The 288,358-nt window shown below is 38.6% G+C and overlaps 6 protein-coding genes and 1 long non-coding RNA gene across 14 annotated transcripts; 3 read left to right on the top strand and 4 right to left on the bottom strand.

Annotated features, from left to right (window-relative positions):
- The first annotated feature begins 33,041 nt into the window (after positions 1 to 33,041).
- On the top strand, positions 33,042 to 43,194 carry si:ch211-149e23.4 (uncharacterized). Of its 3 annotated transcripts, XM_053506894.1 has the most exons (13): positions 33,042 to 33,184; positions 34,274 to 34,600; positions 37,116 to 37,424; positions 37,769 to 38,050; positions 38,179 to 38,329; positions 38,522 to 38,691; positions 39,392 to 39,697; positions 39,932 to 40,222; positions 40,635 to 40,797; positions 41,093 to 41,253; positions 41,413 to 41,488; positions 42,003 to 42,036; positions 42,531 to 43,194. In XM_053506894.1, the coding sequence occupies exons 1-13, from the start codon at positions 33,115 to 33,117 to the stop codon at positions 42,663 to 42,665; spliced, it is 2,475 nt and encodes an 824-aa protein (XP_053362869.1). In that variant the 5' UTR covers positions 33,042 to 33,114; the 3' UTR covers positions 42,666 to 43,194. The 3 variants fall into 3 exon arrangements, with proteins under 3 accessions (XP_053362869.1, XP_053362870.1, XP_053362871.1); XM_053506895.1 differs by lacking the exon at positions 37,116 to 37,424; XM_053506896.1 differs by lacking the exons at positions 34,274 to 34,600; positions 37,116 to 37,424.
- Positions 43,195 to 81,165: 37,971 nt separating this feature from the next.
- rrp8 (ribosomal RNA processing 8) lies at positions 81,166 to 102,252 on the bottom strand. 2 transcript variants are annotated; one of them, XM_053507172.1, is made up of 8 exons: positions 102,132 to 102,252; positions 101,283 to 101,390; positions 100,888 to 101,161; positions 100,086 to 100,812; positions 98,202 to 98,331; positions 95,129 to 95,235; positions 94,443 to 94,539; positions 81,166 to 81,492 (listed from the first exon to the last, which is right to left on the bottom strand). In XM_053507172.1, exons 2-8 carry the CDS (start codon positions 101,367 to 101,369, stop codon positions 81,379 to 81,381), a joined length of 1,536 nt encoding a protein of 511 aa, XP_053363147.1. In that variant the 5' UTR covers positions 101,370 to 101,390; positions 102,132 to 102,252; the 3' UTR covers positions 81,166 to 81,378. The 2 variants fall into 2 exon arrangements, with proteins under 2 accessions (XP_053363147.1, XP_053363146.1); XM_053507171.1 differs by lacking the exon at positions 102,132 to 102,252 and adding an exon at positions 101,536 to 101,705.
- LOC128532996 (uncharacterized) lies at positions 101,870 to 105,878 on the top strand. 2 transcript variants are annotated; one of them, XR_008361333.1, is made up of 3 exons: positions 101,870 to 102,042; positions 102,176 to 102,521; positions 104,174 to 105,878. It is a non-coding gene; the product is annotated as an uncharacterized LOC128532996 (long non-coding RNA). The 2 variants fall into 2 exon arrangements; XR_008361332.1 differs by having other exon boundaries at positions 104,252 to 105,520.
- A 7,596-nt stretch (positions 105,879 to 113,474) lies between these two features.
- Positions 113,475 to 118,208, bottom strand: med29 (mediator complex subunit 29). Of its 2 annotated transcripts, XM_053506664.1 has the most exons (5): positions 117,970 to 118,208; positions 117,783 to 117,841; positions 117,336 to 117,368; positions 116,456 to 116,540; positions 113,475 to 113,977 (listed from the first exon to the last, which is right to left on the bottom strand). In XM_053506664.1, exons 1-5 carry the CDS (start codon positions 118,102 to 118,104, stop codon positions 113,750 to 113,752), a joined length of 540 nt encoding a protein of 179 aa, XP_053362639.1. In that variant the 5' UTR covers positions 118,105 to 118,208; the 3' UTR covers positions 113,475 to 113,749. The 2 variants fall into 2 exon arrangements, with proteins under 2 accessions (XP_053362639.1, XP_053362640.1); XM_053506665.1 differs by lacking the exon at positions 117,336 to 117,368 and having other exon boundaries at positions 117,970 to 118,206.
- Positions 118,209 to 125,834: 7,626 nt separating this feature from the next.
- On the bottom strand, positions 125,835 to 144,111 carry sars2 (seryl-tRNA synthetase 2, mitochondrial). Of its 3 annotated transcripts, XM_053507341.1 has the most exons (16): positions 143,818 to 144,111; positions 143,612 to 143,707; positions 143,184 to 143,213; positions 141,514 to 141,654; positions 137,136 to 137,190; positions 136,227 to 136,290; positions 135,221 to 135,326; positions 132,580 to 132,627; positions 131,761 to 131,869; positions 131,543 to 131,588; positions 131,344 to 131,431; positions 131,082 to 131,194; positions 130,093 to 130,186; positions 129,569 to 129,661; positions 126,616 to 126,681; positions 125,835 to 126,061 (listed from the first exon to the last, which is right to left on the bottom strand). In XM_053507341.1, the coding sequence occupies exons 1-16, from the start codon at positions 144,091 to 144,093 to the stop codon at positions 125,921 to 125,923; spliced, it is 1,566 nt and encodes a 521-aa protein (XP_053363316.1). In that variant the 5' UTR covers positions 144,094 to 144,111; the 3' UTR covers positions 125,835 to 125,920. The 3 variants fall into 3 exon arrangements, with proteins under 3 accessions (XP_053363316.1, XP_053363318.1, XP_053363317.1); XM_053507343.1 differs by lacking the exons at positions 143,184 to 143,213; positions 143,612 to 143,707; positions 143,818 to 144,111 and adding exons at positions 142,271 to 142,425; positions 142,557 to 143,171; XM_053507342.1 differs by lacking the exons at positions 143,184 to 143,213; positions 143,612 to 143,707; positions 143,818 to 144,111 and adding an exon at positions 142,271 to 143,171.
- Positions 144,112 to 146,412: 2,301 nt separating this feature from the next.
- On the top strand, positions 146,413 to 155,632 carry dhrs12la (dehydrogenase/reductase 12-like a). The gene is made up of 11 exons (XM_053507912.1): positions 146,413 to 146,544; positions 149,092 to 149,225; positions 149,390 to 149,472; positions 151,262 to 151,357; positions 151,443 to 151,524; positions 151,781 to 151,842; positions 153,145 to 153,249; positions 153,449 to 153,539; positions 153,631 to 153,768; positions 154,966 to 155,064; positions 155,533 to 155,632. Exons 1-11 carry the CDS (start codon positions 146,489 to 146,491, stop codon positions 155,574 to 155,576), a joined length of 990 nt encoding a protein of 329 aa, XP_053363887.1. The 5' UTR covers positions 146,413 to 146,488; the 3' UTR covers positions 155,577 to 155,632.
- Positions 155,633 to 159,115: 3,483 nt separating this feature from the next.
- wdfy1 (WD repeat and FYVE domain containing 1) lies at positions 159,116 to 273,343 on the bottom strand. Its single transcript, XM_053507206.1, has 12 exons — positions 273,183 to 273,343; positions 272,007 to 272,074; positions 270,145 to 270,218; positions 260,360 to 260,414; positions 240,989 to 241,139; positions 240,720 to 240,832; positions 201,765 to 201,891; positions 164,160 to 164,265; positions 160,544 to 160,645; positions 160,253 to 160,383; positions 160,037 to 160,145; positions 159,116 to 159,933 (listed from the first exon to the last, which is right to left on the bottom strand). The coding sequence occupies exons 1-12, from the start codon at positions 273,317 to 273,319 to the stop codon at positions 159,880 to 159,882; spliced, it is 1,227 nt and encodes a 408-aa protein (XP_053363181.1). The 5' UTR covers positions 273,320 to 273,343; the 3' UTR covers positions 159,116 to 159,879.
- Between the last annotated feature and the right edge of the window lie 15,015 nt (positions 273,344 to 288,358).

The following is a 288,358-nucleotide window of genomic DNA, read 5'->3' as shown; positions in this document are numbered from 1 at the left end:
TTCCTTGGCATATGACTTAATTTTTATATTGCATGAGTATAATAATATTAAGAAGACAATAATGTGAACTTTATTTTGGAAATCTCACAACTAGTGTTGACTTTATTATTTAAATATTACTGTTAAATCATGCATTATAATGACTTTAAACGACTTTAGTGACTAAATGACTTTAATGACCAAAACATTTTTGCCCAAACTCTTCTTCCTAATATGTGTAGGTATGGTATGTATTATTACATATAAATAGTGTCATGTCAATGTTTGCTACAGTACAGTATTTAATTATTTTTAAATACAACAAAAAAAAGTATCTGTAGGCCTATTTCAAGTTCAAGTTCAAGTAGGCTTTATTGTCACTTCAACCCTATACAGTTAGTACACAGTGAAACGAAACAACGTTCCTCCAGGACCAAGGTGCTACATGCAACATAAATTTACAACATAAATTAACAGAAAAACTAAACTAGCTAACTAAGAGGCCTAGTTAGTAGGCCTAGTTAATCGGTGGCAATCCAGAGCCCAGGCCAGGAAGCAGACAGACAGACAGGCTAAACCAACCGTCTGCTAGCTGCATAGAGTCGTCACTCAGGGTTTACTGTATTGAGACTGTGTCTGTTCCCTGAGCTAAGCAAAAATGTAAAAAGATTCAGAATGTCTGTTTTAATAATTTAATTAACATAGATATTACAAACTCAGATCATACTGAATGCGCAGCCGGCACCTCTGATCTGAAGCTAGGAATGTTAAATATTAGATCACTCGCATCTAAAGCAGTTATTATTAACAAAACTATCACAGACCAGGAGTTTGATATATTATGTTTAACTGAAACCTGGATTAAAGAGAACGAGTATGTAGCTCTAAATGAAGCTAGTCCTTCTGGATACAGCTACATACACCAGCCTCGGCTAACTGGTAGAGGAGGAGGCGTCGCAATTATTTACAACGATAATCTGGCTATCGTACAAAAACGCAGATTTAAATTTAATCCATGTGAAATTCTCCATAGTAACATAAAGACAGCTCAGACGATTTCGCTAATCATCATTTACAGACCCCCAGAGCCCTACTCTCAGTTTCTCTGTGAATTTGCAGATTTCCTCTCAAACCTAGTTGTTTCCGTAGACAAAGCGTTAATAGTTGGAGATTTTAATATTTATTTTGAGAATCCAGAAGACCCTCTGAAAACAGCATTTATGTCCATACTGGACTCAGTAGGAGTAAATCAGTGTGTAGTAGGACCCACTTATAAAGCAGGTCACACTTTGGACTTAATATTATCCTTTGGATTAAGTATAAGAAACATAATTACAATTCCACAGTCTGAAGTCATCTCCGATCACTGTCTTGTCTCAATTAAACTGTCTCATAGTAATAAAGTACACACAGCACCACGCTACTGCCTTAAACGTACATTCACATCAAATACCACACAGAGCTTTATCGATAATCTCCCAGAGTTATCAACTTTGATTGGATCGCCATTTGACTCCACAGAACTCGATCACTCGACTGAATAACTAGAGTCAACATTTCATTATAGCTTAGATAATGTAGCTCCAGTTAAAAGAAAAATGATTAGAGATAAGAAACTCGCTCCTTGGTATAATGACCACACACGCACTCTAAAACAAACTGCTCGGAAATTAGAACGCAAATGGCGTCAAACTAAATTGTTAGTTTTCCAAAGAGCATGGAAGGAGAGCATCCTGAACTCTAGAAGAGCTCTCAGTCCTGCTAGATCAATGTATCACACCAACAACATACAGTAGTGAGGATTTCATCAACTTTTTCAATAACAAAATCATAAATATTAGGCAAAAAAATCAGGCTTTGAAACCAGACAATTTAAGTGATACAGATGATAAATTAATCACATCACATCAGAACCTAGAAAACTTTACTCCCCTTGAAGCCAGAGAACTAATTTCATTCATCTCCTCTTCAAAATCGTCAACCTGTGAATTAGATCCTATACAGACACATTTTCTCAAGCAGATAGTTCCAGCAATAACAGAACCCCTGTTAAAAGTAATTAACTGTTCACTCAGCAGTGGGTATGTCCCTAAATTTCTTAAATTAGCAGTTATTAAACCATTAATCAAGAATCCTGACCTTGACCCCTGTCAGATTTCCAATTACAGGCTGATATCAAACCTTCCCTTTATCTCTAAAATTCTGGAAAAGGTAGTATCACAGCAGCTATGTTAATATCTACATAGGAATAGCATAAACGAATTCTATCAATCGGGATTTAGGCCTCATCACAGCACAGAGACAGCACTCGTTAAAGTGGTAAATGACCTCCTAGTGGCTTCTGATCAGGGTTGTGTCACTATACTTGTGTTACTCGACCTCAGTGCAGCTTTTGACACTATTGATCATAGTATTCTCCTTCACAGATTAAAAAATGTAGTAGGAATTAATGGAATGGCCCTCTTATGGCTCAGATCCTATTTGACTGATCGTTATCAGTTTGTAGATTTAGATGGTGACCATTCCTCATGTTCTCAAGTTGAGCTTGGTGTTCCACACGGTTTTGTTTTAGGCCCACTGCTTTTTTCCCTTTAGATGCTTCCTCTGGACAACATAATTCGTAAACATGGTATTAGTTTTCATTGTTATGCTGATGACACACAAGTAAACGTTTCAGCAAAACCAGATGAGAAAAACCAGTTTACTAAAGTTGGACAATGTGTGCAGGACATAAGAGATTGGATGTTAATTAATTTGCTTCTGCTTAATCCTGATAAGACAGAAGTTCTAGTCATAGGACCACAAGCAGCTAGAAGTAAGCTTTCTGATCACACTGTGATTTTAAATGGCCTTTCTGTTCCATCAAGTGCAACAGTAAAAAACCTTGGTGTGATTATAGATTCCAGCCTTTCATTTGAAGCACATGTAGATAATAATATTACAAGCATTCTTTCACCTTAGAAATATTGCCAAGATAAGAAATATATTGTCACCAAATGATGCAGAAAAACTAGTTCACGCTTTTATCACGTCTAGGTTGGATTATAGTAACGCCTTACTGTCTGATTGTTTAACAAGGTGCTTAAAAAAGCTTCAATTAGTCCAGAATGCAGCAGTCCTCACTCAAACCAGAAGATACGAGCACATCACCCCTATCTTATCCACATTGCGTTGGCTTCCTTTGAAATTTCGCATTCGTTTTTTATTCGATTTTAAAATACTACTCTTGACGTATAAAGCATTAAATGGTCTCGTGCCACAGTATCTAAGTGAACTGCTAGTGTCTTAAAATCCGCCACGCCTACTTCAATCAAAGGATGCAGGCTGCTTGTCAATACCGCGTATTATTAAAACTACAGCAGGGGGCAGAGCTTTTTCTTACAAAGCCCCAAAGTTATGGAATAGTCTTCCAAATAATGTTCGGGACTCAGACACAGTCTCAGTGTTTAAGTCCAAGCTAAAAACCTATTTATTTACCCAAGCATTTTTGTAAATAGATTAGCCTTAGGTAAAGCCTGTGTTTCCTGCTGGCTCTCCCTTTTTAGTTATGCTGTCATAGGTAGTCTTGCCGGAGTCCCTACTTGCACTCTGCACTAAATATATACATTCACCTTATACATTGTTCGACTGTGACCATACCTAACTGTTATTTCTCCATCTCTTTTGAGAGTATCCTATCCGTATCTGATGCAGAAAAGCTAGTTCATGCATTCATGACCTCCAGACTGGACTATTGTAATGCATTACTAGGTGGTTGTCCTGCATCCTCAATAAACAAGCTACAGTTAGTCCAAAATGCAGCCGCCAGGGTTCTCACTAGATCCAGAAAATATGATCATAGAACACCTATATTATCATCCCTGCCCTGGCTACCTGTTCAATTTGGAATTAATTACAAAATAGTACTACTTACATACAAGGCTTTAAATGGTTTAGCTCCCTCATACCTAACCAGTCTTTTGATACGCTATAATCCACCACGTCCCTTAAGATCACAAAACTCCGGACTTCTGGTAATTCCCAGAATTTTAAAATCTACAAAAGGGGGCAGGGCATTTTCATATTTGGCTCCAAAGCTTTGGAATAGCCTTCCAGACACTGTTCGGGGAGCAGACACGGTTTCCCAATTCAAAAGTAGGCTCAAGACACATCTCTTTAATCTGGCATACGCGTAACTCATCCCATAACCTCATACTCCAGTACACCTATCCTGAATGGCAACTACGCTAATTCTCTCCATCTTTTCTGTATTTTTCTACCCATCCTGAGACATCTGGAGATTGTGCCAGCTTCAGTAGACAAAGGCCAACCCTGCGAGGTTTCTAAGGCATCTTGAGAAGGACCTGCTCCAGCTAGATTCTGCTTTATGATGGCTGGAGCTACACATCCTGCTCCTGTGCTTCCAGTGATGCTGACCCCATCTGCCCTCTGCACCTACTGCTGAACTGAATCTACACAACTTCTGATATATTGAACTTTCACCTGCACAACACACTTGATGTTATTTCTATCTGTTATCACCCAGATGAGGATGGGTTCCCTGTTGAGTCTGGTTCCTCTCAAGGTTTCTTCCTATTGCCATCTCAGGGAGTTTTTCCTTGCCAATGTCGCCGTCACCCTTGGCTTGCTCATCAGAGACATTTCATTCATCATTCATTCATTTCATTATTATCTAGACACATTTTTCTCACACATACACACTTCCAAATATTTTCTTTTCTTTTCTAAAAAATAAAAATCTTTAATTTTTTTTTTTTGTGAAGCTGCTTTGGGACAATGACCATTGTTAAAAGCGCTATATAAATAAAATTGAATTGAATTGAATTGAATAAACAGCAGGGGACTAAGCACACAGCCTCGCGCACCGCTTCCAATGTCCCCTTCTCCGGCCGCCGGCATTAAGCAACGGCGAGGCTTTAAAGGTCCTACACATCTCATTTTTCATTAAATGTCTTTAGGGTCTTAATGAAAAGTTTGTATTATACGTTAATGAAAAATTCAAAAGGATTGTGTAAAAAATAACACTACTTTTACCTGGTAAAAACTAGCTCTGTTCTCAGCAACCTGTTCCAGTACATGCTAATTTAAATGCTCATGAACTCTGCTGAGCTTGCCCCCCCCAGTTCTGTGGGGCGTGTCTTCACAACAAACGTGGGGTATAGCCATGGAAGTGTGTAGTCCAGTGCGGGCAATGCTTTGGACTGCATTACCCACAAAGCATTGCCCACAACGCAGTGCTTTGTGGGTAATGCAGTCCAAACTGGAAAACGCTGGAATATAGAGCCTGAACCTGTTTTCTTCAGTCGTTTTTGGTTTGATTTAAGTATGGAACCTACGCGGAAGTTTGGAATATCGCCTGACAACGCAGAAATTAAAAGAATGGACATGCATCGACTCGATTTGTCTTTCTCATCACTGCATGGGCAAGAATTAACGGGCTGTTATGCTGCCGCGAGCAACAACAACAACATAAAGCGGAGAAACTTACCGAGAGAGATACGGACGCGATGTGTTTACTGATGTGTTTACATGACTTCTTAATCTTCGACAGACATCGTTATAAACCATCTAACGTAACAAAGGTAAGCATAATATAGTTTGCCGATTACGTACACAGTTTGCAACTAGACAATCACCTTAATGCATTGTTTATTATAAACGGGCGATTAGGGATTATATAGAGACGGATGTACATAGAGAAGAAGCCATAATCATGTTCTATGAGAGTATAAGTTAACTTACACTCCGCATTCATCGTGATTATTAGAAAAGGCGATCTGCAAAGAGTCATAGTAAAATAAATTACTCACTGAGCCTGGTGAAGATGAAGCAGGAACACGAAGCGTTAGTACAGATCCATTTTTAGGAGCAGCTTCCTAGTAAAACCTGCTTTATTTTGACCCGCGTTTATAAAGCAGTCTGGTAAAAAATTATTATCGCAAACATGAACGCATTTAAGTAAATCGGCGGGGACGTTAACTTCAAAAACTAAATTCAGCCACTGCGTCCTCAGTGGCTCAGATACCTAACCCTAGGTAGGTACCCTAGGTCACTAACCCTAGGTAGTTAATGACGACTGCTGTGTTCGCTATTACACCCAACAACTGTACACAACACTCGCTTAGGCGCCATTTTGCTCCAGCGACGAAAAACAATGGCCGACAGCTTCTTCTCACTCGGGGCGGGTCTTTGCTAAAACACCAGTGTCAATCAACTAGTGTAGGAGCGGCCTCTTGTGGTGTGGCGTCACATCGACAGGCATTTGCGATTGGCCTGATTTCAGAAGGGGCATGTTATTGTAATAAATGAAAAGAAAACCACTGGGTGGCTCTTTATCATCGTAGAGTGGATGTGTACGCACTCTCCTAACACACAGTTCAGTCCAAACAGCTTAAAATAGTGCATGTAGGCCTGTATGACCCCTTTAAGGCCTGGTTCACGCAGCAAGCTGAGGTCGCGTAGCATTTCCCGCAGCTCATCTTGGATGTCGTTACCCGGGTTATTTAGGTAGAAAAGTGTCTGGTTGTTGTATTTACGGACACCAGTCGCAACAATATCCATACACAGAGTAAAATAAACGCGCTACATACAAAACATAAACAACGTAGCACCATTTTGGCTCCGGAGCGGCCGCTGAGTGCTACTCAGCGGGTCGCCCTCTTGGATCTATTAGCTTTTATCCTCATGTTTAGCACATATTAACACCCAATACAAATACCATTAGATTCTATTCTATCCGAAGTACACTGCTGCAGGAAAAGTCATTGCCGCAGAGGGCATTAACTGGGTCAAGACTCCAGCTGAATCCCCTGATATGAATCCCACTGAGATGGTATGGCATGCAATGAAAGACTATATTAGAAAAACATCAAAACCAACTACAAAGACCAATTTAATTGCTGCCATAGAAAAGTTCTGGTTTAAAGAACTAAAAGAGACTATATGCAGCAACTACATAAATAGACTGTTTAGTTCTTCCAGTCATATTTACGAATCAGGGTGGACATACCGGAATGTAGTAGATGTACAAAACACAAAGTAAAGTGTAATCTGTCTTAATTTGTATTTCTGCCTATGTAACCACTCAATAAAAACCTTACAATAATGAAAATGTGGTCTGATTGTATTGAATATAAATATAAGTAATAAAAAGCATCTTTAGCTTGCTCTTTTAGTTGGAAAATAGAATATTAAACTGATTAAACTAACTAATGACAAGATTGTGAAAATGGTGGAGACTTATTACAGATAGTCTGAGCACCGGTCGAACCGGTTTTTACATGTAAATTACATTTCGTACCCCATTGGGGAAAGAGTTGGCGGGAAGAGATTGAGTCAAGACACACACACTTTTAGCGCAAAAATTAAATATGATCTCCACACGTTTACTTTAGTCGCTTATTTTAATCTCTGCCTGAGAACTGAAGAACTGAGAATTTCATCTCACAACAGACATGGAGGCAAAGACATTTTATAAGAAAGTCGCAGTTAGTGCTAGTCAAAAGCAAAGGGTAAGAATGTATTTTTATTTACACCATTTCTTATTAAGTTTGTGTTGTACTTCTGTTTTAACCTCAACATCGCTCTACAGAAATCTGGAAAGGAGAACAAGGCATGCCCAGGCAGAAAAGCAACAGCAGCAACTCGGCTTGTAAAAAATAAATCGATAAGTAGAGTAATTGTTTTTTATTATAACACTCATAAATACTCATGTACTATACATGTCCATGTTGTAATAAAGGTATTAAATTACTTTTAAAATTGGTTTCTTCAAGCTGCACTGATTAAAAACCATTGTCCCAGCATAGTGAAAGTTTCAAAGCAGGAGTTAACAACTTTGACAAGAAAGCTTCTGAATTTGGAGGCAAGGGTTGGAAAAGCGTTTGAAAGAAAAAGCACACCAGTCTCGGCCGCCGACAACAGATGGGGCACCGTCTTAATCTGTATTTCAGCCTATTTAACCACTCATTAAACATTAAAATAATGAAAACGTGGTCTGCTTGTATTAAATAGAAATATAAGTGGTCAAAAACTTTATCGGACTCCTCCCATTCTCCCATTCTATTTCCGAACCATCTAGACCAGGGGTCGGCAACCTTAATTATTTAAAGAGCCATTTTGACCTGTATTTTGCCGTTGGAGCCCCACAACCCTTTTGACATCACTGCCGGGGGTTTGTGGTGGTGGTGGGGAGGGGGTGGGGGTGGAATTATACAACAAACAAATATATAACCTGCTTGCTAGATAAACGATGGCTTTTTCAACATGCCAGCGCGTTCCGATGTGAGCCGATTTGTTCAAGTCATAATAAGAGAATGTATATATAGAGAAATAATGTAAAGAAAGCATAATACGGCTGTCCATGCAGTAAATAAAAATAAAAGTATCAAATCCAACTATTAAGTCTGATTTAATTGCTATCATTAGGCAGAAATGTCCGCTCTGTCTTCTTAATTCACCTAGAATCCCCCATTAGTATTTGCCAACAGCGCACACAGTTTAATAAATTCCCACCTATCTTGAATGAAAGGTGAGAAGAGATTCCGCAGACTCTTTTTAATTCAATTCAATTTTATTTGTATAGCGCTTTTAACAATTGGCATTGTCCCAAAGCAGCTTTACACAATCAAAAGAATTATTTAAGTTTGTATGGAATTTGAATGTGTATGAATTAAAATGGTCAGATAGTCCCTGGTGAGCAAGCTGAGGGCGACAGTGGCAAGGAAAAACTCCCTGAGATGCTAATAGGAAGAAACCTTGAGAGGACCAAGACTCTACAGAGAACCCATCCTCATTTGGGTGAAACAGAAAGCAGGAATTGATCTGCATTTAATACCATGAGTTAGATGGCAGGCAGTTCAGCTATAACAGTTGATGTTAATTTATGTAAATATGGAGTCCAGGTAGTTATTGGAGACAATTGCAATCTTGAACTATTGAGCAACCGCCAAATTGAACTATTGAGCAAGTTGAGGCCAGAACCGTCTTTATGGTAAAGTGAAACCATTCCCAGACACCAAACACATTCCTAAGAGACACACGGGGCATCCATGCGATGAGATCTCCAACCAGAAGCGGGCACCAGGATGGGTCAGACAGATCCGGATGGCAGAGGGAGTCTGGATCACTGGCAGCTCAGGAACCACATGTGTAGCTCGACAGAGAGAGGGAAGAGAGAGAGAGAGGGGGAGATTCATTGCGGGCCGGTTCTCCCTAGACGTAATAATAATCGGGCCTGTCACAGTTTAGATGACGTCATGTTTCAATCAATATATTCAGACTATCCATTTAATATATTCAGACTATCCATTCAATATATTCAAAGTCTATTCAATATATTCAGACTTTTCATTTAATATATTCAGACTTTTCATTTAATATATTCAGACTATCCATTCAATATATTCAGACTTTTAATTCAATATATTCGGAATCCATTTAATATATTCTAATATAAAAACTGTGTCTATTTGTTCAGAATGTTACACCAAGTTTCTTCTTTGGGTTCCGCCAAAGTCACATGCATTTTCGGAAGCGGAGCCACGCAGGTTTTATGTGACAGACTGATGTGAAATAAATCTGGAGAAAACAGATTATATATAAAACTGTGGCTATAAAAAACATTATATATATAGCGTGAGGTCAATAAGTATTTGATCACCCTGTGATTTTGCAAGTTCTCTTACCTAGAAATCATGGAGGGGTCTACAATTTTCAGCATACTGTAGGTGCATTTCCACTGTGAGAGACAGAATCTAAAAAGAAAAATCCGGAAATCACATCATATGATTTTTTAACAGTTTATTTGTGAATTACTGTGTCAAATAAGTATTTGATCATGTGCTTATTAGCCAGATTTCTGACCCTCAAAGACCTGTCATTTTGCTTTTAAATAGTCAAGGGCAAAATCACAGGGTGATCAAATACTTATGGACCTCACTGTATATATGTATACACTCAAAACAATTTGTAAAAATGAGTTAAAACGTGAGTAAAAATATTAGGCATTTTTGTGTATAAATGAATGTATTAATAGAAATGCTTCCTTGGCATATGACTTAATTTTTATATTGCATGAGTATAATAATATTAAGAAGACAATAATGTGAACTTTATTTTGGAAATCTCACAACTAGTGTTGACTTTATTATTTAAATATTACTGTAAAATCATGCATTATAATGACTTTAAACGACTTTAGTGACTAAATGACTTTAATGACCAAAACATTTTTGCCCAAACTCTTCTTCCTAATATGTGTAGGTATGGTATGTATTATTACATATAAATAGTGTCATGTCAATGTTTGCTACAGTACAGTATTTAATTATTTTTAAATACAACAAAAAAAAGTATCTGTAGGCCTATTTCAAGTTCAAGTTCAAGTAGGCTTTATTGTCACTTCAACCCTATACAGTTAGTACACAGTGAAACGAAACAACGTTCCTCCAGGACCAAGGTGCTACATGCAACATAAATTTACAACATAAATTAACAGAAAAACTAAACTAGCTAACTAAGAGGCCTAGTTAGTAGGCCTAGTTAATCGGTGGCAATCCAGAGCCCAGGCCAGGAAGCAGACAGACAGACAGGCTAAACCAACCGTCTGCTAGCTGCATAGAGTCGTCACTCAGGGTTTACTGTATTGAGACTGTGTCTGTTCCCTGAGCTAAGCAAAAATGTAAAAAGATTCAGAATGTCTGTTTTAATAATTTAATTAACATAGATATTACAAACTCAGATCATACTGAATGCGCAGCCGGCACCTCTGATCTGAAGCTAGGAATGTTAAATATTAGATCACTCGCATCTAAAGCAGTTATTATTAACAAAACTATCACAGACCAGGAGTTTGATATATTATGTTTAACTGAAACCTGGATTAAAGAGAACGAGTATGTAGCTCTAAATGAAGCTAGTCCTTCTGGATACAGCTACATACACCAGCCTCGGCTAACTGGTAGAGGAGGAGGCGTCGCAATTATTTACAACGATAATCTGGCTATCGTACAAAAACGCAGATTTAAATTTAATCCATGTGAAATTCTCCATAGTAACATAAAGACAGCTCAGACGATTTCGCTAATCATCATTTACAGACCCCCAGAGCCCTACTCTCAGTTTCTCTGTGAATTTGCAGATTTCCTCTCAAACCTAGTTGTTTCCGTAGACAAAGCGTTAATAGTTGGAGATTTTAATATTTATTTTGAGAATCCAGAAGACCCTCTGAAAACAGCATTTATGTCCATACTGGACTCAGTAGGAGTAAATCAGTGTGTAGTAGGACCCACTTATAAAGCAGGTCACACTTTGGACTTAATATTATCCTTTGGATTAAGTATAAGAAACATAATTACAATTCCACAGTCTGAAGTCATCTCCGATCACTGTCTTGTCTCAATTAAACTGTCTCATAGTAATAAAGTACACACAGCACCACGCTACTGCCTTAAACGTACATTCACATCAAATACCACACAGAGCTTTATCGATAATCTCCCAGAGTTATCAACTTTGATTGGATCGCCATTTGACTCCACAGAACTCGATCACTCGACTGAATAACTAGAGTCAACATTTCATTATAGCTTAGATAATGTAGCTCCAGTTAAAAGAAAAATGATTAGAGATAAGAAACTCGCTCCTTGGTATAATGACCACACACGCACTCTAAAACAAACTGCTCGGAAATTAGAACGCAAATGGCGTCAAACTAAATTGTTAGTTTTCCAAAGAGCATGGAAGGAGAGCATCCTGAACTCTAGAAGAGCTCTCAGTCCTGCTAGATCAATGTATCACACCAACAACATACAGTAGTGAGGATTTCATCAACTTTTTCAATAACAAAATCATAAATATTAGGCAAAAAAATCAGGCTTTGAAACCAGACAATTTAAGTGATACAGATGATAAATTAATCACATCACATCAGAACCTAGAAAACTTTACTCCCCTTGAAGCCAGAGAACTAATTTCATTCATCTCCTCTTCAAAATCGTCAACCTGTGAATTAGATCCTATACAGACACATTTTCTCAAGCAGATAGTTCCAGCAATAACAGAACCCCTGTTAAAAGTAATTAACTGTTCACTCAGCAGTGGGTATGTCCCTAAATTTCTTAAATTAGCAGTTATTAAACCATTAATCAAGAATCCTGACCTTGACCCCTGTCAGATTTCCAATTACAGGCTGATATCAAACCTTCCCTTTATCTCTAAAATTCTGGAAAAGGTAGTATCACAGCAGCTATGTTAATATCTACATAGGAATAGCATAAACGAATTCTATCAATCGGGATTTAGGCCTCATCACAGCACAGAGACAGCACTCGTTAAAGTGGTAAATGACCTCCTAGTGGCTTCTGATCAGGGTTGTGTCACTATACTTGTGTTACTCGACCTCAGTGCAGCTTTTGACACCATTGATCATAGTATTCTCCTTCACAGATTAAAAAATGTAGTAGGAATTAATGGAATGGCCCTCTTATGGCTCAGATCCTATTTGACTGATCGTTATCAGTTTGTAGATTTAGATGGTGACCATTCCTCATGTTCTCAAGTTGAGCTTGGTGTTCCACACGGTTTTGTTTTAGGCCCACTGCTTTTTTCCCTTTAGATGCTTCCTCTGGACAACATAATTCGTAAACATGGTATTAGTTTTCATTGTTATGCTGATGACACACAAGTAAACGTTTCAGCAAAACCAGATGAGAAAAACCAGTTTACTAAAGTTGGACAATGTGTGCAGGACATAAGAGATTGGATGTTAATTAATTTGCTTCTGCTTAATCCTGATAAGACAGAAGTTCTAGTCATAGGACCACAAGCAGCTAGAAGTAAGCTTTCTGATCACACTGTGATTTTAAATGGCCTTTCTGTTCCATCAAGTGCAACAGTAAAAAACCTTGGTGTGATTATAGATTCCAGCCTTTCATTTGAAGCACATGTAGATAATAATATTACAAGCATTCTTTCACCTTAGAAATATTGCCAAGATAAGAAATATATTGTCACCAAATGATGCAGAAAAACTAGTTCACGCTTTTATCACGTCTAGGTTGGATTATAGTAACGCCTTACTGTCTGATTGTTTAACAAGGTGCTTAAAAAAGCTTCAATTAGTCCAGAATGCAGCAGTCCTCACTCAAACCAGAAGATACGAGCACATCACCCCTATCTTATCCACATTGCGTTGGCTTCCTTTGAAATTTCGCATTCGTTTTTTATTCGATTTTAAAATACTACTCTTGACGTATAAAGCATTAAATGGTCTCGTGCCACAGTATCTAAGTGAACTGCTAGTGTCTTAAAATCCGCCACGCCTACTTCAATCAAAGGATGCAGGCTGCTTGTCAATACCGCGTATTATTAAAACTACAGCAGGGGGCAGAGCTTTTTCTTACAAAGCCCCAAAGTTATGGAATAGTCTTCCAAATAATGTTCGGGACTCAGACACAGTCTCAGTGTTTAAGTCCAAGCTAAAAACCTATTTATTTACCCAAGCATTTTTGTAAATAGATTAGCCTTAGGTAAAGCCTGTGTTTCCTGCTGGCTCTCCCTTTTTAGTTATGCTGTCATAGGTAGTCTTGCCGGAGTCCCTACTTGCACTCTGCACTAAATATATACATTCACCTTATACATTGTTCGACTGTGACCATACCTAACTGTTATTTCTCCATCTCTTTTGAGAGTATCCTATCCGTATCTGATGCAGAAAAGCTAGTTCATGCATTCATGACCTCCAGACTGGACTATTGTAATGCATTACTAGGTGGTTGTCCTGCATCCTCAATAAACAAGCTACAGTTAGTCCAAAATGCAGCCGCCAGGGTTCTCACTAGATCCAGAAAATATGATCATAGAACACCTATATTATCATCCCTGCCCTGGCTACCTGTTCAATTTGGAATTAATTACAAAATAGTACTACTTACATACAAGGCTTTAAATGGTTTAGCTCCCTCATACCTAACCAGTCTTTTGATACGCTATAATCCACCACGTCCCTTAAGATCACAAAACTCCGGACTTCTGGTAATTCCCAGAATTTTAAAATCTACAAAAGGGGGCAGGGCATTTTCATATTTGGCTCCAAAGCTTTGGAATAGCCTTCCAGACACTGTTCGGGGAGCAGACACGGTTTCCCAATTCAAAAGTAGGCTCAAGACACATCTCTTTAATCTGGCATACGCGTAACTCATCCCATAACCTCATACTCCAGTACACCTATCCTGAATGGCAACTACGCTAATTCTCTCCATCTTTTCTGTATTTTTCTACCCATCCTGAGACATCTGGAGATTGTGCCAGCTTCAGTAGACAAAGGCCAACCCTGCGAGGTTTCTAAGGCATCTTGAGAAGGACCTGCTCCAGCTAGATTCTGCTTTATGATGGCTGGAGCTACACATCCTGCTCCTGTGCTTCCAGTGATGCTGACCCCATCTGCCCTCTGCACCTACTGCTGAACTGAATCTACACAACTTCTGATATATTGAACTTTCACCTGCACAACACACTTGATGTTATTTCTATCTGTTATCACCCAGATGAGGATGGGTTCCCTGTTGAGTCTGGTTCCTCTCAAGGTTTCTTCCTATTGCCATCTCAGGGAGTTTTTCCTTGCCAATGTCGCCGTCACCCTTGGCTTGCTCATCAGAGACATTTCATTCATCATTCATTCATTTCATTATTATCTAGACACATTTTTCTCACACATACACACTTCCAAATATTTTCTTTTCTTTTCTAAAAAATAAAAATCTTTAATTTTTTTTTTTTGTGAAGCTGCTTTGGGACAATGACCATTGTTAAAAGCGCTATATAAATAAAATTGAATTGAATTGAATTGAATAAACAGCAGGGGACTAAGCACACAGCCTCGCGCACCGCTTCCAATGTCCCCTTCTCCGGCCGCCGGCATTAAGCAACGGCGAGGCTTTAAAGGTCCTACACATCTCATTTTTCATTAAATGTCTTTAGGGTCTTAATGAAAAGTTTGTATTATACGTTAATGAAAAATTCAAAAGGATTGTGTAAAAAATAACACTACTTTTACCTGGTAAAAACTAGCTCTGTTCTCAGCAACCTGTTCCAGTACATGCTAATTTAAATGCTCATGAACTCTGCTGAGCTTGCCCCCCCCAGTTCTGTGGGGCGTGTCTTCACAACAAACGTGGGGTATAGCCATGGAAGTGTGTAGTCCAGTGCGGGCAATGCTTTGGACTGCATTACCCACAAAGCATTGCCCACAACGCAGTGCTTTGTGGGTAATGCAGTCCAAACTGGAAAACGCTGGAATATAGAGCCTGAACCTGTTTTCTTCAGTCGTTTTTGGTTTGATTTAAGTATGGAACCTACGCGGAAGTTTGGAATATCGCCTGACAACGCAGAAATTAAAAGAATGGACATGCATCGACTCGATTTGTCTTTCTCATCACTGCATGGGCAAGAATTAACGGGCTGTTATGCTGCCGCGAGCAACAACAACAACATAAAGCGGAGAAACTTACCGAGAGAGATACGGACGCGATGTGTTTACTGATGTGTTTACATGACTTCTTAATCTTCGACAGACATCGTTATAAACCATCTAACGTAACAAAGGTAAGCATAATATAGTTTGCCGATTACGTACACAGTTTGCAACTAGACAATCACCTTAATGCATTGTTTATTATAAACGGGCGATTAGGGATTATATAGAGACGGATGTACATAGAGAAGAAGCCATAATCATGTTCTATGAGAGTATAAGTTAACTTACACTCCGCATTCATCGTGATTATTAGAAAAGGCGATCTGCAAAGAGTCATAGTAAAATAAATTACTCACTGAGCCTGGTGAAGATGAAGCAGGAACACGAAGCGTTAGTACAGATCCATTTTTAGGAGCAGCTTCCTAGTAAAACCTGCTTTATTTTGACCCGCGTTTATAAAGCAGTCTGGTAAAAAATTATTATCGCAAACATGAACGCATTTAAGTAAATCGGCGGGGACGTTAACTTCAAAAACTAAATTCAGCCACTGCGTCCTCAGTGGCTCAGATACCTAACCCTAGGTAGGTACCCTAGGTCACTAACCCTAGGTAGTTAATGACGACTGCTGTGTTCGCTATTACACCCAACAACTGTACACAACACTCGCTTAGGCGCCATTTTGCTCCAGCGACGAAAAACAATGGCCGACAGCTTCTTCTCACTCGGGGCGGGTCTTTGCTAAAACACCAGTGTCAATCAACTAGTGTAGGAGCGGCCTCTTGTGGTGTGGCGTCACATCGACAGGCATTTGCGATTGGCCTGATTTCAGAAGGGGCATGTTATTGTAATAAATGAAAAGAAAACCACTGGGTGGCTCTTTATCATCGTAGAGTGGATGTGTACGCACTCTCCTAACACACAGTTCAGTCCAAACAGCTTAAAAAAGTGCATGTAGGCCTGTATGACCCCTTTAAGGCCTGGTTCACGCAGCAAGCTGAGGTCGCGTAGCATTTCCCGCAGCTCATCTTGGATGTCGTTACCCGGGTTATTTAGGTAGAAAAGTGTCTGGTTGTTGTATTTACGGACACCAGTCGCAACAATATCCATACACAGAGTAAAATAAACGCGCTACATACAAAACATAAACAACGTAGCACCATTTTGGCTCCGGAGCGGCCGCTGAGTGCTACTCAGCGGGTCGCCCTCTTGGATCTATTAGCTTTTATCCTCATGTTTAGCACATATTAACACCCAATACAAATACCATTAGATTCTATTCTATCCGAAGTACACTGCTGCAGGAAAAGTCATTGCCGCAGAGGGCATTAACTGGGTCAAGACTCCAGCTGAATCCCCTGATATGAATCCCACTGAGATGGTATGGCATGCAATGAAAGACTATATTAGAAAAACATCAAAACCAACTACAAAGACCAATTTAATTGCTGCCATAGAAAAGTTCTGGTTTAAAGAACTAAAAGAGACTATATGCAGCAACTACATAAATAGACTGTTTAAAGTTCTTCCAGTCGTGGTTACGAATCAGGGTGGACATACCGGAATGTAGCAGATGTACAAAACACAAATTAAAGTGTAATCTGTCTTAATTTGTATTTCTGCCTATGTAACCACTCAATAAAAACCTTACAATAATGACAATGTGGTCTGATTGTATTGAATATAAATATAAGTAATAAAAAGCATCTTTAGCTTGCTCTTTTAGTTGGAAAATAGAATATTAAACTGATTAAACTAACTAATGACAAGATTGTGAAAATGGTGGAGACTTATTACAGATAGTCTGAGCACCGGTCGAACCGGTTTTTACATGTAAATTACATTTCGTACCCCATTGGGGAAAGAGTTGGCGGGAAGAGATTGAGTCAAGACACACACACTTTTAGCGCAAAAATTAAATATGATCTCCACACGTTTACTTTAGTCGCTTATTTTAATCTCTGCCTGAGAACTGAAGAACTGAGAATTTCATCTCACAACAGACATGGAGGCAAAGACATTTTATAAGAAAGTCGCAGTTAGTGCTAGTCAAAAGCAAAGGGTAAGAATGTATTTTTATTTACACCATTTCTTATTAAGTTTGTGTTGTACTTCTGTTTTAACCTCAACATCGCTCTACAGAAATCTGGAAAGGAGAACAAGGCATGCCCAGGCAGAACAGCAGCAACTCGGCTTGTAAAAAATAAATCGATAAGTAGAGTAATTGTTTTTTATTATAACACTCATAAATACTCATGTACTATACATGTCCATGTTGTAATAAAGGTATTAAATTACTCTTAAAATTGGTTTCTTCAAGCTGCACTGATTAAAAACCATTGTCCCAGCATAGTGAAAGTTTCAAAGCAGGAGTTAACAACTTTGACAAGAAAGCTTCTGAATTTGGAGGCAAGGGTTGGAAGAGCGTTTGAAAGAAAAAGCACACCAGTCTCGGCCGCCGACAACAGATGGGGCACCGTCTTAATCTGTAGTTCAGCCTATTTAACCACTCATTAAACATTAAAATAATGAAAACGTGGTCTGCTTGTATTAAATAGAAATATAAGTGGTCAAAAACTTTATCGGACTCCTCCCATTCTCCCATTCTATTTCCGAACCATCTAGACCAGGGGTCGGCAACCTTAATTATTTAAAGAGCCATTTTGACCTGTATTTTGCCGTTGGAGCCCCACAACCCTTTTGACATCACTGCCGGGGGTTTGTGGTGGTGGTGGGGAGGGGGTGGGGGTGGAATTATACAACAAACAAATATATAACCTGCTTGCTAGATAAACGATGGCTTTTTCAACATGCCAGCGCGTTCCGATGTGAGCCGATTTGTTCAAGTCATAATAAGAGAATGTATATATAGAGAAATAATGTAAAGAAAGCATAATACGGCTGTCCATGCAGTAAATAAAAATAAAAGTATCAAATCCAACTATTAAGTCTGATTTAATTGCTATCATTAGGCAGAAATGTCCGCTCTGTCTTCTTAATTCACCTAGAATCCCCCATTAGTATTTGCCAACAGCGCACACAGTTTAATAAATTCCCACCTATCTTGAATGAAAGGTGAGAAGAGATTCCGCAGACTCTTTTTAATTCAATTCAATTTTATTTGTATAGCGCTTTTAACAATTGGCATTGTCCCAAAGCAGCTTTACACAATCAAAAGAATTATTTAAGTTTGTATGGAATTTGAATGTGTATGAATTAAAATGGTCAGATAGTCCCTGGTGAGCAAGCTGAGGGCGACAGTGGCAAGGAAAAACTCCCTGAGATGCTAATAGGAAGAAACCTTGAGAGGACCAAGACTCTACAGAGAACCCATCCTCATTTGGATAAAACAGAGAGCAGGAATTGATCTGCATTTATATTGTGTGTTAGTTGGCAGGCAGTTCAGCATAACAGTTGATGTTAATCGATGTTAATATGGAGTCCAGGTAGTTATTGGAGACAATTGCAATCTTGAACTATTGAGCAACCGCAGCCAAGTCAAGTCCTTAGAGAAACAGCTGTCAACACCAGTTGAGGCCAGAACGGTGGCAGCTCAGAAACAACATGTGTAGCTCGACAGAGATAGGGAAAGAGAGAGCAGAAAAAAAGTGCTGTACTACTATCTTAGAGATCCTATGCTGTCCTAGAGCCCTAAGATTACCTGCTATGTCCAGTGCTCTGGTTCCCGGGATACACCTAACCACTGCCGCTGGCGCCCCTAAAGGCCTGGCTAATTTCACGTCTCAGTATAGAGTCTCCTATAACCAGAGCTTTTTCAGGTTTCTCAGCGGGTGCATCACTGAGGAGAGCAAACCTGTTGGACATGTGAAGCGCAAAAGAGGTGTGCTCCAGTGGGCTAGCCTTAGCGTTAGCTTTGGCTGAACAAGTATGCCGCCGAGTCTCTTTTGACACAATGCTTGCTCTAAAGGACTATACTTAACAAGAATATAGAGAATAAGAATCATATTTATAATAAGATAATTAATTAAATAATAAAATTATATTAAATAAGAACTTTATTTAAAAGCCAGACCAACCAAATTTCTCATTCACTGCTGAAGTAGTTAAATATGCTTATACTGTGGATATGTAGGTTACATTTTAAAAGTACAATTGCAAGTAAATTAATAATAATAATAATAATATCTCAGTTTTATATAGCGCCTTTCAAAATACCCAAGGTATTTACAAACTGCATGTAATGTTGTAAAATATAAATAAAACAGTATTAGACACAAATATATGATATGGTCGTATATGCAATGAGAAAGCTATTTACACAGAAGTGCCCAAATTTAAAGCGAACACAATGATTAATTTATTGTGTATATCTAACTTCATTCAACCGTTTGAGTTATATGAAAAATAACGTGCCTACCAGCCCACTATTATTTTCTGTTCAAATTTAAAGATGCCTGCGCGTGTGCAAAAAGATGAAGTGCAACAAAGAATACAAAAGTAAAAGTAAAATAATCTTTAATAAAGTTAGCCTAATACAATATTTTTGCTGAAGCAAACATAATTTTGTTTTAGTCTACTCTCTATTCAGCGAAATAATTAGTTGATGGTGGGGGGGGGGGGGGGGATTTTTAAAATAAACACGTTTTATTTTAAACTTACAATATCAGCCTTAAAATATATCACCATAGGAGCACGGCTCCGGAGCCGCAGCAGAGGCATAAAAGAGCAGCAGGTTGGCGACTGTACGAATATACAGTATATTAAAAGAAAGATTAACACAAACATAATAAAACTTGACCCAAATCCAACCTAGTGTTTTTTCAAACTAAGGTATATGAAGTCTGCTGTCCCGCACGCACCTGACTTTGGAACCAATCTGAAGCACGGCTATTTTAATGTTATGACTTTTAATAGCTTTTGTTTTCTGTCACAAAGTTATGAAAATAAAAACTAAAAATATTACAGTAAATATGATTTCCACACGTTTTCTTTATTTGCTCGTTTTAATCTGCGCCTGAGAACTGCCACCTGAAACATGACTGCCACCTACTGGTCTTGTGGTTCCTGCGACATCGCGTCTCTTGAAATCTCGTGGACTGCCGCGAGTCGACATGAGATTCCTGTCCCTCTGATGCGCATTTTTTATTGCCCCATCTGTAGGTATCTGTGCTAAATAGCATATTTAAAAAATTTTTATTAAACTGCACTTGTATCAAACTTAATCTCTAAGACAAATATATACTATTGAATAAGCCTTTATGTAAGGATCTGATGAGATCCCATTTTTTAAATAGATGGATAGACAGAGGAAATAAAAATGTTTCTTACACCTGTTTCCTAACTTAGGAGACATGGTGGTGTGTGTGTGTGTGTGTGTGTGTGGTAGGGTGGGAGGTGTTTGGCTTTTAGTGCTTTGTGTGTTACTTCAGTTTCCTGCCACAGTAAAAACACATGTGGTGTAAGCTATTTGGTGTTTCCATATTACTCGTTGTACATGACTGTGTTTGTACTTGTGCCCTGCAATGGCATTGCATCTTATCCAGCATGTACAGTAACCCACCTTACGCCCTCTGGGATAGGCTCCAGGCCCAACATGACTCTGCAAAGGAATACCCAAATAAATAATCGAAGGGATGATCCAATTACTTAGTGCCATTTCAGTTATGTACCAGGCCCCATCATAATACAGAAACTGCACTAGGTACAGCCTTGGTCCGAAGCTAAAAACACGTCATTTGCAATCTTGCAAATGACGTGTTTTTAGCTTCGGACCAAGGCTGCATCTCAATACTGGTCTTACTTGATCTTAGTATTGCATTTGACACTATAGATCATAATATTCTCATAGATTGCTTACAAAATTACATAGATAAATCACATTGTATTCAGGGACAGGCATTAAAATGGTTTAGATCATACCTGTCTGATTGATGCCATTTTGTAGATCTAAATGAACAACTTTCTGGTGTAATGCCAGTGAAATATGGGTCATTTTTAGGACCTCTGCTGTTCTCAATATACATGCTTCCATTGGGTAATATCATTAGAAGACATCATTATCTCAACAAAACCAGACGAAATACCCAAGTTGTCTAGACTAACTGAGTGTGTCCAGGATATAAAGGATTGGATGACCAATAACTTTCTTATACTAAATTCAGATAAGACAGAGATATTACTTATTAGCCCAAAAAAAAACAGTACACAACAGCTTTCTCAATTCAGCTTGCATTTAAAGTGCAACTGTCATGACATGCCAACCCCGTCATGATCATCTGAGCACTCCTGCTCCATGTTCCCCAATAGCACCGCCCCTCCTCTCTGCACACCTAGATGCTATTAGTAATCAGCTCATACGTATTTAGACCACGCTCTGGCACCGCCACGTCGCCAGATTATTGAGTGCCTCGCTAGCCCAATATTCCAGCAATTCCTTTTAAATTGTCTATTTGATCTCGACCACGTTTTGTTTCTCCCTGACCACGATTTCGCCTCTCGTTTTTGGACTCTAGCCTTGGATACTTTATGTTGCCGACTTCTTACCTGTTTACGACCACGGGTTTGGATCACGGACTTCTCACTGGCTTCGACCCCTGCTTGCTTCACGACCACGATTAATCCTTGCGCCTCGCCGAGCTCTCGCTCCCTCCATCCACACCGGCATTCATCGCGGAGCTCTCCTTTTTACGCGCTGGCTCATCGCGCCGCCACTGCTGCAACACAAGACTCACTCTGCTCACGCCGGTATAAATCTCAGCAGGCATTTTTTTTACTTGCGCCGGCACTCCGTGCTTCCACATTCGAGCAAAGTCCCTTCGCCTTCACTGCAGTGTAGAGTGTATCTGCACTACGGATTTAAAATCACCATCTTGCCTGCTTCATTGTTCACAAGCACTCATCAGCGCCACTTTATTTTTTACTCATCCTGCCTGCACTTGGATTCATCACGCCCCCTAGTGAACGTGACAAGAAGAAAACGCTTCTGTTACTACCAGCACGACAGTGATCTAGGCGTAATATTAGATAGTAACTTGTCCTTTAAAAAGTCCTATCTCCAATATTCAATTCAATTTTATTTGTATAGCACTTTTAACAATTGTCATTGTCGCAAAGCAGCTTTACACAATCAAAATAATTATTTAAGTCTGTATGGAATGTAATTATGCATAAATCAAGATAAGCAGATTGTCCCTGGTGAGCAAGCCCTCAAGCAAGGGTGACAGTGGCGAGGAAAAACTCCCTGAGATGGTTAAAGGAAGAAACCTTGAGAGGAACCAGACTCAACAGCGAACCCATCCTCATTTGGGTGAAACAGAAAGCAGGAATTGATCTGCATTTATACAGTGTGTTAGATGGCAGGCAGTTCAGCTATAACAGTTGATGTTAATTGACGTAAATTTGGAGTCCAGGTAGTTATTGAAGACAATTGCAATCTTGAACTATTGAGCAACCACAGCCAAGTCCTCAGAGAAACAGCTGTCAACACCAGTTGAGGCCAGAACCGTCTTTATGGTAAAGTGAAACCATCCCCAGACACCAGACGCATTCCAAAGAGACACACGGGGCATCCATGCGACGAGATCTCCAACCAGAAGCGGGGCACCAGGATGGGTCAGACAGGTCCGGAGGGCAGAGGGAGTCTGGATCACTGGCAGCTTAGGAACGATATGTGTAACTCGAGAGAGAGGGGAAGATAGGGAAGAGAGAGAGCAGAAGAGGAGAGATAAGTTAGGTATGGTCGCAGTCACATGATGTATAATGTGAATGTATATTTAGTGTACAGTGCAAGCAAAGACTCCGGCAGGACTAACTATAACAGCATAACTAAAAGGGGAGAGCCAGAAGGAAACACAGTCATATGGGCTCCCTGATATGTAAAGTAAACAATCACCTCACCGTCAACAAACCTGAGTAATCAATGAGAGTGGGGAAAACAGCATTTAAACATACCAGTTCACCATAATACTCTATGTCCATAAGTCCCCTAGATCTGCCCCTTTACCCAAGACAAATCTATTTATAAAAATGCTTGATTAAATAAATAGGTTTTTAGCCTGGACTTAAACACTGAGACTGTGTCTGAGTCCCGAACATTATTTGGAAGACTATTCCATAATTTTGGAGCTTTGTAAGAAAAAGCTCTGCCCCCAGCTGTAGTTTTCATAATACGCGGTACTGACAAGCAGCCTGCATCCTTTGATCGAAGTAGGCGTGGCGGATCATAAGACACTAGCAGTTTGCTCAGATACTGCGGCGCGAGACCATTTAATGCTTTATATATCAAGAGTAGTATTTTAAAATCAATGTGAAATTTTACAGCGAGCCAATAAAGTGAAGTTAAGGTAGGTGTGATATGCTCGTATTTTCTGGTTCTAGTGAGAACTCTCGCTGCTGCATTCTGGACTAGCTGAAGCTTATTTATGCATCTAGTTGAACAACCAGACAGTAAGGCATTACAATAGTCCAACCTAGAGGTGATAAAAGCATGAACTAGTTTTTCTGCATCGTTTAGCAACAGTATATTTCTTATCTTGGCAATATTTCTGAGGTGAAAGAATGCTATCCTAGTAATTTTATCTACATGTGCTTCAAATGAAAGGGTGGAATCTATAATCACACTGCGGTCTTTTACTGTTGCACTCAATGGAACAGATAAGCCATCTAAAGTTACAGAGTGATCTAAAATCTTACTTCTAGATGAATGTGGTCCTATGACTAGAACTTCTGTCTTATCAGGATTAAGCAAAAGGAAGTTAATTAGCATCCAATCTCTTATGTACTGCACACATTGCTCAACTTTAGTAAGCTGGTTTTTCTCATCTAGTTTTGCTGAGACATATAACTGTCTGTCATCAGTATAACAATGAAAACTAATACCATGTTTACGGATTATGTTGCCAAGAGGAAGCATGTATAGGGAAAAAAGCAGGTGGCCTAAAACAGAACCTTGTGGAACACCAAACTCCACTAGAGAGCATGCAGAATAATCACCATTTAAGTATACATACTGATAACGATGGGTCAAATAGGATCTGAGCCAGGAGAGGGCTGTGCCCTTAATTCCTACTACATTTTCTAATCTGTGATAAAGAATCCCATGATCAATGGTGTCAAATGCTGCACTGAGGTCAAGTAAAACAAGCATAGTTACACAACCCTGATCAGAGGCCTGCAATAGGAGGTCATTTACTACTTTAACGAGTGCTGTTTCTGTGCTGTGATGAGGCCTAATACTGACTGATACTGATGAGATGAACAGGAGGTTTGATATTAGCCTGTAATTGGACAGCAGGGGTCGAGGTCAGGTTTCTTAATAATCGGTTTAATAACTGCTAATTTAAAAGATTTTGGAACATACTCAATGCTGAGTAAGGAATTAATTATTCTCAACAGGGGTTCTGTTATTGCTGGTACTATTTGTTTAAGAAAATGTGTCGGTATCGAATCTAATATAGAAGTTAATGAATTTGCAGAAGAGATGAGTGAAATATAAGTTTATTTTTTTTCATAGGGAGTAAAGTATTCTAGGTTCCGATTTGACATAGTTAGTTTAATATCTGCATCAATTGCATTGTCCGGTTTCAAAGCCTCAATTTTATGCCTCATATTTAAAATTTTTATAATTAAAAAAGTTCATCAAGTCCTCACTATTGTACGATGTTGTCGTGGATTTCTGAAGTGGTCTTAGTTCTAGTTAATTTGGCTACGGTATTAAATAAAAATCTAGGATTTTTTTTTATTTTTTATAAGACTGGAGAGATACGTTGATTTAGCTACACTAAGAGCTTTTCTATAGTTCAGGATGCTCTCCTTCCATGCTATTTAATATACTAACAATTTAGTTTGACGCCATTTACGTTCTAATTTCCAAGCGGTCTGTTTTAAAGAGCGTGTATGATCGTTATACCAGGGAGCTAGTTTCTTATCTCTAATAATTTTTCTTTTAACTGGAGCTACATTATCTAAGTTGTTAACTCTGGGAGATTACTAATAAAACTCTGTGTTGTATTTGATGTGAATGTACGTTTAGTACGGTAGCGTGGTGCTGCTCATACATTAACACTATAACACGTTTTAATTGAGACAAGATAGTGATCTGATATAACTTTAGACAGTGGAGTTGTGAATAAATTTCTTATGCTTAATCCGAAAGATATAATTGAGTCTAAAGTGTGACCTGCTTCATGAGTGGGTCCTACTTCATACTGATTTACTCCTACTGAGTCCAGTATGGACATAAATGCTCTACGCAGAGGGTCTTCTGGATTCTTAAAATGAATATTAAAATCTCCAGCAATTAACGCTTTGTCTACAGAAACGACTAGGTTTGAGAGGAGATCTGCAAATTCACTAAGAAATTCAAAATACGGCCCTGGAGGTCTGTAAGTGATGATTATTGGGATCGACTGAGCTGACTTAATGTTTGTAGCTACACTTGTTATGTTACTATAGAGAACTTGTCCGTGTTTTTGTATAATAGTCAGATTATCATTGTAAATAACTGCAACGCCTCCTCCTTTACCAGTTTACCGAGGCTGGTGTATGTAGCTTTATCCAGGAGGACTAGATACATTTAAAGATACATACTCATCCTGTTTAATCCAGGTTTCAGTTAAACAGAGAATATCAAATTCCTGATCCGTGATAACAATAACTGCTTTGGATTTGAGAGATCTAATATTTAACAGTCCTAGCTTCATATCAGAGGTGCCGGCTGCGCAGTCTGTATGATCCGAGGTTGTGGTCTTTATGTTAATTTATTTACCAAAACAGACATTCTGAGTCTTTCTAAATTTGTGAAGAGCTCGGGGAACAGACACAGTCTCAATATAGTGAATCCTGAGTGACGACTCTATGCAGCTAGAAGACGGTTGGTTTAGCCTGTCTGGCCTGGGCTCTGGATTGTCACCGATTAACTAGGCCTCTTCTGAGACTATGAGCTATACTACAGGAGATGAGAGCAGCACCTTCCCGAGTGGAATGGACACCGTCCCGCCCTAACAGGCTAGTTTTGCCCTCAAAGGCCTTTCAATTGTCTATAAAGCCCACATTATTTTCTGAACACCACCTGGACATCCAGCGGTTCGGCGACCATAACCTGCTATAAGCAATGTCGCCACGTCTCATTGGGATGGGACCAGAGCATATTACGTGTGAGCAATATCATAAAAGCAGACTTTTTCCACTTTAGAAATATTGCCAAGCTTAGTAACATCTTATCCGTATCTGATGCAGAAAAGCTAGAAAACCTTCAGACTGGACTATTGTAATGCATTACTAGGTGGTTGTGCTGCATCTTTAATAAACAAGCTACAGTTAGTCCAAAATGCAGCCACCAGGGTTCCCACTAGATCAAGAAAATATGATCATATAACCCTATCATCCCTGTATCATCATCCCTGTATCATCCCAATATTATCATCCTTGCACTGGCTCACTCAAAAAAATATTTAGGCCCAATTCATAGGATTTATATATTTCAATTGCATGTAGAATTTCCATCCATTTTCATTACATATTTTTAATCGAAATGAACTATTAAACCTTATGTAAATGAATTAAGTAACTAATAATTGTACCAATAAATCCAATTTGTTTTAAATGCATACATTCATAAAAAATATTTAGGCATAATAAGTAAGATTTATGGATTTTGATTGCATGTAGAATTTCCATCCATTTGAATTACATATATTTTAACTTAATCAAACAAATAAACTTTGTGATTCCTATTTACAAGTCATATGTAAATTTAATGCGCAAGACTAAGATTTAAGTAATAGTATCAATAAGTTATATTGGTTTAAAATTCATAAGAAAGAACATTATGTATTATTACATAATTACCCCCAAATTACTTTAAATGCATCATATTTATATATTTTTAATTAATAAACCCAATGTATTTTAATACATATTATACAGTACATTCCTTTTTCCTCCCCAAATCACAATATGCTGCAGCAAAATCACACACACACATAAACAAAAACAGTCAGAACACCTTGTTTTAATGCTTCTAAGCTTATTTTAAGAACAACAAAAACAACAAAAATGTGCTAAACATTAGCCAGTACTACAGATACGTTACCTAATATAGAAAATTCAAGGTAGAAAGAACCTGTTAACAGCACTGCTTGTATTAAACATACAGTGTTTCCATTTAGAGTTGTGTGTTGCCAGTAAATAATAAAAAAACAAATATAAAAAAAAAATCAACAAAATAAAATTGAGTGTCTTTGCTTCACACTTTTTTGTGTATGTTAATATCACAGATGTATTGAACAAACATGAAATAACAAATAACGTTAACAAGTTAACCCACCTGCTTGGAAGGAGGAACAAATGTTAAAAAAATAAAATCACTGAAGCATCTTAATTTTCAATCCTTGGACTTTTGGAGACAGTTTGGTGGTATCCAGTTCCATGAAGACTTTCTAAAACACTTCAAATGTGCATTTAAGGTCCTTTGGGTAGTTCAGGTTAAGTGCATATATGAGTCCAAAAAGCATCACACATCCAATGTGACATTTTTTAAGTTTCGCAGAACTTCCACACCTTCAAGAACAACACCAACATTAGTTGGCTCAGCTCCAGGACCAGCACCCTATGCCCGAATGACATAGATGCCCATGGTTGTCTGTGCAATCCCCGACTTAGCCTCTGCACTTTCACAGTCCTGGAGAAGAAACAAAGAGAATGAGTTGTGAAAAAAAATATATAATATATATTATTATTATAATATATAAGCTAACTGGTCCGGTCATCCTGTTTTAATCTAGAAATCAGATCCAAACAGGATAGGAATTACCTCAAATAAATAAAATATTACCATCTAAAAGTTACTAAATACTTTTAACTTGCACTGCATTCAGCATTACAAAAAAAAAACATTAAAAAACCCTTTATATATATATTATATATTCTATGTCGAATACAGGCCAAAAATTTGTAACTAATGTTAGCTCATGTGTTCGCAGCATGTGCAAGTTAGCTAGCCAATGGATTTAACGAAAATCCATTAGTGTATTAATATTAGTGTAATATAATATTCTGAATGCTAATAATACACTTATATATTCAGAAACCAACAGATTACAAAAGGATGACTGTAGATGTAGCTTACCTTATAATCAGGCCACGATCTGTGTTGTTCTAATGCAAAATGTTAATTGTAACCTTCGTCTCCTGCTGCTGTTGCCGCCCTCTACCGAGTGGAGTATGGCATGACGTTATTTCCGCTTCTAAACACTTCTATTTCCCGAAATTTGTATGTAAAACAGTCTTATAAAAGTTTGCTATTTGGATTTGGCTTTTTCCACATCTAGCTTCATGTAAACTACATTCATGCCTTTTAACTGATCAAATCTAATAGTTTAAACAATTTGCAAGTTTAGATTAATTTTAAGTAATCTAACTATATAATTTTGAAAAAAAAACGATTATTTAAATAAATTCAAAAGGATGCAAATACTTAATAGTAAACTATGCCATGATTTTTTTTTATTGTTCTTGTTTAGTATAAAATTAATTACAAAATAGTATTACTTACATACAAGGCTTTAAATGGTTTAGCTTCACCATATCTAGCCAGCCTTCTAATACGCTACAATCCACCACATTCCTTAAGATCACAAAACTCCCGACTTCTGGTCGTTCCCAGAATATCAAAATCTTCAAAAGGGGGCATTTTCATATTTAGCTCCAAAGCCTTGGAATAGCAATGTTCCAAGGCTTGGAATTCAGACAATGTTAGGGGCTCAGACACAGTTTCCCAGTTTAAAAGTAGACTCAAGATGCATCTCTTTAATCTGGCATAAACGTATTTCATTCCATAAACCTCATACTCCAGTACATCTATCCTAAATGGCAAATACGCTAATTAATTCCATCCATTCTTTATTTTTCTACCCATCACGAGGCAACTGGAGATTGTGCCAGCTTCAGTAGACAATGGCCAACCCTGTGAGGATCCTGAGGCATCCAGAGAAGGACCAGCTTCAGCTGCATTCTGCTTTATGATGGTTTGGAGCTACACATGCTGCTCCTGTGCTCCCAGTGATCCAGACCCCATCTGCCCTCTAAACCTGCTGACTCATTCCTGTTCTGAACTGGACTTCATGTTAATTTAAACTTCTTAAATATAATTAATATGAATAATTAAATATGAACTTTTGTTATATTGAACTTTCAGCTGCATAACACACATGATGTTATATAATTTCTATCTGTTATCACCCAAATGAGGATGGGTTCCCTGTTGAGTCTGGTTCCTCTTATTATCTCATCTCATGATGTAGACATATTTTTCTCATGCATACACACTTCCAAAAAGTCTCTTTTAAAATTTTCTTTTCATTTTATGAAGCTGCTTTGAGACAATGACCTATATATTTTATATACCTGCACTGTATATAAAATATATAATGCTATATACAGTGCTCAGCATAAATGAGTACATCCCCTTTAAAAAGTACAAATTTAATCAGTAGCTCAATGAACAAAAGAACAATTTCGAAAATTTTCACAAGGCTGAGTTTTATTGAACACTTGTTTAACTCCATAACATGAAATAAAGGTTAATAATATAACTTGGATCACAAAATCTTCTGATTTACTCAAATTGGTGGAAGCAAAAATGAATACACCCTGCAATAAAAACTACTACATCTAGTATTTTGTAGGCCACCATGATTTTTAAGGACACCACCAAGTCTTTTAAGCATGGAATGAACAAGTTGCCGACATATTGCAACATCTATTTTTTTCTATTCTTTAAGAATAACCTCTTTTAGAGCTTGGATGCTGGATGGAGAGTGATGCTCAACTTGTTGCTTCAGAATTCTCTAAAGGTGTCCGATTGGGTTCAGATCAGGAGACATACTTAGCCATTTAATCACCTTCATCCAGTTCTTCTTCAGAAATGCAACAGTAGCTTTACATGTGTGTTTTGGATCATTGTCGTGTTGGAAAAGTGCACGATGACCAAGTGCACGGAGTGATAGCAGCATCTTCTCCTTCAGTATAGAGCAGTACATTGTTGCAGCCCCACATAAGGACACTGCCACCACCATGTTTCACTGTAGGAACCATGCATTTTTTTTTTAAATCCTCACCTTTACGACGCCATTCAGTTTTGAAACCATTAGTTCCAAAAACAGTGATATTTGTCTCCCAGTAGTCTTCATCTTTTTCAGCATGGGGCCTATCAAATTCTAGGTGTGCTTTTTTGTGCATAGGCTTTAGTAGAGGCTTTCTTCGTGGACGATACCCATGCATTCCATTCCTTTGCAGTGTGTGCCATATGGTGTCACGGAAAACGGTCACTCAAGTTTGGCTCTCTACTGCTTTAGCTAACTGCAGTGAACTTGCATGGCGATTTTCTTCAACCCTTCTCATTAGAAGACGCTCCTGTCGAGATGTTAACTTCTGTGGACGGCCTGAACGTCTTTGTAAGATGGTTGCACTTCCATCTTTCTTAAATTTTTAGATCACTTTTGCTACAGTATTTTGACTGAAATGTAAAGCTTTGCTGATCTTCTTGTAGCCCTCACCTGTTTTGTGTACAAAAATTATTTCCTTTTTTGTGATTTTGGTGACTAGGGATGGCTCCACTTTTTCATTAGGGTGGTCCTGTCCTCGACTGAAGCAGACAGTTGTTCTCTAAGGACCTGTGATTTTAGTCGCTCAATAGTTCAGGACTGGAATTTCTAACAGTCTACCAGAGCCAGAAAAAATGGACTTTAACCTTACACAACTCCTCTTATACTGAACTTCCAGTCTCGCATAATATTATGCACATCAATCCCTGCTACAGTATCTGTTTTCACCCCCGATGAGGATGGGTCCCCTGTTGAGTCTGGTTCCTCACAAGGTTTTTTTTCTATTACCATCTCAGGGAGTTTTTCCTTGCCACTGTCGCCGCCGTCCTAGGCTTGCTCATGGGACAATCATATCATTTTGATTCATACACATTCACATTTCATACAAACTTCATTCTTTTGATTGTGTAAAGCTGATTTGTGACAATGTACTTTAAATTGTTAAAAGCGCTATACAAATAAAATTTAATTTAATTAAACTGAATTGAATTAGAATTTTGTAGTCTTAAGTGTGTCTTTTCTCCTAAGACTATAATTAGGTTGTACTCATTTTTGCAACATGGGCTTGAATAAAATTAATAGGAAAATCACTTTTTTGTGTGTGCAAATTAACAAATCTTGTTTGCAATCAATGGCCCACATTTGTGGGAGTATTTTGTAGTATATTATTTCATAGAAAATGTTGATTCTGAAAGAAAACTAAAGGTTTGTGACAAATGTAGTGGGATGTACTCATTTATGCTGAGTACTGTAAATAAAATTGAATTGAATTTTAATTAAATACTTAGTGAGACAAATGATTATGTGCAGATGAGTTACAATAGTACTCAGGGTTAAGCTTCAGTCTTGCATGGGTTTAAGGTAAGATTGTAACATGCTGTGCAGTGTTTCCTACTACATATAATTTAACCCTGTTCAGGCCTATTTATGATCGATATGCATGTCAAAATGTACAAACATCGGATTCTGTGATACAGATTATAACCTAAGTGGTTCAAGCTCACAGCATGTCCACACATTATTTAACTCATCTGAAGCCTGATCTTTAATCTTTAATGCTCATCTTAAGCCTGTTGTGCTTAGGTACTATAAAAGACTTGGCACAACAGGAACCAGTCTGAGGTTAGAATCTGGCTCGTGTTCTTCCTGTTTACTTTAACTGTCAGACTGTGGGTTAAAAGACTGTGTGTGTGTGCGTGTGTTTGCATGTGTGCACACTTCACTAATATCAAGATTAACAAGGATCAATGTGTGTCTTTATTCATGTCTTTTGTCATATTAGTTTGTTTATGTGAGGGTGTGTATTTAAAGATGCGCAAATTCTTTCCTATTGCTTTGGCATGCAAAGACAACAAAAAAATTCCCTTTGCAAACTTACTTATTTAAAAAACAATTTTTCATTCAGTTACATTATCAGAGCTGATTCATACTTCATTGCACATTCGGCTACTTTGTTTACTTAAAGTGAGAAACTGAGAAACCTCAGAAGTCTTATTGACTGAAACCCTGTTCTCATTTTTCATTGATTGTGTCAGGATGTCGTTGTAAACCTCAGACATTACCTGTTTTATCTGATAACTCAGCATTACTCATCATACTTTTTAGATTTTTTCCAATATGTGTTTAAAGAATGACACTGTTGGGAAATTTGGAGCAATTTAGTAGCCCATCAAATAATTGCTTTTTTGTAAGTCGCTCTGGATAAGAACGACTGCCAAATGCCTTAATATAAATGTAAATAAAATAAAAGAATAACTTCCACATTATGAAAAATCTTTGTAAAATAACATTTACATTCAGGCTAATAAACAATTTGTCTTATATAATATCAGATATACCATATAAGTGAATACTGCAACAAAATATTCACTTATCGATTTTAAATTAAGTGGATTTTACAGAACTGGTCAATCTTGGCACTTGGGGTAGTATAAAACTTTCTCTCTCTCTCTCTCTCTCTCTCTCTCTCTCTCTTACACACACACACACACACACACACACAAACACTCTTACTTCTTACAGTTGGCTTTAACCTCCTCTTAAGCATACCCACTTCTCCCTAATCTATTGAAGCATCCTGCAACACATTTATCTTATTAAATGAACATGTTTTTGCTGCTATTTGTGGTATGTGGTCTTCTATATCTTCCTCAGAGCTTGGAATATCAAGGTAGGTTAAAAGATATTTCTTTTCTTGAAATATTTTAGTCTAAAGTAGTTTTTAATACTCCTTCTCCTCTTCCTCATACTACTACTACTAACATTAATAATTAATTACATTTCAATGGAAACTAATTGTTTCAGTGGGTTTTGTGTTATCTGTCAGGTCAGGAATGATTTGTTCCCTTTAAATAACCACTCATTCTGTAATTAATTTTTTATCATCTTTGCATTACATGACACAGTCACAATTCTTTTCCAGTTCTTTGTGATCTAAGCTGTTTAAAATAGCAACTTCTGACATCTTTTATGTTTACTGATGCTTCAACATTGCTATAATAATACACTGTCAGCAAAGCATAATAATTTTCAGGAGATATCTAATAGTAATTGTGACTGGTTTCTGTAATTTCCTTTATACAATTATCCTTAAACGTAAAACTTTATGGCTTTATGGTGAAATGGCTATCCACAAGCCTGTCTTCTGTTAAATATATTACACTGATTGTCAGTGTTGTTTTTTGTTTAGTTTTTTTGTTTCGGATAAGTTCAGGACCTTTTATTAGCACTGATACAAATAATCACTACTATTATTGCTTTGATCTTTGTTAACTGTTTCAAATTGATTAAAGTCATCCAAGTTCAGTTTTAACAATAAGGTGAATCTAGTAAATGTAAGCATGCATGTTAAGCTGTAGTGGTACAGGTAAATGTCTATGTGGTTTTTTTTTTACTACATGTATGAATGCCTCAGCTGCAAACCGCATACCATCAAGATTTTTTTTTTTTTACCTCAGTCGCATGATTGAATGCAATGAAAGCAGTGTTTACTATTGCAGTAAGAGAAATGTTTGTGTCTCTGACATGTTATGGTAGTTTCCATAGCAAATGCTAAAAAGGATGGTAGTAATTATATTAGAGATTTTGCATGATTTGAATAAACACAAAATGCTCTTAAAGGTGCTCAAAAGTAATTTTTTTAAATAATTTGTTAACCATCTCCAACACTCATTAATTGTTATGAAATATATTGTTGTTGTTGTTGTTGATGATGATGATGATGATGTGTGTGTGTGTGTGTGTGTGTGTGTGTTAATAGATGTGGTCTTAAGAGACATCATTATTGACAATAATGTGACAGGAATCTTAGGAGAGGAAGTCCACCTGCATTGTCTGTACTCTGGCATACGCAACATCAGTTTTTCCTCCTGGTTGCACCTGGGTTCAAAAACTAGATTTCGGCCAATGGCAGGATACAAGGATGGCAAGCCATTCAACAAAGATAACTTCTTCATTCCAGCATCCCACACCAATCTTACTGTGAAAGTGAGAATAAATAGCTTAGAGGTAGAGGGAAATTACGCATGTGTGTTCAGGACAGAGGATGATGAGGAATTCAGGGATAAACTTCTCCTTAAAGTCATTGGTAAGTATATAAACCAGATCTGTAGTAGGCTTTCGGGTTTTGCAATTTACTTAAAAATGTAAAGATTCCATAATCATCCATGCCCTGGAGTACAGATGGCCTGAAAACATTTGTATGATACTAGCTTACCTTAGATGAGTATTCAATTCAATTCAATTTTATTTATATAGCACTGTTAACAATGGTCATTGTCTAAAAGCGGCTTCACAAAAAATAAAATATATATATATTTTTTTTAAGAAAAGAAAATATTTGGAAGTGTGTATGTGTGAGAAAAATGTGTCTAGATAATAATTAGATGAATGAATGATGAATGAAATGTCTCTGATGAGCAAGCCAAGGGTGACGGCGATGGTGGCAAGGAAAAACTCCCTGAGATGGCAATAGGAAGAAACCTTGAGAGGAACCAGACTCAACAGGGAACCCATCCTCATCTGGGTGATAACAGATAGAAATAACATCATGTGTGTTGTGCAGGTGAAAGTTCAATATAACAGAAGTTGTGTAGATCAACATGAAGTCCAGTTCAGCACAGGGAGTCAGTAGGTGCAGAGGGCAGATGGGGTCTGAGTCACTGGAAGCACAGGAGCAGGATGTGTAGCTCCAGCCATCATAAAGCAGAATCCAGCTGGAGCTGGTCCTTCTCTGGATGCCTCAGAAACCTTGCAGGGTTGGCCTTTGTCTACTAAAGCTGGCACAATCTTCAGATGCCTCGGGATGGGTAGAAAAATACAGAAAAGATGGAGAGAATTAGCGTATTTGCCATTCAGGATAGGTGTACTGGAGTATGAGGTTATGGGATGAGTTATGCGTATGCCAGATTAAAGAGATAAAGAGTATGAGGCTTTTGAATATTTTTTTTCCTAGCATGTTACATAACCTGGATTTTAGAATATGATTATCGGATTGATGTACTTGGGCCAATATCATTACCTGGAACATCAGGAGCTTGATGTACTGTATGAATACCAATAAAGAGCATTTAACAAAGCACTAATTACAACTGTTTTAAAAATCACACAATATAAAAAGCATGAAACCTTCTACAAAACAACAAAACAAAATGCACGTATACAGTAAAGTGTAAGTTAAACCACAAATATCCCTCTTTTAAGTTCCCTGAGCTTAAGTTTGAGTTGTTTAATTAATAACTGGATTGTTGGGGCTCAATGTGTAGACATACAGTCTGCATGTCCTAACCAGGAAGTGAGTACTGTATGCCTGTATGGCTGTACATTAAGCTCAGTTTGAGTTATTTAGTTAATAACTTAACAACTCAACGTTAGGGCTCAATGTGTAGGCATACAGTCTGTCCTATCTGTCCTATCTACCAGGAAGTGTGGGAGTAATTCATCTTCAGAACACAATCTTGTCCCCCACACTAGTGAGTGGAGGTGGAGTTCCATCTTCACACTGTACAGTCGGTGTCGTTAACTCTTGGCTCACCACCAGTCACCTGTAATTGTCAATTCTTTATTCTTGGCTGATAGCATGATTCCACACAAGCAAACAACTCTCTTTTGCTGGACACAACTAATGTTAACATTATTAGCTTTTGCCTATGGCATTTTACACTAAAATGTTTAGCTTAGCAGCTGTTGGACTTTTAACTACTTTACAAAAGAAACACAGCAAAAGTTTTCCTTACTCACCACTGAATTGTATAAAAACACTGAACCTGTTTACTGTGCAGTACAGCATGGCTTTGACTAAATTATGAGAGCTTCTGCACATAGAGCTCAAACAGTAAAGCAACGCTTTTGTAGCGTCAGTAGCAGGATGGCGAGTTGCCAAAAAAAAACAAGCTCTGACACCTGGAAAGAAAACGTCTGATTGGCCTGTATACTGTAGTAGCATTTCACACGATTGGTTTATTTTATCAACATATTTTATAAAATAAAAAAAAAGCTGATTGTGTGAAATGCTTTGTTGTAGTTTTTTTTTTTATTTATCACATACATCACTAGTTAATTATTTTCTTTTATAATACTACTTCTATTACTTTTATGTTTCTTGGTGAACAATGACAGTCAAAACTTTCAGTAATTTATACTTTAACCATAGCTTAGCTTAAACTAATCTAGTCATTCTCTTCTGATTTCTCTTATCAACAAGGTGTTTCAGTCTGCACATCCTATAAACATGTTTTTTTTCCCTTGATCTTAAGACTGTTCTGTGTGAAGATCCCAAGATAGCGTTACAGACATTACATTTTCCTTTTTTGTTTATCAGATCTGGATAATGTTTGTGTGTAATTAAATAACTGGATAAAAAAAGCTACAGGCATTAAATTGTTGATCAGATCTGCATAATCTTTGCATTTTTTGCATGATTATTTGTATAACTGGATTTAAAAAAAGGCTACAGGCACTCAACCAACTCAATAATGCTCTTAATTCAGTTATTGTTGCCTTATTCTGATTTTTTAAATACATTTAATCATATTGCACATGCGTTGCACAAAGCCACTACTGTCTGACATGTCTGATTATTATTATTTTTTTTACATCTTAAGCTCGGCCCTATGTGAATACTCATGCAGAGGAAGAAGTTCTGAATGGAACTCATTACCAAAACATCAATTGTTCAGCTTCCTATGCAAAGCCCAGTGCAAGTCTCCACTGGGACATCCATGGTGCTCCACCCAGGAATGACATTTTCTCCATCCACAACACACACTCAACTCTGCCAAATGGCACAGTCAGTATTGTCAGCATGCTACGTTTCCCCATCCACAGGAATAATGAGAGTAGTGTTGCCTGTGTGATTCAACACCCAGCTTTGCCTGAACCTATTACAACTATTATAAATTTACAAACATTTGGTAGGTTTTCTAATCACACATCTCAAGTTATGGATAATGAAAGGATTTTTTACATATATGTGCATTTGTGCATTTGTGCATTTTTATTTATAGATGATTGCTTTCTGTGTGGCATTTGTTTCCTGTGTAGATTAAATACTCACCAAAACTAATCCTCTTAATCTGAAAGCACTGCCTAACATAAAGAGGTTTTTACATAAAGTACATAACTATTTTCTAAACATACAAACAGCAAAGTTTTTTTATGTTTCTTTATAAATAAAATTAATTTAGACTGCCAGTTCTTATATTCTTTTAATTTTAAATGTTTTCCCCTCTTAACTTTGCCCATGTTCCTTTTTCAGTTTCTCCAAATGTAACTTTGGAAATGGCTGTGATTGAAAATGAAGGAAAAGCTTTCTTTAAGGTCCTCTGCAAAGCAAAGGGAGGAAGACCTCATCCGTCAAACACTTGGATCAAGCCTAAATCTGCAGATAAATCATGTTCTGCCCATTTAATGAATTTTGAATCCCTTTCCAGTTCTCACTGCTTCCCATTAGATGTTTATGAAGGTGAAAATATCACCTGCATTTTTGGTTACCCGCATCTTTCTGCCATAGAAAAAACGATTACGCTGCCAAAATACTGTGAGTATATGTATAACTATTTACTTTGTTTAAAAAGTCCACATAGAAAGTGGTCACTCATGCATGCATTAAAAGAGTTACGCATGTATATTTATTCTTTATTGCTTTTACTGCATCTCATTTTCCAGATCTCACCTCTCTTCAGCTGACCAACAGCAGCATTAAGGGGAAACATTTACATACCTCTGATTTGTTGATATTAGATGAGGAGGACAGTGACATCAGAATAGGCATGGATGTGTTGGGACATGTTCCAAGATATGAAATTAATTGCACAAAGTGAGACTTCCTAATATCTATTGACTTATGTTATTATGTTATGATATGTTATTTTTGTTGATGGCAGAAACATTGCTCAATTATGTTCATGGATCATCAATATGCAGAATCCTGATCATTTTCATTTGAAAATTATGTATTGAGCATGTGGTGATGAAATAGCTGCTTAACAAGTTTATGTTACTTTCACAGGGATGATAAACCTCTGTCAGAGAATATAAACGTGGTTGGTAATGATCTCGTTATAAAAGGTCCTGTTGAGACAAACCATTCAGGCCAATACCAATGTCATGCCTCCTTTTATAGCCATGCAGCCTCTTTAAGGTTTAAAATAGAAGTGAAGCCGAGATTCCAAGTATCAGGTACATTTATTGTTTCTCAAAATTCCACTGTACAAAAAAATAATAGACTAAGCTAAGAAAGTGTGTTTATCATCCATAGGAGTGCTCCATACCAAAGTGCAAATGATATGAAGCAAAATTCAGTTAGCGCATACTGTATAATAATAAAACATCTGGGAGGTGCTTTAAGTCAATGTGACCTAAGACTTGTTGTCTTGTTGTCTAATTGCCAACAAACTTAACACATCTTAAATATCCTGATATAATAATCATGTAATAATAATAATGTAATCACAATCATAATGCAATCATAAAAAAACTATAATAAAATAATTAAAATACCTTTAAATTCTCATAAATGGTATGTTTACCTAAAACCTCCTACTTCAACTTTTAAATAAAAGTAAGTAAATAACAAAGAATGTTAGAAAAAAGCAACAATTACATTGAGTGTTTAATCCCCCAATAACTGTATCATGAGTTGTTCAACAAAACTGGAAAGGAACAACAATACATTTACATTCATACAGCAATTTATACAGTATAACAGATCAAATTAGATTATTGCCTCAAGTGCAATAGTATAGTGTGGTTAAACCAATTGTTCTCCCTGTTCATGGTATGTCTAACAGCAATTTAATAAGATTTTTAATTTACACTGCTGCTTGGATGTTAATCTTTACTGCATTATGCTTAACACTTTGAGTTTAATTTCTTACAGCATTACTCCATATGACACTGCTCTCCAACATGACTTGGGACAATGGAATTAAGTATACAGAGGTAAAATGCATGGCAGAAAATGTATCTCCTGATGTCAATATTACTTGGCATACTGTAGACTGCAGAAGTGAAATCAATGCTTCTGAGCCTGGAAAGGTTTCTGGAAGTCATCAAGACCTCGGTGTGATTTGGAAAATGATACGGATCCCAGTTTACTCTTATGCAGGGTGCAAAGTAATTTGTGTGGTGCACCACCCTGCATTGGAGAAACCTATGCAAAAGTGCATTCAAATTCCTTTCATAGGTTTGTTTTAACCTATTTTACTGATCTTTCAATAAGTACTGTAGTTATGATAGGAGTTAATTGATAATAATCAATTAAATTCATGCACTGGAATAAGTGCTTCATAATATTTACAGTAGGTCTCTAAAGTTATTGCCTAAAATAAGTTAATGTTAATTATGATTGTTTTGTATCACTTTATCATTTTATTAATTGCATTAATAAAAAAAAAAACTGGCACCTGTGTTCCATTAGGACCACCCAGCCGTTATGTGAGTGTTGCTTTGCAGAAAGACTCCACACACTGGGCTGCTGTGTGTAAATGCAAAAGTGATGAAGCTATGATTAACATCTCCTGGGTCATTTCTGATACCAATAAAACTGCCGTACCTTCCAGCAAAAATACCACAACGGAGGGCTGGAGGAGGGTATTCACAAGCATTTATAAATTTGACCTGTCCCAACATGAAGGGAAGTTCTTGACATGTGTTATTCAAAGTGAGTTTGGGGAATTTGAAAGGAGAACCATACGTGTACCCAATTTTTGTAAGTAAATCACTAAAATGTTATTTTAATGGCAAATTTAACCATATTAAGATCAAGCATGTACTGAACGTGTCACATGTTGAAACATTTGTAGGGTCAGTAATCATACAAAATATGTATGCTCATGGCTCAACATGCTATATGGTCACCTTAGTACTGAGAAGGCTTGTTCATTTTTTAAAAATTATGTAGTGACACAATCATTTATATCAATATGGTATATTTTATTCATAAAAAGTTTTATATAAAACTTACATTTTTAATAATGAAAAAACTAGGGCCGGGCCACTTGTGTGTATTAAACTATATGTACTCTATTTTGCATATATATTTTCTTTAAAGGCAAAAATCTGTTGGATAGAAAAGGTCTAATGGTAAAACACACATTTCTTAACTAGTTTTCATTCTGCAGTTATCTCATCTATTGTTGTTTTGAACAAAACTCTTCCACTGCATCGGAGCCATGGGCAAAAGACTGGCTTGCACAGAGTGGTACTGAAGGAACGTGTTTCCAACCAGAAGATAATATTTAAAGTTAATGGAAATGCATCAGCGTATAATATCAAATGTTTCAGGTATATTCAGGAAGTGTGACAAAGTGTTCATATACTCCAAACAACACATTTCAGAAGTATATTTAACATTTTCTTTCCTATTATTTATTTCCCCCCACATTTCCATTTTATGGCATATCTATAATTGCACATCTCATCATTTCCATTTTATGGCATATCTTTAATTGCATGTCAAGTCAATGTCATAAAATCACCTAAAATTATTTCTTACTTGATGATTAAAAAAGCTTGACTATAGATTTTTAATAGTTCTTGTAGTTGTATTTGTGTGTTTGATGTCTGTGCTTGACATTAGATCCAATGGACTTTCTGCAAACACTGTTGGTTTGGCTCTGGTATTTGCTCAGCAAGTGTCAGAGAGTGATACTGGTTTGTACACATGCAGTGCATCTTGGTACCATCACAATGCCACGGTGACTGTTTTGGTGGATATAACCAGCCAGGAAATCCACAGTAGTGAGTATTTGCTGCCTAGTCTTATGATGGCTATAGTGCATATAGATCATTACAATGTCCAATGGGCCTTAGAGTGGGTTTTGTACAAGATACATTAATTGTCGAACATTTAATGAGTCACTTTGGCTCTTTGTAATGAACTCTTTTTCTGATGCATAGTGGTGCTTATCCTGATCTGTTTCTCCTCTGCTGTTGCAATCACCATCATAATGGTGGTCACACTCTGCATATTCTGGTGAGTTGCTGCTCATATTGCCATCAGCAGAGGTGACCAACAACTGTTTTTTAATGGTCTTCCAGACATAGGTGATACTGTAGGCAAAAAAAAAAACAAGGTAGTATACCTAGACCTGATTGGTATGTTATTCATAAACAGGATACGCACTGGTTTATATAGACAGAGGATACATAATGCCACATTAACCACAACTACAAAAACAGAAAAAATCTGTTTGCAAAACAGATTAGTGACAACGGATAAATGTGAGTTCCAAATCAGAGATATTGACAGGCTAAAACAATGCACTGTATGATGTTTGATTATTTGATGTTTGATAATTTCCACACACATACTTGACCTATTCATAAACTCTTTTACTGGAACCACTTATATTCAAGCACCACCAAACTATTTTGACAGGAGTTGGCATTTTTAGTCTATATTTGCAGCTGTCTGGTGCAACTTTTTTAAGAACTTCTGGTAACTTGGACTCACCAACTTAATTGTTCTGCCTCTTTCTGACTTTTAGCAAAAGAAGTGAAGAAAGCCACTCTTCAACCCAGGTATGTATAAAAAAAAACTGGTGTTTACACATGATATGGTGTTTACAATATGAAAAATTAGGAAACAATTAACAGTTTAGTGCCAACAAAGTACTGTATAATTGAATAATTGTGTTTTATTTCTTTTTTTCTCCCATTGGTTTGAGTGAATATGTAAAGAAAAATCTTATCAGTGAGCAAAAAATAAATTTGTGCATGCATATGTGCATGTGTGTAAATTAAGTTCATCTTGTGGCTGATTTTGTTGGCTGTTTTTGTATTAAAGGAGTTATACCCAGATAGCAGACTTCAGATAACACAGATCCACCTCAGAGTCTACTGCTATTTTAAGAGTGCATATATGCAAAAGTTTTTTTATTTAAAAAACTTTAAATAAAACTTAAATTCTTGTATTTTAAAAAACCTTTTTGCCAATTTTACATAATAAGTTTTGATATCTTTAGTTGTTCAGGTTCAACGATAATTTCATTACTGCAAATTTCTTGTATATAAAGGACTGGAAGAAGCGTGAGTCTTTGGCTGCCCTGATGCAGGACCCACGGTCACCAGAACTCAAGAAGGCCAGCGGGCAGGATTATGCAGAGCTAGTTCAATATTCCATAGTGATTGATGTTAAAACCACAGTGTGAGGAGAGGTTTGAGTATTCGGATGTCTGATATATGATTAGATTTGACATAGCAGCATGGTGTTATGGCTTTGAGTCAGAGGGTTGGCGGTTTAACCCAAGCTCCACCAAGCTGCCAATGCGGAGTGAGATCCTTAACCCTGCCTGCTCTAAATGTGATATACCCTGGCGGAGCCTGCACTCTGACCCGACTTCCTAACAAAGAAATAGGGTATGCAGAGAAAAGTATTTCACCGTTCTGTAAAATATATGTGACAAATAGAAGTTGTTGTTAATGTCATCCTTTGCTTTACACTGATCCTGTTTTGTTATCTGTGTGGTATGCATTAATTCATTAAAGACTATAGTGCTAAAGTGGCTCTTCCCCTATTAAATACACATTGCATTTAGTTTTTTAGTTAGGGTTCTAATTGAATGTCACAAAAAAAGCTTTAAAAAAATAATTACAGTGGAACCTTGGATTACAAGCATAATTTGTTCCGGGGTAGCGTGGTATTTCAAAATACTGGTAAACTAAATCAAATTTTCCCATAGAAATAATGGAAACTCAAATTATTCATTCCTATACATACAGTAATAATAATTAACACAAATATAAAGTACAAACAAAACAAATTAACCTGCACTTTACCTTTAAAGTAAAAATAAATCCCGACAGATAAGTGTTTCCGTTTGTGTGCGCTGCGTATGTGTGTGTGTGAAGCTAAAGTAAGGAGTATGTGTGTATGAAGCTAAAGTAAGGAGCCCCTCCCCTCTCCCCCTTCTCGTCTTACACAGTTACCCTTCCTCCACTCTTTTTACACGCACACAACAAAAACACTGTTTTATTGAAAAAATAAACAACAAATCTTTCTAATGACACTCGGTTGAGTGACACACTAAAGGAATCACTGCTGTAAAGTAGAAATAAAACTCTTATTAGGATTAAGCAGAAGGAAGTTAATTAGCATCCAATCTCCTGTCCTGCACACAATGCTTAACTTTAGTAAGCCGTTTCATCAAAACAAAAAGCAGTGGGCCTAAAACTGAACCCTGTGGAACACCAAACTTCACTAAAGAACATGCAAAATAATAACCATTTAAGTCTACATACTGATAGCGATCGGTCAAGTAGGATCTGAGCCAGGAGAGGGTTGTTCCCATAATTCCTACTACATTTTCTAATTTGTGAAAAAGAATACTATGATCAATGATGTCAAAAGCTGCACTGAGGTTCACTAATACAAGCATAGTTACACTCTAGGTCAATAGGAGACCAATAGGAGGTCATTTACTACTTTGATAAGTGCTGTCTCTGTGCTTTGATGTGGCCTAAATCCTCACTGATACAGTTCATGTTTGCTATTTCTATGTAGATATGAGCATAGCTGCTCCGCTACTATCTTTTCCAGAATCTTAGAGATGAAGGAGAGGTTTGATATTGGCCTGTAATTGGACAGCTGACAGGGGTCGAGGTCAGGTTTCTTGCTGGTACTATCTGTTTAAGAAAATGTGTCAGTGTAGGATCTAATATACAAGTTAATTAATTTGCAGAAGAGATGTAATTAGTTCGTTCTCTTCAAGGGGAGCAAAGTATTCTAGGTTCCAATCTGACATGGTTAGTTTAACATCTGCATCAATTACATTGTCCGGTTTCAAAGCCTCAATTTTATGCCTGATATTTACAATTTTAATATTAAAAAAGTTCATAAAGTTCTCACTATTGCATGATGTTGTTGTGGAGATTTCTGCAGTGGTCTTATTTCCAGTTAATTTTGCTACGGTGTTAAATAAAATTCTAGGATTATTTTTGTTTTTCTATAAAAGTGAAGAGATGTGTTAATCTAGCTACACTAAGAGCTTAGAAAAAAAAAAAAATGAGATAACACTCCAGGTGATATTTGGCATTAGGTAATTACTGTAGGTAACAACAACAGTGAGTTGTTATTTTAGGACATGAAGGTCAGCTATTCTGGAATAGTTCTTTTAAGAACAGTATTGTCAAGTGCATTTGACAGTGTGTGTAAACCCATCAAGCACCATGATAAAATTGGCTCTCATGAAGACCTTCTCAGGAAATCAATACCAACACTTACCTCTGCTGTAGAGGTGAGGTTCATTTAGAGTTACCAGCCTCAGAAATCACCAATTTAACAAAGAGCACCTCAGATTAGAGCCATTATAAAAGCTTTACAGAGCAGTAGCAGATACATCCCAATATCAACTCTTCAAAGGATATTATTGTGTATTTTGGATGCCTTTAGCATTCACTTTTAGTTTCACTTTTAGTTTTTAAGAGATAAAAATTAGGAAAAACCATGGCATTAGAAGCTGTGTCTATGTGTATATGTGTGTATTTTTTGTGTGCAAAAAAGACAGGGTTTTATTATATAACAGTTCACTTAACCAACAATGAAACACTACAATCATAACATTATATTTACTGTAGCACCTTTTACAGCAACCATTACAATATTTGTCTTACATATGACAATTTTACGTTTGAAAAAAAATTTGCCTATACCAAATGAACACAAAGTTAACACCCAAGTAACAATGAACTTTCTAAGATTATATATAAACATTAGTATCTAACATTTCTGTTGCTCATAAATCTTAATAAAAATAGAGGTAAAATTATAAACAGAAAATGAAGTCATTGTTATATTGATCCCACTATGCACTGCTGGGTCTTCCTAAGTGATGATGTGATGCTAGGCATTTCAACTGGACACCGCCATCCCCTCACGAACAATGCCATCCTCTACAAAAAGAGTGGACATGGATGGGACAACACTGATGACTTCCTCTGTGGGAGAGAAAACTTAAAAACTTGCGGCTCATAGTCTGTGTTATCAATTAAATGGACATTAAATTCAACATGATCTACTAATACAGGAGTGAAGGTAGACAAGGCAACATTAATGACATGTTTTGTGGATGGAATTATTGGAACAGTGTCATCCAGAGGGCTTGCAGATGTTACATCTTTTTTTGCCACCAGATCACCTCTGAATCATAAGATAGAGAAGTAAGATCAATGACGCCAACAACAGATAAATTGGCACTGGAGGTTTCATGATTACACTGTTCAACTTTAACATGTTATGTCTTTTTGTGTATGATCGCCAAACATTACTGGATAAAAGAGCAGGACTTTCTTACCATTTTCCAGAGTTCAAGTTTTGGAACACAGATCCTCCATTCACAAATCCACCATTCATCTCGTCCGAGACGCCTTTGTCCGGGATTCCTGGAACCTGCAAACGCCGGCGTAGAGGTAGAAGATCCGGCATTTTGGTTCAACTGAGACAGCGCAGTAACAGACCACCGCTCCCTATTACTAGCAAACGTACAGTCTCTGGAGAACAAGCTTTGTGAACTTCGGGCATGAATCTCCTTCCAGCGGGAGACGTGGGACTGCTGCGTGATCTGCCTTACAGAAACCTGGTTGTCGGACAAGATACCGGACTCCGCAATTCAGCTACCAGGGTTCTCCGTGCACCGCGCAGACAGGTCGCGGGAGCTAACTGGGAAAAGCAAAGGCAGCGGCGTGTGCTTCATGATCAACAACTCCTGGTGTGATTATGCAAACGTGCACCCGATAAAGTCCTTTTGCTCACCAGACCTGGAGTTTCTAATGCTTATGTGTCGGCCATTCTGGCTACCGAGGGAGTTTTCAGCAGTCATTATTACGGCTGTTTATATTCCCCCACAAGCTGACACTGACCAAGCACACGGGGAACTGTACAGCGTGATCAGCAGTCAGGAAACCGCGCACCCAGAGGCAGTGTTTATCACGACTGGAGACTTCAACAAAGCCAACTTGAGGAAAGTTTTACCAAAACTCATTCAACACATTCAGTTCAACACACGAGGAGAGCGGCTGCTCGACCACTGTTACACTTCCTTCCGGAATGCGTACAAAGCCCTCCCCCGCGCCCCTTTCGGCCTATCAGATCATCGCTCAATTCTGCTTCTGCCTGCCTATAGGCAAAAGCTGAAACAGGAAGCTCCAACCCTAAGGGCGGTGCACTGCTGGTCGGACCAATCAGATTCCATGTTACAGGACTGTTTTGGTCACGTGGACTGGGAAATGTTTCGAATGGCTGCAGACAGCATTGATGAATACGCAGACTCAGTTTGCAGATTTATTAGGAACAGTAAAATTTATCCAAACCAGAAACCATGGATAAACAGTGATGTTCGCATGACACTGGCAGCACGGAACTCTGCCTTTGCCTCTGCTAACACATTTGAATATAAACACGCCACCTACCAACTTCGGAAGACTATTAAGTCTGCAAAACGTGAGTACAGGGACAAAGTGGAACAACAATTCGATGATCCTAGAAGAATGTGGCAGGGACTGAATACAATTGCGGACTTCAGAGGGAAAACCAGCACACCTCAGACCACGGCCTCTCTGTGTGAGGATCTAAACGTATTTTACGCTAGATTCGACACAGCGAACAACACGGGACTGCACAGCGAACGCATCATGGATGACGTCAGTGTGCACACTGTGTCTAAAGAGGATGTACGGAAGTGTTTCAGACAAGTGAACGCACGCAAAGCCGCTGGTCCTGACGGAATCCCCGGCCGTGTCCTTTAATCATGCGCGGCTCAGCTGGCTGAAGTGTTCATGAACATCTTCAACCTCTCCCTCTCTCTGTCTATAGTCCCAGCCTGCTTCAAGATGGCCACCATTGTCCCTGTACCCAAATCCTCCACCATCACATCCCTGAATGACTGGCGACCAGTAGCCCTGACCCCCATCGTGAGCAAATGCTTTGAGAGGCTGGTCAGGAACTTCATCCGCTCTGCGTTTCTGGACTCACTGGACCCTCTACAATTTGATGGCCACTGATGATGCCATAGCCCTGACTCTACATACTGCCCTAACCCACCTGGAGAAGATACATATGTGAGAATGCTGCTAGTAGATTATAGCTCTGCATTCAACACTATCGTTCCCTCGAAGCTGGATAGGAAACTACGAGATCTAGGATCGAGCAGCTCTCTCTGCAGCTGGATTCTCAACTTCCTGTCCGACATACGCCAGATGGTCAGACTGGGCAGTATCACCTCATCCTCCGTCACACTGAACACTAGTGCTCCACAGGGGTGTGTACTGAGCCCTCTACTGTACACATACGACTGCACGGCCACTAGCAGCTCCAACATCGTTGTAAAGAGAAGGATCATCAAAGACTCCAGTCACCCCAGTAACCACCTATTTAAACTGCTCTCGTCAGGCAGGAGGTATGGAAGCATCCGGTCCCGAACCAGCAGGCTGAGGGACAGCTTCTATCATCAGGCCATCAGACTGCTGAACACTGACCAATAGGTCTCCACTGACACTACACTGTCACTTTCACACTGTCACTTTATAGTCACTAAGCCACTTTATGCACTCCATACTGCATACTTTTGCACTACATACATTTATATAATATAATTTATATTATCCATATGTATATTTATTCTTATAATTGTACACCACTATTGCTTGTGTAGCTTGCACATAAGAATTTCACTCACATGTACGGTACCAGTGTACCAGTAACGTGATGTGACAATAAAAAGTGACTTGATGACAACTGTAACGTATGGTTTGGCTTGTGGTTTATTTATACCAAGTGGCTTTTTTAGGTGTTGATCATGATTAATGCACTGTGCTGTCTTCTGCTGCTCTCCTAGAGAACCACTCTGTCTGCCCTTTTCATTGTCCACTTCTGTGTCAGATGTGCCACATCGTATCTAAATAAAAGCGTAAAATACCAAACTTTGAGAGTGTGAACAGCTCACCAACAGTAACGCTGTCTTCAAGTTCTGATTCTAAGATAAGTCATAGATACTATGAGTGAATTCCTTTCATTTTCCTTCTCACCATGTGGAAAAAATAGTTTATTGGCATGAGACATGAGGTCTTTCTGGGTTGCATTCTTGGATATATCAAGAATTCTGGCTTCCCCACCACAGTAGTTTCTGACTTGCTTTCCCTCATAAATCTACCCCAACTCGCTTTTTCTAGTGACGTAGCTTCTTGTTTTTGTATCGTTGCCGCGAAAGTTTTGCGTTTGTTTTAGCGTTTAAATTACATAGCTTTTTCATTTATACAATAATAATATTAATAGCAACTAGTTTTTACATCTTCATACTATTTGGCTTCGCCTTTTTCTGCGCTTTTTGGAGAAAACGCGAGTTTCTTCGTCTAAAAACAACAAACGGAATTCAGCTCCAAACAACTACAACTCCGACTCAGGTACGATATCATGTCTAATATTCAGCTCGTTCAGTGTGTAGAGTGCAGGATGTTTAGACATTCTTCCTCCGTCGTTAGTGGTAATTTTATTTGTGATAGGTGTGTGTTAGTGAGCATTCTGACGGAGAAGATATCAGCGTTAGAGGAGCGCATCCAGACTTTAGAGAGGGTAAGAGAGTGTGAGAGCAGCGTTATTCCCATAGCGGACAGTCTGGGTGCCGCAGGCGGAGATAACCAGCCCCCGACTCCGGCATTAGAGCCCTCACAGCGGGGCAAGTGGGTGACGACTCGGCGGCATACTCGTTTAACCAAAGCTAACGCTAAGGCTAGCCCACCGGAGCACACCTCTTCTGCGCTTCACGTGTCCAACAGGTTTGCTCTCCTCAGTGATGCACCCGCTGAGAAACCTGAAAGAGCTCTGGTTATAGGAGACTCTATAATGAGGCACGTGAAATTAGCTAGGCCTTTAGGGGCGCCAGCGGCAGTGGTTAGGTGTATCCCGGGAGCCAGAGCACCGGACATAGCAGGTAATCTTAGGGCTCTAGGACAGCACAGGTTCTCAAAGATAGTGGTACATGCTGGAGCGAACGATATACGCCTTCGTCAGTCAGAGGTTAGCAAGAATAACTTTATAGAGGTGTTTAAATTAGCAAAGGCGATGTCCGATGACGTAATATGCTCTGGTCCCATCCCAATGAGATGTGGTGACATAACTTACAGCAGGTTATGGTCACTGAACCGCTGGATGTCCAGGTGGTGCTCCGAAAACAACGTGGGCTTCATTGATAATTGGAAAACCTTTGAGGGCAAAACTGGCCTGTTAGGGCGTGTCCATCCCACTCGGGAAGGTGCTGCTCTCATTTCTTGCAGTATAGCTCATAGTCTCAGAAGAGGCCTAGTTAATCTGTGACAATCCAGAGTCCAGGCCAGGGAGCAGACAGACAGGCTAAACCAACCATCTGCTAGCTGCATAGAGTCGTCACTCAGGGTACATCATATTGAGACTGTGTCTGTTCCCCGAGCTAAAAACAAATTTAGAAAGACTCAGAAAGTCTGTTTTAATAATTTAATTAACATAAAGACGACAAACTTGGATCACACTGAATGCGCAGTCGGCACCTCTGATCTGAAGCTAGGACTGTTAAATATTAGATCTCTAGCATCTTAAGCAGTTATAGTTAATGAAATTATTACGGATCAGGAGTTTGATATACTCTGTTTAACAGAAACCTAGATTAAACAGGACGAGTATGTAGCTCTAAATGAAGCTAGTCCTTCTGGGTACAGCTACATACACCAGCCTCGGTTAACTGGTAGAGGAGGAGGCGTCGCAGTTATTCACAATGATATTTTGACTATTGTACAAAAACACAGACACAAATTTAATTCATTTGAAATTCTCCATAGTAACATAAGTGTATTTAACTATATTAAGTCAGCTCAGTCGATTCCGCTAATTGTCATTTACAGACCTCCAGGGCCGTACTCTGAATTTCTTAGTGAATTTGCAGATTTCCTCTCAAACCTAGTCGTTTCTATAGACAGTGTTAATTGCTGGAGATTTTAATATTCATTTTGAAAATCCAGAAGACCCTCTGAGAACAGCATTTATGTAAATACTGGACTCAGTAGGAGTAAATCAGTGTATAGTAGGACCCACTCATAAAGCAGGTCACACTTTAGATTTAATAATATTATTCGGATTAAGTATAAGAAATTTATTCACAATTCCACTATCTGAAGTTATCTCAGATCACTATCTTGTCTCAATTCAAGTGTGTCACAGTAATAATGTACGCACAGCGCAGCGCTACTGTATGAAACGTACATTCACATCAACTACCAAACAGAGTTTTATCAGTAATCTCCCAGAGTTCCCAACTTCGATTAGATCACCATCTGACCCCACAGAACTCGATCAAGCGACTGAATATTTAGAGTCGACATTTCGCTATACCTTAGATAATGTAGCTCCAGTTAAAAGAAAAATTATTAGAGATAAGAAACTTGCTCCCTGGTATAACGATCACACGTGCACTTTAAAACAGACCGCTCGGAAATTAGAACGTAAATGGCGTCAAACTAAATTGTTAGTATTTCAAATAGCATGGAAGGAGAGCATCCTGAACTATAGAAAAGCTCTTAGTGTAGCTGGATCAACGTATCTCTCCACTCTTATAGAAAATAACAAAAATAATCCTAGATTTTTATTTAATGCTGTAGCCAAATTAACCAGAAATAAGACGACTGCAGAAATCTCCACAACAACATCATGCAATAGTGAGGACTTCATGAACTTTTTTAATAATAAAATTGTAAATATTAGGCATAAAATTTAGGTTTTGAAACCAAACAATGTAATTGATGCAGATGTTAATCTAGCCATGTCTGATCAGAACCTAGAATACTTTACTCCCCTTGAAGAGAATGAACTAATTTCATTCATCTCTTCTGCAAATTCATCAACCTGTATATTATACTATATATATATATATATATATATATATATATATATATATATATATATACATACACTACACATTTTCTTAGATAGTACCAGCAATAACAGAACCCCTGTTGAGAATAATTAATTTTTTACTCAGCATTGGTTATGTTCCAAAATCTTTTAAATTAGCAGTTATCAAACCGATAATTAAGAAACCTGACCTCGACCCCTGTCAGCTGTCCAGTTACAGGCCAATATCAAACCTCCCCTTTATCTCTAAGATTCTGAAAACATACAGTAGTAGCGGAGCAGCTATGCTCATATCTACATAGAAATGGCATACATGAACTGTATCAGTCAGGATTTGGGCCTCATCACAGTACAGAGACAGCACTCGTTAAAGTAGTAAATGACATCCTATTGGCCTCTGATCAGAGTTGTGTAACTATGCTTGTATTACTCGACCTCAGTGCAGCTTTTGACACCATTGATCATAGCATTCCTTTTCACAGATTAGAAAATGTAGTAGGAATTAAGGGTACAGCCCTCTCCTGGCTCAGATCCTATCTGACCGATCGTTATCAGTATGTAGACTTAAATGGTGATTATTCTGCATGTTCTCTAGTGGAGTTTGGCGTTCCGCAGGGTTCAGTTTTAGGTCCACTGCTTTTTCCCTTTACATGCTTCCTCTGGGCAACATAATCCGTAAGCATGGTATTAGTTTTCATTGTTATGCTGACGATACACAGTTATATGTCTCAGCAAAACCTGATGAGAAAAACCAGCTTACTAAAATTAAGCAATGTGTGCAGGACATAAGAAATTGGATGCTAAGTAACTTTCTTCTGCTTAATCCGGATAAGACAGAAGTTCTAGTCATAGGACCGCATACAGCTAGGAGTAAAATTTTACATCACACCTTAACTTTAGATGACCTTTCTGTTCCATCAAATGCAACAGTGAAAGACCTTGGTGTGATTATTGATTTCAGCCTTTAATTTGAAGCTTATGCAGATAATATTACTAGGATAGCATTCTTTCACCTCAGAAATATTGCCAGGATAAGAAATTTATTGTCGCTAAACGATGCAGAAAAACTAGTTCATGCTTTTATCACTTCTTGGTTGGACTATTGTAATGCCTTACTGTCTGGTTGTTCAGCTAGATGCATAAATAAGCTTCAGCTAGTCCAGAATGCAGCAGCGAGAGTCCTCACTAGAACCAGAAGATATGAGCACATCACCCCTATCTTATCTTCACTGCATTGGCTCCCTGTGAAATTTTGCATTGATTTTAAAATACTACTCTTGACATATAAAGCATTAAATGGTCTCGCGCCGCAGTACCTGAGCAAACTGCAAGTGTCTTACGATCCGCCGCACCTACTTCGATCAAAGGATGCAGGCTGCTTGTCAGTACCCCGTATTATGAAAAATACCGCTGGGGGCAAAGCTTTTTCTTACAAAGCCCCAAAATTATGGAATAGTCTTCCAAATAGTGTTCGGGACTCAGACACAGTCTCAGTGTTTAAGTCCAGGCTAAAAACCTATTTATTTAGCCAAGCATTTTTATAAATACATTTGCCATAGGTAAAGGAGCAGATCTGGGGGACTCATGAACGTAGAGTATTATGGTGAACTGGTATGTTTGGATGCTGTCTTCCTTACTCTCATTGATCACTCAGGTTTGCTGACGGTGAGGTGATTATTTGCTTTACATCTCAGGAAGCCCTCATGTTTGTGTTTCCTTTTGGCTCTCCCTTTTAGTTATGCTGTCATAGTTAGTCCTGCCGAAGTCTCTGCTTGCACTCTACAGTTAATATACATTCACATTATACATTGTGTGACTGTGACCATACCTAACTGCCATCTCTCCTCTTCTTCTCTTTCCCCCCCTCTTTCTCTTTTCTTTCTCCTCCTGTCTCCCCCTTTCACTCTTTCTCTCTTTCTGTCGAGCTACACATGTCGTTCCCGAGCTGCCAGTGATCCAGACTCCCTCTGCCCTCCGGACCTGTCTGACCCATCCTGGTGCCCCACTTCTGGCTGAAGATCTCGTCACATGGATGCCCCGTGTGTCTCTCTGGGATGCGCCTGGTGTCTGGGGATGATTCTCTCTACCTAGAAAATGGTTCTGGCCTTGACTGGTGTTGGCAACTGTTTCTCTGGGGACTTGACAGTTCGATAGTTCAGGACTGGAACTTCTTACTACCTGGGTCTTCAATAACTACCTGGACTCCATATTAACATCAATTAACATCAGCTATTATAGCTGAACTGCCTCCCACCCTACACACTGTATAAATGCAGATCATTTACTCATTTTAGTTTCACCCAAATGAGGATGGTTTCCCTGTTGAGTCTGGTTCCTCTTAAGGTTTCTTCCTATTACCATCTCAGGGAGTTTTTCCTTGCCACTGTCGCTCTCGGCTTGCTCACCAGGGACAAACTGACCATTTTGATTCATACAAATTCACATTTCATACAAACTTAAATAATTTTTTTGATTGTGTAAAGCTGTTTTGCGGCAATGATAATTGCTAAAAGCGCTATACGAATAAAATTGAATTGAATTGAATTGAAGACTTGGTAGCATTTATTTTAGAGCTTGCTTTTTTCGTGGGCCTACTTTTCTCTGTAGTTCCCTTATCAAGGCTTGCTGTTAATGTCCTCATTTTCGAGAAGGGATACAATGGCGGAAGTTCAGTTTTCTGCTCAAGTTATTGCCCAGAAGAGTATGCAGAGAAGCAACATTTGCAGAGTATGCAGAGAAGCAACATTTACATGTTTAAATATAAGCTATTTAATAAATGTTCTAAAAACTATAAGGTGAGCTATTTATTCATCATTGCATTGGTAAGAAAATATTTAGGTAATAACAGTGCATACAGTCCACAGTGTGTAGAGAAAGCAAGAGCAGGGGGACTCACGCAAGTAAACTAGTTCATGAGATGCTACAGTACCTATCCCCCGCCATCTGCACACTCGTTCGTTGAGTGTGTGTGTGTCAGTTAAAATCGCTGCAAAGTGAAAGTGGTGCGAGGAAAAATAAAGAGCTTTTTTTTTATTGTATCCACTATTGCAGTATGTTAATTAATGATATGTCCACTTCTGCATTGTTAACGGTTGTAATAAGCACAGCGGGAGCACTGTATTGGTCCAGTTTGCTGAGAGATTAGCCAGCAGCCCAATGAATAACTAGAATTTTTATCAAGTTAATGTGCAGTCCGAATGTGTAACATATATAAGTACTAAATATAATATATATATTATATATATATTATATAATAATAATAATAACAACAACAAATACTTGTTCATGTCCCATATCTATAAATCAAGACTTAAACAGCTAAATAGCAGGAGGGGCAGGCCAGTGAGGAAATGTCCAGTAGTTAATTCACCTAATGTACAATCATCAAACGATATGATAGGTGCTACACCTCCATAGGTGTGCACTGAGGCGCTTCCGAGCAAAAGGATGTAGTAACTTTCGGTTCCGATGTCATGTGATGAAATGGCCCCCTGCCACAAACTGCTCCCCCTTATCTCATATTTACGAGTTAGTAAGTCATAATAATGAGATACTAAGTCATAATTTTAAGATCAGGATCCCATAATTATGAGAGAGTAAGTCAGAATTATGAGTTAGTCAGTCATAATTATGAGATCAGTATCTCATGATTATGTAAGTATAATTAATGTACAATTATCAAAACTGTATCTCATAATTATGAGATCAGGATCTCATAATTATGAAATATTAAGCCGTTATTCAAGTTATGAGATCAGTATGTCATAATTATGAGGAATTAAGTCATAATTATGGCATAATTCCAGTGATTTTTTAAAATCACTGTTAAAATCGCCCCCCTGACAAAAACTGCTCCCCCTTATCTCATAATTACTAGTTAGTAAGTCATAATTATTAAATACTAAGTGTAAGGGCCATATTTTATTCTTCTGATTTGTTGTTGTGTTTATTTTATTTCAGTCTATTAGTTAAGCATTAAGCATTAAGTATCATACTTATAATTTGTATTGTGACATCATTTCATGAGTTGTTCTGTGACATCATCCCACAGTTATGTAGCTGCATGTCTATCACGCACATTAGTTGTTGTTAAGACACGGAAGGATACAGAAAGGTTTGGAGAACACAAGCCTTTGATCGTGAGACTGTAAGATAAAAGATACAGTAAAATAAGTTATTGTAACTGTGATCTATCGAAGCTAAAGAACACAGCAAACGACTTGTTGTGACTACAGTGGATATATGCAAGAAACTGTAACAACAGTTGTACTTTGATGTTGAAAATAAAACAAGAGACAAAGAAATCAACGAAACGTCTGGAGTCGTGAGTGACACTGTGTAACAAAAGACATGCGTCAGAACTTGTGAATAACATGCACGTACACTAAGTTATAATTATGAGATCAGGATCTCATAATTATGAGATAGTAAGTCATAATTATGAGATCAGGATCTCATAATTATGTAAGTATGATTATTATTACGTCATAATTATGAGATCAGGATCTCATAATTATGAGATATTAAGCCATAATTATAAGTTATGAGATTAGTATGTCATAATTATGAGAAATTAAGTTATAATTATGGCATAATTCCAGTGATTTTTTTTTTCTTTTGTGAATGCAATTCATTTCTGTGCAATTTTGAACAAACAACTGGTTTGAACAACAGGCAAAAATGTATGTGTGTACAGCTTAAAACATCCACCGGAGAGAGAAATGGAGAGTATATTCTGTCAAAAGTAGGATAATTTTGATTGATTGCTCAAAAGTCAAAAAGGTCAAGGGTAATCATAATTAATAATATGCTGACATCGTAATTTGTGAAAAATGCTTTTGAGTAATTAAAAAAGTAATTAAGAAACATGCTGACAAGTAATTAATAATATGCTGACATGTCTAGGTCAAAGGTCATCGTAATTTGTGAAAAATGCTTTTGAGTAATTAAGAAAGTAATTAAGAATTACGCTGACAAGTAATTGATAAATATGCTGACCAATCATACGTAAATATGCTGACAAATCTAGGTCAGCGTATTCAAAAAAGAATAAATTATATAATTATTTAATTGTAATTATGTTGCTATTTTCCAAACAGGGTGTATGATTAAAAAATGTAATATTTAAATGGACACATGCGCACACACACACACACACACACACCCATCCACATCCCTTAAACCCCCAAAAGTCCTCTGTTGACAATTGTTAGTAATGGGGTGGGCCTGGAGCACGATATCCCCCACCCCACCTTCTCTCTCACATACTCGCCCCAACATACCTATGTTAACAATTAGCTGACCAGAAATATGGTCAGTCCACGACTCTCGCCCCCCAACCAATCCCCCCTGACCCCCCCTGACCCCCCCCCCCAAAAAAAAAAAACACAACCCCAAACCCATTTTCCCCGATGTCGCAATACCCACAAACGAATGACAAATGAGTCATCAAAAATCACCTCCCCTCACCCCTAACCCGATTTAAACCTTTGGAGCATCAGCAAACAATATTGCTCAGGAATTTAGACCTTATTTTTACACCCCAATCACTACCTTGGACAACGACGTGACAGGTTCTGGTCTAAAAGTTGAGGAAAACATGGGTGAAACCCTAGGAAAAAGAAATCTGACCTATCTGTCTTTGAGCGATGAAACTGACGGGTGCATATCCAACACGGTTTTAGCCATCATCTGCGGTGTGATGGGGGAGCTGTTGGACAGAGTTATTTATCAGGATCTGAAAGACAACTGCCACGGATTTGCGATTGGTCACACTGCTTAAACCATGGTTAAAAAATACTTTAGCAAAAGCTCTGAAACTGTGCGGAATCAACCGCATGCCATCAGTGGAAAAAATTCTGGGCATTGCTGTGTGCGATTGGCAAGATGAGGCCAACATCAAAACTGTGCTAAGCGAGCTCAAAAAGAAAACGAAAGAAATTTGTGTAGAACGAGTCTGTGAAGACATCGAGGACTACTGGACCTTCCACTCATCTCTGGAGCCCCCTGATCAGCCACATACATGAGAAACTTCAAAACGCGCTACATCAATTCTGACTCCGAGAAACGGTCTAAAGACAGAATTCACCTCTGCTCTCCAACAAATCATTGAACTGAGAGTTGGTGACCCTAATATTTTTTCAAAATTTCTGGTGATGAAAACGGTGTTTATTGACTAGAAAGGTTTATGGACTACGTACGAAATTTTACAGAAAATTGGGACTCTTTGTGTATTCTCAATATCGAATATCCTTTCCACACTTATGTTCACCGAGTTTTATCTGCTATGTTTGCTGAATCTTTTGACTGCAAAACTAGTCATGTATTTTGTATCTTAACCTATGTAACCGATATGTGTTTCTAAATTACTTAGAAAGGAAAACATTGATGTCTTCAATATTTTTAATTACCTGTTTAAATATTTAATGTACAAAAATGTAAATCTTACTCACATTATGAGTTGCCTGAGAATAAATGCATAGTCTACACTGATGTTTGGTCATTCTTGTCTCGATACCCCAAAATGACTGAGCGTTTGTTAAAGAATATACAGTATATTATACACCGTCAGACCCTGGGTCATACAGTGGGGTTGAAAGTCGCCAAAGAGCCATCATAGAGAAAATAGTAAAAAAGGGTTAATGATTCTGAGATTAAAAAAAAAATAAAGGTAAAAAAAAAAAAAAATAACAGTTTTTGTAAAAAACATTGATGAACAATGGCAATGTTACGAACAGTACAATTTTTTTTTTCCTTGTGTATGTTCTATTTTCTGTTTAAGGCTTCTAGGTGCCGCCTACTTTCAGGACACTATTGGTGGATGTGCCTGTCAACCCACGTTAGATGTTTTGGAGATAAAGTCAGAGAGGCCAGATTGAGGTGGTTTGGACATGTTCAGAGGAGAGATTGTGAATATATCGGTAGAAGGATGCTGAGGTTGGAACTGCCAGGCAGGAGGTCTAGAGGAAGACCAAAGAGGAGATTTATGGATGCAGTGAGAGAGGACATGAAGTTAGTTGGTGTGAGAGAAGAGGATGCAGAGGATAGGGTTAGATGGAGGCAAATGATTCGCTGTGGCGACCCCTGAAAGGGAACAGCCGAAAGACAAAGAAGAAGTGTGTGCTTAACAATGCCAGACAACATTCAAATAAAAATTATTCACCCTCCCCAGGTCTGAATCACCTGTTCTCACCTATACATTCAGAAAAACTGAAATGCACCTCTCCACACTTTAAAAACCTCTTGAATCTGAGGCTCTTCTAAAGACTTTCAGTTTTTTTTTTTTTTTATTTGTGTAATTTTAACCTTCTGGATTCTACATTCTAAAGTTGACATTGTTACCGTTTTTAATCCTTGGAATGGAAGAAATCGAGATTTTCCATATGATAGCATAAATTGCATTGTTTATAATCACTCTATACACAATAATATATATTTATATAAAAAATAAAAAAGGGTATGGGGCTATCTTGGTTTATTAATCCTTATGCCTGGCTTAGGTTTAGTACTCAGTGCGCACCGTTTGTACATCTGCTATTTTAACTATATCATAACACTTAGAAAGACCTTTTATTTGGGGTTAGGTGACTGATGTGCCAAACATTTTTCAGCAGATCCTCTGTTTGTAAGTATGTAGTATGTAAGACCTCTTGACACGTCTCTCTCTCTCTTACACACACACACACACACACACACACACCAGACCAAATCATTAGCACGTCCCTCCCCAAACAACGCAGCCATTTACTTTCTTTCCATTTACTTACATCTGATCTGAGTTGTTTACATAAGTCACTGATCAATAGCTCATCATATCAATTTATTCATACAGATGTTCCTGTTTTACATGGAAATTTACAGGTTTGTTACAGAATAATTTACTTTGACAGAGCCACCTGAACAGTGGCTGCTGGAACACCTAAAATCATGCAGGATTATTTTTTATAATCTAAATAAAAATGCTTTTCTAAAGGTTGGCTATTGTTATTTACTTAAAATATTTGTTTATTTAATTTAAATGGGGTTTGGGCTCCAGGATGTTGAGCATCGTGATCCTCAACTTTACTTTCTGTGACGGCGTGCGCCTGTGATGGGTGTGCGCCCAAATCTACTATCGCTACTCGCTCACTCCGTATGCTCCCTGAATAGGCGGCAAAGGGAAGGAGCCGCCTATTTGTGCCGGCTGGCGATAATTAACGTTAATAAGATTGCGGGCTTACAGAGTTACTGTATTATGTTTCAAGACATCCTTAATTGACATTTTTCTTCTAATTACATGTCCACAAATACTTTGACAACATACACTTATCAACTTTTCCACAGACACCTATCATCTGAAACTCTCTGTGCACGCACATACAATCTCACCACGCGAAAACAGCGCGAGTGGCCTATATAGAGTACTGAACATGTATTTGTCTTAAGTGAATTTCTGGCCGGGAATGTCTGCATGTTTATTGATAAATCACGCGCGATTAGCAGCTTTTTGATCAAAACGCTGCCTTTTGTAAAGTGGAAGAACGAGCCACGGGCTTCTGCACGGCGATGAACAGCTTTATTTATTAGATAACCCTATGTTGGCATATTCACGAATCAGGACATTCGCATAGTTAACACTATCAAGTTATAAGTTAGCCTACTATCAGATAATTAAATTAATTTAATTTAAGACCATTTAAACTGAGGCAATGCCATCCTTTTAATTGTTTTGTCCCTGTTAAGACATTACAAAAACTACTATAAACTTACTATGAATTTCAAAGCATGAATTTGGGCATCATTATGAAAATAATATGAAGCACATATAGACTCACTCATCATGAAAGATCTATTGTAAAACAAAATAAAATTCATGTTTGCTTCAGCAGTGTTCAGCCGTGTCGTTACATGCGTATCCACAAATATTTTTTACAAATTATATATTTGTTTATTCATGTCTTCTGATGATGGCAACACATCTTTACGTTTTAAATAAGATATGTTGGCATATTCACGAATCAGGACATTCGTATAGTCAACACTATCAGATAGCCTAGGAAATTAAATTAATTTCAATATAATTTAAACAGAGGCATTGCCATGTCTTTCATTGTTTTGTCCCTTTTAAGACATTACAAAAACTATACAGTCTAAGAAACTTACAAAAAAATTAAAGCACAAATTTGGGCATCTCATTTCATCCTTATGAAAATAATATGAAGCACATATACACACATTCATCATGAAAGATCTACTGTAAAACAAAAAAAAAAAATCATGTTTACTTCATTGGAAACAATATTGTTTTAGGCTAACTAATTACAGTATACACAATTCATTGTTGTACTTGGTCCGGGCTTTTAGATAAAGTCCTTCCATGCGCCATCTGGCGGATATTCAGTGAAGCACAAAACATTTATTTAAATTCACAAGACATCTGTATGTTGAGTCGAAGATGCAGTAGTTACGCAGTAACCTGAGCTAGGCGTCTGAATAACAAGCTGGTGCGGTAGTCCTAAACTTTTGTTTAGATGGTTGATTGAATCAGTTAAATATGGATTGAGGGTTGTGCACGATTCACGATGTAACAGACTATTTGAAAAAAGTGAGTTTTCACTGAAGCAGAAATCATGAGGTAATGATGGATTACTTTAATTTTTATTTCTTTTAGCTTCTGAAGCTGACATGTTAAAAAAAACGTTTCTGCGCCATCTACAGTATATCTAAGTAAAATAATCTTAAACTTGTATTCAACAAAACACAGCTATTCAAGTTGTCACGAATATCACACAAAGATGAAACACAATCCCTACTAGAGTTTTGTTCCAATGAATTATCCAAGTTATTAAAGCTTTTAAATAAAACCTGAAATTCTTGATAGAAGTCTCTAAGTGCGTCCCTGAGATGCAGTTGATTAGGATCCTCTTGATTGATGTTATCTCCGGGTACAACCCAACCCGCTATGTCACTCACAACTAAAAAAGAGAGCAGAAATTGTAGAAAAATGTGTTTATGCACTAAACAGATGGAGAAAATAGAATGAATTGATAGATGATACCTATTCATCTTACCTGGAGCATTTGTATTATTGTTATTGACCCCGTGTTCAAGATATATCATAACCCCTGTTTGTTGTGCTGGTCTTGGTTGTGGAGCTACTAAAGCTATTGGTCTTGCACGAGATTCCGGGTGTAGATCTTGCAGGGGTGTGTCAGGTAATTCATCGCCCGAAATAATCAGAACGTTGTTGACTAAAATCGGGAAAACTAATTGAATTTTCTCTTAGTGTTATGTATCGTAGCTTTTATGACAACCAATGGTGGACTGACCATACCTCTGGTCTGCTAATTGTTGACATATGTATGTTGGGGCGAGTGTGTGAGAGAGAGGGTGGGGTGGGGGATATCGCACTCCAGGCGTTAATTACTAACAATTGTCTAAATAATTACTAAATAATTATATAATTAATTCTTTTTTAAATACGCTGACCTAGATTTGTCAGCATATTTATCAATTACTTGTCAGCATAATTATCAATACGCTGACCTAGATTTGTCAGCATATTTATCAATTACTTGTCAGCATGTTTCTTAATTCCTTCCTTAATAACTCAAGCATTTTTTACAAATTACGATGACCTTTGACCTAGACATGTCAACATATTAATAATTATGATTACCCTTGACTTTTTTGACCTTTGAGCAATCAATCAAAATTATCCTACTTTTGACAGAATATACTCTCCATTTCTCTCTCACCGGTTATTAAAGATATCATCTATTTAAAAAACTGCCCAAACAAGATTTGAGCTCCAGGCATTTCTGCGGCGCTCTGTGCTCATGTAGCCCCTATCACAACCTCACCACTAAAAGAACTTCTAAAAACTACTGCTGGCTGTGATGACCACCCGACCACCTGATAACCCGACCAACAAGAATGACTCTCGGACTTAGAGGTGCTAGGCTCCACAATGATTGTGCTACCTGGCAACACTGGTACACTGCTGGGCAATCTGCCCCACACTAGATGTTCGTGCTGCGGGAGAAGTGTAACAGCACGAGGTAGTTTGACTGTGCCAACCTTGATAGAGACCTCATTGCCTCTCTATCAAGTGGCACATGACATAATGTCTAAGAAATGTTCATAGTCAGAAAATAAGTGTTTACATCCTGTAGAGATAAACTTCCTGTAATCATCATTGCTTTTCATAACATGCATTAGACACTTGAGGACATTTGAACTGAAGCACATGCTGAAAGATTTTCCGACAAGTGCTCCAGCTACTCTAAGTGAACCTTCAGCCACTTCACTCATAGTACAAGCCACGGATTCAGAATCCAACATGCCCTTGAGTTCAACCTTGTCATTAACTGTCACCTGAGTATAGAACAATTCGCTGAAAGCTGGTACCTTTCCTGACTATTAAACTATGACTTGATGTCACTCTAACACAACTAAACAGGAGTTAACATAAAGAAGCTCTAGATCTGACCCATCTACTTTGAGGGCATAGATTCTCTTTTCTGCAATGCTTAAGTGTGGAGTGATTGGCATCACCACAAACCTAGCAGTTCTTTCTTTAGAAAGGCCCAGAGTCAACCTGCTGTAAATTCACCTGCACTGGGGCTGCTGCATGCACATTCTGATGCAACATCATGCGATCCACTAAGCTGATTAGGGATTGCAAACCATTCATATCAAAGGCTGATGTGGAGGTCAGAGCAGGTTGGCTATGCACTGACTCTGCACTAGTCTGTGTAGTTCCAAGAGACACTGGGGACTGGGTGTGCTGTTGTACGAGAGCTGGCACAGAGTGGGACAATACTGGCGCCTGGGGAAACTGTGGAAACTTGTCAAAGTTGGAAGAAATAAACCTACTGTGGGTGAAAGCCGAGGACTATGGCTTTGAACTGTGGCTAATGGAAAGGTTTTGGCTGCAAAGTCTGAAGCTGTAGTAAGCTGAGACACTGAATAGGTCTGTTCTAACTGTGGCATCTTTATACCATGGAGCATTACAACCTGGCTACATTACAATCTATTACAATGTCTGATCGCATGTCTCTGTGGGGCTGAAAGTACAGTCTGAGTCTGTGCCCTGAGTTTACGCTGATAGCTGTCATGGCGTTGTTGAATCTCGGCATTTGTCCACTTTCAACTGCTTTGACACTAAGCTGTTGAAAGGTATGGGGTCTGTAAAGTACTTTTCCACACAAGAAAAATGTCAAATAAAACATTGTTTTCCAGAAACAATGCATTTAATAGTTACATTTTTCACACCCATAAATTCAGGCACCCCTTTGGGTTGAATAAAGGTTTCGCCCGAGAGAGAGAATATGGATGTGTGTGCCAGGGTTGCCCAGCGGTGACTCTAGGCTTTGCTGACATTAGAGTAGACGTCCTCCTCATACACTTGTTCCCTCTGAATTCACTACTGATTCCATGACAATAAATGAAATACACGCACATAAAAATCCCAAAATAACTCACATACAATAATGCACTGTTCATACAGTTTGTACTCTTAAGGTAAATTGACTGGATGTTTCAACACAAACCGTCCTACACTAGCTGACCAACTTTGAATGATGGTTAATGAGATAAGTTTCCTGCGGCGATCAAGCTGACGTCAATACTTGCTGAATCCGGGTCACGGCACCAATGTAGCCCGTCTCATCCACTCCTCACATGTGCGTTACACCATTCTGTTCTCTCTGTGTTGTGTTACAGATGAGGCTAAACACAGGACTGAATCTCTTACCCTTTATTGTTGTTGTAAAAAACAGACTACTATGAGCTGTGTGTGTCGAGGTTTTAGTATGATGCTAACATGATTAGCAGGTTGCTAACATGGTGCTAACAATATGGATATGGATAGTAGAGCAATGGAGGACTGTCCTCAACGGTATATTATAGAGACACAAGGACAGGTTTATATCATTCATAGTCAACAGAAGAATTTGATTTCTTCATTAGCAGGTTCCAAGCTACTCCCAGCAACAAAACAGAGTACACTATCAACCATTTTGAAAGATATTTATCTCTACGTCAGAACATAGAATAGACATGTCGGTTCCTTTTTTTGACTCATGCCACCAAAGAGGGCTTCTTAAATGCGGCACATGCTATCAGTGAATAGGTGCATGCTAATACTTGGTAGCTAAAAGCTACAACATGCTGAAATTGTGTTAGCACCATGCAAATTACAATGAAGTCATGCTAGTAACATGCTTATTTTGCAAATTTACCTTTGAAAACGATCGTGGCTGAAGTAAAATGAGAGAGAAGAGGTGGGTACTGCGTAGGACAACTTACACACACACACACACACACACACACACACACACACACAAAAACACACAACGGAAACTGCACTGTCAGAAAACTTCTTTAACAAAAAAACGTCTCTAATGATATTTGCTTTTGTCTCGCGGAAATGTGACGTTGCATTGTCTTTAAACGGATTTATCTCCTGCACTGCTATAGGTTTTATAACCTTTTTCTTGACTGCAGCCATAGTTGCAGTATAGTTACTAAAAAACAGTCACTAGATACAGGACACAAAATTAACAAAATGCTTTGGGAGACGATCACTTATAATCCTGCAGCACCCATTGGCTCAGTTGATGCTCAGCAGACAAAGCGCATGCATACTACTCGAATGTCAATTTTCTTTTAATTTTTGAGAAGCTGCTTTGAGACAATGACCATTAACTGAATTGATGTATATGATAATATACTCAGCAAAAAAAGAAACGTCCCTTTTTTAGGACTGTGTATTTCAACAATAATGTTGTAAAAATCCAAATAACTTTACAGATCTTCATTGTAAAGGGTTTAAACAATGTTTTCAATGCATGTTCAATTAACCATAATCATTTAATTAACATGCACCTCTGGAATGGTCGTTAAGACCTTAACAGCTTACAGAAAGTAGGCATTTAAGGCCACAGTTCTAAAAACCAAGACACTAAAGAGACTTGTCTACTGACTCTGAAAAACACCCAAAGAAAGATGCCCAGGGTCCCTGCTCATCTGCGTAAACGTGCATTAGGCATGCTGCAGGGAGGCATGAGGACTGCTGATGTGGCTAGGGCAATAAATTGCCATGTCCGCACTGTGAGACGCCTAAGACAGCGCTACAGGGAGACAGGAAGGACAGCTGATCATCCTCGCAGTGGAAGACCACGTGTAACAACACCTGCACAGGATCGGTACATCCGAATATCACACCTGCGTGACAGGTACAGGATGGCCACAACAACAGCCCAAGTCAAACCAGGAACACACAATCCCTCCATCAGTGCTCAGACTGTCTGCAATAGGCTGAGAGAGGCTGGACTGAGGGCTTGTAGGCCTGTTGTATGGCAGGTCCTTACCAGACATCACCCGCAACAACGCCGCCTATGGGCACAAACCCACCTTCGCTGGACCAGACAGGAATGGCAAAAAGTGCTCTTCACTGATGAGTCACGGTTTTGTCACACCAGGGGTGATGGACGGATTCATGTTTATCGTCAAAGGAATGAGCGTTACACCGAGGCCTGTACCCTGAAGCGGAATCGATTTGGAGGTCTCACATCACCATCGGACTAAGCTTGTCATCATTGCAGGCAATCTCAATGCCTTGCGGTACAGGGAAGACATCGTCCTCCCTCATGTGGTACCCTTTATGCATGCTCATCCGGACATGATCCTCCAAATAGGACAATGCCATCAGCCATACGTTCTGTGCGTAAGTTTCTGCATGACAGCAATGTCAGTGTTCTGCCATGGCCAGCGACGAGTCCGGATCTCAATCCCATTGAGCACGTCTGGGACCTGTTGGATCGCAGGGTAAGGGCTAGGGCCATTTTCCCCAGAAATGTCCAGGAACTTGCAGGTGCCTTGGTGGAAGAGTGGGGTAACATCTCACAGCAAGAACTGACAAATCTGGTCCAGTCCATGAGGAGGGGATGCACTGCAGTACTTCAAGCAGCTAGTGGCCACACCAGATACTGACTGATACTTTTGGTTTTGAGCCTCCCTTCATTCAGGGACACACTGTGAAACATTTTTAGTTTATGTCTTATGGTGTTGACTCTTTTAGTGTTACAATATTACAAATATTTACACATTAAGTTTACTGAAAGTAAAAATAGTTGAAAGTCAGAGGACGTTTCTTTTTTTGCTGAGTTTAGGTAGTTTTATATGTTGTTTGTCTTATTGTTCTTTATTTCTTTGTTTTACAAATATGACCCAATATATACTTTTTTTTTTTTACGTTTTTGTATTGTGTTATATTTATATACGAGTAAGTAGTTTTAAAAATTAATCTCCACTTTAATGAGCCAGTGTATTATGATGTGGGATGTGGTGGGCTGCTGGATCCAGCCTCGCTGTCCCTGACCGTAATGTTAAAGCCGTCAGAGCCTGCGGAACTGGAACTTTCTATCACGCCGAAGGCATAATCTGTTCATTTAAAGCATTTCACAGCATTTACCTGTAAAGCTTTTTACTTCTTTTTGCGTAATTTTCAGCTCCACCTTTTTATTCATGGAAATTATTGTTAATTTGCTCAGAAAAATTCGCTGCACAGGAAGGGATCAATATCTCTCTCCTTTTGTAAATTAAAAGTGAGGGGGTGGGGGGCGTAATGGAATGGAAGAGACCAAACAAATAATATTGAGGGAGGGCAATACATCCGCATGCGCAGTAACAACCACGCGCTTTTTGTCGGCGGCGCCTGTGCAGTCGACGCATTCATCCATATGCGTAGAAAAGAGATGCAATATATGGTTTCTGTCATTTTATAGATATTTGCGTACTGACTGGGCCGGCCCACCTCGGCCAGCGGCCCACCGGGAAAACTCCCGGTGCTCCAGATGGCCAGTCCACCACTGGTGAAACCTAAGCACAAACAGAAGGGATCAATAAAGGAATGTACAACACATTAACACCTTTACCGTGTTCAAATGAATAAAGAGTTACTGCATTATGTTTCAAGACATCCTTAATTTACATTTTTTAAAACTAATTATATTGTTAGGGGGTGCGGTGTGGAGATCCGCAAAGAGAGATGTTTTACTTATTATAATAGCCTTACACAGAATTATTAATAAATAAACATGAAAGGAAACCAAAAGAAAACTGAAAAAACACAAAATAAACAGAGCTCCGCCGTCTATGCGAGAACGGACAGGATTCTGGAAACTAAAACAAAAAAACTAAAGATGCTCTCGGGGCTTATTCCCTTACTGAGGATTTATAGTAGGAAGAGAGAGAGTAGAGTTTGTGCTTTGTGCACTTTAACCCGAGAGCGCGCACTAAACTGATGCGTGTCGCTCCCACTCACTTTCTCGCTGGTGTCCGAATGATCACACGCGGTATCACGACCCAGCCCGTTCTGAACAGTTTATGCGCGGCTCTGCCAATCGCGGGAGCCGCGTCATTACATACATATCTACAAATACTTTACATACATTTATCACGAACTGCATTTTATATGAATGTCACGTATGAGACGCGCGCAAACACATACTTATATAATATATTCACATACAAACACATACTGTATACACATAAAAACCTAATATATTCATTAAATTTGTGAATTACACTTAATTATGAAAACTGATTTAATTGGTACCATTAAACATTTTATTTCTATTCATTCTATAGCTGGCGAAATACATTTTAGGCAGAGACGTCTGCTCAGGCTTGTTAAATTGTTTTAAACGCCTCAATTCTGCCAATTGCCCCATCCGCGAAACCGGTTTAATAACTTCACACCTACATCAAAGGTGAGAAGAGGGATGACAGTAACTGAGCGCGCTGCCGCGTTGTATACGCGTTTATCAGCCTTTTGTAAAGTGAAAGTACAAGCCGCAGGTTTCCGCACGGCGACATCAGTCATAAATTTACATAGGGCTGGACAGTATGGCAAAAATTTATATCAAGATATATTTCTTAATTTTGGTCGATACGATATAATTCCGATATCGATATGGACAATATTAAAAAGCCTCAGGAAACTGCCAAGGACACACACAATGGATGTCTGCAAACTGAATTTGCAAAGTCTATAATACCTCCAGGCTCCTCCTATATATATATATATATATATATATATATATATATATATATATATATATATTATTATTTTTTTTTTTTTTTTTTATAAAAACAGTACAAAAAAATAAAAATTTTTGTTTTATTTAGCCTCTACAAACAAGAAATGTAAAATAAACTATCAAATATAGTGGAAGCTTGGATTATGAGTAACTCGGTTTATGAGTGTTCCGGAAGACGAGCAAAGATTTTTAATAAATTTTGACTTAAAAAACAAGCGTTGTCGTGGTTTACGAGCACCGAGTATCATGTATAATGCATGCCCTTCACCGAGCGTCGCGTCATCACAACTGAGCCAACGGTTTTTCTCTCTCTGGCGCTGCGGGTATTCATCTCCCCTGCTGGGTCTTAGTGCTTGTCCCTTACTGGTATAATCAATCCGTGTGTGTGTGTGTGTTTCTTTCTCTTGCGCTACAGAGTGTGTGTGTGTTATGTGTGCGCGCGCATAATTTGACACTGCCGGTTCACACACAGACACACGCTCTCTTTCTCTCGCGCCTTTACTGTGTGTCAGTGTTTGAGTGTGTGTGTTATGTGTGTGTGTTTTTCTTTCTCTTGGAAGAAAGCGCTGCAGAGTGTGTGTATGTGTGTGTGTTATGTGTGTGCGCATAATTTGACACTGCGCCTGTTCAAGCACAAACACACACGCTCTCTCTCTCCCGCCTCTCTCCCACTGTGTGTCAGTTTCTGAATGTGTGTGTTGTGTGTGCGCGCGTAATTTGACACCGTGCCGGTTCTCTCACATTTAATGTGTTTGTGTGTGTGTGTGTGTGTGTGTGTGTGTGTGTGTACTTTTAAAGCACGAATTTGGGCATCTCATTTCATCATTGTGAAAATAATATAAAGCACATATACAGGTCCTTCTGAAAAGATTTGCATATTGTGATAAAGTTCATTACTTTATGTAATGTACTGATAAACATTAGACTTTTATATATTTCAGATTCATTACACACAACTGAAGCAGTTCAAGCCTTTTAATTGTTTTAATATTGATGATTTTGGCATACAGCTCATGAAAACCCAAAATTCCTATTTAAAAAAATTAGCATATTTCATCCGACCAATAAAAGAAAAGTGTTTTTAATACAAAAAAAGTCAACCTTCAAATAATTATGTTCAGTAATGCACTCAATACTTGGTCAGGAATCCTTTTGCAGAAATGACTGCTTCAATGCAGCGTGGCATGGAGGCAATCAGCCTGTGGCACTGCTGAGGTGTTATGGAGGCCCAGGATGCTTCGATAGTGGCCTTAAGCTTATCCAGAGTGTTGGGTCTTGCGTCTCTCAACTTTCTCTTTACAATATCCCACAGATTCTCTATGGGGTTCAGGTCAGGAGAGTTGGCAGGCCAATTGAGCACAGTAATACCATGGTCAGTAAACCATTTACCAGTGGTTTTGGCACTGTGAGCAGGTGCCAGGTCGTGCTGAAAAAAGAAATCTTCATCTTCATAAAGCTTTTTAGCAGATGGAAGCATGAAGTGCTCCAAAATCAACACCAGCAGCTGACATGGCACCCCAGACCATCACTGACTGTGGGTACTTGACACTGGACTTCAGGCATTTTGGCATTTCCCCTTTCCCCAGTCTTCCTCCAGACTCTGGCACCTTGATTTCCGAATGACATGCAAAATTTGCTTTAATCCGAAAAAAGTACTGAGCAACAGTCCAGTGCTGCTTCTCTGTAGCCCAGGTCAGGCGCTTCTGCCGCTGTTTTTGGTTCAAAAGTGGCTTGACCTGGGGAATGCGGCACCTGTAGCCCTTTTTTGCACACGCCTGTACATGGTGGCTCTGGACGTTCTACTCCAGACTCAGTCCACTGCTTCCGCAGGTCCCCCAAGGTCTGGAATCGGTCCTTCTCCACAATCTTCCTCAGGGTCCGGTCACCTCTTCTCGTTGTGCAGCGTTTTTTGCCACACTTTTTCCTTCCCACAGACTTCCCACTGAGGTGCCTTGATACAGCACTCTGGGAACAGCCTATTCGTTCAGAAATTTCTTTCTGAGTCTCACCCTCTTGCTTGAGGGTGTCAATGATGGCCTTCTGGACAGCAGTCAGGTCGGCGGTCTTACCCATGCTTGCGGTTTTGAGTAATAAACCAGGCTGGGAGTTTTAAAAGCCTTTAGGAATCTTTTGCAGGTGTTTAGAGTTAATTAGTTGATTCAGATGATTAGGTTAATAGCTCGTTTAGAGAACCTTTTCATGATATGCAAATTTTTTGAGATAGGAATTTTGGGTTTTCATGAGCTGTATGCCAAAATCATCAATATTAAAATAATTAAAAGGCTTGAACTTCTTCAGTTGTGTGTAATGAATCTAAAATATATGAAAGTCTAATGTTGATCAGTACATTACAGAAAATAATGAACTTTATCACAATATGCTAATTTTTTTAGAAGGACCTGTACACACACTCATCATGAAAGATCTATTGTAAAACTAGATAATCTTCTCCGTTTGTCCCAGTTGCGTAAAGGCCTAATATCCACTATTTATGGTGGATTGATGGGTTCGAGGTACAGCCCTTTGTGTAAAATAAATCTGCTTGGGAAAAATATTTAAATTTGTCACAGTCAGATGATACTTGGAATTCAATTCTTAAACTTGTCAACTCTACCTCCTTATGTGCCCGCCACTCCTTGTTACAGTTTAAGGTTGTACACAGGGCTCATTTCTCTAAACTTAAACTCTCCCGTTTCTACCCAGACATTGATCCTTGCTGTGATAAATGTAAAAGTGGAGAGGCATTTCTTATTCATATGTACTGGACATGTCCGAATTTGGAAAAATTCTGGAGGGATGTTTTTAAAACCTTGTCCTACGTATTGAAATGCAACCTTGAACCAGACACTCTGATCACTTTTTTTGGTATCACTGGAGAGGAAGATAAGCATCTAACTCCAGCTAAACAGTGTTATTATTCTTTGCGACACTCCTGGCCAGGCGTTCTCCTTTACTCAAGTGAAAGGATGTCACCCACTCACGTCTACTGTAGTGGCTCAGAGATATTATGTCCTGTCTGTCCCTGGAGAAGATTCATTACTTAAGCCGTTATTCAGACTTGAAATTTCAACAGGTGTCGGGGCCCTTCCTTCGCTTTTTTCATATACATTTATAGTTTGATTCCCTTATTATTTAATTGTTTGTCTGTTTGTTTTCTTTTCCCTTTTTTTTGCATGCAGAACCAAAAAACTTCCAGCTCCATATTCTTTTTTGTTGTTGTTTTTCTTTAGATGCCTGGCGCCTAGCCTTTCCTATGCATGTAAAACTGGCTTGGAGTCTGGGTGGGGTGGGGTGGGTGCTATAGGGTTTATAAGGGGGTTATAAAATCAATATTAAAACATGAATAAAAATATTGTTGAGAAAAGCAGCAGCGATGAAGCTGATACTGCTAAGTAGTGCCAAGCAATAAGGATGGGGACAAAAGTAAAAATAATAGAGAGAATGGAGTGAGGCATAAAGATGGCAGACATTGCTTATTCTTTTAACATAAATTGTTCAACCATAGAAAAGTCTTTTCAATAACCTCTAATCAATGTGTACTACTTGGTGTGTTAAACAGGTGTTTGGGAGTCAGCTCTGCATGTTGTGGTTACTTCAGAGGGAAGAGGATGCAGAGGATAGGGTTAGATGGAGGCAGATGATTCGCTGTGGCGACCCCTGGAAGGATGATCTGAATGTGACATTACACATTGCACGTCACCACAATGAAATAATAAACAGTACATGCAGGCACGGATGTTGACAGTACAAGTGACACACATTGAGCATGGGAGACGATTCTGCAGCACAAGAAAGAGATGAACTATTGGCTTATTAAAAATGTAGCTTTTGTTGCAAAACGTTAGAAATGATTTGTCTGTTCTTGATTTTTTTTTTTTTGCATATTTGTCATACTTAAATGGTTTAAAACATCAGACACATTTAAATATTATACAAACATAACCTGATTAAATACAAAATGCAGGTTTTAAATGATGGTTTCATTTATTAAGGGGAAAAAGCTGTGCAAACATGTATGGAGTGAAATCCTGGACATTTTTCAAAAGGAATTGCAAATTGCATTTGCAATTGCATTTTCCATATGTGGACACAAAGTGTGACATAATTCAAATGCAACTGCAAATTTCGCATTACCGTTTGCTTTTTCACCTTTGCGAACGAAGGTTGGCTGCCAAATTTCAAATGAAAAAGCAAAGTTTTATATAAAATTAAAAAAATAAAAAATACAAATAAATAAATAAATAAATAAAGGGGCAGGGGTGGCTCAGAGGGTTAAGACACTGAGTTACTGATCGGAGGATCGGCGGTTCGATCCCCAGCTCCACCAGGTTGCCACTGTTGGGCCCTTGAGCAAGGCCCTTAACCCTAACTGCTTCAGGGGCGCCGTATCATGGCTGACCCTGCGCTCTGACCCCAGTTACGCCGGGATATGCGAAAAAGGAATTTCACTGTGCTGTAATGTATAAGTGACAAATAAAGGCTTAACTTAAAGTCCATTTGCAGTTGCATTTCCCATGTCTTACAAGTTATGAGTCTGTCATATTTAAATAGCAAAATCAATTACCACGTCTGCTTTTTCACTTTCTCTGCGTCGTGTATGTAGCCTGCCAAAACTCAAACGCAATCACAATTCGCCGCACGGAAACCTGTCAGTCAGCTTAAGGGGTGGGTCAGTAATGTGGGGTGTGATTGTGGGGAGTGACGTCACTCACAGTCAATGGTTAAAGAGGGTTAAATTTGAGCGATGGAGGTGAACCGAGATTATCTCATCTGTTTATCAAGAAATAAGCACACAAAAATGACAGATTGCATATTTTCTTACTCTGGAGTAAACAGAGAAGCTATTACAAATAAATATATATTTTCAGATCTTCTTCTGTTACAGCCTGCTGGAGCTAAATCTTTCAGAAACACTGCTTACAGCGATACTGCTTTATAGCGATAGAGTCACTAAGGGACCGTCTAAAAAGTGCATGACCAAGACCCAACCCTTGTTTACAGAAGAATACACAAGATTACAGAGAAATACTTTACAAGACATTAAACGTTTTACACTGTTAGGCTACAGTATTATATGTTTATTTATTTGTTTGTTTAATTGATTAATAATTATTTTAATGTACATTTAAAAATAAATGATTACACAGACAACTCTTGTGCCAATAAAACAGATAATTTGTTAAATGAGAGTCTGGGTGTTTATTTTTATTAAAAAATAATAATAATTGTCAAGGTATGTATGAAAATGAATGCCCTTTGACAATTAAATCAACAAAATTCAACAGTTTTTTTGCTATAGAACTTTCAAATGTAAAACCAACTGTACTATAATCCACTCTATCCTTGCTAATGACTATAACCATACAACCAAAAGTCCTCCTTCAGGATTTTTTTGAGCTCAGTAGAGCACAGAATTTGTTGAGCACAAGATTTATGGTTCCATCAATTATGAAGTCATCCAGGTCCTAAAGCTGCAAAGCAGCCCAAAACCATTACACTGCAGTACTACCACCATATGTTTGATTGGTATGATGTTCTTTTTATGAAATGCTGTTAGATTTACACCAGATGTACTGTAAGGAGATGCACACCTTCCGAAAAGTCCACCTTTTGTCTCATCAGTCCACAAAATACTTTTTGGGGGGATAACCAAGATGGGGTTTTTTCGCAAATGTGTCAGCAGTGGTGTAAAGTTTTAAAGTTGCGTAGTGAAATAATTGCTTTTACTGTGGTTCACTGGAGTCCCAAAGCCTTAAAAATGGCAATTTAGTATGTCTGACTTTATCAGACAGGTTCTAATTAAGTGATTTCTTGATTCAACAGGTCTGAATGTAATTAAGTCTGGGTGTAGCTTATAGGGGCCATCCAGCCCCATTTTTCATTAAATGTTAATATGATTCTTTAGGGTCCTAATGAAAAGTTTGTAATATACTTTAATTGAAAATTCTCAATGGTAAAAACTAGCTCTGTTCTCAGCAACCTGTTTCAGTACATGCTCCTTTAAATGCTTATGATCTCTGCTGAGCCCGCCCCCCAGAACTGGTCTTCACAACAGACGTGGGGTATAGCAACGGGAGTGTAGTCCAGTGCGGACAATGCTTTGGACTGCATTACCCACAAAGCATTGCCCACAACGCAGTGCGGGCAATGCTTTGTGGGTAATGCAGTCCAAACTGGAAAACGCTGGAATATAGAGCCTGAGCCTACTTTCGTAAGTAGTTTTTGGTTTAATTTAAGTACGAAACCCATCCGGAAGTTTGTAATATTGCCTGACAATGCAGAAATGAAAAGAATGGACATGCATCGATTCAACTTGTCTTTCTCATCACTGCATGGGCATGAATCAACGGGCTGTTACACTGCCGCGAGCAACAACATCAAAAGCGGACAAGCTTACTAAGAGAGATACGAACCCGATGTGTTTACTGATGTTTACATGACTTTTTAATCTTTGACAGACATCGTTATAAACCATCTAACATTATAAAGGTAAGCATAATATAGTTTTGCAACTAGACAATCACCTTAATCCATTGTTTATTATAAACGGGCGATTAGGAATTATATAGAGACGGATGTACAACTACATAACCATGTTCTATGAGAGTGTAAGTTAACTTACACTTCGCATTCATTGTCATTATTAGAAAAGGCGATCTGCAAAGATTCATAGAAAAAGAAATCACACTCACCGAGCCTGGTGAAGATGAAGCAGGAACACGAAGCGTCAGTACAGATCCATTTTTTTAGGAGATGCTTCCTAGCAAATATATTGACCCTCGTTTATAAAGCAGTCTGGTGAAAAATGATTAGTGCAAACATGAACGCATTTAGGTAGATCGGCGGGGACGTAGCTTCAAAAACAAAATTCAGCCGGCTCAGATATCGGTAGTGAATGACGACTGCTGTGTTCGCTATTACACCCAACAACTGTACACCACACTTGCTTAGGCGAAATTTTGCTCCAGCGGCTAAAAACAATGGCCAATAGCTTCTTCTCACTCGGGGCGGGTCTTTGCTAAATTACCAGTGTCAATCAACTATAGTAGGAGCGGCCTCTGTCGGTGTGGCGTCACATCGACAGGCATTTGAGATTGGCCTGATTTTAGAAGGGGCATGTTATTTTAATAAATGAAAAGAAAATCACTGGGCAGCTCGTTATCATTGTAGAGTGGTTGTGTACACACTCTCCTAACACACATTTTAGTCCAAACAGCTTAAAAAAGTGCATGTAGGCCCGTATGACCCCTTTAAAAAAAATTTACGCTTTCCAAAATTTTTTTCTAATAATTAATTCATGATTCTTTTTCATTTTTTCAATTACTTTTTCACATAGGGTCAGGTAGATTTAAAGCTAGCTTTTTTCACATAATAAATGAAATTTTAGAACTCTTATTCTTTATTTACTTGAGTTATCTTTGCATAATATTATGCAGGATGTAAAGCTGCTTTGCGACAATGGCAATTGTTAAAAGTGCTATACAAATAAAATTGAATTATATAAAAATTATATTAATCATTAAAGTATTTTTTTTTTCAAATATGTGCCAAAAAAAAAAGGAACTGGACTTTTTCACAGCACTATATATTTAAACGCTTTCTCATGACTATAGCTAGTACATGGTGGTGGCAGCCTTTCTTAGCAGTCAGAACAAGTCAATTTGTTAGATTAAGGGGAGGATGAATGAAACAATAGAAAATATTTTAAAGGTTTTTTTTTTTAAATCACCTTTGTAAAGCTTTACAGTTAAATAATTGTTAGACAATGTGTGCTTAATGTTTCAACTTTTAGTTTCTCCTCTAAACAGTTTAGTTTTGTTAACCAAACGATGGTTAATAATGAAATATAAATTAAAAATCACAAACAGCTAAACCATATAAATTACCACCAGCCCCTACTGGTCTAAATAGTCATCTAAATGAAGGATTACTTATTGTGTACAGGTTCTTTTAATTTAATTTAATTTAATTTAATCAATTTCAGATAAAATCTTTAGGAACAAAAAAAAAAAAAAGAGGTGACTGAATGAAAGGAAGCCCATAACACTTGATAATGGGTTAAGTGCAGAGTAAAACTGATGCATCTTATGTTAAATATGTATATACTAGGGCTGCAACAACGAATCGATTAAATCGATAAAAATCGATTACTAAAAGAGTTGGCAACAAATTTAATAATCGATTTGCTGTGTCACGTTTCGCAGAGACATTTGATTATTATTATTTTTTTTAAATTGAGCACGAAAGCTGAGTAACCACACTCTGTCTCACGCACTGACGCTAGCAGAGTTTGGCGCCTCAGACAGGGTGGAGCAAAAATTTGTAAAAAAATTAATAAACGAGGAAAGGTAGAGGAAAGATACATGGCGGAGGCGGAGAAATCCATAATCGGCTAATCGTCTCCCCTGCTGAGTCTTAGTGCGCGTCTCTTACTGATATAATCAACATCTCTGTACGCGTGTACTGTTTACTACAACCCAGTGGCGGCTGGTGAAAATTTTTCCTGGTGGGGCTGATGTGACAAAATATTTCTTTGCTTAGTCCAATATAAGAATTAAAATCAACAGTCAGACGATGATTACAATTAACAGTAATGATTTAATCTCCTCCTCAAAATCACCAGTTTCACAGATAAAGTAAATGAACAAATTTCTATTGTATAATACGCCATGCATGCTTAAGAGAGTATCAAATACAATAATCAACATCAAAGGGTATGATGAGCTGGATCACCTTTCAAGCAAAGTTGCATCTCAAAGTGGTTCACACAAAGAAAAACAGTTTTAAAAATGCAATTTAACACAACAGTATAAAACGGGTATATTAATAAGGATCTCACCGAATTTGGTGGAAACTGCTCTTCGCTCGTTAAGTTCGCCATCATTACTCTGATTGACCGCGCCTCTCTCTGATTGGCCGCGCCTCAAAAGAAAAAAAAAACTTAAATCTCGCGGTATTTTCTGCGGCTTGGGGCAGAATTTCCAGCGCCCCAAGACCATAAAATTCTGAAAACCTGATTGGCCGCATATTTATTAATTTACCCTAGCAACAGCTACATGACGAGCTACTGTATTTGGCTGCACTCAGGGGCGCTTTTTCTCAGCGCCCCATGACAGAAACGATACAAGTCTGTCTGTGGAAATTCACTGGTGAATGAATGTCACTAGGTGGGAAATGTTGTATATGTTATTCTTATCGCATGTAGGCACATACTGGTGGGTAAACCGAATTTAAAAACTTAATTTGTAAAAATATATATTTGACATTTTTAGCCCCTCTTATCAGGGAGGGCGGTGCCCCAGCGCCCCCTATGGGCCGGCCGCCACTGCTACAACCACATGTGTGCACGTAAAACATCTATTTAGTGTCTGTATGCGTGTGTGTACAGTGCGCGTGTAAAGCAAAAGCAAGTCTTATTAGAGATGTTAAAAATCCATTTTCTCTCTCTGTCCGCTGTTTGTTTCACAGACCCCTCCTACTTTCGTCTTCACACACAGACACACACACACTTTTCCTCTGCCCTACACAGAAACACTCTCGATTCTTTTCAAGGTAAAGTTCGGTTCATTTGTTTTATTTCTACTCTACAGCAGTGATTCCGTTAGTGTTGCTCAATTGAGTGTCATTAGAGAGATTTCTTGTTTATTTTTCAGATAAAACAGTGTTTCCATTGTGTGCGCGTGCGTGTGGAAAGAGTGGATTTATTTTTACTTTTTTCTTAAGGTAGATGCAGGTTAATTTGTTTTATTTTTACTTAATATTTTGTGTTAATTATTTTTATAAATTTATTTTTTGTGGCTGTGGAACGAATAATTAGATTTTCCATAATTTTTTATGGAAAAATTAAATTTGCTTTAATTAATTAAATAAACTTCCGGAACAAATTATGTCCGTAATCCAAGTTTCCACTGTATATATGTGGCAGATGTAAAGCATATATGTATTTGTTTTTTGTGTTAGTCCATTTTTATTTTATTATTATTATAACAGCTCAAGGAGCAACATTTAGTTGTTTTTGAATAAAGGGTTGGAAATTAATGCTTTTCTTGTTTTTTTTAAATCCAATTCTTCAATCAATCGAAAAAAATTATAGATCATCGACAGATTAATCGCTTAAATAATCGTTAGTTGCAGCCCTAGTATATACCATAAAAAGATATTTAATGCAACCGATAATTACTTACATTCAGATGTAAATTTATTAGTCAAACTGTCAGTGGCTGCAAGTGACAAATTTTGTTGCTCTGTGTATTAACAATACTCTAGCTTTTATTAGGACATGTGCCATACATTTGATGTTTGACTCCCAGTGGGACCAGTGGGAAAGAAGAGCTGCTTCTTTTTTGATCTGCTATCCTTCATTCTGTGTTAATGCAGAGACAAAAACTGAAGCATCTGGGAAATGTAAGCATTTATAACTGGTGAAGTTTATAAATGCTATAAAATGTAAATAAGTAATATATGAAATAAGGCTTGGTAAATGTTTAGTTCAGTTTTTCCACTTGGGTATTATGAGAACCTTCTTGCTCTGATTGATGCAAATACACGTCTTGCCCAACTGTGCCATGACCCTATTGTAGCACTTGTAGCTGGTAAAACCGTTTTAACTTTAATTAAATTGATGACCACCTTTTAATATTGAATTACTTAAAAGTTTAATCTACATTTTATCAATTCTTATGTAGAAATACACTGTATATACTAGCTGTTATGACGTATTCTAAATATCCTACCTCGTTTTATATTGAAATTTTGCCTACAGCTTACTTGGTATATGGTGGTCATGTGTCAGATGTGTGATTTGGAGGCTGTAGATGAAAGTGTGCAGAATTTGTCTACAACCACCACAATCTACATGGGGTATTGGCCCTCATATTCTTTCAGAAGTTATGAGCAAGAAAGAATATTTAAATTTATTTTGTATGAAAACTGCAGCGAAACAAAGACATGAAGGTAAAATTTCATTGAAAAAAAGAAACATTTTAAACACACCAATATTAAATTGGACCGTCTTTTGCTTTGATTACAGCACACATTCGCCATACAATGGTTTTGATAACCTTATGCAAATGCCAACATCCAGTCACACTAATTTCTATTCAAGATCTTGCATTGATGATGGAAGAGTTGGGAGAAGTCTCCAGCACATCCAAAAGATTTTCAGTGGGGTTAAGGTCTGGACTCTGTGGTAGCCACCCCATGTGTGAATATTATGGCTCATGATCCCTGAACCACTCTTTCACAATTTGTGCAAAGTGAAATTGTTCTGGCATAAGGAAACATTTTCACACAAGTTGACCACGATTGTGCATGCTGTAATTAAAGCGTAAGCTAGGTGAAGGAAAAAGGTTTTTTTAACCTTTTTTTTATATACACACCATAGCATTGTAAAATTTTTTGACCTTGTTTAAAGAAATAAATTGTGCACCAAATTCTTCTAGTAAAAATGTGTGCAATGATGAGTGTATTTTTAATGGCCGCAATTTTTATGGCCATTTAATGACCCTTTACTGAACATACTTTCTTTTATTTGCAGATGAGAACATTCTGGGTGGGGAAAAAAATAATCTTGCTGGGCCCCATCCCTACTTTTCTCCAGACTGAGTGGAAAAATCTTGCTGAGACAGTGTCATCATTTGTTGAAAATGCCTTTCAAACATCCCAAGACTTTGGTGGTTCTCTGACCATCACTTTGAATGGTATTATTTTAGAGTTGGAGTCTCGAGCAAATCTGCTTCAGTTGTATCAGCTGCAAGAATACCGTGCTTCACCCACTGTCTACTGTTTATCTGTCTTTAATAACCCCCATGGATTTCTTGCTGCCTTGATCAGAGAAACTGTCCAAATCAAACTGCCTTGACATCACCCATATTACACTGCACTTTCAGATATATTGCAAGCTCTTAAAATTCCCAAGAGTACCAAGCAGTTCATAAAACAACTTTTGGTGTTAAAATTACATTAGAACCACACAAAATAAAAGTGATGCCCTGCTTCTGGGATTTAGTAAATAGGTGACATAAGTGAGATAGTGAAAAGAAGAAGCGAATAACCCAAATTCAAAAAACCCATAAGCGAATGATTTCGGCATCTATCACAAATCATCCAGACATCCACAATGAAAACTTCTCTAATATGACATATGACGAAATAATTCACGTGCGGGTCTAAAAAAAATTTTTATTAATCGAATTTATAAGCCGTGTTCTTTTTAGAAAGAAACAGATCAAAACAAATTTTGTCCTCCATAAAGTTTGTCAACATCCTCAGGTCCTGGAGTCCAGCTGCAGCATCTCCAGAATTTAAGCCCTCAAACGGGATCTATCTTTCTGGCTTGGCTCTACATGGAGCGTTATGGGGACACCTCATCACCTCAACATTGTCCTTTTTCTCTTCCCTGGGTCAGAACCAAAATAAGGAAGTCTAAGCTCAGATGCTTATCTCACAAGTCACCTTCTAAAGCCTACTCAATGCCAGTCTACAACTTTCTTCTAATATCTGCACAGTCGGAGTAGGGATGAAGTCTGGAACCTCTCAGTGAACATTGTCACTTATGTTCCACTAATGACAAGATTGGATCCAGTACTTTACAGGCAAAGACGAGTTAAATTGGTCAGTGCTCTTAATAAAAAATAAATAGGTAATGATTATAAATACTAATAAACATTCAAAAGACTACACACAAACATGGCATTTTAAACATTAAATTTTAATACTTATTTTTTTACAACTATATTTATAATGGTGAATGCATGCAAGTTTTTGACCAATACCAGGTATGGTAGGCGTCCAGTTTGTAGTCTTGACTCTTTAAACTATAAAGTCAACCCTATTCAGGTATTCTTACAAAAGGCTGCTGCCTTTTGTTTTTTACACCCTGCTCAGACTGCATTGCTATCAATGAATCTACCGTTTTTTGTACAAACAAGGCTTCAATTCAAGATCCAATTTTCTTGCATCATTTGGCACATTGTTTGTCTTCAGAAACTCAAAGGAGTAGAAATGGCTGTTCTCTGTGTCCTAGAAACAGAATGTAAACAACAGAAAAACTTAATGAAATAAAGATTAAAGCTTTTGACAGTGCTGACAAAGTTTTCAGCCCCTTTTAAGTTTCCACATTTTCTTATGTTGCACACCCATCATAAAATGGATTTAAATCCCTCATCTTTCTATATATACTCAGCAAAAAAAGAAACGTACTCTGACTTTCAACTGTTTTTACTTTTAGTAAACTTAATGTGTAAATATTTGTATGAACACTAAAAGAGTCAACACCATAAGACATAAACTAAAAATGTTTCACAATGTGTCCCTAAATGATGGGAGGCTCAAAATCAAAAGTACCAGTCAGTATCTGGTGTGGCCACCAGCTGCTTGAAGTACTGCAGTACATCTCCTCCTCATGGACTGCCTATTGCGGACAGTCTGAGCACTAATGGAGGCATTGTGTGTTCCTGGTGTGACTCGGGCAGTTGTTGTGGCCATCCTGTACCTGTCACGCAGGTGTGATATTCGGATGTATAGGTGTTGTTACACGTGGTCTTCCACTGCGAGGATGATCAGCTGTCCTTCCTGTCTCCCTGTAGCACTGTCTTAGGCGTCCCACAGTGCGGACATGGCAATTTATGGCCCTGGCCACATCAGCAGTCCTCATGCCTCCCTGCAGCATGCCTAATGCACGTTCACGCAGATGAGCAGGGACCCTGGGCATCTTTCTTTGGGTGTTTTTCACAGTCGGTAGACAAGTCTCTTTAGTGTCCTGCGTTTTTAGAACTGTGACCTTAAATGCCTACTTTCTGTAAGCTGTTAAGGTCTTAACGACCATTCCACATGTTAATTAATTGATTATGGTTAATTGAACATGCATGGAAACACATTGTTTAAATTCTTTACAGTGAAGATCTGTAAAGTTATTTGGATTTTACAACATTATTGTTGAAATACACAATCCTGAAAAAGGGACGTTTCTTTTTTTGCTGACTATACAATCCTTAACAACTATAAAATAAAATCAGGTGTTTGAAGTGTTTTGGTAATTTATTAAAAAATAAAGACTTATTTACATAAGTATTCAGACCCTTTGTTACGACACTTGCAATGCAGCTTTGGTGCATGCTACTCTTCAGACTTAAGTTGCTTCTACAACTTGACTGGAATTCACCTGTGCCTAATTGGTGTCTATGGACAATTAGGAAATACACACCTGTATAGAGTAGGTAGTCAACCAGAATGCTTGTATATCAAAACACTCGTATATCAAAGTGAATTTCCCCTATAAGAAATAATGAAAACTCAGATGTTCGTTCAACAACCCAAAAATATTCATATAAAATATAAAGTAAAAATAAAATAAGTTAACCTTTGAAAAGTAAGGTTTGCCTTTTAAAAGAATCGTGGCTATAGTGATTGAGACCAAAAAGCACACACATTCACCCACACAACAGTTTACCGATATCTTACTCTACCAAGCACGCGCGCACACAGACACAAACACACCGACTAGCTTGCAGACACAGGAAGGGAGGGGGGAGTCTTCTGCTGTGTAGGTCGACTTTCGCACACACACTGAATAGAGACTCACCCTAACAAGCGCGCGGGTGAGTCTCTTTCGGGTAAATGAGTCTGTCCCCCACACACGCACACAAAATAAAAGAATCTTTACACACACACAGTGAGTGTTATAGTAAACCGTACAAAAGCACACAGAAGTTGATGGAGATGATTACCCACAATTCCGGTGCGCAAGAGATAGAATACCCATTGGCTCAGTTGTGATCATGTAACGCTCTGACTTAAAACAAAAAGCGCATGCGTGGTCATACTTTGTAGTCATATATCAAGTTAAAAAGTTCGAATTTATTTTAAAAAATTTGCTTGTCTTGCGGAACGCTTACGAACTGGGTTACTCGCAATCCGAGGTTCCACTGAAAATCTGTTGCATTTTATAAAAATGACTGCCAGGTGGTGCAAAGGAACATTTTGCAAAACAGCAGCAATTGCCAGTTTTTAATTGTAGTAGAGCTTAAGTCATTAAAAAGTCATATGTTGTATCGAAGAAATATAACAGTGATGGTAATTTCCACATCAGAGTACTTTATACAACAAACATGAAAAATAAGAACAAGAGGTATTGACATTTACTGTATAATAATGACTATAGAAAAAAAAGAAAAACATTAGTTAAATGTTGTTTAGGTAGACGATCAAGTTACTAGCTGACGATTTTATTTGTACAAAGAATGACGTGTTAGACATCTCTATCTGTTTATTGTTATTGTCTTACATATTAGTCTTAAATAATTGTCTTACATGTGTGTAAATTTTTCACAGGATTTGTAATATTTATGCAGTATAACCATGGCATAGTGTTACTGTGTGTGCTTTACAATGTCAGACAACATTCAAATGCAAATAATTCTCCCTTGCCGACTATAAGCTAACTCAAGTCGGCTCATGGTACGAGGATTACTTTTACCCCTCTGGGGTCTGAGACCTACAGTGCTTCAGACCGCTTCTTAAATTTGTGTAAATTTTAAATCTTTGGCAAATTTCACTTATTTACATAGAACACAAAATGGGCTTTCATAAAGTGGCTATGTGAACATGTTAATTCTATGTGCGACTTTTAAACTTGTGTCAAAGTACACATACATGAAAAAACTAATTTTATACTATAGGAAAACAATGAACATTACAGATTGTTAAAGTGACTGATTTGTTAAACTTTTTTCAGCATAGCCTCTGTTTCACTAAATAATCCACAACTTTTCATGAATATGTAAGACACGTGGGCTTATGTGACATCAGGACTACTATTGATGTCTCAACTGTTCATACCTATACAGTACATTCAGATTGCTCACACATCGGTGTGCAACCCCATGTCACCTATGAAGGTAAAACAGTAGCAAAACCCGAGAGCTTGCAAATTCGAATGTGAGAACTTGTAAAATGAATATTTGTATTTGTAAGTTGAAATTTGTACTCACAGCTCTGATGTGAAAAGCTGCATCTATAGATTTGCACACCTGTGTTTTGAATTCGAAGTTGCAGATTAACAGGCACAATTGTGTACTACACATTTATCTTTGCGCTTTACTTCAGTTTCGCTGTACAACCACAAGTCGGCGCTCACAACCTCTCAGATCTGGCAGTACAACCTCAAATCCCGGCGCTCTGACTTTTGCTACTCATTTTGCGATATTCCTGTAGCAAAACTGACTTGTGCGCTTGTAAACGCGGGGGCGGGGCTGGGGTGGGAATGAAGTCATTTTATTGGTCAATGCCTCACCAATGAACATTTAATTGGTTGGAGCCATCCAATGAAGTGGGACGTTTTGTGCGCGATGACGTCACAGACTACACAGAGCAGCTCGCGCCGTTTCGGTGGTGGTGGTCGTCTATGCCAACCAATTAAATGACATTGCTGAGCTTTTACTGGTATATAAAATCCAGTAAAACTAATGATAGTTAATAAAAAAAAATTTCCAAGCGTTTAAAAACAAAATAGCTGATACATATGCATACAAATGTTTGCATTGTGGCTGGCGTTGTTCATTAGTGAGGCATTGACCAATAAAATGACTTCATTTCCACCCCAGCCCCGCCCCCGCGTTTACAAGCGCACAAGTCAGTTTTGCTACAGGAATATCGCAAAATGAGTAGCAAAAGTCAGAGCGCCGGGATTTGAGGTTGTACTGCCAGATCTGAGAGGTTGTGAGCGCCGACTTGTGGTTGTACAGCGAAACTGAAGTAAAGCGCAAAGATAAATGTGTAGTACACAATTGTGCCTGTTAATCTGCAACTTCGAATTCAAAACACAGGTGTGCAAATCTATAGATGCAGCTTTTCACATCAGAGCTGTGAGTACAAATTTCAACTTACAAATACAAATATTCATTTTACAAGTTCTCACATTCGAATTTGCAAGCTCTCGGGTTTTGCTACTGTTTTACCTTCATAGTCACCGCAGTGGTTATTTCCAGCGTTAGGGCTGGGCAATTAATCGAATTTCAATTTCGGGTCTCAACGATCACAAAAATGGTGTAATCGAAAAAAAAAAAACGTTTATTTACTTTTTTAAAAAGTTTTTTTGACCTGCGTTCTGACGCGCGCGCGCATCCGCACTTTCGCCCTTCTGTCATTGAAGAAGTTGCGTATGTGAAAAAGAACAGCCACAGAAGTCTTTGGTCAACAAAAGAGGTAGGAGCAATTCTGTTGTTTGGGATCAGTTTGGATTCGAGGAAACAGACGTAGAACATTAGGTGCAAGATTTGCTATGCGGTTGTGTCAGCACCGGTTGGTAACACCACAAATCTTTTTAACCATTTAAAATTTAAACACAGACCGACATATGACCAACTAATAAAGAAACAGAAAGAACGATGAACAATCCCCACAACATCCTCCACAACACAGTCATCCATTAAAGACACGCTCTTCAGTCCAACTCCGTATCCATTCAGCTCAGAAAGGCACAAATAAAATAACAGATGCCGTTGCATACTTTTTAACCAAAGACATGTGCCCTGTTAGCACGGTTGAGAACGAAGGATTCAGGAAAATTATAAATACTCGGGACAAGGGTTATGCTTTGCCATCTCAACACTATTAATAATAATTTATTAATTATTTTATTTAATATTTATATTTTATTACTTGTTTTTAAAAGATTGTGAAAGTGCACTACATCTGTTGATCTTGTTTGCCCCTTTTCTATTTTAGCTGTCTTAATCTGTTTTAAGGAGAATTCACTGTTCTGTTCAATGAATGCAACATATTTCCAAAGTCAATAAGGAATTGTGTAAAATAATTGTGATTTTAATCGTGAACAGCATAATCGTGATTATTATTTTTTCCATAATCGAGCAGACCTTACCAGCGTACCATTGTTTTTTTTTGTGATCCGAGTATACTACAGCTACTAAAACTGCTCATCAGCACAAAATGTAGCGCTTATTGTTTAACTCTCATTCTTTCGCTAGAGTGAATATACAGTGGGGCAAAGAAGTATTTAGTCAGCCACCAATTGTGCAAGCTCTCCCACTTAAAAAGATGAGAGAGGCCTGTAATTTTCATCATAGGTATACCTCAACTATGAGAGACAAAATCAGAAAAAAAAAATCCAGAAAATTACATTGTAGGATTTTAAAAGAATTTATTTGCAATTTATGGTGAAAAATAAGTATTTGGTCACGTACAAACAAGCAAGATTTCTGGCTCTTACAGACCTATAATAACTTCTTTAAGAGGCTCCACTGTCCTCCACCCGTTACCTGTATAAATAGCACTAGTTATCCAGTATAAAAAACACCTGTGCACAACCCCAAACAGTCACACTTCAAACGCCACTATGGCCAAGAGGACACCAGAAACAAAATTGTAGACCTGCACCAGGCTGGGAAGACTAAATCTGCAATAGATAAGCAGTTTGGTGTAAAGAAATCAACTGTGGGAGCAATCATTAGAAAATGGAAGACATAAAAGACCACTGATAATCTCCCCCGATCTGGGGACCCCATGCAAGATCTCACCCTGGGGGGACCTAGTAAATGACCTGCAAAGAGCGGAGACCAAAGTAACAAAGGCTACCATCAGTAACACACTACACTGCCAGGGACCCAAATCCTGCAGTGCCAGATGTGTCCGCCTGCTTAAGCCAGTACATGTCCAGGCCTGTCTGAAGTTTGCTAGAGAGCATTTGGATGATCCAGAAGAGGATTGGGAGAATGTCATATGGTCAGATGAAACCAAAATAGAACTTTATTTTTGGAGAAGAAAGAATGCTGAGTTGCACCCAAAGAACACCATACCTACTGGGGGTGGAAACATCATGCTTTGGGGCTGTTTTTCCGCAAAGTGACCAGGACAATCTGTGTAAAGGAAAGAATGAATGGGGCCATGTTTCGTAAAATTGTGAGTGAAAACCTCCTTCCATCAGCAAGGGCATTAAAAATTAAACGTGGCTTGATCTTTCAGCATGACAATGATCCCAAACACATCGCCCTGGCAATGAAGGAATGGCTTTATAAGAAGCATTTCAAGGTCCTGGAGTGGCCTAACCAGTCACCAGATATCAACCCCATAGAAATCTTTGGGGGGAGTTAAAAGTCTGTGTTGCCCAGCGACAGCCCCAAAACATCAACAGGAATGGGCCAAAATACCAGCAACAGTGTGTAAAAACCTTGTGAAGACTTACAGAAAACGTTTGACCTCCGTCATTGTAATCTTAATACAACAAAGTATTGAGATTACATTTTTGTTATTGACCAAATGCTTATTTTCCACCATTAGTTGCAAATAAATTATTTTAAAATCCTTAAAGGATATAAGCATAGATCCTGCTTATCTATTGCAGATTTAGTCTTCCCAGCCTGGTGCAGGTCTACAATTTTGTTTCTGGTGTCCTCTTGGCCATAGTGGCGTTTGAAGTGTGACTGTTTGGGGTTGTGCACAGGTGTGTTTTATACTGGATAACAAGTGCTATTTATACAGGTGACAGGTGGAGGACAGTGGAGCCTCTTAAAGAAGTTATTACAGGTCTGTAAGAGCCAGAAATCTTGCTTGTTTGTACGTGACCAAATTCTTATTTTCCACCATAAATTGCAAATAAATTCTTTTAAAATCCTACAATGTAATTTTCTGGATTTTTTTTTTTTCTGATTTTGTCTCTCATAGTTGAGGTATACCTATGATGAAAATTACAGGCCTCTCTTATCTTTTTAAGTGGGAGAACTTGCACAAATGGTGGCTGACAATTTTTTTTTTGCCCCACTGTATAAATAACTCAGACTTGTTACGTACTTCCGCTTTGAAGTAATAGGGCTCGCCGAGTTCCGGTTTGTCGGCCATTGTTTTGGAGTTTGGAGGAAATGTAAAAAAAAAAAAAAACTGTTTATAGATTTCAGAGACAGCAGAAGGTATACAACGTACGGTCGTGGCGAAAAGTTTTGAGAATTACATAAATATTGGAAATTGGAAAAGTTGCTGTTTAGGTTTTTATAGTAGCAAAAATCAGGGACAGATTGATCTTCTGCAGAAAGTATGGTGATCATACAAATCATGTTCTCCGATTAAGCCTCTTTCCGATTGTTTGGGGCATCTGGAAAAAGGCTTGTCTGGAGAAGATGCGTCATGCCAACAGTAAAGCATCCTGAGACCATTCATGTGTGAGGTTGCTTCTCATCCAAGGGAGTCGGCTCACTCACAATTTTGCCCAAAAACACAGCCATAAATAAAGAATGGTACCAAAAGACGCTCCAACAGCAACTTCTTCCAACAATCCAACAACAGTTTGGTGAAGAACAATGCATTTTCCAGCGCGATGGAGCACCGTGCCATAAGGTAAAAGTGATAACTAAGTGGCTCGGGGACCAAAACGTTGGACTTTCTATGGCCTGGAAACTCCCCAGATCTTAATCCCATTGAGAACTTGTGGTCAATCCTCAAGAGGCAGGTGGACAAACAAAAACCCACTAATTCTGACACACTCCAAGAAGTGATTATGAAAGAATGGGTTGCTATCAGTCAGGATTTGGCTCAGAAGTTGATTGAGAGCATGCCTAGTCGAATTGCAAAGGTCCTGAAAAAGAAGGGCCAACACTGCAAGTACTGACTCTTTGCATAAATGTCATGTAATCGTCGATAAAAGCCTTTGAAACGTATGATTTGATTGTAATTATATTTCAGTACATCACAGAAACAACTGAAACAAAGATCTAAAAGCAGTTTAACAGCAAACTTTGTAAAAAACTAATATTTGTGTCATTCTCAAAACTTTTGGCAAACGACTGTCCCCTGTTGTGTTCCGCTGTGTATATTGTCTGCAAAGTTCAACAGAACTTTAAGTTTTCACAGTTTTCCTTTAGATGTGGACCTTAGAAAACAGTGGCTTGTAAAAATACGCCGGTTTTTGTCCTACCAGCAATTCTGGTTTGCAGTAAACATTTTAGCAGTGATCAGATTATTGAACCGCAAACACCAGAGACACGAAAAAAGTTAGTAACTGGCGCTGTACCTGTGCTTTTTGCCTGGTTTGATTACGCCGTTAAAGCATTCGGGTTCCAGTAAATGGTATCCGTCGAACCCATACCCATGGATGTAACAATGGATCATGTTTTGTGTAGCATTCCTGAGCCTTCATTATTAGACCTGGCATGTGTTAAAATAAAAGAACTTTTTAATGAAGTGGAGGAGCTGAAAAAAACAGTTACAAGAGCTACACGTCCAGCGTGACTATACAGTGCATTTGCAATACTCTGGTTTGCACTCTCTGTCATGTGCCCTTACTTGTATATTGTATTTGTTTTTATATGGATAATTGTCCAAAGGCTTCCAATAAATAAATTTTTTATTTAAATAATACAGAACTTGTATTGTCCAAGTACTGGAGAAACAGATCAGTCTTGAGTCGTCGTTTAAAGATAGTTAAAGTCTCTGATGTACGGACATCTAGAGGAAGTTTATTCCACCACCTAGGTACCAGAACAGAAAAGAGCCTGGATGAATGCCGCCCTCGATCCCTGAGAGATGGTGGGATGAGGCGAGCAGTGCTGGAGAATCGGAGGGAACGTGGTGCAGTGCGTGGTGTAATTAGCGCAGAGAGGTAAGTGGGTGCTGGGCCATTTTTACCTTTATAGGCAAGCATTAGTGTTTTGAATTTGATGCAGGCAGCTACAGGAAGCCAGTGCAGGGAGCGGAGGAGTGGGGTGGTGTGGGAGAACTTGGGGAGGTTAAAAACGAGACGTGCTGCTGCATTCTGGATCAGTTGCAGAGGACGAATCGTGGACAGAGGCAGGCCTGCCAGGAGTGAGTTGCAGTAGTCCAGTCTTGAAATAACAAGGGACTGAACAAGCACCTGAGTAGCCTGTGAAGAAAGAAATGGGCGAATTCTTCTGATATTGTAAAGAAGAAATCGACAAAAGCGAGTAAGGTTAGCGATGTGTGGGGAAAATGACAAATGATTGTCCACGGTTACCCCAAGATTGCGGGCGGTGGCTGAAGGAGTGATTTGGTTGTTGTCCATGGATATCACAAGGTCTTGACCTGGAGATGAGTCACAAATCGTCCAATAGATCCTGTGTCCTCTCTTATGCAATCCCCTCTTCAGCTCACGCCACAGGTTTTCAATTGGATTGCGGTCTGGGAACTTAGATGGCCATAAGAGGAGCCTAATTTTGTGTCTGCTGAAACAGGCCCACAGCATCACAGATTCTGCACCATACTTCACAGTGGGCATGAGCTGCTTTTCTGCATACTCATCTTTTGTTCCATGCCAGACCCAGACAGTGTTAGAAAAAAGCTCTTAGTCTCATCTAACCACAGCACACAGTGCCAGTTGATGTCCCAGCAAACTCCAGACGTTTATGTTTGTGATGAAAGGTGAAGAAAAGTCTTTTCCCTAGCATGCAAACAGCTTGTTGGGATGTAGATAGCGTCTGATGGTTGTCAGGGAGACTAGACAAGATGCCACTTTTTAATGCAGTATTCTAACAGTGAGGTTTGGAGAATCTTTTATTTCTCTTACGATCCTCCTCACTGTGTGGGGTGGCAAGATAAACTTGGGTCCTCGTCCAGCATTGTTTGTCACTGTTTCAGATGTTTTAAACTTCTTAATAATTCCCCTGACTGTAGATATGAGCAAGTTTAGGCGAGTGGCTGTTTGCTTTTAGCCATTGCCTAACTTATGAATAAAGTTATGTAACTTGGTGTTCTTTTGTCTTTCCCATGCTGAAAAGTGGATAAAAGAAATAGGCTTCTGTGTCACATCGTATTTACACCACAGGGAAACAGTCAAGTCATGAATAATTAATTTAAAGTCTCTAAGTACTTAAGTACTTTTCTAAATACAGATTTTATTAAAAATAATTTTTAGTGATTTTTTTAAATTTAAGGTTAGATTAATCTTCTATGTGAGACTATGCTTCTGCAATAAAAATAATTATTAGAAGCCTAAGAACACATCTTAACCAGAAGTGCGAATAATAGTCACCAGCACTGTATACAGAGCTATTTACAAATAGGTTTTTCTGGAGCACAACCACTGATCCCACACTTCGTCTTCCCCGCAAAGGCCGCCAACAAACAAAAAATATTTTAACGTTATATATTTTTGTAGATTAAAAGTCTATTAGATTAAATAAAAAAATAAAAGCACAAATCATCAGGAAATGAGAGACCATCCGAAATGCGGCCTAAGAGGTCTACCGCTATCTTAGCAAGCTAAATTAAACAACTTTTGTTAAACTGCCTAAAACTAAACGGTCGAAAGTGTGGCTATATTTCACAAGAAAGGATTCCAACACTGCGATGTGCAGCAAATGTTTTACAGCGGTTGCGTGTGAAGGGGGAAAACACAGAATAAACTTAAAAGCAGAGGGATGCTCCATGTTTGACAGCTTGCGGACAACAGCTGGCACTATCGGTGTGGATGATCCCAGCCCCAGTCATATCAACCAAAGCAAAAAGGAGTCCGCCGATTATGATGACAACAGCAGCCTTTCCGCAGGTTAGTTGTAGGCTAATGTATTGTTAATTGCAAAATTATAAATTCTGTTTATAATTATGGCTTTCCAGCTAGTACTAGTAGTACTACAAACATTTGCTGCACTTGACTCAAGAATAAATTTTTATTGAACAAATTTTTTTTTTTATTCTCCTTAGTCAAATTAGCCGTCTTTGCAATAGTAAATGGGGTCACTACAACAGTGACCCCATTTACCGTTGCAAAGAAGGCTAATTTGACTAGGGAAAATTGAAAAACATTTTTTGTTCAATAAAACAAATTTTATGCATGCTTGAGTCATCCACCATCATTTTGTGGCTTTTGTAAAGCATCAGTTCAGGCACCGTTTTGGCACCGGTACCGTTTTAAAAGTATCGATTTTGCACCAGTATCGAAAAAACTCCAAACGATACCCAACCCTAGTTCTGGAATGTTGCGTCGGCACTGTAATCCTTCTACCCTTTAATTTCCTATATAGTCTAATTACCGCTTAACTGCACCCATGAAGTTTGCCAGGGCGAACTGGCAAAAGTAAACTAATGATTATGAATGCATTAGTGAAAAACAGCAAGGAGACTGATATATACTGAAATTGATAAATTACAGATTTTTGTTTTTCATCTGTAGTGATGAAGGTAATCATGCCATCTCCGCAGCAGTGATGTGCCTATATTCATTATTATTTAAATTACATAATCTGATTTTTTTAAATCAGTTTATATAAAAGCAGACATTTCTTTAAGTGTTTTTAACATCTGCTGGGCAAGTATACACAGACTTTCGGTTAATTTTTCGACTCAATCAAGTTCACTGAACCAATACAGAATAGCGCACCCTGTTTGCTTTAATTATTTTACAAAATCAAGGTTTTGTCATCATTGTGAGTTTACTTAAATCAAAGTAGAGTCTTATAAAAGGTTATGTATCTTATATAGTTTTATTATATAGTTTCTGCACATTAATCTGACAATAAATGTGGCACACCCCTTTTTTCTGATGCACACCCTGCTTTCTGGCTATGCTAGTGTCATACATGATAAAATCTAAAGGCTCACTGTGTTAAAACTTACTTTGCTTAAATTCGATACGCCTTATACACTTTATTTAAATCATAAATTTGTACTGTAATTTTACTACTGTGATTATGAATTTGTTTAATTACAATGTTTCACCTGAATGTATCTGCTACTACGTGCAGCTCTCAACATGCTGTGGCTCATTATTCCTTGAGAGAATAAACCAAGTCTATAGTTATAGCGCCACTTGCCAGTAAAGCCAGCAAATGCACAGCCCTAATGCCGTCGCCACGGTGGTAAAACTGTTATTCTGGTTGAGTACCATCTGTATAAAAGGTCTCACAGTAGATTGTCAGAGTGAAAACAAATCCATGAGGTGAAGAGAATTATCTGCAGACAGATGATACAGGATTGTGTTAAGACACAGATCTGAGGAAGGATACAATCAAGAGCATCGAAAGCCCCCTTAGAGCATGATGGCGAGTTATCGGAATAAAGGGCCTTGGTCAAAGAGGTAACCAAGGACCCAAGGGTCACTATAAATTAGATTCCCTTGTGGAGATGGGAGAGATTTACAGAAGGATAACCATCAATCACTCCACCAATAAGGCCTATATGGTACAGTGGTCAGACATAAGCCATTCCTCACTTAAAAGGTACATGACAGCTGGCTGGTAGTTTGCCAAAAAGCACCTGTAGATTCCTTCAGACTATGAGAAACAAAATCCCCTGGTCTGATGACACACAGATTGAACCATACGAAATCAGAAAAGTGGGCACTGCAGATCACCTTATTAAAACCATCCCTACAGTCAATAACTGGTGGAGCCAGTAGGTAGTCAGTATAGAGGGGAAAATTGTTGCAGATAATATCAAGCTCCTATAAATGAAGGTTCAACCGAAATCAGAACAACTCTGTTAAAGTCCTGAAATGGCCTAGAGATCTCTGTGGAGACCTGAAAATAGCTGTGCACTGACCCTGCCTGTTCAACCAGGTTAAGCTTGAACAATTCTTTTAGAGGCGTTTCTTCCATTCTTCTTGTTTGAACAAAGAGTTGTGGCTGTCATTGCTGCTAAAGATGCTTTGACCAAATTCTAAGTGATGGATCTGAATACTTGTAAATTGGATATTTACACATGTATTTCATAAGCATTACATTTATATGTTTTATTAAATTAACAAAAGACTCCAGACACCTGTTATTACACTTTTAGCAGTTGCAATTTTTAAAGTACACAACACTGTAGCCAACTTCTACACTCCGAGTGTACTTAAAAAGCATTTAAGACAACCATACAGCACCAATCGTAAACAGACATTTTTCATTATTCACACAATACCATTTGTAGGCATTATCTTTAGGCAAGTAACCTCTGGGTAACCACACTGAAAAAAAAAAAAAAAAAAAACATAATAATAATAATAATAATATGTAGGTGTATCATCTTACCTTACTGACCAGCTTAAAGCCAAGGCGAGATAAGGCCCCAATAAACTGCCGTATATTATCAAACCTGCTGGCAACTTCTGCAATTTTGAGGACACCCCTACAACAAATTAAAAATGTTAGTTTATACACAGTGGTGGTTAATATTTTGTGAACATTTTCTGATCATTTGTTCTGACATTTTCCACTAAAAATTCACTGGTATAATTCATATTTTATATGGTCATGGAAACCCTTCTGGCCCAGGCAGCAGTGTTCATTTTGAAGATAAATGGCTTTCTCCTTACAACCCTGCTATGCATACAAGGGTTTCCCTGGAGGTGGACTTCAGCATTAAATGATGGTCAATGTGATACACGCATTTAGTCACTTAGAATGTTGCCTGGTTTCCTTTATAACCTGCTGGACTTTTAGACACTTCACTGCTGGGATGCACTTTGTTCAAATGATGCTCAAAATGCCCAAACTCTCTCTCAGCCAGGCTATGAGAGACTATGAGTATGTTAAATAATCTCAATATTCACCTAAAAAATAAAGCTTAAGGTTTTTGCCATACACAACGCATACCATTTTGTTTGTTTAATTGAATTCTTTGTCCACTTTCGGGACATTTGTAAATAGATGTTTTTATTCACTTTTATGCAAACATGTAGAAAATTCCAAATGGTTCATACATTAGCACAAATTACCTCATCACCAGAACTCTGTTTGCCTCTGCCAAAAAGTCAGTAAGGTTGGTTCCCATGAGGGAGAGACAAAAGACAGCAATATCAACAGTGGAGTCATCAAGTGGCACCTATACAGGATTATAAAGAAATATTCAGATAAATGAATCCATCTTCTGGTACCCCTTAACTAAAATGTCACAATGAGATGTGTAAAAAAAACACAGCATCAGACAGTGAAATAGGAACTGCACTGTATAAATAACAAGTTTTAAAAACAAGTTTCAAAACATGTTTTTTTTCCTTCTTTTTTTTTTACAGCTCTATACAGCTTTTTCGTATTGTAAAACGCATTTACCCATAGGAAATAATGTAAATGCAGATAATCTGTTCTAGCCACCCAAAAATATTACTAATTTCCAACACAATAATTATATTTTTGACAGTTATATTTAGTGGCACCGGCTGCTTTAAAGGTCCTACACATCCCATTTTTCATTAAATGTTAATATGATCTTTAGGGTCCTAATGAAAAGTTTGTATTATACGTTAATTCAAAATTCAAAAGGATTGTGTAAAAAAAAACACTACTTTTACCTGGTAAAAACTAGCTCTGTTCTCAGCAACCTGTTTCAGTGCTAATTTAAATGCTCATGACCTCTGCTGAGAGAGATACGGACGCAATGTGTTTACTGATGTGTTTACATGACTTCTTAATCTTCAACAGACATCGTTATAAACCATCTAACGTAACAAAGGTAAGCATAATATAGTTTTCCGACTACGTACACAGTTTGCAACTAGACAATCACCTTAATGCATTGTTTATTATAAACGGGCGATTAGGGATTATATAGAGACGGCTGTACATAAAGAAGAAGCCATAACCATGTTCTATGAGAGTGTAAGTTAACTTACACTCGGCATTCATCGTGATTATTAGAAAAAGCGATCTGCAAAGAGTCATAGAAAAATCAATTACTCACTGAGCCTGAAGATGAAGCAGGAACACAAAGCGTTAGTACAGATCCATTTTTTAGGAGCAGCTTCCTAGTAAAACCTGCTTTATATTGACCCGCGTTTATAAAGCAGTCTGGTGAAAAATGATTATCGCAAACATGAACGCATTTAGGTAAATCGGCGGGGACGTTAACTTTAAAAACTGAATTCAGTGCCTCCGAGTGGCGCAGTGGTAAATTGCTCGCCCTATCATCCGGAGAGCGCTGGTTCGAACCCTGGGTGATGCTGTTTTCCTCTCACAGCCGGAGGCACAGAGAGAGCTGATTGGCCGAGCTCTCTCAGGGGGGATGGATGAGAGGTACTTGCGCTCCCACATTAATCACGGCTCTACAGCCAATCAGGGGCGTCTGTGAGCTCACGCACGCGGAAGGAGCGGCTAGCGCTTTCCTCCGAGTGTGTTACTCCGCCCCTAACGGGGCGTGAGCGAGCAGTTCGAAAAGATGCGGTCGGCTGACGTCACGCGGTTCGGAGGAAACACGTGATAGTCTTCGCCCTCCCGGCTGAATGGTAGTAGTAGCCTTAATGTGGGAGCCCCCTAGTGACGGGGAGGAATTGGCCACGACTAAATTGAGAAGAAAATTGGAAGAAACCCAAAAAAAAAAAAAAAACTAAATTCAGCCACTGCGTCCTCAGTGGCTCAGATACCTAACCCTAGGTAGGTACCCTAGGTCACTAACCCTAGGTAGTGAATGACGACTGCTGTGTTCGCTATTACACCCAACAACTGTACACCACACTCGCTTAGGCGCCATTTTGCTCCAGCGGCGAAAAACAATGGCCGACAGCTTCTTCTCACTCGGGGCGGGTCTTTGCTAAAACACCAGTGTCAATCAACTAGTGTAGGAGCGGCCTCTTGTGGTGTGGCGTCACATCGACAGGCATTTGTGATTGGCCTGATTTCAGAAGGGGCATGTTATTGTAATAAATGAAAAGAAAACCACTGGGCAGCTATTTATCATTGTAGAGTGGTTGTGTACGCACTCTCCTAACACACAGTTCAGTCCAAACAGCTTAAAAAAGTGCATGTAGGCCTGTATGACCCCTTTAAAAAAAACGAAACCCAAAGTGGCTCAGTTTTCTTCCTGACATTGTCCTTGATAACGTAGTGCAGCCACAAGTTTATACAAAGTTTATATATATAAAGTTTATATATATAAACTTTATTTAAAAAAACTATTGTACAATATATAATAATTTTATAAGTATATAAAATCATTATATACTTTATAATTTGTTCCCATATGATGTATTGCCCCATCGGTTGTGTTTTGGTTCCGTGTTTTTCTCTATTTGAGGTCAGCTGACCATTTTTAAAGAGAAGCCGTGAATACACCAGGAGGCCAATGCTCCACTGTTTATAAAAAAACGGCTGGTCGAATATTTTAAACTTGGGCACTAAAATTTTAAACAACAGCACCATATAGTATGTGTATTGGACGATCACAATGAAGGCCTTACAAGTAACTGATGTTTAACTCTGCCATACATAGTAGAACAAAACCCAATTACTTGCCTTGATTTTTGGAGGCAAAATAATCAGAAAACATTAAATTATAAAGTAAGATGTGTTTCAATTGAATAGCTCAAACATAAGAGAGGGGATAAAGGGAATATCAAGACACATTGCCTTACGGGAATTTCGGCAAACTCAGTCAATGTTATGACAACACTTGACTAAATAAAACAAAAAGGTTTTGCACACAAGCATGACTGATGCTTTCTGTAAATCATATTCAGTACAACAGCACTCGCTCTTGTTAGATATTGCTTAAGCATATTTGCAGTTAGCAATTATTAATTTAACTTTGTTTATTTCGATTTTTAGGTCAATAAAAGTATTTGCAACAACTAGTGAAGGGATCAGTAAAAAAGCTTATTCAACTTCTACTTACTAATAAGATTTTTACGAAGTGATTGTAAATCCACAGCTTTATGTTACGAATAAACTATAGAAGCAAGTGACATGCTAATATAATGACAGCAGAAACACTTCTTTGGTGAAAAAGGGAAAATGAGGTTAATTCAGCATCTAAAAGCCCTTTTGTATTAAAGTAGGGTCTTATTTAAAACAGCTTACATTAGCCATATCACAGACTGTGACAAGGTCGCAAACAGGAGCCAGATCAAAGCAGTGCACTGTGTTCTTCACATTCTGGGCGATCTTGCAAGCACCACAGCCAAAGTCTGCTATTATCAAAGATGATGACCTGACAATTAAAACATCAACAAAAAACCCACATAAATGTTAAACAATATTAAACTTTTTTTTCTCAGAAATCTGAGTTATGAGCTAAAAGTAATGAACAAAAATATTCTTGTGTGTACAATAAGCATGGAGCATTTTCCCTGAAATATGAATATTATATACACACACACACACGCTACAGTATATTGCCAAAAGTATTTGCTCGCCTGGCTTCACATGCATATGGACTTCAGTAACATCAAATTCTTAATCAATAGGGTTGTACACACATGATGTTGGCCCACCCGTTGCAGCTATAACAGCTTCAACTCTTACGGAAAGGCTTTTCACAAGGTTGAAGACTGTTTCTGGGCATTTTTTACCATTCTTTTAGAAGCAAAATAGTGAAGTCAGCCATTGACATTGGACGAGAAGGACTGTCTACGCTCTAATTCATCCCAAAGGTGTTCTATCGGGTTGACGGTTGTTATACACCAAACTCACTGATGTCTTCATGGACCTTGCTTTATGCACTGGTGTGCAGTAATGTTAGAAAAGGTAGGGGCCATTCCCAAACTGTTCCCACACAGTTGGGAGAGTGAAATTGTCCAATGTCTTGATATGCTGAAGCATTGAGTTCCTTTTACTGAAACTAAGAGGCCAAGCCCAACTCCTGAAAAATGAACCCACATTATAATCCTTCTTTCACCAAACTTTACATTTGGTACAATGCAGTCAGACAAGGACCATTTTCCTGACTTTTAGCCATCGGACTGCCAAACAGAGAAGTGTGAATTGTCACTTCAGAGAACACCCTTTCACTGCTTTAGAGCCCAGTGGTGGCGTGCATTAGACCACTGCATTTAATACTTTGCATTGCACTTAGTAATGTAAGGCTTGGATTCAGCTGCTCAGCCATGGAAACCCATCACATAAGCTTAACCCGGTCTATGATTTTATGTGACCTACAACTTCGTGGCTGAGTTGCTGACCTTCCCAATCGCTTCCACTTTGTCATAATACAACTAACAGTTTACTGTGGAATATTTAGTAGCAAGGAAATTTCACGACTGTACTTACTGCACAGGTGACATCCTATCAGGGTACTATGCTGGAATTCCCTGAGCTCCTGAGAGCGACTCATTCTTTCACAAATGTTTGTAGAAGTGGTCTACATGCCTACAGTAGCTGTTTAATTTTCTACTTCTGTAACTATAGAAGTGATTGAAACAGCCTAATTCAACGATTTGGATGGGTGAGTAAATATTTTTGGCAATATAGTGTATAATCCAGTTGTCATTATTGATAAGCCTTAAATGTAAATAAATGTATTGAAAAAAAATGTGCTAATAGTGGATTGATTTTAAAGAAAATCAAAAGTAGAAGGAAAAAAAAAAAAGAAAAAGTCACTGACCACCAGTTTCACACTAGTTTTTTAGAGAACCACTCACTTGAATGACGAAACACTCACTCATCTTCTATACCGCTTTTTCCTGTATTCAGGGTCGCGGGGACCTGGAGCCTATTCCAGGAGGCTTAAGCACACATCGCTTGGCACACACACTATGGGCAATTTGGGAACGCCAATTAAACTAATGTGCATATCTGGAGTGTGGGAGAAACTGGAGTACCCAGAGGAAACCCACCAAGCATGAGGAGAACATGCAAACAGAGACAGGAATCAAGCCTGACCTTAAATCGAACCTGGACCCTGGAGGTGCAAGGCGACAGTGCTAACCACTACACCACCAGAAAAAATAAGAACAATTCTCTTACCTTTGCTGAATATAGGAGATAATGTAATCCACTGGGTTTTCTGGCCAGTGTTTAACTTGTTCAGTGTAGCCTTCATGGTAAATCCTGATGGCTAAAGGGTCCTGCTTAAACATGTGTTTTGCCTCACCACTTGTTGATGTATAAAGCAGCTCATTTATGTAGCGGAATCGAGCTGATTGTAACCGCTTCTCCATCCGAGACCTTAAGGCAGTGGAGCGATCCATTTTACATTCACTGACAGTTCCTTCTTTTTCCTGTTCAGTAATTGTATCACACAATTTCTCATCACTTTCAGTCGCATGAGTTTTTAAAATACTCTTTAATTTCTTAGCCTGGAGCCAAGACTTTTTATCCACATTGACAGGCCTTTGTTTTTCACACAGACTATGTGCATTTGCCAATTCTTTACGGACTGGTTTAAGCTGTGTTAATTGATTTTTGTTTTTGTTTACTTGATTAGTAACAGCTTGTGCAGATATGTCTTCAGATGTGTCTTTACTCAATGGTACATTACTGTCCCTCTCCACTGATGAATCATCGTTGTGCATTTTTCCTGCAACTGAGACCTTCTGTGGCTGCCCCAATTTTTCTGGCAATTTAGGATATGCAACTCCAGTCGAATTGACAAGAAATTTATTCTTGCTCCGTTTCTTGTTCTTCATTTTATTCTTCCATTGTTGCCGACTCAATCTTTTATCTTCTACTGCTTCATAAAATTTTTTAGAACCTGCAAAACATGAAATCATTGTAACTCAGAGGTAACAAATTAAAATGGACATTGTGTGAAGTGCTTGGGTTCTACTTTTTTCAGTGTTGGCTGTGTCCACTTTGAGCTTCACATGTTGCTTCATCCCAGTTTTGTTCAGAACATCTGTTTTCATGCCGATTCCTTTGCAAGATGTTTTTTTCTGGCTTTTGCACCTTTGCTGCTTCTTTATCTTCTTTTTGAAAAGGTGTACAGTAGCTTTTTCTGTTTCCTCATCATTGACTATAGAGGGTTTTATACAGCCCCAGTCTGGGGCTAATTCTAAGGTCTCGAGAGTTCGCTTAAGACACTGCCTGCTTATTTGCTCATGCTGTTCCCAGGGGAGACAAAAAATATTTTTATGAATAAACAGCAATAAAAAGACATTAAAATCGAGTGAAATCATAATTTGGTCTAATGTTTGTGCTAATATAAAGGTGCAGAAAAAATACCTTTACAATAAGAGGGCTAACATTCACTACAGAATGCCCCTGCTTATTAGCTGGAAGGATATCGGTCCATTCCCCCTCTGCAAACATGTTAGCGATGACACCAATGCCCTAGGCACAAGCACAGAACTTTAGCAACTTGCATAATAAAGCAATAACCCACCACTGTATTTCTGCAGCTCGTTAACATATCTAGCTGATGATCCTTGACTAAGGCAAATGTATATAATAAGTAAAAGATAAGTAATCAACTCACCGTTCTGATCAAACACCTGCGTATAACTAGAGCTGGTAATTATTTAAATGAATAATTCAAAACGAATTCTTTTGTTAATTAGTCTATCATGATATTCATATCGGTCGATAAGAATCAAGCTTTCAACCCGCATTCACAGAGAAAGCACGAGGGAAAAGTTTACATCCGGGTTAGGTCTTTTCTTCCGTCCGAAGGTCAGTTCCGATCAGCCCGAAGTACCCTGCGAAGTATACTTCACAGGCTGTGCGAAAATGTTCGGTTCAAAGAGAATTGCAAACGGTGTAGGGATCAAGTGAACATCGGGTCTTCACTTCACCGGAAAAGGAAATGAAAAATGTCCCATAAGACATTGCGTCTCGCTGGAGCGTGAAGCACGAAAAAGGACTTATATGTTTATTATCCTTATAATCGAGGGCGACATCGTATTAGGACGACACAACATTTGACATTTTAATTTAATCAAGAAATCTTTAAATTTTTATTACTGGTCAATAATTTTTTTACAAGGTATACACGTTTCAATAGTATGTTTTATAAGGGTATCAGATCTTGTTTAAATAAACATTTAATATTTTTTTTGTATTTGAAGTGCTTACGTTAATGCACAGAGGAAGTGACGTCTGCGCTGTTGCCTTCGCAGGTTGTTCCGAATGGTGGAGTTTTGTCGAAGGAAGTTCCCTTAACCGACATTCCCTGCAAACAGAGCAGGGAGTAAGGAAGAACCATGTGAAGTACACTTCGGAATGGAACGCAGCTCATAGGTGCGTTCGAGCTCATGCTGCGCTGTGCAGACCGATCGGTGAGATTAGCCGGAAGCAGTCGGGGAGGAGCTGAAAACGGAGCCGTCAAGTCGGACACGTTGGGGATCTCGTTGCTTCTTCAAACATGGCAGATCACGTGGCGTTTGCCTACTATATTGCAGATGAACTGGAAGCTATAGAAATACCTTTTTTGTTGAAAGAAATGCAGCAGGATGAACAACGACGGTAAGTTTATAAACAATATATGTGCATGTGTAAATCATTTCATTTTAAAGTTACTGAACAAATACTGTTTTACAAATCAAGCTTATACTTAATCAAATTATGTTTTGTTTAGTGGTGTTATGTTAGGTCTTATGTTGCAGTACCAACATGCAATCATTTCAGTGAAAGTTAAAAATTGTAGACAGTTAATATAATTTAGCCTGTAAGACTAACTAGTAAAATTGTATGAAAGTGCAACAAATGCAAGGCAGAAGCTCTGAAGTGTCACCTCAAAGTGCATTTTGAAATTGTAACTGAAAATAAGAGGCAATTTATAACATTGGAAAGATGACAATAAAAGTACATGGGTCATTGACGGATAAGACTTTTTAATAGGCCAAATTTAAAATACAAAAAATATGGATATGTTTGGCCATTTTCTAAACATTTGGAATGTAGTGTACACATGCCTTTATAAAGAAAATTAAAAAAAAATTGTCATTTTAGTGTTTTTACACTTAAGTTAATAAAACATAGCCCTAAAAAAAGTCATCTGGGGCGACCGTAATATATCTCAGAATTCACATTTTTATGTATCATTAAGACTAGTTGAACTCCTATCAGTAAGTAGATAAACTGATGAAGAAAGATAAACTTTTGTGCCCTTTCATTTTATGAAAACCATTATTTCACAAGTTTATTCTATAATATCAGAGTCTTCTTCATTATCCAGTTAAAATAAATGTTTATCCCTATAAAAGGAATGGAAAATTGCTGAATTTAGAAAAAAAAAAAAAAAAAAAAAAAATAAATATATATATATATATATATATATATATATACAAATAGTTATACTTAAACAATTAACTTTGTGTATATAATTGATGTATAGAATATGAAAACTACAAATATAGGACATATATCTATCATTTAAAACATTTAGCAGTGGTCGCCCCACATGATACTCGGTCTTCCCATATGATGTTTTCAAGTTTACTCAAGTATAACAGGCTAACGGTTAGCCTCAGAAACCAAACTAGCTTCTTCTAGTGACAAAGCACTATCAAATTTATCATCAAAATATAGATTTGTGGAAAAAAATTATAATTCACAGTTTTGGGGCGGTCGCCCCACATGATGACCAAAAGTGACTACGACATCACAGCCGTTAAAAAACAGCTTTTTCTTACTATATGAGAGAGACTGATTTACTATACAGTTGTTTCCAGCGGGTCTTCACTTGTGTCTGGCTGATGCAGTATCCCATCCTTGAGATGTTTTTTAAAATAAAGGTCCCAAAATTGTGGTTTGTTGATGGTCGCCCCGGATGAAATGGATAGAATCAACATAATTCAGACAACATTCTATTGTATATCATGATAGAAATATATGAGCAAATGCTTTATAGTTTTGTCAATGGATGTAAAACATGTTTAAAATTATGCCAACTAGAAAAAGGGATATAATTAAGTTGATTTAAGTTGTTTTTAAACCAGTTGTCCTAACTAAAGTCAAGGCCGGACGGTCGCCCCATATGGTGTTTTGGCACTTCGGATAGCAGAAAAATGATGAAAAACTAAAAAAAAATTGAGAAGTTAGAGTGGTTTAGTAGGTAACTGGTAAGGTTTTAGTAACTGTATAATTTGCTCTTGTTGTCTTCCGATCTTCTTTAGCTCCTCCACAACAGTTCCCAAACTGGTCAACATCTTTTTTTTTTTTTTTTCAAAAAATCGTCTGCGCCTCTCTTTTAGTTGACGCCATCGCTTCAGTCCGGCCTTACAAGAGACTCAAGCACAGCTGTTCTTCGTTCTGCATGCGCTTCATATGCCTCAAAAAATTGTGAGGGTTGTGAGGATCTCTGCCTCCTGGACATGCTTGTATTGGCAGAGATTGATGGAGGCCTGTTTTGAGAAGGTGGATCTTCCAAACATAGAGGAGTAGAGCAGATAGTTCCAGGTGGTGCAGTTCCTATTCCAGAGGACCCAAATAGCTCATCCATTTGCTGCAGAAAAAGCACAATGTAATACGAAAGTGACTTTGTAATAAGATGCAAAATGATCTTATACAGTGCAGTCTTAAGACTTACTGTGTAGTACTCCCAGGTTTGCTTTCCCTCCCCAGTTGCACGGCGGCGATCCTTAACTCTTTTGTAAGTAGTTAACATGTTGGTTAACTTTTTTCTAATTCTTTCACTTGACAAGGTGTATCCTTTTTGTGAAAAAGTAGTTTGTAGCTTTTTATAAAAAGCAGTTTTGTTGCGGAAGTAGAGTTGCTGATAAGTTTTTGGTCCAAAAGTAGCAACGTCATTTTGTGTGTGATTTCTGAAAAAAAGTTTTTTACCACTGCAAACACATGCATCTTTTTTCCAGTCTTAGGTGCCATACCTTGTGATTCAGGGCGGTCTATCTGGATAGAGGATGGGTTTCTGGCTCCTGAAGGGTTACCACCCACTACATCAGTTTTTAGGGTGGTAGTCGGTAGGTCCTGGCTAATGGGTGTCTGTTGCACAGGGCACTGGCTGGTTGGTGGTTTCACAAAACTGAGATTTAGGGGTACAGGTGACTCAGTGGAGGTAGAGGGACATAGAGAAGGAGGTTGGGGAAACACTGCAGCACAAGCTAGATCGCTGATACTGTAGGAGCTGTTTAGAGAGAAAGCTGAAAATTTAGTTATCACTTATGTGTCCAGTATGTGTTTGTTCATCACAAGTGTTTACCTTGTTTTGTGTCAACGGCTGTAACTTTTGCCATGACATCAGAGAGGAACATCTGGGGAAATACTCAAAACTATCACACAGTCCTCTCTCTGGAACTTCTTGAAGGTCTCCATTGACTATGCCTTTCTAAACTTGTTTTGTGATTTGTTTTTATTTTTGTCTTTGCATTTAAGAATTTATAGCCATTAGAATGTGTTACAAAATTTTGCCTGTTGTTAAGACACCTGTACCAGGTGTCTTAACAACAGGACACCTGTTGTTTTGTTGAAAAATGTAATAAAAAAAAAACTATCACACATCATTGTTACCTTGTATTTATTCCAGTTCTTCCATTTACTTACCAGTTTTTATTCTTTCTGCAATTTCCTTGGAAACCTTAAGTGTAAAGGTTCTTTCTTTGCTGTCCTTCACATTCATTGGTATATTATTCATTTTGTTTTTTCTTGCAATTGGTCTTTATATATGTGAAGTGAGAGACCATGGGACTATACTCAAGGTGTGTGAAGCTACCGAGAAAAATCATAGATGCACAAGTACAATGTATTTGTCTTTATTATAATTTATACCAGTGTATAAAAGTGATCTAAATGTTGTATTTTTCAATTGACAATGCACACTAGCACAATGCAGCACATGCAAGTGAAGCAGCAACTACAGACTTCAGCATCATTCAATGTTGACCACATTACATTAAATGTCTGTGACATTTTAGTTATTCCATAAAAAATATTACTTAAATATGCAGCTGAATACTATAAGTGGTCTGTATGAAAAAAGTACAATAAACTTATGCACAAATCCAATATAAAGAATTTAAAGGAAAAAAATTACGAAATGGCATGCACATTGATTTATTATGCAATTATATGGATTAAGGCACGAAAGACTCGTGATCATCGTCATGTGGTGAATGTGGCCAATCATGAGAAGCTGTGACATCATCACAGCCTGGTGCAATCGCTCCTGAAATGCTGCGCTGGCTGAGCAAGCCGGCTGTTCTCGAAACGCTCTCGCGTTACTTTGATGCCACACGTGAACGTCACGTGGCGTCGGCGCCGGTTCAAGTCGGACAAAACTTCAAGTCAGCCGCCGATCGGTCTGTGCAGCGCTGCATGAAGTCGAACGCACCTCATGTCTTCACCGGAAAAGGTCATGAAAAATTTCCCATAAGTTATTGCGTCTCGCTGGAGCGTAAAAAAAAAAGCGCTCGAACAGGATTTATTTATTTATTTATTTATTATTGTTATCATTATCGAGGACGACATCATATTAAAGGGACACAAAAAATAAATTTTAATTTAATCAAAAAAAACTTATAGGTTATATTATATAGGTTGGTAATCCGTAAAAAAATCTCAATCTATTAAGTAGATAAAAAAGTTTGTTTAGACAAACTTTAAGTTGGCTTGAGAAAGCCGGAGATAGAAGTTTAAAAGTGTGAAAAGTTTAAAATAGTTTAAGAAGTTAAAAAAGTTAAAACAGTTTAAGTTTAAAAGGTTTAAAAGACAGATAGATAGATAGTGTCAGACAGATAGACAGTTACAGATATATAGATTGATAGATAGATTCATTCACTATGGAGTTTGTGGTTACAGTTGCGGATCCTTAATGTCAGATACCACCCATATTGACTAGCCTACAACTTGGATAATAATCCAAAATGTTTTGCACCTGCAGCGCACATTACACACATTGATGAATGTCACTAACATGTTGCTAGTATGATTAGCAAGTTACCAGAATTTTTTGAGCATGATTAGCAAGTTACTAGCATGTTGTTAACATGACTACCAATTTACTAGCATGTTGCTAGCATGTTTCAGGCATGATTAGCAAGTTACTACCATATTGCTAGCATGATTAGCAAGTTACTAGCATGGTGCTAGAATTTGTAGTAAGTTACTAGCATGTTGCTAGCATGATAAGGACGTTGCTAGCATGTTGCTAGCATGATTAGCAAGTGGCTATCATGATTCTGGCATGATTAACAAAGTAGCTAGCATGTTTCTAGCACGATTAGCAAATGGCTAGCATGATTCTAGCATAATTAGCAAGTCGCTAGCATGTTTCTAGCATGATTAGCAAGTCGCAAGCATGTTTCTAGCATGATTAGCATGTTAATAGCATGACTAGCAAAGTCGTTAGCATGTTTCTAGCATGATTAGCATGTTTCTAGCATGATTAGCAAAGTCACTAGTATGTTTCTAGCATGATAAGCAAAGTCGCTAGCATGATTAGCATGTTCCTAGCATGTTTCTAGCATGATTAGCAAGTCGCTAGCATGTTTCTAGCATAACTAGCAAGTCGTTAGCATGTTTCTAGCATGGTTAGCAAGTCGCTAGCATGATTAGCAAAGTCGCTAGCATGTTTCTAGCATGATTAGCAAGTCGCTAGCATGTTTCTAGCATGATTATCAAAGTCGCTAGTATGTTTCTAACAGGATAAGCAAAGTTGCTAGCAAGTTTCTAGCATGATTAGCAAAGGCGCTAAAATGTTTCTAGCATGATTAGCAAAGGCGCTAAAATGTTTCTAACATGATTAGCAAAGTTGCTAGCATGTTTCTAACATGATTAGCAAGTTACTAGTATGTTTCTAGCATGATTAGCAAAGTTACTAGCATGTTTCTAGCATGATTAGCAAGTTGCTAACAGGATTAGCAAAGTTGCTAGCATGTTTCTGGCATGATTAGCAAAGTTGCTAACATGTTTCTAGCATGATTAGCAAAGTTGCTAGCATGTTTCTAAGATAGATAGATGAGTTTGAATGAGTTTGAATAGATTAGAAATACAGTATATACATGTAGAAGGGAAGTTTGAATGAGTCTCAAAGGATTCTGGGGATTTTGACAGTTGGAATTTGAAAAGTGCTGGCTCATTTGAACATTCCGTCAATGTAAGTCTATGGGATTTTTCCCAGTTTTAAACGTCATTTTTAGGAAAACCGTAAGTCCGATCAGTTAGAAAAGATATAGCACACCCGGTCAGATCAGTCTGAAGATCTGGGCTGAGTTTGGAGTTTGTAGAGTTAAAGCTCTAGGAGGAGTTAGAGTTGATAATTTTAGTCTCAGAATAATAATAACTAGATATAAAAGTTTGTTTAGACAAACTTTAAGTTGGCTTGAGAAAGCCGGAGATCGAAGTTTAAAAGTGTGAAAAGTTTAAAATAGTTTAAAAAGTTTAAAAAGTTAAAACAGTTTAAGTTTAAAAGGTTTAAAAGACAGATAGATAGATAGTGTCAGACAGATAGACAGTTACAGATATATAGATTGATAGATAGATAGATTCATGATTGAGTCTATAGATAGATAGAAATAGTCAGATTACAGATAGATAGATAGATAGATAGATAGATAGATTAGTTATAAATAGTCAGATGATAGATAGATAGATAGATAGATAGATAGATAGATTAGTTAAAATAGTCAGATGATAGATAGATTAGAAAAGTTAGATAAGTTTGAATGAGTTAAAATGTGTTAGAAATAGTACATAGAAGGGAAGTCTATAGATAGATAGAAATAATCAGATTACAGATAGATAGATAGATAGATAGATAGATAGATAGATAGATAGATAGATTTTGAATGAGTTTGAATGGGTTAGAAATAGTACATAGAAGAGAAGTTTGACTGAATCTAATTGGCATTAGCAAGTCGGTGGTGTGGGGGATGGGCCGTGCATGCGCACGCACACTCTTCTGTGACAGACCCAGAGAACCGCAAACTGTAATAATTAAGCTCTCAAACAAACGCTTCCCAACCGAGAACCGTAGGTCCGATCGCAAAAATTCTTTCACCGTGAGTGGCAGGAACTTCCTGACTACGACATATTGAATCCTCATGCCCGTAGAGTGTATTATATTGACGTGGTGACAGTGTAAAGACACCCTCCGATTCACACCCTGTGAATATGGCAGTTGACAGTGGCACGCGTGGTGAAAAATCAAAATTTTTATCAAACCTAAACTGCTGTCGTGAAGCAACCGTGAAAGTTATCAAAACATGGACCCAATCCGTAAAAGTCCAAAGTCTTGTGACCCGTTTAAACTTTGAATGATGTTTCTACGACAAATTATGGCCGAACGGTAAGCTTTCAAAGTGACCCATGTTTTCACCCTTTTTCGGGCCATTTCCCATTTAAATGAATAGGGGAAAATGGGGTGGTTAATTGGGAATTTCGGGAAAACCGTGCGACGGATCCCTACCAAAAGTCATAGCACACCATTCCCGAAAAAGGCGCACGGTTTGACACCTCACTCATGGCACTCGGGCAAAGTTAGTCTCAATGTTAAGTCTGTGGGGGGTTAATTGCCCCCTGCGAGGGCAATTGATCACCCACCCCTTAGAAAAGTCACAGCACCCCATTTCCGAATAAGGCGCACGGTTTGACACCTCACTCATGGGACTCGGTCAAAGTTGGTTTTAATGTTAAGTCTGTGGGTGGTTAATTGCCCCCTGCGGGGGCAATTAACCACCCACCCCTTAGAAGAGTCACGGCAACCCATTCCCGAATAGGGCGCACGGTTTGACACCTTACTCATGGGATTCGGTTAATGTTGGTCTCAATGTTAAGTCTGTGAGTGGTTAATTGCCCCCTGCGGGGGCAATTAACCACCCACCCCTTAGAAGAGTCACGGCAACCCATTCCCGAATAGGGCGCACGGTTTGACACCTCACTCATGGGGTTCGGGCAATGTTGGTCTCAATGTTAAGTCTGTCACCCCTTAAAAGAGTCACAGCACCCGATCCCCAAATAAGGCGCACGGTTTGACACCTCATTTGTTGGTTTACGATGAACGGTGCGGGACCAGTTATAATTCGTTAAAATCCCCATTATAAGTCAATGGGACGGTTAATTGCCCCCTGCGGGGGCAATTAACCGCCCACCCCTTAGTAAAGTCATAGAAGACTATTCCCGAATATTCTGCACGCTTTGACACCTCACTCATGGGTCTACGATAAATGGTGCGGGACTAGTTCATCACCAAAATCCCCATTATATGTCAATGGGGCAAATTGGGGACCTCTCTTGCCCCGGGGGTAAAACTTATACCCTTGTGCATGGTATCTTTTGACAAAGGCTGCAAACATCTTCAAATAGGGTTAATTTAACGCTTCTACAAAATTCCCTCTCTGCGCAACAAACCGTCAAAATTCGTCTCAATGTTAAGTCAATGGGATTTTTGGGGCGGTTAATTGCCCCTGCGGGGCAATTAGTAAGTCCGATCAGTTAGAAAAGATATAGCACACCCCATGAGATCAGTCTGAAGGTCTGGGCCGAGTTTGGAGTTAGTGGAGTTAAAGCTCTAGGAGGAGAAGCGTTTGAAAATTTTAGTCTCAGAATAATAATAATAAGTTTAAGTCGGATATCAGTAAGTTGGCTTTCTCAAGCCAACTTAATAATAATCAATAGTTTATTTACAAGTTATACACGTTTTTATAGTATGTCTTAAAAATATTTAATATTTATTAAAACAAAAACTGATACCATTATAAAACATACTGTTGAAACGTGTATAACTTCTTAATAAATTATTAATTATAACTGATTAAAAGGGAATGAAAAAATTCCCATCCAAAGTTAAGACCTGTTGTTCACTCGTTCCCTACAACATGCCCAGATCCCTTTGAACTGAAGATTTTCGCTACCTGCGATTTGGAATCACACTTAACACTCTGTGAAGTATACTTCGCAGGGTACTTCGGCTGATCAGAACACACCTATGGAGTTTTGTCGGGGGAAACTCTTCACCTGCTAGGAGTATGAAGCATCCTGTGAAATACACTTCGGAATAGAACACAGCTCCTGTACGATGACGTACAGAGTAAAGCGTTCTGAGATGTGTTCCGATTGCCTATCATTTGCCTGCGAAGTGTACTGAACAGGCGACTTGGCAATGTTAGGTAAGATTTAGAGACGTACGAAGTGAAACTGCTCACTTCAAATGGAGCGATGAAGAAAATTTAGAAAACAAGTGAAAACAGGTCCATCAATTCACCTGAAGCTAACAAGAAGTATTACCCATCACCCATTGAGCCTCAGTGAAAAGAATACAGAAAATTGCATACACCATTCATAATTATCAAGGACTGCATATTATTATTTACAATACTGGTGTGTGTAAATATGGTATATGTGTATTTAATCACTAAACAAAAAATAAAATAAAAAATAAATAAATAAATAGGCTAGTAACCTGTAAATATTCTCCATAATAATATTTTTTATGAATGACTCCATTTAATGACATCTGATAAATTAACCAAATAATTCATTTTACACGAAAGACATTATTTATTGAAGCAAAAACTGATACCATTATAAAACTTATGCTCTTGAAATGTGTATAACTTGAATGTGTAAATTAATTAATAAATTAATAATTTATGTCCTCAATAATAATGATAATAAATATAAAAATACTTTTTCGAGCGCCATTCTTCTTGGTTTTACTTCACCATTTTCCAGGAAAGTAAAGTTGTTCCCTACACTGTTCGTAGTTCCCATTGAACTAAACATTTTTGCTCCCTTCAGTTTGGAATTACACTTAACATGGCTGAAAACCCTGTGAGGTATACTTCACAGGGTATTTCAGGCCGATCGGAACGAATGAAGGAAGAACGCAAAGGTAACACGCATCATGCAATGTCCATGCTGGTGACATTGCATGATGTCCTGAACAGTGATATTTGGTGTGTTCCATTCTGAAATTCCTTAATATAATCTATTGAAACAAAAACAGATAACGTTATAGAACAAATACTATTAAAATGTGTATAAATAATTTCAAGATGTACGGAGATTTTTTTTATAGATTACGAGCCTATATAAAATACTAACGATTTCTTGATTTAATTAAAATTTTAATTATTGTGTCCTATTAATACGACGTCAACACAATAATAAATATATACTATGAATACTTTCTCAAGCTCTATTTTTTTCCACATGAGACACAATGACTTATGGGAAATCTTTCATTCTTTTCTGACTACACCTTTCACAGTTCCCTTTGAACTGAGCATTTTCACTTCCTGCAGTTTAAAAAAAAAAAAAAAAAAAAAAAACTTAACATGGCTGAATACCCTGGGCAGTATACTTGGCAGGGTACTTCAGGCCGATCGAAACACACCTCGATATGAGCAGGGAGCACCCTTTGAAGTACATGCCCTCAACTAAATACCCTATGAATAAAACACACGTCCTAAGACGAAAATAAATCAGTTCTTTATTGTTGGGACTAATTATTATATTGTATATATGTTTAATAAGTGGACAATTTGATTAATTTGTTAATTCTTTCTCATTCCAATGAAATTTGGCTCTACTGACCCGGTGTCCCAGGGAGGGAAAATGTCATGTTAAATAAGATTCCAAACTCATCTATATTTAATGACCTTTAAATAACTCATGCTGTCAATCAGTCTGTACACTGCATGACAGTGCACAATGCTGTTTAAAGCTGTGGTTTCTTTGGGAACTACTGTGATTGACAGCAAAAATAGCCAAACTATTTGACCATATGCTGTCTGAAATATCAGGTCTTAATATTAATTAAGAACTGTTAAATAGAGGTTTCTATAAAAGGAATGTACCAATTGCAATTGTGCTGTTATACTTAATTTCAGCAGGCCTGGGATTTAATGAGTGTGCGGAACGTTGTACATTCAGTACAACAGATTGATTGCTTCTGTGATACCACTTAATTATACACTATCACCTGACATGTGCTTTTCATTCTAAAACTACAGCCAGAGAGTTCAACTCTCATAGCCTCCATTCATACGGATTTGGTCTCTTACAGCCTCTATTTTTTAAAAAAGCTTTCCATTAGATTTTGAAACGTTGCTTGCGTGGATTTGGATCAATTCAGCCACAATTACTGACCTTTGAGCAAAACCTTTTAATGCGCACTTCACAAGGAGTTTTACACTAATCTTGGTAAAATGTCTTATGGAGCTTGCTTTGTGCACAGGGGCACTGTCATACTGAAACAGCTCTGTGCCGCTTAGCCCGAGTGAAGAGAATACTTAATGCTAAAGCAGACAAAACATCTTATGCAATTGTTTGCTTGCCAATTGAGGACAACAGTGTGCAAGAACCACATATCTGTGTTATGGTCAGGTGATGTAATAAGACACTTTTGTTTCCCAGTTAAAACGGTCATCCTACGGTTCAAAACACAGGATATTTGCAGATGCACACCAAATTTAACTGAGCTGTAAACTTTATCTGAAGTAATGACCAGGGTTAAAGATGTTGCGTTAAATTATACACTTTATTGGGAGGGGGCAATGCCCAAGCTTAGAAATAAAAACATATTCTAAAGTCTTGGTCATTGCACACAAAATTACAATTTGATTAAGCAATCAATACGTTTCTGCATTTTTAATCTCCAAACCTGCCCTACTTTACACTTGTACATACAAACTTTGTGTGTTATTTTAATTTACAATTTCTATTTAAACCAGGAAAATGTTCTAGGGACAATCTCAGGGCATGAAGTTGAAGCAAACTCTTGAAATTGATCACCGTTAAAGGATGCCTTGCTGCTGACTCTTTCCTGCTATTTTTTTGGAGCATTCCAGTAGAGCATTATGAATGTCTTTAGCACAAGAAATCTGAGATTTGATCATGCTGAGATATTGAGAGTAAGACAAAGACTCTGTTTGCACTGTATCTGGTTTGGTTGCTGTAGGCACCAGGTTTGGTGAGTGTTTGGCACTGTCGATGCTCTGAGAAAGACACTCGTGGGCCAGGCGCTAAAAGACACAAAGGATGACTTAGGTTGTTTAACATTGTTACTTATTTTTATACATTTTTATTCTGACATTTCTATATTATCAGTCAAGTGTTTGTACACACATACTCCAAGTTTTTTTTTCTTTTTTCCCACTATATTCTATAAGCCATGGACCACAAAACTCACTGTTTAGATTTAATTAAGCAAATACTTAAAATAGATTTCACTGTAGTGATTAATACATTTCAGCTGGCAACAATTACTTTAACTGAAAGACATATAATGTAGTTGTAGACAATATTTTACTGTGTCAAAATACTAGAAATTGCCTAAACTCCTGGAACTGTTTTATGAACTTTGAACATTATAAAAACCTGTAAGGATAGTTCTGAACTGTCAAATTTTTTAAAAAAGTAATGGAAACGCAACAGGAAATAATTAATAAATTACAATGATTGGTGATCACTTAAAGTTTGGTAATGATGCATTGTTAAAAAAATGGCTGTGTTCAATAGCACAAATAATATAATAATTATAATAATAATAATAATAGCATTTATACATACAATGTCTCGCAGAGTTTGGACTAAACAACTGTGGTAAAAAGAAACCCATTTATTAATGAGACTAATCAGAAAAAATTGTCTGTTTACTTGGAAGTATAAAGTGGTCTGATGAGTTTAGATTAACCATATTCCAGAGTGATGGGTGTAGCAGAGTAAGAAGAGAAGTGCATGAAGCGATGCTTCCATCATGCATAATGCTTAGTATAAAAGCTTCTGGAGTCAGTGTTGTTATCTGGGGTTGTTTCAGTTGCTCAGGTCAATTTTATGTGGCAATAACAGCTAGTAACCTGGCAGTACTAAATAGCAGCTAATGACATGCAATGTACTAAATTAGTTTTTAATTCTTTGACAGGACACCCATATTTCTCAATTTGCAAAAGAGTGGTTCTGGGAGCATGAGACATAATTTTCACACATAAATTGGCCAGTACGCGCTCCAGACCTAAACCCTACTGAAAGTATTTGTAATGTGCTGGCAAAGACTTCATGGAGTTGTTTGACTCTGCTTGCATCAACGCAAGATCTAAAAAACTAACTTTAACTCTTGAAGGAAATACATGTTCTTGGCATGTGACTTTGCATAAAAGTTGTTCAAGCACTATGGAAAATGTGTTCCACAATTAAAGCTAATGATGATAACATTAGAGTGAGCAACCTGCCCCAGCCACACTTTAATTTCAAGTTAGACTGTCATTAGCTTTAACCGTGGGACACATTTTCCATGGTGTTGCCTCAATACAAAGGACATTGAAAGTATAAAATGTCAAATAGAAACCATCATCACAGAAAGAGTGGCTAGTTTTAAGAATCTAAAATATAAAACATTTTGCATTGTTTACACTTTATTTGTTGCTTACTGTATACTTCCATGTGATGTTTCATATTTTTGAACCATTCAGTGTAGTTCCACAATTTAGTAAATATTAACAATCAAGAACATCCCTTCAAATAAGTAGGTGTGTACAGACTTTAACTGGTAGTTTAATACAGTGACCCCCAACCTTTTTTGCGCCACGGACCCATTTCATGTAAAACAATATTTTCACGGACCGGTCTAGAAACAGCTAAAAACAAAATTGCCTTGTTGTCAATATTAGTACATTCATCTACCCGAATTGCATACCATGGTGACTTGTTAATTCTTTTCCAGCAACTGTCTCAATGCCCTCTACTATATCCTCAATTCACCTAGTAACAGTGCTAGCCAAAAGAGGAACCTGTGCTATCTTTTTAACTGCAGCCTATCCTAGAAGTTCACAGCAAATGTCCTTAGCGGCAAGCAGAATCAATTCCTTACCGATAGTAAAAGGTTTCTTCATCTAAGCAATGCAGTAAGCCAATTGGTATGATGCCATCAGCGCAGTGGCATTTGTTGATGTGGTGGCCTTCAGTAATTGTTTCTGTCCTTCTTGTTCAAGTTCTTCCTTTAAAAAATATCCAAAGGCTCGTTTTTAAATCCAAGATGCTTGTATTCATGTGCCAAAGCAGTTTTGAAGGCTTCATAGCCTCATTTGCCAGCCTCTCGCCAAATATTATGCAGAGCGGCTTTATTGGGTGAGAATCTCCTTTAGCGTAAAGCATGTGTTTTAAAGTAGGACTACTGATATGTCCTGATTAAAATGCAGCTTTCTTTTTTTGGAAGTCATAGGCTCTTTTTATTCTTGTCTCCTCATTGGGCCTTTTGCCCTTTGGAAAGAAGCTCTCAAAAGACGTTTGTTTGTTACTCATTTTTGCTAGCTTGTGGGCTTAATTTTTGATGTACGAAATCACATGACTGAGACAAGTCTTTTTTTTAACTCAGTATTTCTGTGCGAGCTGGTACCAAATGACCCACAGACCGATACCAGTCCGTGGCCTGTTGGTTGGGGACCACTGGTTAAATACTTGCTGTAAACATTCATTAAAGATGGACTTTGATAGGTGGTATTTACCAGACAGAGCTCCAGTTGATCGCAGAGTGCATAAAACTCTTCCAAACTCTTGTCAAATCGCTGAACTGTAGAATCATTACTCTTTCTAAAATGGAAAATAGGCAATAACTAAGTAATTAAAACTAGGTCATAGCTTGGCTTTAATAATGATGTATGTTGATGCATACAGGGGAAAAACAGGCATGTATGAGAACAGGATTTTTTTTTTAATTTTAGGATGTAAATGGATTTCAATGATACTATTATCTTAACTGATTAACTGTTCACTAACTAGTTACTACTATATTGACGAAAATGCATCCATTATTTAGAAAGCCTGGGACATGTGAGAGAAAAATGTATGTACAAGACACTGCATTTCTAAGGCATTTGTTTCTTTATCTTTAGTAAGCATCTTCATGAAATGACCTGCACAGTCCATATCCTGGTCTCAGGATCGAACCGGCGAGGTTGTAGAACTGAGGCAATGCAACCCACAACATACCACCCTCCACAACATACCACCCTCTTGTTGTGCATATTAACAAAAAAATATAATACACCTCAATGTTTTTTTAAATGCTGTACTTCATTACATGATATTTCAGACTTTGCAAGTTTACAGATAAAAATGAGAAGTGTCTTTAGTTTAGCAAAACAGTTATAGTCAAAACAATATATAGAAAAAAATAAGAATGGGTGGGAAAGTCTAATGTGAAGAAATCCTTCAGCTGAGAAAAACTTCATAATAAAAAGCAATGACAGACAAAATATGATGAGCTGGGTTTCACTTGTGTCATTAGAAGTTTACAGACTGTCACAAATGAAGCACTAAAAATGAACATCAACACAACAACCAATGATGGATTTTTAGACAACTTCACTGTCCTCAACGACTTACCTTGGTGAGAGTGGCTTTTCTGCCCTCACTGCACTAAAACGAAGTACAGACAAACTTCATGTTCAGAACAGCTTAAGACTACAAGTGGCATGCATTTCACTTAAGCCTGAGGACATCAATCTCCAACCTCGTCATCTATCGCCATGTTCATACGTTGACTGCAAAATCCTGGCACTTACATTTGTCCATAACAAAGGTAATCATTTCACAAATACTTAAATAAGTACACATACAGAGGGCTTAAATTTCTAACTCTTTGGCAACCAATTAACTACTGAAAGAGGACAGCACAAATACCCAAATCATTTGTGGTAACATTAATTATATATCAGAAGCTTCCAACAGGTATAATCTCATAAATTCTGAAGTACAAATACTCGACTTTGTTAACGATATGCATTAAATATATTATTTATAGTTATTCAAATAAAAAACACGTGTACTTACATTCCGTTATCAATTGCAGTATTATGTGCAAAATTTTGTGACGCAATTGCCATTACGTTCTGAAACAAAAGCACAAAAGTCAGTCGAAGGTGATTTAATGTGCTTCTACAAAAATCTTTGTAAATACGATTGCACGCCACAGTTAATGTGAATTCTGTATGTCAATTTAGTTTAGGCATGAGCAAACCTGCAAACTCTCTTTTAATTGTGGAATCAGCATTTTAAATCTATGAACCGGGTCAAAATCTTGCTGCTGCTGCTGTTGTTGAGGCTGCTGAAGAACTGCCTGCGTGTTTGCTGCCGGAGGCTGCTGCTGCGACATGACTGCATAAAGTAAACCGACCCTTAGCTTTAAAGGAAATTCACTACGGATATTTTCCCCTCGCCTCGTTGATCCGCTTCTTCCTCTTCCGCTTCTTCTTCTTCGAATTAAGACCGCTGGTACACGATAACTCAACAGTACCGCCTACTGGACTATTGTGTACGGCGCACTGAACGCGTCACCTTACTTTCCCGACTTCATTATATAAACAAATTCTTAATTTCTTAAAAAAAAAAAATCCCCCATGTTCACAGAACCACGCTTTCACAATTTGAGTCCTGAAATATGCCGGTTCCCTAAAGGAAGTAAAAAATCCGGTGATGTGATAACTAGGATATTCAGTAGATTTTACTAGTTATCATTGCCACATAACGTTGCTGAGCCTAAACCTGATTAACTGAAGCAACCTCAGAACTCACACATACAAAGGGGGCCTAAGCATGCCCTTTTTCTTCCTCGAAAGAAAGTGCCTTTTAATTTTTTTTTTTAATAAATGAATGTGTATATACTAGTATTAGGAACGAGTTTTTAGAAATAATCAAAAGGTTAATGCTGGAAATAAGGTGATTAGCTTTAGCATAATTTAGCATGGTTATTTCAGACTGAAACCTACTTACAAATCTACCGGGCTTTCTGTAAAGCAGAACTCTCTGCCCAACTTATTAATACAAAGAAATAAAATTTTTGTAGGTTGAGTATCTTACACCTTGTTTATGGTTTTACTTCTTTTAAACAAATACACTCCCTGTTTAAAATACATTATAACATCCGGCACATGACTGTTCATAAAATCAGTTTTACTCAACATTTTGATATGAGGTCATTAAACTCTTAGTTTGGGTATTCTCGCCCTTACCTCGGACTACTGTGAATATGTTTACTTCCATACTGTGTCATGCAGTTGTTTGTGTTTCATGAGGATTTGAGTGCTTTGTAGTTACGGTTGTTTTTGTGTTTTCCAAATACTGTGTAGCCCTATTTGTGATAAACTATGTTTTGTTGAGTGACGTACACTCACCTAAAGGATTATTAGGAACACCTGTTCAATTTCTCATTAATGCAACTATCTAATCAACCAATCACATGGCAGTTGCTTTAATGCATTTAGGGGTGTGGTCCTGGTCAAGACAATCTTCTGAACTCCAAACTGAATGTCAGAATGGGAAAGAAAGGTGTTTAAGTAATTTTGAGCGTGGCATGGTTGTTGGTGCCAGACGGGACGGTCTGAGTATTTCACAATCTGCTCAGTTACTGGGATTTTCACAAACCACCATTTCTAGGGTTTTACAAAGAATGGTGTGAAAAGGGAAAAACATCCAGTATGCAGGAGTCCTGTGGGAGAAAATGCCTTGTTGATGCTAGAAGTCAGAGGAGAATGGGCCGACTGATTCAAGCTGATAGAAGAGCAACTTTGAAATAACCACTCGTTACAACCGAGGTATGCAGCAAAGCATTTGTGAAGCCACAACACGCACAACCTTGAGGCGGATGAGCTACAACAGCAGAAGACCCCACCGGGTACCGCTCACCTCCACTACAAATAGGAAAAAGAGGCTACAATTTGCACGAGCTGACCAAAATTGGACAGTTGAAGACTGGAAAAATGTTCCCTGGTCTGATGAGTCTCGATTTCTGTTGAGACATTCAAATGGTGGAGTTAGAATTTGGCGTAAACAGAATGAAAACATGGATCCATTATGCCTTGTTACCACTGTGCAGGCTGGTGGTGGTGGTGTAATGGTGTGGGCTTAGTGCCAATTGTGCATCGTTTAAATGCCACCGGCTACCTGAGCATTGTTTTTGGCCATGTCCATCCCTTTATGACCACCATGTACCCATCCTGTGATGGCTACTTTCAGCAGGATAATGCACAATGTCACAAAGCTCGAATCATTTCAAATTGGTTACTTGAACATGACAATGAGTTTACTGTACCAAAATGACCCCCACAGTCACCAGATCTTAACCCAATAGAGCATCTATGGGATGTGGTGGAATGGGATCTTTGTGCCCTGGATGTGCATCCCACAATTCTCCATCAACTGCAAGATGCTATCCTATCAATATGGGCCAGCCAAAGAATGCTTTCAGCACCTTGTTGAATCAATGCCACGTAGAATTAAGGCAGTTCTTCTAATCCTTTAGGTGAGTGTATATAACCACACGAGGACAAAAGCCAGTTCTTTTTAAAGGTAAAGTGCAGGTTAACTAGGACCCAGGCACTATAGAACCTCTACAGTCCCGAGCACTACAGGGCACTCTTGTTTTCCTAATGTTTTTTTTTCCTCACCCTTTTGGGTTTTCTATGGATCTTAACATGCTCAAAAACTCGTGAAAATTGGCAGACAGGTTGGAATCTGCTGCCATTAGGATGCCTGCTTGCGTCGCCCAGGGCCCTCAAGGGACCCCACACACGATTTTTCTGCATAGCTTATACACACTTTCACGTAGGCACACAAAACTTGGTACACATTTAGAGCTCATTGAGCCGAACAACTTTTGCATGTTATGGGCTCAACTCAACAGGAGGCCGGTTATTTTGGTTTATTCCCAAAAATTTTACATACTCCTCCTAGGGAATTTATACGAACGCCACCAAACCAGGCTGTCGTAATAAGACATTGAAGATGCAAAATTGTAGAGGGATTTTTGATATCTCAAACAGGTCAGCCATAATAATGCCTTAAACTTACGCTGAAAATGATTAATAACTTTCCGTGTGGCCTTACTTTGAGTGACATTATGTTTAGTGACATTACACTGCTGACTGATGACTGTGTAGCGACACACAACTCAAATCACATTGTTAAGTTTGCTAATGACACAACTGTGGTGGGTCTCATCAGCAAGAACGACATATCAGCATATAGAGAGAAAGTGCAGAGGCTAACAGACTGGTGTAAAGACAACAACTTGTTTCTGAATGTTGATAAAACAAAAGAGATTGTTGTTGACTTCAGAAGGACACGGAGCAACCATTTTCCGCTGAACATCAACAGCTTCTCTGTGGAGATCGTCAAGAGCACCAAATTCCTGGGTGTTCACCTACCGGAGGATCTCACCTGGTCCCTCAACACCAAATTTTTGCACAAGAAAACGCAGCAGTGCCTTTCTTCCTGAGGAGGCTGAGAAAGGCCCAGCCTCCTCCATTAATCGTAACCATCTTCTATAGATGGACTATTGAGAGCATCCTAAGCACCTGCATCACTGTCTGGTTTGGGAATTGTGCCATCTCACAAGACAAGACAACACAAGACTCTACAGCGGATAGTGAGGATAGCCGGGTAGTTCATCGTGGTCTATCTACCTTCTATCACAGATATCTACAGCACACGCTGCATCTGCAAAGTCACCAGCATTGTGGCTTATCAGACACACCCCTTAAACTTACTCTTTACCCTCATTGTCATCTGGCAAAGTGTACCAAAGCATTCAGGCCCTCACAACCAGACTGTATAACAGCTTCTTCCCGCAAGCCCTCCGTCTCCTTAATAAAAAGGGACTGACTGACTCACAATGGGACAGGATTGACAAACACACATGCGCAAACACACTGATCCACAACCATCTAGCAATTTCACATACCAACCTGCACTTGCTTTTTTTGCACAATATTTATTACCTGTTATTTGCACAAGAACTCCTTTCCATCTTTGCTGCTACTTTAACAGAAATATATATCTCACGGACAAGTTACTTGCACTACCTCAACTCATTAGCACAGAGTATTAGATTGTGTCATGTCGTCACTCGTTTGCACGTGCATTTTATGATTTTCAGCTGATTAGGGATCTTAGTAAGCTAGTTCACTCACTCACTCACCGGCTGCGTTCTATTCCGAAGTGTATTTCACAGGTTGCTCCCTACTCTCTGCTCCGTAAGGACAAAATTTCACCATTCGGGACACCCTGCGATGTCACCAGCGCAGACATCACTTCCTCCATGCATTACCATGGTAATATAGGCACCTCGAAATAAACCTGTCACTGTTGCTGTGAAAATTTCACACTAAAGGATTTCTCCATTAAATTTTATTTAAATTACTGTGTTCTATTAATATGATGTCATCCTTGATAATAATGATAATATATAAATCCTTTTTCAAGCTCAATCTTTTCCTGCTTCAGCAAGACGCAATGACTTATGGAAAATTTTTCTTGCCTTTTTCTGGTGAAGAATTGTTCACTCATTCCCAACACCGTTCGCAGTTCCCTTTAAACTGATTTTTTTTTCACTTATTTTAACAGGAAGAATAAAACTTTCCTAGACTCACCTGAAAGTATTTTTTCTCTCTGTGTTTTGAATAACTGACTTTACCTTTGTGCTTTATAATCATATTGTGTATATGGTTGCAAAAAGCATGGCCTGGACGTAAATGTAACACCCGATTTGTAAACACTTATAGGAGACTTTATCTGAGTGCTTAAAACAGCTAACTGCAAACCATTTATGTAAAATGGGCCATATTTGTACTAGAGCTAAGGGTGGGTGATTGGTAGTGGTGCTGTTGATGAGGGAGAAAAGGCCCTGGTACCAGCGCTTAGTACAATAATAAGTATGAAGAGCAAAGGATAGCCTGTCTGATCTGATCCCTTAGAAGAGCAGAAATTGCTAAAACAGGTTACTGCTGATTACTGAAGAAAGGTGTCAGAATAAATAGTGCTGCATATTTGCAGGCTGTTCAGATTGCCAATGCTGACCCCTGATTAAGCAACTAAAATATGAGGCATATGAGCATTGGAACATGAGCAGTGAGCAAAGGAAAAAGGTGGTCTGTCTGATTAACCATGTTTTTCTTTTATATAGATGGCTGTGTGTGTGAAAAACTATTGCAAGCCAGTGAATGCAGTTTAATGCTTTGCTCTGCTTTAAAATCATGGGTACTGGCATTCAGGTGTATGTTTCTTTGACACTGTTGAGGACCAGGTACACCCCTTTATGGTAACGATATTCCCTACAAACATTGGTCTCCTTTACTAGGATATTGCACCCTGCTTCACTGCAAAAATGTTCATGAATAGTTTGAAGATTATGACAGTTCAAAGTTCAAAGTGTTGACTTTTGACCTTAAAAATGTCCTGGTTCCTATCAGATTAAGCATCCGTGCCAGATGCCACAGCACTCCTGCAGAGGTCTTGTGGAGTCTATGCACCCACAAATCAAAGCTGTTTTGATGCCACAAGGGGCACCTGTTAATGTTATTAGATGTTCAGTGTATACCAGGCTATCTGCATGCAACCAGGTACAGGGCACCTGTTAATGTTATTAGATGTTCAGTGTATACCAGGCTATCTGATTTGAAGCTACTAGGAAATGGTATGTTATGCACTTTGGCGTTTGTATCATGAGGAGGGAAAATAATGTAAATATAAGAAGGCTACTTTTATTAGTTATGATGCCTCTTCCATAAACCAGTATGAAAATAATAAGTACCTATTAACAGGAACAAACACCCAACCCAAAGTTAATTCAACTGCAAGGGCTGTACTGAAAGTAATGCAAAGTGGGCATAATTTTATTAATTAACTGACATTTGTTTAAACTCCACAAATTGGTAGAGTAACTCTTCTGCTTTATAAAATGTTCTACTCAATGTAGTCTCCAGCAATGCATCACAAGATAATCCCACCTCTGGAAAAACATTTAATAATTTCCTTTGTCAGAAGTGGTGCTTTCATTGGAACTGGTTCAAATTCCACTTAGTATATAGATTAATTTTTCAGTCCTGTCCATTTTTATTCTCACTATATTTTTCCCAATACAAACACAGTACAGGTACATATGACTAATGTCTAGGTTTAAAAATATTTTAGTTTTGAATTGATCTACAATCCATGTAAAATAATAGACACACTAGATTTGTGTGATGTAAAGTTATCTTCCATACACAATTTTACCCCAACATATTAAATAACAATTACTGGCCATTACTTTATCAGACCTGACAATCTGACAATATATATTTATTTTTTATTAACTTTTAGAAAATACATTATTATTTGATAGAATTTCCCTGCTTTTCACTTCATAAATGCATCGCTGGCTTTAGTTAATCAGAAGTAAATCTTCATTCACGGTGAACTGCTTTCAGGGGACCAAACAATGAGATCAGGAATATAGGGAAGAGGATTTAATACCTCAAAACAAAGTTTATACAGAGTGTTGACAGTGTGGGCACATGTGTACAGATGTGCATCATCATGCAAGATCACAAAGCCCTTGAATAGCAGTCCTCTGCTTTGAAGCTAAAGTTTAGGTTTCAGCTCTTCAATAAGCAATTTACTGTAACAAGCACTGTTAATTGTTGAATTCTTACTCCTGATAATACAAGGATCAATCTTCCAGCTGATGGTTGACTGTTAAATTGAGGATATTTTAATTTCATACTCCGCCTTTTACGCACAGGCTTAAAGTGATGAATCCATGTTTTGTCAACTTACATTTACATTTAGGCATTTGGCAGATGCTCTTATCCAGAGCGACTTACATTTTTATCTCATTATACATCTGAGCAGTTGAGGGTTAAGGGCCTTGCTCAAGGGCCCAACAGTGGCAACTTGGTGGTTGTGGGGTTTGAACCTGGGATCTTCCGATCCGTAGGCTAATGCCTTAACCACTGAGCTACCCCTGGCCCAACTTTCACACTGCTTAAATTAATCAGTCCAAATTTTGCTTGCAAATATCCATAAACCGAAGCGTTTGCTCTCCCTTAAGTTGTATCAGCACCAGGTACACCCTCAGACCAAAAATAGAAGTAAAATAAGTAAATAAATATTTTTAAAAATATGAATCCCTGCACGCTGCCATCTTTCATGCAAATCACAAGTCTACCCACAGGGAAGATAGTAGCTGGAGAACACTGATAAGCCATTGCGGCCAACAGATGTTATAATATAACCAGAGTGCAGATCATTTTTGACCCACCCTTGTATTTTGCATTGTAGCTCCATGAAAACATTGGAAAAAAATGTTTTGTTTTTGGAGTAAGGGGTTAGTGTTTGTAGGTTCACTGCATTATAATTATTGTAAACTGGTGTGAAAGTTGACTTTGAGCAGGTTCACTTTTTCTCAGGCCATCATCCCACTGTAAAACCGACTGAAATATATAACATGCAGTCAGATGGCAACCCAAAATGTAGAAGTTACTGTAAAAAATTGTATAAATGTTGGTGCACTCTCTGACAACTGGAAACAGAAACCAGGAATTGTAACTCAAATGCAAGTTATCATTAAAATGTATGCCAACTTTTTTTTGAGCTAATCAATATCTGATAATTTTAACCATATTTCCCATGTCATGCATTAACATTTGGAGCTCAAATCCTACCTAAAAAGGGAAAGGGAATTTACCGTTCAAATTATGGAAACATGCGTGGCTATGTGAACATTTTGTGCTGTTACTTTTAACTACATTTTTGTGATTTTTTTTTATTTCAGTTAAACAGTTATAAGTGGTAACATTTCAACCTTGTCTACTCCTAAAAGCAGAAATGGCAAAATACTTATTTTCCAATTTCACACAATCTTCTGCCATGTCAATAGAAATCACCATTGCAAATACAGTAAAAACAACCCCGAAGCAACGATATGTCCATATTCACAACATCTGCAAAAGGTCCCGGAGAAAATAAGCAGAACATTAACTGAATCCAGAATAAACAGTGTTGAGAATAGGTTGAGCCACGAACTCTGGTAAAAGAAAAATGAATAGAAATTGATTTTCAAACCTGTTACCTGTTGTATGAAAAAGCCTTTATTGTGGCTTTTAAATATATATATTTAAAATGAGCACATTAACATTATTGTAAAATTAATGTTAGTTGGAACTTCTAATCGAATGAGATGTACGGTTGGGCTGATTTGGTCCGATGTATTTCAGTGGAGTGTATAAAGGCTTTTTAATCACGTCTAAGCCCAGGTAGGGCTGCAAAACTTCTGGAACATGTACAGTTCCTTCCTAAAACAGAAAAACAGAGAAAATCATAAAGGCTCAATTTAATCGAGTTTTTGAAAAAGTACATTAATGAAACAATGCTATTTGGTAATAATTACAATTATTTACCCAAATAAAGTAATTTATATTAGGCCTAAAAACTCATGCTCGCAGTGAGTTCAGAACATCAATGTGTATGTGGTGCAGTGGTAAAGTGCCCGCCTTATCATCCGGAGATTGCTAGTTCAATTCCTGGGTGATGCTGTAGCCTCCCGCAGACAGGGTCCTAGAGAGAACTAAATTGACCAAGCTTTCACATGGGGGTGGGATGGGAGGCACTTAGCACTCTCATAGCAATTATGACCCAAAAGCTAATGCAAACAGAAGAAGCAGATAGCAATTATGCTACACTGCCCCCAAGGGTGCATTAGCTAGCAGTACGAAAATAATTTCTGATAGTTTTTTGCCCCCCCCCCCCCCGCTGACTGGTAGTAATAGCCTTAATGTGGGAGCCCCCTAGTGACAGGTTGGAATGTGACTAAAATCAGGGGATTGTGACAGACATTATGTATGCTCACTTTTGTTTGATGAGTTTCCAAAAGTGCAATAATGGTGCGTGGAATAGCACAAGCTGTAGCATTCACCTAGAATTAAACAGATATCAAGAATTAATAAAAAAAAAAAAAAACTAGAATGCAAGTGCAGAATTACTAAATTATTTACCATTGTGATACATGAAAACTCATGGCAGAATTCTAAATATAAACTCGGATATTTAACATTAGCTAAATGCTAAGACATAATTAAAACAACAAACACTAGAAAACTTTTAGTGAAAAAGTGGAACTTATTTAGTTTACCCAACAAAACAACAACAAGATGGGTATGAGGAAGATGTGCCAGAAAGGAGATTCTAGGCTTTCCATCAAAGGCACCAAAAAAACACCCAATTTTAGGGGGATATAGTATAAGGGAACACCTTGGCAACGAAAAATGTCAAATGTTCCAGTATTTCTGATCACTTGGGAGAAAAATAGTTAAACCTTGATTTGCGAGCATAATTTGTCCGGGAAGCATGCATGTATATCAAAAGACTCGTAAATCAAAGTAAATTTCCCCATAAGAAATAATAGAAACTCCAATTCCACAACCCAAAATGTTTATATAAAAAAATGATATAACATTTAAAGTAAAAATAAAACAATTTGTAGGGAATATTTGATTTTTAGTGTGTTTCATGATATTCTGTGTGCGTGAGAACAGATAGCGATCTGTTAACCTCGACACAAGCTGCACCTTCAAAAAACACATTATATAATAATTTATGTTAAAGGTCGTAAAATTGTTGAACGCTCGTAAATGCAGTGCTATTACCAAGTTTCTGTTCTTCTTCACCGTATCTTTTATAAACATTCCAGACCAGATGTAAACACTCCTGCACCCACCTTTTTTTTGGTTCTTTGTGTGTGCGCGTACATACATATACATATATATATATATATATATATATATATACACACACACACACACATACATACACACTCCTGTCTTTCACAATAAACTTTGAACAACTCACTGAGCACTGACTTGTGTGTTATATTGAGGGGTTTCCTGGTCAGGCAGGACAAGCAGAATACAGGCTGAGCACTAAGTAGACAAAAGGGTCTCTACCAAAATTCAAGAAATCCTTACACAATTTAACCTGCATTTAACTTTTTACCTTCTGACAGAGCAGTATTTCCATTAGAGTGCGTGCGAAACTGAAGACGAAAAGAGGGAAAGGGCTGTAGAATGACATCCCTCCCTGCTCTCGTCTTGCACAGAAGCTCCCTCAAATAAGAGAGAAGGGAGGCCGACTTTCACACATGCACACACTAACGGAAATACTGCTCTGTAGAGAAACTTCAACAAGGAACCTCTCTAACATGTGTGCGCGCATGTACAGGTATGTGTGTGTACGTTCGTGTGTACGCATGTGTGTATGTGTGTGAGTGTTAACATTTGTGATGTGTATGTGTGTGGAATAGGCTGCAGATGCTAGAAATAAAAAGCATCACACCATAATGTTACTCAATGTGATGTCACTGAACATGTCAATCAATATACTGTAATGGCACTCAATATAATGTCACAAAAAGTTATTAACCACTTTTCAGCACACGTTTAAGGCATCGTCACAACTGACCCATTTGGGATAAAAAAAAATAAAAAAAATAAAAAACGCTCCACAATTTTGCATCCTCAATGTCTTTAGATCACATAGGCCAGTTTGGTGGTGATCATATAAAATCCATTAGGTGCGTTTAGGCAAATGACATAAAATAACTGACTTCCTGTTGAGTTGTATTGTTCGGCTTAATGAGCTCTATATGTACATTGTTTTTCGCGTGTATACATGCAAGTGTGTATAAGCTATGCAGCAAATTCTCGTGTGAGGGCACTGAGGGCCCCAGGCCACGCGACTCTCAGGCATCCTAATGGCAGCAGATTCCAACCTGTCTACCAATTTTCATGAGTTTTTGAGCATGTTAAGTCCCCCAAAAAGCCCAAAATGGTGGAAGAAAAATAATCTTTAGGAAAACAAGAGTGTCCTGCACACCCTATAGTGCTTAGACCCTAATAATCCTTAAGAAAACAAGAGGGTCCTGTGCACCCTATAGTACTTGGGCCCTAATAATACTTAGAAAAAGAACAAGGGGGCCCTGCGCACACTGATGCTTGGGCCTTAATAATCCTTAGGAAAACAAGACGACCTTTTACACACTATGACGACATATGGCTGATGTCTCAGAGCTTGGACCTTAAATTAACCTACACTTTACCTTTAAAAAGAATCCTGACAGAGCAGTGTTTCTGTAAGTGTGTGTTTGTGTAAAGGCGAGTGGGGACGGGGCCTGCTGTGTAGGTCAACTTTTACACACAAACATACTAACAAACACTGCTCTGTTAGGAAACGTCTTTAACTAGGATTCTCTCTAATGACACTTACTTTACACACACGGTCACAATGTTATAACAAACAGTGGACATGCACACGGATGTAGACTGTACGAGTGACGCACGCGCACTAAGACTAACCATGGGAGACGATTACCCATAATCCCGTAGTGTGCGAGAAACAAACCTTTGCCTTAGTTGCGATCATGTACTGCTCGGCATACAAATCGCGTGCGTACTACTTGTATATCAGGACCTCGCTCATTTATTAAGTTGAAATTTATTTAAAATTTTTGCTCGTCCTGCAAAACGTTTCTCACAATCCAAGGTTCCACTGTATATGGGTTCAAACTAAGTGTGCCATACTCCAGGCTGCCTCAAACCCAAATATCTTCAGTGTATAGCAAATAGACTGGACATGTCATTCGAATATATTGGACCTTATATCCTGTTAAACTGCCATTATACATATCCTGTAAATATTTTTAATAATGCTGTGTCGCCACAAAAAAATGTGGCGACACAGCACATCACTACATCACTTTTGTTATTTATTTACATTTTTGGCTAAGTGAGAAAAAATATTTAACTCACTGTGTGTGCATACTTATAACTGCCATCATTTCTCTCATAGAGAATGTTCAGTCGCCGACTCTGGTAGTCAGTGCAGTTAGATGCACTGGAGATCTAAGTAAAGAATAAGAACCATAATTGAAAGAACTTATCTGGGAAAATAAAAACAAAACAGGACATATATGTATTTCTTGGTGTGGTGCCTCACCATAGGAATTATGAATAGGTTTTTATCCACAACTAGCAATAAAATATAAGGTAATGTTCTAACTGCACTTTAAAGTAGAAAGCTTTATGCATGCTCATGTATTTCTAGTTATGTAAAAATAAATAAATAAAGAACACCTTTTCTGCAAAATTCCACAACTAGTAAAACATTGAATGCAAAATAAAACATTGAATGCGATTAGTTTTTTGACCATTTTTAAGTTAACTATAAAAAAAATTTTTTTAATGCAAAATCAATGCAAATCAATTTAAATGAAATTCAAAGCCAATAAACTCAGATTTGAAGCATTATTTAGGAATACTGCTATTGCTCCTACCTCACCATAACTTTCACGGCCTGGCATCCAGGCTTCAATGTCATACTTCCTAAAGGCTGGTGCTCCAAGCTCCTGAGTGGGCATGTCCAAAACTCTGAAGGAAATATATCCGAGATCCATTTAATCAAATGTTCAAATCAGCTTTCTTTTAAAAGTGGCAAACATTTTTGCACATTTGAAAGAGAAGTCTTATGCTTTCAAAATTTAGAAACTCAACTCAATTCAAATTTTGATAAAAAAAAATAAAACAGTTACATTTAATTTATCTTAGGTTCTTCTCTTTTAAATGTAGATTATCACTTTGACTCATTTACCTCTTTAATTGCTAATTTGAACAGACAACATTAATTTTGCCTGGAAACTGGGTATGATCATCTGGCCGCAGTCCCTTAACTCAAAGGATGTAAATTCTAGAAACTTGTTGTGTATGAATTTCCCAGACGATCAGAAATTTCTGATATATTCTTAAACAGTCCCACTTGGCAGCAACAGCTATGCCACAGTTACAGACACAAGATCTCACTTTTTACCCATTTTGGTGTTTAAAATGAATTTTAGCTGTGATTGACGAGTATCTGAATGATGACATGCATTGTTTTGATGCTACATTACTGACCATTTGAATAACTGTATAAATGTGCAGGTGTATGGCAATAATAAAGTAACAGGTTATAGTCACTAAATATACCAATCACAGTACCAATGACCCCGCAAGCTGAACGTTATAAAACTATTTTTCTTTCCTAACTGTACTTATTTTACCTTCATCTCACTAATCAAGTGTTGAGGGAAGAAATTTAAATAGCCGTCGTATCAGAACCATAATAGAAACCCGATTTGTTCTAAATTTCACTGGATGTATAAAAAAAAATAATGTCAATTAATAGATTCAAATAAACATTAACACTTAACATGAACTGTTAACATAACACTGATTAATATTTGTTGCGATAAGACGATAAAAATGGTCAGTTAAATTACTCAATAACCTGAAATGAAGCTTGAGTGAAGAAAATATCTCCTTCTGCAACAACACAAACTCATCTAACAACTGGGAACTCTCGTGACCGGTTTCATCCGCTGTTACACCAAACATCTCCACCTGAAAGATGTAATTACATTAGCCGTTTTTATGAAAATTAAACATTCAATCTTAAAAGAAATATTATGCAAATCAACATGAAATGAATGTTAAGTAGCTCTGTTTTCATTATATATAAAATATAACTGCTATATTAAAAACTATATTACCTTGTTAAAGTGATGAACTCTGTAGAGACCCCAGGCTTCCCTGCCTGTATCAGTTTCTGCTCGGTAACATGTGCTACTGCAGACTGTCCTTCAAAATTAAAGTACAACACGCAATAAGAAGGGCTAATTCAACCAAATTTAAATAATTTAATTTTAAAGGGCACAAGAGAGCACCATGTTTTAAATATACTTTTCTTACCTTACTGGAAGGTCTTTTAAATTCACAGCATGGTCCATAAAGTAACCTTGAAAGGTGCATCAGGAGAACCATATATTATTGTTTTATAGTAATCTAATAGCTTTGTTGTGGTAACAATTCCTTATTCTTTAGAGTGGGGATGCAAGTTACTTGCAACTCAGCGTTTCACTGTATTAAGGTCTACGTGCATGCATGCATTACGTGTTGCAGCTTTTTACCTGCAATGCCGACTTCACCCGTCCCAGCAAGATTAAGGTTAGGAAATCGGCTTGGGTCAAGAGAATAAACCTGGGAGCGGTGAGCATATGGCTGCATCCCACAGCCCTCCTGAGCAAAGAGACATTAATCAAGAGGGTAATTGTAGCTTTAGAAATTTGAAAGGAAAAAAAAAAAAAAAAAAAAAAGTTACTTGTGCAGTACCGATTTCCCCCTACACGCATTTTATCATTAAAAAAAATCTTGAAAAATTTATTGTCCATTTGTGCCAATAATAGGGAGTCATGTGAAATTTGGAACTGCTTTTTGCCAGCAATAATCAATTATGGAGAATTAGGATAATGCTTTTGCATTAATGGACAATAAACATTTTAGAAAAAGTGTGCATTTTGATTCTAAAGCAAATGGCCTATATGGGCAAAATGTTATTACTTCTGTTACTACTGAATGTTACTACATATCTGAGACGGCTCTGATTAGCTTTGTTACATGCTTCCTACATGCAAAATTCATGAAGGTTGTAAACTCCAGTGACATAACATATTGGTTATAATCTATTACTAGATATGAAGGTATTTTAATATTATGCGGAGTTATTTTAAGGGTTATAGCTTAAACGTTTTTTAAAAGTGATACTTACAAATTCAAATTAAACATTAACCTTATGTTGGGTTTCTTGGGCGGGGGGGAATATAATTTTATGTTACACTGTTTTAAATTCCTATTCTGTGCATCTTGTTTAGACATAATACAAACTACAAGATTTGAACATTTACAAAATTAAATGTAGTAAAATAATTAGTTATTTATAAGCTACTTACAAAGACAACTCCTTTCAGTATGTCTGGAACAACCATTGGGATAAACCCCTAAAAAGGTACACAAAATACTTCTGTAGTTCAGCATAAATACTTTTGGAAATTTGCATAAAACTTAATTAGCTCATTCATTATTTATAAAAGTCTATTTAAATGTGAATATTCTGGCAGCAAGCACTTAAAAGGAAACATTAAACTAATTTACATGTGGTTTTTCATACTAAACATGTAGATAGCAAGCAAAAGAATCCACACAAACTAAACCAGTCTCTATAACTCTTATCACTGGACTGCATGCATACATATACACACACACACACACACATACAGGATACATTATAGAAAAACAAAATCATTCCCTTTGTGTATTTATTTACAGCAACTTTTAACATCCGAATGAAAGATATAACACCAACATGACAATTTCTTTTTTTAATAAATAAACCACTCAGAGATCACCTTGATCTTAGCAAGCTCAAGGTTTTCCAAATGAGATGGCCTGTGCCAAGATTTTCATCTGTAACAATGTTCGATACAAAGTCACCCGTGAGTAGGGTTGGGTATCGTTTGGGTTTGTTTCAATAATCGATACGTTTACACCAGTACCGGTGCCAAAACCGATACTTTACAAAAGCTACAAAATGATTGTGGATAACTCAAAAATACATTTTTAATAAATTACAAAAATTAATGCTTAAAATTTAACAATATATTAAAGTATAAAGTCTATATGAATATACAAGTACTGTTGTAGTACTACTAGTACTAGCTGCAAAGCCATAATTATACACATAATCCATGTTACATTAGTTTTTTTACAAATCGTTTGACCATTTGTTAGCATGAATGCAAGATTTGCATTTTGCAATTAACATTACATTAGCCTATGGTGAATTGACACCGGTTTTCGCTACCCAACCCTACCCGTGGGAGGTTCGACTATCACACAAGCATTGAAAGGCACTTTTAAAAACAGCATCTGCAGTGTTTCGGTCACGTCTCCCGAATAAACACCACTCAACTACCACACTGACTGCCGGAAATGGAAGCATGGCATGCATGACATCTGCAATCCCACAGCAGTGTACTGGCTATAGGGCAAGCCCCTTCCTCCAGCTAGAGATCAAAGATTTGAATGTGATATGCAATATTTATGCAATATTTGCCCTCACTTCTTTATAGAAATTGTGTTGAATTTGATGAACCACCTTAAAGTCATTCCACATATTTTTAATAGGGTTTACGTCTGGGTTCTGACTAGGCCACTTTTTTCTACTTCAACCACTGTGTGGTCAGTTTTGCTGTGTGCCACTGTCATATTGGAATGTAAAACCTTTTCTCCATTGGCAACTGTCTGACAGTATTTTATCCCATCAATATTTCTTTTATCCTGACAAATACTACAGGTTCTTATGCAGAGAAAGATGAGATATTATGACCTTTATGCTTTATAGCAGGAATGGTGCTATTTGGGTGGTGAGCTGTATTGGATTTCTACCAGAAATATTGTTGTTTGTTGTGGCCAAATAAGTTAATTTTAGACCCATCTGACCACCTGCGTTTTTTGCAATGCTCAGTCATGACTGCAAGTGGCCATTATTAAGCAGTGAATTTTTTTTCCATTTTTTTGCAACCCTCCCATACAAGGCACAGTTTGAATTGCATAATATGCTTTTTCAAGTCAATGAAAATATATGTGTATACACACAGTATTTTTTTTTTTTCAATTATTTCCTGACATGGTGTTATACCTTTTACTTGGACGTTTAAAGCTTGCACTACATAAATACATGTACACTGGTACTTACACCGTGTTTTTAAGGCAAAATTTCGTATTGCAAAATACTTTTCCCATAGGTTGAACTTCAGTCAAATATCCAAGTAATGCAAAAGTTTATTACAATCTATCCAGCAGTCGATTTAAGACACGATCGCAGTTTGACACATGCACAGTACTCTGTCAAAACTTAAGGTTTATGAGCAGTTTTGTGCCAGATTATAAACCGTAACACTTTGATTTCCTTTATGAAGGATGCAAGAGTCAGGAAAGTGGAGAAGGATTCAGACCTGAAAAGAATGTGGATAATTACTGACTGTGTTTCTGCATGTCAGGTTTTTACCCTTTTTAGGCAAATTTCACAAAAATGCATGTGTCTTAGTGCCGGCTTTTAAGGTCTGTACACTTATTTTCTCTCTTATACAAAAACACACAGAATTGCGCACAGCGCTCACCACGCACTTGGCACATTCTCCTCAGATGCGAGTCCCTTTTCCATTTACTTCACTCTTCGGGCCTCCACATTTCTATTGACCCCGCATTTCACCACAGACTATATAAATTATACACCAGTAGATACCACATAAAATTCTTGTAACCAATTATGTCAAAATATTTATCAGAACTTTTATGTGGCCTAATTTCATGAATTCTGGTTTGATGTGTGCGACACTGCAATTTTATGGTCAAGCCCAAGTAACTTGCAAGTTAGACTTTTATAAGACTATATTACGCATCTAAGCATGATTTATAAAACACACAAACTATAATAAAACCTATTTGTTTGCGTTTTTGCAAACTATTGCATGCTAGAACCCCGAGTACTCAACATTCTAAGCATTCCCTTATCCCACATGCCAGACTTACCCTTTTCTGAAGAAAGTCAAGAGCAAAGTTCTGTAATGCAGTCTGAAGCTGGGCTCCTGCTCCCCTTAAGTAGTATGATCTGTGACCTGAGACGTGAGCAAGTCGTCTGCAAGGTGGGAGGGGAAAATAAAATATATATATAAAAAAAAAAGAACAATAATAAAACTATTTATCCCTTGTTAAAAACAAGCAAGAGTGTGATTTTCAACCAAGATGCAAGATTTTCTCAAATATGTTAAAATTAAGTGTGATGCAGTAAAGTGCTAAATACAAATGTCAGGCTCAAGTCATTCCTTAGACCAATTTCATGCAGTAAAATTTAATTTTCTCATTCACACTTTTAAATCCCATCCACAATTCTCCCATCCACAATGTATGGCTAAGTTTGTAACTATAGATTGAGTTCCATACAAAAACATGAGATGTAATCCCTTTTTTGAATACGACTTGCAAAAATGTGATAATATTGTAGTGTGATAATTATGTCATAAGTGTCATAATATTGCTGACCTGAGTTCTAACCCGAGTCTCTGGCTTAGAATCTTTTTTTTTTTGTTGTTTTTTAAAAAAAAAGAAAAAAACAATACATCATTCATGAATGTACTTTGATAATAATTACACTGAGCCTGATTAACAGTCTATTGTTAAATTAATACTGTATGTATTTAAATTAATACTGTATTAATAAGTATGACACAGAAGCTCCAAAGCTATATCGAGCAGAAAGGGGCCTTTCCAAATGAAGCCTCAATTTGAGGCACGTCAGTATTGGCCTATAACGCCATCTGCTCCAGAAACGCTGTATCATGGCTGACTGTGTGCTCTGACCCCAGTTACGCTGGGATATGCGAAGAAAAAATTTCACTGTGCTGTAATGTACATTTGTCAAAGGCCTAACTTTTGTATGCTGCATTAAATTGGTACACTCCTATAGCAACATCAGCATTCACTACATAAGAGGAAAACTATGATTAACAAATAGAAAGAGATGAAGTAGATACATTACCGTTGCCTTATGATATCCAGATTTTCTCCAATTTCAAGGTGTCCTTGGACTTTGAATTCAAACTCTGTGGTACATACAACACAATATCTTAAGACCTATTTGCTACAATAAATTTTCATGCAAAGGATTTAATAATAATAATAATAAAAAAATAATAGAAATGAGCTGGGAAAAAAATAAAATAAAGAGGGGACGCATTTAAAAGCAAGTAAGGCCATCAATAGTAATTATTTCACTCTTAATTACACTACCCGTAATATTTAGGAACATCTTTAACTTTAATTGCACAAGTTCTTCACATCTAAAGACATTTAATGGAATTAAGATCAGAACGTTTTATCAAGAAATATGGCAATGAAAAAAACCTCAATGTCATAACCTGGACATTTAGTACATTCAGTTTTCAGTGAAGTTCATTTAAGTGCCACATAACACTCTGGAGTAGGGTTAAACTGGACCCATCAAACCACATAACCTTTTTATACCCTCTTTAATCTCTGATAATTAATTGACCTGATCATTCATGATTTTTTTCAACCACATTGCTTCCATTAATTTAATGATTCACCACTATCCTTCTAGGTTGTAATAATGTGTTCTAAACTCAATTCCAGTAACTTCAAATTGCCTTAATTTTGCAATTGCTTTGGGGGCCAATATTTTGACCCTCCGAAATAGTTTTTTTTTATCATCCAATATGATTTTTTAAAATAGAATCAATTGGACACTACTTATTCAATTTCCTAAAAGAATTGGTTCAGCTGAAACAATCAATGAAGTAATTATCTAAGGATCTTTTGCTTTCTATCCACTTTTTTGGCCAGAGGTGTGTATAAGGCAAAAGTTGCTGTGAAAGTTACTGATGTTCCTGTTTACATACACTATTTTAAGACAGATCAAATTTAGTACCAGCTTTATGCCCAACCATTTCAACCACCTTCGCCTGGCTCTCATCTCCAATCGGCTGAAAAATAAAACAAAATAAATAAATAAATAAATTCATAAACAGACCCCCTCCCCCACTAGTGTGTGTAAATTTATTAAGCAAATCTACGATTGACAGTTACTTCCTTTACAATGTTTAAATGGTGCAAAGTCCTAAATAATACATTGCTTTAAACAGCCCAAATTATATATGACAATGATTGTATAGCAATAGCATGGTGATGGTCTTTATTTTAGATCAAAGGTGGGTGTTGTTTTCTAAAAAGTAAATTTCTGCTTTTCAATTGTGGGGACAAGATTGAGCAATAAATTGAAGACCCCAACTCTTTGACAAAATCTGCAAGTGACATTTAACTCTTCATAAAAAAAAAACTCACTTATCTTCTATACCGCTTTATCCTGTATTCAAAGCCGCGGGGACCTGGAGCCTATCCCAGGACACTTAGGGCACGAGGCAGGGTACACCCTGGACATGGTGCCAATCCATTGCAGGGTACGCACACATTCATAAACAAACTAAAAATATAAATTCTATATACAGTGGAACCTCGGATTACGAGTAATGCGGTTTACAAGTGTTCCGCAAGACGAGCAAAGATTTTTAATAAATTTTGACTTAAAAAACAAGCATTGTCTTGGTTTACGAGCACCGAGTATCATGTTTCACGCATGCGCTTCTTGTTTTGACGCCGAGCGTCACATGATCACAACTGAGCCAACAGTTTTACTTTCTCTTGCGCTGTGGAATCATCTCCCCTGCCGGGCCTTAGTGTTCGTCTCTTATTGGTATAATCAATAAGTACTGTTTACTATAACACTGTGACCCAGTGTGTGTGTAAAAAATTTTATTTTGTGTTCGGAAGCGCGTGTACTGTTTCTTATAACACGTGTGCGTGCGCACGTGCGAGTAAAGCTAAAGAAATTCTCAAAACAGAGGTTCAAAATAAATTTATCCTCATCGCGATGTGCGCGTGTGCACACGAGTGTGTGTGTGCGCGTGTGTGTGTGTGTGTGAGAAACCCCTATTCACAAACACACTCACAGAAATTAAGGCAAGAGAGACACACTTTGCTCTCCGAAGAAATACTGCTCTGTCACAAATCTTTTCAGAGGTAAGGTGCTGGTTCATTTGTTTGTTTGCTTGACTTTACATCAGTGATTCTGTTAGTCTGCGCTCACACGAGTGTCATTAGCGATATTTATTGCAAATTTTCAGATAAAACAGTGTAGCGGGAGAGAGATGTTAATTTATGACCGCTGTTTACAGAAGTGTAGTCCAGTGCGGGAGATGCATTGTGGGTAAACGCGATGGATGTGTGTGAACGCGAATGCGAGATGTAAGCTAGGATGCAGAGCGTGAGTTTTGTTTTTCAGTAGTTTTTTTTTGTTAGATTTAAGTGCAGGATCCACCCGAAAGTTTGTACTATAACCTGACAATGCAGAAAATAAAAGAATGGGGGCATCGACCAGTTTGTCCATCTTATCATTACACGAGCATGAAGTAACCGGCTGTTACGCTGTCGCAAGCAACATAAAAAAATAAAAAATTAAAAAAAAAAAAGAGAGAAGCTTTAATAATTTAGAAGAGAACAACAGTCTTTCCGTTAATGTGTGTGTGAGTGTGTTTAAACGAAAAAGTTTTAATGTGCAAGATGAGGAGGGGGAGACAGGAGGGGATGAAAGCAAGAGTCTCCACTTACTCTAGCCTCACACACACACACATACACAGCACCTGTGTGCCCAAACAGAAACACTTTTCTGCCGGGATTTATTTTTAACCTTTCTGAAAGGTAAAGTGCAGGTTCATTTGTTTTATTTTTACTTAATATTTCGTATTAATTATTTTTATGGTTTTTTTGGGAGGGGGGGGCTGTGGAACGAATAATTTAAGTTTCCATTCATTCTTGTGGGAAAATTAAATTAGGCTTACGTGTGTTTTGGAATACGAGCCCACTGTACTGGTAAATGCCCTTTCCTGAAAATAACTTCCACAGCAAAAGAGGTGAATAGTTATTTAATCATACTGTAATTTTAAATTTGGGTACAATTGTGTTACTGGGTATATTGTAGGCGTAGTCTTTAAATCATGTTGGTGATATCCGTTTGTGTATTGTATGTGCATACTCTTACAAGTGAACATGTGCCTGTGCTACATTCAAACACATATAGAAATTTAATTCTCATAAAAAATTAAGTGATTCTGATTAAATAGAAGCTACCCAAGTTGAAATTAAGTAAATACTTGCATACTTTAAATACTGCATTTCTAACCTTGTTTTACATTATATCTATACATACAAAGTAAATATAAAGTCTAAAACAGAAACTGTGTACTCATTTTCTTATGGACTGCATGTCCACTATAAACTCTGCCACCATCATTAAATTTGCTGACAACACGGTTGTTGTGGGCCTGATACTCAACAACAATGAGAAGACCTACTTGGAGGAGATTAAAAACCTAGAGAACTGGTGCCAGACAAACAACCCTCTTGTGAACAGCAGCAAGACAAAGCAGTCGACTTTATAAAGAAGCCACCCCAGTGAAGAGAGTGGACATCTTACGATACCCGTGTTGCCCTGTCACATCAATACACGGTGAAGAAGGCCTGGCAGCATTTCTACCATCTTAGACTTTTAAACTTTAGACTGTCCTAAAAGGTGATGGGGATTTTTTACCAATTAGAGCGCCTTGATGGGAAACATCACAACCTGGTGTGGGAACAGCACCATGCAGGACAGACAAGCTCTACAAAAGGTTAGAGCAAACAGCAAAATGAACTGTTAACCTAAATAGTAAGCTTTGTAGGCAAGCATCAGTTTTTGATGCAGGCAGCTGCAGGAAGCTACAGAAAGCTAGTAGAGGGAGCAGAGAAATGGGTGTGAGTGTGAGAAAACTTAAAAAGGTTAAAAAGAAACTGTAGCTACAATCTGGATCAGCTGCAGAGAATGAATGGTGTACAGAGGCAGATCTGCCAGGAGTTTATTAAAGTAGTCCAGTCTTTTATAATGATGAACTGAAGAAGCGTCTGAGTGGCCTGTGTGGAAGGAAATTGACGAATATTTCTAATGTTACAAAAAAAGAAAATCGAAAAAGGGCAAGTAAGTTTATCAACATGAGAAATGAAAATGAGAAAAGGAAAATGATAGTTGACTGTCCAGAGTGACTTCAAGGTTGTGGGCAGGGACTGAAGGAGTCATATATGAAGATGCCCAATACTTGTGGCCCTGCCAGTTAAGACTATGCATGGAACAGATGGGGGATCACCTCCATGCCACCTCATATGACCGATCTAGGTAGAAAGCAAACCATTGCCATACCATGACACAGATTTCAAAGACTGCAAGGACAGACTATAGAATCTTGTGGTATACCATTTAAAATGCTGCTGAGAGGTCTAGAAGCTTGAGGACAGATGACAGCTTAACCAATCTATCAGCATGGAGCTTCTCAGGAAAACAGAAGGACAGTGGATTGGAATCCAGATTGTTTTGGGTGATTAAGGTTGTTAGAGAGCAAAAAGAAGAGAGATACGGGCCAATAGTTACTGATGTCTGCTGGACCTAAAAGGGTTTGTTTAGGATGGGAGCAATGCCTTTTTAAACGCAGAAGCAACATAACCAGATGATATGGAAAGGTCGACAATGGTTGCAATGAAGGAATGGGCTTGTGAGACGGCCTAGGGCATTTTGTTAGGTCCAGTCCAGCACTGGACTATATCTAATAAACAGGTGGTAGGAAGGAGTCATCAGCTGGATGATGAAAGTCATCAGCTCTCAGAGAGAATAGAGCAGGAACCGGTGGGTTGTGTAACAAAAAGAAAACATTGTGCAGCTTGCAAGAATCACATGCAGAAGCTTCCAGTTTTTCCCTGTAGAAGGCAGTTTTAGCAGAAGTCACCTCACATAAAAATTTTGACAGAAGAGCATGATAGCAGACAAGATCTGCAACTACACTGTAATTCTTGGTTCTCTTTAATTACTGTGTAGTACATCTTATAGCCAAGGATCGGAACAAGACATTTTCCTTAATTTAGAAGAGTCTGGCAATAGGATGTCCATGGATGAGGAAGGGAGAGAGAAATTTTAATGCTTGGTTTTAGGCTAAATTGAAAGGGTGAAAGTGAAGAGTACCAGTTAATCATATATTCCCTGTGTTCTTATAACATTTTATTTTTAATTTTCTATTTAACGAATTCAGCTTTACTTTAATGTGGATTTGATTTAACTACCCTACCCTTTATTTTTCTGGTCCCTAGCAGTGGTGTATGAATTCCAGTGTATGGTTGTGTTTGTGATTTGAATTCTGCCCTTTTATTGACAAAAGTAATTAAACACCTACCACATCTGGATGTGTTCTGTTGGGGAGTCTCAGTGCACGACAATAATATTCCTCCTCCAAGAAACTCTGTTGTGAGTACAACTTATTCAACTTCACTCTGATATTTTTGCCTTCTTCTCTTAAAGACTTATATGCCATAAGCTGGGAAATAGAAGATGGAGAGAATTAGTAAATTAAACAAACTCTAAACCTCTTTTATTAAACATTTTGTTTGTTTTGTTAAAACCACTAACAAACGCAAATACACTGGCCGGTAAAAAAATTAAATTGTCAGACCACCTTTTGCTTTGATTATGTCATTTTTTGCACACATTTTTGATAAGCATATGCAATGTCACAATATTTATTTCTGTCCAGAGTCACATTAATTTCTTTCCAAGATGACAGAAGAGTTGGACTGCTGCAGAAAGTCTTCTCCAGCTAATCCCAAAGATTTAAATGGGATTACTCTCCGTCAGCCAATCCATGTGTAAAAATTATGTCTTATGCTCCCTGAACCACTCTCTTGTGATTTGACAACCCTGACATTAACATCTAGGAATCTGTACCCAACAAAACCATTGGGGATTCAACAAATCCATAGAAGGGAAAACCCGGTCTTTTGGTAGTCAGATGGCCTCATTTTTTGAGCATATAATGTTGCTGAAACTAGATCTAACCAAGAGAAGCAACCCTAGATCATAAACCTTGACTAAAAGGCTTGTGAAGTAGGCACTAGGCATGATGAGAAGCAGATAAAGTGATCCATCCCTCTTACCTTAATGTTTCCATCACACTGGAACAGGGTAAATCTTGACTCATCAACCCTTGTCATCATCCGACATGACCTTTTTCCAATGCTCCACAGTCTATTCTTTATGCCCCCCAGCAAACTGAATCTTTCTTTCATACCACTTACTGATAACTGGTTTTCTAAAGGATACACATCTGTTTAAGCCAGATCCCTTCAGTTCTCTTTGCACTGTGCATGTGGAAATGCTATAACTTTTATTATTAATCATAGCCGTAAATTCTAGAGTTGTTGTATTATAATCTGATTTTACCAAACTTTTAGGTGATCAGTTTCTTATGACCACATTACTTCCTTGAAGATAAGGGTTCACTACCATCCTTCCAGGTTTTAATAATGTGTTTTATATTTCTTAGCCCACATGCTTAGTATTTTTACCAGTCTCCTTAGTTGTTTTCTGTTCTTGATGCAGGACAATACTTTGACCCTTCTGAAACAGAGTAACTTCTTTGGCACAAACACAGGATAAGTCTACTGACATTGTGGTTTAAGAAATGAGAACCTACTTACTGCACCAATTAATGTTGAATAACTTGTTGCTAGCTGAACCATATTTAACACTGTAGTAATTATCTAGTGGATAATTTAACCTATAATTTATTTGCTAAACCCTGGTGGCGAATTTATATTTTGCTAAGTGTGATTACAAATCAAATTCCCACAACTTTTAAAACTCAACCTCAAGATTAGGTTCGTAGACCTAAATGCATATGACAGTTCACAAATTATCCTGCAATATTTAATAATTATCTAATCATTTAGAGGTTGCTGTAAATAGAATTAATCTATTCCACTATTTTTTTTTTCTGGGAAAAAAAAGCTAACTCTGTTGTCACATATAGTATATAACAAAGAATATTGTGATTAAGACAGAACTTACCCCAGAAAGGTCTTTTTGTTCTTGCTGCTCCTGTTGACAAAGAAAGATTTGCATTAAATCGCACATGTACTGTAGTCTATGAATCAGGAAATGTTGAATGGCTTCATTAGCTTCTTAATTGCATATCCAGTACAGGGTTCAGAATCAGAGAAGTGCACTTGACCTTTAATAAACTTTACAGACAACAGATGCTAAATTTCATTACAAAAAATATATAGAAACAAGAGCTGCCCATTCCAGGAGACTTTGGTTAGGCACGCACGCTTATACATACAATACATACATGCACAAACAAATTACAGGCAATTTGCAAACGACAATTAGCCTACTCTGAATGTCTTTGAACTGAGGAAACACAAAGGAAAACTTTAATATCATGTTGGTCTTAAAAAAAATGGAATAAGCCAAAAGCTACAACTAAAACTGACCACAAGAATCCGGACTTGGCCACTGATGATTTTCTTACGCTCCGTCAACTCGTTTATTTCTCTTTGCACCTCCTGCACTCGTTTCCACGTTGATATCTAAAAATCAATAAAAACCTGATAGCTTGTTTTAATGAACGCAAATGAATTATCATCCAAAGGTTGTGCAATGTGAAAGGTTTAGCATATGACACGAAACTAAACCTTACAATAGCTTGGACATCAACTGCCCCTAAATCTCCTTTCCTGTTCACCAACTCAGTAATGACTTGGTCGGGGTGTTCACAGATTCTCAGCATGTCCAGATCAGGTTTATCGCTGTAGCCCTCCTTAATATGCTCAAAAAGGCTGCTCCTGCTCTGGGCACCGCCAGAGGCACACAAGGTGAAAGTCCGTCGCGGTGAGTTCCACATATATCGTTTCACTGTTGACGTGGGGAAAAAAAACGAACGAAATCGTAAGACAGTTCCTATAAAACACGCCATTTTATTCTCCACCTCTACCCTCTTCTTCGTCTTTTTTATTTTTTGAATTTTTATTTTTGTCGGTTGGCAGCCAGTTTGTAAGTACTTTACCGCCACCTAGTGAATTGGAGTGCAGAACGGTAGGTTGACAGAAAAAAACAATGCTCTTGGATAGTCCAGTCTTTGACAGTCCAGTTTCCTCAATTTCCTTAACTTTTTTTTCATGCAGTTTAACTGGTGTATATAATGCTTCAAACAGTAGATCTTGTAAATTGTCTGTGAATATGGATACTTTTAGCCACACTCAAAGCAATGCATGACTGTATTTAATTTTCGGTTATAGATTTATAGATATAGGGACCTTCGGGTTTGTTAATTGCCATTTGTTAACATAGGCCTATGTTCTTTGCTTTCATATCCTAAACCAGTTGTTATAAGCTAAATGCATTAAGCAGTTTTTCCATAACATGTCCTGCTTTATTTACATTTATAAACGTATATAGAGATACCAATAAATAAATAAATAAATAAATACTTTAATACACAAGTACACAAATAGCTGAAAAAAAGAAAGCGATGATGCTCCAGTACTGCTGACCACTTTTACCGACATGCATCCCCGCAGCCTCACAAACTGTAATCCGTCCATTAGAAAGTGAATAATCCAGGAGATTGTGAAGGTCTCAACCTGCACCTTTTTGAGGTTTTTGCAAGCTCTTGCAGCAATGCAGGTTGGAGTGTGTTAAAGGCATTGGAGAAATCAAAGAACATGATTCTAACAGAACTGCTTGCTAAAGAAGATAAATGATGGCATTATCCCCACCAACCTTAGGACAGTAGGCCAACTGCAGTTGATCGAGGAAGGTGGTAACCTGAGGTCTGAGTTGAAACACATACAAAACAAAATAATTTGCTGCTGAAAGCCAACATTACATTATCAGCTAAAGAAAACGACCATTTGTGCAAAAAATACCTCTAGGTACCTCATACCTCTATGTGTTTGTTCACATTCAATGGAGAGTTAAAGGCAAAGTTAAAGGCACAAAAAAAATTATAATAATAATCTGTTGCACAACTTCTTTCAAATCATTCAAATAATGCTGTGCGTGTTGAAGTGGCAAGTTAGTCAAGACTTCGGTCATCGTCAAAACATTTTTTTTCTCCCCAAGATCTCGTACTGATGAAAGAAGAACCAGACCTCTATGTAATATCTTCTCCAGCATATCACAAAGATTCTCAATGGGGTTAAGGCCTGGACTCTCTGGTGGCCAATCGATATGTGAAAATTATGTCTTATGCTCTCTTTCATTTACTCTTTCAAAATTTGACCCAATGAATTCTGGCTGGAATCATCATGAAATATGTCCATGCCTTAAGAGAAGGGAAAAAAAAAAAAAATCTTTTTTTGATGGAAAAATCTTGTCTTATGTTCAGTATGTTCAGGTTGTCAGCTGACTTCAGTTTCTTGAGGCCATAATTTTGCTGAACGTGCCCAACAGAAACAACCCTAGATCATACATTGCGCCCACAGGCTTGTACAATCGGCACTAGGCATGATGGGTGCATGACATCATCTGCTTCCCTTCTTACCCTGATGCTCCTATCACTCTGGAACAGGGCAAATCTGGACTCATCAGACAACATGATCTTTTTCCAGTGCTCGACAGTCATTTCTTTACAGTATGTTCACAGTAAAGTGGTTTTCTTATGGATTGTCCCAATCCCTTGAGCTTTCTTTGCATTGTGCATGTGAAAATGCTCTTATGTTTACTATTAAACATAGCTGTGTGTTCTGTTTTTTTTTTATTACGATTTTATGTCACTAAGCATTTCCACTAAGCTCGTTCAGAATGCTTTTCCTCACTGGTGTGCCTTAGTAACTACTCTGGCGATCTGCTAAGTCCTACGGTGTCTCCCATGGTAATGTCTGAAGTACCATGGTAATACTAGGGTATATTATGGTATGTACTATTGTTTATCATAGTACACTGTAGTACATACCATAGTAAATTTTAAACATAGAAGATTTATTCAGCGTTTTTCTATAAATATTTATATGCACATTGTATAAAGTTATTGAATATGTGTTTTATTGTTTGACATTTTAGGAAATAAACCTGTAAGTTATCTTTGTATTCACGTTTAATTATGGTGGAATACATGACATAATTTGTGGGTAAAGCCAAGACAAGACGAAATGTAAAAAAAAAAAAAAACGAAAAAAAAAAAAAGACTTTTCAATAGTCTTTTTAATGTATTGCCACTAGACGGCAGCTAACGATAAACAAGTTTCCGTCCTGCGCGTTTCCATGCGCGCTCACGTGAAGACCTTTAAAAGGCCAGGGGCGCAGGCTGTATCAGTCAGACTGACAGACGCACAGACAGAACCAAGCAACGGATTTCGTAGTTATTAGCCATGTCTTTGTACCGTAACTCGGCGTGGTTCTTCAAAGGATTCATCGAGTTTACCAAGTAAGTCACAAAACGGTCATGTTATTTCGTATACTGCTAAACGTATCCAAATACGAAAGGCACAAGTGAAACTAATGTCTGCAAACTTATATTGGTTCGTAGTTCATGTGATATAGGAGTGCCATAGGTAAAACTGTTTGTAATCTATTTTGGAAAATTTCAGTATTTGAGTAACCAACTAGAATGTTTTTTTCTATTAGTTACAATTATTCTGTAGACATTTTTTACTGAAGATATTCTATACATGCAAATTATATACTAGACAGACTGATAGATAGATAGATAGATAGAATAAAAATAGGAGTCATAAGTGTGCCTTACAGTGTGCAGTCAGTATTTGTGTGCATTAAGACAAACTGCAGGTTGGATTTCTGCTATCGTAGTAACACTGAAGATGAATGATTATATATATATATATATATATATATATATATATATATATATATATATATACTCAGCAAAAAAAAAAAAAACGTCCTCTGACTTTCAACTGTTTTTACTTTCAGTAAACTTAATGTGTAAATATCTGTATGAACACTAAAAGAGTCAACACCATGAGACATAAACTAAAAATGTTTCACAATGTGCCCCTGAATGAAGGGAGGCTCAAAGTCAAAAGTACCAGTCAGTATCTGGTGTGGCCACCAGCTGCTTGAAGTACTGCAGTACATCTCCTCCTCATGGACTGCCTATTGCGGACAGTCTAAGCACTGATGGAGGGATTGTGTGTTCCTGGGGTGATTTGGGCAGTTGTTGTGGCCATCCTGTACCTGTCACGCAGGTGTGATATTCGGATGTACCAATCCTGTGCAGGTGTTGTTACACGTGGTTTTCCACTGCGAGGATGTCTTAGGCGTCTCACAGTGCGGACATGGCAATTTATTGCCCTAGCCAGATCAGCAGTTATCATGCCTCCCTGCAGCATGCCTAATGCACGTTCACGCAGATGAGCAGGGACCCTGGGCATCTTTCTTTGGGTGTTTTTCACAGTCGGTAGACAAGTCTCTTTAGTGTCTTGCGTTTTTAGAACTGTGACCTTAAATGCCTACTTTCTGTAAACTGTTACGGTCTTGACGACCATTCCACAGGTGCATGTTAATTAATTGATTATGGTTAATTGAACATGCATGGAAAACATTGTTTAAACCCTTTACAATGAAGATCTGTAAAGTTATTTGAATTTTTACAACATTATTGTTGAAACACACAGTCCTGAAAGAGGGACGTTTCTTTTTTTGAAGGATAGATTTTTTGATATCTATCTATCTATCTATCTATCTATCTATCTATGTAGATAAAGTTTTAAATACAGAATAGGCCATCACACAATAAAATACACTGCACACATACAGGGCACTGCATGAAGCAGGATACAGCCTGGACAGGGTGCAAATGCATCACAGGTCACAAACAGACATCACCACCTGCCCCATTTAAAAAAGTATGCACACTTGTGCAAACAGGTAATTGTAGTGTATGGTACACTACCCGCCAATCAGCCCCCCCCCACACACACCCACACACCTCTCGAGTGTGCTACAATAAACTGGGGGGCAGTTTAATAAACAAAACAAAAAAGTAAACATGAGGTAAAGTGATCTTACTGTGCAATATTAAGAAAAGGGCATTTCTGAGGAAAAATTATGGGGTGTAAATAATAAAACGTTTATGAAGATTGTTGTTGTATGGCTGGTACAGTATATCTGGTTGGGTTCTGCTGCACCTGCCCCTTTGGACAAGCCAACAAAGCCCTTTCCATGTCCAATAATTCCTGCTTTTTCCATTTTTTACAGTCCCTATGTAAATATCCCTTTTGTCTGTGGTTTACTCTACAACCATGACCCACAGTTCAATATGCCTCATTAGATTCAGCACAACACGTTAACAGTGTGCTCATTTACTTTGTGGAGCTAGCGTCCCCAGTGTCGCCTCGTGCCTTTTGTCCCCCCGTGCAGTGACACTGGCATAAGTGGACAAAGCCACTTATTCATGCTGCAAGTGGCATCACAAAGATATCCTGACTTGTGCTTGTTAGCTAAATGGCATCTCGGTTTTTACTTGTACCCATTCTGTTATTTAGTGATGTAATTTAGGAAGTTTGTTGTGGTTTTAAATAAAGGTGAGGAGAATAATTGAGGAGGATAGTATGCTAATATATTAGGCCAATGTTTTAATATGTTTAATGGACATTTTTTCTTAATTTCCTACAGATCTCTCACTCATCTTCTATACCACTTTATCCTGTATTCAGGGTCGCATGGACCTAAAGTCTATCCTTGGATGCTTAGGGCATGAGGCAGGGTGCCAATCCATCGCAGGGCACACACACATACACACACTCTTACACCCATTAACACACTATTGCCAATTTGGGAACGCCATTTAGCCTAACCTGCATATCCTTGGACTGTGGGAGAAAACCGGAGTACCCGGAGGAACAGATCTTACTATTACATATAATATTAAGTGGTTTAAATTTGTGCAACAGTCACAATAGTTTTTTAATAGTCTATTTATTTATACATTTATTTATTGGGTTTGTTTCAGGGGAGCATTTGAGTCTGCATCAAAACACTTCATAGAAAAAGATGTTGAAGTGTCTGTGGCAGGCCGATCTTTTATGATCACTGGAGCTAACAGTGGCATTGGCAAAGCACTGGCCATGGCCATTGCTAAAAAAGGTATTAAAGCATGTGTAGTCTGTTGCGCACATCCAAATATATCATATAATACAAATTAGAATATATCAAATCAGACCTTCTCAGTATAGAATCTGTAGTGGTCTGATTGGAAATATTCTTATTAGTGGCTGATATGCTGACATGTTGTACAACCCACATTCCAGGTGGTACAATCCACATGATATGCAGAAATAAGGACAAGGCTGAGGAAACCAGAGCTGAGATTATCAAGGAGTCTGGAAACAAAGTAAGAATTTGCATTAAATGTGCACAATGCAGTTTTTTTTCTGTACACACATAATCAAACAAACAGAAAAAAGAAAATACTATAAAATACGAAAATGCCGTTTGTTAGCCTAGAAGAAACAGAAATGCCCTATTGTGTAGTTGGAAAACAAGCATGTTGTTATGCTAATGCAGATCATTCAGGGTCAAAGACACAAAGAGTCAGATGTTAAGCTTTATATACCCAGTCAGCTCCTGGATTCTTCTTGAATTTTTAGTTTTTTCATTAATCTAAAAAAAAAAATATATATATATATATATATATATATATATAAGTTTCTTTATTTATGTTCGGTTGAGCTCCTACTGTACATTCACACACGCACATATGTGTATATGAGTGCATAGACAATAAAGAGGTATTAATAATTGTCTGGTGCATCAGTACCAGATTATTAGAGGTAACAGAACTTGGTAAAAATATGGTTTTATTAACCTCTGCATTTGAATAGCATACAATTGTAACCTTTGACAGGCAACTATTCCATATGATTTCTCCTTCAAGAAAAGAAACATACAAATAATTTCACCAAATCATCAAAGTCCGCAGTCTCAACAGACAACTGTTATATGAACTACTATATTATAATATGTTGAATGATCATAATGTTGAATTTTTTTGTGTGTTGTATATGTGTTTCCAACATGTGATCTAAAACACACTTGTGTAGCACTATAAGCTCTGAATATCTGAATTAAATTTATTAAATTTTATTTGTATAGTGCTTTTAAAAATTGACATTGTCGTAAAGCAGCTTTACACAATCAAATAAATTATTGAACTTTGTATGAAAGTGTATAAATCAAAATGATAGGATTGTCTCTGTATGTGATGAGCTATTTCCTTGATTTCAGACTACACTTTGTGACAGAGCGGCCATATTTTAATCGAACGTGACAATAAAAATACGCGCATTGGTAAAGCATTTGCCCTATCATCCGGATATCGCAAATTCGATTCCCGGTTGATAAAATGTACTGATTGGCTGAGCCCTTTAAAAAGGGGAGGAATGAGAAGGTACTTAATGCTCCCACGTTAATCACGGTTCTACAGTGACCTAGCTCTACTACGCCACTCCCAACGATGCGTGAGCGAGCAGTATGAAAATATGCGATCGGCTGGCGCCACGTGGTTCAGAGGAAACGCATGATAGCCTTCGGCCCTCCCGACTGAGTGGTAGTAGTTTAATGTGGGAGGAATTATCCCCGTCACTAGGGGATTATTATAGAAAAATCAGGTGTAAAAATCCTCAAAAATTCTTCTAAAAATGTTTGCAGTTAGCATTAGATGTTAAAGCATGATACTCTCAAGGTTTCTCAGCAGCGCTGTTTACGTATTCATGACCTGTTCATCCTCGTAGTAGGACACTAACAACTTCTCCACTGTACAGACATGTCTCTAAAGGATTCAATGTGATTTTATTTGTTATTTCTTGATAAAAAAAGAGTAAAGCATTAAAACCTCCAGATTAATCACCCATCTTAGCCTGTTAATGTTGACAGCTCTACGACCGACTACAGGACAGGAGTTGTTGTTCACTAATGTGAACAGAGTGGAAAATGTGGGAAAGAATGCTGAAGCTCAACAAACCAGGAGATGCTTACTTGTTGAATGCTTGTTTTAATTCATTATACTGTTATGGTTGTTAGTTACGGTCTTTAACCTCAAACCACATACTCAAAACACTGATTTGACCTATATAGGGTGTTGTGATAGTATGATGCTGCTAATTCTGAGTGTGTTACTTCAGGAGGTCTATGTACACATCCTGGACCTGTCTGAGACCAGGAAGGTATGGGAATTTGCAGAAGGATTTAAAAAGAAATACAAAACCCTTAATGTACTGGTGAGTTATTGGCTTTTCTTCACCCCAAAATGAATGTAATTATATGGTAAAGAACTTACCTTTCAGGAATTCTATTTTACTTCAGATCAATAATGCAGGTTGTATGATGACAAAGAGAGAAGTAAATGCAGAGGGCTTTGAGAAGAGTTTTGCTATTAACTCACTTGGTGAGTGAAGTATAACACACATGGTTGGTCTGAAGGTTCTTTATTGTGGTATATGGTTTGTCAAATGTGCAATAAAATTAACACCCTACAAAAACAGACGTAACAGTAATTTAATTAAAATAATTTTGTATAAATTCTGATATTTCAAAAACAGCTTTACTGTAATATGGATAAGATATATAATTTGAAAAAGAACTTTTGACGTATAATTGTTCCATCCCCTCTCACGTCTTTTAACACTGCCTGACTCTCCCAGCCATGTACATTCTCATCAAGAGTCTAATTCCCATGTTGGAAAAAAACCCTGACCCCAGAGTGGTAAGTATTTGTTTTAATGTTTAGAACAGACAAATAGAATATATATATATACACTCACCTAAAGGATTATTAGGAACACCATACTAATATGATGTTTGACCCCCTTTTGCCTTCAGAACTGCTTTAATTCTACGTGGCATTGATTCAACAAGGTGCTGAAAGCATTCTTTAGAAATGTTGGCCAATATTAATAGGATTGCATTTTGCAGTTGATGAAGATTTGTTGGATGCACATCCAGGGCACGAAGCGCCCTTTCCACCACATCCCAAAAATGCTCTATTGGGTTGAGATCTGGTGCCTGTTGGGGCCATTTCAGTACAGTGAACTCATTGTCATGTTCAAGAAACCAATTTAAAATGATTCGAGCTTTGTGACATGGTGCATTATGCTACTGAAAGTAGCCATCAGAGGATGGGTACATGGTGGTCATAAAGGGATGGACATGGTCAGAAACAATGCTCAGGTAGCCTGTGGCATTTAAACAGTGCCCAATTGGCACTAAGGGGCCTAAAGTGTGCCAAGAAAACATCCCCCACACCAATACACCACCACCACCAGCCTGCACAGTGGTAACAAGGCATGATAGATCCATGTTCTCATTCTGTTTACGCCAAATTCTGACTTTACCATTTGAATGTCTCAACAGAAATCGAGACTCATCAGACCAGGCAACATTTTTCCAGTCTTCAACTGTCCAATTTTGGTGAGCTTGTGCAAATTGTAGCCTCTTTTTCCTATTTGTAGTGGAGATGAGTGGTACCCGGTGAGGTCTTCTGCTGTTGTAGCCCATCCGCCTCAAGGTTTTGCGTGTTGTGGCTTCACAAATGCCCATTCTCTTCTGATCTGTAGCATCAACAAGGCATTTTCGCTCACGGGACTCCCACATACTGATGTTTTTCCCTTTTCACACTATTCTTGGTAAACCCTAGAAATGGTTGTGTGAAAATCCCAGTAACTGAGCAGATTGTGAAATACTCCGACCGTCCTGTTTGGCACCAACAACCATGCCACGTTTAAAATTGCTTAAATCACCTTTCTTTCCCATTCTGACATCCAGTTAGGAGATCAGAAAATTTTCCTGACCAGGACCACACCCCTAAATGCATTAAAGCAACTGCCATGTGATTGGTTGATTAGATAATTGCATTAATGAGAAATTAAACAGGTGTTCCTAATAATCCTTTACAGTAGGTGAGTGTGTGTGTGTACATATATATATACACACACACACACAGAGTACAGCAAAAAAATAGATAAGTATTTGTATTTCAGAGTGAGTCCAGTGAATATCTGTCTCTTAGATCACAGTGACATCCGGGGCAATGTTTGTGCAGAAATTGCGCACAGGAAATTTGCAATCCCAGAGAGGCAGATATGATGGCACCATGGTGTATGCCCAAAACAAGGTATACAAAAGCAGTATCACTGTGGAATAGATACAAACATTTATAAATCTACAGTACAATTAAAATGGTTCTATGGCATAAGATATGTGCACTTATATGGTACAGAGTGTGTGAGCACAATTACAGTAATGCCCTGCATTTATGTTGCATTTGTTATGCTGTGGTTTGGAGATGTCTAATTTAGCATTGGTTGTTTCAGAGGCAGCAAGTGGTGATGACAGAACAGTTTGCTAAAGCCCACACCAACATCCACTTTTCAGTAATGCACCCTGGTTGGGTGGATACACCAAGTAACTCCATGCTTTTTCATACATATACTTAAAGTAGTCTGAGCTAGATGTAAAAATGACAGCTCTTTTCTGCCTCTCTCTGTTTTACTAGTGATAGCCAATGCCATGCCTGACTTTTACCGCTCAATGAAGGAGCGTTTGCGAACACCAGAACAGGGTGCTGACACTGTGGTGTGGCTCGCAGTGTCTGAGGCTGTGGTCACAAAACCCAGTGGAAGATTCTTCCAAGGTACTGTATGGACAATATACAATGTATATATGTATATGTATAATATAAAGGACATCACTTAATGTAGAAAATGCAAAAAAAAAAAAAAAAAAGTTTCATTTGTTTCGATTTCATTAATTTCAAGAAGACAGATCCATTTTCGATAATTAGCTCTTGGAACAGGAAAAAGAAAATACTACAGTAATTGTTAACTGAATCACCATAATTTAATTTAATTAAAAAATTTTTTGTATAGTACTTTTAACAATGGTCATTGTCGCATAGTAGCATTACAAAATTAAAAGAAAACAAGACAACCTGATTGAAGACTGAAGATTGGCTGATGAAGAACTTGCATATAACTCTTATCCAAGCATTTATCCCTGTTGCATACAATTTTGTTTGTATTATATACCACATACTACCAGAAATCAAGATTAATGTACTGTAGCCTAAGAGGCTGAAAGGAGAGAAAAAGTACTACAGTATACTATATTATGGGATACTTCAGATTATCCTTTAATGGCCTTGAGACAGTTACATTTGAATGAAAATTAACAATCTGTTACACCAATTCTATTGATGAAACAATATATCTAATAATGTAATCAGTTTAAATACTTTTTTTCCCGTAAAACAGTGTTTCTCTGGCAACTTTTTGTTGTGTTGTATAGATGCAAACTGCGGTTACATTGTCTTGAATGCAGTGGTCATTTACAAACCTGTAGTCCATTTCAGTAGTAGATAAAATTTCACACAGAGATATATCCAAGAGAACCAAATTGCATCAATACAATAAAATAAAAAAATCTTTTATATAGTGATGAATATTCCTGGAGCAGAAATTTGCTCTGCAAAAGGCATAATTGTAATTACATCATAACTATGGCAGTTAAAGGGTCTTGGTCTGATTGATTGGGTCTACACCCAAGTGCAATTGCTATGTTCAGACCTGCCCAAACCTGTTCACAAATTGGGGGGAGGGGAGAACACTGTTTCAGTCAACATGGCTAAACAAGGAATGTTGGGAAACACTCCAACAGTGCCAAAACAGGAATATCCAGAATCCAATGCAAGCAATGTCATTCATCACCATATCCTATATAATGTGTAAAAAAAAAAAAAGAGATCGCAATACCTTAAGGCTTAAATAAATTAAAATAAATATGAATAAAACATTTTGTACTAACAAACTATTTGTGTGTTTGCATGTTATAGATCGGAGAATAGTATCAACTCATCTGCCACTGGCCTGGACACATAGTTCCCAACTGGAAGAGGAGAAGTTCATTAGTGTCATGGAGGAGATAGCAAAAGGTTTCCAACCTCATTGAACATTCAAAGAAAAAGACAAGTTATAAATACCTGATCTGAACTGACAAAGAGCACTTCAACATACAGTTTAGCCAATACACTCAATACACAGAGAATCATTTCTCTGAAATATATATAGTGTCATTTAACTGATATACAAATAATTCAGATTAGGTAAGAAAGCATAACAGAGATAAACAATTTAATAATTCTATAATTTATCAGATTAACAAAGGGTCATCTGTTAGGTAACTGATAATATATTAATCATAAATTCTTGGCTTTCACCAGAACTTACCCATTGTAAATAGTTAAGAAATTAAATTTAGAGTGCAAATAAGAAGCAAAAATATAATGTTTCCAGAAAATATATGGCATAAATCTACTTATATTCACATCAAAATCTTTTGCCCTGTTAGGACAAAATTTGTTGCCTTTTATCTAAATCCATCTAATCTGGGTTTTGCACAGTGACTTCAGCTGATCTGGTTGACCAGGTGGGAACCTGCTCATGATCAAAATCACTGTCTCTCGATCTTTACCCAGTTACTTGTTCTCAGGTGCATTCTGTCTGAAGAGCTACAATGTCTAGAAGTGCAGGATGTTTTAAGAATAACACCCAATATATTAATATATTTTAGTATATTTTTGTGTAATCAGTAGATAACTTCGAACTTTATTGTAACTAAATGTGTATGTACTGTGATTTGTGATATGGTTCATGTTTATCCATAATTAATAAATGCCTACATGAATAAATCTGGCTTTACAATTGCTGTGAGTGAATAGTCAAGTTGGAAAAGAAAAAATTGAGTTTGTCAACACAGACAAAGACCAACAAATGGAAATATTTTGGCTTTTATTATTTTATACTGTATGAAAAGTGGGTTCAGAAAATGTGTTTAACACAATTTTAGTGTATTATACAGTGGCTTGCAAAACTATTCGGCCCTCTTGAACTTTTCCACAGTTTGTCACATTACAGCCACAAACATAAATCAATTTCATTGGAATTCCACATGAAAGACCAATACAAAGTGGTGTACACTTGAGAAGTCTAACGAAAATCATACATGATTCCAAACATTTTTTACAAATAAATAACTGCAAAGTTCAAGAGGGCCGAATACTTTTGCAAGCCACTGTATATTTAATTTTAAATTGATTGAACTTTTTTCTATTAATTTTTTTAACCACAAAATAAAAACAATACTGTCTTTATTATTTTTTTTTTTTTAAAACCTTAAGTTTGTTCATTTGTATTAGTGTAATTTACTTGCCAAAAGTGATTTAGTAATTAGCACCTTTTGAGTTAGGGGTTTTAATCTCACCTGCTTGTTCTCAATGTGCTTGGTTATATCAGGGGCATCTGGTTTCCTTTAATAATCTTGAGATGTTTCTAGAACTTGCCTGGAGCCTGTTGCAAATTATTTTAATTTGACATGTTTTAGAGGCACACATCAATGTGTAAAAATAAGTTAAGCCACAATTAAACAAAATGCCAATATCCAATCCAATAAGTCTGCAGATTTCTGTGATCACATTTTCTTGAGACACATAACTGGACAAAGATTTACAGTCAAGATAATGTTGAAGTGGTTGTGGTCGCCAAATATCCTTGAGAAGCCCAGCCCAGAAACAAAACTTGAACTTCATAGAACATCTGTAAATAGCATTATTGTATATACATATTGTACACGCACCAGTTAGTCATAACTTTAAAACCACATACCTAATATTGTGTAGGTCCTGCTTGTGCTGCCAAAACATTTTTATCCTGGCAAGGCTTCTGCAAAACATCTAAAGGTATGCTGTGGTATCCGCCACCAAGGCACTAGCAGCAGATCCTTTAGAGGAGACCCATTTGTAGTGATTTTAGACATTAAGATGGGTCTCTTGTTTCCAAAAAATGTAATGGAAGCATTTTTCCCTGCTTTTTGTCCAGTAAGGTACAGCCTCCATGGATCAGATGTGGTTGTCCAGCACAACCATGCCTTAATCAAATTGCATCTGGATACCAACTCAAAAGCTTGAACTCCTTGTCATGTTCCTCGAATTCTTGAATAGTTTTTTGCTTGTTGTAGAAGAAATCAACATGGTCCTATAGAAAATGTAATTCCTCACCAGGCAACCTCTATCCATTGCTTTACATCATCCAGTTCTGATGATGCCTATCATGTGCTGATTGTAGGTACTTTCAGCATTGGCATTGGACTTAATGGGTATGCTGATCAGGCTGAGGCTAGGCAGCGCCATACGCAGCAATTTGAAATCCTGTGTTCTTTCTTATAACCAGCATTAAATTTTACTGCCAAAAGTTCGGCATTTCTCAGAAAATATATTAACTACCTTAACAATACGGTCGCTCCCACAGGTGACCATAAGGCCTGTAGATAGGTCCATGTCCATGTAAGATATGTTGTGCTTCCCTTTAAGGTTTGTGCTAGTACCTTCCAATGGGTTCGGACAAGAAAGGTACTTTGCTAAAATTCAATGTTAAGTTCAAAAGATTCCTAATTCAGGTCTATCCATATATAAAATGTGTGTGCACAAAAACGTTTTAAGTACTGTAGATAAGTGGATATCAACCAATCATCTGAATATAAACACAGCTGTCACAGATGTTCAATCACTGTTTGATATAAGCAATATGAGTTTATAAAGGCAAAGCTACGTTCTTTCTGACAAAATTTTTATCTTGCACTGCAACACAAACAGTCTCACCTTAACCTCTGCCTCAGATATGGTAATGAGGTTGCACAATCCAGTTTATATGACTGCATATTAGGGCTGCAACAACTAATCGATAAAATCGATAATTATCGATAATGAAATTCGTTGTCAACGAATGCCGTTATCGATTAGTTGGGCTGGTCACGTCACTGAGGCGCGCGACCACAAGATGGACAAATACACACAGATACACAGCCGCTCGCGCAATGGAGGTTACAGAAGCGTCTGCAGGAAAAAGCGCGCGCCCCGAGTCCTCCAAGGTATGGGAGCGATTTACATTAAACGCCTCTAAGAAGACGGTAACCTGCACGCTATGCAAGACCGAGCTTTCATGGCACGTCATGCACGAACACTTAAAAAGAAAACATGTTGGTGTTACGGATGGCAAAACGTCAGCAGGGTCAGTAAAAACTGTATCTCTCCATCGTGTAAAAGTTGAAGTGCTTTTAGTTTAAACTGTTTGCTAACTTCGGGACAGTCGCGCTAGATCTGTTCACGTGCTACTCGCTAACATCACATTGCGCAATCACCTCATGAGCAATAGTGATTAGTTAAATGGCTCTACTTTAGATTAGCTTAAATTAAACGGTGCGAATAACAGGAGAATATTACATTTAGTGATTGTTGTGGTTTTCAGCGAATGCAAATAACAGTATTTTTGTGACTATTAGCTTTTTGCATTTCTACAGTTTTTTTTATAGTCCACTACAAAGTTAACTTGTAATTTACTGTGGTTTTACTTATGCATACAGTTTTATTATACAAAATAACATTATTTTAGCTGTTTATATCTTATCAACTGAATATATCAGTGTATTTTTTAAACTATATATTATATACTACATTTCATTTAAGGTTTAAAATGTCAAAATTAAAGATTATTAAACTCTATATGAGGATTTTGCATTTAAAAATGTTTATTTTTATACATAAATAATACCCTGATTTTTTTTTTTTATAGTTATAAGCGAAATATCAAATTAAAGAAGCGGTTAGGTTTTATTCGATTAATCGAAAACATAACCGGCCAACTAATCGGGTGCATCTGGACAGGGTGCCAATCCATAGCAGACACATAGCCCGCATTCAATTAAATAAATTAATGTTTTTATTTTATATGATCAGAAAATTTCAACACAAGTCCTATGATTAACATTGGGTTAGTAAAACATAAAACAAATTGCTTGGCACAAAGGTTGTGCAGTTTAAATATCTGTATTACAAAAATGATCTAGAAAATTCTCATCTGTGCACACATACACATTATAAGGCAATTATTAAATACTGAATTTCAAAGAAAATTTAGTCAAAGGACAGTGAGGGAGCGAGAGAGGGAGACAGGAAGCAGTACCATATACACTTGTACACATATACAGGCTAATTATGTACATCTGTGTATAATGCATGTAATTATCAGCCATTCATGTGGCAGCAACGAAATGAATAAAATAATGTAGATACAGTTCAACAGCTCAAATTATGTTGACAGCAGAATAGAGAATAATGTGATCTTATCTTAAACTTTGACCATGGCATAGTGGATGCTAGCACATGAGCTAGTTTGAGGATTTCTGGAATTGCTTCTGCCACATGGCTAATATAATGAATGAGTAAGTTGAATACAGAGTTTGACATACATAAAAAGCCCTGGACATTCCCAGGAGACCTGCTCAATCATTTTTTTCCATCTGTGGCATGCTTGACCACTTTGCTGCTGTCTACTACAGATACTTTCCATGGCAACATAGGTAGGTCATCAACTGCATTGAAACAGTTTTATGGGTCACTGTTATTACAGTATAAATAGAACTTACAGTTTTTCACCTGAGTTGAATAAGGCATTGTGGGGTAGAGAGAGAATTGTCATGATTGACAAGGGTCACCACACATCAATATGATCATTATTACAATTTAGAGAATAAAAGGTTATGACAGATGACAAAGAGGACACAAATTACATAGGCATACAGAAATATAACTAGAGGGAGGAGACCAGGTTTGTGGATTTATAAGTGCAGAGCTCCTACAGTATAATGGGCTTCTGTGTGTAGAATGCACTGGTGAGGTTTCAAGTGTTACATTCATTTAGTTGGAGCCTGTTGAAATGTTATAGCCAACCACTTGGATCATGTCCCATATCTGTGGAAATAAATTTAAATGAATTAGGCTTATTTTTTTTTTTATTCCTCAGGACATCCCAATATAGGCCTTCACAGTTACATCACCAAAATATATTCACTACCTTAACAATACGGTCGCTCCCACAGGTGACCATAAGGCCTCTAGATAGGTCCATGTCCATGTGAGATATGTTGTGCTTCCCTTCATGGAAAAATGCCATAGGTATTCGACTATAAACACACACACGCACAAACACACAAATGGGTTTTTCTATTTTGGTTAAAAAAGGTGTGTGCATGGACCTGAAATGCTGGTATTTGTGACTTTAAACACTTACTCTTCTTCTTTTATAGTGCTGTAACAGTCATCACACATTCGCACCTGGAACTCAAAGCCCATGACGGGGTAGGTTGAATTTTTAGAGCTACACTTCCCACAAATTGCTTTACCACATTTTCTGCAATGGTGCTACAACACAAAAAAGGCATCTCCATTACTGACTAAAAAGAGCTAGTGCCAAATTGCCATGTCAGCTCTTGGTTTTTCAATATTGTATGACAACTTCTAGCACATTTATCAGTTAAACAAGAGAAATAAAAAAGACAACTTTTGTTAACCTAACACATACTTGTCGAAGACCAAGGGTCTTGGTGTCCCACATTTGCTTAATGTTCCAAAAAAACGGCTGTTCACATCTCTGACATGAGTCACTATCCAGCCAATGTGGGGCCTGTGTGCATATTGAGAGAAAACAGCAAACCATTAAAACACAGGTGAAAATGTTTTTGCTAGTAACAGTATTGGTGTACTGGTAAGACTTGTCACCATGTGGTCGGAAATAACTTATACACTTATACAATTCAAATACTACGTAACTTGTATTAGCCTTTATAGTTTTGTGTCCATAAATGTGTGAGCCAGTTCTGTGAACAATGTGGAAATGAGTCCTAATAATTCGAAGTCACATAATCATCATAGTTTGGGCCAAGGTTCAATGATTATTCTATTGTAGTATTCACCTGTATTCACCTCAGTGAACATTTAAAACCATAGATTAAAATATTCTTTCACATAGACCAAGAATTTTGAGTTAAGCAAATGGCCCTTTTATATCCACGTGTCCAACAGGTTTGCTCTCCTTAGTGATGCACCCACTGAAACACCTGAAAGAGCTCTGGTTATAGGAGACTCTATACTGAGACATGTGAAATTAGCTAGGCCTTTAGGGGCGCCAGCGGCAGTGGTTAGGTGTATCCCGGGAGCCAGAGCACCAGACATAGCAGGTAACCTTAGGGCTCTAGGACAGCACAGGTTCTCAAAGATAGTGGTACATGCTGGAGGTTAGTAAGAATAACTTTTCATAGATGTTTAAAGGGGTCATCCAGCCCCAATTTTTAAATGTTAATATGATTCTTTAGGGTCCTAATGAAAAGTTTGTAATATACTTTAATTAAAAATTCTCAAAGGTTGTGTAAAAAAAACACTACCTGGTAAAAACTAGCTCTGTTCTGCAACAGCAACCTGTTTCAGTACATGCTCCTTTAAATGCTTATGATTTCTGCTGAGCCCGCCCCCCAGTTCAGTGGGGCCTGTCTTCACAACACACATGGGGTATAGCCATGGGAGTGTAGTCCAGTGCGGGCAATGCTTTGGACTGCATTACCCACAAAGCATTGCCCACAACGCAGTGCGGGCAATGTTTTGTGGGTAATGCAGTCCAAACTGGAAAACGCTGGAATATAGAGCCTGAGCCTGTTTTCTTAAAGGGGTCATACGGGCCTACATGCACTTTTTCAAGCAGTTTGGACAGAAATGTGTGTTAGGAGAGTGTGTACACAACCGCTCTACAATGATAAAGAGCTGCCCAGTGATTTTCTTTTCATTTATTAAAATAACATGCCCCTTCTGAAATCAGGCCAATCTCAAATGCCTGGCAATGTGATGCCACACCGCATTAGGCCGCTTCTACTTTAGTTGATTGACACCGGTGTTTTAGCAAAGACCCGCCCCGAGTGAGAAAAAAGCTGTCGGGCATTGTCTTTCGCCGCTGGAGCAAAATGTCGCCTAAGCGAGTGTGGTGTACAGTTGTTGCGTGTAATAGCGAACACAGCAGTCATCATTCACTACCGACATCTGAGCCGCTGAGGACGCAGTGGCTGAATTTTGTTTTTGAAGCTAACGTCCCCGCCGATCTACCTAAATGCGTTCATGTTTACGCTAATAATTTTTCACTAGACTGCTTTACAAACGCGGGTCAATATAAAGCAGGTTTTGCTAGGAAGCAGCTCCTAAAAAATTTATCTGTACTAACGCTTCGTGTTCCTGCTTCATCTTCATCAGACTTGGTGAGTGTGATTTCTTTTTCTATGAATCTTTGCAGATCGCCTTTTCTAATAATCACGATGAATGTGGAGTGTACTGTAAGTTAACTTACACTTTCATAGAACATGGTTATGTAGTCTTCTCTACATCTGACTATCCGACCTGCGCTTCTGAGGAATAAATTGAAGTACGTGGGAGTGGGACATCAAATATCTTTTTGGATACTGGAAATACCGTCCACAGTATGTGAGGACTCATGACTATGAGTCTGACATGGTTGTCTACAACACTTAAGCTCCACAGGAAATGGTCCTGGCTCTGTACCTCTTTTAACCTGTCACCTGCAGAAGTTCTCTAAAGCCTCTGCCATCGTTGGCCTGATCAAGGAAGATGATGACAAAAAGTACAAAGGACTGATCCAGAACTTTGTGGACTGGTGCCAACAGAGCTGCCTCGAGATAAATGCAGAGGAAGACCAAAGAACTGGTGGTGAATTACTGCAGGCACAAACACACTTTATTATTACCATTTAGGTAAAAGTCATTGAGAGTGGACTCTTATAAATACCTGGGTGTTCATCTAAACAGCAAACTGGATTAGACGGACAACACAGATGTAATTTATAAGAAAGGGCAGAGCAGACTCTTTCTGATGAGGAGACTAAGGTTTTTTGGATTGCACAGAGCACTACTGGAGACCTTTTTTGACTCTGTGGTGGCCTGTGCCATTAGTCCACAACACAACTGGGAAGGTTTTTTTTTTGGAGTGGCCGGCCGACCAAAATTACCCCAAGAGCGCAGAGACAACTCATCCGAGAGGACACAAAAGACCCCAGGACAACATCTAAAGAACTGCGGGCCTCACTTGCCTCAATTAAGGTCAGTGTTCACGACTCCACCATAAAAAAGAGACTGGGCAAAAACGGCCTGCATAGCAGATTTTCAAGGCGCAAATCACTTTTAAGCAAAAAGAACATTAAGGCTCGTCTCAATTTTGCTAAAAAAACATCTTAATGATTGCCAAGACTTTTGGGAAAATACCTTGTGGACCGACGAGACAAAAGTTCAACTTTTTGGAAGGTGCGTGTCCCGTTACATCTGGCGTAAAAGTAACACAGCATTTCAGAAATAGAACATCATACCAACAGTAAAATATGGTGGTGGTAGTGTGATGGTCTAGGGTTGTTTTGCTGCTTCAGGACCTGGAAGGCTTGCTGTGATAGATGGAATCATGAATTCTACTGTATACCAAAAAATCCTGAAGGAGAATGTCCGGCCATCTGTTCGTCAACTCAAGCTGAAGCGATCTTGGGGACTGCAGCAGGACAATGATGCAAAACGCACCAGCAAATCCACCTCTGAATGGTTGAAGAAAAACAAAATGAAGACTTTGGAGTGGCCTAGTCAAAGTCTTGACCTGAATCCTATTGAGATGTTGTGGCATGACCTTAAAAAGGCGGTTCATGCTAGAAAACCCTCAAATAAAGCTGAATTACAACAATTCTGCAAAGATGAGTGGGCCAAAATTACTCCGGAAAAGACTCGTTGCAAGTTATCGCAAACGCTTGATTGCAGTTATTGCTGCTGAGGGTGGCCCAACCAGTTATTAGGTTCAGGGGACAATTACTTTTTCACACAGGGCCATCTAGGTTTGGATTTTTTTTCTCCCTAAATAATAAAAACCATCATTTAAAAACTGCATTTTGTGTTTACTTGTGTTATCTTTGACTAATAGTTAAATGTGTTTGATGATCAGAAACATTTTGTGTGACAAACATGCAAAAGAATAAGAAATCAGGAAGGGGCAAATAGTTTTTCCACACCACTGTACTTAATAGTGTCTATACATTTTGTCAGTTCTTATTTCTTTTATGGTTTTTGTTAAACATTTATTTAGTCCTAAAAGATAATGTGGTTATATACCTCCTCCCGTGGCAGGTCCATGTTCCACACTGCAATAGCTCCATCAGCCGAGCAGGAGACCAACTGCTTAGACAGTGGGAGGTACCTTAGAGCCTGCACCCTTTCACTGAAAAAAAATCAATGAAAAGCTTTCAATACCAATTGGCACAATATGAAATCTAATACCTACAAAAGGAAGAAGACATCACAATTTTAAACTGTACTGCTAACCTCTGAACAGTGGCAATGAAAACATTAAACAGGTTAAACAGTATTTTTATATACAAAAAGTTAATCTATTCATAAAGCTCAGTACAGTTAATCCCATATATGAACCTGTTCTGTTTTAGAAGCATGTTCGTAGATCACTCTTAAGTGCGACAAAGTCAGTCTTATTCGCTTTTGACAAAAATATCCAAAGTAAAAGCATACTAATCCACTTGACTAAATCTTTGTCCTCTTTTCCCACACTGCCATCATGTGTCCAAAAATCGTAACCGCGCCTAGGGAAATGAATCTCACACACTGACACGTCACACAGTGTTGTCTATGCACCTTTAAATAGCAAGGGAAATCGCAGATGCCTATTTGTTTTAGAGGAAATTTTCCTATTTTCCCATGCAATTGGCATGCTGACAGCAGGAATGTCAACCAGATCTGTTGCTCGTGCATTGAATGTTAATTTCTCCACCATAAGCCTCCTCCAAAGGCGTTTCAGAGAATATGGCAGTACATCCAACCGGCCTCACAACCGCAGGCCACATGTAACCACACCAGCCCTGTACAGATCTGGCCTTTAAAAACGCACGTTTTCGGAAAAGGGATCGCGCGGCAAGCTGTGAAAATGCCCTTCAATACCTGTAGGGGGCAGTCATGTTTCAGTCTAAAGTATTGTGTGTCTACTGAAGCTGAAAAGTTTATGTCTCTTAGGCGCCCATTGACAGCAAGCGACAGAGCTCATAAACGTGTCAAGCTCAAACTGATATGTATTTATTCTTCATTTTCATTCAGAATTATTATTATTATTAGTAGTAGTTCTCCGAATTTATTATTATTATTATTATTATTATTGTTGTTGTTCTTGTAGCGCACCCGCACGTGTGCAAAAGTACTACAAAGATACTATAACAGTATTGTTTTTATGCGCTTTTAAACGCAGCCGGTTAGTGGTGGCTCAGTGGTAGGTGATTCGCCTACCATGCGGGAGGCCCAGGTTCGATTCCCAGCCAGTGCTCAAAATGCTGGTGCTATGCGCTAAAATGCCACGATATAGCCAATACATTATCAGGTTATGCTTCAGTACTAAATGCATGTTTGCAATTGAGAATTATTTTTTTCTTAAGCTATGAAACACATTAGCACTCACCTCACAGTTGCTATAATTTAATGATAATCATAAGCAAAAAGTGTAAAACAAAGGATTCACATTTATTACATTTTCACCCAGAGCGGGATTCGAACCAGGGTCTGGACGATTTAATAGTATTATTTAAGCAACGCCACACCACGTGGAAAGCGGCAAAAATGCTTCAATTTCATTGGCATTCACTGAGTGTCAGCTATTCACGACTGGCCCCCCGCGGAACGCAGAATCTTTGACTGCGCTTTCTCCATTCGTTATTACAGGCCCTGGACTTCCTGGCCCACAGCAGCCCACATCATAATACATTGGCTCATTAATGTAGAGATAAATTTTTAACACCAGTTACTAGTATAAAAATATATCACAATACAGAAATCAATGCTATTTAAACATGTTATTTGAAGTATCACTGAACATATATTGGGTCATATTAGTAAAACAAAGAAACGAAAAAAAAAAAGGACATCAAGACAAACAACATATAAATCTATAAAGACAATATTTTTAAAGGAATGGCAATAAAACTGAACAGGTAAGCTGAAATAAAATCGGTAGCAGCAGTAGCTCATGCTAGTAAACTAGTTACTTATTTTAATTATTATGGTAGTCAATATACGAAATAATGCTGGGAAACATTATTTCAATTAATATTGACCACCATAATAATAACTAGCACTAGTTAATGCTGCTACTAATTTTATTCTGTTTGATTGCCATTCTTTTTACTTGGCTCTGGTAGATCAGGGGAGACGTGTTGGTCATCATCAGCATGTATTATGATGTGGGATGTGGTGCGCTGCTGGATCCAGCCTCACTGTCCCTGACCTGTTATAGGCAGAATCTGTTCATTTGAAGCATTCCACAGCATTTACCTCTAAATCTTTCTTATTTTCGCGTAACCTTTTCTTCTTCCTCCTTTTCATTCATGTAAATTATTATTAATTTGCTCAGAAAATTTGCTGCATCGAGAAAGGATCAATATCTAAAAATTTAAAGATGCCCACGTGTGTGGACAAAGAATACAAAAGTGTATAATCTTTAATAAAGTTAGCCTAATACAATATTGTTTCCAATGCTGAAGCAAACATGCTTTTGTTTTAGTCTATTCATTGAATACAACGCGACAGCGCGCTCCGAGGTGAAGCGCACCCACCGTTACTGTAATCCCCCATCTCACCTTTACAACAGGTGTAGGGCTGCAACTAACGATTATTTTGATAATCGATTAGTTGGCCGGTTCTGTTTTCGATTAATCGATTAATCGAATAAAACCTAACCGCTTCTTTAATTTGATATTTCGCTTATAACTATTAAAAAAAAAAATCAGGGTATTATTCATGTATAAAAATAAACATTTTTAAATGCAAAATCCTCATATAGAGTTTAATAATCTTTAATTTTGACATTTTAAACCTTAAATGAAATGTAGTATATAATATATAGTTTAAAAAATACACTGATATATTCAGTTGATAAGATATAAACAGCTAAAATAATGTTATTTTGTATAATAAAACTGTATGCATAAGTAAAACCACAGTAAATTACAAGTTAACTTTGTAGTGGACTATAAAAAAAACTGTAGAAATGCAAAAAGCTAATAGTCACAAATATACTGTTATTTGCATTCGCTGAAAACCACAACAATCACTAAATGTAATATTCTCCTGTTATTCGCACCGTTTAATTTAAGCTAATCTAAAGTAGAGCCATTTAACTAATCACTATTGCTCATGAGGTGATTGCGCAATGTGATGTTAGCGAGTAGCACGTGAACAGATCTAGCGCGACTGTCCCGAAGTTAGCAAACAGTTTAAACTAAAAGCACTTCAACTTTTACACGATGGAGAGATACAGTTTTTACTGACCCTGCTGACGTTTTGCCATCCGTAACACCAACATGTTTTCTTTTTAAGTGTTCGTGCATGACGTGCCATGAAAGCTCGGTCTTGCATAGCGTGCAGGTTACCGTCTTCTTAGAGGCGTTTAATGTAAATCGCTCCCATACCTTGGAGGACTCGGGGCGCGCGCTTTTTCCTGCAGACGCTTCTGTAACCTCCATTGCGCGAGCGGCTGTGTATCTGTGTGTATTTGTCCATCTTGTGGTCGCGCGCCTCAGTGACGTGACCAGCCCAACTAATCGATAACGGCATTCGTTGACAACGAATTTCATTATCGATAATTATCGATTTTATCGATTAGTTGTTGCAGCCCTAAACAGGTGTGAAGTCATCAAACCGGATTCGCTGCTGGGGAATTCGCAGAATTGGGGGTTTTAAAACAAATTAACAAGACCGAGCAGACGTCAGACAGGGGGTTTGGTTGGTTAGAAGTGGCGCTGACGGGGGGTGGCGGGAGGGAGTCTCGCCCGGGGAGCAATTCAGTGTAGAACCGCCACTGCCTATTCTCCACCACATCACGTACTTCCCTGATCTCGGACTAAACTCCGCGCTTTGCTTTTATAATGTGGAGCAAGCCCGAGATCATATTAACGTAGCATTCATCATTCAAAGTTATTCATATCAGTGTATAGTTAGTGTGATTTGAAAAGTGCTATAACTCCACCTGCCACAGTTTCAGCCAGTGGAACAATCTGACTACATGTGAAGTGCCATGAAAAAGTATTTGCCTTTCTATTTTTTTTCTTTGCATATTTGTCACACTTGTATAGGTGGAATTTTACCTAAACACTTTAGGTGAGAACGTATAGGTTAATATGTATAGGTGAGAACAGCTGATTCACACTTGGGGAGAGTGAATAATTTGCATTTGAATGTTGTCTGGCATTGTAAGCACACGCAGTGACACTAAAAGAACAATAGGATTAATAGGAATAGGAGGCACTAAAGAGGAGGATTTTAATTTAGACTATAAAAAATTAACCTGCGTCTATTTTTAGGTGTGCCAGCTGCCACTTTCTAGTTAGAAGTTTTCAATACAAATCTTATAATGCCCACATGACATGCTGGTGAGCTACCCATGCCAATGATCCCGGGCTTGCACCCTGCACTATAAAATACGAGTACGACGGCCATCCGCGGACAGCAGCTCCTGCCTCTGTCTGCTTGCGCTGGCTCTTCTTTGAAGTCCCTGGGGCGCGTTCCATTTGCCCCATTTGCATGCCGCACTTCCCGAAAGCCCGGGATCTTTAGCAAGGAGAGCTCTTCTTCACCATTCGTGCCTAATTCCGCCGCCCCACTTCTTCGCATATCTGAAGAAGAGGCCGCCTTTGCCATTCTTTTTACTTGGCTCTGGTAGATCAGGGGAGACGTGTTGGTCATCATCAGCATGTATTATGATGTGGGATGTAGTTGCCATTCTAACTAGTGAGCGAGGAGCGATATTGATTTGGGCGCACGCCGTGACAGGCTGAAAAAAAAATATTGTCCTCAAAAATGTAACAGATGAGGACTCTGATTAATGTGCAAAAACTATATAAGACTACATGCCTTTATAAGACTCAACTTTTATTTAAGCGCACTCACAATAACGAAAAAACGTTGTGATTTTATAAATGTTTGAAAGCAAATAAGGTGCGCTGTTCTGTATTGTTTTTTGGTGAACTCTAGCGCGTCAGAAAATGAACGCAAACATTTTTTTAAATGGTCAGAGTCAGTCTGCTTGCTGTTTTCCCGACGCGTTTATAATCATTAGTCTACTTCTGCCGGTGCGCTCCGGAAAACTTTATGCATGCGGCTGAGCGCTGATTAAAACAATGGAGTAAATTAAAGAGGAGAATCACGATGCCGAATCGAAGTCCTGAGCCCAAACTTCATTTAAATTAAAATAACAAATATTCTAAGTAAAAAATAGCCCACAATTAGAAAACGTTTATAAATTCTTTCCGACATGAGTTGGAATGCTACGCATGCTAGGCTGATAACACAGCAGTTTAAGCTTGTTAAACTCACTGCGCTGTTGATGCCATGAGCACCACCAACACATTTGATGGAGGCCACGGCGTGAAGGTGACAAACGAAACACTCCCTGCACCTGTTCAAGCTCAGGGCGCAGACTGCTTACCGCCAAACGAGGTGCTAGAGCTCATGGCACAAGGGCAGTCGGACAAGACACCTTAGAATAAGTGCACCTGTCCAGCGATTGAAATATCAAAAATCCTTAGGCAATTTTGCATCCTCGATGTTTTGAGATCATCATTTTATTTTGGGTAGCGATACAAATGGCACAGGTGCTTGGACGTGTACTGTGTGTGTGTGTGTGTGTGTGTGTGTGTGTGTAGTGCAGTCAACTAGTGCAACTATTGAGGGATAAGTGTCCACTAGTTCACTTTACTAGTTAACTAGTGACTGCCAAAATGCCCTACTAGTTAACTAGTTTCACAAAATCAATATCAGTGGCCGGAAAAGAGCTTACATTAAGCCTTCCTATAGTTTCATCACAAGGAACTTCACCCAGACAAAATTAAACCCTATAAATATAAAGCAGTGGATACATCAAAGCAAGAAGTAATTTATTAAACAGCTTATCTAGCCCCAGCAAGAATAACCCTTGCCACTTGCGGCATATTATAATATTATGTTATTGTTTGCCTTGTGCACTTGTGCTATGTTAACTTTGTGCTAGAACATCTATTAACTAACAGTTACAGCTATTTGAAAGACATACACAGCAGTTTCTCATCTCGTCCTGTACCGATTTATTTACCAGACAAATCTATTATAATACTAGTTATGTAGATTTCCTTGTAGACCAAGCTTAATAGCATAATAAAGTAAGTCATATTGTTTTTAATCTATTTATTTTAGACATTTTCCAAAACACTGCAATTGCCGCAGTTATTTTAAGTAAAGCTTAAGTCATAAAAAAATTCATAATATGTTGTGATGGTACTACAGTGATGGTAGTTGTAAGGGTTAACCCCTAGAGGGCGACAAATGCCCAGACTTGTTTTGTGTTTTAGTTATGTTTATTTGGGAACTATGTTTCCCAGAATGCACATTGGTCAGGTGATAAAAGAGCGCACTTGAACCGAGGTGAATAATTAAGTTGATGATTATAAATTGGCGCTTTATTTTAGAGTGGGTGTCTAGCATTTGTTATTGTTATAGTTATGGGTAAATTCGAGTGCATTCCAGTATTTTTGGTCGTGCTCCAGTTTATTTGTGTTTTTCTTTTGTGTGAATAATCATTAAAAAGAACATTCTAAAACCGTCACTCTCTGCCTCTGCATTTATGCCACGCCGACACAGACACCCCAAACGTGACAAAATGCTAGACCTTACCAGTGGCATAGCAGAGGTGTCTCCCCTAAATGTTTTTTTTTGGGGGGGGGGGGCAGTGACAATGGCGCCAGAGCGAGCGGACACTAAGAGCGGTCGGCTGGCCACCCGGAGCGACTTCCAGGAGCACAAGAGAGAAAGAAGCGAGCGAGGGGCACAGCAGAGCTGGGAAGGCTGCAGGCTTGCCATTAGACACACACTGTTTAACACTAGAAGCACGCGCCAGTGTCACCTACTTATAACGCGGTTCACACAATGATCGCTAGATGGCGCTTTTACCAAGAGCAAATAGTTTAGCTCCAAGATAAACTTGCACTTGGACAATATGCCATTCATTCCCGCGTTGATAATCAGCAGTATTTTTTTCATATTCAACTGAGAAAACCTACTATAGAGTCTCTAAAGGGACAAAGGAAGAGTAAAAAATGGCAGAAGAAAAAAAAATCAGGTCATGTTTTGCATTATAACCCAAAGTGTTTGGCATGACTTTTTTCCTGCCGTTTTTTCTCTTCCTTGGTCCATCTAGGGCCTTCGTATTATAACAAAAAGGACGCTCTACTTAATTTTATATAGTTTTGAGAAAATTTTTTAGTTTCTTCATTTTATTTGAAACTTCTGAACGTCTCAGATGGAGCAGGAGCAGCGATTTAGTTATGAACCCGCTTCTGTGAAATTATCGCTAAAACAATATTGTTTTTGAATAAATCAGATCTACCACAGCAGATAATAAACTATGCTATGTTATACCCGAAGCAAACACCACGATTATGCCTCGTTTCGTTCGGCGGGAACGTGGTTCACTTGGCCGCAGTGTATTATAAACCTGCGGAATGTTTCACCGTTTATGCTCACGTAAGATTCATGTAATAAAAGCGAGTGAAATGTGGAAGTGATGTGTGGCCACTTAATGGGAACTAAACCAAAGATTTCGGTAACATCACTGAGTGTAACATTTGCCTAGTGACACTAAACAGCTGAACAACTTCCCTTTTCCGTTTACCTCTGAGAAAAAAAGCTGTATTTTGTTTGTTTATATTTAGAATTTTTTATAACATCCAATCACCGTCGGTATGCAAATGAGTCAAGACGTAGCCTAACGTAGTGTTGTGTCGGATTTCAGCGGTCACGGAGTGGAAAGACTTTGAAGCAGTTGCAGCGTTTTTTTTCAGTTACAACAAGCACAGCTAAGAGTCCACGTTGTTTTACTGTTTATGACATAGTGACACTAAACCGCTGAACAACTGCACTTTTCTGAGAAAAATAGCTGTATTTTGTTTGTTTATATGTAGAATTTTTATAAGAGTACAAGAAGGTAACAGTTTGGTCTCTGTAGTTAGCGCCCTTGTAGAGAATAAATAATTGAATAACACCTTCATATCCCCTCTCAAGAGAGTGCCATAGTCTATTGTTAGTTTGAATGATTTGGCTGAAAGTAATTATCACTACATAAGTACCCTAACACCATTGATCATGAGTTTTAGCTGAAACTAATTCTATACATGCAACAAAAAATGTAGATGCAAATTCCAAATGTATAAAGATATACATATGTGTATATATGTATGTAACATATATATGTGTGTGTGTGTGTGTGTGTGTGTGTGTGTGTATAATCGAGGCCGGCTCTACGCAGGGGCAAGAGGGGCAGCGCACCCTCTAATAAATGTCGGCACATGTTAATATGTTCCTAAAATTTATATGTTAAATATATTGTTGATATAAAGTTGATAAACTGATCTGCGGTAGCGGAAAAATCAGCTGAAAAAGGGACAGGCTGCAGCGCGCGCACACACACACCTCCCCTGAGCCCTCTGTAAACATCCAATCACCGTCTGTTGGATTTCAGCGAACACGGAGTAGACCAGTTTATATATTAATCTTAATATTAATATATTCAAGGATTCAAGGATTCAAGGATTTATTTTCTGTCACATGCACAATCATACAGAGTACAATATGCAGCGAAATTATTTTGCGACCACAGAGTCGCGACGTCAGCCACCTAGGGCGCCATCATAGAAAATAAGGAATAAGATACATTAGGATAACGAGGGTAAAAAATCCCCTCCCAGACTGTCCTTCGAAAAGGGCAGTGTGCGATCAGGGGTACAAAAAATACCTCAGCAACAAGCACAGAAAAAAAAAATGAATGTATGAATATGAATCAGTTTATATATTTACTAAGCTTAAACTTATCAGCATTGTTTCGTTCAGATTCCGCTTCAGTGTGTTTCTTAATCTTTCCCCACAGTTTTGTTTCAATTAAATTCCAACATTGTGCCAACAATGGTGGTTTTATTTACCAAAAGATTGTTTGCAAGTCCCAACGAGGTAAAGAAATTGTCTGTTATATTTCTTCCTTTCCCCAGGAAAGGCTCCACAATATGCATTACTGTCTGATAACTGCTGACCAGCCGCCCTACTGTCGTCTTTCCCTAGATAGGGAATTGCGTTCAACACGTATTTTGTTTCAACATCAGCGGCCACCCAGAATTTGATACCAAACTTGTCTGGTTTATTGGCCATGTACTGTATGAAACGGCACCGTGCTTTAGTAGGGAACAGTTGCTCATCTACTGTTATGTTCACACCGGATGTGTAAGAGGCAATGCTGTTTTTCACAAATTTCTCAAATATCTCCGAGATCATGGCAAATTTATAATTCACAAGTCGGGCAGCCCTTGTGTTCTTGTCATCAAAGCGCAGATAGCGCATAATGTCTCTAAATTTTTGTCGAGACATTGTCTCTTTAAAAATAGGATTTTTCAAGTCAGCGGACCAGTAATCATTCAGATTCATGCTTTAACCGCCCGTGATACCTCTCAAATAAAGAGACCAGTGAATGCTTTTAGTTCATCACATGTACTGTAAGCTTGAACTTATCAGCATTGTTTCGTTCAGATTCCGCTTCAGTGTGTTTTTTAATCTTTTCCCACATTTCTGTGTCAATCAAACACAGTAGACTGCTCAATGGGCTTGTAATATTGCCCTTGGCATAAGGAGTGGGCCCTGGGGTTTCTTTCATTACATAGCACTCTCGCGCTCTCCCCCGATGGTTTTCAGCCTTTTGTTCAACCCATACTGTGCCATCTTTTGCCTCTTAAAATGAGTCCCCTGCACACTCAATTTCAGAGTCTGATTTTAAATCCGATTCAACATTCAGATTTAATTCGCTTTCGCCCTATTGCTCATCTGCTTCATTTGACACCTCACATTGCTCGCCCTCCGATTCCATCTCATCAATATTCCACAGAAAGTCCAGCACTTGCTGTGGGGTATAGTGCACTCTTTGAGTCATTGTAAATAATGCACTGCTCAATCGCCCAAACTCTGTAGCCGCCCCAACTACACAGTGAGTTGTGGACGTACCTGTTGACTTATTTATAGGTCTCGAAGTATAATAAATGCTATTTATCATAATAGTTCAGCCTTCATGATCAATGGTGTTAGAGTACTTATGTGGTGATAATTAGTTTTTAAGTGAGAAGCTCTAAGTAGATGAATATAGTCAAATTTACTATAGGCTTTTACTATAGTGGATCCCTTCCAACAGGACAAGGACTTAAAAATGTAACGTTTGGCTTAGATTTGGTTTATGATAATTTTATAGTAGAAAACACGAGGTAAATTTGACTATATTCATTTACTTAGGTTAAATGAATTGTAAGCCTTTGAATGGTGATAAAAATACTTGCAAAACATCAGCATACATTGGAGGGAACTTCTGAGGTGGTCAGTGATGGATGGCACAGTCGTTCGGAGGGGGTTGTGATCACACCTACAGTTCTTTTGTTTCTAGGCTGTCGGTCAAATATCTCTCCACTTAAAATGGAAGCACAAAATATAGGGGCAACATGCAAGGGATTTCAGCATCTTGACGCACAGTATACTAAGCTGTTTATAAAGTAGACACTGTTTGTTTTTTCATTTTGTAATCTTTCTTGTGTTTACCTTGTACTGTACAATGTATATTTATTTTTTTAAATAGCTGTAAATAAACCACATATGCAGTTGATTTACCAGAAAGAACGTTTCTGTTTTTTGTGTGCTAAACTAAACTCCAGGGTCAACTAATAGCGATTTTATTTAAATATATATAATAGTTTGATTGACACAAAAATGTGGAGAAAGATTAAGAAACACAACTAAAGCGGAATCTGAATCTAACAATGCTGGTAAGTTCAAACTTAGATTAATATATAAACTGGTCCACTCCGTGACCGCTGAAATGTGGGCCAGGGGTAGCTTAGTGGTTAAGGCATTGGACTACGGTTCAGAAGATCACAGGTTTAAACCCCACAACCACCAAGTTGCCACTGTTGGGCCCTTAAGCAAGGCCCTTAACCCTCAACTGCTCAGATGTATAATGAGGTAAGTCGGATAAGAGCGTCTGCCAAATGCCTAAATGTAAATCCAAATCCAACAGGCGGTGATTGGATGTTTACCGAGGGCTCAGGGGAGGTGTGTGTGTGTGTGCGCGCTGCAGCCTGTCCCTTTTTCGGTGGATTTTTCTGCTACCGCAGATCAGTTTATCAACTTTATAGCAGCAATATATTTAATATAAGATTTTTAGGAATATATTAACATGTGCAGACATTTATTTGAGGGTGCGCTGCCCCTCTTGCCCCTGTGTAGAGTCGGCCTCGATTACACACACACACATATATATATATATATATATATATATATATATATATATATATATATATATAAAACTCATGATCAATGGTGTTAGGGTAATTATGTAGTGAATTACTTTCAGACAAATCATTCAAACTAACAATAGACTATGGCACTCTTTTGTGAGGGGATATGAAGATGTTATTCATTTATTTATTCTCGACAAGGGCGCTAACTACACAGACCAAACTGTTACCTTCTTTTACTCTTGTACTCTTATAAAAATTCCACATATAAACAAACAAAATACAGCTATTTTTCTCATAAAAGTGAAGTTGTTCAGCTGTTTAGTGTCACTATGTCATAAACAGTGAAACAAAGTGGACTCATCGCTGAGCTTGTTGTAAATGAAAAAAACACTGCAACTACTTCAAACTCTTTTCACCCCGTGACTGCTGAAATCCGACACGACACTACGTTAGGCTACGTCTTGACTTATTTGCATACCGACAGTAATTGGATGTTTACCAAGGGCTCAGGGGAGGTGTGTGTGTGTCCTGTAATAAAAATTCTAAATATAAACAAACAAAATACAGCTTTTTTTTCCTCAGAGGTAAAACGGAAAAGTGAAGTTGTTCAGCTGTTTAGTGTCACTATGCAGATGTTACACTCAGTGTAGTTACCGAAATCTTTGGTTTAGTTCTCATTGAGTGGCCACACATCACTTCCACATTTCACTCGCTTTTATTACATGAATCTTATGTGAGCATAAAGAGTGAAACATTCCGCAGGTTTATAATACACCTGTGACCCACGTTCCCGTCGAACGAAACGAGGCATAATCGTGGTGTTTGCTTCGGTTATGACATAGCATAGTTTATTATCTGCTGTGGTAGATCTGATTTATTCAAACACATTAATAAAGCTTTATATCCTCAGGAGGGGTCATTGCATTTTTTAGAGATAATTGCAACAGAAATTTTTAAACAGAATGAACAAACTAATGAATTTTCTTAAAACATTATAAAATTAAGTAAAGCTAAATCCCCTAAATCTCCTTATAAAATATCGCTGATTATCAACGCCAGAATGAATGGTGAATTGTCGATATTTCACGGAGATATATACAAATATATATAAACTGCATATATAGAATGAAACCTGAGATAGTTACATAAACGCACTGAATGATGCATAGATAGTTGGCGCGATCCCTTGCGCCATCTGCTAAGAGAAATGAGAATCGCAGGTTGGAAAAGGCAGAAAACGGCATGGCCGGCGCGCAGCTGTCAGCAATTTCACGTAAATAAGAGCAAAATAGCTTTATACTGGCTTTTACTGGTGCAATTTTGAAAATGTAAGCATACATGGTGATTAAGCTCACAGATCTAGGAAAAGTCATGAAAGGAGGGTCCTGGAATTTGATCGAGTGTGAAGTATTTTATTTTTTTTACCCCATTGCGGTCAAATGACCGCTGCTCGGCGCTTCTATTGTTAAAAAGGACGCAGCTGGGGGAGACAGGATTCCTTGCACCGACCAAGAGGTAGGGGCCAGAGGTGTCAGGTATGGCGGTAATAAGGAAGAAGGAACAAGAAATATCTGCATGCTTTGGGCGGAGCAGAATCAGGAGCATATACAGAGCTTGCGGGAGCAGGTAGAACAGTTTCAAAACCTGCTCATCTAAAGTTACAAGAGCCGCGCAGCAGGCACTGATCTTCACAAGAGCCATGCTGTCGGCTTAGATCTTCGCGAGAGCCGCACTGCGGGCACTGAGTTTCGACGAGCTTCCACCACAGATTGTCTACAAGGATGACGCGTTTTCTCCTCCGCCTCCTCTTTTGTTCGGCACGCAGAATACAGCGCTTCATGCACCTCCGCTGGACAGCGAGGACGTTGCACTTCCTTCTCCTCCATCACCCGACACAGAGGACGTTGCACTTCCTCCGCCTCCGTCACTCGACTTCGAGGACGTCACGTTTTTTCCAGGAGCATATACAGAGCCTGCGGGAGCAGGTAGAACAGCTCCAAAACCTGCTCATCTAAAGTTACAAGAGCCGCACTGCGGGCACTGAGTTTCGACGAGCTTCCACCACAGATTGTCTACAAGGATGACGCGTTTTCTCCTCCGCCTCCTCTTTTGTTCGGCACGCAGAATACAGCGCTTCATGCACCTCCGCTGGACAGCGAGGACGTTGCACTTCCTTCTCCTCCATCACCCGACTTTGAGGACGTCGAGCTTTTTCCTCCTCCATCACTCGACTTCGAGGACGTCACGTTTTTTCCAGGAGCATATACAGAGCCTGCGGGAGCAGGTAGAACAGCTCCAAAACCTGCTCATCTAAAGTTACAAGAGCCGCGCAGCGGGCACTGATCTTCACAAGAGCCATGCTGTGGGCTTAGATCTTCGCGAGAGCCGCACTGCGGGCACTGAGATTCGACGAGCTTCCACCGCCGATTGTCTACGAGGATGACGCGTTTCCTCCTCTGGAAAATAAATAAATAGGCGCTTTATGTTAGAGTGGGTGTCTAAGATTTGTTATTATCATAGTTGTTATGGTTAAATTTGTGTTTTGTGGCATTCCAGTATTTTTGGTAGTGCTCCAGTTTATTTGTTTTTTATTTTGTGTGAATTATCATTAAAAAGAACATTCTAAAACCGTCACTCTCTGCCTTTGCATTCATGCCACGCCGACACAAGACCCGCCAACGTGACAGTAGTAGATTTCCACAACTGAAAATCTGAACCAGAGTTATTGATATTTACTATACAATAATTTAAAAAATATATGTTTTATTTGTACAATTTTAATTGTATAAATAACGAATTGTTATATAGCCTATCTCTGTTCGAATCTGTTAAAAATGTTACATTTAGGAGACTTCCGGTTAGCAGACACATGGAGTAGACGTGTGCGTTAGGTGCTTCGACAATTTTGAATTTCTTCACTTCCTTACTTGTCTTTAAAGGAGATGGTTGTTGACTTCAGGAGGACACGAGGCGACCATTCTCCGCTGAGCATCAACAGCAAATTCCTGGGTGTCCATCTGGAGAAGGATCCCTGCACAAGAAAGCCTAACAGCGTCTCTTCTTTCTGAGAAGACTGAGAAAGGCCCAGCTTCCACCACCGATCCTGACTATCACTGTCTGGTTTGGGAATTGTGCCATATCGGGCCGCAAAACCCTACAGCGGATAGTGAGGACACCGTAGGAGATCATCGGGATCTCTCTTCCCTCTATTAAGGACATCTACACCACACGCTGCATCCGCAAAGCCACCAGCATTGTGGCTGATCGGACACACCCCTCTCACACACACTTCACACTCCCGCCATCTAGAAAAGGGTATCGAAGCATTCGGGCACACACATCCAGACTGTGCAACAGCTTTTTTCCACAAGCCATCCGTCTCCTCAACAAAAAGGGACTGAACTGAAACACACACACACACACACACACACACACACACACACACACACACATACATATATATATATATATATATATATATATATATACACACACACAAACATTATCACTCAGCTTAACTCAACTACATCAATGCATCAAAACATTGGGACTGGACTGACTAATCAACACAAGCGCAGACACACTGACCTACACCACCAAACTATTGTACACACAAATCTGTAAATGCTTCACTGTTTATCTCTTTTGCACAATATTCATTACTTTTTGCACTAATTCCTCAATTCTTGCTGCTATGTTTACTACCTCAACACTATATTTTATGTTCTTTATGTTTTGATATGTCGTTGTTGTCGCACTGTCACTTTGTTGTTGCTCGTTTGCACATTTGCACGTGCACTTTATGTTGTCTGTTGTCTGTAAAACCTGTAGATAGTCTTCCTTAGTTAGTTTTTGTTAATTTATGTTGTAATTTATGTTAGGACTATCTGTCTTGTCTCTGCTAGCCAGCTAACTAGGCCTCTTAGTTAGCTAGTTTAGCTTCTCTGTTAATTTATGTTGTAAGTTTATGTTGCATGTAGCCCCTTGGTCCTGGAGGAATGTCGTTTCATTTCACTGTGTACTAACTGTATATGGTTGAAGTGACAATAAAGCCTACTTGAACTTGAACTAAATGTTAAATTAAATCTTCAGGTCATAACAACTTTATACTCTACCCCACGGTTATCTGCTTTTTATTTATAATGGTTACTAGGAGTGTTAAGGCCGGGAAAAAAGACAACACTGTGACCGCTCTAACAGTAGAGGATATTTCTGCACTGTTAGATAAACACCGTGAAGCGTTAGTGGCCGAATTTAAATCGTTTAGTTTACTGAAAAGTAAACTAGACCAAATTCAAGCCCAAGTAGAGGACCATGGACAGTGCTAACCTTCACTAGAACTAGCTACGGATGACATGAGCCAGCGTGTGAGTGAGCTGGAGAACATCTGCTCCGTTATAACAGGCGGTTGCCTAGTCACAGGCTCCCAGCCAGCGGGGGCACTGTGGGAGCTAATTAGGCAAATTTAATATAAGAAGAAGAGAGGCTGGACTAGGTAACAGCAGCCATATTACAGCCAAAGGTCAAATGCTAGTGCTAAAAGCTAAATGCTAAAAGCTAAAAGGCAAGGTTCTGTGAACCCGAATGCGGGATATGCTTGTCCAGTGCACATGTGAGTACATGGGATAAAATGTTTACTTGTGTGAAGCCCGCCGTGGCATTTTTATCATATTGTGTTTGCTTACAGTGCACTGATGGCATCTCTTCTGCTGTGGTTATGCAGGAGGGTTTTCTTTGTTTGTATTTTGTGTGTTTCCCGGAAGTTGGTGTGTGTCGGCTGTTCCCCCAGGGATAAACACATCACCGGCGGTGTTCGGGTAACGTGCGTAGGACCGAACCTCCGACCACAACCGCGACGCCATTAAAGGGACGCCTGCGCCCGAAGGACATCGGGAGAGAAGCGGGCCGTTCTCTGGTTTCCGTTTTTCATATATAGACTTGTGCTAAGGAGACAAAGGACTCTAAATCTTGTGCACAAAGTTGTGGACTGAGTGAATGTGGTGTGAGTGGCCGGCGTGTGAGTGAGTGCAGCACTATATTAAATGTAAATACACTTTGAATTAATATTGGTATCTCTGGTGGTCCTTATTCACTCCCTGATTTCTGTTAACGGCTAGTTATTGTTTTAATAACAGTAGCGAGTTTGTTACACCGTACTTCGGGGAAAGCAATACTAAGTTAATGGCCAAAGTCGTAGACATAGAAGGCCGAAGCAGGAGACAAAACCTGCGTGTCCTAGGCCTTCCAAAATCTACTTAAAGTGGACTCCCTACCGAGTTCTTCTTGAAATTTCTGTACAAGGTGTTAAAGGAGTAAAACACTTCCATCCTGCCTGAGATTGATGGAGCCCACCGTATACCTGCATCCAAACCCGCTTCAGGTCAGAGACCTTGGCCTGGCATTCTCTGTATACACCAGTACCAGGTTAAATACCTTCTAATTCGGGAGGCACGGCGAAGAGGGAATCAGATCTCTAAAGCCAGTATTGTGTTAGTTCAGTGTACATGGTGTATCTTCAATAGGCTGCTCTGTGTACACTTTTGTTTTAAGGCTGACGCTAGGCATTTCATTATTATTTATGTTTATCTACCTGCATCTTCTCTAAGGGAGAATGAATAGTTCTTTAAACTTTCTGAGCTGGAATGTTAAGGGTTTAAACCATCCGGTCAAGAAAAGGAGGATGCTCTCACACCTTAAACAAATTAACACTGCAAACGCTTTTTTTTTTTTTTTTTACAACAAACTCACATTCGCGGTTCTGATAATTCTCGCCTTATGTCGCGTTGGGGAGGGCAGCACTACTACTATACCTTTCAGGCCAAAGCTAGGGGTGTCTCAATTCTCATTAATCCAAACATCTATTTTGATCATCATAATGTTATTACGGATATACATGGTCGTTATATCATTGTTTCACACCAATGCCCCTAATTATGATGTTTTCTTCGTTGAACATTTTTTTCCTGCTTTACCAGATCTGAGCTCATACTCTCATATTAGGGGGAGACTAACTGCTGTTTAGATCCATCACTTGACGGGTCATCTTCCAATCCTATACCTCTGAGTAAATCCGCCACGCTATTTCAGTCCTATCTCTACAGCTTTGGTATCTCTGACATATGGCGATTTCTTATCCAAAAAAGAGAGAATACTCCTTTTTCTCACATGTTCATCATACTTTCTCCAGAATTGATTATTTCTTTATAGATAATCAACTGATCCCAATGGTTAATTCTTGTGCTTATCAGAGCATTTTAATATCAGATCATGCTCCAGTTATGTCATGTCTATAAAGCTCCCCAATCTCCCTCAAATTAATAAACATTGGCGTTTTAATTCATTGTTACTGACAGAGGACGATTTTGTTACATTTATAGAAGACCAGATTTTCTTAAACACAAATGAAACACCTGAAGTGTCACGTTTAATTGTTTGGGATGCTAAAAAAGCCTACCTCAGGGGACAGATAATTTCATACACTGCAAATATGAAAAGAAAGGCATATAAAGAGTGAAAAGATTTGACCAACCAAATAAAAAAACTGATCAGCAGTATGCTCTATTTAAAAACCCTGATCTGTATAAACAGCGCATAGAATTGTAAAGTAAGTTTGAACTTATCTCAACACATGTAATTGAACGTCAATTATTAAAGAGTAGGAGCCAATTTTACATTTATGGTGACAAATCTGGGAAACTTTTAGCTAATCAGTTAAAAGGATTTGGAGCATAGCAACACATTACAAAAATTCGGATGAAGGATGGTACCATCACTACTGACCATTCTGATATTAATGGTGCATTCAGAAATTTTTATTCTCGATTTTATACTTCAGAGTTCCCAAAGGATCATAGTTCAGTTAAGAATTTCTCGATTTAACTAGATATCCCAACACTGTCCCCTGATTCTAGATTAAGATTAGAAGGGCCCATATCACAAGAGGAAATAATTTCAGCTATCTTATCATTGCAATCTGCCAAGTCCCCGGGTCCTGACGAGTTCCCTGCAGAGTTTTTTTTAAATCATTCTCCTCATACCTTGCACCACAACCAGCTTTAGTTCTATCTGAATCTTTTAAGCAAGGTAAGTTGCCCACGTCAATTAATGAAGCTCGCATTACCCTCATAGCAAAGAGGGATAAGGACCCAACACAGTTCTCTTCATATTGACCAATCTCTCTTCTTAATGTGGATGTTAAAAGCCTTGCCAAAGTCTTGGCTCGTAGATTAGAGAATGTTCTACCCTCAATTATATCCGAGGACCAGATCAGTTTTATAAAAAAGCACTATTCTTACTTTAACATTCGACGCCTTATGGATGTCCTGTACATACCATCAGAGGGGATCCCTGAGTGTGTCCTTTCTTTGGATGCTGAAAAGGCTTTTGATCGTGTGAAATGGGAGTATTTAAGTAGGGCTTTAAAAAATATATATTTTGGTCCAAGTTTTATTACTTGGATTAAGTTATTATATTCAAGCCCCATTGACTCAGTTCTGCCAAATGCTCAGCAGTCTCAACCATTCAGCCTTTAGCGGGGTACTCGTCTGGGGTGTCCTCTTAGCCCATTACTCTTTAACCTTGCCATTGAGCCACTAGCAATTGCATTCCGCAGTCGTAGGGATATATCTGAGATTTGGAGGCAGGGAGAAGAACATAAAGTTTCCCTTTATGCTGATGACCTTCTACTTTTTTATATCAAATCCAATCTCCTCCCTGCCACCTGTGCTGTCATTGCTCAGGGAATTTAGCCATTTTTCAGGATATAAGTTGAATTTGCACAAAAGTTAACTTTTTCTGCACATAATGAAAAATCAGTCGTATAAGCATTTCACTACATTTCGTACTGTGTATGACTGTGTATGTGACAAATAAAATTTGAATTTGAATTTGATTGTTGAACCAAACAAAAAACGACTTGGGACAATGGTCACCACCGTCCCTGTCCCTGGTGGGCCGCATTAATGCCATTAAAGTAAGTATTCTTCCTAAAATTTTTCCAGTCTGTACCTGTTTTTATTCCCAAATCTTATTTGGTGCTTTAGATTCAATTATATCTTCTTACCTTTGGAAAGGTAAGCATCCATGATTGAATAATTCCCTACTTCAAAGATCCAAAAGAGATGGTGGCATGGCTCTGCCTAATCTTGTTTTTACTACTGGGCAGCAAACATTCGATGTCATCTTTTGGTCATATTTTCATAACCAACCTAAACGGCCTGCCTGGGTGGAAATGGAGATAAAGTCTGTCAAAAATCTCTTCGTCTCTGCACTCCTTAAATCTGCCTCAATTAAATCAATCATCAATTCAGTTATTGGGCATACCCTGAGAGTATGGGCTCAGTTCAGAAAGCACATCGGTCTTCTCTGCTTTTCTCTTTCTAGTCCTATTATCTCTAAACATCTCTTCCAACCTTCTTTACATGATTCAGTGTTTCAGGAATGGTATAATAAGGGCATCAAGCTTTGCAAAGGTCTGTTTGTTGATCATAGGTTTGGATCGTTTGAACAGCTTTCTAAAGCTTTCCAAGTCAAGTCTGTTCTTTGCGTTTAACCTACCCAATTCTCATTTTTTCCAGATACCTGCAAGTAAGACACTTTATTGGCTCTTTAATACCAAATTTCCCTGAGGCTCATGCTGCAAATATTTTAGTTAATCTCCTCTGTTTGTCCCTGTTGCGTAAAGGCCTAATATCCGCTATTTGGATTAATGGGTTCGAGTTACACCCCTTTGTGTAAAATTAAAACTGCTTAGGAGAAAGATTTAAATTTGTCACTGTCAGATGATACTTGGAATTCAATTCTTAAATTTGTCAACTCTACCTCCTTATGTGCCCGCCACTTTCTCTAAACTTAAACTCTCCCGTTTCTACCCAGACATTGATCCTTGCTGTGATAAATGTAAAAGCGGAGTGGCGTCTCTTATTTATATGTACTGGACATGCACGAATTTGGAAAAATTCTGGAGGGATGTTTTTAAAACCTTGTTCTACATATTGAAATGCAACCTTGAACCAGACCCTCTGATCGCTCTTTTTGGCATCACTGGAGAGGAAGATAAGCTACTAACTCTAGCTAAACAGCGTTTATTATCCTTTGCGACACTCCTGGCCAGGCGTTCTCTTTTATTCAAGTGGAAGGATGCCACGTCACCCACTCACACCCAGTGGCTCAGATATTATGTCCTGTCTGTCCCTGGAGAACATTCATTACTCAATCGTTTATTCAGACTTGAAATTTTAACAGGGGTCGGGGCCCTTCCTTTGTTTTTTTATTTACATTTATAGTTTGATTCCCTTCTTATTGAATTGTTTGTCTGTTTGTTTTCTTTTCCTTTTTTTTTTGCATGCAGAATTAAAAACTTCCAGCTCCATATTCTTTTTTTTTTTTCCTTTAGATGCCTGGCGTCTAGCCTTTCTTATTCATGTAAAACTGCCTTGAAGTCAGGGAGGGGTGGGGTGGTGCTTAAGAGTTTATAAGGGGGTTAAAAAAAACTATATTAAAACATTACATGTTTACCCTGTTAGAGATTATACACAAATAATTTTAAAATTGACTAACTTTTTTTGACGCTGGCTGTGATGTCTCTAGTGGTTAAAACAGCAAATTCATTTTATTTGGGGTATTTCTAACTGGCAATCTTAACCATATAATATGGTTATAGTATAATGAATTGCGTCTGTGTGACGCATCCTGTACTCTTCATTCCATTTGCAATATACCTCGTGTCCTCAAACCCTCGAGTGTGCAATTCCAAGTCAAGTCTGTTCTTTGCGTTCTTGCAGTATGGCAGTATTTTATGGTAAGTAAATATGATTTTTTTACCTAAATATTAAATGGTAGGAGCAAGGTTATTTGCTTTTCCACCTTTTCGTCACACTTTGATATGGGGGTGTGGGAGTTCATGTTTTTATATTTTGTGCCAATATTCGGATATACTGTATAAGTGTGTTTCGTTACCACACATAACTAAAATCCTAAATTTACTAAAATGTTTCTGTCTGATCCAGAATCATTTTAAAAAACATGTTTAGAAAAGCATTTTTATTTAGACTATAAAAAATAATCCTGCACCTTTTTTTTTTAGGTGTGCCAGTTGCCACTGTTCTTACATGGCTCTTTGTCAGGGTAAATTGTTTATTGACAAGCCTGTAAATCTCCATGTAAGATGATTTACCCTGACAAGGAGCCATATAAAAACGAAAAAGAAAATGGATCTTTAACCTCTCTGTTCTTGTCATTAGACACAGTTCCCCTCCCCTCCTCTTCACACACACTAAATAAAAGATGTTTTATGGGCACACCCGTGGTCACAGTGGTATAGTCAAGTGTACACGCGCACATGGATTTTGATTATACAAGAATAAAACATAACATTTTATGTTAGATGTATACCCGCACTAAGACAGAGCAGGGGAGACAATTACCCATAATTCTGCAGCACGAGAGAGAGAAAAAAAACATTGGCTCAGTTGTGATCACATAACGCTTGGCATCAAAACAAGAAGCGCATGTGTGATACATGATACTTGGTATTTATAAACCAAGACTTGCCTTGTCTTGCAGAACGCTCGTAAACCGGGTTACTCGCAATCGGAGGTTACACTGTGTATATATATATATATATATAATATATATATATATATATATATATATATATATATGCGCGGGTGTTAGATGTGCTTACTTATAAAGGCATAAAATGTTATGTTTTATTCTGCACGAATAGTACACTGAAAGTAATGGCAGTAAAAGCTGACCATGCTTTATAGGGTGAAATTTTGGCTGGGCAGTGTTTCTCATGTAGAACCAATAGGAAGGCTCAAATGTAAGCTCACTAGTTAAATTGTAAAGCCAGACGTCTCTGTAGTGGTTAAAACAGCAAATTCATTTTATTTGGGGTATTTCTAACTGGCAATCTTAACCATATAATATGGTTATAGTATAATGAATTGCGTCTGTGTGACGCATCCTGTACTCTTCATTCCATTTGCAATATACCTTGTGTCCTCAAACCCTCGAGTGTGCAATTCCAAGTCAAGTCTTTTCTTTGCGTTCTTGCAGTATGGCAGTATTTTATGGTAAGTTAATATGATTTTTTTTACCTAAATATTAAATGGTAGGAGCAAGGTTATTTGCTTTTCCACTTTTTCCTCACACTTTGATATGGGGGTGTGGGAGTTCATGTTTTTATATTTTGTGCCAATATTCGGATATACTGTATAAGTGTGTTTCGTTACCACACATAAATAAAATCCTAAATTTACCAAAATGTTTCTGTCTGATCCAGAATCATTTTAAAGAACATGTTTAGAAAAGCATTTTTATTTAGACTATAAAAAATAAACCTGCATCTATTTTTAGGTGTGCCAGCTGCCACTGTTCTTACATGGCTCTTTGTCAGGGTAAATTGTTTAGTGACAAGCCTGTAAATCTCCATGTAAAATGATTTACCCTGACAAGGAGCCATATAAAAACGAGAGAGAAAATGGATCTTTAACCTCTCTGTTCTTGTCATTAGACACCGTTCCCCTCCCCTCCTTTTCACACACACTAAATAAAAGATGTTTTATGGGCACACCCGTGGTCACAGTGGTATAGTTAAGTGTACACGCGCACATGGATTTTGATTATACAAGTGTATACCCGCACTAAGACAGAGCAGGGGAAACAATTACCCATAATTCTGCAGCACGAGAGAGAGAAAAAAAACATTGGCTCAGTTGTGATCACATAACGCTTGGCATCAAAACAAGAAGCGCATGTGTGATACATGATACTTGGTATTTGTAAACCAAGACTTGCCTTGTCTTGCAGAACGCTCGTAAACCGGGTTACTCGCAATCGGAGGTTACACTATATAGTCTCAACTGCTGAAGTAAATGCTTTAGGGCCAGAAATGGGGCCATAATTTTGAGGCAAATGATGTGCCACGCGAGAAGATGGCCTGTCCAGTTCCCTTGGGCTGAACGGTCATCTAAGACCGCACCCCAGCCCATGAGGGAAGCATCTGTCGTTAGCATCTGCGACGACAAGACAAACCCAGAGTCAGAAACCGGGGTCTGAACCACATAAGGAAGGGTACGAAGCACTTGGTGCGACTTTCTGGTCTAGCTTGATTTCCTTGAAGGTGTTGAGAATGGATTTGACACGAGCGAAAGACAGCTGTGTCCGCTTACACTCGAATCCCACTCGAATGTGAAACCTTCTGTGTTGTGGCAATATTTCTATTGATTTATTTTTAGATATTTTTAGAATGCACGATCCTTCTCCTTGATGCCCCTGAGATTCAACCACAAGTGCCTTTAACCACAGCACGAGCCGTGTGCGAGAGAGACTGAGCGCTTATATTGTGATTTGTCGAAGCCTGGCTTACTACTACTACTAAAAAATATTTTTAATGTAATCCATGGGCCTCAATCACAAAATCAGCCAACGCTGTAAACAGATGACACAACAAATTATATACTCTGAAACATTCATTTGAACATTTCAAAAAAAAAATCTAAAAAACTAAATATAAAAACAATTAACTGTTATTGTAAAAGTCACCCCGTGGCTGTTTAGGGTCAAGTTTACAGGGGATTCTCAGTCTTTTGTTAATTTTACTTCTGACGGCAAACCAATATGGCTTATTAAAGATGCACTGCTTTATTGGACATGGCCGTTTTGTAATGTTCAGCAAAATAAACACTGTCTACGTTTCGAATATACTGTCATGAATATAAAGTCAGTACATTCTCCACTGAGATTTCTCACCTTACCTTTCTCACATTCCACTCCTCTTAAGTTTGTCTTTTAATGAAGTTCCAAGAAAATTAAGAAAAAAAAATTTGGGTCACTTAAACACAAAAATAGCACAGACGCAAATGATCAAGTGTTTAATAATTGTCGTTTTCTTGAACATGATTTTCCCAACTTGGCATTTATAAAGATTTAGACAGACTGAATTTACTGTAAGAATGCACCCCTAGAAACCTAAAACACAAACACCGAAGAGCAAAATGAAGATGCGCATTCACACCTCCGACTGTCTTTTGTCATGTAAATGAGCCATCCTCATTTACCATCCATTCCCCACCAGCGCACTTTTGTACACTGTTGCTATGTTTGTTAGGGCACTTATATACAGTACTTTAATGTATGGAACACTTACTTCCTGGTTTGTTTTATTTTAAATATAGCTTATGACCTTATTCCGCAAAATAAACAATGTTATCATTGTGTAAATTATTAATGTATTGATGTCTTTTAATTAAAGACAAAAACAGACCCTGCGTTTGTGTTTGGGACTGCTGAACAGCTGTATTCATAGGTTTAATCAATGATTTACAAGACAACAGTTAAAGCATTTGTGGATGGAGAGGTGCCTGTGTGCGCGCCTGCATTTCTCCGTTGGCTTTAACACAAACACATTAGAGCGCAGACAGGTCTAAAGAACCCCTCCCCCCGCCAAAAAACACACAGAGCAATTAGCGCCATGTCATAGTCAGTATTCTCCATTGAGGTTTCTCACCTTCCACTTCTTCTAAGTTTGTCTTTGCTCTTATGATGGAGTTCTTAAAACCCCAAAATGTATTTATACTGAGAAAAAATGATTATGGGTCACATAATCACAAACACAAACTAGCAGATACTTATAATCAAGTGTTTAACTGTTGTTTTCATTTATTTATATGACCAGTAATAATATTAATAATAATAATTATTAATATTAGCCCAACTCTGACTATTTAAAACAAAGTTGTCTCCCATTTTTTCGCCCATTAAAGTAGTTGGTAAAAGTAAATGTTTTTTTTAATACTCAAACAATCCCTCAACAATTCACACACACATGACTTTTAAAATAAAATTTATTTTTCCAAAGCTAGTTAAAGTTAAAACAGTATTTTGTATAAAACATGTAAATACATGTTGTATTTTTGCTTAAAGGTCATTAAAATACCCGGATAACACCAGCTGCTTATCAGTCTCTGATTCTTTTATATTAATCTATCCATTTTAAAAACTATTAAAGATAAAACAGTTTGTTTCCCCCAAAGTATCAGACGTTTTTAAATTCTATGTTCAGAATATAGACCTGACCAAACATCATTCTAAAGCTGTTGCACTGTGATGTAGTGCTGAAGATCTTTGCCCGAACACAAAGGAACCCGACGGGTTCGGTCAGGTTCGGGCTTAATTAATATAATTTTACACGGACTCGGGGCAGGCTCGCGATTGCACTGTAAATGAGCGGTCATGTGATGCGTTTTGATTAGCGCGAGACAAATGCGAAAATGGATGCTAAGGAGGTTTTTTATTTTTTGTTCCAACTTCCAAGTTGCCTGTAGCTTATACTGTACGTTAGTCATAAATAAATTATGTTAAAACATGTATAAATGACTCATCCTTAACCAAAGGCAAAAGAGTTGTGTGTTAGCCACTGTGTGCCTGCATTATCGTCTGCATTAAATTAACGGAGAATTTACTTATTGCGCTTTTTATACAAAAAATTAAGCAATATAATCCTCATATATGAGCATTAGTTTATCTCTAAAGCCAAACTATAACTTACCGAGTACTGAAGCCCCCACCCCCCACAAATATAAACCCGGTTATGAGTTTTTAGCTCGCTAGCTCCTGTACATCTAGCCTCAGGTTGTGTCCTTCATGAACTGCATCACATCATGTTCACAGAAATAAGTTGCAGATTAACTCTTACCCAAAAAGAATAAATGAATGCTGAATTTATCCAGACAACACTCTTCAGATTCTGAAGGCATTTTCAGAGAGCACAAACACTCATCGGGTAGTTCAGCTTTTGTAATAGGGACACTTAAGTAATTTTGTAATCTTTTTGAGGAAAAGAGGAGTGACATTGTAAGTTTGTGACACTGACAATAAGTTTAATGTTAACTCCAGACTTGGTAAACAGATCATTAAGTTCTCTAAAGTTATCTGACCGCTGCTGGTGCTGCCAGTGATTTTCAAAATGGCCAATTATAAAACTAAACTGAGAAATAAACTGTAAACTAACCCAAACTAATTATTTATATTTATATATATATAGTAGCGTTTTTCACCACTATGCAGGAACTTGAAGAGGCGAGTGAGCTTCCTTGCTGCCCAATGCAAATGGCTGGGAGTATTTTAATCACTTTTCTTACATAAATGGCACATCCACAATCAACAGGCACAAGACATACAATCACAAGACATACTTCTAACCACGCAAACACACACCTGGCCGAAGCCACTAACCCAAACAGCCTTTCCCAACAGGGTGAACACACCCCTCCCGCAAAGCATGATGGTCCCAATCAAAACCCCGCCCACGCCACACTGCCCCCACCCGAGCTGTGACCGTCCCTGGTCACCATGACGAACTCAGTCTAGAAGGCGTGATGCTGGTCGGCGCTGGCGTTGTAAACGCCGGAGTCTTTTTGTGGGGAAAGGAGGGGCGCAGCCCTCTTCCTGAGGCGGACCGGCCTTCACAGAGTTCAATGTTTTGCTGGCGTGGGGCTGATAGGGAGCGAGACGGTCCCGGTGGAGCACGACCAATCGCGACCGCCCCGTCAACCGCACCCGGTAGACTACATCAGAGAGCTGGGCAACGACCGTGCAGGGGCCCACCCAGTGCGACATAAGCTTAGGCGAGAGCCCCCTTTTTCCTTCCGGGGGAATACACCCAACCGTGGACACGGAACAGTTTGTCTTTTAAAGAAAAAAAATAATCAAACCCCGGCTTCGTGGGTAAATCCACTTGTGGAGGGGCCCGAACACAAGGTCCACGGGCGTGCGCAACTCGCGACCGAACATTAACGCAGCTGGCGTCAGCTGTGAGGACTCCTGCACTGCTGTGCAATAAGCCCAAAGCACGAGAGGCAAATGTTCGTCCCAAACCTTCTGCCGGTCACTGGTAAGCACGGCGAGTTGGGTGGTGAGCGCTCGATTGAAGCGTTCCACGAGGCCGTCACTCTGCGGATGAAGAGGCGTGGTGCGGGTCTTTTTCACCCCGAGGCGCTCGCACACCACCGCAAACACCTCCGCCTCGAAGTTACGGCCCTGATCGCTGTGCAACTGCTCCGGGGCGCCGAATCAGCTGAAGACCTCATCCACCAGCACTCGAGCCTTGGTGGAAGCGCTCTGATCAGGAACAGCAAACGCCTCCGGCCACTTGGTGAAATAATCCATGGCTACCAGCGTATACCGGTTCCCGCGATCAGAGATGGGAAACGGCCCAAGAATGTCCACGACCATACGCTCCATAGGTGCCCCCACCCGAAAGTCTTGCAGGGGTGCTCGCGAGCGCTGGGTAGGGCTCTCTTTGCCGTGCAGACGTCGCATCTGTGCACAAAGAGTTCACTATCAGTGTGGCAGCCCGGCCAGTAGAAGCGAGCGCGCAACCGCCGCAGCGTTTTAGTGACTCCAAAGTGTCCCACACCTGCATGCCCATGAACCATCCCTAACACACGTGCCCGCAGAGTCCGTGGCACCAGCAGCTGAAAAGATTCGCCAGCGCCGCACGGCCATTCCCAGTGGCGGTAGAGTAAACCCCACCGCAACGCTAGTCGGTTAAACTGCGAGTGGAGAGCTTTTTCCTCGGGCCCCAGGTGAGCAAACGCGGCATAATCCGGTCTCTGGCCCGCGTTAAACCACCCCAGTACCCGCTGCAGCGCCGGATCCTTCTCCCGCTCGGCAATTAGCTGAGCACAGTCCATCTGTGGCACAGGCGAAACGACTACAGGCGATGGTTTACGCGACGCGGTAATTCGGCTGCACGCCGGCTCAGACGGCTGATTACCGACGGGGGCTTCCGGCGGACTGCGCAGGGAGAACGTTCTGCTTCACGGGGGTCGGAGAGTGTTCGATGTCGCAGCCCCCCACGCGCTCTTCAACCCGCTCGCAGTGCCGACAACGCTCTTTGCTGCACGGCCGGCGGGATAAAGGGTCGGCGTTAGCATGCAGTTTTCCGGCTTGATGTTGAACAGTAAAATCGTAGTCCTGACGCAGTAGTTCCCCTCCGGTCCAGACAACGCGCGGCTGAAATACGCTATAGCACGCTCTTTACCCTCGGAAACCTGAGACAGAACGGCCCCCAGGCCTACATCGCTTGCGTCCGTGTCGAGGATAAACGTACGAGATGTATCAGGATATCTGAGAACGGGCGAAGTGACCAAAGCTTGCCGTAAGCGAGTGAAAGCACGCGCGCGCACCCTGTCCCAGCGAAACGGCTGATTCTTCCTTGTAAGCCCGTGCAGCGGACTGGCGATTGTGGCAAAATCCTTTACAAACCGGCGATAGTAAGAGGCTAACCCGAGGAAGGTGCGTAGCTGTGACACATTTAGCGGTTCAGGCCAATTCTGTACTGCCGCAATTTTTTGCTGGATCGGTGGCAATCCCTCTAGCACTAATTACGTGTCCTAGAAAACCCGTCTCTCGCCACAACAGCTGACACTTTTTGGGGTTGAGCCGCAAATTCGCCCGCCGGGTTAGCCAAAAATACTTCACGTAGATTAGCTAGCGCGACCTCGAACTCCTTGCCGTGTACTAATAAATCGTCCAGATAGACGACACAATGGTTGCGTGGTATATAGGCCAACACTTTCTCCATCAACCGTTTGAACGTAGCTGGAGCATTACATAAGCCGAACGGCATGTGCCGGAATTGCCATGGCCCTTGCCCGATCGAAAACGCGGTTTTAGGTCGTGCTTCCAGAGGGAGCTCTACTTGCCAGTACCCGCTGAGCAAAATCTAACGAGCTAAACCACGCCGAGCCCGCAACGTGTTCCAGCGCATCATCTATTCGCGGCAACGGATAAGAATCTTTGCGCATCACCTCGTTTAACCGCCGGTAATCGACACAAAACCGCCACGATTCGTCCTTTTTACACACCAACACAACCGGTGAAGACCACGGTCCGGACGCTGGCTCTATGACGCCCGAGTCGGCCATCTCACGCAGCTTCTGCTCGGCGATAGCTCGTTTAGCTAAAGGAAGGCGTCTTGGATGTAACCGAACAGGAGCTGCGTTACCCGTATCAATCGTGTGCTGCACCAGATTGGTATGTGTGCACTCGCGCTCATCTACCGCGAAAATGTCCGCGAACTCGTGTAAAAGGGACTTCACGGTGTCGGTCTGGGTCTGACTTAGCCCCACGCTGCTATGCCGCATAAGCTCGGCCATTATACTCGCTCAGTCTGCTACCGGATGTTTACATGGCGCGTCCACCGGAAGTTCCGCCCCCCCAGTGCGCTCTACTAACACGTCCGGCTGCCCTTTGGGCACTAGCAACCTGGCTAACCCGAAGTTACCACGCAACGTTCCGTCAGCGAGAATCAGTACCGCACCCCACCTTTCCAAAATGTCCAACCCTAAGATACAATCATCCTCAATGTCGCCACAAAGAATGGATGAAAAAGAATGATTGCACCTACTTGTATTCACACTGTGCGACAGGCCCGTATCTCCAAGTAGCTCCCCGACACGGTGCGAATGCTCAAGGCTGGGGCCGGCAGCATACAACCGCGCACGCCTTGCTCCAGCACTCCCCAGCGCAGCAGCGAAACTGTAGAGCCGGTGTCCACGAGCGCCCGTAGTGAAACGTTGTGCAGGCCACAGTTAACGTAGACCTCCGCGCGATTTCCTACACGACCGGACTGGAGGTTGAACCCGGCAGCTGGGGAAACAAAAACGGCTGTGGGAGGCGGCTTCCCCTCGGCGCCCCCCGAAGCTAGTTTAACGGCTGCTGGGGTATGTTGTCTCAGGCCTGAGAACATTGCAGCGGTAGTCCGGCGGTCCCTGGCCTCGGCGTGGAATCTCGGGAGCTGGGTCAAGGCCTAGCCGCGACGGGTAGCCCTGTCCCCGGCTAGGTTCACCTACTGCACGGCCCCGAGCCACGGGAAATCGCTCGGCTCTTTCGCCGTGGTGTTCTGCCATGATGGGCTCGGCGGGCTCGGCACCTCAGACAGGGACGCCGATTCCCGCAGGAACGCACCGCGAGCTAGCCTCTCCTGCTGGGTGGGCCCGAATTCAGGGTAGTCCCTGCGCGCGAGAGATCTTAAGTCCATGGCAAACGCCCCCAGTGGCTCGGAGGCGCTCCGCACGCGGGTTGCCAAGTCCTCGCACGCGGCCTCCTTACGGTCACCCGCGCCAAACCGGAAGTGGAGCGACTCCCGCAACATTCCAGGGTGGCCCTTTTATTGTGGGCAGTATAAGGTACTCCTGTGCACTACTCATGATGTCAGATCAGCATCTTGATGTGGCACACCTGTGAGGTGGGATGGATTATCTCAGCAAAGCAGAAGTGCTCACTATCACACATTTAGACTGATTTGTGAACAATGTTTGAGAGAAATAGTAATATTGTGTATCTGGAATTAATTTTAGATCTTTAAGTCCATCTCATGAAAAATCGGAGCAGAAACAAAGGTGTTGCGTTTATATTTTTGTTGAGTGTATGCAAATGTTTCATATGTGTGTGTATGAGTGAAGTTTGATTTAGGCCTATACGGCGCCTCATACAAAGGAGTCAACTTGCACGTTCTGTGATATTCCATTGTCATTCACATTGCCATATTTTTAGAGCCCTAAAAAAGCAGTTGCTAGTTAGTAAGTAAGCAAATAAAAAATAAATGAATAAATAGCTTTAAATGGTACTTCTGCGTAGTAAAAGTACCCTAGCATGAGTTTATATATATATATATATATATATATATATATATATATATATATAAAATGAAAATATTATGTTTAAAGAAAATATAATTTATATTTTAATTAAATTCTTAACATTATAATATTTAGTGATTGTTGCAGACATTCACATTTTTGGGGGAATGGATTGGCTTGTACAGGCTACAGTCGGTGCACCGCTGTAATCAGCAGATTAAAGGAGCAGTTATCGCCTATGACACGTAGCTTTCTGAATTTGGAGGCCAGGTTTGGTTGGTTGGAAGCACGTTTAGGGGAGAAGATAACGTCACAAACACACACAATCTCTCCATGCAGATACACCGTGCAGGGAACAACTGAACAGGTCTTCACTTTGTAATACACCTGGCCATAAATAAAAATAAATATTTAGGCCTATAAAAAGATGCTTTAAAATTAATCTAAAATTCATTCATTTGCGTGTATAAACCCGCAGCCTTAACAAAAGGCAGCGTTTTAATCAAAAGAATGATAAACCCGTGCGAAAAAATGCAGACATAAAGGACTATACCCGACAAGAATATAGAGAATAAGAATCATGTTTATAATAAGATAATTTATTCAATAATAAAATTTTATCAAATAAGAACTTTATCTAAAAGCCAAACCGACCAAATTTCTCATTCACTGCTGAAGTAGTTAAATATGCTAATACTGTAGATACGTAGGTTACATTTTAAAAGTACAATCGCAAGTAAATTACAAACTACATGTAATGTTGTAAAATATGAATAAAACAGTATTAGACACAAATATATAATATGGTAGTATATATGCAATGAAAAAGCTATTTACACATAAGCGCTCAATGTAAAGTTGAAAAATAACGTTCCTACCAGCCCACTATTATTTTCTGTTCAAATTTAAAGATGCGTGTGCTAATAGAAGAATTTTACAAAGAATACAAAAGTGTATAATTTTTTAAATAAAGTTAACCCAATACGAAATTGTTTCCAATGCTGAAGCAAACATGATTTTGTTTTAGTCTATTCTTTGAATACAACGTGACATAATGGTTTCGAATGGTTTCTTATACCATCCGAGGTGAAGCGCACCCACAGAACCCCCAGTTACTGTAATGCCTCTTCTCACCTTTCATTCACGATAGGTTTGAAGTTATCAAACTGGTTTCGCTGATGGGGAGGATTCGCAAACTTGAGGGGTTTAAAACGAATTAATAAGTCCGAGCAGACCTATATGAAAACTGAGAAGTGGGATTACAGTAAATGAGCGCCCTGTCGCGTTGTATATACTGTACAACACGCGTTTATCAATCTTTTGATAAAAATGCTGCCTTTTGTAAAGTAAAAGTACTTTACAAAAGACGGACAGCTTCATTTTAGTCATAAATTCACAATACATCACATTCCAGCTATTATTTTCAGCTGTGGTTAAATAATGGATGAAATAATTATTCAATGCTGGACACACACAGCAAAAAACATGATGATTATTAAAAAAAGCCAGAAGAACTTTGTGTTCATAAAATAATATTTATGGTAATGATAATATATATATATATATATATATATATATATATATATATATATATATATATATTGTTCATTCATGTCTTCTGATGACGGCGACACATTTTTAAGTTTTAAATAAGATATGTTGACATTCACGAAACAGGACATTCGCATAGTTAACACTATTAGATAGCATAGCCTACTATAAGAAAATGTAATTAACTTTAAGACCATTTAAACCGAGGCATTGCCATGTCTTTCACTGGTTTGTCCCTGTTAAGACATTACAAAAACTATATAAGAAACTTATTAAGAATTTCAAAGCACGATTTTGGGCATCTCATTTTATCATTATGAAAATAATATAAAGCACATATAAACACATTCATCATAAAAGATCTGTTGTAAAACAAAAACAAAATTCATGTTTGTTTCAGCATTGGAAACAATATTGTTTTACAGATGTGGTCATTAAGACTGCGCGTGTTTTCCCGCGGGATGCCTTAATTTAGCGCGTGGCGCGTCGCGACTTGCCGTAAGCAACATTCGGGAATTTTAATAAATGTGTTGTGCTTCACTGAATATCCGCCAGATGGTGCATGGAAGGACTTTATTTAAACGCCGGACCAAGTACTGTACAACGAAGAATTGTGTATAATTACTTAGTCTAAAACAATATTGTTCCCAATGCTGAAGAAAACATGAATTTTGTTTTGCTGTACAACAGATCTTTCATGATAAATGTGTGTATATGTGCTTCATATTATTTTCATAATGATGAAATGAGATGCCCAAATTCGTGCTTTAAAATTCTTAATAAGTTTCTTATATATTTTTTGTAATGTTTTAACAGGGACAAAACAATGAAAGACATGGCAATGTCTCGGTTTACATGGTGTTGAAATTAATTTAATTTCCTGATAGTAGGCTATCTGATAGTCTTAACTATGCGAATGTCCTGATTCGTGAATATGCCAACATATCTTATTTAAAACGTAAAAAATGTGTCGACATCATTAGAAGACATGAATGAACTATATATATTATATTATTAAGTAAATATTATCTTATGACCACAAACTTTTTCGGGCTTTTTATAATAATCATCATATTTGCTGTTTGTGTCCAGCATTTAATAATTATTTCATACATTATTTAACCACGGCTGGAAATAATAGCTGGAATGTGATGTGATTGTGAATTCATGACTAAAATAAAGCAGTTTGTCTTTTGTAAAGTACTTTTACTTTACAAAAGGCAGCGTTTTTATCAAAAGGTTGATAAACGTGTGTTGTACAGTATATACAGCAGTTACTCACTTCTCACCTTTCATGTAGGTCTGCTCGGACTAATTCGTTTTAAACCCCTCAAAAATGTGTGTGTATACAGCTTAAAACCTCCATCAGTTATTAACGATAGCATCTATTTAGAAAAAATGCCCCAGTGATTTCGGAGCTTCAGGAAATCTCCCGGCGCTCTGCGCATAACACCGGGCCAACTCATGTCGGAAAGAATTTATAAACGGTTTCTAAACGTGGGCTATCGTTTTTTTTACTTATAGTATTTGTTAATTTAATTTAAATGAGGTTTGGGCTCAGGACTTTGATTCGGCATCGTGATTCTTCTCTTTAATTTACTCCATAGTTTTAATCAGCGCTCAGCCGCATGCATGAAGTTTTCCAGAGCGCACCGGCAGAAGTAGACTAATGATTATGAACGCGTTGGGAAAACAGCAAGCAGACTGACTCTGACCATTTAAAAAAACGTTTGCGTTCATTTTCTGACGCGCTCAAGTTCACCAAAAACAATACAGAACAGCGCACCTTATTTGCTTTCAAACATTTATAAAATCACGTTTTTTCGTTATTGTGAGTGCGCTTAAATAAAAGTTGAGTCTTATAAAGGCATGTAGTCTTATATAGTTTTATTATATAGTTTTTGCACATTAATCAGGGTCCTCATCTGTTACATTTTTGAGGACAATAGTTTTTTTTCAGCCTGTCACTGCGTGCGCCCAAATCAATATCGCTCCTCGCTCACTAGTTAGGCGGCCTCTCCTTTAGATATGCGAAGAAGCGGGGCTGCGGAATTAAGCACGAATAGTGAAGAAGAGCTCTCCTTGCTAATGATCCCGGGTTCATCCGCGCTATAAAATACTCGGGAATTGTTGGTTTACAGTGGATTTTACTACGCGGTGTGAGTGAGACGCGCGCACACAACGCGGAAGTGCGGCATGCAAACGGGGCAATTGGAACGCGCCCCAGAGACTTCAAAGAAGAGCAAGCGCGAGCGGACGGAGGCAGGAGCTGCTGTCCGCGGATGGCCGTCGTACTCGTATTTTATAGCGCAGGGTGCAAACCCGGGATCATTGGCATGGATGAGCTATGTCCAGCTCTGTACCAGCATGTCATGTGGGCATTATAAGACTAAAAAGTGGCAGCTGGCACGCCTAAAAATAGACGCAGGTTAATTTTTTATAGTCTAAATTAAAATCCTCCTCTTTAGTGCCTCCTATTCCTATTAATCCTATTGTTCTTTTAATGTCACTGCGTGTGCTTACAATGCCAGACAACATTCAAATGCAAATTATTCACTCTCCCCAAGTGTGAATCAGCTGTTCTCACCTATACATATTAACCTATACGTTCTCACCTAAAGTGTTTAGGTAAAATTCCACCTATACAAGTGTGACAAATATGCAAAGAAAAAAAAACAGGAAGGGACAAATACTTTTTCATGGCACTTCACGTGTAGTCAGATTGTTCCACTGGGCTGAAACTGTAGCAGGTGGAGTTATAGCACTTTTCAAATCACACTAACTATACACTGATATGAATAACTTTGAATGATGAATGCTACGTTAAAATGATCTCGGGCTTGCTCCACATTATAAAAGCAAAGCGCGGAGTTTAGTCCGAGATCAGGGAAGTACGTGATGTGGTGGAAAATAGGCAGTGGCGGTTCTACACTGAATTGCTCCGCGGGCGAGACTCCCTCCCGCCCCCCCGTCAGCGCCACTTCTAACCAACCAAACCCCCTGTCTGAAGTCTGCTCGATCTTGTTAATTTGTTTTAAAACCCCCAATTCTGTGAATTCCCCCAGCAGCGAAACCGGTTTGATGACTTCACACCTGTTGTAAAGGTAAGATGGGGGATTACAGTAACTGTGGGTGCGCTTCACCTCGGAGTGCGCTGTCGCGTTGTATTCAATGAATAGACTAAAACAAAATCATGTTTGCTTCAGCATTGGAAACAATATTGTAATAGATTAACTTTATTAAAGATTATACACATTTGTATTCTTTGTCCACACACGTGGGCAATTTTTAGATATTGATCCTTTCTCGATGCAGCGAATTTTCTGAGCAAATTAATAATAATTTCCATGAATGAAAAGGAGGAAGAAGAAAAGGTTACGCGAAAATAAGAAAAAGCTTTAGAGGTAAATGCTGTGAAATGCTTCAAATGAACAGATTCTGCCTATAACAGGTCAGGGACAGTGAGGCTGGACCCAGCAGCGCACCACATCCCACATCATAATACATGCTGATGATGACCAACACGTCTCCCCTGATCTACCAGAGCCAAGTAAAAAGAATGGCAATCAAACAGAATAAAATTAGTAGCAGCATAAACTTGTGCTAGTTATTATGATGGTGGTCAATATTAATTGAAATAATGTTTCTCAGCATTATTTCGTGTTAATATTGACTACCATAATAATTAAAGAATAAAATAAAAAATATTGTCTTTATAGATTTATATGTTGTTTGTCTTGATGTTCTTTTTTTTGTTTGTTTCTTTGACCCAATATATGTTCAGTGATACTTTAAATAACATGTTTAAATAGCATTGATTTCTGTATTGTGTTATATTTTTATACTAGTAACTGGTGTTAAAAATGTATCTCTACATTAATGAGCCAATGTATTATGGTGTGGGCTGCTGTGGGCCAGGAAGTCCAGGGCCACTTTTTGGTCCCAGTCCGCCCCTGTAATAACGAATGGAGAAAGCGCAGTCAAAGCCCGGGGATTCTTTGTTCCGCGGGGGCCAGTCGTGAATAGTTGACACTCAGTGACAGCCAATGAAATTGAAGCATTTTTGCCGCTTTCCACGTGGTGTGGCGTTGCTTAAATAATATCTGTATAATATCCGTATATCCTATAAAATCGTTCAGACCCTGGTTCGAATCCCGCTCTGGGTGAAAATGTAATAAATGTGAATCCTTTGTTTTACACTTTTTGCTTATGACATTAAATTATAGCAACTGTGAGGTGAGTGGTAATGTGTTTCATAGCTTTAGCAAAAAAAAAATTTCAATTGCAAACATGCATTTAGTACTGAAGCATAAGTTGATAATGTAATGGCTATATCTATGGCATTTTAGCGAATAGCACCAGCATATTGAGCACTGGCTGGGAATCGAACCCGGGTCTCCCGCATGGCGGGCGAATCACCTACCACTGAGCCACCAGTACCCGTCTGCATTTAAAGCGCATAAATACTGTTATAGGCTAACGTCATACATCTTTGTAGTCCTTTTGCACACGTGCGGGTGCGTTACAATAATAATAATAATAAATTCGGAGAACTACTACTAATAATAATAATAATTCTGAATGAAAATGATGAATAAATACATAACAGTTTGAGCTTGACACGTTTATGAGCTCTGTCGCTTGCTGTCAATGGGCGCCTAAGAGACATAACATTTTTCGGCTTCAGTAGACACACAATACTTTAGACTGAAACACAACTGCCCCCTACAGGTATTGAAGGGCATTTTCACAGCTTGCCGCACGCAACCGCGGCAAGTCGTGGGATCCCTTTTCCGAAAACGTGCATTTTTAAAGGCCAGATCTGTAGGCTAACTAATTATACACAATTCTATGTTGTGTTTGGTCAGACTTTTGGATAAAGTCCTTCCATGCACCATCTGGCAGATATACAGTGAAGCACAACACATTTATTTAAATTCCCGAATGTTGCTTATGGCATGTCGCGCACGCTGCGCGTTAAATTGCGGCACCTCGCGTGACAAAATGCGCATTCTTAATGGCCACATCATTAAGTACTAAAACGGTCATGTCAGCAATATAAAAAAATATCTCATCAATTTGTTGAAGGAAAAGACTTGTGGAAAGGTTAATATGAATCCTTCAATAAATTTTAAGACAGTAGGGTAGGGGGTTTGTTTGTATGTACTCACTGATGTCCCTGCAGTAGTAGTGTGCGTCCCTTTCTTCCACCAATGTCCCACATGACTATACTGTGATCTGATGCACCGGAGAACAGCCATCTTTTGACCGGATCCCACCACAGAGCTCCTATGCTTCCTAAAAACACAGAGATACTTTGGACTTGCTCAGACCTTATATTTGCACTTGTCTCTGAAAACCACTTTCTTGTGATCAAACATTACCGACAGGTAAAACCAGAGGGGCATAAGTGAACTTTGCCAACTTCACAGGGGAGCCTAAAGAAAAAAAAAACTAGGTTGACCTGATTTTGTGTAGTGATTTCAGTCTTATATACAGTGCATCCAGGAAAGTAATCACAGTGCATCACTTTTTCCACATTTTGTTATGTCACAGCCTTATTTTAAAATGGATTAAAATATTTTTTTTCCCAGAATTCTACACACAACACCCCATAATGACAACATGAAAAAAGTTACTTGAGATTTTTGCAAATTTATAAAAAAAAAAAAAATTGAGAAAGCACATGTACATAAGTATTCAGTCTTTGCCATGAAGCTCAAAATTAAACTCAGGCGCATCCTGTTTTCCCTGATCATCATTACAATGCTTCTGTAGATTGGAGTCCACCTGTGGTAAATTTAGTTGCTTTAACATGATTTGGAAAGGCACACACCTGTTTATATAAGGGCCCGCAGTTGAAAGTTTATGACAGAGCACAAACTAAGCATGAAGTCAAAGTAATTAAAAAGACCTCAAAGACAGTATTGTCTTGTGGGACAAATCTGGGGAAGGAAATTTCTGCTGCTTTGAAGGTCCCAATAAGCGCAGTGGCCTCCATCATCCATAAGTGGAAAAAGTTCGAAACCACCAGGACTCTTCCTAGATCTGGAGGGCCGTCTATACTGATCGGGGGAGAAGGTCCAGACGGAAGCCACTCCTTAGTAAAAGGCACATGGCAGCGCCTGGAGTTTTCCAAATGGCACCTGAAGGAATCTTAGACCTGGCACAGTTTTTACTCCGGATGCCCTTCCTGACGCAACCCTTCCATTTTATCCGGGCTTGGGATTGGCACTGCATCCAGTGCCTGGGGTTTGGGCACTGGCTGGGAATTGAACCCGGGCCTTCTGCATGGCAGATGAGAAAAAAATTTTTCAGGTCTGATGAGAATCTCTGGCCACTCTACCATATAGGCCTGATTGGTGGATTACTGCAGAGATGGTTGTCTTTCTGAAAGGTTCTCCTCTCTCCACAGTGGACCTCTCGAGATCTGACAGATTTCTTGGTCACCTCCCTGACTAAGGCCCTTTCCCCCCCGATCGCTCAGTTTAGATGCCGTTTAGAGAGGGGGGGGCTTCACACACACACATACTAAAGGCGAGAGAGAGCGTGTGAACCAGCACAGTGTCAAATTACGTACACATGCGCTTTTAAATACAAAATAAAATTTGCCATGCTGGTTGTGGGTGAGCAAGCACCCCCTCTCTGCTTCACACACACACAAACACTGACACACACTAAAGACGAGTGTGTGTGTGTGTGTGTGTGTGTGAACCAGCGCGGTGTTAAATTGCGTGCGCACACACAACACACGCACTCCGCAACACACACACTCCGCAAGCAGAGAGGGGGTGCTTCACTCACACACAACCGGCATGGCGGTAAATTGTGCACGCGCAAACACATAACACACACACTGCAGCGCAAGAGAGAGAAAAACACACACACTTACAGCGCCTGTGCGCAAGAGAAAGAAAAACACACACACACATTAAAGGCGAGCGAGAGTGAGTGAGAGAGAGAGGGAGAGGGAGTGAACTGGCATTACGCACATGAACACACAACACACACATTCTGCAGTGCAAGAGAAAGAAACACACACACACTCAAACACACACATTAAAGGCAAGAGAGAGAGTGAACCGGCATGGTGTCAAATTACGCGCACACACAATACACACTCTGCAGCGCAAGAGGAAGAAAACACACACACGTTGATTATACCATTAAGAGACGAGCACTAAGAACCAGCAGGGGAGATGATTACCCGCAGCGCAAGAGAGACAAAAAACGTTGGCTTAGTTGTGATCATGTGATGCTCGGCGTCAAATCAAGAAGCGCATGCGTGATACATGATACTCTGTGCTCGTAAACCAAGACAATGCTAGTTTTTTTAAAGTCAAAATTTATTACAAATCTTTGCTCGTCTTGCGGAACACTCCCAAACCGCGTTACTCGTAATCTGAGGTTTTACTGTATATAAAGTAACCAACATGCAACATGCATTTCTAACAGTCTAAGGTCTACTTAAATTAATAGGAAGTTAAATGGAAAATATCAGACTTTTATTATATTATGTTACAATATTTAATTATACTTTTAACACTGACATCTCCAACAGACGTTAAAATGATATTGACCCGGCTTACTTTTTCCATCATCATCAAGCTCTTCTCCATGTTAGAATATGCTCAACAACACTGCTTCAGCATTTAAAAATGCTGTTCTTTTGTTGAATGACTGAAAATGACTTACATGTGGTGTCAGCCATTTTGACAGATATGCTAACCACAGGCTTTATCTAAAATACATTTCTTAATGCCAAAAGGACATAAATGCGCTTGCTCACCTTATACCGTATGCTGATAAAGTGATTATACCGTATATATATATATATATATATATATATATATATATATATACACGGTATAATCACTTTATCATGCTTCAATTTTATATATATATATATATATATATATATATATATATATATATATATATATATATATAGTAAATGAACAGCTCTAAGTAGATGAATATAGTCAAATTTACTAAAGGCTTTTACTATAGTGGATTCCTGCCAACAGGACAAGAACTTAAAAATGTAACGCTTAGCTTAGATTTGGTTTATGATAAACTTATAGTAGAAAACACGAGGTAAATTTGACTATAATCATTTACTTAGGCTTTTACTATAGGCTTTACGTAGGGGTCTGTCAGACAACGGTAATTTGTCTTCAGTCTGTCAAATTCAGCGGACGTGGACTCATCGCTGTGCTTGTTGTAACTGAAAAAACGCTGCAATGGTAATTATAATGGTAATTATATATATATATATATATATATATATATATATATATATATATATATGTGTGTGTGTGTGTGTATTGGGGTGGGCGATATAACCAAAATCTATCACGGTAGAAGCTATTTTCCACCTCGATAACGATATACATCACAATATAGCAATTTGTATCTGAAAATGCATAAATAAAAATTCAAACACAAAGAAACTATTTTACATAATGTAATTTTATTTAAACTGTGAATTGCTGAGGTTTGCCGCATTTTTGTTCTTTGGCCATATTCGTTTGGATGCTTGGATTTCAGATAATAGAAAAGGTTTGATGTTTTTTTCACCACTTGTTAAAACAGTGCACTTGCATACCTCGCAAATCACGTTCGTCTCATTCGTATCACTTTTCTTATACCCAAACCAGTTCCACAACACAGACGATGCACCTTTTTCCTTTACAATCTCCTCGTTGTTGGTTTTGTCACATGTAAGCAAACTCACTGCTGCACCGTCTTTTCCATTGTCAAAGTGTATGTGAAGCCAAACACATCAAAAGTGGGACGAAACCGTGGCACCTGATTGAACTTAATATCTGCACGGCCCAGTGGACAGCGCAGCAATGATCTGGTTTATTTGCGCAGCCCGGTGGATCGGGGAGCGCGAACCAAGTTGAGCAGCGCTGCTCGAATCACAAACCTGCGATATACCGATAGACACTTTATATATATATATATATATATATATATATATATATATATATATATATATAAGATGCATGCTATTATATATACTCAGCAAAAAAAGAAACGTCCTCTGACTTTCACCTGTTTTTACTTTCAGTAAACTTAATGTGTAAATATTTGTATGAACACTAAAAGAGTCAACACCATAAGACATAAACTAAAAATGTTTCACAATGTGTCCCTGAATGAAGGAAGGATCAAAATCAAAAGTACCAGTCAGTATCTGATGTGGCCACTAGCTGCTTGAAGTACTGCAGTGCATCTTCTCCTCATTGACTGCCTATTGCGGACAGTCTGAGAACTGATGGAGGGATTGTGTGTTCCTGGTCTGACTCGGGCAGTTGTTGTGGCCATCCTGTACCCGTCACGCAGGTGTGATATTCGGATGTACTGATCCTGTGCAGGTGTTGTTACACGTTTTCACTGCGAGGATGATCAGCTGTCCTTCCTGTCTCCCTGTAGCGCTGTCTTAGCGCTTTTTCGGAGAACGCGCGAATCATCTGAGAACAACAAGCGGAATCCATCACCAAATAACTACAACTCCGACTCAGGTACGACATCATGTCTAATATTCAGCTCGTTCAGTGTGTAGAGTGCAGGATGTTTAGACATTCTTCCTCTGTCGTTAGTGGTAATTTTATTTGTGATAGGTGTGTGTTAGTGAGCACTCTGACGGAGAAGATATCAGCATTAGAGCGGCGCATCCAGACTTTAGAGAGGGTTAGAGAGTGTGAGAGCAGCGTTAATCCTGTAGCGAGCAGTCTGGGTGCCGCAGGCGGAGATAACCAGCCCCCGACTCCGGCATTAGAGCCCTCACAGCGGGGCGAGTGGGTGACGACTCGGTGGCATACTCGTTCAGCCAAAGCTAACGCTAGGGCTAGCCCACAGCATAGGTTCTCAAAGATAGTGGTACATGCTGGAGCTAATGATACGCCTTCGTCAGTCAGAGGTTAGTAAGAATAACTTTATAGAGGTGTTTAAATTAGCGAAGGCGATGTCCGATGACGTAATATCCTCTGGTCCCATCCCAATGAGACGTGGTGACATAACTTACAGCAGGTTATGGTCTGAAAACAACGTGGGCTTCATAGATAATTGGAAGACCTTTGAGGGCAAAATTCCATTCAATTTCATTTGTATAGTGCTTTTAGCAATTTTCATTGCCGCAAAGCAGCTTTACACAATCAAAGGAATTATTTAAGTTTGTATGAAATTCTCTGTGAATTTGCAGATTTCCTTTCAAACCTTGTCGTTTCCGTAGACAAAGCGTTAATTGCTGGAGATTTTAATATTCATTTTGAGAATCCAAAAGACCCTCTGAAAACAGCATTAATGTCCATACTGGACTCAGTAGGAGTAAATCAGTGTGTAGTAGGACCCACTCATAAAGCAGGTCACACTTTGGACTTAATATTATCCTTCGGATTAAGTATAAGAAACATAATTACAATTCCACAGTCTGAAGTTATATCAGATCATTGTCTTGTCTCGATTAAAGTGTCTCATAGTAATAATGTACGCACAGCACCGCGCTACCGCCTTAAACGTACATTTACATCAAATACCACACAGAGCTTTATCGATAATCTTCCAGAGTTATCAACTTTGATTGGATCGCCATTTGATTCCACAGAACTCGATCAAGCGACTGAATATCTAGAGTAAACACTTCGTTATAGCTTAGATAATGTAGCTCCAGTTAAAAGAAAAATTATTAGAGATAAGAAACTCGCTCCTTGGTATAACGATCACACATGCACTCTAAAACAAACCGCTCGGAAATTAGAGCGCAAATGGCGTCAAACTAAATTGTTAGTTTTCCAAATAGCATGGAAGGAGAGCATCCTGAACTATAGAAGAGCTAGGTCAATGTATCTCTCCACTCTTATAGAAAATAACAAAAATAATCCTAGATTTTTATTTAATACCATAGCTAAATTAACTAAAAACAAGACCTAACATAAATATTAGGCAAAAAATTCAGGCTTTGAAACCAGACAATTTAAGTGATACAGATGATAAATTAATCACATCACATCAGAACCTAGAATACTTTACTCCCCTTGAAGCGAATGAACTAATTTCACTCATCTCCTCTTCAAAATCGTCAACCTGTGAATTAGATCCTATACCGACACATTTTCTTAAGCAGATAGTTCCAGCAATAACAGAACCCCTGTTAAAAGTAATTAACTGTTCACTCAGCAGTGGGTATGTTCCTAAATCCCTTAAATTAGCAGTTATTAAACCACTAATCAAAAAACCTGACCTTGACCCCTGTCAGCTTTCCAATTACAGGCCGATATCAAACCTCCCCTTTATCTTTCAAATTTTGGAAAAGGTAGTATCACAGCAGCTATGTTCATATTTACATAGGAATAGCAAACATGAACTGTATCAATCAGGATTTAGGCCTCATCACAGCACAGAGACAGCACTCGTTAAAGTAGTAAATGACCTCCTAGTGGCCTCTGATCAGGGTTGTGTCCCTATACTTGTGTTACTTGACCTCAATGCAGCTTTGGACACTATTGATCATAGTATTCTCCTTCACAGATTAGAAAATGTAATAGGAATTAAGGGAACGGCCCTCTTATGGCTCAGATCCTATTTGACTGATCCTTATCAGTTTGTAGATTTAGATGGTGACCATTCCTCATGTTCTCAAGTTGAGTTTGGTGTTCCACAGGGTTCTGTTTTAGGCCCACTGCTTTTTTCACCTTACATGCTTCCTCTAGGCAACATAATTCGTAAACATGGTATTAGTGATGATGACACACAAGTATACATTTCAGCAAAACCAGATGAGAAAAACCAGCTTACTAAAGTTGAGCAATTTGTGAGAGATTGGATGTTAATTAATTTCCTTCTGCTTAATTCTGATAAGACAGAAGTTCTAGTCATAGGACCACAAGCAGCTAGAAGTAAGCTTTCTGATCACACTGTGATTTTAAATGGCCTTTCTGTTCCATCAAGTGCAACAGTAAAAGACCTCGGTGTGATTATAGATTCAAGCCTTTCATTTGAAGCACATGTAGATAATATTACCAGGATAGCATTCTTTCACCTCAGAAATATTGCCAAGATAAGAAATATATTGTCACCAAATGAGGCAGAAAAACTAGTTCATGCTTTTATCACGTCTAGGTTGGATTATTGTAACGCCTTACTGTCTGGTTGTTCAATAAGGTGCTTAAACAAGCTTCAATTAGTCCAGAATGCAGCAGCGAGAGTCCTGATTAGAACCAGAAGATATGAGCACATCACCCCTATCTTATTCACATTGCATTGGCTTCCTGTGAAATTTCGTATCGATTTTAAAATACTACTCTTGACGTATAAAGCATTAAATGGTCTCGCGCCGCAGTATCTGAGTGAACTGCTAGTGTCTTACAATCCGCCACGCCTACTTCGATCAAAGGATGCAGGCTGCTTGTCAGTACCGCGTATTATTAAAACTACAGCAGGGGGCAGAGCTTTTTCTTACAAAGCCTCAAAGTTATGGAATAGTCTTCCAAATAATGTTTGGGACTCAGACACAGTCTCAGTGTTTATGTCCAAGCTAAAAACCTATTTATTTAGCCAAGCATTTTTATAAATAGATTTGCCTTAGGTAAAGGAGCAGATCTGGTGGACTCATGGACGTAGAGTATTAGGTGAACTGGTATGTTTAGATGCTGTCTTCCCCACTCTCATTGATCACTCAGGTTTGTTGACGGTGAGGTGATTGGTTGCTTTACATCTCTGGAAGCCCTCATGTCTGTGTTTCCTTCTGGCTCTCCCTTTTTAGTTATGCTGTCATAGTTAGTCCTGCCGGAGTCTCTGCTTGCACTCTGTACAAATATACATTCACCTTTTACATTGTTCGACTGTGACCATACCTAACTGTTATTTCTCCATCTATTTTGCTCTCTCCTTTTCTGCTCAAATTTCAAATTCAAATTCTATTTGTCACATACACAGTCATACACAGTACGAAATGTAGTGAAATGCTTATACGACTGCCAGTGACCCTAAAAGAGAAATAAAGCTTATAATAAGAAATAAATATGAATAAAAGAAATATTATAGAAAAATTTAATAGAAAAATTAAATTAAACTAGGAAAAATAGAACTAAAATAAAAATAGAAATATGCTGTACATAAAAATAGAAATATACTGTACAAATTGAAATATACTGTACTGTACAAGAGCATTTAAGAAATTGAGAAATTTTGATATTTTGTAAGAAAGATGGTGTGCAAATATGCATAGAACAAAGTGTCTTTGTGCAAAGGTTATTAAAGTGTCTTTGTGCACTGGTCCAGGATGTAAACGTAAACATGTGGGGTATATATAAAGGTAGGTGTGCGTGGAATTGTCCATAGTGTCCATGGATGTAAAAAGATCGATTGATCAATTGTGAAAAGACTGTTAGTTCTGCATAGTGGTGTGGTTGAGAGACCTTATCGCCTGCGGGAAGAAGCTCCTCCTTAGTCTCTCTGTGTTGGCCTTCAGGGAGCGGAACCGCTTCCCAGACCGCAACAGAGTAAACAGTTGTTGGGGTGGCTAAGGTCCTTCACGATCTTCCTGGCCTTGGTCCAGCACCGCTTGCTGTAGATCAAGTCAGGGAGTTTGGTGCGGATGATGCGCTCAGCTGATCGCACCACCCTCTGTAGAGCTCGTCTGTCCTGCATGGTGCTGTTCCCGAACCAGGTCGTGATGTTTCCCGTCAGGATGCTCTCTATGGTGCAGGAGTAGAAATTCCTGAGCACCTTGGAGGGCAGTCTAAAGTCTCTCAAGCGTCTGAGGTGGTAGAGACGCTGCCGGGCCTTTTTTACCACGGTGTTGATGTGACAGGACCATGCCAGATCCTGTGTAATGTGAACACTGAGGTATCTGAAGCTGTCCACTCTCTCCACTAGGCTCCTGTTAATGACGGGGGTCTGGTAGTTCCTCTTTGTACTGAAGTCCACTATCAGCTCCTTTGTCTTCCCCGTCACTCTGTTGAAGTTGTGACTCTAGCTTTCTCCCGTAGCGCTGCTTCGTCTCTTTCACCGCCTTCCGGAAGCTGTATGACGCAAGCTTTTATGGTTCCATGTCCCCCGACGCGAGTCCCGTGCTGTAGGTCGCGGTGCGAGATTTCAGAGTGTCGCGGATATATTTATCCACCCATGGCTTCTGGTTGCTCTATCCTCTCTCTCTCTCCGTCTCTCCTTGTTCCTCTACCTATTTCTCTGTCGAGCTATACATGTAGCTCCTGAGCTGCCAGTGATCCAGACCCCCTCTGCCCGCTGGACCTCTCTAACTTATCCTGGAGTCTTGCTTCTGGTTGGAGATCTTATCACATGGATGCCCCCGTGTGGTCTGCCTGGAATGCGTGTGGTGACTGGGGTTGGTTGCACTTTTCCATGAAGGTGGTCCTGTCCTCGACTGATGCAGACAGCTGTTCTCTGGGGACCTGTGACTTCAGTCGCTCAATAGTTCAGGACTGGAATTTCCCACAGTCTACCTGAGCCTTTAGGAACAAACTGGACTTCAATCTTACACATCTCCTCTTATACTGAACTTCCAGTCTCGCATATTATTATGCACATCAATCCCTCCAATCTGTTTTTGCCCAGATGAGGATGGATTCCCTGTTGGGTCTGGTTCCTCTCAAGGTTTTTTCCTATTACCATCTCAGGGAGTTTTTCCTTGCCACTGTCGTTGTCGTCCTAGGCTTGCTCATCAGGGACAATCGTATAATTTTGATTCATACACATTCACATTTCATACAAACTTAATTCTTTTGATTGTGTTAAGCTGCTTTGTGATGATGTAAATCGTTAAAAGCGGCTATACAAATAAAATTGAATTGAATTAGGCGGCTCACAGTGCGGACATGGCAATTTATTGCCCTAGCCACATCAGCAGTCCTCATGCCTCCCTGCAGCATGCCTAATGCACTTTCACGCAGATGAGCAGGGACCCTGGGCATCTTTCTTTGGGTGTTTTTCACAGTCAGTAGACAAGTCTCTTTAGTGTCCTGCGTTTTTAGAACATGCCGCAGGTTTATAATACACTGCGGCCAAGTAAACCACGTTCCCGCCGATTAGCCGCGTGGTCCGTTGCCTAGCAACACTGAGTGAAACGAGGCATTATCGTGGTGTTTGCTTCAGTTATAACATAGCATAGTTTATTATCCGCTGTGGTAAATCTGATTTATTCAAATTCAATATTGTTTTAGCAATAATTTCACGGAAGGGAGTTCAGAACTAAATCGCTGCTCCTGCTCCATCCGAGACGTTCAGAAGCTTCAATAGAATGAACAAACTAATACATTTTCTCTGTACGATATAAAATTAAGTAGAGTTTTCCTTTTTGTTATAGTACGAAGCCCCTAGATGGACAAAGGAGAAGAAAAAACAGCTGGAAAAAGTAATGCCAAAAACTTTAGGTTATAATGCAAAACATGACTTTTTTTTTTCTTCTGCTGTTTTTTTCCTCTTCCTTTGTCCCCTTAAAGACTCTGTAGTAGGTTTTCTCAGTTGAATATAGAAAAAAATACAGCTGATTATCAACGCGGGAATGAATAGCGCCTTGTCCAAGTGCAAGTTAATCTTGGAGCTAAACTATTTGCTTTGGGTGAAAGCGCCATCTAGCGATCATTGTGTGTCAGCAACAGCTTCCCATTCAAAACAATAGGCGGTCAAATGACCGCTGAACCATGTTATAAGTAGGTGACACTGGCGCGGCGCTTCTAGTGTTGAGTGGGAGAACTTGCACAATTGGTGGCTGACTAAATATTTTTTCCCCACTGTATATAAAATACTGTACCAGTCAAAAGTTTGAACACACATTCTAATTTTATGATCTTTCTTAAATTTTAACTACATTGGAAAACAGTGCTGAAAGCATCCAAAATATGCAAAAATCTCCTCTGAACAGTTAATATTGATATGTGCCTGCTACTTATGCTTTGTAGCTTCAGGATTTAATTAATTTGTGACTTTTGAGGCTGGTAACTCTAACTTCTCTTTTGTAGGTAAGTTTCATCATGCTTTCCTGGGATGGTCTTTGTTAAAACCAGATTTATTATGGTCATTGATGGGTTTTGCACTTGGATGGACACAGTGCACATCTACATATTAAACATCAGCTATGCAAGACATTTCTGCACAAAGTTATGTAAGGACCTGTGAAAATGTAATACGGAGAATTGCATATTTTGTTTTTGTAATTCCATTGTGCTGTATTTTTTTTAAGATGTTACTGTATTGTATACTGGGACTACATTACCCAGAATGCCTTGGTAAGAGTTGCCGCGTTTTTGTTATAATGTGTTGGCCAATAATTTTCATCCATGTTGATTGGTTTGCTAATGAGACGTGAATGGACCAATGAGAAGATGAGTGACTAAATATTGCGGGAAGTTTTTCTTTGGGGGGGGGAAAGCGGAAAAAAAAAGACAGAGAGAGAGCGCGGAAGGAGAGCGCGAGAGCAACGTGCGGAGATTCGGAGCAGTTTTCTCTTTCTGAAAAGTGTTGTTTGGAGTTTTTGCTGCTTTATTCCACTGCCGGACGGGAAACCCGACCACAGAGGAGAGTGACCGATACGCCAGGACTCGGAAGTGTTCGGCTGCGAGTTTGTCTGCACCGTGACGCTGCGCAAACTTGAGACGTGCTGAAAGAAATCCCTCCTCGGCAGAACTTGCTCGCGGGCGCCTCGCTGCATTGAGTTTCTACCCTGAACAAGGTTGCGGGTAACTTACATCTACACTGATACTGACCCACACGCACACACACCCTCGACTTGGCTGCGAGAACGTACTGTGGTAACTTTTTTTTTTTTTCCCTTGGTACGGCCAAAAGTGCACCAACGAACGGGCCCCAACGTCCTGCGCCGAGCAACTGGTTCTTTTATTATTTTCTCTCCATGTTTTCATGGCGCTGCAGTGAAGGGTAAATGTAAATTTACAGTTTAACTGTACTCTGCTCTTTATTTCTTTTTATTTATTATTATTTTGTTTACTTAGGTTACCTAACAAATTCTGGTAGTTTTCCTTGGGTTTAATAAATTGCCCTGGTTATGTATATGTATTGTTGAATGTGTTTTATTGGGGATGTGATAATCTGTTTTTTTTCTTCTTAGTATTCTGGGGAAATATGGTATATACTGAATAGCTTCATTTCAGTTTAATATTTCCACAGTGGAGGCACCGCGCTACTCTTTCTGTTAGATGTATATTTAAAATTTTGTTTGAGCGGGTAAATAGGGAATTGCAGCCACCGTTATTAAGAACTTGGAACCCAGGATCTTGTTTGGATTAACTTTAATTAATGTATAGTTGAGTGTACACCCTTTGGTGGCTGAAAGGGGGGGTTACATTTTGGAGGCACCGCTGGGATCTTTATCTCCTGTTTACCCAAATTCAGTCCTTTCTCTGATTTATTTAATTCCATATTGAGGTCTGTTCATTTTATTTTAAATTGTCTTTGGTGTGTAATATGGATATTAGTCAGGCAGTCGAGTGGACCCGGGAAGAAAATGTGGATTTGGCTCGTGCCATTGTGATTAGTGGAGTACCACTGGATGTTAGTGATGGCGTGCTTAGCCGTGTTTTGAATACTGTGAAAGTCTTTGGTCAAACACGTATCTGTGGACGGCGGGGTGATGTGACTGGAAGGCAACTTTTCATTTTAGTGGAGTCTTCTGCTGAGTTGGCGCCAAGCCTTGGTGTACCTCCTGAAGTTGGGATTGAGGGTGAAGTCGGGCCTTGGCCTGTTCATGTAGTGAGTAGCCTGGTAACCCCTAACCCGGCTGTCGTTGCAGGTGATGATTTTGAGGCCAAGCTGCTGGCATTGTTACAGCAGGAAGGTAAATCTATGGGTGATGTGAGGGCTGTTGTGGGAGATAAGTCTACCAAGCCTGTCGTTAATGTTGATTTAGTGGATGCCATAGGCAAGCTAGTAGATCGCTGCACTCAGTCATCTAATGATGGACCAAGCTATAGAAAACTGAGGTTGTTTTCTGGTTTAAAGCCTGTTCCGCCAGGGGAGGAAGAGTATGATGCCTGGATGGAGCAAGCCACTCAGATGGTCAGTGAATGGCAATGCACCGATGCGGCAAAACGACAACGCATTGTTGAGAGTTTGCGAGGGCCTGCTGCAGACATTGTGAGGTTCCTCAAAGTTGGTAATCCTTCTGCTACAGCTACTGAATACTTATGTGCTCTTGACACAGCTTATGGATCTACTGAAAGCGGAGCAGATCTTATGGCCACATTTCGTCACACTTTTCAGGACGATGGTGAAAAACTTTCTGCTTATTTGTATAGATTGGACAAACTTCTCCATCGGGCTCTCCTGAAGGGTGGCATTGATACTGTGGGTGTAAATCGTGCACGAATGGAACAACTGTTTAAAGGGGCACTCCCCAGTGACATGGTGGCTTTGCGGGTGCGTGTGACTCACACTTTACAAGACCCACCTTCTTTCTCCCAGCTGATGCGGGAGGTGAGAGAGGAAGAGCATTGGTTAAGTGCTAGAACAAATGCAAAAGTCTCAGTCGCCATGACTGCTGTTCCGTCAGTTCCGTCCGGTCCTGTGATGTCTGAATTGGACAGCTTAAGGAAGGAAGTTAAGGAGCTTGCAACTCAGATGAAGCTTTTGAGTGCAGCTCCAGTGATTTCCCCAGCCGATCGTGTCGCCCAGAATGCTGGTAATCTGGGAGCTGTGAACCCTATTCCAGAGGGTCTCCAGAGGGTTAAAATGCCACAGTTTTCATTGTCTTCTAGTTTGCCTGGCATTTTCTGCTACAAGTGTGGGGAGGATGGCCATACAAAGCGAAGTTGTGCAAATTCTGAGAATCTTAGATTGGTAAATCAGAAGCTCATTAAAGGGGCTAGGCCGCAGGGAAACTGGCTGGGAGCTCAGTGAGGGAACGGCATGGGGCTCCCAATAAAAGAACGCGTTCCATTCATTGTACGTCCTCAATTAAAGTCAGTCCTCCGCAGTTACCTGTTGGATTGGTGGGACCTTCAGCTCAGGTGCCTGTTCAGATAGAGGGGATTTATGCTAAAGCTCTTCTCGATAGTGGCTCTCAGGTTACCATTTTGTACCGTAGTTTTTATGATGCCTATCTGAAACATTTGCCCATACAGCCTTTGGAGAATCTAGAAATTTGGGGTCTAAGTTCACATAGATACCCGTATGATGGATATTTGTCACTCAAGCTTGAGTTTACGGAAGCTGTTGCAGGCGTGCATCAGGTGGTGGACACGTTAGCTCTTGTGTGTCCTGACCCGCTGGCTAAAGGTGGAATAGCTATTCTGGTGGGTACAAACACACAGTTAGTGAAGAAGTTGTTTGAGTGTTGTCAGGAACATGGAGGAGAGGGGTTTATCAGTACTCTCCAGGTACATCCTCTGATCCGAGAAGCTTTTGAGTCTTGTAAAGCATCATTGGTTGCACCTAAAGATCTGGAGAAGCATGGAACTGTGTGGTACACTAAGCGTAAACCAGCCATCTTAAAACCAGGACAGGTGTTGCAGGTGCCAGGGTTGCCCAAGTTCCCAGGGCCCATTAAGGATTCTTTAGTGCTCGTAGATCAAGTGTGTGCCGATGATGATGTGTCTTCATTAGAGTTGCAGGTGAGACCTGAGGTTCATCCAGTTGCTGCTGTTTTCAGTCGGCACATAACTGTCACAATGCAGAATATTTCCTCCAGAGATGTTGTGGTGAAGCGTGGCAGTCCCCTTGCTCACATATTCCCGGTGGATGTGGTGTCACAGATTCCCCTCTCTGGTAGCATGAGAAGTGTAGGCGAGCTTTCTCCTGCAGCTTTTGATTTTGGAGCCTCGCCCATGCCAGAGGAGGCTAAACTGCGCTTGTGTGAGAAAATGATGCAGAGAAAGGAAGTGTTTTCTTGTCATGAGTGGGATTTGGGCTGTTCAAAGAGCACTTTGCATGAAATTAGGTTGACAGATCCTCGCCCTTTTCGGGAGAGATCCCGTCGCTTGGCTCCTGCTGATTGGGAGGACGTTCGTCAACATTTACAAGATCTTCAGAGAAATGGCATTATCGCTGAATCCAGGAGTCCATATGCATCACCCATTGTTGTTGTGCGTAAGAAGTCAGGAAAGGTCAGAATGTGTGTTGACTATCGGACGCTCAATCAGCGGACGATCCCTGATCAGTACACTGTGCCTCGGATTGAAGATGCCCTTCATTGTCTCTCTGGTAGCAAGTGGTTTACGGTTTTAGATTTGAGGAGTGGTTACTATCAGGTTCCTATGAGTGATGCTGATAAGGAGAAAACCGCATTCATTTGCCCTTTAGGGTTTTACCAGTTCGAACGCATGCCTCAGGGTATCTGCGGGGCACCTGCCACCTTTCAGAGAGTCATGGAGAGGACAGTGGGAGACATGAATTTTTTGGAGGCTTTAGTGTACTTGGATGATCTGATTGTGTTTGGGCATACTCTGGAGGAGCACGAAGAGCGGCTTTTGAAGGTCTTGGATAGATTGAGAGCTGAAGGTCTCAAAATATCTTTAGACAAGTGCCAGTTTGGTCAGGCATCTGTGAACTATGTTGGGCACATTGTCTCCCAAGATGGAGTAGCCACTGACCCCTCCAAGATAGAGGCTGTTGTTTCTTGGCCCCGACCCCAAACTGTGACTGAGCTCAGATCATTCCTGGGTTTTTGCGGGTACTACCGCCGTTTTGTGAAGGGTTTTTCGACACTGTGCCGACCTTTGAATGAGCTGCTAAAAGGCTCGTTGCGCCCTGGGGTGAAACCCTCTGAGCCTTTTGGTTCCCAGTGGAGTGAGCAGTGTGAGGCTGCATTTCAGGAGCTTAAAGGAAAGCTGACTCAGGCACCTGTACTCGCTTTTGCTGATGCACAAAAACCATATGTGTTACATGTTGATGCCAGTTATGATGGGTTAGGTGGTGTTCTGTATCAGGAGCATGATGGTGACTTGCGTCCTGTTGCTTTTGTTAGCCGCAGTCTCTCTCCATCAGAGAGGAATTATCCAGCTCACAAACTGGAATTTTTGGCTCTGAAGTGGGCGATTGTGGACCGCTTGCATGATTACCTCTATGGTGTAAATTTTGAGGTGAGAACTGACAACAATCCCCTCACATACATTACAAAATCAGCAAAGTTGGATGCTACTGGTCACCGTTGGCTGTCTGCATTGTCCACCTACACATTCAGTCTGAAGTACAGGCCAGGGCGGAAAAATGTTGATGCTGATGCACTGTCTAGGCGTCCTCATTCCAGTCATCCTTCAGATGATGAGTGGTTAGAAATTCCTGCACCAGGTGTGCGAGCTCTTTGTCAGGCTGTGTCTGTTAAGGGGGTGGGTTCTGGTTCTCCATGCTTCGTAGAGATGGTTGGTTGCAATGTGTCTGCTGTCCCTGAAGCATACTGTCATGCTACTACACTAGTGACTGAGCAGTTACCTGTGTTTAACATTGATGAGATTCAAGATGCTCAGAAGAAAGATCCGTACATAGGTGAGATATGGGAAGTGATCAGTCAAAAGAGACCTGTTAACAGCATCCGACTGGGGAATGCAGAAACTCGAGTCCTGAAAAGGGAGTGGGAAAAATTGTCTGTTGACAAGGGGCTGCTATATCGGACAGTAAAGTTTGGTGACCGTCAGGTCCGACAATTGGTGCTGCCTAAACAGTTTCACCACTTTGTTCTGAAGTCACTGCATGATGATATTGGCCATTTGGGGTTTGACAAGTCCTACAGTTTGGTTCGTGACAGGTTTTTCTGGCCTCGAATGAAGCTTGATGTTGAGAAATACTGTAAGACTTGTGAACGCTGCATTAAAAGAAAAACACTGCCTCAAAAAGCTGCTCCCCTTTCACACATGCAGAGTTCGGGACCCTTAGACTTAGTCTGTATAGATTTTCTTTCTATAGAGCCTGATTCGCGGAATGTCGGCAATGTGTTGGTCGTCACTGACCATTTTACTCGCTACGCCCAAGCGTTTCCCACACCAGACCAAAAAGCTTGCACAGTGGCAAAGACCCTATGGGACAAGTATTTCATACACTATGGTTTGCCTTCTCGCATACACTCAGACCAGGGCAGGGATTTTGAGAGTAAGCTGGTGACTGAGATGTTGACAGTGCTGGGGGTGAAGAAGTCTAGGACATCTCCGTATCATCCTCAGGGTGATCCACAACCTGAGAGGTTCAACAGAACTCTGTTAGACATGTTGGGTACTCTTGATTCATTGCAGAAATCAAAATGGAGCCAGCACATTACCCATCTGGTACATGCATATAACTGTACTCCTAATGAAGCCACCGGGTATTCACCATATTACTTAATGTTTGGTAGGGAAGCCCGGCTCCCCATAGACGTTTGTTTTGGTGCATCCGCAGATGACACCTCCTCATCCTCGCACCTAAAATATGTGACAAGGTTGAAACAGTCATTGCATGCAGCGTATCAGTTAGCCAAAGCATCTGCTGACAAGATGAATCAAAGCAATAAGGAAAGGTATGACCAGAAGGTTCGCTATCATAGGTTAAGCCCAGGAGATCGGGTCTTAATTCGCAATTTGGGTCTGACAGGTAAGCACAAGCTTGCGGACAGATGGGGCTCTTGTCCTTATATAGTTGACAGTCAACTGTCTGACCTCCCTGTGTACAGATTGAAGTCTATGGATAGTCCTGGACGGGTCAAGGTGATGCATCGTAACCATATTTTGCCTTTGGCACAGGATGTGAGACTGAGTCCTGTGGTTGAGCATACAGATGTTCCCCGACCCCGAGCTATAAGGCCTAGGAAGGAAAAAGGGAAATGTCAGGTTTCTGAACCGGAACCACTTCATCCTCAGGTGAATGCTCAAAATGACGGTGATGTTTCAGAGTCAGAGTCTGAGTTTGGGTGTTATGTTGAGGACCAGCCTCCCCCTCAGCCCAACAAGGCTGTGCCCAGTGCGTCCGAGGTGCCCAGTACCTCCATTCCATGTCACTTACCCACTCCTGCACAAACTGATTATATAGAGACTGAAATCCCTGTTGATTTGCCAGAGACTGTAGAGATTGTAGAGGATTCTGTACCTGTAAATCAGGATGTGTGCATTTCTGATGTTCAACCTGTAGCTAGCACGGTATCTTCCTCAGAAGTTGTACGCAGGTCGAACAGAGAGAGAAAACCCCCTGCCCGTCTAACTTTTGATGAACCCGGTGGGCCAGCTAAGGATTATTTAGTAGGTTCTAAATGTTGTGGCGTTCATCTCATGACTGCTACGAATTTCAGTTTCCCTGCCAAGTATAATAGGTCACATGCTTGGTGGTGTAATTTCCATGCACTTTGTAATACATGCATGCAGAAGGGTTTCTCCTGTCCCTTGCCTTACATCCATTGTCCTGGGTAAATGTCAGACTGTGATTTGTTTAGATGTTTATTTTTTTTATTTGTTTATTTCTCTTTCCTCTATCCCTCAGCCTGGGGGCATGCTGTTATTTGGTGGGGGGAGAGTGTAAGGACCTGTGAAAATGTAATACGGAGAATTGCATATTTTGTTTTTGTAATTCCATTGTGCTGTATTTTTTTTAAGATGTTACTGTATTGTATACTGGGACTACATTACCCAGAATGCCTTGGTAAGAGTTGCCGCGTTTTTGTTATAATGTGTTGGCCAATAATTTTCATCCATGTTGATTGGTTTGCTAATGAGACGTGAATGGACCAATGAGAAGATGAGTGACTAAATATTGCGGGAAGTTTTTCTTTGGGGGGGGGAAAGCGGAAAAAAAAAGACAGAGAGAGAGCGCGGAAGGAGAGCGCGAGAGCAACGTGCGGAGATTCGGAGCAGTTTTCTCTTTCTGAAAAGTGTTGTTTGGAGTTTTTGCTGCTTTATTCCACTGCCGGACGGGAAACCCGACCACAGAGGAGAGTGACCGATACGCCAGGACTCGGAAGTGTTCGGCTGCGAGTTTGTCTGCACCGTGACGCTGCGCAAACTTGAGACGTGCTGAAAGAAATCCCTCCTCGGCAGAACTTGCTCGCGGGCGCCTCGCTGCATTGAGTTTCTACCCTGAACAAGGTTGCGGGTAACTTACATCTACACTGATACTGACCCACACGCACACACACCCTCGACTTGGCTGCGAGAACGTACTGTGGTAACTTTTTTTTTTTTTCCCTTGGTACGGCCAAAAGTGCACCAACGAACGGGCCCCAACGTCCTGCGCCGAGCAACTGGTTCTTTTATTATTTTCTCTCCATGTTTTCATGGCGCTGCAGTGAAGGGTAAATGTAAATTTACAGTTTAACTGTACTCTGCTCTTTATTTCTTTTTATTTATTATTATTTTGTTTACTTAGGTTACCTAACAAATTCTGGTAGTTTTCCTTGGGTTTAATAAATTGCCCTGGTTATGTATATGTATTGTTGAATGTGTTTTATTGGGGATGTGATAATCTGTTTTTTTTCTTCTTAGTATTCTGGGGAAATATGGTATATACTGAATAGCTTCATTTCAGTTTAATATTTCCACAGTGGAGGCACCGCGCTACTCTTTCTGTTAGATGTATATTTAAAATTTTGTTTGAGCGGGTAAATAGGGAATTGCAGCCACCGTTATTAAGAACTTGGAACCCAGGATCTTGTTTGGATTAACTTTAATTAATGTATAGTTGAGTGTACACCCTTTGGTGGCTGAAAGGGGGGGTTACAGTTACATTTAGTAATTGAAGTGTAGATGAAGTGTAGAATATAGCAAATCATACCAGAATATAGCATGTGCTAGGGTAAGTACAGTACATAATGTGTATTATACACTTATATAAATATTTATATAGGGATTGTATAGAGAAATAAACAGTAATTATATAATAATTATAACTGTGTTATTCTGCACAATCAAAAGTCCTTGTTTAAATTTTGAACACCCCTTGTATATATAGTGTACACACACAAAATCAGCATTTTGCAAAATTTGAATATTGTAAAAAAAATAAAATAATAATAATAATAATAAATAAATAAAAAGTTCTTTTGTATTTTAATATCAAAAGTGAAACACTCATTCTGTATTCATTAGATTTAAAATTGAATATTTTAAGTATTTTTAATGCAATTTTGACGAGTACAGTTTAGAACAGAAACATACTTGCCAACCGGAAATGTCAGGAGTGTATTTGTTCACATACTTGCCTATATTTTTCCTAAGGTTACCATAGGATTCCAGAAGGAGACACACCAGAGAATTAAACCTGTTTGTAAACAGTCAACGAACATGGTGACTTGAAGAGCTTAGTTTCCATGTTGATGTTTAAGATGAAATTTATCTCCCGCCAACTGCTTTGATGAATTTTTGTTACTGTGCAGCAGCAAAGACACCAGATACAACTGGGGATATTTGTGGACCTGGTCGCACAACTTTTTTTTCCCCAAAAATCTTCCACCATTTCCAACATGCTTTCTGACTATATAGCACATGGTCCATACCGCTGACATGCATATTCCAACTTGTGGACATCTATGGGTATGTTGCTTTAATTTCTAAGGACATGCAAATGCTACACACCAAACGAATGCAAGATATGCACAACAGCCATCAAATGTACACGTACACATACACATTTATCTCAAAATATTAGAATATTTCCTTAGATCAAAATATAATAAATAAATGCACTGGCTCAATTTATTACACCGATTTATTAATGTGTCGTGGCATGGCATGGAAGCACTGCTAAGGCGTTATTAGGAATAGGTTGCAGCCTTCAGCTTGTCTTTACTGTTGTCGCTCGTGCATCCAGTGAGCTTTGGCTACCCATAACCCTGTATTCCCACTGGGCACTGGGCCCTCACACAAGATTTTCACAAATGTCAACACTTGCATCTCTCTCACACGGACACAGAAACACACACACATACATCACACACATGCACAGACTCACCCACACACACAAACAAGTTATATTTCTCACACACATCACATAATGTTACTACATAGACTCTCACACCACACACTATTTATAACAGAACGCCTGTTGAGAATATTAATTCCTCACTCAGCATTTTGTATGTTCCAAAATCTTTTAAATTAACAGTTATTAAATCCATAATTAAGAAACCTGACCTCGACCCTTGTCAGCTGTCCAATTACAGGCCGATATCAAACCTCCCCTCTAAGATTTTGGAAAAGATCAGAGCTAAGCAGCTATGCTCATATCTACATAGAAATAGAATACACAAACTTTATCAGTTATGATTTAGGCCTCATCACAACACAGAGACAGCACTTGTTGAAGTAGTAAATGACCTTCTATTGGCCTCTGATCAAGGTTGTGTAACTATGCTTGTATTACTTGCCCTCCGTGCAGCTTTTGACACCATTGATCATAGTATTCATGCAAAGAAACGTGTGCAGCCATCATTACGTTGCATAAAAATGGCTTCACAGGCAAGGATATTGTGGCTACTAAGATTGCACCTAAATCAACAATTTATAGGATCATCAAGAACTTCAAAGAAAGAGGTTCAATTCTTGTTAAGAACTTCAGGGCGTCCAAGAAAGTCCAGCAAGCGCTAGGATCGTCTCCCAAAGAGGATTCAGCTGCGGGGTTGGAGTGCCACCAGTGCAGGGCTTGCTCAGGAATGGCAGCAGGCAGGTGTGAGCGCATCTGCACGCGCAGTGAGGCGAAGACTTCTGGAAGATGGCCTGGTGTCAAGAAGGGCAGCAAAGAAGCCACTTCTCTCTCAAAAAAAAAAACCTTAGGGACATATTGATCTTCTGCAGAAAAGTATGGTGAATGGACTGCTGAGGACTGGGGCAAAGTCATATTCTCAGATGAAGCCTCTTTCCGATTGTTTGGGGCATCTGGAAAAAGGCTTGTCCGAAGAAGAAAAGGTGAGCGCTACCATCAGTCCTGTGTCATGCCAACAGTAAAGCATCCGGAGACCATTCATGTGTGGGGTTGCTTCTCATCCAAGGGAGTGCGCTTGCTCACAGTTTTGCCCAAAAACACAGCCATGAATAATAAATGGTACCAAAACACCCTCCACCAGCAACTTCTTCCAACAATCCAACAACAGTTCGGTGAAGAACAATGCATTTTCCAGCACGATGGAGCACCGTGCCATAAAACAAAAGTGATAACTAAGTGGCTTGGGGAACAAAACGTTGATTTTGGGTCTATGGCCTGGAAACTCCCCAGATCTTAATCCCATTAAGAACTTGTGGTCAATTCTCAAGAGGCGGGTGGACAAACAAAGTGATTATACAAGAATGGGTTTGCTATCAGTCAGGATTTGGCCCAGAAGTTGATTGAGAGCATGCCCAGTCGAACTGCAGAGGTCCTGAAAAAAAAGGGCTCACACTTTCCTTTTAGTTATGCTGTTATAGTTAGTCCTGCTGGACTCTTTGCATAAATGTCATGTAATTGTCGATAAAAGTCTTTGAAACGTATGTTTTTAGTGCCTGTAATTATATTTCAGTACATCGCGGAAACAACTGAAACAAAGATCTAAAAACAGTTTGGCAGCAAACTTTGTGAAAACTAATATTTGTGTCATTCTCAAAACTTTTGGCCACGACTGTACAGCTAGAAGTAAGATTTTAGATCACACTGTAACTTTAAATGGCCGACTGTTCCATCAAGTGCAACAGTAAAAGACTTTGGTGTGATTATAGATTTCAGCCTTTCATTTGAAGCTCATGTAGATAAAATTACCAGGATAGCATTCTTTCATCTCAGAAATATTGCCAAGATAAGAAATATATTGTCAATAAATGATGCAGAAAAATTAGTTCATGCTTTTATTACCTCTAGGTTGGACTATTGTAATGCCTTACTGTCTGGTTGTTCAACTAGGTGCATAAACAAGCTTCAGCTAGTCCAGAATGCAGCAGCATGAGTCCTCACTAGAACCAGAAGATATGAGCACATCACACCAATCTTATCTTCACTTCATTGGCTCCCTGTGAAATTTCGCATTGATTTTAAAATACTACTCGACATATAAAGTATTAAATGGCCTCGTGCCGAGTGAACTGCTAGTGTCTTACGATCAGCCACGCCTATTTCGATCAAAAGAGCAGAGCTGGGGGCAGAGGTTTTTCTTACAAAGCCCCAAAGTTATGGAATAGCCTTCCAAATAGTGTTCGGGACTCAGACACAGTCTCAGTGTTTAAGTTCAGGCTAAAAACCTATTTATTTAATCACGCATTTTCATAAATAGATTTGTCTTGGGCAAAGGAGCAGATCTGGGGTGAACTGTTATGTTTACAGTAGATGCTGTCTTCCCCACTCTCATTGATCACAGAGGTTTGTTGACGGTGAGGTGATTATTTGCTTTACATCTCAGGGGGCCTTCATGTCTGTGTCCTTCTGGCTTTTCCTTTAAGTTATGCTGTTATAGCTAGTCCTGCTGGAGTCTCTGCTTGCACGCTACACTAAATATACATTCACATTATACATTATGTGACTGCAACCATACCTGTTATTTCCCCTCTTCTGCTCTTTCCTCTTCTGTTCTCTCTCCCCCTCTCTCTTGTACTCGCTCTATCGAGCTACACATGTCATTCCTGAGCTGCCAGTGATCCAGATTACCTCTGCCCTCTGGATCTGTCTGACCCATCCTGGTGCCCTGCTTCTGGTCGGAGAGTTTGTCACATGGATGCCCTGTGTGTCTCTTTGGGATGCGTCCAGTGTCTGGAGACGGTTTCATTCTACCTCAAAGACGGTTCTGGCCTCGACTGGTGTTGACAGCTGTTTCTCTGAGGACTTGACGTGGCCGCAGTTGCTCGATAGTTCAGGACTGGAATTTCCTACAAGTCTACCTGAGTCTCCAAACACTACCTGGACTCCATATTAACATCAATTAGCATTAACTGTTATAGCTGAACTGGCTGCCACCTAACACACAGTATGAAAGCAGATAAATTCCTGCTCTCTGTTTCACCCAAATAAGGATGGGTTCCCTGTTGAGTCTAGTTCCTCTCAAGGTTTCTTCCAAATGCCATCTCAGGAAGTTTTTTTACTTGCCACTGTCACCCTTGGCTTTCTCACCAGGGACTATCTGACCATTTTGATTTATACACATTCACATTCCATACAGACTTAAATAATTATTTTAATTGTGTAAATCTGCTTTGCGACAATGACGATTGTTAAAAGCACTATACAAATAAAATTGAATTAAAAAATATTTAGGGCCCTGAGCCCCCGAGTGGCGCAGTGGTAAAGTGCTCGCCCTATCATCCGGAGATCGCTGGTTCGAACCCTGGGTGATGCTGTTTTCCTCTCACAGCCGGAGGCACAGAGAGAGCTGATTGGCCGAGCTCTCTCAGGGGGGAGGGATGAGAGGTACTTGCGCTCCCACATTAATCACGGCTCTACAGCCAATCAGGGGCGTCTGTGACCTCGTGCACGCGGAAGGAGCGGCTAGCGCTTTCCTCAGAGTGTGTTACTCCGCCCCTAACGGTGCGTGAGCGAGCAGTCCAAAAAGATGAGGTCGGCTGACGTCACGCGGTTCGGAGGAAACACGTGATAGTCTTCGCCCTGCCGGCTGAATGGTAGTAGAAGCCTTAATGTGGGAGCCCCCTAGTGACGGGGAGGAATTGGCCACAACTAAATTATGGGAGAAAAAATATATATATATATATATATACCCAGAAGACCCTCTGAGAACTGCATTTATGTCTATACTGGACTTGGTAGGAGTAAATCAGTGTGTAGTAGGACCCACTCATAAAGCAGGTCACACTTTAGATTTAATAATATTATTTGGATTAAGTATAAGAAATTTATTCACAATACCACTATCTGAAGTTATCTCAGACCACTATCTTGTCTCAATTCAAGTGTGTCACAATAATAATGTACACACAGCGCCGCGCTACCGTATGAAACGTACATTCACATCAACTACCAAACAGAGTTTTATCAGCAATCTCCCAGAGTTCCCAACTTCGATTAGATCACCGTCTGACCCCACAGAACTCGATCAGGCGACTGAATATTTAGAGTCGACATTTCGCTATACCCTAGATAATGTAGCTCCAGTCAAAAGAAAAATTATTAGAGATAAAAAACTTGCTCCCTGGTATAACGATCACACGCGCACTTTAAAACAGACCGCTCGGAAATTAGAACGTAAATGGCGTCAAACTTAATTACTAGTATTTCAAATAGCATGGAAGGAGAGCATCCTGAACTATAGAAAAGCTCTTAGTGTAGCTAGATCAACATATCTCTCCACTCTTATAGAAAATAACAAAAATAATCCTAGATTCTTATTTAATGCTGTAGCCAAATTAACCAGAAATAAGACCACTGCAGAAATCTCCACAACAACATCATGCAATAGTGAGGACTTCATGAACTTTTTTAATAATAAAATTGTAAATATTAGGCATAAAATTGAGGTTTTGAAACCGAACAATGTAATTGATGCAGATGTTAATCTAGCCATGTCAGACCAGAACCTAGAATACTTTACTCCCCTTGAAGAGAATGAACTAATTTCACTCATCTCTTCTGCAAATTCATCAACCTGTATATTAGATCCTGTACCGACACATTTTCTTAAACAGATAGTACCAGCAATAATAGAACCCCTGTTGAGAATAATTAATTCTTCACTCAGCATTGGTTATGTTCCAAAATCTTTTAAATTAGCAGTTATCAAACCAATAATTAAGAAACCTGACCTCGACCCGTGTCAGCTGTCCAGTTACAGACCAATATCAAACCTCCCCTTTATCTCTAAGATCCTGGAAAAGATAGTAGCGGAGCAGCTATGCTTATATATACATAGAAATGGCATACATGAACTGTATCAGTCAGGATTTAGGCCTCATCACAGTACAGAGACAGCGCTCGTTAAAGTAGTAAATGACATTCTATTGGCCTCTGATCAGGGTTGTGTAACTATGCTTGTATTACTTGACCTCAGTGCAGCTTTTGACACTGTTGATCACGCTATTCTTCTTCACAGATTAGAAAATGTAGTGGGAATTAAGGGTACAGCCCTCTCCTGGCTCAGATCCTATCTGACCCATCGTTATCAGTATGTAGACTTAAATGGTGATTATTCTGCATGTTCTCTAGTGGAGTTTGGCGTTCCGCAGGGTTCAGTTTTAGGTCCACTGCTTTTTTCCCTTTACATGCTTCCTCTGGGCAACATAATCCGTAAGCATGGTATTAGTTTTCATTGTTATGCCGACGATACACAGTTATATGTCTCAGCAAAACCTGATGAGAAAAAACAGCTTACTAAAATTGAGCAATGTGTGCAGGACATAAGAAATTGGATGCTAATTAACTTCCTTCTGCTAAATCCGGATAAGACAGAAGTTCTAGTCATAGGACCGCATACAGCTAGGAGTAAAATTTTAGATCACACCGTAACTTTAGATGGCCTTTCTGTTCCATCAAATGCAACAGTACAAGACCTTGGTGTGATTATTGATTCCAGCCTTTTATTTGAAGCACATGTAGATAATATTACCAGGATAGCATTCTTTCACCTCAGAAATATTGCCAGAATAAGAAATTTATTGTCGCTAAACGACGCAGAAAAACTAGTTCATGCTTTTATCACCTCTAGGTTGGACTATTGTAATGCCTTACTGTCTGGTTGTTCAGCTAGATGCATAAATAAGCTTCAGCTAGTCCAGAATGCAGCAGCGAGAGTCCTCACCAGAACCAGAAGATATGAGCACATCACCCCTATCTTATCTTCACTCCATTGGCTCCCTGTGAAATTTCGCATTGATTTCAAAATACTACTCTTGACATATAAAGCATTAAATGGTCTCGCGCCGCAGTACCTGAGCGAACTGCTAGTGTCTTACGATCCGCCACACCTACTTCGATCAAAGGATGCAGGCTGCTTGTCAGTACCGCGTATTATGAAAAATACAGCTGGGGGCAGAGCTTTTTCTTACAAAGCCCCAAAGTTATGGAATAGTCTTCCAAATAGTGTTCGGGACTCAGACACAGTCTCAGTGTTTAAGTCCAGGCTAAAAACCTATTTATTTAGCCAAGCATTTTTATAAATAGATTTTCCATAGGTAAAGGAGCAGATCTGGGGGACTCATGGACGTAGAGTATTATGGTGAACTGGTATGTTTGGATGCTGTCTTCCTCACTCTCATTAATCACTCAGGTTTGCTGACGGTGAGGTGATTGTTTGCTTTACATGTCAGGAAGCCCTCATGTTTGTGTTTCCTTCTGGCTTTCCCTTTTAGTTATGCTGTCATAGTTAGTCCTGCCGGAGTCTCTGCTTGCACTCTACAGTTAATATACATTCACATTATACATTGTGTGACTGTGACCATACCTAACTGCCATCTCTCTTCTTCTTCTCTTTCCCCCCCTCTTTCTTTTTCCTCTCTCCTCCTGTCCCCCCTTTCACTCTTTCTCTCTCTCTCTGTCGAGCTACACATGTCGTTCCTGAGCTGCCAGTGATCCAGACTCCCTCTGCCCTCCGGACCTGTCTGACCCATCCTGGTGCCCCGCTTCTGGCTGAAGATTTCGTCACATGGATGCCCCGTGTGTCTCTCTGGGATGCGTCTGGTGTCTGGGAATGAGTCTCTCTACCTAGAAAATGGTTCTGGCCTCGACTGGTGTTGGCAACTGTTTCTCTGGGGACTTGACAGTTCGTTAGTTTAGGACTGGAACTTCCTACAAGTCTACCTAGAGTCTTCAAAAACTACCTGGACTCCATATTAACATCAACTGTTATGCTAAACTGCCTGCCACCCTACACACTGTATAAATGAAGATCATTTACTGCTCTCTGTTTTACCCAAATGAGGATGGGTTCCCTGTTGAGTCTGGTTCCTCTCAAGGTTTCTTCCTTTTACCATCTCAGGGAGTTTTTCCTTGCCACTGTCGCCCTCGGCTTGCTCACCAGGGACAAACTGACCATTTTGATCCATACAAATTCACATTTCATACAAACCTAAATAATTCTTTTGACTATGTAAAGCTGCTTTGCGGCAATGAAAATTGCTAAAAGCGCTATACAAATAAAATTGAATTGAATTGAATTGAATATATAGGGCCCGCTGATGATTCGCTGTGGCGACCCCTGAAAGGGAACAGCCGAAAGACAAAGAAGATATATATAGGGCCCAAACTATAAACTACTATATCAGCCCTATAAAGCGTGTGACGTGTGCAAGTTGTGTAGTGCACCTGGGCGGCAATTGCATTTTTTAGGTCTTAACATGCTCAAATAACCCACAGGCCGTGCCGTACACCCCGGGGTGGTGATGGCGCAAGATGCTTGGGCCCGCTCATCGTTGTTTTCAACTAAATATAAAAATATATTTTACACCAAACCAGGCCTATGTGATCTAAAGACATTGAGGATGCAAAACTGTAAAAGAGGTTTTTGATATCTTGAACGGGTCAGCCCTGACGATGCCTTACACTTAAGCTAAAAAGTGGTTATTAACTTTGTGTACCCTTATATTGAGTAACATTTTAGTGTAATGCTTCCCCCCCAAGACCTGCAGCGCGTACACATACAAAAATGTTACCATTTACACATATCGACGCACACACACGCAAACGCTCAAACACTAATGCCCAAACACACTTATACATTACAAATGTTAACACACACATCTCTCACTCACGCATGCACGCACGCACACACACCTTTTACTCTCGCGCACGCACGCACACACACAGTTGACATGACAAATATTTAGGGCAGAGGCTGACATTAGCCCTATTACGTCATATTGTTTAAAGTGTGCAAGTTGTGCAGTGCACTTGACGATGGCTGTGGTGTGCCCGGGTGGCAATGGCGCAGGACCCTCTTGTTTTCCTATGGATTTTTTCCAATCATTTTGGACTTTCTGAGGGTCCAAACTCATTTACACATTTAGAGCTTATTGAGCCTAACCACTTTCGCACTGCAATGGGTTCAACTCAACAGGAAATCAGTTACTTTGTGTCATTTGCCAAAATGCACCCGATGGATTTAGATACAGATGTTACTCATGCGGTATTCTGGTTTTACCACCACACCTCACGGTGGCAGCATTTGAGTTTGAGTGGCGTTATATAATTATAGACTGATGCCTCGGGCATCAGTTCATTCTCTCAAGGATTAATAAGATGCGCTCCTTTAGAGCTGCACGTAGTAGCGGATAAAAGCAAGTGAAACATTGTAGTTAAACGAATTCATAATTACAGTATTAAAATTACAGTACAAATGTAGAATTTAAATTAAATTTTATTAGGATCGAATTTAAGCAAAGTAAACGTTAACACAGTGAGCCTCTAGATTTTATCATGTGTAATTAGAAAAGCTACACATGTATGTTTTTTGTCATCTTATATTTTGTGTTCTTTAAATTTGTAGTAGATTTATTAACTGTTAAATAAATGACCATAAAAATTTAAACATTGTCAGGACGTGCTACTGCGTCAGCAGATGTCGGTGTTTTTGCATTATTATAAGAATTAAATGCAGTAGCCTGTTATGATCATCATAATGTTCTTTAATAAATTATGAAAACATTTTAACAAATTACATTTTTACATCCCAGCACCCCTGTTGCACTGTACCACCGCCGGCAAAACCTTATAAAATACAAGTGAAACATTAAACGAATTTATCATCACAGTACTAAAATTACAGTACAAATTAAGAACTTAAATATAGGCGTTTCTTAGTTCCATCGAATTTATGCAAAGTAAATGTTAACACAGTAAGCCTTTATATTTTATCATGTTTAACACTCACGTAGCCAGAAAACTCTGGCTGTGTGTATCAGAAAATGTGAGTCACAGGTGTTGTCAGAATAATGGGCAAAAACTATATAATAAACCTATATAAGCTACATAGCCTTTATAAGACGTTATGATGTTGTAAAATAATAAAAGAAAACAGGGATACAGCGCTATTCTCTATCGGTTTTGGTGAACTCCGTGTATACTCGCCTCACATATATGAAAAATATATACTTACAGAAAGCAAAATGTCTGCTTTTATATAAACTAATAGAGAAAAAATCAGCTTATGTAACTCATTTAAAATGTGGATTACTGCAGCGCATCCACTCACAGCTGAAACGAAAAGACATCAACTTATCAATTAATTATTTAAATGGCCAGTCAGTTTCCTTGCTGTTCCCTGACGCATTCATAATCATTAGTCTAGTTCTGCCGGTGCGGTGTTTCTTATCCTCACTCCCAATTAAAACAGCGTATTTAGAGAAAGGCTCGCCCGCGAGAGGTTGTGTGCGCGCGGTCCACTACACAGCTAAAACATATTTGTATATTATGACTGAGATAGGGCGGCTCACATCGGCATGGGAAATCTCTTATAAATCTCTCATATCGGCGCGCACGTTTATCTGACCTTAGATCCTTTTACATTCACTAAAAGATTTATTCACAACCACATTTCGGCCATTCATACACATGCATTGTGCTATGTTGTTTATACACACTTTTACTTTTCCCCTTCTAATTTCCCCTTTGATCAAAATGCTCCCGATATGAGCCGACACAAGCAGCTTTGTTTCAGTCAGAATATTCCTCTATCATAAAGAGAGGCGATATATATACTTGCTGATTAAACACTGCATTTTTATTTTTTTAGTGAAAGCGCGCGCGATGCGGCTTAAATGACCACTGACCACAGTCTGTCTAAACAAAATTAATTGCAGCCATTTTATTTTGGCTGTTGCCGTTTGCCGCGACAGATTGCGTTGCAGTCATAGACATTCCCCTTGAGTACCCACTGTATATTTCTCTGAGGGGACTTATATAAACTAGGCTTATGTAATCTAAAGACATTGAGGATGCAAAATTTTTACATTTACATTTGGGCATTTGGCAGACGCTCTTATCCAGAGCGACTTACATTTCTTATCTCATTACACATCTGAGCAGTTGAGGGTTAAGGGCCTTGCTTAAGGGCCCAACAGTGGCAACTTGGTGGTTGTGGGATTTGAACCACTTGCACGCGAAACCCTTTACTAATACAGAGCTCAATAAGCTGAACAATTTTGCACTGCATGTCATGTGCTTAACTCAACAGGTCAGTCAGTTATTTTGGGTCAATCGCAAAATCAAATGGATTTTGATATACCCCTACACATACACTTATACACACGTCTATGTTTTTTCTCTCTTTTGCGCTGCGGAATTGTGGGTAATTGTCTTCCCTGCTTGGTCTTAGTGCATGTCTCTCACTGGTATAAATTAAAATCTGTGCACGCGTGTACTGTTTACTACAACAAGGTGACCGTGTGTGCGTTTAAAACATATTTTATTTTGTGTTTGTATGCGTGTGTACAGTACACATGTACTGTTTATTATAACATGCGTGTGCACGTGTAAAGCAAAAGCAAGTCTCATTAGAGAAGGTTTAGATCTATTTTCTCTCTGTGTGTGTCAGCCTGCTGTTATGACGCACATCATTGGACACCATGCCCCTTTACACACACAACCCTCCTTGTCTCGCCTTTATACAGAGACACACACACACACTCTGCTCTACACAGAAACACTGCTCTGTTGCGATGCTTTTCAAAGGTAAAGTGCAGGTTATTTGTTTGTTTTTTTACTTTACAGCAGTTATTCCGTTAGCATGCGCTTACCCAAGAGTTATTAGCGATGTTCCTTGCTAATTTCCATTAGTGTATATGTGTGTGTGTGTGTTTGCGTGTGTGTGTGTGTGTGTGTGTGTGTGTGTGTGTGAGTGAAAGAAACATAAGTGAGAAGAGGAAGAGGGAAGGGTCTGATTCCCTCTCTCCCCTTACTTTCGCTTCACACACACACACACACACACACACACACAAACAGCACCTACACGCATAAACGGAAATACTTATCTCTCGGGATTTCTTTTTACTTTTTTTAAAGGTAAATTGCAGGTTAATTTGTTTCATTTATTCTTAATATTTTGTATTACCTATTTTCATGTTTTAATTTTTTTTGGCTGTGGAATGAATAATTTGAGTTTCCATTATTTTTTATGGGAAAATAAAATTTGGTTTATGAGTGTTTTGGAATACGAGCCCACTTCCGGAACGAATTATGTACGTAATCCAAGGTTCCACTGTAATTAAAAGTTTTGGCCCTGGAGATCCGTGTGGGAAGCAGAAAAAAAATGGGCAAACATAAGGATTTAACTGAGTTTGACACAAGCCAAATTGTGATGGCTAGATAACTGGATCTGGGCAATTTTTGACTTGAGGAATCATTTTGCATCTTCCGGATAAACCCTACTGTTATTTTAATAACACTAATAACAACACAAATTATATCAACCTATCACTAATGATAATGCTTTTATAAATATTTAGGGACATTTTATCTGGAAAATATTAACTTAAAGACTTTTACTACAGCTATTATCGACTGTCTTTCCCTCCTGATTCATACTTTCAACTTGAGTTATCATGAAATAATTAGATCCAATTTTAATCTTTTGGTATGTTTACTCTAATAGGTTACATAACAATTGCATCAAATATCAATTTTATGTCTTGTATTTTTCAATAATAAAAAATAAACTTGTGTCTTTATTTTCTGGTCAACTTGGTTACCTCTGCTATAAAAAGGCATAAAAATCTTTAAAGCATTCATAGAAAAAGCATTTGACTTGCTTGATGGCCACATCCTCTGGTGGAAAATTGCGAACATAATTCGTTCCAGAAGTATGTTCGTATATCAAAACACTTGTAAATCGAAGCGAATTTCCCCATAAGAAATAATGATTATAAATATATCGAAATTTATATATACACATACAAATATTTAAAACAAATTAACCTGCACTTAACCTTTAAAAAAAGTACAAATAAATCCTGATCTCTCGCAAAAGAAAGAAAAACCATTGGCTCAGTTGTGATCACATGATGCTCAACGTCAAAACAAGTGTTTCAAGTTAAAGCAGGTTACTGCCAATCTGAGGTTCCTCTGTATTATTGTTATTATGATATTTGCATTGAATTTCGCATTCACTTTTTTTAAAAACAGCTAAAGTATAAAATGGTGAAAAATGTCAACTCTGTTAATGGTTTAAAATGTGTATTCCAAAATCACATTTAAGCATTTTGTGTCACTTTATTTTTTTTATGCAATCTGGGCCATTTTACTATTAATGATACATTAGTTGTAGATCATTAAGAAGAAAGGAAATATCATTAAAATATCATGATGGTGCCGTGCATGGCTGCCTTGGTGTGGAGCTCTCCAGTAGTCTTACTGTTTTTGTTAGTTTGTCCTGTTTTCTGTTTTTTAAATGTTATCAGTTATACCAGGGATAAACTGCTGAACATTCAGCAGAACACAACACACAATTTTAACCAGTTTTAAATTATTCTGACGTTTTGCTGAACAGGCGGAGCAGCAGCGCTGTTCAAATGCTTTAAAAAGCGCAGACAGGGGAAGACAGCCGACGCGTTTGTCAAGCTCCGACAATGTGGCTTTAGAACTGTGCTGCTGACTATAAATCTGGCGAATCTCCGCTCTCTACCCAACAAAATGGATAAACTTTTTCTGCTCTGCCAGAAAAATAAGGACTTTTCAAACTCTGCCGCTCTGTGTTTTACGGACACCTGGCTGAATTAAGCCATTCCGGACAACGCACTACATCTGCCAGGCTTCCAGCTGATCACAACACAAAATCAAGAGTGAAAATGCGAGGCGGCGGGACATGCTTTTACATCACGAAAGACCGATAAAGATGTGCCGTCCCAATCTAGAGGCATACTTTACCAATGCAAGGTTTTCTATTCGCTGCGGAAGTTTACCTCCGTTTACCTCAGACAAAAAGCAACAGCACCCAAACTCTGATTTTAACAAAGCAAACCACAAACGTGAACTGCCTAAATACAAACACCACATTACATGACCCACCAGAAACAAAAATAAAAACTGATTTTGCAAAAAAACTGATTCTGAAACGGAATAATGGGTAAATGAAACTGTCAGCAGCAGAAAGGCAATGGAAATACAGGACATAGCGAGATGCAAACCCTTTTGGTAAGGCAAAAAATTTAAGAAAAGACAGAGATGACACAAAAAATAAAAATGCACAACAGACAAATATAGTAGCTGATCTGTGTGAAAAGCAGCAAAGGTACAAGTACCGGTATTGGAGAGAGGCACAGCAGAGGTGCAGAGCAAAAAGGCAATATGTAGAAATGACGACACAACCACAGAGTCCTGAACCTGACCCTAAAGAACAGATAACCAGGTAACATTAGGTCCAAGAGTATAATTTTATGTGTGGTAAGACATAGGGAGATTTAGAAAAGTTAAGTTCTTTGTTAGGATTATCAACATGATAGTATGTAAGGTAACTGTTTCTTCCAAAATGTTTTGTCTCTCTATAATTTGTACAAAGAAAGGTTGTTTACACATTTTAATAGTGCACTATGCAACTATGGAACTGTATAGGAATTATAGAGGGTCAATATGCTTTTTTTGTTCTCATCCCATTATTATTAAAAATACAAGCCTCTTTGCTGTAATGTTTATAAATACAAATGTAAAGATATGAATTAAAAGTAAATCTAAAAATCGAGGCATCCAGTGCAGCAAAGCAACCCCAAAACATATTTGAACCTCCACCATATTTGACTGTGTTCTTTTCTTTGAAGGCCTCACAGACAACTCTTTACACTACTTTCTTTTCTCTATGCCCGGTGTGACACACAACACAAAGGTTGAGTCAACTTTTTAATAATCAACTTGTAATCACTATATTCCCCACACCTGTCACTTGCCACATGTGTGTGTAAATACAAATAATAGTTTACTGTTTTAGTAAACAAATAATAATTACCGTTGTAGTAAACAGTACACATTATAGTAAACAAACAGTGCACAGATTTTTTTTTTTAAGCCATGCAACTTTTAAGTGTGATTAACTGTTTTTTGACCCACAAAAGCAGTAAAATAATTTCCACAACCACTAGGTACATATTTCAACATGATTGTTTACAAAGTAAGAAGCTACTCAGTGCATCAATTACATACTAAATAGAGAAATATAATATCTACATTATGTGTCCAATGAAAGGCTTACATATTTGCTTATTTAAATCCAAACTGTAACTTTTTTGCCCAGGCAGTGTAGCTACCCATTTGGGAATAGACCAACTGTTACAGATGTTAATGGGTCAATGACGTGACGCCCCCTTTTTCTGTCCGGGTTAATTTTATTTTGCAGAAAAAACTAAAAAATACATAATTTCTCATCTACTTGTTATACCTTCTTTAACTACTAAACCACTCTAACTTCTCCAAATTTTTAGGTTTTTCATAATTTTTCTGCTATCCGAAGTGCCAAAACATCATATGGGGCGACCGTCCGGCCTTGACTTTTGTTAGGAAAACTGGTTTAAAAACACTTTAAATCAACTTAAATATATCCCTTTTCCTAGTTGGCATAATTTCAAACATGTTTTACACTCATTGACAAAACTATAAAGCATTTGCACATATATTTCTATCATGATATACAAACGAATGTTGTCCGAATTATGTTGATTCTATCCATAGTATACCGAGACCGAGTATCATGTGGGGCGACCACTGCTGAGTGTTTTAAATGATAGATATATGTCCTATATTTGTAGTTTTCATATCCTATACATCAATTGTATACATAGAGTTATTTGTTTAAGCATAATTATATATATATATATATATATATATATATATATATATATATATATATATATATATATATATATTTTTTTTTTTTTTTTATTCAGCCATTTTCCATTCCTTTTATAGGGAGAAACATTTATTTTTTGGTGTAGTACAATCCTACAGGAAAAATGTAAAAAAAAAAAAAAAAAAACTACACAATGACATTCTATTTATCTGACTATACATGTATTAGTCATTTTAAACAAGTTTTAACCTATTTTACCTATTTCCTAGATGGCACGATTAACAAGCAAAGAGAAGACTGCTCGTCATAGACAGAAAGTCAACTCCGACCCTGCAGCAAGAGCAGAGTATCTTAACATCAAAGTACAACGGTTGTTACAATTTCTTGCATAAATCCACTGTAGTCACGACAAGTCGTTTGCTGTGTTCTGTAGCTTCGGTAGATTACAGTTACAACAACTTATTTTACTGTATCCTTTACCTCATAGTATCACGGTCAAAAGCTTGTGTTCTCCACACCTTTCTGTATCCTTCCGTGTCGTAACAACAACTTGCAACCAACGTGCGTGATAGACATGCAACTACACAACTGTGGGATGATGTCACAGGACAACTTATGAAATTATGTCACAATACAACTTACAACTATAATACTAAGTGCTTAAACTAATAAACCCAATGGACTTAATGTATAATGCTTAACTAACAAATTTAAATGAAATAAACACAACAACAAATTACAAGAATGAAATCTGGCCCTTACAATGAGAAAAGAAAAGGAAAAGGCCAGAAAAAGAAACTTATTATTTGTGATATTTAAATGTTGAAAGGTTAATTGAGATGCAAGTAGTGTTCATCCCTGTCCAATAAATCAAAAAGGTTCCAAAAAAGAGATCCTTTACTCAGCTTCTTAAGTTCTTGAAGCATTTAATGTGTGTTGCAATAAAAATTATATAATTTTAAATGTTAATGTCCTTCTGATTTGTTATATTTAAATGTTGAAATGTTATTCGAATAAAAAGAGTTAAATTTTCTTTCGTCTTGAACTCTTTTGTGTACATTTTAACTGAAATTTTTATACCTGTGGTTTTCTTATCATTTGGGGCGACCATATGTCATGTGGGGTAACCAACAAATGGCAATAATTACACTAAATTCATAACCAAATATCCATTAGTTTAGCCTCAAATATTAATCAGTGGTATGCTATTGTTGAATGTGTAATATCTGTATAAATGCCAATTTAGTTTTTTTGCTTTTGAAGTAAAAATCAGTATTGTAACTGGATTATAAGGGAGACTTTGATATTATAGAATAAACTTGTAAAATAATGGTTTTCATAAAATGAAATGGCACTAAAGTTTATCCTTCTTTATCAGTTTATCTATTTACTGATATGAGTTCAACTAGTCTTAATGATACATAAAAATAGGAATTTTGAGATATATTACGGTCGCCCCAGATGACTTTTTTAAGGCTATGTATTATAAAATAAGTGTTAAAACATTAAAATGTCAATTTTTTTACTTTTCTTTAAAAAAGCATGTGTACACTACATTCCAAATGTTTAGAAAATGGCCAAACATATCCATATTTTTGGTATTTTAAAATTGGCCTATTAAAAAGTCTTATCCGTCAATGACCCTAATACAGCATATAAATACAATCTCGTTCATCCAATTAAATTTTGGAAATAACCATAAGTACAAGTAGAAGGCTACAGTTTCTGACTATATCTCCCCATAGTCTCATTCCTTTTCCTTCACCTTCTCATTTGTTCAGTTATTCTTTTTATTTAATCATCTGGCAGCAGCACAATATGTCAAATTATGCTGACACAGGTCAATAGCTTTACAGTTAATCCTCAAATCAAACATCAGAACTGGGAGAAAATGTTATTGTTTCTCTGTGACTTTAACTGTTAGTACAAAGACAGGCCTGTTTGAACATTTTTCACGATCTCCCAGAATTTTGTTGATGAAAAAGACCAAAAAAAACAAAAAAACAAAATGGTCGGAGCTGACATGAATAGTAGCTTAAATAAGCACACAGTACAAAGATAGTAAGAAAAACATGGCAAAATGCACAACAAAACAAACTTTTAGGTGAATATGCTACAACACATCACAGACCACATCAGGTTTGACTCCTGTTAAGAATAAGAGTCTGAGACTATCACGAACACAAACTCAACAAAACTGAACAGTGGGAGATTGGAAGGAGGGAGGAAAAAAAGTTTTTTCTTTTTGCTAGTTCTGTTTAGGTGATAGTCTCTTGTATGCACAAGAAAGCATCTGATTCTACAAGCCAAGATGCTTTTCTATTCTTCACAGTTGTAAAGAGTGATTACAGATTACATTTTCTACTCATTCAGGTTTTTGATGTGAACATTACCTGAAGCTCTTGACATGTACCTGCACTAGTTTATGCACTGTGCTAATAGAAATTGATTGAATTACAGTGAAACCTCAGATTACGAGTAACGCGGTTTGCAAGTGTTCCGTAGGACGAGCAAAGATTAATACATTTCGACTTGAAAAACGAGCAAGTCTTGGTTTACGGGTACCGAGTATCATGCATCATGCATGTGCTTCTTGTTTTGACGCCGACGTCACGTGATTACAATTGAGCCAACGGTTTTTCTCTCTCTTGTGCTGCGGAATTGTGGGTAATCCTCTTACCTGCTGGGCGCTGTGTTTGTAAGCGTGTGTGTACAGCGTGCATGCACAGTTTCTTATAACGTGTGTGTGTGCGCGTGTAAAGCAAAAGAGAAGATTATCAGAAGGTTAAAAATCAATTTTCTTCCTTAGACTGTCGTTATGTGTGCGCGCACATAATTTGACACTGTGCTGTTAAACACACTCTCACACTCTGCTCTACACAGAAACACTGCTCTGTCGCGATTCTGTTCAAAGGTAAAGTGTAGGTTCATTTGTTTGTTTTACTTTACAGCAGTCCGTTAGTATGTGCTTACACAAGCGTCATTAGCAATGTTCCTTGCTAATTTTTCAAAAAAAAAAACAGTCTTTCCGTTATGTCTGTGTATGTGTGTGTGTTTGTGTGAAATTCAAATAAGAGAGGAAAAAGGTTGACTGTGTAAAATGAGAAGGGGGAGAAAAGAGGGGCTGAAAGTAAGAGTCTCCTCTTACTATAGCTTCACACACATACACAAACACACAGTGCCTGCACGCATAAACGGAAACACTTATCGGTCGGGATTTATTTTTACTTTTATTTTCAAGTGTAGGTTTATTTTCGTTTTATTTTTACTTAGTATTTTGTATTAATTACTTTTATGTATTTATTTTTTTGGGCTGTGAAACAAATAATTTGAGTTTCCATTATTTTTTTATGGGAAAACTAAATTTTGTTTACGAGCGTTTTGGAATACGAGCCCGCTTCCAAAACAAATTATGCTCGTAATACAAGGTTCCACTGTAAGGGCCAACTTAAAAAATAAGCTGTTGCACAAGTGTTCTTTTTAAAACTGGATAAGCAATATATGTACACATATCTGTTCATGTAAACTTTACCTTCATGTCCTTTCAAAGTAGTTATGGCAGAATACGTCTCTCCCTCCAATTTTAGCAAGGTGATTTGTCCTGAGTAGTCACCAACAAATGCATGCTGGGTATCATCATCATACCTAAAACATGCAGTCAAGGAAGCTCACAGAAAAATTTAGAATTTCGAACACAATGGAAACAGAAGACATCAACTGCATACAGATGAAAAAATTACAGAACATTCACAATCCCAGAAAGAACAAAGATATCAGGTACCTGCAGTGTCTAAAGGATACTGAAGACATGAGGCCCAAGAGCTAAAGTAGTGGCACCCTAGCATGGCCCCACTCTGGGTGCACATCCAGCTAACACTCTTGTCATACCCTGTACTCACTACCCACTGACTCGGCAAGGAAAACACCAAGTCTGACACACGACCCTGATGAGCTAAAATGCAAAGGAAAACAAGCTGACAAACATAAAATACAGGCAGTTATTAGCTTAATGTGGAGTCGGGTAGACTGTAGCTCCTGACATACACACAGTTTAACGTTATTAACACCATTTTTATTTCTTAACTGTGTTTGACTATACAATATGGATGACACAAAGAAATAAGTAACCCAACTTGTCCAAGAATTTGACATTCCTTGAGTAAGGAAATATTAACTTTTGGGACTAACCAAAAGTGAGCTAGCAAAATGGCAGCAAAGGTCCAACTCTATGAAGCTAATGATATTTTGGAATCTCATTAAAGATGCACAATTGCTTTATCATTAGTCAAGTTATGAACCACATGGGAACATGTATGGTCTTGGTTACCTAAAAGTATATATCTAAAACATTTCTTGCTTTCCTGTACAATTACAGTATGTCTGGAGTTTTCTATTGGCCAAAAACCTAAAACTACATAAAATAATAACTTAACGATCAGAGTATCCCTTGGTTTAGTTTGTATATGCATGGAATAGACCAGAGTTGTGGACAGTGGGTATAAAAAAGAAACACTAAGCATTAAAGTAATCACATTTTGTTGCTTTGCAGCCTGAAATGAGGACAGGCACAGTTTTTGTTTTATTCAACTGTATTTACTCAATAAAAATAAAATTAACAGAATCATGAGTCAGAAGAGGATTACCATCTTGTGTCATCCTTGTTGAACCACCTTTTGCTTTAATTAGGGATTGTTGGGATATGTCTCTACTAGCTTTGCAATATCAAGACATTGCAATGTTTGCAAACTGTTCGTTGGAGTTTGATTGTGGATAACTGCTCAAGTTGAGTTAAATTTGATGATCATTTTTGGACTACAGCCGTCATTCCCTAGATTTTTAACGTTGAAAAGGAAACCTTTTTTAGCTTCTTTAATAATGTGGGCTTTATAGACAATTGGAGTACATCTAAGGGCAAAGATGGCGTGTTGGAGTGGGACGGTGTCCATCCCACTCGGGATGGTGCTGCTCTCATTTCTTGTAGTATAGCTCATAGTCTCAGAACAGGCCTAGTTAATCAGTGACTACCCAGAGCCCAGGCCAGGGAGCAGACAAATAGGCTAAACCAAACGTCTGCTAGCTGCGCTAGAGCCGTCACTACATTTACATTTACATTTACATTTAGGCATTTGGCAGACGCCCTTATCCAGAGCGACTTACAAAAAGTGCTTTAATGTTTACAACATTGGATACATACTTACATCACTAACCATATTGAGACTGTGTCTGTTCTCCGAGCTAAACAAAAATTTAGAAAGACCCAAAATCTGTTTTAGTGATTTAATTATTATAGAGACCAAAAGTTCAGAACACACAGAATATACAGCCAGCACCTCTGATCTGAAGCTAGGGCTGGTAAATATTAGATCTCTTACATCTAAAGCACTTAGTGTAAATAAAATCATCACAGATCAGGAGTTTTATATATTGTGTTTAATAAAAACCTTGATTAAACCAAAGCTAGTCCTTCTTGATACAGAAAGAAATACATTGTCTTAAAAGAATTTACAGTGATAATCTGTCAATCCTTCATGTACACAAATTAAATGCATTTGATGTCCTCTATAGTAACATAAGTGTAGCTACAAGTATTAAGTCTGCTTAGTTGATCCTGCAAATTATCATTAACAGACTCCCTGGGTCGTACTCTGACATTGTCTGAAAATTTGCAGATTTCATCTCAAACCTAGTCATTTCTGTAGATGAAGCATTAATTGTTGGAGATTTTAATATTACTTTTAAATCCAGAAGATCCTCTAAGAACAGCATTTATGTCAATACAGGACTCTGTAGGAGTAAATCAGTGTGTAGTAGGATCCACTCATAAAGCAGATCACACTTTAGATTTAATAATATCCTTCAGATTTAATAAATATAATCACAATTCTACAGTCTGAAGTTATCTCAGATCACTATCTTGGCTCAATGAATGTGTGTCATAGTAATTATGTATACACAGCACTGCGCTACATACATTCACATGAACTACTACACAGAGCTTTTCCAGTAGTCTCCCAGAGTTATTAACTTTAATTGGATCGCCATAATAATGGAACCGTACAATAGAACAATGGAACCTGTTGACAATAATTAATTCTTTACTCAAAGGTGGGTATGTTCCAAAATCTTTTAAATTAACACTTATTAAACCACTATTTAAGAAACCTGACTTCGACCACTGTCAGCTGTCCAATTACATGCCAATATCAAACCTCCCCTTTATCTCTAAGATTCTGGAAAAAATAGTAGTGCAGCAGCTATGTTCATATCGACATACACAAAGTAGCAGTAGTAGTAGGAGTAGCATACACAAAGTGTACCAGGATTTAGGCCTCATCACAGCACAGAGACAGCCCTTGTTAAAGTAGTAAATGACCTCCTATTGGGCCTTGATCAGGGTTGCAAGTATGATCACTGAGATGTCACTCGACCTCAATGAAGTTTTTGACACCATTAATCATAGTATTTCATAGGTTGTAAAATGTAGTAGGAATTAACCCTATCCATACTGCATCGGCTCCCTGTGAAATTTTGCATCGATTTTAAAATAATACTTTTGATGTATAAAGCATTAAATGCGCCACAGTATCTGAGTGAACTGCTAGTGTCTTAATTTGTCATGCCTACTTTGATCAATGCAGGCTGCTCGTCAGTACTACATATAATGTAAACACAGCAGGGGGCAGAACTTTTTCTTACAAAGCTCCAAGGTTATGGAATAGCCCTTCCAATTAATGTTCTAAAAACCTATTTATTTAGCCAAGCATTTTTGTAAATACAGATGGGGCAATAAAAAATGTGCGTCAGAGGGACAGGAATCTCATGGCGACTCGCGGCAGTGCGCGAGATTTTAAAAGATGCGATGTTTCAGACCAGTAGGTGGCAGTCATGTTTCAGGTTGCAGTTCTTAGGCGCAGATTAAAACAAAAAATTTACGTAAACTTGTGGAAATTATATTTACTGTAATATTTTTTTTATATTTATGTTTTTAATATCATAACTTTATTTTGTGAGGTTTTATTGTGAAAACCAAAAAACAAAAGCTAAAGTCATAACATTAAAATAGCAGTGCTTTAGATTGGTTGCAAAGTCGGGTGCGTGCGGGACAGCAGCCTTCATACACCTTAGTTGAAAAAAAACACTAGATTGGATTAAGGTCGTGTTTTATTATGTTTGTGTCACTTTTTCTTTAAATATATATGCAGGCCTCTGCTTCTTTAAATTAAAAGGCTTCTTTAAATATATATTCAGGCCTCTGCTGCGGCTCGGAGCCGTGGTCCTATGATGATATATTTTTAGGCTGATATTCTAAGTTTAAAATAAAACGTGTTTATTTTTGAGCTCAAAATATAAAAAAAATATTTTTCATATAACTTAAACAGCTAAATGAAGTTAAATATACTGTACACAATAAATTACAAACCGAATTCCAAAAAAGTTGGGACACTATACAAATCGTAAATAAAATCTGAATGCAATGATGTGGAGGTGCCAACTTCTAATATTTTATTCAGAATAAAACATAAATCACGGAACAAAAGTTTAAACTGAGAAAATTTATCATTTTAAGGGAAAAATATGTTGATTAAAAATTTCATGGTGTCAACAAATCCCGAAAAAACTGGGACAAGGCCATTTTCACCACTGTGTGGCATCTCCCCTTCTTCTTACAACACTCAACAGACGTCTGGGGACCGAGGAGACCAGTTTCTTAAGTTTAGAAATAGGAATGCTCTCGCATTCGTGTCTAATACAGGCCTCTAACTGTTTAATCGTCTTGGGCCTTCTTTGTCGCACCTTCCTCTTTATGATGCGCCAAATGTTCTCTATAGGTGAAAGATCTGGACTGCAGACTGGCCATGTCAGTACCCGGATCCTTTTCCTACGGAGCCATAATGTTGTGATTGATGCAAAATGTGGTCTGGCATTATCTTGTTGATGCAGGATCTTCCCTGAAAGAGATGACGTCTGGATGGGAGCATATGTTGTTCTAGAACCTGAATATATTTTTCTGCATTGATGGTGACTTTCCAGACATGCAAGCTGCCCATGCCACACGCACTCATGCAACCCCATACCATCGGAGATGCAGGCTTCTGAACTGAGCGTTGATAACAATTTGGGTTTTCCTTGTCCTCTTTGGTCCGGATGAAATGGCGTCCCAGATTTCCGAAAAGAACTTCGAATCGTGACTCGTCTGACAACAGAACAGTCTTCCATTTTGCCACACTACATTTTAATTGATCCCTGGCCCAGTGAAAACGCCCGAGTTGTGGATCTTGCTTAGAAATGGCTTCTTCTTTGCACTGTAGAGTTTCAGCTGGCAACGGCGGATGGCACGGTGAATTATGTTCACTAACAATGGTTTCTGGAAGTAATCCTGAGCCCATTCTGTGATTTCCTTTACAGTAGCATTCCTGTTTATGGTGGAGTGTCGTTTAAGGGCCCGCATCCAGAATGGTTTTACACCCTTCACCCTTACGCACAGAGATTGTTCCAGATTCTCTGAATCTTCGGATGATGTTATGCACAGTTGATGATAACTGCAAAGTCTTTGCAATTTTTCGCTGGGTAACACCTTTCTGATATTGCTCCACTATCTTTCTGTGCAACATTGTGGGAATTGGTGATCCTCTACCCATCTTGGCTTCCGAGAGACACTGCCATTCTGAGAAGCTCTTTTTATACCCAATCATGTTGCCAATTGACCCAATTAGTGTTAATTGGTCTTCCAGCTCCTCGTTATGCTCAAATTTACTTTTTCCAGCCTCTTATTGATACTTGTCCCAACTTTTTTGGGATTTGTTGACACCATGAAATTTTGAATCAACATATTTTCCCCTTAAAATGATACATTTTCTCAGTTTAAACTTTTGTTCTGTGATTTATGTTCTATTCTGAATAAAATATTAGAAGTTGGCACCTCCACATCATTGCATTCAGTTTTTATTCCTGATTTGTTTAGTGTCCCAACTTTTTTGGAATCCAGTTTGTAATAATTGCGTTTGCCTTACATTTGAGCACTCATGTGTAAATAGATTTTTTATTGTATATACTACCATATCATATATTTGTGTCTAATACTGTTTTATTCATATTTTACATTACATGCAGTTTGTAATTTACTTGCAATTGTACCTTTATGTAAATGGAACCTGCGTATCTACAGTATAAGCATATTCAACTACTTCAGTCAGTCTGGCTTTTAGATAAAGTCCTTATTTGATAATTTTTTATATTTAATTCATTATCTTATTATAAATATGATTCTTATTCTCTATATTCTTGTTGAGTATAGCCCTTCAGAGCAAGCACTGTGTCAGAAGATTCTGCGGAATCTCTTCTCACCTTTCATCCATAATAGGTGTGAAGTTATCAAACTGTGTGCGCTGTTGGCAAATACTGTAGGGGGGGTTTTAGATACATTTACATGACAGAGCGGATGTCTCTGCCCAAATTTTATTTCCCCAGCAAAACATAAAATAGATTGAAAAAAAAAAATATCAATGATAGCAATTAAATCAGACTTAATAGTTGGATTTGATACTTTTTTTTTATTTACTGTAATACTGTAACAGTTTTTGCACAAACATCTTAACATTAAAACAGAAAATAATAGTGGGCTGGTAGGAGCGGTATTTTTCATATAACTTAAAGGGGTCATCCAGACACAGTTTTCATTAAATTTTAATGATCTTTAGGGTCCTAATGAAAAGTTTGTAATATATTTAATAAAAAATTGTTAATGGTTGTGTAAAAAAAAAAAACACTACTTTTAACTGGTAAAAACTAGCTCTGTTCTCAGCAACCTATTTCAGTGCATGTTCCTTTAAATGCTTATGATCTCTGCTGAGCCCCCCCCAGTTCTGTGGGGCGTGTCTTCACAACACACGTGGGGTATAGCCACGGGAATGTAGTCCAGTGCGGGCGATGCTTTGGACTGCATTACCCACAAGGCATTGCCCACACGGGCAATGCTTTGTGGGTAATGCAGTCCAAACTGAAAAACGCTGGAATATAGAGCTTGAGCCTGTTTTCTTAAGTCGTTTTTGGTTTAATTTAAGTACGGAACCCACCCGGAAGTTTGTAATATCGCCTGACAACGCAAAAATTAAAAGAATGGACATGCATCGACTCGATTTGTCTTTCTCATCACTGCATGGGCATAAAGAAAAACGGGCTGTTACGCTGCCACGAGCAACAACAACAAAAGCGGAGAAGCTTACTGAGAGAGATATGAATGCGATGTGTTTACATGACTTCTTAATCTTCGACAGACACCCTTATAAACCATCTAACGTTACAAAGGTAAGCATAATATAGTTTGCAACTAGACAATCACCTTAATGCATTGTTTATTATAAATGGGCGATTAGGGATTATATAGAGACGGATGTACACAGAGAAAAAGCCATAACCATGTTCTATGAGACTATACTCCGCATTCATCGTGATTATTAGAAAAGGCGATCTGCAAAGATTCATAGAAAAAGGAATTACACTCACTAAGCCTGGTGAAGATGAAGCAGGAACACGAAGCGTTAGTACAGATCCATTTTTTAGGAGCTGCTTCCTAGTAAAACCTGCTTTATATTGACCCGCGTTTATTAAGCAGTCTGGTGAAAAATGATTAGCGCAAACATGAACGCATTTAGGTAGATCGGCGGGAATGTTAGCTTTAAAAACAAAATTGAGACACTGCGTCCTCAGTGGCTCAGACGTCGGTAGTGAATGACAACTGTTGTGTTCGCTACTACACCCAACAACTGTACAACACACTCGCTTTTTTTTTGCTCCAGCGGCGAAAAACAATGGCCGACAACGTCTTTTTACTCGGGGCGGGTCTTTGCTAAAACACCAGTGTCAATCAACTAGTGTAGGAGCGGCCTCTTGTGGTGTGGTGTCACAGTGACAGGCATTTGCGATTGGCCTGATTTCAGAAGGGGCATGTTATTGTAATAAATGAAAAGAAAACCACTGGGCGGCTCTTTATCATCGTAGAGTGGTTGTGTACGCACTCTCCTAACACACAGTTTAGTCCAAACAGCTTTAAAAAGTGCATGTAGGCCTGTATGACCCCTTTAAACGGCTGAATGAAGTTAAATAAACACAATAAATTGATAATTGCGTTCGCTTTTAATCCGAGCACTCATGAGTAGGGGGGATGTATGTCTGCATTTTTATCAATAAATCGCACGCGTTTATCATCCTTTTGATCATAACGCTGCCTTTTGTTAAGTGAAAGTGCAAGTCTTTCATGCCTCTGCTGCAGCTCCGGAGCCGTGCTCCTATGGTGATATATTTTAAGACTGATATGGTAAGAACCAAAATAAAACGTGTTTATTTTTGTGCTCAAAATACCCCCCACCATCAACAAATTATTTAGCTGAAACCATCTCACACCACCCACCCCCCACCTCCACTGTAAAACTAAGTGTCTGGGACCAAGTCCGCTGTCATGCTTTCCTGGCCAAAAAATGTTTTTCATCCAAAGGGATATGCAAAACAGGAGCCTCCTTATACTATAATAGTTTTGATTCACTGATCTGTCTTTATCTAATTAAATATTGTACCTTGATTGCTTTACAGCTTCAATATACTGTAGACTGCATCATGTTTGTTAGTGGATTAAATTGGGGGAAGGTTTTAGTATGCGCTTGACTCAATCTCTTCTCGCCATCTCTTCCCCCAATGAGGTGCAAAATATAATTTACATGTAAAAACCGGTTCGACCGGTGCTCAGACTACCTGTGATAACTGTGACCGCTATTTTCACAATCTTGTCATTAGTTAGTTTAATCAGCTTAACACTAGAAGCGCCGAGCAGCGGTCATTTGACCACTATGGGAAAAAAAAACAAAACTTTACACTCTATCAAATTCCAGACCCTCCTTTCATGACTTTTCCTAAATCTGTGAGCTTAATCACCCTGCATGCTTACATTTTTAAAATCGCACCAGTAAAAGCCAGTATAAAGCAATTTTGCTCTTATTTACGTGAAATTGCTGACAGCTGCGCGTCGGTCATGCCGTTTCCTGCGATTCTGACATACTATTTATGTGTCATTGAGTGTGTATATGTAACTATCTCAGGTTTCATTATATATATATATATATATATATATATATATATATATATATATATATATATATATATATATATATATACACAAACATATGCTTCCGTGAAATATCAACCATTCGCCATTCATTCCCGCATTGATAATCAGCGATATTTTTAAGGAGATTTAGGGGTTTGGCTCTACTTAATTTTATAAATTTTTTGAGAAAATTCATTAGTTTGTTCATTCTATTTAAAGCTTCTGAAGTGCCGGTTGTTTTTTTAGTGTGACAGTGCTTTAGATGGAGCAGATCTATGCTAAAACAATGTAATGACCCCTTCTGAGGATATAAAGCTTTATTATTGGGTTTGAATAAATTAGATCTACCACAGCAGATAAACTATGCTATGTCATAACCGAAGCAAACAGCATGACTATGCCTCGTTTCATTCGGTGTTGCTAGGCAACGGACAACGCGCCTATTCTGGAATGTGGAAAAGATGTGTGGCCTCTCAATGAGAACTAATCCAAGTATTAACTACACTGGGTGTAACATCTGCAAACCAGTGGCGGCTGCTAGCTTTTGAAACAGGGAAAGCTCATATTAGGACTTCATCATAAAACTCATTATGTTATTTGTACGTAAATTCTGGCTAGTGTCCCCTTCCACGAGCTACTTTAATTATATGAACTAACTACCTTTACAATGCTGAAACAGTGAGCAAAGTCAAGAAGGCTATAATATGTTTTTTTAAAAATTATTTAAAGAATGATTTGTACAAACAAAAGATGTGAGTGCAGCAGTTCATTGTAGCACTTCACCTGCAAATCAGCATGGGCAGTGGCGGACTGGCCATCTGAAGTACCAGGAGTTTTCCCGGTGGGCCGCTGGCCAGCGTGGGCTGGCCCAGTCAGTAGGCAAATATTTAAAAAATGACAAAAACCATAATATTGCATCTTTTTCCTACTCATATGAATGAGTGCGTCGATCACACGGGCGCCGCCGACAAAGAGCGTGTTGTTGCGGGAGAGAGAGGTTGATTTACGACAGCTGTTTACGGGAGTGTAGTCCAGTGCGGGAGATGCATTGTGGGTAATGCAGTCCGGTGTGTGTGAAGTTGAACGCGAATGCGAGATATAAGCTGGGATATCAAGCCTGAGTTTTATTTTCTTTTCAGTACTTTTTAGTTGGATTTAAGTGCGGGAGTCACCCGAAACCCGAACTATAACCTGACAATGGGACTGAATTTGAATTTCTGTAGCGCTGATGTATACTTAAGACATGCTATCAATCAAAATAGGGGTTCCGCCCTTTAAACAGCTCCTCCAATCATCATGCAGAAGCGTGTAATGAGATAAAAATGTAAGTCGCTCTGGATAAGAGCGTCTGCCAAATGCCTAAATGTGAATGTAACGGATTCTGAACGAACTCGTCTTTGAGATGAACGTTTTCTAACGCATTTTTAGTCAATAAAATGTTAATACAATAGTACATAATTTGACCATTAATTTTGTGACATTATAGGGGAAGCTGAGCTTCCTTTGCAGTCTAAAAAAAATCGCCACTGCTGCAAACTGACTCTAATTCAGCGGAAACTAATTCTATACATAAAATGAAGATGCAGATTCCAAATGTATAAATATGCATGCTATTATATATATCATCGCTATTACTTCACCCTGATGTTTAGTTTAGCACACAAAAAAAAACAGAAAAGTCCTTTCTGGTAAATCAACTGCTTATGTAGTTTATTTACAGTAACTCATAAAAAATAAATATACATTGTACAGTACAAGGTAAACACGAGAAAGATTACAACATTAAAAAAAGTGTCTACTTTATAAACAGCATGCATATTTATACATTTGGAATCTTAAATTTTTAGCGATTATATATACTTTATATGGTAATTTTATTTTAAAAGTATATATATATATATATATATATATATATAAAATAGCATGCATATTTATACATTTGCAATCTGCATCTACATTTTCATGTATAGAATTAGTTTCAGCTGAAACTCCTGATCAATGGTGTTAGGTTAGTGTTAATTAGTTTCTGCCAAATAATTAAAACTACCAATAGACTATGGGACACTCTTGAGAGGGGATTGGAATGTGTTATTCATTTATTTATTCTCTACAAGGGCACTAACTGCACAGAACAAACTGTTATTTTCTTGTACTGTTATAAAAATTCTAAATATAAACAAACAAATTACAGCTTTTTTTCTCAGAGGTAAACGGAAAAGTGAAGTTGTTCAGCTGTTTAGTGTCACTATGCAGATGTTACACCCAGTGTAGTTACCGGAAACTATTAGTTTAGTTCTCATTGAGAGGCCACACATCTTTTCTACATTTCCACATTCCTGAATAGGCGCGTTGTCTGTTGCCTAGCAACACCGAACTAAACAAGGCATAATCGTGGTGTCTAAAAAAACATCCGAGAAGTTCAGAAGCTTCAAATAGAAACAACGAACTAATGAATTTTCTCAAAACGTTATAAAATTATTTATCTTGTAAGTAGAGACTTAGTGACTCCCCTTAGAGACTCTGTAGGAGGTTTTCTCAGTTGAATATAAAAAGAAAATGCCGCTGATTATTAACGTGGGAATGAATGACATATTGCACAATTGCAAGTTTATCTTGAAGCTAAACTATTTGCTTTGGGTGAAAGCGCCATCTAGCGATCATTGTGTGTCAGCAACAGCTACCCCTTCAAAATAATAGGCGGTCAAATGACAGCTGAACCGCGTTAAAAGTAGGTGACTATGGCGCGGCGCTTCTAGTTAATATGCTATTTTCCAACTAAAAGAGCAAGCTGAAGATGCTTTTCTACTTATATTTTTATTTAATACAATCAGACCACGTTTTCATTACTGTAAGGTTTTTATTGAATGGTTACATAGGCAGAAATACAGATTAGGATGGATTACACTTTAATTTGTGTTTTTTTTTTTTTTACATCTACTACATTCCAGTATGTCAACCCTGATTCGTAACCATGACTGAAAGAACTTAGCAGTCTATTTATGTAGTTGCATATAATATCATTTAGTTCTTCAAACCAGAACTTTTCTATGGCAGCAATTAAATCGGTCTTTGTAGTTGGTTTTGCTGTTTTTCTAATATAGTCTTTCATTGCATGCCATACCATCACAATGGGATTCATATCAGGAGATTCAGCTGGAGTCTTGACCCAGTTAATGCCCTTTGCGGCAATGACATTTCTTGCACCAGTGTGCTTCGTGTCATTGTCTAGAATGGGAGTCTCCATCAACATCAACGCGGGAAAGCCATCTGTGGAGATGCCCCTATCTGTTGTCGGCGGCCGAAACTGGTGTGCTTTTTTTTTTTTTTCTACAAACGCTCCTCCAACCAGCCAACCCTTGCCTCCAAATTCAGAAGCTTTCTTGTCAAGGTCGTTAACTCCTGCTTCGAAACTTTCACTCCGCTGGGAGTGAAAAGCCTGTGCACAGTGCAGCCTAAAGAAACCAATTTTAAGAGTAATTTAATACCTTTATTACAACATGGACATATACAGTACATGAGTATATATCAGTTATAATAAAAAAATAAAAAAAAATTACTGTACATACCGATTTCTTTTTTACAAGAGTTGCTGCTTCTGCTTTCCTGCCTGGGCATGGCTTGTTCTTTCCAGATTTCTGTAGAGCGATTATGAGGTTAAAAAAAGAAAGGACAACACAAACTTAATAAGAAATGGTGTGAATAAAAATGCATTCTTACCCTTTGCTTTTTTGCTAGCGCAAACTGTGACTTTCTTATAGAATGTCTTCGCCTCCATGTCTGTTGTGAGATTAAATTCAGCAACCGATGTGTAATACCAATTTGTATTGGGCCCTAATTTGTGCTAAACATGAGGTTAAAAGCTAATAGAAATGCAAATAGGCCTACAGAAACTCTTTAAATACAAAAAAAAACGTTTGTTGTATTTAAAAATAATTCAATATTGTAGCAAACATCGGCATGACACTATTTATATGCAATAATAGACATTAAAGTCATTTAGTCATTAAAGTCGTTTTAGTTGTTTAAAGTCATTATAATGCATGATTTAACAGTAATATTTAGATAACGAAGTCAACACTAGTTGTGAGAACAAAAGTATTGAACTGTGAAAATCTCAGGAGGGGTGAACAACACCCCGGGACTTGCACCAGAAAATAAAAAAAGTCAGTAATTCTAGTGTTAATACATTCATTTATACACAAAAATGCAGACTATTTTTACTCACGTTTTAACAAATTTTTACACAGTGTTAGTATATATACAGTAGCATTAATCAGTTTCCGTTTAAGTAAATTTTTTCGCTGCATTCACCTGTCCTCACACAACTGTTTTCTCCACAGATGAGATGCCAACATTAATGTCGTGTGTATTTTTGAAAACACTGTTACAACAACAACAATATTATTATATATAGATATTTGATTTATTTCACATCCGTCCGTCACATAAAACCTGCGTGGCTTCCGAAAATGCACGCGACTTTGGCAGAACCCGAAAAAGAAACTGTAAAATTCTAAACATATATATATATATATATATATATATACACACACACATACACCTCGGACCTCGGATTACGAGTAACGCGGTTTACGAGTGTTCCGGAAGACGAGGAAAGATTTTAAATAAATTTTGACTTAAAAAACTAGCGTTGTCGTGGTTTACGAGCTCCGAGTATCATGTATAACGCATGCGCTTCTTGTTTTGACACCGAGCGTCGCGTCATCACAACTGAGCCAACGGTTTTTCTCTCTCTTGCTCTGCGGGTATTCATCTCCTCTGCTGGGTCTTAGTGCTCGTCTCTTACTGGTACACGCGTACACGCGTGCAATAACAGTGCACGCGTGTACTGTTTACTATAACACTGTGACTACGTGTGTGTGAAACATATTTTATTGTGTGTTCGGAAGCGCGTGTGTACAGCGCGTGTACTGTTTCTTATAACACACGTGTGTGCGCGCGAGTAAGGCAAAAGAAATTCTCAATACAGAGGTAAAAAATCTATTTTCTTCCTCATCGCGGTGAGTGTGTGTGTGTGTGCGCGCGTGCGAGCGTAATTAGACACTGTGCCGGCTGTGTGTGTGAAACCCTCATTCACAAACACACGCGCGCACAGAAAGAGGCAAGAGACACACACTCTGCTCTCCGGAGAAACTCTGTCGCAAATCTTTTCAGAGGTAAGGTGCTGGGTCATTTGTTTGTTTTACTTTACAGCAGTGATTGTTAGTTTGCGCTCACACAAGTGTCATTAGCGATGTTTATTGCTTTTTTTTAGATTAAACAGTGTAGCGGGAGAGAGACGTTGATTTATGACCGCTGTTTACATAAGTGTAGTCCAGTGCGGGAGATGCATTGTGGGTAATGCAGTCCGGTGTGTGTGAACGCGAATGTGAGATTTAAGTTAGGATATTGAGCCCGAGTTTTGTTCTTCAGTAGTTTTTTTTGTTGGATTTAAGTGCAGGATCCACCCGAAAGTTTGTACTATAACCTGACAATGCAGAAAATAAAAGAACAGAGGCATCGACCAGTTTGTCCTTCTCATCATTACACGAACATGGATTAACTGTCACGAGCAACATTAAAATAAAGCGGAGAAGCTTTAATAATTTAGATGAGAACAACAGTCTTTCAGTTAATGTGTGTGAGTGTGTTTAAACGAGAGAAGAATTTTTAATGTGTAAGATGAGGAGGGGGAGACAGGAGGGGCTGAAATCAAGAGTCTCCACTTACTCTAGCTTAACACACACGCACACACACATACACAGCGCCTGCATGCACAAAGGGAAACGCTTATCTGCCGGGATTTATTTTTAACTTTTTTGAAAGGTAACGTGCAGATTAATTTGTTTTATTTTTACTTAATATTTTGTATTAATTATTTTTATGTATTTATTTTTGGGCTGTAAAACGAATAATTTAAGTTTCCATTATTTCTTACAGGAAAATTAGATTTGGTTTACGAGTGTTTTGGAATACGAGCCCACTTCCGGAACAAATTATACTCGTAATCCAAGGTTCCACTGTGTGTATATACAAACACACATACATACATACACAAACATATACATATATAACCGTTCAAAATTTTTAGAACACTTGCAAATTTCTTTGTTTTTGTTTAGTGGTTTATTTTCTACATTCTACAACAATACTGGGGATTTCAAAACTATAAAATAACACTGATGGGATGAGGTAATTACGTAACAACAAGAAAAACAACAGTTGGTTGTTATTTTAAGACAGAGGTTAAGTAGAGGTGGCAAAGGCCAAACAAAGAGCATATGATGACTTGTATGCTAGGCTAGACAGTAAGGAGGGAGAGGTGGATCTGTACAGCTTGGCAAGGCAGAGAGATAGAGATGGGAAGGATGTGCAGCAGGTTAGAGTGATTAAAGATAGAGATGTAAATGTACAGACAGATGCCAGGAGGGTGATGGGAAGATGGAAGGAGTACTTTAAGGAGTTGATGAATTAGGAAATTAAAAGAGAACAAAGAGTAGAAGAGGTGACTGTTGTGGAACAGGAAGTAGCAAATATTAGTAGAAGTGAGGTGAGAAGGGCGTTTAAGAGGATGAAGAGTGGAAAGGCTGTTGGTCCTGATGACATACCTGTGGAGGTATGAAAGTGCTTAGGAGAGGTGGCAGTAAAGTTTCTGACAAGTTTGTTTAACAAGATCTTTGAGAGTGAGAGGATTCCAGAGGAATGGAGGAGAAGTGTATTGGTGCCAATTTTTAAGAACAAGGGAGCTGTGCAAAGCTGTGGCAATTATAGAGGTATAAAGCTAATGAGCCAGACAATGAAGCTGTGGATAAGAGTAGTGGAAGCTAGGTTAAGGGCAGAGGTGAGCATTTGTAAGCAGCAATATGGTTTCATGCCTAGAAAGAGTACATCAGATGTGGTATTTGCTTTGAGGATGCTGGCGGAGAAGTACAGAGAAGGTAACGGAGTTGCATTGTGTCTTTTTAGATTTAGAGAAAGCGTATGACAGGGTGCCAAGAGAGGAGCTGTGGTATTGTATGAGAAGGTCTGGAGTGGCAGATAAGTATGTTAGAGTGGTGCAGAACATGTATGAGAGCTGTAAGAAAGTGGTAAGATGTGCTGTAGGTGTGACCGACAAGTTCAAGGTGGAGGTGGGTCTGCATCAAGGATCGGCTCTAAGCCCCTTTTTGTTTGCTCTGGTGATGGACAGGATGACAGATGAGGTAAGACAGGAGTCCCCATGGACTGATGTTTGCAGATGACATTGTGCTCTGTAGCGAGAGCAGGGAACAGGTGGCGGAAAATTTGGAGAGGTGGAGGTATGCTCTGGAAAGCAGAGGAATGAAGGTTAGCCGCAGCAAGACGGAATACATGTGTGTAAATGAGAGGGACCCAGGAGGATTGGTGAGGCTACAGGGAGCAGAGGTAAAGAAGGTGCAGGATTTTAAGTACTTAGGGTCAATGGTCCAGAGCAACGGAGTGTGTTCAAAGGAGGTAAAGAGGCGGGTACAGGCAGGTTGGAATGGGTGGAGAAAAGTGTCAGGTGTGTTGTGCGATAAAAGAGTATCAGCGAGAATGAAAGGAATTTGTACAGGACAGTGGTGAGACCAGCAATGCTCTACGGCTTAGAGACAGTGGCGCTGAAGAAAAGACAGGAGGCAGAGTTGGAGGTAGCAGAGCTGAAGATGTTGAGGTTCTCTTTGGGAGTGACAAGGATGGATAGGATCAAGAATAAGTTTATCAGAGGGACAACCCACGTTAGATGTTTTGGAGATAAAGTCAGAGAGGCCAGATTGAGGTGGTTTGGTCATGTTCAGAGGAGAGATTGTGAATTGGTTGGAACTGCCAGGCAGGAGGTCTAGAAGAAGACCAAAGAGGAGATTTATGGATGCAGTGAGCGAGGACATGAAGTTAGTTGGTGTGAAAGAAGAGGATGCAGAGGATAGGGTTAGATGGAGGCAAATGATTTGCTGTGGCGACCCCTGAAAGGGAACAGCCGAAAGACAAAGAAGTTGTTGTTATTTTAAGACACAGAGGTCAGCCTTTCTGTAATAGTTCTTGCGAGAACAGTATTGTCAAGTGCATTTGCAAAATCCGTCAAGCACCATAATGAAACTGGCTCTCATGAAGGCTATCCCAGGAGGGCGAGACCAAAATCTACCTCTGCTGCAGACGAGAAGTTCATTTAGAGTCATCAGCCTGAAAAATGACCAATTAACAGCACCTCAGATTAGAGGCCTTATGAAGTCTTTACAGAGCATACTGTAAGTAGCAGACACATCTCAATATCAACTGTTCAAAGGAGATTAATGCATTTTTTGGACGCCTTCAGCATTAATAAATCAGAGCGAAATAAAAATCAGGAACCATCATGAAGTTAGAAAGTGTTCTAAAACTTTTGTACAGTAGTGTGTAATATATATATATATATAGCATTAATATATAAGAACTGTGTCTATTTGTTCAGAATTTATTGTAGCTGTTATGTTTTCACACAATCACTAAGTTACATGCGCATATAGACTATATTATACATTGCGGACTTTAAATGATTATACGTATATTGTGCTCTGGCAGAGTTCTTCCATGTGCCACCTGGTGGGAGTTCTGTGAAGTACAACACTTGGACGAAAATTGCAAGACGCGCACTCGCAGAATAGCGCGGCAGTCAGCGGGTAGAATTGCATCATGCCGCAGAAAAAATTGCTCATGTCCCATCTGTACATTTGCCTTGGGTAAAGGAGCAGGTATGGGGGACTTGTGGACGTAGATTATTATGGTGAACTGGTATGTTTAGATGCTGTAGCTTTCCCACTCTCGCTGATCACTTAAGGTTTTAGACAGTGAATTAATTGCTCGCTTCACATCTCAGGAACTCTTAATTCTGCATTTTCTTCTGGCTCTACCTCTTAGATAAGCTGTCTTAGTCCTGCCAGAGGCCCTTTCTTGCACTAAACATTATATATATACATTCACATTTAACATTGTGACTGTGACCATACACAACTGTTATCTCTCCTTCTCCTTCCCTCTCCCGGTCTCTTTGTCGAGCTTCACATGTCGCTCCTGAGCTGCCAGTAATCCAGTACCCCTCTTCCCTCTAGACCTATCTGACTTGTCATGGTGCCCCGTATCTGGTTGGAGATCTTATTGCATGGATGCCCCATGTGGTCTGTTTAGGATACATGTGGTGATTGGGAAGTGTTCCACTTTATCAGAAGACGGTCCAGGCCTCGGCTGATACAAACAGCTGTTCTCAGAGGACTTGTGACTGCAGTCGCTCAATAGTTCAGGGCTGAAATTGCCTACAGTCTACCTAAGCCTTCAATAACGAACTGGACTCCATATTAACTTAAAGACATCAACTGTTATATTAAACTTTCAGCTGCCTAACACAGCTAGGTTGTTTAAAGCTGCTTTGCAACAATGACAGTTGTTAAAAGGGCTATACAAATAAGAAGTAATTGAATAGCGACAGTATTTTGCCCCATCTATTTTTCTTTCTATCCTGTTAAGTGGTCCAGTCCATGCTGCAGAGGAACACTCTCATACCTTCATACTTTATTGTAGGAATAGTGTTATTTGGATTCCCACCAGACATATTGTATGGTGTTAATGCCAAATAATTACATTTAAGTCATTTGACCATAACATCTTTTTTCATGTAGCCTCAGAATCTTCTGCCAAGCTCCAGTGTAACAGCCTTTTTTGAGTAGGGGCCTTTAGAAGACACATTTGTGTCCTCCATTACAAGACACATTTGTAATATTGTAGTCACATGCACACAATGACCACTCTGTCATAAATTCCTGCAACTGCTTTGTAGCCTCTCTTTGTAGCCTTGCTGACCAGTTTCCTCTTGGCTCTTTCATTTACTTTGGAACAATGTCCTTATCCAGAGAGGGTCAGTGTTGTGCCAAATACCTTACACGTCTTAATAATAAGACTTTACTGTGCTTTAAGGCAGTAATTAATTTTTTTTTTTTTTCTATTGATCTCTTGACTTGTGCTTTATCCTGGAGATCTTTTGACAGTGCCTTGCCACACATAGTTGATCGTTTGCTTCACTTGAACTACAAGGGACTAAAATGCTCCAGTAAAGTTATTTTCAGGATGAGCTAATCAAAATGACCACAGCTTATCAGTTGAAGGCAAATGGCTTTGTGAGCCACTAAGAAGCCTAACCAGTAATTTTTTTTTTTCTCCTATTGTTTCTGACATTTTGTGTTATAACTTTCACTTGGATGTTAAAAATATACATTAAATAAAAACAGCTGGATAAAACAAAATTAATTTCAAGATATAAAGAAACATACTTCAAACTTCATTATTTTAAAGGAATTTTTAAAGGGGGTAAGTCTTTGCAAAGCATATTGTTGAAAAGACCACAGCTTTATGAAGATCAAGCAAAGCTAAAATCAAGAACCTGAAAGAGCTTTATAAGGAGTGTAGTGAAGCCAGAGCCTCCACGCACAGACATCTTAAAAATGGGCTAAAACAGTTGTATTCCAGGTATTAAGCCACTTCTGAACCAGAGACAACTGCAGAATTGTTTTACCTGGACTATGGAACATTGCTTGACCACTTGACTATTGCTTGACAACTTGACCACTGCTCAGTGGTCCAAAGACCTCCTTTGAATGAAAAAATGTGAATTCTACTTAGAAGTCAAGGTCTGGAGGAAGACTGGAGAGGCACAGAATCCAAATTGCTTGATGTTCAGAGTAAAATTTTCACTCTTTCATACTTTTAAATTACAAATAAATGACATCTTGTTACAACATGTCGAACCTTGAAGCAAATCGGCAATAGTTGCAAGTTTTACTTCTGTCAGCAACATTGAACTAAAATTTTCTTGGTGCACTTTGAGCCCCTTAGTATCAACCACAGCCTACTAGAGTATTGTTGTTGACGATACTAAATTTTTCAATTCTAAAAGACAGACCCGATATATCTTGGACAGGGGGTAAACCTACACCCCTATTCAACAATGTTTACATTTTTTCATGGCATTGTAAGAAAATGGTTTAATTCTTCTTTATATGCTTTTTAAAAAAAACACTACAAATCACTTGTGCATGTAATTTTGAAGTTACCTGGGTAAGTTTTCATGGGATTCATCTTGTTAAAATCTTCTGAAATAAGAAACTCCTGCATGATACAAATAAATAAATTAATTCATACATTTATTCATCAAAAAAAAGAATTTTATATATTCTCTCTCTCTCTCTCTCTCTATATATATATATATATATATATATATATATATATATATATAAAAACACATATATAAAAAACACATATATAAAAAACACATACATACACACCCCCACCCCCACACAGTGAGTACGGAAAGCATTTAGACTCCCTTAAATTTTTCACTTGTTATATTGCAGCCATATGGGGTGATTTTAGCAAATGGCTGCAATATAACAAAGTGAAAAATTTAAGGGGGTCTGAATACTTTCTGTACCCACTGTATATGTTGTTGTTGGTCTTTCGGCTGCTCCCGACAAGGGGTCGCCACAGCGGACTATCCAGTCCACACTACAACTTGGCACAGGTTTTACGCCGGATGCCCTTCCTGACACAACCCTCCCATTTTATCCGGGCTAGGGACCAGCACTGCATCCAGTGGCTGGGGTTTTGGGCACTGGCTGGGAATGCCATGCCATGGCAGGCGAAACACCTACCACTGAGCATGTACTGTATATTATATACACTCACCTAAAGGATTATTAGGAACACCTGTTTAATTTCTCATTAATGCAATTATCTAATCAACCAATCACATGGCAGTTGCTTCAATGCATTTGGGGTGTGGTCCTAAACAAGACAATCCCCTGAACTCCAAACTGAATGTCAGAATGGAAAAGAAAGGTGATTTAAGCAATTTTGAGCGTGGCATGGTTGTTGGTGCCAGACGGGCTGGTGAGTATTTCACAATCTTCTCAGTTACTGAGATTTTCAGGCACAACCATTTCTAGGGTTTACAAAGAATAGTGTGAAAAGGGAAAAACATCCAGTATGCAGCAGTCCTGTGGGAGAAAATGCCTTGTTGATGCTAGAGGTCAGAGGAGAATGGGCCAACTGATTCAAGCTGATAGAAGAGCAACTTTGACTGAAATAATCACTCGTTACAACCGAGGTATGCAGCAAAGCATTTGTGATGCCACAACACGCACAACCTTGAGGCGGATGGGCTACAACAGCGGAAGACCCCACCGGGGACCACTCATCTCCACTACAAATAGGGATAAAAAAAAAAAGAGACATTGAGACATGTTGAGACATTCAAACGGTAGAGTCAGAATTTGGCGTAAACAGAATGAGAAAATGGATCCATCATGCCTTGTTACCACTGTGCAGGCTGGTGGTGGTGGTGTAATGGTGTGGGGGGATGTTTTCTTGGCACACTTTAGGCCTCTTAGTGCCAATTGGGCATCATTTAAATGCCACGGGCTACCTGAGCATTGTTTTTGACCATGTCCATCCCTTTATGACCACCATGTACCCATCCTCTGATGGCTACTTCTGGCAGGATAATGCACCATGTCACAAAGCTTGAATCATTTCAAATTGGTTTCTTGAACATGACAATGAGTTCACTGTACTAAAATGGCCCCCACACTCACCAGATCTCAACCCAATAGAGCATCTTTGGGATGTGGTGGAACAGGAGCTTCGTGCCCTGGATGTGCATCCCACTAATCTCCATCAACTGCAAAATGCTATTCTATCAATATGGGCCAACATTTCTAAAGAATGCTTTCAGCACCTTGAATCAATGCCACGTAGAATTAAGGCAGTTCTGAAGGCGAAAGGGGGGCAAACACCGTATTAGTATAGTGTTCCTAATAATTAATGTTGTAAGTTTATTTTGCATGTAGCACCTTGGTCCTGGAGAAATGTTGTTTCGTTTCACTGTGTACTAACTGTATATGGTTGAAGTGACAATAAAGCCTACTTGAACTTGTATCCTTTAGGTGAGTGTATAAATTAAACACCCCTAAATGTAACCTTAAAACAACTAAGGTCGAGGAAAATAATAATGCATCATGTTCTACAATTAGAGACTTGACCAACAATTACAGACTTAGCTAATGGTTTAATGTGCAATATTCTTGAAGGTGTGATGTTACACTCTGATATAGTAGATGGTGGCATAGGTTACATAACCTTAGTAGTCTGCACTTTGGAAAGATATTGAGAATAATTAGCAGTTAGTTAATGATTAGGAAAGTTTTTTGAGACAAAAACAGGATCAGGTCAGGTGAGAGAACCAAGGTCAAAATGACGGAAATTAATAACCTTTCTGCATTGCCCATAGTGACTGGATATCTAACTAGAAAAAAAATATGAATCGATATAGACAAACTAAATGGATATGTTCAATTAATTATAAACTCTCTCCATTTGAATATTTTTGGGTGGCAGCACAAAGAGACTGAGCAGAATAGAGAGGGAGAAGGATGGAGACAGCAAAAAGCAAGAAACAGCAGCATTTTCCACAGCCTCAGAACGGTGTAGTGAGAGGAAGTTGTTGTTACCAGCAAAATACCAGCTGGCGTAAAAGGCATAAAAATGTCGCACAAGCTCTTCGAAGCATCACAGTTTCGCATAGTAAATAGGGTGCAGTTCAGGTAGAGTTGAGTGCACAAAAAAAAGGTGTTGCACGCTAGTGATGTGCGGGTCGGGTATTTTTCCAACCCGCGAGTCCCGCTTTAATTAAAATATTAGGCCCGCCCCAGCCCGCCCCGCACCACTGTATCTATTTTTACAACCCGCCCCGCACCTGCGACCATTAAATAGACATACTAGGCATTGTAATTCAAATTAAAACAGCCTTTATTTCAGCCTGAAAGTGTTTGGAAACATCAACCTGTAAACTGGCAACAAAATATGATTATGAATATGAATGATAAATCAGGTCATATTAATAACAAGATAATGATACACATTTTAAACATTTACAAAGCAGCATTTGTAATCTGAGCTTAACTATTTTTTATTTTAGATTTGTATAGGACAGGCCTACAGTTTACAGCCTATGCTAAATAACCACTGACATTTTTTTTTATTTATCACACTGAAATGTTCAGTAGCGTTTTTACATTCGCTGTGTAAAAGAAGAATGCTAAAACATTAGATTTAGCAGCCTGATTGTTTTTTCTTTTAATGATGTAAATTCCCGAACTTAATTTCTTCCACACCTAATCTTCTATTTCTTTGTTTTTGTTGTGACTGGCAGCGGTAGCTGCTTGGTGCTTTCTTGACTTGTCACGTGACGTAACCTTATCAAAGAACTTAATAAAATATAAAAAATATTCCCAAATATTTAATATAGGCTATAGGAAATTGCACACAACATACATGAATGTACGTGCATGTTATTCACAAGTTCTGATGCGTGTCTTTTGTTACACAGTGTCACTCACGACTTCAGACGTTTCGTTGATTTCTTTGTCTCTTGTTTATTTTCAACATCAAAGTACAACGGTTGTTACAGTTTCTTGCATAAATCCACTGTAGTCACGACAAGTCGCTTGCTGTGTTCTGTAGCTTCGATAGATTACAGTTACAACAACTCATTTTACTGTATTCCTTTTAGCTTACTGTCTCACGGTCAAAGCTTGTGTGCTCCACACCTTTCTGTATCCTTCCGTGTCTTAACAACAACCATGTGCGTGATAGACATGAAACTGCATAACTGTGGGATGATGTCACAGAACAACTCATGAAATAATGTCACAATACAAATTATGAGTATGATACTTAGTGCTTAATGCTTAACTAATAAACTGAAATGAGATAAACATAACAACAAATCACAAGAATGAAATATGGCCCTTACATTTCCAGCTCCTAATTGACAGGCAGGAAGACTGACAATTCCACACATTTTTTTGTGTTGTTTTTTCCTTTTTTTTTTTACAATTGGACCACAGCATTTACTATTGGATTAAAATTTTAATTAACTTTAACACTTTAAACATTTGTTAACGGTTTAACTTAAGGTATTCATATCGCTGCGTAACAAATGAAAGGAACATGACTACTTTATAAGGTAATTAACAGTCCATTTCACATATGAGGCACAGCTTATCGATGGGTCTTTCCAGGGTGCTTGTTTTAGTTTTGGACCAGTACACGTCTCACAAGTCCTTTTTTTCAGGGAACACTTTCGTGATCCGTCCGACGACCCATGAATTTCTTGGAGAAGACTCATCAATTATTAGAACTACGTCTCCGATCGTGAGGTTTTTTTCTCACCTGAGACCATTTTTGCCGCTCCTGAAGCAAGGGCAAGTATTCATGCACCCATCGCTTCCAGAATAGGTCGGCAAGGTATTGAATTTGCTTCCACTTGCGACGTGCGTAAATGTCCTCCTTTTTGAAAAGTCCAGGAGGCAAGTTTGGCTGTTTTTTCATCAGCAGCAGGTGGTTAGGTGTCAGGGGCTCCAGGTCTGTGGGATCGTCTGTAGCAGTGGTAAGGGGACGGTCATTCATTATAGCTTCCACCTTACACAGGAATGTAAGCAAGCTCTCATCGTTTAGTGTTTGTTCTTTCAGTACAGACCTCTAGATTTTTTTAACTGATCTTATCTGCCTTTCCCATATTCCACCGAAGTGAGACCCAGCAGGAGGATTAAATATCCATTGTATCCCCTTTTGCATGAGAACGCCTTCGATTTTTGACTGATTCCACTGTTGGATAACTGACACCTGGCCTCTTCTGCACATGAAGCGTCGAATAGCATTTAAGCAGGAGTCTGTATCTAATGACTGTGCGACTTCAATGTGCACGGCTCTTGTTGTCAGACAAGTAAACAATACGCCATATCTTTTAACATTACTTCTACCCCGTTTGACCTCGAGGGGTCCAAAATAGTCTACCCCTATGTTAGTGAACGGTGGGTGATCTGGTGTTATTCTATCACGTGGCAGTTCTGACATTTTTTGTTCACTATTCTTTGCTCTGATCTTTCTGCATGTACAACTGGACAGAAACTTCCTCACAAGGGAATTTGCAGTCAGAATCCAGTATTTCTGCCGCAATTTTGAAAGCATATAATTCCTTCCACAATGTCCGACCTGTTTGTGAATGTTTCTTAAGATTAGAGTTGTAATGTGTGAGTCTTTGGGTATAATGACAGGGTGTTTTGCATGCTCAGGCATTGCAGACCTACCAAGACGTCCTCCAACTCTTAGCACTCCATCCTGCAGTACTGGATCTAGTTTGGAGAGACAGCGGTTTCCTTTTACAGATGCATTACCCTTTTGTAACGTGGAGATTTCGTCTTTGAATTTTTGGTTTTGAGCGAACTTAATGACTTTTAAGTTGACGTTTTCTGCCATTGTTAAGTCCTTAATTGTTAGAGACTTATGGTTTTTTCTGTTATTGAGTTGTTTGCCTGTCCCTTAATCCTTTTTGTTCTCTGTTTAAGCATGTCTTTAACGCAAAGAATCCAGGCAACGGATCTTTTTAGCTTGTACCAGTCAGAGTGATAGTTAATTAATTTACTCACAGCATCTGTGCTCTCTGTAGTCTTTACGAGATTCACTGAGGTTGAGTGTTTAATCTCAATGTCATCCTCTTTCGTCGACAGATCATGAATGTTCTCAGGCCATTTACTCTGTTTTTTTAAGTAAGGGGGGACCATGGATCCAATTGTTGTTTTTCATGAATTTTTCACAGAAAACTCCTCTGGAAGCAGCGTCAGCTGGGTTTTTTAAAGTGTTGACATACCTCCACTGATGTGGCTCTGTTGACTCTCAATGTATCTCAAGACAGTTGTGCTGTCGGTCCAAAACACAGAGTCCAGCAGTTTTATTTCCAGTTGACCTTTCAACATTTTGTCGTTGTTTACAGCAACCACGGCCGCTGTCAATTCCATTCGGGGGATAGTAGTTTGTTTCAAGGGCACTACGCGAGAATTCCCCATCATGAATGCACAGTGTGTGAGTCCATCAGCATTTACTAACCTAATATATGAGACAACTCCATATCCCATTTCACTTGCATCTGAGAAGTGGAGGAGTTGTGCTATAGTTGTAACTCCAAAGTCAACTGGTTTTACGCATCTTGCTACACTAAACTCAGACAATTGATGCAACTCTTGTAGCCAGGCCCTCCATCTTTTTATAAATTGTTCGGGAATGTCATCGTCCTAAGCGAGTCTTTCTTTACATAACTGCTGCATTAAGATCTTAGCTGGCAGTATGACTGGTGCAAGGAAGCCTAAGGGGTCATAAATTGAACTGGTGACTGACAAGATTCCTCTTCCAGTCACAGGCCGCACTTTTAAACTAATCTTAAACTTGAGCCTGTCTGAATTAATACACCATAGTACCCCCAGAGCTCTCTCAACAGGGAGTGCGTCTTTACTCAATGTCCCTCATGTCTTTGATTCTTTCACTCTCAGGGATGGAAGTTAGTAATGTACGACTATTACTTGCCCACTTGGTGAGGTGAAACCATCCGCTTGCGCACAGTTTGGTGAGATTACTATATAGCGCAACTGCTTGACTATGACTAGAAACAGACTTCAAGCAGTCGTCTACGTAAAAGTACTGTGTTGACTGCCTCAGCAGATGCATTGCTGCAGTTTTTTTCTGCTGTTTTTCTAAGGGCGAAGTTAGCTACACTTGGAGATGATTTTGCACCAAACAAATGAACGACCATTTTATACTCAACCAAGTCCTGACTCACGTCTCCATTCGGCCACCACAGGAAACGCAACAAATCTGTGTCTTTTTCCAGAACTCTAATCTGATAGTACATGGCTTCCACATCTGCCATCATGGCAACTTCCTCTTGTCTAAAGCGTGTGAGCACCCCAATGAGTGAGTTTGTCAGGTCGGGTCCCTGCAGAAGCTCGCTATTTAATAATATTCCCTGATAGCTGGCAGCGCAGTCAAAGACTACCCTTAGCTTTTTCTTTTGTGGATGGTATACGCCATGGTGAGGTATATAGCACTCTTGCCCGTCTTGTCGACTTAGATGAGGTGTGGGGACGTTGACTGCATGACCTCTTACTGCGTATGGCCCATTGTGCCTGCTGTTAATTACTCGCCATGGTTCTAGGAGCCTGTGCTCTTTGTTACCTATGAGAATTTCAACTCCAGCATTAATGTGAGGCAGTTTTACTTCGCTGAGGTATGGCCACTTATCACTGCCGTGCTGTTGTGGAATGTTTTCCACTGAGACTGGGATACTCTTTTGTGTGAACACTTTGGGGAGTTCAACAAAGGTGTTTTCTTTCAGACTACTAACCTCTAGGTCAGTAAGCACGCAACTTTCTACTTGTTTCCTCGCATTCATGGTGCTTAACATGATGTCAATTTTTTTAGCTTGTACGTTTAATTGCCTTGCTAATGACTCTGTGCAAAAGGTAGCAGAGCTGCCTGGGTCCATAAAGGCGTATACTTCTACTGTCTTGTTACCTTTCTTGGACTTTATTTTGACAGGTACTATGGAGAGAAAACAGTCATCTCCAGCCCCAGTACACACACTCGTTTCGTGACTCACTGTAACAGGCAGTGTTTTAACTGGTTCAGTTTCGTCAGCCTTTACGATCGCTTGAGCTGTGTCTTGTGCTGCAATGTGTAGCATGCGAGGATGTTTTTTTGAGCACAACTGACATGTAATTTTCTTTTACAATGGATTTTTTATTTAATTTTGTTTTTAATGACCTGCCCCAACCCGCTCCGCAAATAAAGTGACAATTTCTTTACCCGCCCCAACCCGCGAGTTACACAATGACCCGCGCATCACTATTGCACGCGCATGCAGGCAGAGTTGCGCGCACGCACAGAAAAAGAATATTGAGTGCACAGGGGAGACACTGCACCTACAGAACCAAGTTGTTGAGTGCGCAGAGGAGACACTGCATGAGCATAGAGTGCTTTATCTGCTCTCAAAATGTCAAAACTTTGCGCTCAAGATGAACACTATAAAACTAAACGCCATAAAACAGGCCATAAAAGAAGCTTCTTTTTGGGAAAACAGAAAAAAAAAGGTTTCTGAAAACATTCATTGAAATGCATTTCTTATACACACACCAAAAAATTACCTACACAGCAAGAATGTGTTATATTATATTATGACTTGAATAAAGCAGGTCACATTGGAGAATGCCATCGCGTTCTAAAAGCCAGTGTTTATTGAGAGAGTAGCCTACAGTATATACTTTTGTGTGTGGCGTTTCTGGGGGAGTATGTAGGCATTTTTAATTGATAAATTTGGTCATATTTTGCACACACATTTATCAGCCTTTTAATTAAAACGCTACCCTTTGTGAACACACCAATGAGCAGCTTTATTTCAGTCATAAATTCACAACCACATTCCAGCCATTATTTCATGGTCAAATAACTGATGAAATAATTATTCAATGCTGGACACAAACAGCAAAAAAAAAAAAAAAAAAAAATCCATAAGCGCTTTGTGTGGATTCATGCCATTCTTTTTTGGGGGGAAAAATTATTATGTGCATTATGAATATTTACTTAAAAAATATATTTTTTTTGTTTGTTTGTTTCTTCATTCATGTCTTCAGATGGTGCTCAATGTCGACACATTTTCATGAATCATGACATTCACATAGTTAGCACCATCAAATAGCCTACCATGAGGAAATAAAAATAATTTTAAGATAAAATCAAGAAATTGTCCTGTCTTTTATTGTTTTTTTCCCTGTCATGAAATTACAAAAACTATATAACAAACTTGCTATTATGAATTTTAAAGCATGACTTATAAAGTCCTTCCATGGGCCATCTGACGATTATTCTGTGAAGCACAACACATTCATTTAAATTCTAAAATGGTGCTTGTGAGACAAATTGCGCCTTCCACAAGATGAATTGCAGCCTTCCGCAAGAAAAAAAATGCATTCTTAATGGCAACATCTCTGCGCGTGTGTGTGTGTGTGTGTGTGTGTTTGTGCGTGCCAGCCCATTCTGAGGACTACCACCGCAAGTATATTTTAGACCTGTGAGGATACACTGGAGAATATGGAGAACCAGGTGCAAAGCTCACGCCCAAGTCATAGGACTAACGCCCAGCATATTTTTTTTTTAGAAAAATATGGCATAAAAAGGATATTTACTATTAATAGCAAGACATTATACATGTAAAATTCTCCACGTTGCAAAGATCTGATCCCAGAACCACCCCCGTTTTCCCAACCTTGATTTAAATATATAAATGTGATTAGTAGTAAATTCATTTTTCATGTACACCAAAAAGATTGTGGACAAAGACCAGAAAAACAGCAGGCTGGCAGACAAATTCTGCTTATTAAACAGTAGAAGATGTGTCCATGGAGTTTGCATGTTCTCCCTGTGCTTGGTGGGTTTTCTCTGGGTACTCCGGTTTCCTCGCACAGTCCAAAGACATGCAGGTTAGACTAATTGGCATTCCCAAATTGACTGTAGTGTGTGAATGTGTGTATTTGTGTGTGCCTTGCAAACAATTGCCACCCGGTCCAGGGTGTACCCTGCCTCGTGCCCTAAGCCTTCTGGGATAGGCTCCAGGTCTCCAATCCATGAAATGAAAATGCAATCCAACAACATAACTTTAGGTTTTAGATATTTTAAAGAGACCAATGTAATAACTTCCAGGGAAACACTGGCAGGTATTTTGTATGAATTAATGTTTTTACCTTTGTCTTCTGTTCGAAACATCAGCCCATGCATCACTTTTCTGGCATTTAGGATTTTATAGACACCAATCCAAGACTAAATAAAATTACGGTAGTCAGAAAACAGCCCACCAAAAGTGGATGAAGGAAATCAGCAATGTCAGTTGCAAACACTCTGTAGAATAATGTCCCTATCTAAGTTGGCCAGTAGGAAGGAATAGAAACTAAATTACCACAATAGATCCATTGTCCTGTCCTATGAAGATCCGCCTGCTTTCTTGGTGGTATGCCACACATGTACATGGAGCTGGGAGAAGGCAAAAAAACAGAGATTGAAAAATATGAACATGAGCTAAATTCTTTATCTCGTTACATCATGTTTTGATTTATTAAGACAGAAACTGGATTCTAAATATGCTAAATAAAATAGGCAATACAAGCAGAGGGCCAATCCCAAAAAAATATAAGCTGAATAGTCATATACAGTACTCTAAGTTTTCCAAACTCTATGGAATAGTAGGGCCAATTCTTCTGCTTATGCTATACACTAAGGTTTTGCAATGAAGTGCTTTATTTGGGAAGATCAAAATAAAAAAATTCAGTTTTCATTTCCTGAAATTTAAAATATTATTTTTGTAAACAAATTTGCACAATTCATCTAAACCCACCCATTTTTCAAGTATTAAAAATATTGTTATCCAAGTGAACACTATTAGACTTGTATTATTACTAGCTCTGAATGTCTACTCTTGACTTGAGTCCTGTGTTTTGCCTGCAAATACTGCATTGTATGATAAAATTATAAACCAAAATGAAAACCGACATCAACTACCGCAACAGGGCAGGGTTGAAGGCTCCAAAAATAAATATAGAAGACATACCATATACCAGTTCTGGGGACGTTACTTTTTACATTAAAAAGTAACTAATTACATTACAAATGAATGTCATTAAAAAGTAATCAGTTACATTATAGTGTTACTCCCTGATAAAAGTAACGAGTTGGAGTACTTTTCTATTGCAGAAAATCCTTTGTGATTCCTCATGCATGTTGTTTTAGTCAAGACCTTTATAATTACTCTACCATTATCATTTAGCGAAGTTTGGCCCATAATTCCCCTATCTCACATATGCGGTCTTGCGCGGTGGCCATAAGTATGGTTCATCATGATTCACTGCGAGTTTTGGGGCTGTAATTATGTTTCCATCTTTCCGCGCATCAGTCCTCACAAAACATCAGGCAGTTACTCAAGACGGCTCACAGTGCCTAATACCGCTTCTCACCGCTAGTCAAGGGGTATAACAGCGGGAATAACACAGGGGGGTGGGTTATCGGGGACGGGGCTTGTGATAGTGGTGGCAGGGATTGAGATGCTGACTGCTTCTGGATCTCAGTTACTAATTTTACTGATAATGTAATTCAACAGAATAAATTCAGAAGTCTCCAGAAACATTCTGTCTGGCAATTTGTAAAAAAAATAATCTAATCTAACTGGAAGGAATCATCATGAAGGGAGATAATGACCCAAAACTGACTGCTAAGTCTGATGCATTTTGATGCATCCACTAAAACACAGAAGGATTATGCAGCGCTAGGAAACTTCTTCTTCTTTGTCTTGACTGTTCCCTTTTAGGGGTCGCCACAGCGAATCATCTGCCTCCATCTAACCCTATTCTCTGCATCCTCTTCTCTAACACCAACTAACTTCATGTCCTCTCTCACTGCATCCATGAATCATCTCTTTGGTCTTCCTATAGAAGTTATACCTGGCAGTTTCAACCTCAAAAAACAAACCAAAGAAAAAAAAAAAAAAAAACACATGCAGTTTTTGGTTTAAAAGCAGCCCGTGCGAAGTGTAATCAAATTATAGTTAAGTAAGGTTTACTGTCCATTTATTTAATATTTTTATTAATTTACATGTTTTTTTCCTAAATATTAAGCTTTTATATGCAAAAATATGATTATAGTGTTTAAAACTGGTAATTTTTTGGGTGGTTAAAACGGATTATTTTATGTAATGGTTGTACAGAGATCAGTTCAATGCTGAATGTTTATAACAGTTTAACAGAATATTCATGTTTGCTTTGAACTCACAGGACACAGTATGGTAAATGCTAGGCCAGTACTGCCCACTGTCTCTCTTCATCCATATGCGGATAGTCCTGCAACAAGAATTGAAAAACCTGTCAGTTCAGAACCACAAAGCTTTCTGGCACACAAAAGAGAAAACTGACAACAAGAGCAGTTCAGCATTATAAAATTTTCTCATGGCTTAGACTTTAAATAGAAATCAGTTATTTAATCTCCAAACCACCATCTTCATAGATTAACTGCTAGACATCAGAAAATAAACATTCACCCATTCTGCTTATCCTAAGCATGGTTACATGGGGCCTGGAGCCCAGGAAACACGGTACACATAGCAAGGGACACCGTGGATAGAGTGCCAACCCATCACATGGCACAAACACACATTCACACGCCACTACAGACAAAGGGCAATTTGTTAATGCAAATCAACCTAAACCACATGTCTTTGAATTACAGAAGGAAACCAGAGTACTGGGAGGAAACACACCAAGCAGAAAACACATTTATGTCAAAATTCAAACCCTATGGATTAAGAATTGGATGTTACTCAGTTCATATGCACGTGAAGGCAGGTAAGCAATACTTTTGGCAATATAGTGTACGTCCAGAGGTATTGATGTACAGGGGGTGCAGTATGTAGTATAAATAGGATACATGTAGGAGATATACTGATGTACAATCAATGACTGCGCAAGGGTAACATGAACAATCCAAACAGAATAAAAGCTACATATATTACTGTATATACAAAACATACATTTTTGCAAACATTTATAAACCGCGTGTGGTACAAACATCCGTAATTCTTTAAGCAGTGCAGGAAAGGTAGTGTGATGCAACAATAGAGTGATCAATAAGCCGTGATCAGTTGGTTAGTGTGGGGAAAAACAGTGGACATTTTTTTTTTAGTCTGTCTATGAGTGCCCTAAGGCACCTGTAGCGCCTCTCCGTCTTATTAAATATTCATTACCTTCTTACCTAACGTATTAAGGTTCAATTCTGTCAATTAAAAACAGCAGCAACAACAATAATTATTATTATTATTATTGTTGTTGTTGTACTTTTTAATAAAAAATTAAAAACATGTAATTCGAACCGTAATTCGAATACAGCTTGCTAGCCTAACTGGCTAATCGTCTAGCAGCACAAATCTTATAAGGAGCCGCAGGACGATTGTACCTGTCTTCGCTGACCGTGATGACTCCGTCCTCCTTCGGAATTAAAATAACAGCAGTCACTGAATCTTGGTGCCCTTCGATTTTGTTAAGCAGTATAGGTCTGGAGCTCTGTGGCCTTGAATGAATCTCGGCAGCCATAGCTGTTTTCCTTATTTCTCTTCTCAAATCTCTCTCTTCAAGTCAGCTGATCTACAAGGGAAATTTCACCGCAAGACAATTACCGTAAAACACGGAGTAAAGCAGCCAAATCAGCTTGCATTATTGTATCCCGACTTTTTGTTTTCAGAATGTTATATATAAAATACTTTGTAAATTCAGTTTACAGTCGGAACTCGTTATCTAGAAATGGTTCAATATAATTACAGGATGGCAGGAAGGCCGTATAATTTAAACAAAAATGTATTTTTTTTTTTGAGTAACAAAAATGTCCTGTTAGCATTTAATAAACATGTATAAAGTTTTATAAACATTATATTCATATATTTTATTATAGAAAGAGGAAATAAGATACAAATGAAAATAACATTGACAATAACAACAATAACAAGCTGGGTATACTTATATAATTATAATAGAAAGGAGAAATTTAGTTCCTTAAGTGGTTCTAGTTGCTTTCCAGCTTAAAAGTCCTAGTAATGTTTAAAAATAAATTCTCAGTCAACACTAAAATAAAAGATATTGGGCATTCCAAAAGAATTTATATCGAAATATTGAAGGGCAAAAAATTAAACATCTTTAAAAATGTTTTACTACATTTTTTGTCTTTTATAACAATACCATTTAAGCAACTATTTATTAGTATTTAAAGGAGTCGATATAGACCCTTCAGAAGTCTCACAAATCCTGCTGGTATTGTATTGTCTACAATACCACTATATTCACATAGAGATACTGGAATACCAAATTTCTATAAGAATTCGAAATATGTAAGCAAATCTCCTTTATTATTTATTAATTGTAAGACCAAAATTGTAAGACCATAAATTTTATTTTTATAGCGCTTTTAACAATTTACATGCCATTACATGTCACAAAGCAGCTTTACACAATCAAAAGAATTAAGTTTGTATGAAATGTGAATTTGTATGAAGCAAAATGATATGATTGTCCCTGTTGAGCAAGCCGAGGACGACGACGACAGTGGCAAGGAAAAACTCTCTAAGATGGTAATAAAACGAAACCTTGAGAGGAACCAGACTCAACAGGAAACCATCCTCATTTGGGTGAAACAGATAGCAGGGATTGATCTGCATCATATACAGTAATACAGTCACCATATAAAGTTTGTATAACCCTTTTAAAGAATTAAGCAAAACCTAAAAAAAAAAAATTAATAAATTAAATTAAAAGGTATTTTTTCTTGTATCAAAGGCTTTATATAAAACTATAAATAAAATGAACCTACTATCAGCTATGTAATCCTTGTAATCTATTAAATCTAAAATTAATCTAATATCAATACTAATATGTCATCCTTGCATAAAGTCTGACTGACTTTCATCTATAATTGTATCTAAACATAACTTTATTCTTTGTGCAAATATTTGAGACAAAAATTTTACATAATAAATAATTAAAGTTATGTAATTGTCAAGAAGCAAGCAGTCATGATTAGGTTTAGGTATCAATGTAATTAGGCCTTGACACATCAATTGGGGAAGCCTATAGGTTTCTAAAGTTTCCTTTAAAACCAGTAATAAAAATTCAAATAATACATAATCTTGGAATACCTTATGAAATTCACCTGTTAGGCCATCATTCTCTGGGGATGTTCTTTTACTCTTAAACCTATATCATGATCACAAAGTCCTTTCACAAAAATATTTAATCTAATATACCTTATATATTTTTTCATCTTATATTATATTATATTTATATAATGAAGCAGGGATTATGACGCCAAGGCTGCAAGGCATTGTGGAGCATTTGCGGACTTTAGAATAATTTAAGAAAAGAAGGAGCTTTATGTTTAGACCGTCCAAAAAGCCCCAGATGATGGGAAAAAAGCATCACACTACAGTATGATGTCACTGTCATTTCACTTAATATAACGTCACAAAGAAAGGTAATTAATTGCTTTTCTACATAAGATTAATTACATCGTCACAGCTGACCTGTTTGAAATATTATATATTCCACAGCAATTTTGCATCCTCATTCTCTATATCTTTTTATATCTCGCATACAGTGTTGCCAACTTAGCTACTTTGTCGCTATATTTAGCGACTTTTCAAATCCCTCTAGCGACAATTTTTTTAAAAAGCGACTAGCGACAAATCTGGCGACTTTTTCTTGTGTTACTGGAGACTTTTGGAGACTCTGATGTGTCTGTACTGACTCTTCTCAACTTGCCACAGCAGCTGCCGCCGCCGGCCCCTCCCCCATCCCAAAGCACTCACAGACAGGCCTGTCCTCTCGCAGGAGTCCCCCCCCCGCCCCCAGCTGCAGTTACAGCAGGAGATGCTCACTCCTACGAGTCTCGACTGCAATTGAATTGCCCATGCGCGAATCCGCCGTTAAGTGATCCCGCCCTGGCTTGTAAGCGGGATGTAAATAAAAAGTATCCTGTTCCGAAGCATATTAAAAAATGTTCTTTGTCTAAAATAAATTGCTGCACAAGAATAAATCGCTGCATTTGACTCAAACAGCCTCATTACTTACCTCATCCACTGTGACTTTAGCATAAATATATAGCTCGCTAGTTCATCATGTCTCAGTCAAAACTATACTCTCAGAAATTCAGAAAGGAGTGGGAATCAAATCCTAAATTCAACGGATGGTTGAAGCATTTTATTGGAGATAATACACGTGCATACTGCCTGTATTGCAAGACTGATTTTTATGCCAAACTTTGCGCTATAAAAAAACACATGTCAACTCAGAAACATACACAAAAGGCAAAGCCTTACAATAGTTTTACACAAAACAAACGGCCATTTATGGTAAAAAAAAAAAAAAAGGCCCTTCAAAAAAAGCTGAAGCCACCATGGCATTAGTTATCGCTGAACACTGTTCTATGCTGGCATGTGATCACATTGGAGAAACATGTAAAACTGCTTTTTCACACTGTGCAGCGTGCATTATGCAAATTACGTGATTACGTCATCTAGCGACTTCTAGCGACTTCTACGACAGCCAATAGCTACTTTCCTTACTGACGAGTTGGCAACACTGCTCGCATACTGTAGGCCTGGTAGTGTGTGTGTGTGTGAGTGTGTGTGTGTGTGTGTGTGTGAGTGTGTGTGTGTGTGTGTTTGTGTGTGTGAGGTATGTGTGGTAATGTCACTCAATATAATTTCACACTGAAAGTTATAAATCTTTTTTTAGCACACAGTAAGTTTGACTCATCATCACGGCTGACCTGTTTGAGATATCAAAAATCCCTCTACAATTTTCCATCCTCAATGTATTGAGATAACATAAGCCTATTCTGTGTGTTAACATTTGTGATATACACTACCGTTCAAAAGTTTTAGAACACTTTCTAACTCCATGATGGTTCCTGATTTTTATTTCTTTCTACATTGTAAATGAATGCTGAAGGCGTCCAAAAAATGCATTAATCTACTTTGAACAGTTAATATTGAGATATTTCTGGTACTCATGCTCTGTAAAGACTTTATAACGCCTCTAATCTGAGGTGCTGTTAATTGGTCATTTTTCAGGCTAATAACTCTACATGAACTTCTCGTCTGCGGCAGAGGTAGGTTTTGGTTTTGCCCTCCTGGGATGGTCTTTATGAGAGCCAGTTTCATTATGGTGCTTGACGGATTTTGCAAATGCACTTGACAATACTGTTCTTGCAAGAACTATTACAGAAAGGCTGACCTCTGTGTCTTAAAATAACAACTTACTGTTGTTTTTCTTGTTGTTACGTAATTACCTAATTCCATATGTGTTATTTTATAGTTTTGAAATCCCCAGTATTGTTGTAGAATGTAGAAAATAAATCACTTAACAAAAAATAAATAAATTTGCAAGTGTTCTAAAACTTTTGAACGGTAGTGTATGTGTGTGAGACATGTGACTTGTTAGGGTGTGGGTGTATGTATGCATGTATGTGTGTGTGTTTACAGAAACTTTGCTTGCATGTGAGAGAGATGTGTGTGTGATTATGTGAGTGATATATTAGTGTGTTTGTGTAGGTAAGAGTGTTAACATTTGTAGTGGGTGTGTATGTATGAGTGTGTTTTTGTGTGCAAGCATGTGTGTGCGTGTACGTGTCAGTGTTAACATGTGTGATGTGTACATGTATAGAATAGGCCGCAGATTCTGGGAAAAAGCATCACACTGTGATGTTATTAAATGTAATGGTATTAAATATGATGTCACTCAATATAATGTGACGCCCGCTCCAACCTGAGGTTTTCATGAGTTTTTGAGCATGTTAAGACCACCCAAAATGGTGGGAAAATAACACAAGATAGTCATGCGATTTAAGCAGCGCACAGCAAGATGGCATAACCGTGACATGTAAAACGTGGGGTTAATCCGCTTGACGGCGCAGGGGTTGACAATCTTTGTGATAGTGAAGGGGCTGATGTAACAGGGAGAGAGTTTGCGGGAAAAAGTCTTTAGAGGCAGATCTCGGGTGGAAAGCATGACTCTCTGCCCTATTCTATATTTAGGGGTCTATGAGCGCCTACAGACCGCTTCCTTCTTGTTAGTCTTGCTGAATTGTAGCAGTGTCTTCCTGGCTTGAGACCAGGTTCTTTTACAATGGCGAACAAAGGCTTGGGCAGACAGAACTCTGGCCTCCTCCTGATTCCCATATTAAGGGTGGTTGATACCTTAGGCAGCACTGGAGGAGAGACAACCTGGTAGAGGACGAGACTTGGGAGCTATGGGCTTATTCCACCCAGGGTAGGAACTTGCTACAAGAGGAGACATCTTGGAAAGCCATGCACCTTAGGACAACCTCGAAGGACTGAATCTTCCCCTCGGTCTGGCCATTGGATTGCGGGTAAAAACCTGAGGACAGGCTGGGGATGGCTCCAATGAGTTTGCAAAATGCCTTCCAAAACTGTGAGGTTAACTTGGGCCCATGGTCAATGATGATGTCCTTGGGTAGACTGTGAGACTGTGAAAACGTGCGTTATCATGAGGTCGGTGGTCTCCTTGGCGGACAGTAGTTTGGGTAGCAGAATACAATGGGTGGCTTTGGAAAACTGATCCACCACAGTCATGATGCAAGAGTCGCCGTTGGAGGAGGCTAGTCCTGTGACAAAGTCCAGGGCAATATCAGCCCATTAACGGGAAGGAAATGGTCTGAGGAGACCTGCCGGTGCGGTGTTGGTGTGTTTGCCCCTAGCACAGTCAAAACAGACATCCTCCACTCTGATGTCTCTGGGTGATGAGAGTCTGGCCGAGCTTCAAATGTGGAGACATGAATCCACTCAGCCGGCCATATCCATGACATCTTGGATTGACAAAGGTGGTTCTTGGGAGATTAGCTCTTCCTGGTATGTCTTCATCAGTCCTTCGAGAAAGCTTTCACTCAGACCCCGACCGTCCCACCCGCTGGAGAGTGCTAGGGTCTGGAACTCTATGGCGTAGTCATAGGCTGAGCATGAGTCTTGGCGGAGTTTTAACAGCTTATGAGCAGCAGGAGTTGTGAGCCTCCCAGAGTGCACATGTACAAAGCAGGGCCCATCCTGAGAGGAGCGTTATCACATATGCAACATTGCTTTGTGGGCAATGCTTTGTGGGTAATGCAGTCCAAAGCATTGCCCGCACTGGGCTACACTCCCGTGGTTATACCCCATGTGTGTTGTGAAAAGACGCCCACAGAACTGGGGGGCGGGCTCAGCAGAGATCATAAGCATTTAACGGAGCATGTACTAAAATAGGTTGCTGAGAACAGAGCTAGTTTTTACCACGTAAAAGTAGTGTTTTTTTTACACAACCATTGAGAATTTTTAATTAAAGTATATTACAAACTTTTCATTAGGACCCTAAAGAATCATATTACCATTAAATGAAAAATAGGATTGGATGACCCCTTTAAATATAGAAATAACTGATAAAATAGCCTTTCAGAATAAAACATTACAATAACTCAAAAAAGACACACTAAAAATGCTGTGTTGTTTCTGTAAACACATCGTTGGGTGGTTTATGCTGGGTTATTTCAAGTACTATAAACACATTGTTGGGTTGCTCATGTTGGGTCAACTGAGATGTAGTGAGTCATTTACAAATAAACACCTGGTTGTGTTATTTTGACCCAACAACTTGTTTATTCTTTATTTTCTGCTTTTTTCAAACCTAATTTAATAGAAATTAACAAATATTTGAAGTAGATGAAAATAGCCCACATTCATAAAAGCATTTTTATTACGAGAGGTTGTGCACGCACGGTCCACTACAAAGCAAAAATATGTTAATATATTATGACTGAAATAAAGCGGCTTACATTGGCCTGCGTTTCACACAGCGCCGCAAGGAAAGCGCTTATTTAACACGTATAAATGTGTGTTTGTTGTATTTCTGGGGAAGAGCAATCTCTTATAAATCTCTCATATCAACATGCGCGCTCATCTGACTTTAGATCAAAACTCTGCAAAGTGAAAGAGGGCATGTGCGCCGCAGGTTCACGCAAACATTTTACATTCACTAAATGGTTTATTGACAACCACATTTCAGACATTCACACACATGCATTGTGTTATGTTGTTCGTACACACTTTCACTTTTCCCCTTTTAATCTCCCCTTTGATCAAAATGTTCCAGATATGAGCCGACACGAGCAGATTTGTGTGCCCGCTGCCACAGTTCTTATACGGCTCTTTATCGGAGTAAATCATTTTGTAACAAAACTGTAACTTTCCATGTAATACAGGTACAGCTGTATGAATAAATTGTATAAATGTATGTATCATGAGCTATTGATCAGTGATTTATGTAAACTTTATGCGTGCGGCTGAGCGCTGATTAGACTATGTTGGTAGTCTATACTTGCTGATTAAACACTGCATTTGTTTTAAAGTGAAAGCAAGCGCGATGTGAGTAGCTTAAATTATTGATAATTAAATAATTATTAAATGGTGGACATAAACAGCAAAAAGAACAATATTATTCTTTTGATTATTATTATGTTTTTTTGCTGTTTGAGTTGAAACTGAAGCGCTTTGTGTAGATTTATGCCACAAGTTATTTTATCATACAAAGATTATTACGTTGCGTTCGGACCACTAAGCGTTTGTGGATTTCAAAATTGACATTTTTACCGTTTTTTAATCACTGGAATGGAAGAGCTAGAAAGTTTCCTAATCAAAACATGCCTTGTATTGTTTTTATTTGTTCGATACACAACTCATCATTTTTAATGCTATTTTACTAAGGGAAAATAATAGGGGAATAAAAAGGGAATCATTTTATTTGGATTTTTTTTTTTTTAATAAAATCTAAAATGTAAACATTGTAGAGTAAATAAAAACAGTGCAGAGTGATTAATAACAATTCAATGCATGTCATAATAAAAACATTTTAATCATTAAAATATTTTAATCGCATTCCATAGGTTAAAAATGGTAACAATGTCAATTTTAGAATGTAGAATCCAGAAGATTTTAAATTTACACAAATTTAAGAAGAGGCCTGAAGCAAGGTCCAAGTTCCTCCATAGTTTGTTAAAACCATGCAAAGTGGGGAGGGGTGCATTTTAGTTTCTCCGAGTGTATAGGTGAGAACTGTAAGGGTTAACCCCTAGAGGGTGACAAACGCCCAGACTTGGTTTGTGTTTTGTTGTTCACGCACAAGTTTTGTTTTGAGTTAGACTTCATTTCCCATAGGGCGCCTCGGTCAGGTGAGAGAGCACGCACCTGAACCGAGGCGAGTCATTAGTGAGAATTAGTCTGTTTAAGTTGAGCCCTGCGTGTAGCATTTGTTATTGTTGTTGTTGTTGTTTTTTAGAACTGAACACAACAATAACAAATATACAAAACTATCAAGACATCCAAAAAGTAAAAAATTAATTTAAAATAAAAAATAAAAATAAATATAAACAAGACAAACAAAAAGATTCAGTTCTTTAGCATATAGTAGTGTTTGCTTACACTTTTTACTGTCGATAATCTATCTGAAAAGAATACATGTATAGTTTTGTATCAACTAAGCAAGCCTTTAAACAAGGCTTCGAATTACTATTTCTTTTACTTTTATGAATATGAAATTTACCAAATAAAATTATAAGATTCAACATAAAATTAATGGCTATACTCTTTGATTCAAAATAAAATAACACATCTTTTACAGTCAAATCACAATTGTAACCTGTTTTCTTCTGGATATACAGGGACACTTCTCCCCAAAACTTCTTTAAATGTACACATTCATAAAAAAGATGAGCTAATTTTTCTGGGTCATCCAGACAAAATGAAAATTTTTCATCAATATCCGTAAACTTTGACAAAGTATAATTACTGATGTTAATGTTATGAAGAATTTTCAAATGTAATTCTCTATGTTTGTTAGAGATAACAAAATCTGTAAGGTAACAACCAAGCCTTTTTCCATATAATATCTGTAAAATAAACATTCCAGAAAATTTTCTCTCGAGGCTGTAGTGATCTATTTTTATAAAACAACTGTCTAATAAACTTAATTGTACATTTTTTACTATTAATATCAACTCCATTCAGACAGAGAGCAGGTTTAGATCGACAAATATTATATGACATCATATGACCTCTCATCAACATAAGTTAACCTGTTCGGGTGGCTTTCATAACATAATTATAATCTTTATATTTTATAAAAAATTACCATTCGTTCATAAAATTTTCATAAGAAGGCAAATTAGCTGATTGGTCTAAAATGTCAGACAAATAACAGATACCTTTATCCATCCAGCTTTGTAAATAAAGAGATTTACGATTAACTTAAATGTAAGCATTATTCAACAGGATTACTTTATGAGGAGAAAAGTTATGTACATAACTTCCAAGCCTTCAGAGCTTGTTGATAGAAATTGGATAATGCCACAGGTAATTTATTAATAGAATAATCGCACATTAACAAAAAACGCAATTCTCCAACCTTTTTGAAATTAGTAAAAGGTATAAAAAAAACAAATTGAGTCAGGTTTAAACAAGCAATTCCTAAGCCATTTCACTTTAAAAGTATCATTTAAATCACAAAAATCCAAAAGTTCAAATCCGCTTTCATTTCTGAGGGCCTTGAAGAATTTATTTTCTTAAATAATGATGTCTATTCCTCCAAACAAATTGTATTAACAGGTCATTATTTTTTTTACAAGTACAATCATGAACGAAAAGTGACAATGCTGGATAAATAAATCTAGATACCCCTTCTACCTTGGTTAATAAAACTCTGCCTATTATAGTCAGGTCTCTTTGAAGCCAATTATTAAAGATTCTTTGAGCTTTTTGTAGTTTAGGGGAAAAGTTTAACTCTTGTCTCTCTGTCAGATCTTCAGTAATATTTATTCCTAGGCAGGCAACAGTTCTTTATTTCTCAAAAAAAGAACAGTATCATCTGCAAGTTGAGATAATCTAATCTCTTTACTAAAGATACTTATTCTTTCACAAGTAAAGAGTTCAATATTTTATTAGAGAGACACTCTACAACTATAAGAAACAAAAACGGGGATATAGGACAACCTTGACGCACTCCTCTACAAACAGAAAATCTTTTAGAAGTATTTGGATATAAGTTTATGGAGCTATTAATACCTTTATGAAACATTTCAATAATAGAGAAATTGTAAAGCCTTAAACATAAATTGATGCTCGATTGTATTAAAAGCTTTGTGGAAACCTAGAAAAACCATTAACGCTTCTGACTCTACCAAATTCGAATAATCTTACAAATCCAAAATTAGTCTAATGTTCCAATTTATATGCCTTCCAGCCATAAATCCTGTTTGACACTTACTGATAGACTCACTTAGACCTTTTTTCAATCGATTTGCATAAATATGAGATAATTTATAGTCTACGTTCAGTAATGTTATAGGACGCCAGTTGTCTAAGATCAACTGATCTTTATCAGGCTTAGGCAACAGAGTTATTAACCCTTGTTTCATAGAAGATGATATTTCCTTTGTTTTAATACATTCCTTATACATTTCAAATAAAAGGTTCTCAATTAGGTCCCAGAAACAAAGGTAAAACTCCACTGAAAGACCATCTGTACCTGGGGACTTATTTTGTTTCATTGAACCGATAGCTGTGATCATCTCATCTTTCCTAAGTTCTTCAGGAAAGATTTAAATTTGGATGAGATAGGTGAGATAAATTCCTTAATAGACTCAAAAACATTAGAACATTTATCTGTTTTAAATTCAGATTTATATAATTAATATGTAATTTCTTTTTTCTAATGCAAAAATAACTTATTCTTTTCTCCTTTTTCCAACCACTTAGCTCTAGAACGAATAAATGCACCTTTTGACGATAACCATTTTAGACGATAACACAGTAGCGTACTGTATGTAATGAGCATAATAACATCAATGGATACATTTGTTACATGGACCACAAAAAAGCAAGTGATTCAGCAAGATCAGCCTAACCAACCAAAAAGCCAGCCAAAAGGAAAACATGATGAAGCCTATGTTGCGCTTGGATTTATGGTGGGGGCAGAGGAGAAACCCAGCATGAGACCCAACAAAATAGAGAGACACTTAGAGACACACCCCAGTCACGTTAATAAGCCACTCAACTTCTTTCAAAGAAAGCTCTAGATAAGTGACAAAGTAAGCCTGTTATAACAATTGCACGTGTATTTTATTTGTTTTAAACTTAGTGTTATTTGATCTTATTGGTTTAGAAATAGATTTTTCAATAAATAGTACACTTGGCCGTTTTCGTTATCATTTTGTTGACAAGTGGGGCTTGAAAATTCGCCCACCCCCTTAAGTGGGAAATGACAGAAAATGTTTGAGAACCACTGCAATAGTCCAACCTAGAGGTGATAAAAGCATGAACTAGTTTTTCTGTATCGTTTAGTGACAATAAATTTCTTATCTTGGCAATATTTCTGAGGTAAAAGAATGCTATCCTGGTAACATTATCTACATGAGCTTCAAATGAAAGGCTGGAATCAATAATCACACCAAGGCCTTTCACTGTTGCACTTGATGAAACAGAAAGGCCATCTAAAGTTACAGTGTGATCTAAAATTTTACTCCTAGCTGTATGCGGTCCTATGACTAGAACTTCTGTCTTATCCGGATTAAGCAGAAGGACGTTAATTAGCCTCCAATTTTTTATGTCCTGCACACATTGCTCAACTTTAGTAAGCTGTTTTTTCTCATCAGGTTTTGCTGAGACATATAACTGTGTGTCATCAGCATAACAATGAAAACTAATACCGTGCTTACGGATTATGTTGCCCAGAGGAAGCATGTAGAGGGAAAAAAGCAGTGGACCTAAAACTGAACCCTGCGGAACGCCAAACTCTACTAGAGAATATGCAGAATAATCACCATTTAAGTCTACATAAAGATAACGATGGGTCAGATAGGATCTGGGCCAGGAGAGGGCTGTACCCTTAATTCCTACTACATTTTCTAATCTGTGATCGATGGTGTCAAAAGCTGCACTGAGGTCGGGTAATACAAGCATAGTTACACAACCCTGATCAGAGGCCAATAGGATGTCATTTACTACTTTAACGAGTGCTGTCTCTGTGCTGTGATGAGTCCTAAATCCTGACTGATACAGTTCATGTATGCCATACAGTTCATGTATGCCATTTCTATGTGAACTACATTTACATTTAGGCATTTGGCAGACACTCTTATCCAGAGCGACTTACAAAAAGTGCTTTAATGTTTACATCATTGGATACATACTTTCACTGGCCTAACTAGGTTAATGAACTGCTCCGCTACTATCTTTTCCAGAATCTTAGAGATAAAGGGGAGGTTTGATATTGGCCTGTAATTGGACAGCTGACATGGGTCGAGGTCAGGTTTCTTAATTATTGGTTTGATAACTGCTAATTTTAAAGATTTTGGAACATAACCAATGCTGATTGAAGAATTAATTATTTTCAACAGGGGTTCTATTATTGCTGGTACTATCTGTTTAAGAAAATGTGTCGGTACAGGATCTAATATACAGGTTGATGAATTTGCAGAAGAGATAAGTGAAATTAGTTCATTCTCTTTAAGGGGAGTAAAGTATTCTAAGTTCTGATCTGACATGGCTAGATTACCATCTGCATTTATTACATTGTTTGGTTTCAAAACCTAAATTTTATGCCTGATATTTACAATTTTATTATTAAAAAAGTTCATGAAGTCCTCAGTATTGCATGATGTTGTTGTGGAGATTTCTGCAGTGGTCTTATTTCTGGTTAATTTGGCTACAGCATTAAATAAAAATATAGGATTATTTTTGTTGTTTTATAGAAGAGTGGAGAGATATGTTGATCTAGCTACACTAAGAGCTTTTCTATAGTTCAGGATGCTCTCCTTCCATGGTATTTGAAATACTAACAATTTAGTTTGACACCATTTACATTCTAATTTTCGAGCGATCTGTTTTAAAGTGCGCGTGTGATCGTTATACCAGGGAGCGAGTTTCTTATCTCTAATAATTTTTCTTTTACCTGGAGCTATATTATCTAAGGTATAGCAAAATGTCGACTCTAAATATTCAGTCGCCTGATCGAGTTCTGTTGGGTCAGGTGGTGATCTAATCGAAGTTGGGAACTCTGGGAGATTACTGATAAAACTCTGCTTGGTAGTTGATGTGAATGTACGTTTCATACGGTAGCGCGGCGCAGTACGTACATTATTACTGTGAAACACTTGAATTGAGACAAGATAGTGAATAAATTTCTTATACTTAATCCGAATAATATTATTAAATCTAAAGTGTGACCTGCTTTATGAGTTGGTCCTACTACACACTGATTTACTTTTACAGAGTCCAGTATGGACATAAATGCTGTTCTCAGAGGGTCTTCTGGATTCTCAAAATAAATATTAAAATCTCCAGCAATTAACACTTTGTCTACAGAAACGACTAGGTTTAAGAGGAAATCTGCAAATTCACTAAGAAATTCAGAGTACGGCCCTGGAGGTCTGTAAATGACAATTAGTGGAATCAACTGAGCTGACTTAATATAGTTATATACACTTATGTTACTCTAAAGAATTTCAAATGAATTAAATTTGTTTCCGTGTTTTTGTACAATAGTCAAATTATCATTGTGAATAACTGTGACGCCTCCTCCTCTACCAGTTAACCGAGGCTGGTGTATGTAGCTGTATCCAGGAGGACTAGCTTCATTTAGAGCTACATACTCATCCTGTTTAATCCAGGTTTCTGTTAAACAAAGTATATCAAACTCCTGATCTGTGATCATTTCATTAACTATAACTGCTTTAGATGCGGGAGATCTAATATTTAACAGTCCTAGCTTCAGATCAGAGGTGCCGGCTGCGCATTCAGTATGATCTGAGTTTGTGGTCTTTATGTTAATTAAATTACTAAAACAGACTTTCTGAGTCTTTCTAAATTTGTTTTTAGCTCGGGGAACAGACACAGACTCAATATGATGAGCCCTGAGTGACGACTCTATGCAGCTAGCAAACGGTTGGTTTAGCCTGTCTGTCTGCTCCCTGGCCTGGGCTCTGGATTGTCACCGATTAACTAGGCCTCTTCTGAGACTATGAGCTATACTGCAAGAAATGAGAGCAGGACCTTCCCGAGTGGGATGGACACCGTCCCGCCCTAACAGGCCAGTTTTGCCCTCCAAGGTCTTCCAATTATTAATAAAGCCCACTGTTACGTCCTCTGACATATTTATTTTATGTTGTGTAAACGTGAACTGTCATACTACAGTATTTTGGTTTCTTTCTCTCCTTTTCTCTCGTCTAACACACAGCCAGCTTGATGTAGCTCAGCTGTGTCTAATTGCACCAATCACCGCTGGATCCACATTGGCTAACGAGGAGAGCTCTTTGGAGTTAAAGGCTGCAGACACCTGAAGGACGAGGAGGGCAGTACTGTGGATAGGTAGAGTAGAGTAGAGTAGAGTAGAGTAGAGTAGAGTAGAGTAGAGTAGGAGTGTGTGCCCTCCTGTTTACTAACCAACTCACCAGAGACTATTGTGTTTTCTCCTGTCTAAGCCATTAGCTTGTGTGCTATTGCTAGTGCTATTTGTTAGCTTGTTTGTGCTAAGGTGTTAGCTTGTGCTAAGTGTAACTTTACCTAAAGTTTAACTAAAGTTGTCATCTTTTTGTAGTTATTGCTACAACTCTGTTCCTACACTTGTCTTGAACTTAAGTGCTTTATTGTCTTTACTTACTTACTTTATTTGGAGATGTAGGGAGGAGGACGCCATTTACTTTTGTACCATCTTTTCTCATGTGTTAAGTTAGTAAGGGAGCTAGGTAAGACTTTTGTTGTTTATTTGGTATTTTCTTTTGTGAGGTTAACCAGCTTTTTTTAAAACTTAGTAAGAACTGTTATGTTTGTTATTTTGGCCTTGTTCCCTCCTGAAGTTTGTTTTGCTCCCTGGTTTGGATATTTGAGTTTGTAAATAAAATCTTTTGTTTGGCATTTGAGATTAGTGTGTTCTCTTTTGAGAAATTTAATGTTGTATTCTTCATTTTAGATCAACATCTGCTATTTCAATTCATTTTGTTGCTTTCCTTCCACCCCTAGACTAGAGGGCAACATAACAATTGGGGGCTCGTCCGTCCATTTCAATTACTAACAATTGGGGGCTCGTCCGTCCATTTCAATTACTAACAATTGGGGGCTCGTCCGTCCATTTCAATTACTAACAATTGGGGGCTCGTCCGTCCATTTCAATTACTAACAATTGGGGGCTCGTCCGTCCATTACAATTACTAACAATTGGGGGCTCGTCCGTCCATTACAATTACTAACAATTGGGGGCTCGTCCGTCCATTACAATTACTAACAATTGGGGGCTCGTCCGTCCATTACAATTACTAACAATTGGGGGCTCGTCCGTCCATTACAATTACTAACAATTGGGGGCTCGTCCGTCCATTACAATTACTAACAATTGGGGGCTCGTCCGTCCATTACAATTACTAACAATTGGGGGCTCGTCCGTCCATTACAATTACTAACAATTGGGGGCTCGTTTGCTTGTAAGTAATATATCACAATTGTTGTTCCCATATTGCTAAAGTATAAAGTTTGTGTGGCTGCTTTAAACTTT

The sequence above is a fragment of the Clarias gariepinus genome, chromosome 11 (genome assembly GCF_024256425.1).
Source record: "Clarias gariepinus isolate MV-2021 ecotype Netherlands chromosome 11, CGAR_prim_01v2, whole genome shotgun sequence".
Classification (NCBI taxonomy): domain Eukaryota; kingdom Metazoa; phylum Chordata; class Actinopteri; order Siluriformes; family Clariidae; genus Clarias; species Clarias gariepinus.
This window is presented reverse-complemented; position numbering and strand designations above follow the sequence as displayed.

Coding starts and splice junctions, on each gene's coding strand:
- dhrs12la (XM_053507912.1), top strand. CDS start 146,489: ATGTCTTTGTACCGTAACTCGGCGTGGTTCTTCAAAGGATTCATCGAG. Junction 146,545..149,091: donor GGATTCATCGAGTTTACCAA/GTAAGTCACAAA, acceptor GGTTTGTTTCAG/GGGAGCATTTGAGTCTGCAT. Junction 151,525..151,780: donor TTTTGCTATTAACTCACTTG/GTGAGTGAAGTA, acceptor TGACTCTCCCAG/CCATGTACATTCTCATCAAG.
- med29 (XM_053506664.1), bottom strand. CDS start 118,104: ATGTCGCAGCAGCAGCCTCCGGCAGCAAACACGCAGGCAGTTCTTCAG. Junction 117,842..117,969: donor AATTAAAAGAGAGTTTGCAG/GTTTGCTCATGC, acceptor CTTTTGTTTCAG/AACGTAATGGCAATTGCGTC. Junction 113,978..116,455: donor ATCAACTGGAGCTCTGTCTG/GTAAATACCACC, acceptor TGTGTCTTTTAG/CGCCTGGCCCACGAGTGTCT.
- sars2 (XM_053507341.1), bottom strand. CDS start 144,093: ATGGCGTGTTTTATAGGAACTGTCTTACGATTTCGTTCGTTTTTTTTC. Junction 143,214..143,611: donor GCCAAGTCCGGATTCTTGTG/GTCAGTTTTAGT, acceptor CTTTGTCAACAG/GAGCAGCAAGAACAAAAAGA. Junction 131,432..131,542: donor TTAAAAGACCTTCCAGTAAG/GTAAGAAAAGTA, acceptor TTAATTTTGAAG/GACAGTCTGCAGTAGCACAT.
- si:ch211-149e23.4 (XM_053506894.1), top strand. CDS start 33,115: ATGAACATGTTTTTGCTGCTATTTGTGGTATGTGGTCTTCTATATCTT. Junction 39,698..39,931: donor CATTCAAATTCCTTTCATAG/GTTTGTTTTAAC, acceptor GTGTTCCATTAG/GACCACCCAGCCGTTATGTG. Junction 40,798..41,092: donor TATAATATCAAATGTTTCAG/GTATATTCAGGA, acceptor GCTTGACATTAG/ATCCAATGGACTTTCTGCAA.
- rrp8 (XM_053507172.1), bottom strand. CDS start 101,369: ATGTTTGCAGAGGGGGAATGGACCGATATCCTTCCAGCTAATAAGCAG. Junction 101,162..101,282: donor TTAGCCCTCTTATTGTAAAG/GTATTTTTTCTG, acceptor CCCTGGGAACAG/CATGAGCAAATAAGCAGGCA. Junction 81,493..94,442: donor GCTTTAAGCTGGTCAGTAAG/GTAAGATGATAC, acceptor TTCTGTTTCTAG/GACACAGAGAACAGCCATTT.
- wdfy1 (XM_053507206.1), bottom strand. CDS start 273,319: ATGGCTGCCGAGATTCATTCAAGGCCACAGAGCTCCAGACCTATACTG. Junction 272,075..273,182: donor ATCACGGTCAGCGAAGACAG/GTACAATCGTCC, acceptor TTCTTGTTGCAG/GACTATCCGCATATGGATGA. Junction 240,833..240,988: donor TCTTGGGCCTCATGTCTTCA/GTATCCTTTAGA, acceptor TGCATGTTTTAG/GTATGATGATGATACCCAGC.